The sequence below is a fragment of the Trachurus japonicus genome, chromosome 13, assembly GCF_045865225.1.
Source record: "Trachurus japonicus isolate A0001 chromosome 13, Traja_1.0".
NCBI lineage: Eukaryota > Metazoa > Chordata > Actinopteri > Carangiformes > Carangidae > Trachurus > Trachurus japonicus.
The window spans coordinates 39187137-39472419 of record NC_140919.1 but is presented as its reverse complement, the minus strand read 5'-3'; the positions used below and the strand labels follow the sequence as shown (position 1 = coordinate 39472419).

General features: G+C 41.8%; 10 protein-coding genes across 22 annotated transcripts; 3 read left to right on the top strand and 7 right to left on the bottom strand.

Moving 5' to 3' along the window:
* Positions 1–8676: 8676 nt before the first annotated feature.
* On the bottom strand, positions 8677–50418 carry arhgef12a (Rho guanine nucleotide exchange factor (GEF) 12a). 9 transcript variants are annotated; one of them, XM_085796521.1, is made up of 42 exons: positions 49220–50090; positions 48793–49007; positions 33420–33440; positions 32475–32566; positions 30447–30512; positions 26001–26099; positions 24658–24707; positions 24366–24423; positions 24092–24258; positions 23808–23885; positions 23304–23423; positions 22699–22806; positions 21674–21808; positions 21388–21489; positions 21128–21238; positions 20919–21017; positions 20517–20559; positions 20177–20282; positions 19918–20055; positions 19792–19824; positions 19087–19201; positions 18881–18992; positions 18590–18793; positions 18369–18504; positions 18250–18282; positions 17393–17544; positions 16998–17144; positions 16672–16757; positions 15748–15873; positions 15331–15445; positions 13793–13893; positions 13477–13554; positions 13225–13300; positions 12934–13101; positions 12676–12763; positions 12495–12572; positions 12305–12399; positions 11375–11581; positions 11043–11279; positions 10663–10889; positions 10105–10180; positions 8677–9995 (listed from the first exon to the last, which is right to left on the bottom strand). In XM_085796521.1, the coding sequence occupies exons 2-42, from the start codon at positions 48822–48824 to the stop codon at positions 9985–9987; spliced, it is 4326 nt and encodes a 1441-aa protein (XP_085652647.1). In that variant the 5' UTR covers positions 48825–49007; positions 49220–50090; the 3' UTR covers positions 8677–9984. The 9 variants fall into 9 exon arrangements, with proteins under 9 accessions (XP_085652647.1, XP_085652650.1, XP_085652646.1 ...); XM_085796524.1 differs by lacking the exon at positions 30447–30512 and having other exon boundaries at positions 10663–10892; positions 49220–50418; XM_085796520.1 differs by lacking the exon at positions 49220–50090 and having other exon boundaries at positions 10663–10892; positions 48793–49026.
* A 2152-nt stretch (positions 50419–52570) lies between these two features.
* Positions 52571–57168, bottom strand: tlcd5a (TLC domain containing 5a). 3 transcript variants are annotated; one of them, XM_085796513.1, is made up of 3 exons: positions 56786–57168; positions 55243–55446; positions 52571–54822 (listed from the first exon to the last, which is right to left on the bottom strand). In XM_085796513.1, the coding sequence occupies exons 2-3, from the start codon at positions 55436–55438 to the stop codon at positions 54290–54292; spliced, it is 729 nt and encodes a 242-aa protein (XP_085652639.1). In that variant the 5' UTR covers positions 55439–55446; positions 56786–57168; the 3' UTR covers positions 52571–54289. The 3 variants fall into 3 exon arrangements, with proteins under 3 accessions (XP_085652639.1, XP_085652640.1, XP_085652641.1); XM_085796514.1 differs by lacking the exon at positions 56786–57168 and adding an exon at positions 55608–56028; XM_085796515.1 differs by lacking the exon at positions 56786–57168 and adding an exon at positions 55629–56028.
* An 816-nt stretch (positions 57169–57984) lies between these two features.
* Positions 57985–74717, bottom strand: oafa (OAF homolog a (Drosophila)). Its single transcript, XM_085796516.1, has 4 exons — positions 74076–74717; positions 61085–61219; positions 60788–60968; positions 57985–59952 (listed from the first exon to the last, which is right to left on the bottom strand). The coding sequence occupies exons 1-4, from the start codon at positions 74304–74306 to the stop codon at positions 59678–59680; spliced, it is 822 nt and encodes a 273-aa protein (XP_085652642.1). The 5' UTR covers positions 74307–74717; the 3' UTR covers positions 57985–59677.
* Positions 74718–88718: 14001 nt separating this feature from the next.
* Positions 88719–99061, bottom strand: pde9ac (phosphodiesterase 9ac). Of its 2 annotated transcripts, XM_085794541.1 has the most exons (19): positions 98928–99061; positions 96595–96665; positions 95781–95858; positions 95451–95494; positions 95244–95298; positions 94936–95006; positions 94729–94816; positions 94541–94619; positions 94384–94458; positions 94213–94299; positions 93309–93413; positions 93014–93096; positions 92550–92706; positions 92252–92365; positions 91868–91972; positions 91631–91759; positions 91444–91539; positions 90378–90460; positions 89180–89512 (listed from the first exon to the last, which is right to left on the bottom strand). In XM_085794541.1, exons 1-18 carry the CDS (start codon positions 98994–98996, stop codon positions 90410–90412), a joined length of 1557 nt encoding a protein of 518 aa, XP_085650667.1. In that variant the 5' UTR covers positions 98997–99061; the 3' UTR covers positions 89180–89512; positions 90378–90409. The 2 variants fall into 2 exon arrangements, with proteins under 2 accessions (XP_085650666.1, XP_085650667.1); XM_085794540.1 differs by lacking the exons at positions 90378–90460; positions 95451–95494; positions 95781–95858; positions 96595–96665; positions 98928–99061 and having other exon boundaries at positions 88719–89512; positions 95244–95297.
* Positions 99062–102831: 3770 nt separating this feature from the next.
* hepacama (hepatic and glial cell adhesion molecule a) lies at positions 102832–110577 on the bottom strand. The gene is made up of 7 exons (XM_085796512.1): positions 110306–110577; positions 107657–108004; positions 106345–106626; positions 104935–105025; positions 104600–104667; positions 104078–104148; positions 102832–103690 (listed from the first exon to the last, which is right to left on the bottom strand). The coding sequence occupies exons 1-7, from the start codon at positions 110400–110402 to the stop codon at positions 103328–103330; spliced, it is 1320 nt and encodes a 439-aa protein (XP_085652638.1). The 5' UTR covers positions 110403–110577; the 3' UTR covers positions 102832–103327.
* A 3088-nt stretch (positions 110578–113665) lies between these two features.
* On the bottom strand, positions 113666–123346 carry nrgnb (neurogranin (protein kinase C substrate, RC3) b). 2 transcript variants are annotated; one of them, XM_085796510.1, is made up of 7 exons: positions 123254–123346; positions 122871–123092; positions 122678–122757; positions 122529–122572; positions 120078–121911; positions 116159–116360; positions 113666–114672 (listed from the first exon to the last, which is right to left on the bottom strand). In XM_085796510.1, exons 2-7 carry the CDS (start codon positions 123022–123024, stop codon positions 114617–114619), a joined length of 2370 nt encoding a protein of 789 aa, XP_085652636.1. In that variant the 5' UTR covers positions 123025–123092; positions 123254–123346; the 3' UTR covers positions 113666–114616. The 2 variants fall into 2 exon arrangements, with proteins under 2 accessions (XP_085652636.1, XP_085652637.1); XM_085796511.1 differs by having other exon boundaries at positions 116205–116360; positions 122871–123332.
* A 186-nt stretch (positions 123347–123532) lies between these two features.
* Positions 123533–127261, bottom strand: LOC146976610 (uncharacterized). The gene is made up of 10 exons (XM_085794539.1): positions 127198–127261; positions 126728–127030; positions 126566–126619; positions 126435–126470; positions 126163–126279; positions 126022–126046; positions 125876–125916; positions 125732–125782; positions 125541–125653; positions 123533–123680 (listed from the first exon to the last, which is right to left on the bottom strand). The coding sequence occupies exons 1-10, from the start codon at positions 127244–127246 to the stop codon at positions 123549–123551; spliced, it is 921 nt and encodes a 306-aa protein (XP_085650665.1). The 5' UTR covers positions 127247–127261; the 3' UTR covers positions 123533–123548.
* Positions 127262–129848: 2587 nt separating this feature from the next.
* LOC146976609 (uncharacterized) lies at positions 129849–192401 on the top strand. The gene is made up of 100 exons (XM_085796508.1): positions 129849–129993; positions 130158–130263; positions 131012–131245; positions 131343–131444; positions 131683–131874; positions 132072–132182; positions 132593–132785; positions 132916–133052; positions 133673–133897; positions 134030–134171; positions 134313–134436; positions 134845–135036; positions 135170–135307; positions 135492–135674; positions 135831–136025; positions 136881–137029; positions 137668–137836; positions 137958–138092; positions 138876–139028; positions 139826–140030; positions 140262–140402; positions 140498–140683; positions 140954–141025; positions 141166–141292; positions 141717–141850; positions 142283–142480; positions 143348–143497; positions 144490–144669; positions 145410–145526; positions 146627–146776; positions 146909–147061; positions 147702–147917; positions 148351–148455; positions 149087–149231; positions 150246–150457; positions 151021–151243; positions 151443–151545; positions 152695–152848; positions 153242–153341; positions 153540–153712; positions 153973–154209; positions 154367–154551; positions 155123–155243; positions 155566–155716; positions 155935–156074; positions 156303–156449; positions 157816–157947; positions 158366–158521; positions 160171–160287; positions 160420–160581; positions 161335–161553; positions 161836–162006; positions 162357–162491; positions 163267–163482; positions 164892–165070; positions 165852–165954; positions 166104–166262; positions 166379–166541; positions 168163–168266; positions 168345–168524; positions 168616–168837; positions 169858–170037; positions 170136–170327; positions 170822–170971; positions 171076–171179; positions 171652–171854; positions 172780–173000; positions 173108–173254; positions 173353–173517; positions 173723–173874; positions 174087–174255; positions 175427–175535; positions 175999–176135; positions 176295–176420; positions 176714–176884; positions 177672–177896; positions 178762–178888; positions 179066–179265; positions 179347–179559; positions 179677–179822; positions 180363–180490; positions 180660–180804; positions 182831–182963; positions 183051–183209; positions 183307–183433; positions 184364–184575; positions 184675–184837; positions 185087–185175; positions 186020–186180; positions 186279–186393; positions 188143–188303; positions 188395–188443; positions 188531–188677; positions 189245–189580; positions 189685–189782; positions 189877–189983; positions 190082–190161; positions 190908–190936; positions 191022–191153; positions 191507–192401. Exons 3-100 carry the CDS (start codon positions 131035–131037, stop codon positions 192008–192010), a joined length of 15606 nt encoding a protein of 5201 aa, XP_085652634.1. The 5' UTR covers positions 129849–129993; positions 130158–130263; positions 131012–131034; the 3' UTR covers positions 192011–192401.
* Positions 192402–196069: 3668 nt separating this feature from the next.
* On the top strand, positions 196070–204889 carry scn3b (sodium channel, voltage-gated, type III, beta). Its single transcript, XM_085796509.1, has 6 exons — positions 196070–196919; positions 198098–198270; positions 198388–198616; positions 201638–201776; positions 204153–204236; positions 204845–204889. Exons 1-5 carry the CDS (start codon positions 196865–196867, stop codon positions 204214–204216), a joined length of 660 nt encoding a protein of 219 aa, XP_085652635.1. The 5' UTR covers positions 196070–196864; the 3' UTR covers positions 204217–204236; positions 204845–204889.
* A 25610-nt stretch (positions 204890–230499) lies between these two features.
* drd2a (dopamine receptor D2a) lies at positions 230500–283809 on the top strand. Its single transcript, XM_085796507.1, has 8 exons — positions 230500–230953; positions 267129–267439; positions 273625–273734; positions 277395–277531; positions 280807–281015; positions 282006–282092; positions 282380–282767; positions 283344–283809. Exons 2-8 carry the CDS (start codon positions 267161–267163, stop codon positions 283538–283540), a joined length of 1407 nt encoding a protein of 468 aa, XP_085652633.1. The 5' UTR covers positions 230500–230953; positions 267129–267160; the 3' UTR covers positions 283541–283809.
* The last annotated feature ends 1474 nt before the right edge of the window (positions 283810–285283 follow it).

Below are 285283 nucleotides of genomic sequence, written 5' to 3'. Positions count from 1 at the left end.
TGACCCGCCGGGCAGTGTCCGCAAAACCGAAACTAGGAATGCTGGGCGAGTCGACCACTAAATAATAATATCAAAATAACTATAAAGACAAAACAATATAGGCTATTTATTGAAAATGGACCCATTAACAAGTGTGGGTAACGTAGATTTATCCACATTAAAGAGACTTTCTTATAACCAAAAAAAAAAAAAAGCTCCTCAGTGTCCGTTTAATTAAACAGCTTAAATAAAATATTTTTTAAAATCATATTGGTCGATATCAATAATTATCAAAACAAAACAAAAATTTAAGTGTTGCTAAGTTAAAGCAGAAGTAAGTGATATATTTGTGTTAATATAAGTCTTAAATAGTTATATCTTCCGACAGCAATCACTTACATAGAGTGTTTGAACCGAAACACGGGTCTGTCAGTCACTCTGCTCTGCTCTGAGCCCAGGAGAAAACATTTATCGTATCCTACAGTTTTTATCCAATGAGGAGAGAGAACGGCATAAAGGGCTGTGTGTGCAGCCAAGGGACGCCGTGAATGTGGCGATGTAGGGACGAGGACTGTAATGGTGCGTTCAAGGAAACTCGTAACTCCGACCTGTGAAGTCGTACCAGTTCGATCTGGTACGACTTCACGGGTCAGAAGTTACGAGTGGCCGTTATAGTGACTTTCACCGATAAAACAGGTCGGAAAAACACGAGTGGGTTGCCTGAAACGCTACAAAGTCGTAAGTTGTGACTTGAAGCTGTAATTTACGATTTCAAAAGCCTGTCTGGAACGCAGCATTAGCGAAAACGACCGGATCGCTTACTTCTGCTTTAAGTTTTATGCTATTGCTTAAGAAAACACAAACACTGAATTCAAAATTAACTCTTTATTTAACCACCATAACTGAAAGTTGTAAAAAAAACATAAGAAAAAGAAATCAACTTAAGTAACCTGACGTCAGCAAATTGGCAAATTTAAAGAATAGACTAAAGTGACCTGACACCAGAAAATCTGATAAATAAACATTTAAATAATTTCTTGATGAAAATCTATAAAACAAATAAATAAATTCCGTATTTCCTCAAATAATAGCTGGTATTTAATGAATAGCCGGGTGTCATATAATGGCCGGGGATGTTGTTTAACACAAACAAATACAGGTCGACCCCAAGCACAGACTGGATCAGCAAAGCGCTACGTTGTGCGCAACTGAGACCCAGGTCCGACAGCGCAGCGAGAACAAAAGCACGTGATGAAGATGAAGATGAGCTACTGAACGATTAGCTTAGTCGCTAATGTGTAAAAATAAACAGAGGGATTTAGAAATAAAGAGACTTTCTATCTAACTGTATATCGACCCTTTTCTTTTTCCTATCGCACCACGCGACTAGTGATCAATATTGTTATCGTCCAGGCCTAAAAAATAAGAGCATCATAACAACATCCTCTGCCCTTAGACCCTCACAATGACTGAAGAAAAACTCCCAGAAAAACACTTTTAACAGGGAAAAAAATTGGAGAAGCCTCAGGGTGAAAAAAAGAGGAGGGATCCTTCACCCAGGACGGGCAGATGTGCAATAGATGTTGTAAGAAAACAGTTTACAACACAGAATATGTAAAAACATGGGAATGGTTAACAAGACCCACATTTGTGCCTGTGTTTCTTCTCTGCAACAAGTTTCAGCAAGTCTGCACCACATCCACAGGGGTGTTTTTGGCAGCAATTACGGTTGGCCATGATGGTTGGGGTAGCTTCGCAGAGAGGAGTCATCCATTGGTCGAGTGCTTCTCACAAGGGGAGTGCAGGGTGAGGTCTTGTTCCCCAGCAGACAGTGATAGATGGTCTCACGGGCCTGCCTTTTGAACGACTGCAGGAGGTGGGCCTGTAGCTGGTGCTGATTAAGACTGTATCCCTGCTTGCACTCGCCTTTGTCTAAGAGGGCTGGAGATCTCTGTGCTCTGTCGGTGCTCCCCACATGCACAACTGTTAACAAGAACAGGAGCACAGTGGAAAAGCAACTAACCCCATCCTTTCAGCACCAGTGAATCATTCCCTCCTTCGGATTCAGAGTCATTCGGATTTGCGATTCAATCCCGCTGTAGCCGGGAGGCCGTGCACCGACCCACCCACATCGGGCCACGGGGGGCATTCCACTAGTGCAGTCGCAGCTTTGTGTGTCAGTGGATGATGCCTGCTTGTTTGCACCCGGGTCTTCCACTTCCACCTTCTATACCTCGGAGACATGCTGTCCATTAACCACTCTTTCTACTCTGTTGTGTTCTGTTTTGAATTACCTCCTCTCCTTGTGTGTCCCGACGTATACGCAGATGTATATTAAGGATGATAAATACCTAATCAATTTCTCCTCTCGACCAAATCCAGCATCAGGAGGGGAGAGGCAGCCTCCATTCAACGCTGTCACATACTGTAACTGAGGACCCATCACATGCCAAGAAGACGACACAGAGCAGCTGACTCCAGCTGTCTGTCATCCCACATAAGCCTTCAACATCTTGCTTTGTTTTCATTTCTGATTTTTTTTTTTTTTTTTTTCCCCTCTCAGTTTGTGAATGCCAACACACACAAAACCAGACGCCCACTCTCTGCCCAACCAACCTGGCAAGACAGAAGCGGCAGCTGTGTACCTTGCCAACGCCGGTAACCAAAATCATCAGAAGCATGGCTGCCAACAGTGTCATCGATTTCTGCTCCGGCTCTGAGGTGCGTTAAGCCTGGGTGCAGTCCCAGGTCACAGCTCAACAGCTCAACGCCTGTGCGGCGCTCTCTCTGGTTTCTCTTTCACAGCAGACTGAACCGGGGAGCCCAATGCCAGCTGGCCTGCCTGAGGCTTTTTACCCAGATACTTCATCACAGTGCCGTGTGGTAATTAGACAGGGTTAACGCCAAGCCACGGTTGCCTATTTATTACTGGGTAGGTTGATGATAAAGTGTCCCATACCAACGGCCAGTGAACAGGATCAGGTATCCTTTTTGTTTGCTGGACAAACATAACTCTGTGCTCTCGCTCAGTGGCACACTTTTTAGCATATTCTTCCCATTTGGAGGAGTCGGTTCATTCATCTCTCCGCATCAGCTTAACACATCCTCCCCACGTCTCGCCTGGCTCATTGTTGTGCTTGGGACAGTGATTACTCCGGAGAAGCTATGGATTATTCAGACTGTGGAGAGCACATTGATCTTCAGTCCAATCCATCTGATATTGGCTTCTGCTCGATGAAGGGGGAGAAGTGCAGCATGAAAATCAATCCTATAAGGTCAGGGGTTCCCATTTGGGAAACAGGTTATAAGAGAGGTGACAATGTTACATGGAAACATCAAATGGTGTTGACTGAATATGACACGGATCTGACAAGCATGCAGATGTAGGACCTGATTAGAATCGAGTTTTTTCCAAAGTAATTTTTCTTTTAATAGAGGGAGTTCATAATTGAATTTCTTCCATAAAAAATAAAAAAAACATTAAATATTTGAAAGCATACAGAGAGGAGAGGAAACAAACACTTCATTCTTGTTGACAACAAAATACCGTGTCTTTCTCTACTCAAAAAAAGAGAGAATTTCAACAGCCATAAATCACCTCATCTCAATAGCTGATTTATTTTAATCCAATTTTAACTTTTTAGGAGCGGTCCACTGTTTTTTAAATGATTTTCTCCACGCAGTTTGAAAATAAAAGTCTTTGATGAACACCACACAACTAGACAGTGATTTATTGCATTGGAAAACAACTCTGCTGTGACTCTGCTGGGAAAGCAATGCACATGCAATGGCAGAATGTAACCAATTACTTTGTTGACCGATCACAAGCTTCCCCCCTTCGCAGGACGCTGCTGATCAGACTGGTGAATGACCGGCGAGTCCAGCGGCTTCTCAGGGTTGTGGAGCATCCTGCTGCGAACACACGGATGAATATTGATGCGCGGCGCCCGACACTAAAACGGTAAAGCGTAGCCTGCAGAATGGAGAATGAGGCCCATTCTGTCCACGATGAGCCGAGTGACAATTTCAAGTTGTATCATGGGTGGTGACACTGAATACTTGTCGATGTGACAACAGCAGCTGTGGCAACCAGTCGTGCAGCAACAATGGAGTTTTATTAAATTCTACACAGAGATGGAGGATGAACAGTGGCAGCAGACAGGCAAGCTGCTGAGTAAATACATAAGAATAGCTATAGATGCATTAGAATACTGATGAGGAGCTCTTTCCGGGAGGAAACATGCACACATATAGGAATGAATGTGTATACATCATGTATGGGAATCTGAGTCCTGTAAGCAGTTTAGCTCAATTTGATGATTGCGAGGCTGTTTGGAAAGACGTGGGTGAAAAAAAAGCCCATATTCTGCAGAAAATTCCCCTTGTTTGTTTCCTGTCACAGGTGAGTTATTTAGTCAAGCATCCTTATCTTGGAATTAAGCCCCATGGCAACAACCATAATGATGCGCTCCACCATAATCATCCGCAGCAGTTCTTTGTGGTACGCAGCATCAGGTAAACACATCAAATCCTCAACTTGATTTTCAGCTTTGAATATGTATCTGAAATTTATGCAAATCACTATCTGGAAACATGTGGGTGAATGTTTTCTGTTCTGTTTTTAGACTACATTTAAAAGGATGACACAACTTGAAAGGTTTAGTGGGTGAAAATAATAAGAAGAACAATGGAGGTGTTGGATTTTTGGTCGAACATGAGGCTAATTTTGGACTCTTTCAAAAGGGATGAAAAAAAAAAACTTCATTTTCCAGGCTGACTCACAGCACTGTTGCGTACCTAAGGTCGGGAGGGTGGGAGGGAGGATGGTCTCATCAGAGCTTGTCATGAACTGGCCTCCTGAAAGGCTCTGATGTGACTGACACCTCTCTCCTCTTTGTCTTCGCCACTCCAATTAGCTCGGTGACAGGCGCATGTGGAGAAACGAGACAATCAATTACCGTCCCCTCTCTTCTCCCTCTGTCCTCTCTTCATCTTCCCCTGTGTCTTTATCACACTCTGTCCCCTCACCTCTTCCTTTCTATTACTCTTAATTTATCGCCTTTTCTCACTCTTTTTTTTCCCTCCCCGTCTTAACCGTTTTCACATTCATACCTTGTCGGGCTTCTCATTGTCTCCTCATAACATATCCTCTCCCTCCCTCTCTTTCTCTCTCCATATCCCTCTCCTCCCTCTGTTTCACTGCAGCATGCCTACACTCGAGCGATGGGGAATAGAGAAAGAAGGGAACATGTCATTCAGACTGTGAGGCTTCCTCCTGCTTTCCACACAAGACACACCAAGCAAAATCATCGCCAAGCATGACACTGATGTGACTCCAACTACGTCAGGTAGCAGTAAAACCTGGATAAAAGTTACAAGAAATACAGCACAGTCCCCTGTGGGATCCTCCTGACCATGACTTTGTCTCATTGAAAAGGCAAATGCGCAAATTTCTTAGTCCATTTACTTATCAGACACCAGAGTCAAATGTATCAGGAGAATCAGTGGGTACCCTGGGTTATTTAAAACACTGATGTCACTGCAGGTTTCAGGGTGGGTCTTCTCAACATGATTTTTAATGGTGGAAGTTTGCCACCTACTGGCAATTGACATCACTTTTTTCCAGTGTCCTTGATCAAACCTCGCTAATGGTTCCTTTAAATATACCCCCCTGACATTTGGTGCTGCCAAATGTCTACAAAAAACGACTTCATTTGTTAAGGTCAAAAGAAAAATCCATGTGTTTCACTGCTAGAATCAAATTCAAATTCTGCCAAAATGTCTTTGTTGTCCAAATATCCAACCATGTTGTAAATTTTTGAAATGGCATCGTAACATTTCATGTATCATTCTCCTATACAAGCAGTCACCTTTCAGATGCCAAGAGTTCAAGCTCAGTACAGCACCGATGAACAATAGGAAACTGAATCCCTGCCAGCTGCAATGCAAGAGGCAGTCACACATTTCTTTCTATGAAATTGTTCCTGTACATCACTGAAAAGCTACTGTAACTCATTCGCTGGCACAGTATACCTTCAAGCAACTGTAGTCTTCAAGTTTTCAATTATTCAACAAAAATGCAAACCACCTTTCCTTTGCTGTGCTCTCAAAATGCAATTCAAGCTTATTCCACTACTGTTCAACTTGTATGACTAAAATTGTACTTGAAAATCAAGTACACCCAAGAATTAAAAGAATTAAAAAAAAAATAAAACAATAAAGGACTACAGGAAAGCACCTTCAGAAGCCAAACCAAAGCCCATGCAGTAGCACTGGGTATTCAGATACCTGGCTAAAGCCTCTGTTACAAGCAGTCATTGCCACTAGACCTCAATATCTCAGACTAAAACCAGTCCTGGTCCTCATTGCAACCATAGACTGTAAAAATAAGATTGCAACACACTAGAGTCCAATAACAGCAACTAAACACAACTAACACAACCGAGTAAGGTAGCTATATGTGAGAGCAAACAAAAACAACCAAGCTACAGCTATTAGCTCACATAAGCATGATGTGTGACATGGGGCCAAATTGGCGGTTTTAAGAACAAGACTGACGGTGCGGCTAACAGCAAGCTAGCTGACGTAAACACACCTGCGGCAGGTAACTAATCAAAACAGACATGAAATAGGCTATTATTTCGGCTACTTACCCGTGGAGAAGAAAAGCCAGTTCCAGGGTGAAGCTGTGGCACTTTAGCTGCTTGGAAGGCTATCCGTCCCGGTAAAGTCAGGTTCATCCCGGCTGTCAGCTCTGCCAGTGGCCCCAGGTCTGTCCCTGCTCTGCTCTCCTCTCCTGTCCTGTTGGAGGCCATGTTCAGACCTCAAAACTAGCGGCTAACTTAGCTAGCTGATTAACTGTTGTATCGCAGCAATGTATTGTTTGTTCATCACATAGTAACAGTTGCAGTTTGTTTACATAGCTGTTCACCGTTTGGGGCTCGTCTGTTGATTGTAGCGAGGATCGGTGTTGAATGTTGAAGAAAGAAATGTCACACCGGAAGTCATGTAGCACACAGAGGGATCGATATAGATAGGCATAAAACGCATCTCTCTTAGAGATGTTCATCTAAAAACTAAAAATACGGGGGTCTGATCCTCTCACGATCAGCGCTCCGAATTTTTTTTTTTTTTACATTAGTGTAGGCTATGTGCAATATTCACACATCTAACTCTCTGCATCAAATACACACCACAAAATAAAATATGAGCAACAGGCCAGTTTAGAGGAATATAATGTATAATGAATATAATGATTCCATACAGAGCCATCAGCCATTTCATAATGATTGAGCAGTGATTTTATTTAATTTTAATCCCATTAACTATATTGTCAGTCAATTCTCTGTGGCACTTTCTGCACTTTGCTGTAGCGACTGTGTTTCTTTCAGTTCTTCATGTTGCTGCAGAATTATTGTCTGCTCCTCGTTAGTGAAACACTCCGCTCTGCTGCTGCAGCTGCTGTCAGACTGTCCATGTCTTGTCTTGATCGCGATTGTCCAGTTAAGCCGGATAACTGAAAGATACCCTGAGTATGTTGAACCTGCTTCGTAGTATAGGCCCCTGGATTCATAAGTTTGTCCAATAATGTAAGACAGTAAACAAACGTGCGGCATTAAGTTCAGGAAGTAGTGGAGCTGTGCATAGAGCCCATTATATCAAAATTATATAATCATAATATTATATTTGAATAATTTTAATAAATGTATCTATGATAGCCTATTATAAGTTCATATCCATGATCTTGTCATGCTGCTTATGGTCCAGATGCACTGAAACACTTTCCTACTGTGGACATTAACATTATATTCTTTTTTCTTTCTTTTTGTTGAAGATGCTGCAGATCATTAAGCACCTAAAGAGGAAGACATCTGACACAGACAGATAACAACAATGAGATGCTAAATGCTCATGTAATTAGCTGAGTTATGGTTGCCAACAAGTTCCCCACTTCAACAGTGTTGGCCTGTGTCCACATCTTGCTTTAACAGCTCCCAGGTAGCTAACTAAATCATCAAGTAAAGTAATTATTTTGTGTTTTTCTTTTTAGCTAAAATGAAAAAAACAAACACAGAACCTCTTATAACACCCACAAGATAAAAAAGAGATTAAATTGACAGGAACACAAACATTACACAACATTGTAAAGTCTGCATAGAGGTGACATTTCATCTGCTGGACATAACACATGATGTGATACCGACATCTGAAAGATTTATAGGATCTGATATAAGGAAGGACAGGAGGTCAGCAGCACATGTGCTACTGATATGTTATGACATGTTGACACGGTAGGTTTGAACACACTGACCAATATGAGTGACTCTCTTCAACAGGAATCAGAAAGAGAGAAAAAAATGAGCATGGAGCTAACAGACATGATTTGGTGTCTTAGTTACTATAAGTTTAGATTAATGGAATAACTGAATGTGTTTTTTTTGTCATGGGGTCATTGCACGTACAAAAAACTCAAGGGTAAGTTAGTGATTTAGCTGGTCCATTTTGACAAATGCTCACGTCTTTCATCTTTCTAATCATACTTTTATGAAAAAAGAATGACTTCAATGATCTCTCCATTACTCAAACTATCATTAAAAATTGACATGGCAGCCTGACAGTGTGGTCATTTGATGAGATTTAATATGTTTTTACCGTCACATATTAAAGCCAATTAATAAAAAAAAAAAACAGGCAAGGTTTTCATTTTTGAATGTGTCATGGCACCATTTATTTATTAAACTTATGCATAACCTTCCAACTTGATCATTGTACAGTATATGTTGAACTTCATGACATTATTTGAATATCAGGCAGTCAGATCAGCATCGCCAACAGTAGCAGAAAGAAGCAGCATTTCTGTCAGGAGCTAATACAGAAAGAGCATGAATACTCCTTGTAGAAGAGAGGGGAGGGGGGAAACGGGGCAAGATACCCAAAGGCAGATGATAAAGCATGACATATAGAGTGTAGGAAGGGGATAAATAAGCATGAAAGCCACTGGGGCTGTGAGGAAAAAAAAAAAGAGGATGACACCTGCAAGTGTTCACGAGGAAAAGAGGGGGGAGAATCACACGCAAAGGAGTAGAGGAGCAGACGAGAGGCAAAGCACTCCTCCTGCAGTGAAGAGGAGGAGGAAGGAGGAGGCAGTACAGAAATGCAACAGGACCAGATCAGAGCCTTCAGACTCTTCATTCTAGTTAACACCACACCTAGAACTTATCTGAAATTCTAGACTTTAACACAATTCAAGAGTTTTTTAACACAATGGGATCTATCCGTCACCAGTGCAACTCTGGCCTCTATCAGTCTGAATATATTCCTGCCATTTCAATAGGGTTACGTTAGGCTAGCGTGCTTGTATGCTAGCCTTCACTCAACACTCACACTAACCCTGTGTGACTGAAGCAGGAAAAGCAGCCAAACGGTAACACCATGGCCAAAAAAAGCATGGAAGCAATGTGGGAAACACTTTTTTAAAAAATGAAAAGAAAGAAAATAAATACATCTTGGGATAAAAAAAAAAATCTTAATACATTATCTTAAAATTTTCCTTTTCTTGTTTTGTGTTTCATATATATATATTCTAAACACACATCTTTGTACATTTTGGTATAAGTTCTCTTTCTTGCAGGGAGTTCAAGGGAAAACGGGTGTTAGATGGTAGGGGGGGGGGGGGGGGTGAGGTTCTGGGGCAATCCCACTTCCCTGATTGCCTTGTGCTGATGGAAGGTGGTGGTGGGTGGGTGGGTGGGGGGGGGGGGGGGGGGCGCGGCATCGCAAAGATGACTCCACCCATCAAACGTTCCTGCTCACACTCAAGTCTCTCATTTTCTGTGGCAACCGCGGGCAACAGCGATGGAGAAATAAATGGGGGGGGGGGCTCAGCAGTGAGAGGACAAGCTTATAGGACGTCCAGAAAAGTCCAGGACATGAGAAGTAGGAGCAGACCACAAGTCGGTACTTCCTCTTTGGGACTGGAGCCAGAGGCTGCGGCATGAACTCCCACTATCTCTTATCTGGGGGGGGGGGGGGCGAAATGACAAGATTAGAAGAAGGACAGATACAGGAAGTGACTTAATTATTAAATTCTAGTCCAATGTTGACACCAAGTATGAAGTGACATACCTTTGTTTCCATCCGTGTCTGCTGCTGACCTCTCTGGCCTTTGGCGTATTAGATTATTGTACTTGGCCTCAACCTCCTGCAAGACAAAATTAATTCAACATCGGGTCAAGGAATAAAAATGACCCATCGTATTATCATCATTATTATTATTATTATTATTATTATTATTATTATTATATATTAGAATAAATCCAGTTAAATAACTCATAAATTAATTAACTGTATAGACTATAATGACTAGATAACTTGATAGATAATTTCAAGTAATAATGACTAGATAACTTGATAGATAATTTATGAATAAGGGGTGGGAGTAAATAAGTTTTACTTCTTCTCACTCCTTTTCGGATATGAAAAAAAAAATCAAATTACCTTTATTTTCAATTATTTTATTTTATTTTGTTCATATGTTGTCTTTGCAAAGTTTTTATTTGTTATGTCTGTCCATTTCTGTATTATGTTTTATTTCTTTTAACATGTCCGAAATAAACTTAAACTAAAAACTAAAACTAAACTAAATTATTATATGTTTGTGCTGCGGTGCTAAATGTTAGGTACCTTCAGATAGTTGAGGTTGGACTGAAGGTTTCTCAGGTGAGAAAGGACCTGTCTGCTGAAAGAGGAGAGGCTGCCGGCCTGTGACGCCGAAGAAAACCTCAGATTGATGCCAGAGTCGGCGGCACAGCCTTGTGAGGTGCTCAGCTGCTTCCCTGTCGTCGACGCTAAAATGTCATCATCTGTGCTGCTCTCCCCTGGGCCACCGTAACCCTCCAGGACCAAGTATCCTGCTGAGAGAATCATAACAAATCATTTAATACTAATGCCGTGGAAGAGCGAAAGAGCACGGATCAAAGCGAGCCTCCCGACGGCTACTTAAATGAACAATTTTTCTTTATGTACGATCCATCTCAACCTTAAAATCTAATGCCCGGGCTCACCATAATCTTCAGGAGTGTCAAAGAAGCCGGTGTCCCCGGAGCCCAGGTCTTGAGCGGGGTCCTCTGTCTGAGTGCTGTTCTTCTCCGAGCCGTTGTGGACCATCACGCGCGCGCGGCTGTCGACGGGGGTCCGCAGAGAGGTGGTCCTGAGGAGACGGGCCCCTGTGGAGCGCTTGGTTTGCTCTGCAGCCTCCTGGGACATTAGCTGGGTCACCAACACCTGCTTTAATGCTGCCACTGAAAGACAAGATGCAGGGATGAGGATCCTCATGCTTAATTCAGTCACTATGTAGAAGATGCATAGAGATACTGTATTTGTTGTCCCTGCTCACATGTTTTCAGTGCTTCGTCTGCTTTGGAGGGAAACATGTTGAACGAGTCTCCTTCTCTGCCGTCCTCGGCCACTTGGTAAGGAAGCTCTGGGTCCACGAAACCTTCCTCCTCCTCCTCTTCCTCTGCCTTCACTGCCTCGAATGGATTATTACCAGGTAGTGAGCTCTGCATGGCGCTCCTTGTGGCTGGACTGCTGCTCTCTTTATCTAAGGAGGAACAATCACAGTAGGAGGTAGAATTAGAGAACGGATGTTTACACAGTTGAGATGGAACATTTTTCTCACATTAAAGGGATAGTTCAACATTTTGGCAAATTGGCCCTTGCCATAATCCCTATAGTTTTAGCAGTAGGTTCATTACCTTTAATTGTCGGTGCAAGCTGTTTTTAGAACGGCGGAGCAGAGCCGCTAGCTGCTCAGAGCTACGCTATGGAAGGTAATGGGATTTCTTGGTTTCCCTCATCAAACTCATCAAATACACAATCCAACAACTCCACAACGCTCTTGTGGACAAGTTGTGACCTGCACATTCACCACACACGGAGTTGTTTTCGAGGTAAATTCATGCAGAACCGCTGATGCACATTCCTGTCAGGGGCAGTTTTTCGGCAAGCAGTCTCTGAATTTACCTCTAAAACAACTTCATCTGGTAACGTTGTGTTATTATCTCATAGCGTGGTGAATGTGCAGGTCACAACTCTCCCCACGAGAGCGTTGTGGAGTTGTTGGATTGTGTATTTGATGAGTTTGATGACGGAAACCAAGAAATCCCTTTAGCCTCCGTAGCGTAGCTCTGAGCAGCTCGCGGCTCTGCTCCGCCGTTCTAAAATGAGCTTGCACTGACAATTGAAGGTAACGAACCTACTCGTCAATTTGCCAAAATGTTGAACTACCCCTTTAATAACAGAAAGAAGACATGGCTCCAGTTACCTGTGGACTGGGTGCTGGTGGAGGACGTATGGTCGGTGTCTCTACTCGGCCTGGAAACGCTCGCTGTAATGATCCCCACGCCGTCTCTCTCCCCACTGGCACACAAGCAATATCTTACGTTAGTGACAAGTTCAAACCCCGGAGAAAACAACTCATCTGTTTAAAGTACAAACATGAAGAAGCCACATACTCTGTCTGAGGTAACGGTATGACGCTGTGAGATTTGACTTTCATGGCATCGGCCCTCTGGGTGATTAGACGCTGCCACCTTTGGTACGGGAGAAAGAAAAAAAAACAAAACGTCATAAGCCCACTTAACATCTGGAGCGAGATAAAATAAACCAATCAATCAAAAAGGTATTTAGTCTCACGTTCTCTGATCTGAGACTGTGGGCGCCATCAGCTCATAGATCTGGGCTCCGTTGTCTGACATGGAGAGGACGAAGAAGGACTTGTTGTCTAGGGGGAAAGAGGAGTGGACAGAGAGGGGTTAGGTCGATCAATATTATCCTTTCCCTTCCCTGAATCCACCTGCAGATTTCCTGATAGCTTATTCTGACATCATTTCATCAGGTTCACAATGCAAACAAAAAAGGTAATGCTTGTAATGCTAATGAGTGTGAACTGACCTGTGGCCACCGAGCGCACCAGGACAGTGTTGAGTTTGATAATAGGGCTGAAGATATGTTTGGTGTCTGCGGTGCCCGCCAGGTTTTTGCTGTGACACTTGAGGATCAGACGCTCGTCTTGTTTCTGCAGCAGAACCAGGATGTCCTCCAGGAGCAGCGTGTACAGCTCTGAAAGGAGACAAGAGAGCACACTCATATAGTCAACTCCAGTCACGTAACTGTGCTGTCCGTCCAAGCTGCTCGTCAGGAATCAAACTCTTGAAAAAAAAAAAAAAAAAAACGTTTACAAACCGATAGTCTTGTCTTTGTTCACTTTCCATGACAGTGGTCCCTCGTGCACCATCGTTTTCTTGGTTAGATCCAGGTTCTGATGGACGTGAATCAGGGAATTAAGTTAAAACAGGATCTTTAAAGTGCTCGCTCCTGGCTGTTTCCACACAGAGCTACTATTTTTATCTCGGCGATATTTCAAGCAGCATGTGTGGGTATGAAACAAGTGAGTGAGCTTTAACCGAAGCTAAACGGGTCGTGTAGATAACTCACCTTTAGCTCCAGGATCATGGGGTTGTCCGTCTGCTTTAAAGAGGAGAGGTCCAGTCTTCTTTGATAGTCCTCCAACCTCTAGAGGAAGGATGGAGAGAAACACAGACAGAGGGATGGGGATAAGTAAGTGCTCTTTAAAAGGAAGCCACTGCCTGGGGAGCAAAGAAGGTAGTGGAGAAATAAATTTGAGCAGAGCAGGAAAAGAAGAAAGGACTTAGGATGAGACTGAAGGGGCGAAAGAGAAAAAGTCTAGGGAATGGCATAAAATGGAAAGGAGATTTGAAAAAAAAGAAGAGAAAAAAGAAAAACACCACACCTGCTTGTCCTCAGATTCCTTCACAGCCTGGTTGACATGATTTAGGATCTTCCTACAGCAGTCTGCCGCCTGCTTCACTTTGTCCTTCTCCACCGTGTTGTCTGAAAGGATATTACGGCACCAAATGAGAAGCAAGGCCTCCTTAGTTCTGCAGGGGGCTGTCCGGCAAATTGATATTTCTTCCGTTCATTAACACACCATCGTTCTCAAAAATTATGACAAAGCAGGGGGGCATTATGATCCTATAATAGCCAGTTATACTTTATCATTAGTGTGTTCTCGCCGTGAGAGACTCGAACCGCGGCCAAGACTAAAAAGATGGACCAAATAATGGCTGAGACATTTCCCAATGTGTGCTCCACCACTCCAGGACCATTAGAATAATAATAACCCCATTTGTCTCTGTAATTCTTTTAATATTTGGCGTGCTGCCACACACAACCTTGCTCAAGACTTTACCCAGTTAATTTTCCATTCCCTTGTCTTCTAACTCAAGAGTTGATTTCCATTTTCATTAATTGTATTACATCGGATTCAGATTATAAAATGCAAACTAGGTATTCCTGCGTTACGCGTTTCCATGGTTACTCGCAACATGAGAAAATTAATTTCCATATTCAATTAAATGCCTCCCAGGATCTCATTGATTTGAGGACCGCAGGAGAGAGAGGCTGGATACAGTGAATGAACTTTACTAAAAAGGAGGTCAGATGTGCGGTGTGACAGCAGGGCACAAACTAAGACTGACTTTTCTTGTCACGGCAACAATCACAATCACAATCACACCAGTTAAGTTACACAACGTCACCGGTGGAGTGAGATTTACAACTATACAAAGTGTGTGAAGTGGACTGCAGGCAGCCAACAGTGTCAGCCGGTATATTAGTCGTTTGAAAGAGTCTTTTTAAAAAGCCGATCACAGTTTCTCTCTCAATGAGTCGGCGTGTTTGTGGCAGACTCTGAAGTGGATCGATTTTAGTACCAGTATGAACTTTTTCTTAATGAATGCACAAATCAGTTCCGCAGCTGTGGCTACACACTGATGTTATTAATGCTTCATGTGCATTCACTAGCTGTCCACAGTCCAAATGAAAAACTGCTGATTAGACATTAGTGGAAACATATTTTCTTGAACAAATACAGCCGTCTTGATACAGATCCCTAAGAACTGTGGCCCTGACACATACTCTAATGGAAATTTTACGATGATTGTTAGTGCTCTCTAGTGAACACAATGTGTAATGGTGACACAATTTCTATATTACTACAAAACCACTTTAGGGTCTTTATACTGTAATGTCTTGTTTAGCCCGACCAATACACTGACATACTGTATTCTACTACTAATATGCTGTATTACCTCAATTTGGGTCATTTTTTTTCATTTGGGATCTCATGCACAGTTCATATATTGTGATATATATACATAATAATATATTGGAATTGCATTTAATGACCTTGTGAACATTAGCTGATTAGAGCATGAACAACAAACCACTGCCAACTGTGGAGTGAGAGGAAAGGCAACACTACAGCACCTGTGTACTTGGCGATGTTGTCTAGCAGCAGAGGATACTTGGTGAGCCGCAGCATCTCTACAGGAATGATGTCTTTGAGCTGCAGCCGGCGACACAGCCTGTTACTCTCTGCCTCCTGCAAAGCAATCAAAATCAAGTTACACCTCCACGCTGCTAAAAAGAAAAAGGTATAATTTGACAGGTAAAGCCACACTAACTGCAGCATGTCTTTTCAATGAGAAAAGTGACATTTTTAGTCAAACTTTTTGAATAAGACTGATCCACAGATCACTTGTACGTAGTAAGTCTTCTGTCTGACACGGTCTGAGCTTTTCTTTCAGTGCAATAGCTAACTAGACAATTGGAAGATTAAACAGATTGTCTCTTAATGCTTAAAGCTCAGTTGAATAATGATATTCTTTATAATAAAGTCGGTACCTGGATGAAGGAAGTGAACCTGGAGTCTTTTTTCTGCTTGGTCTTGATGATCTCCAGAGCAAAAGGCTGGTTGCTGCAGAACGTCCCCACCGCCTGTTTGATCTTCTCCTCCTCTCCGCTGCTGAACTGTAACCAGCCGACCCAAGACGGGACAGAGCAGAGGGAGAGAGACATCAATCACTTAAGTCCATGTGGGTCAGGGGGTGGTTGCTATGGAAATGCTTAGTGTCTAACCCACTAGAATGAGCAGCGACTCCCATAAGGGGGGGGCTTGTATAAGTCCTCACAGCAAAGACAGCTTAAGTTTAAACGCAGACTAGATCAATGCTCAGACCCTCGGGGGAGCGTTTACCCCACTTCTCCCCCGTAGAGACGCTCCAGACGAGGCTGCCAGCTGATACGGAGCTACCTCGCCCCTAATGCATCACATGACGTCGAGATGCCGAGATGTCAGCCAAATCTGGGGCATTGTGTGACATGACCATTTACTGAGGAATTGCCTCTTATTGCATTCGCACGCTTGGCGCTTGCACTGTGATAATGCTGCTGATGGTGTTGATGAGGTTCAGCGGGCCATGTTTAAGGTTTTGTTGTTCAGGATTTTGGTGCAGGACTCGGCAATTTAAAATTGAATGTGAAAAAAAAATGAACCGTAACCCATTCTCGATCAAAGCAGTGCATTTTCTTGTTCATATAACATCAAAAACAAACACATGTGAGGCTGAGGGAAGCAATCACAAGCTAACATCAACATTTTTTATTTTTTCTGTACCGCAATAAGGCAATTTCGGGCAACAGTTCAATTTCTTTGTGCACAATAAGTTTTTTTTTTCCCCCCGACCTCATCAGTCGTCTTGAAATTTATTCAATATAAGGAAATGTTTGAAAGAGGAAATACAATTTCAGCCTGAGAATTGTACTCACCCAAGAGAGCAAGTCGTCTCCTATCTGATCAATTACTGAAGACTCATTTCTTTTCCGAATGGCTGCCATTTGCTCCAGTATTGAAACTGAAATTCAAAGGGAGAGGCAGCGATGGACAGTCAGTTTGTGTTTGTGCGCGCATAGTATAAAACAGAAAAATATAAGGTTGCTATACGCATGCATTTATCTATGTGTTATTTGCTACATTTCACTCCCTCAATTCTGAGAGGGTTGCTGCTATTGGAGAGCAGTCATGCAAAGATTATAATTTCTGATAAATGTCACCAGGTGTATATATTTTTTTTTTTCCTTTCGAGAATGTGTACCGTGCAGCTGCAGAATCTCTTCCAGGTTGGTGAAGATGTTCTTGATATCAGCGGGAGGCAGGATGGCCTCTTTGGACAACTTCTGGAAGAAAACGTGGTCCAAAACTCTCAGCATCCGCACATGTGCTCGCTCCGTGTAAAACAGCTCTGGAGACACAATGAGAGGTTTTAATTGAAGATGCCGGATCGTTAACGCAGCTCAACATGATGCATGTTTGACAGCAACTCGGGCTGCAGGAGCCAAGAAAAGCTCTGCAGCATCTTTTCTTTCCCCCCCTGTACCCAGTATATACTGCATCATGAAAGTAATTGAATGCATGTGGAGGGGGAACTTCAAATGTTCTTTGAAAAATAGAAATGCAGTATTAATGAGCTGAATGATGACATGCTCTGACCATTGATGACTTCCTGTCTTTTGATTTCATGAGGCCGGAGACCCGCTAGAACTTCTCGCCCCACCAGCTGCTGCCAGTTCGGGGGGTCGTGCTCGGAGTCGGTTCCCTGGTCGTCCTCACTCTGGACATCAGCGGCACCGAGTCCCTCCAGCCTGGGCCAAGACAGACAAGTTAGCTTTTCATATGGTTACAACAAAATCTCCATTTTACATCACAACTTTATGTTTGTTTTTCCGGGGGGGGGGAGGGGTCCGGCTGGCAACAGATTTTCATATAATGGCGGCGGATGGAGTTCACTTTTGAATCATCCAAAACACACACTATGAAACATCCAAATACCTCCATACTGCTCGTCCGTACCGACCCAGGTGTCCTGAAGCCACGACATGAAAAAGTTGTTTCGGAAAAAAATTATTTGATCTCTGTTTTCAGCCTCGTTGTTGTAGTAGTAGAAATTTGCTGTTGTTTGCTGATGTTTGTTTGTCATTGTAAACCATTGGATGTATGACGTAAACATGGAAGAACATCTCGCAGCAAATCTCGCGCATGCGCACAAACATCAACAGCGCCACTGGGAGCTACTACCACTACAACAAGGATAAAAACAGAGATCAAATGAATTTTTTCCGAACAACTTTTTCATGTGGCGGCTTCAGGACACTTGGGTCAGTAGAGACGAGTAGTATGGAGGTATTTGGATGTTTCATAGTGTGTGTTTTGGACCTCCCACTGGAACTCCAAAAGGGTTTTGATAACTCTGAAAGTTCTCCAAACCCTTCCTTGGCATGATGGTGAGTAGAAAATTGGTGAATTATCGATTTTGGGTGAGAAAAGGCAGATTGTTCATGTGTCCTCACCTTCTTATGGCCTTTGGTGTTCCCTCATGAGCTCTACAAACACATTAAGGGGAAAAATCAGTACAAAGTCACTTTGCAAAGAAGCAAACGTGTGGCTGAAAATGCGACTGTAAACGCACCTGTCGCTTTCTCTGTCGTCCTCCTGCAGCTGGTCCAGGCTGTAGAGATCAAAGTGCGAAGCTGGGTACGACAACCCATCCAGGTCGGACTGAAGACCATCACTCAGCCTGGAGGAGCCTGAGGTCAGAGTCCCACCTGAAAGACAAGTAATAGGTTAGAACCCATAACTTCCTCTTTGTTATTCTCGTCCTGAAGCGTTTAGGTCAGTGCATCAGCTCACCCATATCAGCATCTCGGCTGCTGTCTGAGCTGTAGGTGGCGCTGTTGGGGGATGAGGTGTTGACGGACATGGAGTGCGTGAGTTCGGAGCCCTCGCTCGACTGGCTGCCTCTGAGACGACCAGCATCCATGTGTTCACTCGCCCCCAGTGTCGGCTGAGACAACTGTTTCTGAGGCCGGGGGCGACCATCCAAGGCTTTGCCCACTGAATACAGAGAAAAGTGTCAACGTTTCAAAAAAGGGTTTTAGACGTAGACTCATAATTCTGGCTCCTTTGTGTGTCCCAACTCACCCGGTCCTGCTTCGATGCGGCTGGGCCGACGCTGAGGTCCAAGAATACTGGGGAATCTGGGTTTCTTCACCTTCTCCTTCTCCTCTCCTTCCTTTTCTGTCTTAATGCTTTTCTGTATTTCATTAAAAGCAAATGAAGACAGTGTATCAGAGAGGTGATAAAGAGAAACAGAGAAAGCCAACAGTGCAGAGCTCAAATTAAAGTACCTTGATCTTGGGGAGAAAGTTGATCCGGACCCGTTTGGATTCCAGACTGCGAGGTTCCTTGACCCTCACACCAAGGTGCTTCATGTATGTATAGATGACATACTGGATTGTAGTGCTAAATGGCAACAAATGTCTCTGAGTTAGAACCAAGTGCTGAAATTTGAATAAAAAAAGTGTCCATATTGTGAGTGGTACCATATGTCATACCAGTCGTTCTCATACAATTTCTACACAAACCATCTGGGCTGTGCTGAGACCATATGGTATTTCAAACTAGACTGTATCAATCAGTCACACTTTGAATTATTAAATATAAACATACTGCATAAATTACATGTTTCCTTTAAGAGACTGCCCGAGTGCTTCATTTGTAAACTGTGGGGGATGTAGAATGGGGCTCGGATGACACCAATATGTTGCTATGTGTTCTTAGTTAAAACAGACAAAGAACTCACTGAAAAGACTCAAAGATTATTATTCATTTGGCATGAATAATTATTCAATCGAGCCACTAAGTCTAAAACATGTGACATAGTTATTCTTTTTGAAAAACATAAAACACATTATAAACTGTGAATTAGATAAACACACAGATGGTTCAAGGGGCCATGAGGGCCCTCGCAGGCTTGTTTATCCTCTCCGTACGCTTCGAGAGACGCTCTTCACATCAATCAACCAAGGGCTCTACAACGTAACTTCACTCACCATTTCTCTTCCTCTGTTGTCTGGGTTGTTAACCTGTAAACAATACAGAGAAGAGTGTTGTAGTGGCTGGGGATGAATACCGACATGAGACTCAGAGTATGTAAGTTGAGTGACTGTGATACTCACAGGATATCTTCGATCTTTGTGATGATGTTCTCGGCATACGAGCGCTCTCGCTCCAGAGTGACGCGGTCTCTGACTCGCTCTTGGTCCAGTCTGGCCAACTCTCCCTCAGCCACCGTGAGGCCCATACTGCGCTTCTGCCTACACGTGCCAACATAAGGTTGATGATGCCTCAGTAAAAAAATGACTAAACACATAGTATCATACTGAGTAAGAGATTTTTTTTTTGCTTGGTGTGAAAAATACACACAGACAAGTTTACCTGAAATCCTCAAGGTTCTTCTGGATGTCAGGGAGCAGAGAGTCCTGCAGTGTTTGAACATGTTGTCTGTTTATTTCCTCTGGGATCAGTTCTGTTCTCCGCCGGTCTGCAAACACAGGCACACACACTCACATACACTGTAAACCAAGTATCAAGGGACTGTAGCAACTAGCTGGTGTTAGGACTAAACATGACAAACCATTGGTTCCAAACCAATGATTAGTCAGGCCCAGAAATGTATCATCTTACAGGGACTGTATGACAAAGATGAGTGCAAAATCTAAAAAATGACACTGTGCAGACAACTAAATGAAGCATCATTGTAGCATGAAATACTTACCAAGATCAGCAGAGATGGATTCAGGAACAGCAACTTTCAAATTCTGCGACAAAATGTAATTTGAAAATTGATTAACACATCGATAACAAATCAGAACAGAAATGAATGTAGATAATAAAACAAAGCACTCATGAGTCTGTCAAAGTGTCATTACTGATGTATGATGTGACAGCCAATTAGTAAAACATGCATCAACTTTTTCTCATCTGTAAATTTAACAATTTTACATCAACTGTGAAAAAAACTTTTTGCCTCATTCCGAGTCTTGTCAAAAATCTCATTATCGGTGTTACAGCTGAGCTGCGTTCAGGTGTTGAGATATAGAGACAATAACAACAGATACTGAAGTCTGCTGTGTTCTTTGTATTTCCCACTAGGAAACAAACAGTGTACTGTACTCACGGCTCCCCGGTCAATGAAGAAGGTGTGGAGGTCCATGAACACCCGTCTGGTCTCTTTGGAGTTGGTCTGCTTGTAGAGGTCAGCATAGAGGTAGCACAGCTGAGGACACAAAGTACGGAGTCAAGGTCTGTAGAGTCGTCCAGGAGATTAAAACAAGCAATTTAATTTGTAAAAGGGTTGATCAAGGTTTTAAAGGAACGGGGTCTTACCACAGGAGCAGGGTCAAACTGAGAGATGACATGGTGAAGGAAGGCTGAGAGGTGGGCAGGGCGAGACTTGAGCTGCTCAATGCTATTAAAGCTGTTACACTGGCCATTTGTCTGAAACACATTCAGGACAAGAGTACGTCAGTCTCAAAATAATAAATCTTTTGATACTAAAGAGAGACAGGCTCCCTTGGAGGATACTGTGTATTTTATTAGTTGTATTTCCTGATATTTTGAAAAAATATTGCCCCGCAGTAAAATACCTGTTCCTGGTCTGAATCAAAATAGTCGTCCTCAGCTCCAATAATTTGTGAGATGAGGCGGGAAGAAGAGGGACTGCTGACAGTGGTAGGGGACAGAGAGTCCTGTGGAGAAGACATTCATACGATGTGAAATTACTTGTAGTCTCATAAATAAAAAAGCTCAGTTTGCGCATCTGGCAGAGATGCTTTTAGAATTTTTTATCAACCATCCGATTACACCGGCAAAGGCAGCGAAGAAATATATATTTTGAGGAAAACTTGCACAAAGTCAAAGTAACATAACTACCAGGTCGGTGGCGTCCTCTGCGTCGGGGGAGTGGCAGGAGTTGAAGCTGTTTCTGGGTGTGCTCTTTGGGCTGGGGCACGATGACTCTCTTTGACACAAGCTGTCTGGAGACCCAGGCCCGAATCTGTGTGATATCTGGAGGAGGGATGGAACAAAACATGACATTGATTATCACTTTTAACTGACAGAATTAGCTTTAGTATCTTTTAATTCAAAGGGATAGTTCAACATATTGGCAAATTGGCCCATTGGCATAATCCCTATAGTCATAGCAGTAGGTTTGTTACCTTTAATTGTCGGTGCAAGAGATAATAACGGATCATTACGAGACAGAGTTGTTTTCGAGGCAAATGCAGAGACTTCTTGCTGAAAAACTGCCACCGACGGAAACACGCATCAGTGGTTTTACACAAATTTACCTCGAAAACAACTCTGTCTCGTAACGTTCCGTTATTATCTCATAATATGGTGAATGTGCAGGTCACAACTTGTTCATGAGGGCGTTTTGGAGTTGTTGGATTGTGTATTTAGTTTGATGAGGGAAACCAAGAAATTCCATTAGCCTCTGTAGTGTAGCTCTGAACAGCTCACGGCTCTGCTCCGCCGTTCTGAAAACAGCTTGCACCGACAATTAGAGGTAACGAACCTACTCCTAAAACTATAGGGAATATGGCAATAGGCCAATTTGCAAAAAAACAGAAACAAAATGTTCAACTATCCCTTTAACACATGATAATATGTGACCAAGACTAATTTGAATGCAGAATCAATGCATACACAAATTGCTCTAGCACAGGACTAATTAAATCTAACTAAATCGAGCATATGGTATAATGACGAACTGTGTAGGTATTTTTACTGTTTCTTGTATTGTTTTTGTATGAATGTCTCTCACTGTGAGCCAAATTTACCTGCGGGTACAAATAAAGCAATCTAATCTAATCTAATCTAATCTAATGGCAGGAATCCACTTTACCACCTGGAATTGGTAAAACAATTTATATTGTGTTGTTGAGGTAACTTACAGGAGTGCTGCTCCAGGACAGGTCTGTACTGTTGTCTCCCTTAGAGGTGGGAGTGTGCTCTGTCTCAAACGTGCTACCATCGTCTGCATCTCCGCCTGGAACAGCCTCCTAACGATTTATACAGAAAAATGACATTTGTTACTAATAATGAACAACCTTATTACGTATCAATGACATTCACAAAGTCCAGAATGGAGCGTGTTTTAACGCAGACAAAGGCTAAGAGCAAACCAAAAGGCTACAATGGGAATATTTAATACATATATGAATTAATCAGTATTTTGGGAGTGTTATCTCATAAAATATACAATATAATTCTTTTAAAATTCAGAAAGCAGACTTCTACGTTGATGCACATAACATAAGGCTCAGTGAAGCGACGGGTATAAAATAAGCTGTCACACAGACACAAAAGAGTGGCTTCCCACAGAGAAAGCTAAATCCTTTGATAAGATTAGGCTTAATGTTTGTCTAGAACCATGCCTAAATGCTCTACACAAATCACACGCTGGCTGGTTGGGTATTGGTGGTAGATCTGTGTCCCTCGTTGCCCTTTTCTGTGGGATACATTCGCAAGTTAGTTAACGGGGCGTTGTTTGCTTTACCTGTGTTGCCCCAGTGGCCCTGAAGAGCTGACCCTGCAGCTGAGGAATGTGTTTTTTAGCTTCCTGGATGTCTTTCAGTAGTTTGGGGGAGGGGTTCTTACTGTACTCCTCCTTCATAGCCTAAACAGCAACAGAGGGGTGAAATCAAAACAAGGATTGAGGATTAGTAGTGTTCCTTTCTGTGCATTCAAACGGGACAGTGGAGAACTACTTGTGGATGCTCTGGAGTGAAGGATAGAAAAATGAAAATAGCTGCATGAAAAACAGTCAGTTTAACTGTACACATTTAATATCTGCCTCTTACACAAACACAATGTTCTATTAGAAGAGGTTATTCATCCATACTCAGTACAGATAATAACAAAGCATACTGTAATAAGGGTTCACATGTACACGACTTCTCGAGTCAAGTGTGCAAATCACCTACTTATTTCCAACACCATAAAAGGAGAGCAGTGTTACTAAAGAGTGGCGGCAGTAAGTGACAGTGACTGTTCTGCTAACCTGCAGCTCCTGATGCTCTTTTGTGAGCATCTTTTGCAAGATATCAACCTTCGGGGTGCAGACACTGCTATTCTCATCCTGTGGGAAACAAGAAAGGGAAGTTGAAAAGCAAATGAAGAACTGTGAATCATAAGAGCTACACAACCAAGATGCAGATTTAACATATATTTAAGCATGCAGAATATTTATTAAATTTTTTTTTTTAACCATATCAAGACGGAAACAGAAGACAAGGGAAATAAACAGAAAGAAAAGCCGCTGAAGAAACAGCTGTCATTTAGTACCCATGGTGCGGAGGAGTTGCGGTCCTGAGGACTGTAGGGGCGTTCTGTTGCTGGAGAGTTTGGAGAGGAAATGCTAACGCCCGGCATTTCAGACTCTGCCTCAGACAAAGGGATTTGGGCGAGCCCTGGAGGGCGCCCCAAGACTGTAAGGGCCACATAGGAGCCCGCTAGAAAAGAGAAGAGAAAAAGAATGTAAAGTTTTACTTTATTTTGACCCAGATCAACTTTTTAAAAAGTGGATTTTTCTTGAAAACAGACAGACACACAAACTTACATTTGATGAGCTTCACCACCTCGATGTGGTTAGAATGTGTAACGAGCGTTCCGTTAACCTGCAAAACAGCAATGACGCTATGGTGAGAATTAAAAGGCAGAAAAATATAAAAATATCTGATTCAGGGTTTGCAGACTTGCAGTCTGGCTTCTCGTGCCATTCCCACATACAGCAAACAGCGTAGAGACACAGACTGACCAGAAGGTGGCAGCCTACAGCCACTGCAGCAGCCTTGGACTAGAAAACAGTGACATTGGCAGTTTAAAGACATGGAGGCAAATGAACACAATACCTTGATGATCCTGTCTCCTGTCTGAACACCTGCCCGCATAGCAGCCCCATCTGGCAAACAGAGGAGACAAAAGGCATTAAAGCAACAGCAGGAGAGGAAAGAAATAAAACAAACGCATGAATGGAGTGAATGGTGGCCAAATCTAATGGAAAATGCAAAATGTGCAGCTCCAGGGTGCAATTGTTGATATTTCTGCACCATGAATCCACCACATAGCCTCGACAGAGCAGATGTTGCAAAGTGACTATTTGCGTGCTATTTTGAAAGACCATAACAGTTGTTATATTACGAGAAAGACCTGTTTTACAGCTCCACCCCAAACAAAGGGATTTAGGCACGAGACAGGTTATTATGAGATCCAGGTCTGCCCCTATAGTCAGCAGCACACAGCTGAAGTATTTTGTAAACTGAAATGCAGCTTCTGATTATGCAGTTTGGCTCTCCAGTTTCATGTTAGTGTGGCAATTTCAACCAGTGTTAACTTAACTAAGGACATAATCTGATCAGTCTGTCCAAAAGCAGAACACCAGGCGTGATTGGTAACCTGTGGTTAAATAGTATGTGTATATCTGATTAGTTTTTTGGATTTTATCTGTTTCCCAACAATCAAAACATTACATTTCATCACCGTGGGTTAAGAGAAACAGGCTTCATGTTGCTTGTGTTAAGCCTAAAAAGACAAGTGTGAACGAATGGGGAAAATGAAACGTACAGCAAGACACAAGACACATTTTATCTGCTAGTCAATATACAATGAAATTAATAAGAAGTTGTTTAAATTATTCATATGATACTAAACACATTGCACTTTGTGTTGACTCCCTGATGAAAGCACAAATGGAGAGCCGTACAAGGAGCGTGTAAGGCTGCCAAGCACTGATGACAGTGCAACAAAAGTCCTTGATCAGTTCCTTCCTTTTCTGTCTCTTTCCACCACTGTACAGACAGTGTCATGTTTTCTATGGCCTGATAACAGCCCACGTCATCCTCTATGTCGTTGAGCTGCTGCCCGGGACCACGCAAAGAATCCTGTCAAAGTCCCTTCTTTAAAAGACAACATGATAAAGCACAAGCTGCAGCTATGGGGAAACTACTGAGGAGGATATGTACAGCAAATGGTTTCACTACTCTAAGTAAGTGGTTGTTGTAGCGGTGGTGGTGGTGGTGGTTGCTGAGTCCCAATTACCCCTCCTATCTGTGAGCTCAGAGCAAAGTACCCTGACAGTTGTATGTCAGCGAATGCAAGAAGGACTAAATATCTTTATCACAATGGCTTTGACCAAAAGAAGTCATTGCTGTTGGGTCTATTTGTTCTTTCTTTTAAGTTTGAGGCCCCTTCTTACCTTCTTTGACAAGCTGCACAAACACTGGATTGTCACCACTGACGGTGAGGCCAAAGCCATTTTCATCTTTCTGGATGATTACACATCGCTGGACCAGACCTGCGAGTTGAGAGAGCAAGGAGAGAAAAACATGACGTGTCTTCAGGAGGACCAGAGAGTCAATTAAGCCACAAAGTAAAAAAAAAAAAGAGTAATCCCTGTTAAAGGGATGCTTCACCCAAAATTGATCATTTTCTACTCACCTTCATGCCAAGGAAGGGTTTGGAGAGCTGTCAAGAGTTGTCGAGCCTTGTTGTAGCAGTAGCAAAGACGGTTATCTTTGGTAGCAGCTCCCAGTGGCTGCGCGGGATTTGCTGCGAGATGTTCTTCAATGTTTACATCATACATCCAATGGTTTACAACGACGAACGAACATCTCACAGCTAATCTCGCGCACTACTGCTACAACAAGGCTAAAAACAGTTGCCAGGCGGACCCCCTGGACTCCAAAAAGCGTTTTGATGACTATGACAGTTCTCCAAACCCTTCCTTGGAATGACGGTGAGTAGAAAATTGGTGAATTATCGATTTTGGGTGAAGTATCCCTTCATGTTTCAACTACAAACTTAAAAACAACATTAAACTATACTCTGTGCTCAACATCAAAGTACGCTCTGTAAAAATTTGAACTGAATGACAATAATTACATTTTGCTGTTTACAGGAAACACAAAATGAACATTCCTTCGATTTTTTTTTTTTTGTGAGCGAGTCGAGGTATGGACTGCACAAAAACTGGGTTTCACAAAGGAATGAGGGAGCAAACCTCGTTTGAAAAAAGGACAGGCTGCATTTTATCATGTTTATCTTAAAACAACACTCACACATTGGTATGTGTATGAAAAAAACCCATTATGACCATGGACATAATTTGTCTGCCATTACCTTTACCAAATTGCTTTAAAAGCGGATTTCTTTACATATATATTGATTGGGAGAATGGTCTATAATGCAGCATGCTGTGTGTACATTTGGCCATGTGAGTATTGTCTTGAGACACACATGTGAATCTATCCTTCACGTGTCAACAGAGTACTCATCTGCAGTAGTCTGGACACTGTTGTGAGGAAAACAAGCGTCATGTAAAGAAAGTTTGTTAGAATGTTGCCCAGGAAACAATTAAAAGTTGCTGTTTTTTAGGGAGATTTCCTGTATTTTTGGCATAATATTAATAGTCCAACACGTTTTTGCTTGTTGTCCCACAGGTCAGAAAGAGGAACGTTACTTTTCAGGTTCTTCATGCAGTATTTCAAATAGCGTGTCCAGCAGAGATTAGAGCTTATCTAATGTCTGGCTGACACGGACAAGACAGAGGACAGTACACACAAAAGGAAACACAATAGGAGGAATGCAAAATGCTTAAACAGAGGTTTAAGAGAGAAGTTATCTCATGTTAATAAAAATGAGAAGTGAGGAGATTTTCCCAGTATTAGCAAGCCAGCCCAAAACATCTGTATAGGACACCCCGACTGAGTGAGGTGACTATTGAACTGGTTTTTTTTTGGTGTGTTGAGAGCTCCTAATCAGTGCAGCATCAACTAGAGAGGTGAGTGGATCGATATGGACAGTGGGGAGGGTGGGGGTTGGAGGAACGGGAGCTAATACACAGAGAGCAGTTAGGAGGGCCAAAAGCCCCAGGCTGGGGGGAGGGGAGCAGAGAGGGGGTTAGGTAGAGCTCAGGGAGCAGGGGGAAGGGAAAGGGAGAGAGGGCAGGGGTGTCAAGAAAACAGATGAAGCCATATGGGTTAAAGGGCTGGTGTGAATTTGCCTCTAGATGTTGATCTTTTGCCTCTCCCTACACTTAACTGAATTTTAGAGATCTTTGGCTGGTACTTATAAACCGTGAGGAGTGGGAGTGCTGACATGATCGCTGATCAGGTTAATCCATCTGAGCTAATGTATTATTCAGAGGGTCTACTGATGTGTAATCAGCACCTTTTGCTGACACAAGGAAATGTTCTCTAGAGACTAAAAGCAAGTTTTAATACTGAGTACCTTTAGACACACAAATCACAAAAAGGAAGAAACCCTAGTGATTAGAATACCATTTGCAAAGGTCAGACTATTGCTGTTAAATATAAAAGTCAGAGTACTCAAAGCTTAAACTGTGATAAAGGCTTTCCTACTGTGAGAACTGAGAACTTTTCCTCAGTTCCTAATTGGTACAAGACCAGACACAATCAAAAATAACTGGTTGGTACAGCAAGAACACAAATATGCTTTGTTGAATATGACAGTAGAGGCTTATCTTAATCAACTGTGTCCTAGATAGAGACTAGACTGTCATCAGCGGAAACCGGCATCCCTGACAGCTGCCTTAAGAGTTTGTTTTGTCAATTTGCTGCTTCACTTCACTGCTCATTTGGTATGAAATCTCACATTATCTGACCACTTTTCTGTCGCAACAAAGTCCCCCCCCAATGCCATTTTGGCCGACAAGAGTGAAACTGCTGTCCCGGATGATGTAAGAAGCACGAGAGAGTAGTTGGACAAGCGTTATAATGACACTCTCACGCCACAGGGGCGAAGATGTGGATTCTGAACAACAACTCACTCACCCATTGTTCAATAAGCATTTAGTTTCCCTCTGAGTAAGTCCCTGTGAGCATGAATGTATCACTCTGCAATCGTATTATTTTTTTAATCATATTTAGATGATCACTTAAGTGAAAATTTACATCAATATTTGGAGCTGACCTCCAGTGTGGGATTACAGTTCAAACTAAACAGTGCAATTGCATCCTGATAATCTCTTAAAGGTCCAGTGTGTAAAATGAGGGGACATCTAGCAGTCCACTTCTGTTATTTATCTATTAAATAATTCTATTGTTTATTTATAAAACTGAAACTCTTGAAACGTGCTCTCTGATTGGCTGGATTTTCCATTCCGTACAAACATGGCTGCACAAGATGCCGACACTCTTGCTATATGTATAAATAAAAGAAGTATTATAAGGCTATGAAAACCAAACTGATTTTATTTTATAGCAATTATTCACTTATACAAATATATTCATCGGTAGAATATTCAGATTTTGCCAGTAAACCTTGACAAATATTCCACACTGGACCTTTAAGTAGAATGAATGTGTGCATCTGCAAAGTGGTGGTCACTTTTTAGTTACTATAAAATCCATGGCTTAGGATGGAGGTGATATACTGAACTGTATTTCCACAGAAAATATTATTTGAAATTAGTGCGCTCCCAGAGAAAGAGCAGATAATAAGTGGTTTCAAAGCAACCAAGCTGTACCGATCAAAAACAAACTACTCAAACGAAACATCTGGTCATGTACATAATCATAGGAATGTATGTTTTGCACTGGCCTGAACTACTGTCATCCCTACCGCCTGAAGAATGATGATGCCAAACCTTGTAACAGGTCCACACTAGCACTGCACTCTGATCAGATTTTAACACTTTGGTGCTCTATGGAGTTGACCAACAAATCACAAACATGTGGAATAAACCCATTTGCAAAACACTGACTGAAATTTGATGTATTAGAAAAAGGAAAAAGGATTTGTATATACATTCACATATTGAGGTCAAATCTGAGCCAATTGCCTTGAGAGAATAAAAAAAAAGAGCTCGAGAGCAGCACAGACGTGTGTTCAACGGCTCCCATCCACCGCAGTTTATTTCACACAAACGCAGTGTGCTAATGTTAATAGTGAACAGTTATGAAAGAGCTAAATGGAAAGCTTTCTGTGTAGACTGTTTGCGGCTGCCCCCCCCCCCTCTCTCTCAGCACTGATGACTAATGGTGACCTTTGTCTGTGTTCTTCGTTCACTTCCACTCAAGTGTTTTCACGCCAGGAATATTATTTAGTTTATTCGACATGTTTCATTTGTTTCCATAGAGATACTATTGACTATAAATTCAGTGACTCTGCGGCTGTAAACATCATTGTTGCTGCTTTAGAAACTAATTTAGTCAATAACGAGCCACATGAGCTGCACTGTGTTGACAAGATTCATATAACATTATATCACTACCACTGCTTCATCGCTGCAACATCTAGGGGAAAACCCTGCATTCACACTTAGCATGTGAACATTTGACCGGTGAGATGGAGCCTGGATTCAGGGGTTGTTTATTTATCTCCGGTCATATCGTCATAGCGATATTGAACACTGTTATCACACATGGCAGTGCCAAGTGCATGTTAATCATATGTTGATGATCTCCTGACACTAGTTTGGACTTGTCACCCGACTCAGAGAGGTATGCGACCCACACCTCTGACTGCGCAACTTAATATGACAATAATTTAAAATAAAAAAAATAGAATTCTTTTGCTGTCGCTCCGTTTAAAACAAACACTGAGTGGCAATTTCACACCAGGGTCTGAAGCATGTATAGATGCAGCTGTCACACCAGCCATTCCAGTTGGAGCATCTTACCACAGGACTCAGGCTTCCCCTCTGCTAGCACACTGCTGCTGCCACTCTTCTGCACCACCAGAGCTTCTGCTCACAGCCCCCACCACGCAGACCACAGCGCAGACAGCACAGCAGCAAACAGACACACACACGCACACACACAAACAAAACAAGAACCAACACAAGGAAAGGAAACACAAAACAGGAAAGAGAAAATCATGAAGGAGAAACAATCATGGGAGAAGAAAAAATTAAATGAACAAATAGGTAGTTTAATAAAAACATGATGGTTGGGACAGGCAGGAGTGCAGTCACTAGAATTTAGCTTGTTTGTTTGTTTTTAGGTTAATTTTAATATACCTTGAATCCTGATGACACTCCACTAGCCCAGTGACTTCAATTTTAAGGATGTGTAAATATAAATCATGCTTGTAAACTGAATTTTATGAGACCAAATGGGCATGTCTTGTCTTTGACACATGTGTCCTGCACTTAAAACTTTAAGTTGTTTACGAACACTTTACAGCTAAACTATAAAACACATACAGGAGAATTCTACATTAAGATTGTGCTAATACTAGAAGAGCCATGGGCCACTGAAATTCAATGGTGCAACTGAAGTTATAATCAATGCAATTTCATGTAAGTCTGTCAACCCCACATTATTATATTAGTTTTATAATTAGAATAAAGGGTGCCACGCCATACCTCCTAGCAAAGGACCAACTGTTCTTTGGTCATTTATCAATATAATTAGTCTAAAGAATTCTAAAAAATGGTAACATACGACTTAATTGTTGCACACAACACATTCATCTAGTCGAGTATGTGACTGCTCCTGCCCACCCCTAACAAACCCAAACCATTTTGAAATTATGACAGGAAAGGTGCAACCAGGAGAAAATCTGGGAAGAGAAGCATGCAACTGGCAGATAAGTAAAAGAGACAAACAGAAATATTGATTAACATCATGCAGGCATGCAAAAGGTCATAACATAAATCCAAATGTGAGACATACATAGAAAAAAATGATAATCTAACGAGGACAGAAAGATCTGGGCTTCAACGGAATAAAAGCGTCCTTTGGTTCCCTGTGGCTGTTTTGCGTGTAATTACAACATCGTTCCAAAACCAATAGAGAAATACATGGAAAAAGGTTTTAGCGTGGTGCTACACACACGGACAGTGCATGACTTGTGTAACCACCGGTGGAACACATCTTCTCTATGCTGTGTTGCATCACACTAGAGATAAGCCACCATGTGGTACGGAGGATTTTCTGTTTTGTTATGAATACAGCCGTCATATCTCAAATCACGATGCCCTCGCTGCTGACAAACACAACAAGCAGTGTCACCATATCAAACTAGTTTGTTTTTGAAGCTTAACAGTTGTACCCTGCTATGAAACTTGCAAACTGGAGTCCATAACAGGCTTATTGGCTTTTACCGTCCTCACAAGTGTGCTTTGAGACCACCCAACAACTCTGAGCACGCAAAACGCATAATGCACTGATTTATGTAAATCTACAAGAACCGATATAGACATTAAACATGCGAAAGCGGAGCTTAGGTCTTGCAATCAAACGTTTCTGCTCTTATCAGCTTAAAAATCTGCAGCATATGGAGATTGTGCTTAACTGTTGCAGAGTAACACATCTCAGATTCAGGCAGTTAGAGACACATCACAATGTCCATGAGTTAATGCAATAAAAAAAAAATCAATGAATTAAAATAAGTTATTAGATTCCCCGTTATGTCAGATCAAATCACACAAGCAAAGGTGAAGATACGACACAGAGAATAGAAAATACACACACAGTCACACACACACACACACACACACACACACCACCTTTCACCATCCCAGCATGCCTTGTCCAAACCATCAGGAACACACTTGTTTTATGCAACTGTTTGTGTGTATGTCTGTGTGTGTGTGAGTTAGTGACAGTGATAAATGAGTGTGAGAGAAGGACAGATAGGCAGAGTGAATAAGAAAAACAGAACAGAAGTATGAACCTGGAGAAAAATGAAAGTGGGAAGTTACCTGTAGGGTCAAACTCATTGGAATGAAGTGAGGTTTTGTCACTTTTGGGTTTCTTGTCCGGGGGATGGTCTTTACTGAGAATGCTGCTGGTTCTAGAAAGAGGAAGACACGTGAGAAAAAGGGCAGGTAGGCTCAAAAATATTGAACAAAAATGTCACCAACAACACTGTAGTCTTTTATACATAACATTCTTTGCTCTTTCATTGTCGTGCATGCATCTTGCTGCGCCACTTTGCACATTTGCCGCACCACTCTGCACATGAGCTGTTGCAAGACAAGTGAAGGTTCAGGGGGGGGGGGGGAGCGACGCACACAGAACCAACAATTGTTCGCTTCAGCTTTGAGAACAGTGAGGCTGGGGGTGGGGAGGGGGAGAGACCTCCTAGTGTATGAATCACGCCGAGTGTGTCTACTGTATAATATGACGGCCCGGAGAGGATGTGGAGCGGCTCTGCTGTGCCCGGGGAGCGAGAGGGCCAGAAGAGAAAGGACGGAGGAGGTGCCACAAGGCCAGACTCCAGGCTTGAACCTCGGGGAAGGAGGGAGGGGGTGGGGTGGGGGGGGTGGGGGCTATGTATGGCTGCCTCTGCCTCTGCCTATACCAGCCCCAACTGTGAAAGGCCACTGTTCTGTTCACAGTGAAAGGCAGTGATGGGCCGCCCTTAGAAGAGGGACCCCTTTGTCCGTCACTGTGTGTGTGTATGTGTGTGTACATGAGTAAGGGGGGTGGGTTGGGGGGGGATATGTTTGGTCCTAACTCTGAGGGCTTCTGTGTTGCAAGCACACCAGAACTAGTAAAACCTGCCTCATTTCCCTCATCTGGAGCCGTGCGTACGTATAAACCGCTGGTGTGTGTGCGTGTGTGTGCCGCCGCAGGATTACCTTCCCGTAAGCATGCATGCACGTCTCTGCGATTAAATATGAGAAAATGAAAAAGATCCGTACCTGTTTGCTTTCTTGGGAAACCTGTAAGATAAAAAAAAGAAAAACAGAATTGACCATCAGTATCAGGAATTACCTGACAGACAACTCGTGTAATAAGGGGAAACAAAAGCAAAGCTGCTTATGCATGTATGTATGGAGGGTGAAAAAACAAGACAGCAAGCTGACAGTTTCTCCTGAGACCCACATAGTGGTAAACATGATAATCCTGATCAAATACCAGAGTTCTTGAGCTGCAGATTAAAGCCTTTTCCAGGTCAAATGTCCTCAGATCTCCGCTGCGCGTCAGCAGTGATTTAGTTCCTCACAGACATCCCGACTTTACTGTAATAATCATATCGTAATTACATCCATAGCGCCGTTTCCTTCGAGGCAGCCTGACCCGAGACCGATTACAGCCGCAAAAGTGATGAGACAATTTAAGGAATATGGTCAGCAGCACCACGCAATGTTTCCAGGAAGTAAGAGATTTGCGTGCGTGTTAAAATTTCTGTTTGGCAGATGGGCCATGAATAAAAAATTACTTAGAGATACTACACTCTTAATGTTCAAAGGCAGCTCAGAATAAAAATCTAGGACTAAAAGTCTTTGTGCATTGAACTGAAAAGAGCACACATTAGCATCTGACCTGGCTGGAAATGGTTAATTCTTCCACAAGAACATTTTCTTCAGTGCTTTGGGAAAGATGAATAAAGACGTAATGTAAGCAACATTTTAAATGAGAGAAATTCCCATTTATGTTTTGGCTCTCTGAAAGTCATTAGCAATTTAAAGAGTAATATTAATCATAGATTGTATTTGTAGTGCTCTTTCCACTGAATGGAAAATCTCCAGAACACATGAAGTTTATGCCAATTATCTGGGTGGCCCCTCAGCTCTACAATATTCCTGGTTGGGGTCTGCACAGTCAGCATGGCTCATTTTTCTACAGTCAGAAGGAGCCATGTTTTGCCAGTCTCCATGCAGTATGAAAAAAAACCCACTTCCACTGGGTTCAAAGTTATATTGTTACATAGTTACCATAAAGTCTAAATTTAGAACATTTTATTTTTCTTTATTGTGGTGAGGTGGAAAACATGGGAGAGACTTGATGTGTCAGCCAGGAAATAATCCAATAAAAGTAAATCCATTTTCAAACTTTATTCTAACGCCCACATCTTTGTATTCACGGCAACTTTCCTCAGTCAAACGCTGTACAGCATATATGCTTAGTAATGTGTAGAAATGAAAACTAGACAATGGGACCTGGTGACTGAAGAAGCAGGGTTGCAGCACGAGTAACTACATATTTCAGAAAACCAGTGTCCCGTAATTGGGAGGTCTCACGACTAACTAGCCCACATTAACTCTCTTTCTCCTGGCGACAGTGTGTCCCATTCAGACCCGTGCAGGGGCAGCTGAATGGCCCGTTTATGAAAATGCCTCAGACTGTAATAAGTTCCAGAGCCTCCAGCCGAAAAAAAAAAAACTAGCTTTAAGTAGCCCACTCCCTAAGAAACCTCTGAATTGGAGAGACGGAAAAGTCAGCACATAAACACACAGCGAACTGGGACACACGTATGCACAAGCTCAGGGATGGCAAAAGTGAGTAGGCGGATGTTGTTCTTGGTCGAACGTACGGGAACAAATGAAAACATGACAGTCAAACCGAGTTCTACGGAGCTGCATCAGACGGTCTATAATGCTTCTACTGAACTAGACTAATGAGTCACGCTTTCAGACATAATGATGCACCTCTACACACAAAGTCTTAACAGTGTCCACACACATGTGACGCCTTGCTGGAAACGACCTGCCTAAGACATACTGGGCTAAGCAGAAGGCCTAGGCAGATGAAGAAGAGAGATCATCCCAACAGACAGAAGAAAAAGTGAAAAAAACTTGAATGTTTATACCAGTTTAGCTAAAAAGAGAAAATCGGGAAACAAACTGTGGCAGGCTGGAGTGAAGAAATCATTTTTCACTAGCAAACCTAACCGGCCGCTGTGCTTTCTACAACCAGTCAGAGTGAATGCTTTCTCACAGCTACTGTACTCAATGATAACAGCTATTGTAAATAGAGACGGGCAGTCACTTTCATTCAGGAAGCCAAAGTGTCCCTCTCTGTTGAAAATGAGGAATTGACTAATACAGATCAGATCAGACCTATTTCAAGGCGCTGACACAAACCGCAGACTAAGTTCCATCTTGACTCATTACAGAGTGTCGCATGTATGTTAGCAAAGCGGCTAACAACAACAGTCAACCTGATTCTATGTTATGTTATGATGAGACAAATAATTTCATAAGTCATTTTCTTCTCTGTAACATGAGCAAAAAGATGGTTTATAAATAAACACTTAAACAAGCCTGATCAATGTCGACATGTTAACTCATGCTGGTAACACAGAGAGAATAGAACACAGTTATCACATCGGCTGCATTTCCCTGTTTACCTTGTGATGCACTGTTCTATCTGCACTATTGAATTTCATGGAAACCAAAGATTGGAAAGAGATATGTTGCTGAGCCAGAATAAAATCAATAGTGAAGTTTATACATGGTAAATGCCACATCGGCAAGGGCACTTGCTATGCTAAAATTTCAAGAATGAAAATAATGCAATGGGTGAGTGTGAGAAGAGGAAGTTGTACTTCTTATGACTTCTTTCTGTAAGACAGAGTACTGAAAAGTCAAAAGTAACCTTCAATTAAAACAGAACATAAAAATGTCTAAAAGGAATGACTGAATGACTGAAATAAAAGCCAGAAAGCTGCAGCATTACAGTCTCAAATGTCACTAAAAAATAAAACATTGACTATTAATATTTATTCTAGTTGATCAGCTGTGGTCATAGTGACAGATGTTCAGGTTTGTGGTCTGGACTTTAGGGGGATTTCCCTTGTACAAAACATAGCCACATAACCTACATTTTGCAACAGCATTTTGTGTGCTATTTTAAAGTGTTTGAGCTCAAACACAGCTAATCACAGGTTAAATAAACTGAAAATAAGTCTGAGAGCAAATACTACTTTTAAGATGATGCACAATAATTATTTTTCATTCGTTATATGCAAATAAACATAGAGCAATAGCACGCTGGCCTCAGAGCGACGTATCAGTTATTAGTTACACATGAGCGACGCACAATAACGTCATTTAGCTTTTAGTGCAGCTACACAGCTTGACAGGCTAAACAGTGAGTATTTAAAATACTCAGAGGTAGTCATAAGAGCCTCCAGAGCAGAAGTCTGTGTATACAGTTATAGTAGCCACCGGGAAATGAAACTGTAGCTGTGACAAAGCTAAATTCGGAGGAGATGTTTGCTGCTCTAGCCCTTTATCTTCATCGTTACAGACTCCTCTTCACTGCAAGGTTGACTGGTCCCATTAAAGGGTCTCCGGTGCAACGTTTCTCTTGAATTACCATAAAAAGTATCGCTGGCACACAGTCACAGCTCAGATAACTTCACAGTAAATCTCTAGTGAGCCATCACAATGGTTTCACATCAGCAGTGAGTTCTTTGTCTGGTGGACAACACTAGTTTATTGTTCTACTGTATGTCCTAATGGTACTTTTAGCACTCGACTACACACTCAGATATTATGTGATAACTGAGAAAGTACAAGTGTAGGAAACAAATAGTCAACCAATCAATTAGCTGACTAAACTATTCTGATATTATATTAATTGTTTGTTTACATTAAAGCAAAAATGGCAATGATTTCTGGCACCTGCCTCTCAATTGTGCATTTTTCTCTCTTTTTTAGTTATTTATAAAAAGAAAAAGAAAAGAAAAATAAACTATTGATTGGCCAAAACAACCACCTTTCTTTTTCATACGAAAAGATTTAATATGGGAAGAATCTACAGAGTAGGGCTGGGCCATAAATCGATTTTATCGATTTATTTGAATATGTAGTTTATGTTGACTTGTTTCAATGAAAATGGAGTTTCTCTTTAACATCCGCCACCGATGCTCCCCGCTGGGCTCCCATAGTTCAGAGTGGGCTCACTCTAGGCTCATGCATGGTGGTTAGATCTTCCAAGTTTGAATTCTTTTTATACATACAAAGTATTTATCACAAATCTTTCCATTGCCGTTCACAGGAGAGAACCAGCCGAGTGCCCGTGTGAGCTGCAGGTGAGAGAGCGCAGCAGCGTCCTTTTTATTTTTCTTTAGCGGCACCTTTCTTACAGGTGACACACATGCAGATGTCTGTGTAAGTTTGTCATCTGACCATCTTTCACATGGACAAGTCTTTTAAGTTTGTTAAGTTTTCAGGTGCGTGGTATCAGAGTGTGTGTGGCGCCTTTTTGCCTTGTTGTTTCGGAACAAAACAAAAAAAAAGTTTAAACTTGTTTTAAACAATTTCTTTGTCATCTGCACATCTGATCATCTGATTTTAAATACTGTGGAAAATTTTGGGAAATTGTGATTTAAATAGGGATTAGGATTTGTTGCGAAAAAAGATTATAATTTTTTTTGGGTCATATCGCCAAAGCCCTACAACAGAGATTAATAATGAAAACAAACATTAGGAGCAGCCCTAGAAAGTACACACTTACACTGTAACCTAAAATGTGGACAGTAGGCATGGTGCGATGTACAGTAACATCTGCAAGTATATGAGTACCGTATATCTTCTGAAATATTGCTAATTATATGCTGTATGAGAAAAGCTGAAAACAAAATGCTACAGCAGAAGCAGTATTTCACAGACATAGACACAGCGCTGAAGAGCCAGTTTCCCTCAGTCCATTCGGTGCCTTCAGGATCTAGCTGTAAAAGTCTTCCTGGACGGAGCCATTAAATGTGCAGGGAGTGAGAGAGAGGGAGAGGGAGAGGGAGAGAGAAGGCAGAGTCAGAACAGGGTGGGATGGGAGGGAGGGGCAGCAGTGGAGCGGGCCTGGGCTTGAATGCTCCATTGAGGTTTGGTGTTTTGATGGAAAACTGTGGCAGAGCTGGGCCAACTGCAGCAACAGTGGCAGCAAGAGAGGCCAGGACCAGACCAGACCATGGAGAGAGAGAGAGAAAAAGTAGTGAAAGAGGGAGGGACGAAACAAACAGCCCTGAGGGAGCGGGACTCTGACACACAGCCATTTCTGTGAAAGGGTTTCCCTAACGAAAGAGGAAAGAAAACAGTGAACAATAAGGAACTAGAGGCAACTCATGCAAGATTCAGGGGAAGTCCTTCAGGTTATTCTCAGTTCCTCCTGGAATATATGCTAATTTACACTCCAGTTTAAATCAGACTTGAACTACAACCAACTGATTGGAAACTTTTAAAAAGGATCAACACGGTGAAAAAGGCCGCCGCTCATCTGTAGGCAAAATACTTGGAAGAGGTGCTGGAGCTGAACTTAGAAACTTAGAAAACAACAAAATAGCCACCGCACACTCAAAACACTGTGCATATAGTATCAATTTGATGCCTGAAGAAGGTCACAATGACTGAAAGCTTGCAATACATTGATATATGCACAGTGTTTTGAGTGTGCTGTTGCTATGTTGTTGTTTTAAAAGGATCAACACAAAAACAGACAAGTGAAATCTAAAAAGAGGATACCACAACAGTCACTATTCTCAAAGATGCTTGACAGACTTAAAAATCACACAGCTTCACTACAGCAAAGTTGGGGGGGGGACAATCTCAACTTTATGAGTATATTCCCTGATACACAGGCTCTGTAGCTATCTATCACACAAACTTGATCTTCTCGATTCCAGTGAAATGGTACGAGTTACCTCTCCTCTCCTTTATGCCCCATGAAATGGAAACTAAAAATGGAAAAAAAAAAGCTGATGGTGCTAGCCTGGCTTTGACGGCCACTAGTTTGTATCTCTGTGTGTGCGAAAGCTCTATAAAAGTAGGCATGGCACACATACTAAGTAGGGATGTGTAAACTGTGCAATGCTTTCCGTTTTAATGTGTACACGCTACTCCCGCTTTGATTGGCCAAAGCGTCATAAGTGGTAGAGTTGTGAGCGCCACGTCTGACACGGAAATCAAATCCTAAAAACACAGTGGCGGCGTAGCAGCGATCACTGATCTGTTCTGAGACTGTTGCTATTCTTTCACATGGATTAAATTATTGCTGTGTGGAAAACCACGCTGTGGTCCGTAATCATAATCGAGGCCCTCTCTCTCAGGGCGAACCCAATCCAGGGCGCCCTGTAAAAAAATATATATTAAAAATTGCGTGTATCGTTAAGGGATTTTTATTAAACGTTTACTGTTTTATTCCATGTAAACACTGCTAATAATAATACCGGCTTAAAACCTGTCTTAAAGGGATAGTTCACTCAAAATTGAAATTTCACTCATTATCTACTCACCCTCATCGCACTGACGCCGGCGCAAATCGCGCAAGATTTGGACGGACCAGGAAGAGGAGCTTCCGCTGCAAACCAGCTTGAAATATAGACTTATTTAATTTTTTTCGGAACAATTTCGCATTTCAATACAAGACAGACATTACAAACGAGCAGCATGGAGGTATTTGGATGTTTTTTGGTGTGTGTTTTTGTTACGAAGAAAAGTGGTATCCATTTGCAACCGTTATATGGACATGCACTGCCACGCCGAGACCCCCTGTAACTCAGAGAAGCCACGGAGGACTCTGAAACTTCTCCCAGCCCTTAGTCCACATGAGGGTGAGTAGATAATGAGTGCAATTTGAATTTTGTGGTGAACTATCCTTTTAATACATGAAGGTCTTCTATTCATTCTTTTCAAAGTATCGCCACATCAGGCTACGTAATGGTTTACTAGCTGCTGGCGCTGTCACACTTACTCACAAAAAATAAAAATTAATAAATTGCGTGTATCGTTTAGGGATTTTTATTAAACATTTACTGTTTCATTCCGTGTAAACGTTTACACGTGACACACTCCTAATACTAAGACAATAAAGTAGGCGGTTGCTTGATAAACTAAAGCTTTATCCTCACCGTCCTGTGTCAGACAATGCTGCGTTTGAGTCTCCGAGCCGAGGCAGAGCCACACAAATCACAGCACAGGTGTTGTTGTTAGGGTTGGGGAGAGAGGCGGGGCCTGCAGTCTGAGGATTGGACGGTTTTGGGAGTTGCCTGCAGGCTGCGGAGATCAGACCGAGGTGTGTTCCATTCCAGAGGGTGAAACGTTGCACGCTGCTGCAGCAACATCTTTAAAACGGTACATTACACTGCAAAACTTGGCAGGGCCGGAGAGTAGCTCTTTGGTGACGGCACAAATGTCCTCAGCTGTTTTGTTTTTGCGCTGACTCATGCAACCCCGGGCCTGCCAAGTACCCTATGGAACTGGCAAGTCACCTTTTTTTTTTCAGCCGGGCCAGCCAGCCAGCCAGCCATTCACAGGCCACCTCTATAAAACCTGGCCTGTGATTCTATCTCAATGGTGTGTAGTGATACAGTCTCTTCAACCGCCTGATTCATGCCTGCAGCCAGTCAGTAGGAAATAACACACACACACTGCTTGTTATCTAATCTATATACCTGAGTCACACAATGTGGGTGCTCTCACAACACAAGAGCCTGCATGACGTTACCGCTTTCCACTCCCTGCTACTAAGAAAGCAGCAGTCTACTCCCACGCACTGATACGTCTTCCATACAGTCTGCAACGACAAACACGCAGCTGTGACCTTCAGCGTGTGACTCGAGCGGTGTATCCAGGTAGAGTTTAAGACAACGTAGACGTATACTGTGTGGGTTTTAAAGAAGGAGAGCGGTGAAATTAGCGTACGAGAGGGACAGAGACACAAAGAGAAAGAAAGAGAGGTGTGGTGGTGTGGTGTGCGTTAGAGAGACAAGAGCAATAGCTGTGGAGCTCAAGCCACAGCCTCAGGGGGAAAACGGTGCCCTTTCTGCCCCAATAAACCTCATCAGGATTCCTGACATGAGGGCCGGGGGATAGACATTTCTTCACGCTATGCTGTCTGCTGTCCTCCAGCACTGGGAAAGCAAAGGAGGTGGTTCAACATGCTACACTGTCCACACTGCTGCTGCTGCTGGTCGCCAGCACAGGCCACAAAACCACCAGAGAACTTTTTTTCTTTTGAAATCAATGACTAACTTCTCTGAATCAGAAAATCTTGTTAATGCATCACTTTCCTTTTCTTTCTTTTTTTTAAGTTCAGGTTGGGGTAGACTGTCCTGTATGCCGATGAAGTGTCAGCCAGGAGCACATTAACACCTGAAAGCGACTCGCTGTTTTGCGTCTGATTTGGTATCCTGTGGCGATCTAAAAAGATTTACCAACAGCTGTTAGACCGACGCAGACCTATGATGACATCTAAGCTGATGCAACCTGAAGTAAAAAGCGCATGACTGACACCTCATTCTCCCCCCAAAGCTATAAAATTTTCCATCTATTACACTATACTTACTACGAAAAAAAGTAGCTTGGTGGAAGCGAGACGATACTTTATACCGAGTGATTCATCACGAAGGGAAACAGCCTGTCATTAAGACATTCCTGGGACAACAAGAATACCTACACCGAAGATTCTTGTTGCAAAGGGATGATAATTTCATTTTTTCCTCCTTTTTCCTTTTTTCCTTTCCTTGTCTTTCACCCATCAAAGGGACTGAACTTCAGAAGGCAGCGTCTTCCACTCGACATGACTGCAGGTTGATGAGAGACTTTGTGTTCTGACCCTGTTTCTTGTGAAGACAGAGTAGGGCTTTTGTCTAGTCACCTCTGAATCAGCTGAAAGAGTCGGGGTTAACGTTGATCACAGCGCAGCGGCCTCTCCCTCTCCTCGCACACAGCGACGACATTCAATTACAGCATCCTCATTCTGCGTCCCGAGGGAGGGGAGTCTCAACATGCCACATAAATCACATCCCGTCGACTAACAGCGTTTTTTTTTTTTTAAACATCTACCGTCCATTTCCTAGTATATTAAAGATTCAGCTGACATACAGACATGTGCTCTTTGTAGGACACATATGTGCTCTTGTTTAATGAATCAATGTGATTTAAAATTAAGACTCTAACAGCAGATAAACTACCACCATCGTAGCTCTTAAACCACTGCAGTTAGCTCGGAGGCATGAGCCTAGTTCATGGCTACAAAACCCTTACATGGACATGTGAGGACATGACACTTGGGCAAGACAGCTCTCTTTCCTTGTCCCCTTTTTTTTTCTCCATTGTTGTGATCCTGTCTTTTGTGGAGTGAAACTAATGTTTTGGCCCCGGAGCGCTCTCAGCCAACAGGGCCGGATTGTAGAGGGTGTCCACAAGCATCAGCATCACGGGGCTGGGTGATAAACCCCCCCAACTCCCCCAGCACTCACAGCCCCAGCTAATGTCCAGACTCCAAGCTACTCTGCAACATCGCTACCCCTGGGACGTTTCCTCTTCCTCTCTGCCATCTCCTTCCGATTTTCTATCTCAGTGTCCATTTCTTCTCTGTCAGCGAGGCCGGACTTCAACTAAGCAAGGAAACATGAAAGATACCCCTCCAAAACATGCAAAAATGACAGAGGCCAAACCACAGCATTATTATTTTGAATAATTTGTCCACTCTTCATTTATGCATGCTTAATTGCTGAAGGCAATAGTGATGCAACAACACTTCCTTCCTTGGGGCATGCAGTAATGAAAACTGCAGGGACTGACTGATGCTGAGAATGAAATAAAAGATGTACGCAATGCAGTGTGCAAAAAAAAAAAAAAAAGAGTGAAATGGGACCTGGCAAGAAATGACTATGGTGAGAGTTGGTGTGTGCGTGCCAAAGTGACATCCAAGTGTGAGTCTTCCTAAGGTCTTCATTTACATTCTATAAATAAACAAGACTAAGAAGCTGGCCAGTCATTCAGCGTAGACTTTCAGGTTTGAGATGTTTAGGTTTGAATACCGACTATTCACCTGGTGAAAAAAACACAGCTTTTCTAACAATCTTGTGTAAAACTGGACAATATACACTGAAAATATGTAGCTGTCCATCTCAACCAATGTGCAGCCCATGTCATCAATAACATAACCTGCTCCCAGCACTTTGTGTTCAATGCATCACTGACAGTTCAGGTTGTAGCAGAGCAAAGACAGCCAAAGGTGAAATCAACATAAGATGTCATGCACGTGATTAGTTTATAGTTCCCTTTAAAACCAAAATTCACATCACTACTGAGACAGAAAGCTTGACTTATTCTAGTCAGAAAGCTTGACTTATTCTCCTTTTATAACATATGATTCAATGTACTTGTGCCTGTACTTGGAAATGCCATTATTGTCCTCCTTCTGAAATTAAAAAATACCATCATTTACATGGATCAACAACATGAGAGCAACCCATAAGCCACGGTAAGACCAAACTGTTGGAGAAAATGCTTACTTTACTACTTGGTCAATGCAGTTCACCATTCATCTGGCTGCTTCTGCTTTTCTACCATGAACATGCATGTCCTACAGTCACGCCTCATGTACCATAACATAGCAAGATCAGCTTGAAACAAATGACAACTATGCACTTGCAGCAGATCAATCTTCTCAGAGTTTTCAATGTTTTTTTTTTCTTGCCCACATTAGAAAGACTCTGTAGCAGGAGGCTAACTGAACCACGGTCTCTGACACAATCTGCTAATATGGCATTTGTTGTTTATAAAAGACAGAATTTATTGCAGATTGTTTGATTTAATAAGAGTGTGCAGGTGTTCCCGTTGCTTTGGTATTTTCATATACATACACGTGCTGCTACATTGAACCATGTTGTAAAACATCTGTACTATTGATGCCATTTGTTTTACAGATGATGTGTGCTGTAAAGCTGTTCTCTTTGACAGGATGTATTGTTTTACCACCTTGTAAACAGAGGCTCTTGATTATTTAAGCTTAAACATGTTTAACAGCAAATAAATTCAATTAGAGTATTTAAGACCCTGCTGGGTGGCTGGTGCTTCCTTCAAGCAGTGAACAAAGATGTAGTCTTGCACACATGGTCACAGCCTGGAGTATGTTTAAAATTATTCTCCATTAAAAAAAAAACATAGTTAAACTTTGCTCCATTTTGAAGCAAGAAAATCTCTGATTAAATAATCAAAAGGCATATTAAAGCTGACACGAACTTTCTGTGACCTAAAAGAAAATGCTGTTACTAAGATGTTAATGAAGTAGAAAGGCCCATGGGCTATCAAACTAGGATTAAGGTAAGGTTGGAAATTATTCAGAAAATTTCATGTCTGCTCTTGACTTGAGCTCAAGAAAGAAAGTGAAATCCTTCACAGTCTTCAAGCATCACTGCCATAGGAGAAAATCATACAAATTCAACAGCAGTGGGACACAGCATAATACTAGTTTTTTTTTGTTTTTTTTTAAAGGTTCTTAACCCTAAGACGTTCAGTTTACCATAACTGTCTTCAATAAATCTAAAGTAAATCCTCATATTAGAGAAGCTGGAAATGTTTTGGTATTTTTGCTTTTAAAAAATGACTGTAACAATTCATTAATTATCGATAAAAAGGTTATTTATTTTCTGCCATGTGACTAACCCATTAATCTTCTCATCATTGCATCATCAAGTGACAGTATTCAAGAGTTATCTTTCTCAGCAACTGGCTCTTGAGCTACATGCAGTTGTGCAGCCGTCTCTCTCACTGCTCTACTGCGCAGCAACACATCATCTTATAGCTATAATCATGTAAACTGCTAAATTAAGTGTTTGCAGATGTCAGTGTTCTCATAAGTTTTGAACTGAACTGGTGTTGTATTAAAACTTCTCCACCCTGCAAACGTTTATTTTTATCCTTTCACTGGCAGAGGTAAGACGCATAACTAGTTTAGAAATATCACCATCCTGCATTACATGCTGAGCCGGCGCCTTGGTTCCACCGATCAGCGCTCTAAATGACTTGTTGATATACTACTCCTTTTAATTCACAGTTCGTCTTAGCTTGACAGCGCGTGCCCCAGTATCAGTGCAGAGCAGACTAGATGGAGGACAAGCATACTGCATTATCAGAGAGCGATGCCAAATGCAGGAGACGCATACAAGCAGACCAAGCTGTCAAAACTGCTCATGAAAACATTTCTCATGAGGAAACAAATTCCACTGCAGCAAGGCAAATATCAACTACAGTGGTATGTTATCATCAGCTACTGTTTACACAATTATGATACTGGTTTACGGACTTTAAGGTCCAGTGTGTAATATTTGTCGAGGTTCAAAATCTGAATATACCACCAATCAATATATTTGTATAAGTGAAAAATCGCTATAAAATAAAATCTGTTTGGTTTTCGTAGCCTTATAATTCTTCTTTTATACATTATAGCAAGGGTCTTGCTTAGAGAGTGTCACCATCTTGCGCCGCCATGTTTCTACGGAATGGAAAATCCAGCCAACCAGAGAGCACGTTTCAAGAGTTTCTCATTCATAAATAAATAATAGAATTATTTAAAGCAGAAGTAAGCGGAATATTTGTGTTAATATAAGTCTTAAATAGTTGTATCTTCCGACAGCAATCACTTACATAGAGTGTTTGGTCTGAAACACGGGTCTGTCAGTCACTCTGCTCTGCTGTAAGCCGAGGAGAAAACTTTCCTTGTATCCTACAACCTTTATCCAATGAGGAGAGAGAACGGCATAAAGGGGCGGTCCTCTCTGTGTGTGCAGCCAAGGGATGCGCGTGAATGTGGTGACGTAGGGACGAGAACCAATAGATCCATGACGAGGGCGGGGACTGCTAACTCCATAGGCTGACAAGAGGTTAGCCAAAACGACCGGATCGCTTACTTCTGCTTTAATAAATAAATAAATAATAGAATCGGAACGCTGCATGTCACTGTTTTCCCCTCTTTTACACACTGGACCTTTAACATTACCTACTAATATGGCTGGCCGAATAATTGTATTTTCATTGTCATCGCGATACGAACATGTGCGATAAACACAAAGGTTGCCTAAAATGCGATGAGTAAGGAGAGGGTTTAATTAACATTCTGTTTAATTGAATGGTGAGAATCAATTAACCTGTTTAATTAGCTATTGTGAGAACAATGCTATTTTGCATTTAGGACTGGTGGCTAGGCAAACTATGCAATCTAAAAAAAAATCACCTTAGGCTGTAGTAAATTGTGACTGGTATTATAATTGACAGTATTATGGGTGAATGAGTAACTGTCGAGTCATGTAAAATTACTGTGGAGGAATAATAATGGATCAATTCATGACAAAACTGTTATTTGCAACCCTATTATCATTAAATAATCGCAGGAATAGCTTCAAACGCTTTCCCCTGCAGGGTAACGTTGAAGACACACACTAACCAGCCCGGCCTGGTGTACCTGAGCGACGCCGACAGACCTGGAGAGCAGCATACAGTGGACAGCCAGTTTGCTCCCCCTGAAAGCTATTGTTTACTATTAGTGATGTCACCAGCACCACTTCCCGGGAGGGCCTCAGAGGGGGGGTGGGAAAAACGTGGAGATCAGCAGAACTCTATGACAAAGAGCTAACAGCACACTAAACTGACCCATCGGCTGGCGGCCCAACCCCAATGGATGCTGGGTGCATACTCCCACCGTGGCCAACTGAGCGAAAACAAAATGCAAAACACCACACGCCGAGGGAGCCAGGGCAAGGACAGGGGAACACAGACAGACTTAAGGGACGAGGGAGAGCCACAATAGCATTAATCAATTAAGTCATTATCATCGGCCATGATGGAAAACAACGTTTAACAGCTGTTGCATCCTGATAATGATTCACATCACAGGCAAACCTCTTAGTTTATGCGCAACAGAGGTGGCTCTTTGCTTGCACATTCTACAAACTGCTGTCACACTGTTTTGCATGAACATGGCATGAATCATGCTGGACTGGCGAGAGTAACGAACGACTGCGTCTTTGAGGAATCAGAGTCTGCAAAACCAAAACAAACAGATTCACTATGAAAAAGGGAAGTCTGCACACCAACAACAGCTCCAGAAAAATAATTTATTATTACCTTAACAATAAATTATTGCTCTGGAGCTGTTGTTGGTGTGCAGACTTTCCTTTTTCCAATGATTTACTTGTGTTGTCCAGCACCCAGCGTTTAGACTTGGGGATGTGCATGCTTTTTTTTTTGTTTTTTTTCTATCTATTCTATTCTATTTTTTCAAACTCACTATGAAAGCATCAACACACAAAGCCGAAAATGAAAAGACAATACATTTGTGCAGCTCCGTCACATGCAACAGCAAATCTGAAACCCTGCTGAGAGAAACAGCAACATAACATAAGGTGCTTCAGGAATCAGGAATATCTCCCTGTGCTCATCATCTGTAGTTTTAATGTCATTACAGGTCGACTGAAGTGACAATTTGTAAAAGCTACAGATAATAATGAGCAGAGACATAATATCTAGAAAAAAGCTAAACAAAACCATAACAGCATCACATTAGTGGTTGGTGCCAGCCACTGTTGCCATCATTGCAGTGGGGGGAGGGGGTCATGTAAAAATGGGGTTGGGCTTCGCCTCTGGCTCTAGCCATGAGGATATTTCATATCCCAACCTGTGCTATAAGCTTCCCTTAGGTCTGAATCTACAGACCACATTCCTCTGTATTAACCTGCTCTCCTAGCAGGTATGTGGGATTCAGGGAGGAAGAACTGACGTAATGCAACAGCTTCATTTCACATCCAGGGTGCAATCACATTGAGAATGAAAACTTCTTTATTCTCCAGGTACGAAAAACAAAGAGGAAATTGTTCCTGTGACGATGACGCAGAGAATACTGACGTACAGTATAATGTCAATGGATTAGGATGCTACACAGTGATCCCTCTCCACCTTTTAGTGAGCTCCTCAGGCCTTGACACATTATTTAGCCTGTTGGTCTTAGCAACAGCGTCCAACCTTTGGGTTTAAGCTGACAGATGCCTCAGATAAGGTGATTACTTGACGGGAGCTAAGGTTTTGTCTAAATCCAGAGATTGTTTTAATAGGTGTAGGAGAAGGTCAGCTTTAAAGGCTTAGAGGTAATAGTGATGTTGAAAGGTGTAAGAGAGATCATCGATGACTGTTCCCTGGCACACAAACAGTGGCAGGCCTTCTCAGTCTTTGGACAAGTAGTACTTTACTTTCTGCAGAGAACTCCATTACCCATGCTGAGATCAGCAGTGTTTCCATTAAGATCTGATGTGCTTCCCTTAGTAATTAGATTGTATAACACAGTTATTACCCAGCACATCACCACAGAGAAAAGCTTCACTCAAATCATGCATTTTTTTTTTTTTTTTTTTTGCCAGATCGTTGATTGTATTTCAGATAAACAGCAACATAACTAAATCAAGAAACTTTAACAAAATCTTCTGTTTGGCTACTGCGAGGATTCAATTTGTGACTGTGGAGTGCAGACAGTGCATTAATAGACCCAATAAAGAGTCGTTGTGTAGCATACCTGTCAGTGAAGCTGGACTGTGTGTCACTCATTGGGCTTCCGGTTCTAGATTTGCAGCAAATTATATCCGATTAACATTTTCCAGAGTGTGATGAGGCGATTTCCTGGAGCGTCCTTCTCTGGCATTCGTCTCAAGTAGGCAGGGAGTTTGGAAACGGTGCTGGGAATAAATTAATGAGGAAACTGCTGGGTTGTTGCAAGGCCCCGTCCAAACACTAGAGGAAATAAAGATATGACCTATACGTTATCTGTCAATCGCAGCAGCAGGGGGATCTACAGTGCAAAACCTTTAAAAAAAATAAAAATAACAATAATCGGGGCCTCTGTCGTATTATAGCTGTACAGTCAGATGATATTCTTCTATCCGATCAATAAGCAAGATTTTAAGGAATGAATACTCTACTCCAGCTGGCACGAGTTGTCGTACATGTATGAACTCCTCCTTGTATGAATCCTTTTGCATTCACATCCCAGATTTCCGCCCGATGTTGAGACGTGTAAACAACAATCCGTAAGTCCAAATGAAACAGGCACCGTGGCCCTGCGATGTAATAATCCGTCCGCCACCACCACCCCCAGCTCGGCTCGGCTTGGCTCGGCTCGGCTCGGCTTGAATGGCCTCCGTTTTGTGCCTAAACGATGTCTGAAGATGCTAGAAATTCCTCCAGTCACATTTGGTATTCCCTGCTCCCAGAAATGCCTGCTGTCTGTCTTGTGTGTGTGTCTGTGTGTGTGTGGCTGTGTGGGGACGAGTCTCCCCCCGTGACCACGAGAAGAGCTCGACACCGAGTTTAACGTTACTAAATGAGCGAAAAACAACGGCAGCTAACCGGCTAAAACGGGTCAAGTGGTCGGTTTAAAAGCACATTGGGCTTTCTTCTTTAGCAAAAAAAAACAAAAAACCCTCTTTCTCACGGTGAGCTGGCTGGCTGACTTGCTTGCTGTTGAATCTCAGCAGCTAAGTCACCAGCTAACAAAACAGATGAGCTCTTTCAGCAGAAAAACTTTGCTTCGTGTGCAAACTAAGCAAACTCTCCCCCGTTCACAACAATGAGCAGCCGCCGGCCGACCGACCTACCGACCGACCACCGAGAAATATTTATACAACACCGCCGCATCAACGTTGACTGGCTGGCCCGAGATGTGTCGTGTCCTTCTCCAACAAAAAAAAACCGTCTCTTCACTTCTCGGGCTGGTTTTACCCCGGTGAGGTGTGTTAAGTTGAGTGTTAGCACAGCGCAGCAACGCTCCGTGACTCCATGTTAGCAGGACGCAGCCGTGTCTCGGGAGGATCTCCGTGGATGTGGAGCAGCAGGCAGGCGGCAGGCAGCAGGCAGCAGGCGGCGGCGGCGGCTAACTCTGTGGAGCTAACGGTCACACACAGTCAGTAACAACCAGTCACTCTAGTCTAGTCTGGACAACAACGACCACCAGGGAAGAAGGAGGAAAAAAGAAAACGCAGAGGCGCCTAAAACTTTAAGCGAACACTAAACGCTGTTTTTTTTCCCCTTTTCTCCAACGTAAGACGCTATTTGTTTGTTTGTTCGGGAATAGCCTATAAGTTGCGGAAAGGTAGTAACAAAAATCCCACTTTCTGCCGCTAGCAACGCCCTAGCCAGCTAGCTGCTGCTGCTGCTGCTGCTGCTTGAGTCCAGTCAGTAGCGCTTCTTCCACTAACCACTTCCGCCGGGAGATGGGAAAACTCACTTTTTTGTTTCAGCAGCAGCAGCACAGCCCGAGAGTGGGAAAGACTCTTAAACAATAACAAGATAACTAACTAACAACACAGCATTTAATCCTTATGGTAAACTTCTTTGAATAAAAACAATAAAGTGTCAGCAAAACTTGTGTGCGAGTTTTACATTCTTCAATTAGTTGCTTGACAGGAACAACATATTAGGCTACTAATCATTGTTTACAATAAATACAAAATAATACGTCACCTGTGACTGTCAGACTCCTCATATTCAGACTAGACTGCTTATTGGAATTTGAATTGAAAAAGTAATTGATATGATCCATAATGGAAATAAATATATAAACTTTATTTCAGACACAGGTCCATATCACAATCAAACAATATAAATAGTACAAAAATAAAAAGAAAGTACATTTCATAAAATATACAGACTATTGCACCAATGCCACCTTAGCCTAGAAGTGAATCGGTAGCAGCTTTTCAATGGGCTTACTAGAGCCTCAATTATGTGATTCTCTGATTTGTCGAGGCGACACATAAAACTAAACATCAACTGTCTTAAAAGTGCCTCACATAACTGTTAGTTGCAGCAATTAGACTATTAATGAATTAGAGTAGATAGTCAACCAACTGATTGCTCAACTATTTCTCTAATAGAAAGTGATAGAATAAGATAGATGTGTTATTAGTCAATTACGATAATCAATCAGGTGCACATCAGAAAATGAATCAACAACAGTTTCTGCAAACATTTTGGAAATGTATCAAGCACAACCCCCAAAAGCTGTCTTTTTTCCCCAGTGACAGATCTATTCAAGTCACTGGTTTCACTGGTTTTCTCTTTGTTATATCAATCTGTTAAACATCTATGGGTTTTAGACAATCATCACACAAAAGGTCCAACTGACAAGCATGTTTCACTTTGTTAACAATGCAACCAATAGACAAACTGATAATAAAATAATCATTAGGTTACAGGTTGTAACTTAGGCTACAGCTCTCCATCTTTTTTTACTGTTTGATGTTTTGCTTTTCCATGGTACGTAAACCTCTCCTGAGAATATCCCAGTAAGGATGCACTTTCCTTTAGGTGGCTGATTAACTTGATAATTATATGTGTTGTGTGATTATTTTGTGGTTTCCATGGCTTTCTGTCTGTCTGTGGTAGGTCTGGGACTGGGCGACCAGTCATTATGTTCATTATTTACGGCTTACAGGCCAGGCTTTGTCCACAATTCACATGAAGACACTCCTCTCCCATTCTGATGAAACTTTCTTAACTCATCCTCAATGAAAGCTTGAAAGACAAAGAGGTAAAGAGGGAAAACACACTCAAGCAGCAGCGTGTGTGTGTGCATGCGAGCAACAGTGAAAATACAAGATGATCTGGAGACTTTCATTCGTCTCTTCATGTTTATTCATTTTGATAATGAGAATCAACATACATTTATTAACTTTATGAGAAACTGCTGCAAACAAAGATGCACATTTGTTTTTGTAATAATTTGTAATTTTAGTGATGGTAGGTGCAAAGCCAGGGTATGTGTTCATGACATGTCGTGCAGCCATGCCTCTCACCCTTTTCATGATCCATTTTGTGTTTGTTGGTCATCTAGCACACTGCATGTATATGAGGCAGTGTATTGTATATGATTATAATTTCTACTGTTGTACATTGCTGTCATTTTTTTATTGTAGCCATCTGATAACCACCTGTTCAATGCTACATTATATGAAATATACCTAATATTCCATGCGGTATCACACATTTGTGTGCCGCAATGCATGAAAACATGATGGAACTGTTATAGACATTAAAATTAAAACTGTCCAGTTTTATTTTAGGTATAATCTGACATTGCTCTCAAATTGCAATGCTGTGAAAGTGTTTATTCTCCCTTTTAATGTCTTCATATCAGCATTACCAAAAGACTGTTTTCACATTTTCTCACTGATCACTCAACACCATCATGTGGACAGTTTGGGTAACTTCAATGTCAGTGCAGTCAATGCAACATGCAGCTTGTCCTTTGGTTTTAGTTGGAGTTTTGTGGTTTGAAATGCATTCAGAAACATACAAACAATATAACAAGAGCTTTATTTTATTTAACACAGGGATTACAAAGGCAAGTAATGAAACCCAAAACTGAAACAACCAAAACATTAAGAAAGTACATTCAAATTACTAAGGCACACACCAGATTTTTTTACTTCCTTGGATGTAAATGGTAACGCTCACATGATTTGTAAAAGTAGCAGCCATGTAAACAGGCCTTGTAGAGGAGCAACACATCAAATCAATCCAATGTGAATGGGAAAACAAAGGGATGAATGGTGACTCTGATTTAGCATTACTGCAGAAATCCATGTCAACTAAGATAAACAAGATAAGGTCACATTAATAATGGAACTGATTTGAAATCTGAGCATAAAGATGGCAGCTAGAAGGTGGGTAGCTTTTGTGAACTGGAGCAAAGGAAATGCAGTCTATGAGTGGGACAGGTCATAATATTCTCTTAAAACAAGTCATCCGTCTTCATCGCATGATGCACTTTTGTGTTGTATTTGATATGGTTGGAAATAGATGTCACAACATAAAGGTTATTATTTTCCCAGTAATTAAAAATCACAATATGACAAATGTATGCAAAATAACACAAGATACTAGAACAGACATTCACTCCAATAAAAAGATTTCACATATGTAAATTTAAAAAATGAAACAAATCGAATTATTTATGTATTGTAGTATGTTTCAAATTATTTAATAGGACAGAAGAATTCTCTGAAACGATAACTCAATAACATTATTATCATCATCTGAATATTATATTACTGAAAGTACTATTGCCCACTGCCAGCACTACTAGGTCAAGTGTGCAATACTGCCTTGTGTAAAGGCAACATGTAAATAGTGATGTAAAAATGGATCAGGGTTATCAGAGTGCAAATCTTTTGTCTGGCTTTTGTCTAATAGATTTAAATGGTGCATGTTCACACAGCTGGTGAAAATAGACATACAGATTCTGATTAAACTTCACCAATTATTTGAATATACTCATAGTTTATATATTAAAATGGACTGCAAAATAAATAGCATTAACAGTGTAGAACTATGTCATTGAGAGGTGTCTCTCTATGTATCCGTGTACATGAGGGAAGTACAAATGAACATTTTTAGGCAGGCTCTGGAATAAGGTTTCAGGCAAACGCTTAAAGGAATTACTATAAACTATATTAAACAAAGTAATCAAACACATGACACACATTTCTCTGGAATTCACTGCAACTTTCCAGTATGACTTCATCTCCCTGAGAATACCTTTCACATCTGCTCAAAGCTATAAAAATGCCAAAAAAAAAAGGAAACTAGTCCAACCTCTTTGATAAGTGTTTCACAAGGATTATGGCCATTTCATGTAAACTATTCTTTCCTAACAGTGTAACAGTGAACCTTCCACTACCAGATATGACTAGGCAACAGTTCACGCCAACTGAAAGCAACATCTGCTCATGTGTTTATAGAAAGTGCTTTGGTTTTCAGGTTTTCAATAACATGAACTACATCTATGTTGTTTCTGCACCAGAGTCGTTTACATAATAATCTAGCATGTGTTCAGCAGCAAAGACTGCATTCAAAATGAGGACCTCACAGACAGATGTCACAGGATATTTCTCACCACAGAGAGTTATGCCTTTGAAATATCCTTTTGTTAATCTCAGTTTAATATACAAAAAGTTGATCTTTTTTTTTTTGTCATTTCCCTTGCGTGTCCAAAAACATAACCAGAGGTGAAATCAGTCCTTCTTCCCTTCATGACCATTAGCTGCTACTGTCCCTAGATGGTCTACGTCGGGTTTGTGCCAGTTCTTGCTTTTTCGTATGGTGAATCGAACAATATCCACCATGAACACCCAGGAGAGAGCGTACATGGCCACTCCCCCACACTTGATGAAGAATCTGGGTCTCGGGGAGATCAGCTCACAGTACAGCATTGTGCCTCCCACGAAGACTCGCATCAACACAAACAGCAGCACAAAAACGACATCCACGACGTCCCCCAGCAGCGACCTGTAGCGTCCTGTCTGTTTGAGGAACCAGCGTGCCTGCAGGAGTGGGTTGGTGATCTCACTGCCAAAGAGTACCGCGCAAGACTCGATGCCAGACTCCCCCAACCACAGGGTCAACAGGATTCCCAAGATGCTCATGGTGTGGTGGGCCAGCATAACGGGTCCTTCTGTGCGGAAGTATACGCACCAGGCCATATCAAAAATGAAGTAGCCCAGGCTGACCACCATGGCACTTATCTGCAGAGGGGTGTTTTTTGTACCTAGTAGTACCCACAAAACAGAAACAGTAAAGATTTAGCTGACAAACTTGTACAGAAGAATCACTAACTACAACTAACAGGAACTGTATGTTGATATCAACAGGCAGAAACACATTTCTGATGAATAACCTATAGGTCAAATTAGTTTAGTTTAGTTTATTAGTTTATTAAGGGACAATGTGCAATTACATTAATCATTTAAAGGAAAAAATGAAAAGATGGTTGCACCAGATTTAGCTCCCAGCTAATTTCCATCTGTAGTCCCTAAATTATACTCTATTATTGTGGCAGCCCTGATCATTTGTGAGTTTTCTTATTAGTGCAAACATATCCATTTTTTAAAAAAGTAATTAATTGTATTAATAATATTTATAATGTCATAATTCCATAATTTGAATGCACAGAAAATAAGCATTTTACCTGGATAGGTGAAGGGCCATGGTCCATCCACATAGCCTATGTACCCTGTTATGCAGACTGCCAGGATGCCATGCACCAGGGTGACGAGACGACAGTTCCATTCATAGCTCCTGGACCCGTTCACATGACACAATGTAAAGTAGAAAGAGCCCCAACAGCACAGGCACAGAAATGAACAAGCCACAAGCAGCACCATCTTCTTTTCTGAGGACAACAAACAAAAGAAGAAAAGCAGCTAAATCCAACTCACAGTTCCTTTTCAAAAAGCCTGCAAGCCAGGAGTCATCAAGCCAACTCTGAATCATATATCACGGTGAGAGAAAAATACATGATGGAGGCACATCTTGCCCTTTCATATCGCTTACAGTAGAAAGACACAGCATTACCGTCCCAAGACTTGGACTGTGCAATCCTTTGTAAGTGACCAACAATTAGCCTTTGCTTGAACTATAATAGCACTATAGTTGGCAGGCTGAGGGTCTGGTGGGGTGAGGGGGACGTCTCTTCTTCTTCTGTGACGTTTGTACTAGGAGGTGAGACCATGCAGATGGACAGTCCCACCCTCACTGGGTCGGAGCAAGATGTACACTTGGTTTTCCAAAGAGACTCCAAACAAGTTTCAAAACTAGATGAGAGGTTACTGGGTGCTAGGCCTCAGACAGCTCCCACAGGATGACTGGTTGTCATATGACATGTGCCCTTTGAAGACTAAATAAGCCTAAAAGAGATGTTTTGTTGTTGTCTTGGTTGCTATGTGTGCAGCCAAGTTAATAGTTTTATGGATATATGAATGTCAGGATGGTATTAGGAGATAAAGCGGTGATAGTGGAACCACTCCATCCGCGCCTTTAACACACTCAACAAAAAGGTTTAGTATGAACATGAACAGAAGTAGACATGTAGCCTAGATTATGACCATTCCCAAAAGCTGTTTCTTCAGATAGCAGCATACAAGCAATAACATAAATAAATTATTTTATGTAAGGTATTATGAATCAAACATATGTTTTTTTAACCTGTGTAAGGTACTAGGTAATGCTGCCATCTAGGTTATGCTTATTTAGGCTAATTTTTTGTTTGTTTAAATGAAGTTAACAGGAGAGACACTGGAACAGCTGATGTTTTTGAATGGGTAAAGTAAAGTGATGAAAGCGTAAATAGATTTTAAGCTTTTCAACTTGCACAAAACGAAAGTTGGCTATCTTCATAAGACTTGAACTGCGTTCCCATGGAAACCTACATATGGAAAGCAGTGGGCGACTATAAATCCGTCCACTTAAAAGGCTTTTAAAAGTCCATTACTGCTGTAGCAGCCTACATACAGTATGATAACACCGAGAGTAGCTTATGTTTGTGAACTGAAAGTGGGCAGCACGGCCACAGCTTATCCAGTCCGTTTAACGGGATACATTACCACCCTGTTAGCCGGCTGGACCCCGGGTAGCAGCTAGCATCAGATGGCTAACAAAGCCGTTTTCCTATGGAAGTGTAGGCTACCCTAACGCAGTAAAAAGAAATAAATACATTAAAAAAACATAATTACCTGATAGGTGCACATCTGGCAGCTTCTTCACTCACATCCCGGGTGTGCTGTGGCCCGTGAAGCCGCTGTCTTTGGGAGGAAAACTGTCCATGGTTTGTTTGCAGACAATACTGGCTACTGTTTGTTGTCCTTTATCTCTGAGCTCCCGGGCGGCGGTGCCAGCCAGCTGCCTATCTATCTCAGCATCCCTGTATTATTTCCCTACCTCCTTATCTGCCGCCGCGTTCACGCAAATGAAGCCACTGTGTTAACGACAGCAGCTGTGGCCTGCAGGTACCACCCCTTACTACGCCGCAGGTGAGGCGTTACAGCAGGTTTGTGTAGTATTTAAACACAAGGCAAGGCATGTTTCACCCTGCTTGGTGGCTTCTTGAACGATGGGGCTGTTGCCTGGTGTCTTTTTTGTTGGCATTGGCGACACCTAGTGGTCAACAGCAGGTATTATATAGGATATATTTTTCTCCAGCAGGGGGACAAAATGGAAGAGCTGAGGAGTAATAGCAGATAGAGATGGGATTTATGGCTCTTTGAGGGGAGCCGGATCTTGGTGAGCCGTTCCTTTCAAAGAGCCGTTCAAAAAACTGGCTCGTTTGACTGATTTTTATATGAGTTTTAAGAAGCCAGCCTGGTGGTAACTAATTTTATCTTGGAAATAATGGGGTGAGATTTGGAACAAAATAATACAAAATTAGATATCCCACTAATATCTGACTTTGAATTATTCTGAAATATTGATTATAACCTCATTTGATATGTGTGGACTAGATTTTCATGTCTGAAATGGATTCATTGTAAATATTAATACCGCTGCAGCTCTGCTCTCTGAGGCAAAAAAAAAAAGAACGGTTCCCAGCTGCGACTCGGTTCCCATCGTTCATGTCAATGAGCCGTTATATAGAATCGGTTCGCTCGTGAACGTCACAACACTAATAGCAGATAGCACCATTCATATCCTAACATAGCTAGTGCATGACCTGGGTATGAACCGCAGGAGAGTTGGAGCGAGTCAATAAAAAGCTATTTCTCTCATGAGCATGATGAAATATTAGATTAACATTAGAGGCGAACATTAAAGAGCATATAAATGGCACCGAGGGGTTTTAATAAATGCTGATGCAGTTGCAATTCTCTACCCTCAGCTGTCGATTATACTGTCTAATAAAAGGCACGTAAATAAATACTTAGGCTATAATTGTAAATGCAGTGCAAAGAAAGACTTTATTGAAACAAGTAATGTAAAACAACTCTTAATGGTTCATTACCTAATTGCTTCATTTTCTCCTTATGGCAACTTACAGCATATCAACGACTCTTTCATAGAAAAAATATGTTTAAGAACTTAATCTACAATTACATAGAAAAGATATCAGTGGAAATGTTAAGGCACTTGATCACCAGAGAAGGCCACATATAGAAATGTTTCACTCATTTGGTTCTTTAGTTAGCAAGACATATTGACACACAAAACACACAAAAGAACATTTGACACATGGCAGTAAAGTCTGAAATGAAGATGGAGGTAAGGCAGACCAAAAATCATACTTCAACCTAAGGAACAGACAGAAGAAGAGAAAAATGAAATTTGGTCCCATGAGTTCAAGAAGTGCTCCTTAAATTATATATGTAAATGATCAGGGATTTGAGATGCATAAATTAATAACATTTAACTGTTGACATAAACAGACAAAAACAGGAAAACAGAATTCTGGCATTGGGATAAAAAAAGAAAACACAAGAAACTGAAACACTGCATAACCAGAAGGTGGCAGCATAGATTATTAGCAAGCTACACTGCAGTTTTATTCAATCCTATCATGGAAAAACACAGTAGCCTACTAAAGGGCCTGTTTCTAGAAGTGTGAAACTTTACACCATCCTTTGACTTTGGTTTACTTGACACTGAGAATGTGAGTGATGACCATGACGGGGTGACGCTGAGCTAAAACGGACCTACCAAATATGGAAATAAACATGTTGATCCACGAAGGGTGCAGTGCAACCATCATAACAAAAGTAGCATGAAATGTGGATGAAACTTGAATTCTTGAGGTTGAATCCAAGAGGTTAAAATGTTCTGACATTTGTTTGAATACGTCTTGGTACTGTGAATCTGGGGTTCGGACATGTAAATGTAAGAGCCTTGTTTAATCCAAAAAGGAGAGAAAATTGATGAGGTTATTTTTTTTAAAACAATATCATACATAAATCATCCACCATAATATCACTTTGCAACTAGAATAAATAAAGCCAGCATTGGAGAAGCATTTTCTTTGTCAGTCAGCTTACACGGTGTTTAGCTGGCTGGTTTCACAGACCTTAAGAAGAAATACAGTAAATCCACCATCCAAATTTTCCTTCACCAGGATGGAAGATTATGTTTATATGACTCCTCTGATCAGAGCAGGACTCTGTTTTTCCTCTGCTCGTGTTTAGTTGAGCAGAAATGCACTGTCCAGCTTTGTGCATAACTTAGCTTGTTTGAGAGGTTATTGTTGTTGGTCTCTGTCGTATGCTCCAATCATTTCTCCAAAAACAAACACAAAAAAAAGGCACAAAAGTGACAGTTTCTTGACAAAGTCACATTACAGCTGACAACGATATGTCATTTTCCCAGAAAAAAAAGGCTTTTAAGTTGTGGGTCTTCTTTTATTGCTGCATCTCTCCTTCCTTAAAGGTTTTGGTCTCATTTGGAACCTGAATTTGTTTCTGTTTCAGCATGAACATCTGGATCTCACCACTCCCCACCTGAGACAGCTTCACTCGTCATCATATAAACTGAGGTCCAGTGTTACTGTGTTTACTTTGAATAGCATGGGTGGAGAAGCATTGGATTGGCTGGGGGAAAAAAATAGCCTTTGCATTTCTCTATTCCTAACCATCCGGAACAAAATGCTAGGTCTCCTCATCCCATAGACACAGCTGTTTTTGGGGAACATAGTAGGTGAAATGGTAGCCCTTGCTGCAGCTTTTTATGCCACACTTGTATGTAGAGCCTTTGCCTGTGGTGTCCCTACTGCGACAGTACTTTAGCAGGCACGGGTACCACTCCAGACGTAGGCTGTATGTGCAGAGACAGGGCTGCCACAAGTCTTTTGTTGAGTGACAGGCCTGAAAACTGGGCACTTCTGTTGTTTGCGGCAGGACCTCAAAAATGGAGCCGTCCACTCCTATAACACAGGGAGGAGAGGACAGGAGAGGGGCATTATTGTCAAGAGCCTGTGGTATTAAAAACAAAAGCATGCTATTACACACTTGCGTGAATCATTCTCTTTCTAATTTCACTCAATTAAATACCATATTGAACTGGAGAGAGCGAACAAAGTGGCTAAAAAGGGGAGCGATGGGGCAGTAAAATGGGGGCTTTGTTATGCAAAGGAGGTGCTACTGTGATTGCCTCTGCAGATAACGGCGCAGAGCTAGTTTAATGCAAAAGAGTGCCCGGTGAACCGTGACGATCAACATTGTTTCCTGTTTAACAGTGCTGTCAGTGCACAATAGTGCTGTCATATGGATTCTCCTCAGCCTGGACAATTTGGACTTCATTGCTATTGAGATACAGGATCCCACTGTAAAGGCCTTTAAAAAAAAAGTTAAATAAGCCTTTAATAACATGTTTTCAATTTGGGAAACAGGACAGTACAGCATCTCAGACTGTTAGGAGAAATGTTCTACTCTACTCTTTCAAGGTTGAAGTGAGGAATGTTTAGGGAAAATTTAACATGGTAAATATAGATAGTAAGAACAGTAACTTATTCTTATCGCCAAAAGGGAAGAGATAATGTATGGGTTCATATCATTAAAATGGAGTGGGAAGAGGTGTTTAGGAGATAGAAACAGGGAAGGCAGGGAGTGTTGGGGAGATAACGCACATCAGAACAGAGACAATACAAGTTTAGAGACAATCAGGAGGGACGGGAGAGAAGTAAAGCGATAGGAGGACGCCGGACAGATATTTACACAATGTATCCCAGTTTGATAAACAAAGATAAGATGACCGCTGACCTTTGTCCAGCCAGTGTTTGACGTCTGACTCCCTGGTGTAGACGGCCTCTCTGGCCTCGCTGCACATGTTGTGGATATGGGAGCTGAGCTGCAAGGCCCGACTTAAGTTGACGGCCACGCTCATCGTCAGCTGCTCCAGTCCTCTCCGCTCCTCCGCCAAACGAATGGCCTGGGGATTTTTCTAAACGGAGAACACAAATAATCAGTGTTAAAAACCATGAGGTGCTCCGAGCTGTGTTCGTTTTATTTTTTTCAGAGCTGGTAAACACTCACAATTAAACAGAGGCCATGTCATACCTGTCTGAGGCGAGCCATCGACTCACTCGGGATGATCTCATTGCGGCTGAGGCGAGAGATGAAGCACAGGGCCTGGTACTGGTTCTGCCCTCTTTCCAGCTCGCCCAGGATCAGCGCTCGAAATATCTTCACATCCTGCAAGACACAAGGGGATGAGAGATGACCGGCTGAACGGATAAACATACGATTCCCAGAAAACGTTGATGTGGTGCATGAGGCGAGGTTATAATAACTTAATGTTTATATGTGCAGGCTCATACAGAGCAGAACAAATACTCTTTCCATTTTGGTACTTAATGTAGCACTTTTCCAGACACTCCAAGTAATTCAATATGTGGAGTTCAAAGATGTTCAAACAGCTGTCTGCCAAAAGTAAAGAGGGGTTTATGTTGACTACATAGTCTCATCTGACAGTTTGTTGATACTTTTTATTGTCTCTAAGCCTGTATAATGTTGCTCCAGTCATGCTCTGGTTATTTTTGCTGTCAAATTAAAGCTGCGGGGTCTTTTTTTCCCAAACTTATCAGAGATTCTCGAACAGTGAAGCATTTTACCATGCTGGTTTATGTGGAACTGCAGAAGTAGAAAAAATGGTGATAGCGGAGAATTAGCAAAAAAAAAAACTTGTTGCTGTTGGCAAGTGCGTGAGAGATCTGGCGCCAAACCCAAGGCCATAAAGAGTTCTGTGAGAGGGCATGCAAAGCATGATGGGAAGCTCCAGCAGTAGGGAGTGCAGAGCGGCAGACCTGTCTCCCTATTCATCAGACACCCTCCCCCCTCCTTGGCTTCAGCTTCAAGACAGACACACAGTCCCAAACACCCCTCCTCCGCTTTTCACACACCCCTCTGAAGTAAACAGGCCGAAGAAGAGTAGCAGTTTGAAGGCTTTCACTCTGTGAGCAGGAGGGACCGGAGGACAGATAAACTACCCAGTGATAACCCCATTGAGTCCTCCTTAATCTCTGGTCCCACTTCCTGTATGCAAACAGACAGCAATACAACCCTTCTCAAAGGTGTTAGTGCTCTGTGGGTCTTTGTAGACTACTTTGCATGATGGTTTCATAAGAACCACTTTTGTCTGCAAAAAGGGTTTCTGGCAGGCATACAGTACAAGCAGTGGTATTACACAAGACAATCATGCGATACTATTTGACCTTTGGAAGGCAAATTACTGAGCAAATATTGATTCACAGGGTTTATGTGATATTAACCCCGGATTTTTCACCTCTGAGCTGCTCACAGTGTGGACTTGGGGACTGTAGTGAAACAAAGAAAGTCAAAATAAAATGTTCTCATGCTGTGATAATAGCCTAGGCCTTATTATTATTATTTTTTAGAGAAAGTCTGAATGATTAAAGAGAATGTCAAGACTGGAGGAGGCATGGATTTATCACATTGAACAGAATGAGATGTAAAAATGACGGGGTAAAATCCAGATGGAGAGACGGGCAACAGTGCCATTTCCCCTCAAGTGTGGGGAGACGCAGAGGCCACGATTCACAGACCTCCCATATTGCAGACACATGGCGCTACACTAGGACACTGTGTGTGTGTACGTGTAAGTAGGCAGGGAGAGAGAGAGAAAGAAGGGGGAAGGCATTCGCGTCAGCCACAAGGATCTGCCCCAGGGCCCTCTGGGTAATTATAGAGAAGCAGCAACCCTGCCTTTTTGGAACTTAGTTAATGCCAAAGTGTGGACGCTGAGATCTCCTCCTCCTCTTGTGTCATTATGTGTCCAGATTAATGATTGTCTACTTCTGCTGCCCTGTATTTGAATTTAGGCCAAAAGGGCAACGTGGGGTCACCAGTGTTCGCCACCATGGCAACGTCTTCTGATGCAACTCATATTTTTTAGGATACGGTGCCAACTAATTTGCATTCTTGCAGAAATTTAGATGATAAAATCAAAACTACTATGTTTGCATGCTGAGTATGAAGCTTCTACAGCCAGCGGGTGATTAGCTTATAGCTTATCATGAGGAGTGGGAAGAGGCGGAACAAGCTAGCTTGGCAACAAACTCCGTTCAACCCACATCACAATCTTAAAAGTTTAATCATTAACATAATATACATTGTATTTGATTCACAGAAATAAAATGTTAAGGGACAATTTGTCATCATATGAAGGCTTGTATCTTGGGCAGGTGCAGGAACGTTCAGGAAACCCTGTCAAATAACTGCTCTCAGCCTAGAAATTAACATAGGGTATATCTTAGCTTACACCCCAGAAAAAAACACTATTATTATTATTACAATTTGATTGTTTGCAAGTGAAAAGATGACATAGAATATGCTAATGGATGGGATGGGGGGGTCTTGGTAGGCTACCTGTTGCCCCCTGTTGCTCTCCATGTTCAGATAAACTAAACTAAGCTAAGCTAAACTAATCAACTGCTGACAGTGCCTTTATTTCTTGGTGTATACAGACATTAGAGCAAGTATCAATCTATTATTTTATTCATACTGGTAATGAGTAGAGGACACTGCAAAATTGTCCTCAAAAGATTACAGTTAATTGTGACCTTCAAATGGCAATAATAAACCAGCCTGCCATTTAGGTGCGGCTGAGATAATAATCAGCATGGCTTCTACCAGCAAATAGAATAATAACAATGACATCATCTCCCCATCACCATCCAGACAGAAGCTGTTGGATTCAACTGTTTGTTTGGACAAGACTCGACTCACTTCTGCCTGCCTGAAAACCGGCACTGGCACATTCACATGCTCACACTGACTCTTCTGTGCAGGCACACTCAAAGTACGATTTAAAAAAAAAGAAGGCGGCAAGAGAGTAAAATGTGCAGCGGTATGATGAAAGGAGCGTTTACACCTGTTGTTATGATGACAGGTAGTATCCAAACACCAGGGGAGCGTGAGCTGTGAAAATGACTGATCAAACAACAGCTTGGTCTTTTTTAAAAGTCAGATTTATGTTGCACAAATTACCGTACCAAACAGACGACAAAGTTAATACCGGTGATGCATCCAAATACCGAAACACTAATGCAACTTTAGGACCATTCAGGCAAGTGGACCTGCCAGAGCTTGAAAAAGAGGAGTGAGGCAACTTCTACAAAACTTCTCCTGAAAGAAGTGCAGCCTATATCAGGAAAATGAGTCACCCCCCTAAAAGTTGCATTTCCAGAAGCCTACACAAAATTAAAGGTCTCCAGACCAACATTTAGAGAAAATAACCATGTATGCACATTAAGAATTAAAAGATTGACATTTCCACATCATGAAAAAAGAGGGGTAATACCATAATCAAAGGACAGTGCAGCCTTGAGTTTTTCCCCACCAGAGCAGTGTAAATGTCAGCATGGCTATAAATAATCCACACAAGTACAGATTCCTCAGCATCGCTCCCTGACACCCGGGACTTAGTCCATTTGCAGACAAACTACCTCTGGCCAAGGGCCAAACACATGTCTGTATTCATGCAGCTTGACTAGTGGGTCATACTAAGACCTGTTAAACAGGAGAGTGGTGGGGGGCTGTGGTGGTGGGCAACCTTTGGTGGGCCAGATTATTTAAGAGGTGCACAAAAGCCTATTCAGACACTCAAAGGGTGCCATTTACAGTGAACATTCTCCGTCACTGTAGTCGTAACCCACCTTGCCAAAGACTCTCTCTTCGCAGAGTGTGTACCTGGTTTACTGGCTCTGAAAACCAGAGCTGTCTCAAGTCCTGTAGTGAATGAAAAACATGGATATTTTCTGCGAGGGCTCTATAGCTTTTAAAAGCCATTCAAATACCACAGTGAAGTAGCGCAAGACATATAAATCTCACTTTGGATGTCATACTAACTGCGCCAAATCACGCTTGCATGCATGAATGGATGGACTTCAAAACCCACAAAAGTGCACGCGCACACACACATGCACAGACCCCCACACAAACACAATCAGTGTGCCAGTAGCTATCCCCTGTGCAGTCGTTTCTTCCTGTTTTCCAATCCCCTCTAAGACCCCCTGTCTGTTGATAAGGCTGATGGCTGGCTGGCTCGGGAGGACCGCTGGTGAGCCACGCTCTCTGATGAGTCATTTGGGATCACTGTGGGTTTGTGTGGGTTCTGAGCCTGAAATTTAGAAAAAAAAAATCTGACCAACAACTAGATTTTCTTTTTTTCTTTTAAGGCAGTGGGTAATAATCCTGCATTATGACATAAATCTAACATAAAAGCTCCTAAAGTCAGCAATGTACAGCCTTCCAGTTGAGACATGTGGCTTCTATTTGTACACACATAGGTGATGAGACACTGTATTGACTTTTTTTTTTTACTTTTAGACCCCCAACTTGCCTAAATGGCCCTTTTTCAGTTTATAAAAACAACATGTGGATCAACTATGTTTGGTGATGGGGAGGATATTTGCCTTGGTGCATGAGTGGAGCCCGGTCAAAAAAGCACAGGTGTAGGCAGGGATTAAAGATCATGTTGGGAGACGGAGCGAGAAAGGGGGAGACAGACTCACACAGACAAAAGGAGTGGGAGAAAAGCTGCGGCGCTAAGAAATGCTTGAGTTGAAACTAATTACAGAGGCTCCAAAGGCAGGAATGTGGAGTCACATTCGTGGGCTGGTCACACCTGGCTGTCCAAAGAGTGAACCAATTAGTAAACAGTGGCAGTGAATGGACAATAAAAACACTAGAGGCTACAGAAAGGAAACAGGTTCCCTATTTTCTTGACAACAATGAAAAGGTAACGTACATTCCCTCCCGCTGGAGTTTACACACTTAAGTTTTTAACATTAACGAAAGAAATGCAGCTGTAAAAAACGGCACCAACGGCTCCTCATTTATACTTTAAAGGCTTCGAAACCTGTGCAAAATATGTGCAGGCCACAATGAGGGAACTATTCGCTCACACAGAGCCTGGATACAATTATCCAGACACCCAAAACTGTTTATGGAGACTTTGCATTCAGGAAATGAGAGGGAGACAAACAGTGAGTGCTAACAGGGAAGGAAATGAGGCAGATAGATAAAGCATAAACAATAGAGACAGCTACAGCCCTATTCAGCCTCTAGCCGTTGTCCTGCAGCTTTCATATCCTGTAGCAGGACATGTACCAAACAGCTATTTTATGGGAAGGCATTGAAAAAATGATGTAATAATTCATTACTGTATGATTATTCTAAAAACTGCTGTTTCTTTTTTAGGAAAAAACGGTGTTGTAATAAATCCCCAGGTGTTGACTTCTTTTCACTTTTGCAAGAGAACTGAGGGAATTGTTGCTAGTGCCACATTGTGAAATATAATAAAATAAATTACTTTGAAAGTAACCAGGCTGAGCGAACAAAAGGGACACAGCCACGAATTTGACAAAAAGCCATTTCAGGACACCGTGTGGAGAACAGACAAGCTTTGGCAGAGTAAACCATTTGTTAGCTCTTCTGTTGCCAACTATCTTTAAACGTCTGAGGTAGATAAAACATGACAACTATGCACAACACAAGCCAAAACTACAGCCTCTTTGTCCATCAAAGAGACAGCAGGTTGTTACTGCAGCGCCACGCACCCCGCCCCAACCCACTGTCCCCGATCGGTGGGAAAAAAAAAAAAAATCAGAAAGGGTGGATGATAACTGACTCTTCTCTCCCTGCACTTCTATGGGAATGGAAAAGCTTTTTCTTTATCAGCAGCATTACAGATGAACATCTGTCCTGCTGGTGGGTGGGAGGTTGGGTGGGGTGGGGTGGGGGGGATAAAGGATAAAGACATCAACAGGGGCAGAGGGGCCATGAGAGGCCAAAGGGGGCCCATGTGGGGCCTTGGAGGGCCACAGAAGAAGCTTTTTCTTTTTTTTCCCCTGAGATTCAGAGTCAACAGGGAACAAAGGGTGGCCAGGAGAAAGACTTAAGTGGGCTCATCCGTGGAAACGTCCACGGCCTGCACACACTGCATAGAAAGATGCAGAGGGAGTGGAAACAGAGACAACGTTACATGGGAACCTACAGAAATCTGCAATAACTACAAATAAATTAATGTTCATTTATATTCCAGGTGATACAACAAGACAATTAAAGTGATAGTTCAACATTTTTGGAGATTGGCCCATTGCCAATACATATAGGAGTAGGTTTGTTACCTTTAATTGTTCAGAGCTATGCTATAGGCTAATGGAATTTCTTGGTTCAAACTCATCAAATACACAAACCAACAACTCCAAAACGCTCTCGTGGACAAGTTGTGACCTGCACATTCACTATGCTATGAGATAATAACAGAACGTTACGAGATGGAGTCGTTTTCGAGGTAAATTGCAAAACCTCTGATGCACATTCCCGTCAGAGGCAGTTTTTCGGCAACCAGTCTCTGCATTTACCTCAAAAACAACTCTGTTTTGTAACGTTGTGTTATTATCTCATAGCGTGGTGAATGTGCAGCTCACAACTTGTCCACGAGAGCGTTTTGGAGTTGTTATATTGTGTATTTGATGAGTTTGATGAGGGAAACCAAGAAAATTCCATGAGCCTCCGTAGCGTAGCTCTGAGCAGCTCGCGGCTCTGCTCCGCCGTTCTAAAAATAGCTTGCACCAACAATTAAAGGTTAACAAACCTACTCCTAAGACTATATGGATTATGGCAATTTGCCAAAATGTTGAACTATCCCTTTAAGCTCAAGCAGTGATTACTTTCTTGAGCAGTGCAGTCCCTCTGAATTGCAATTCATGTTTAGGTTTTGCAACGCACTGACTTATCTGTGGAGTTTCTCCCTCCCACACGGAAAAGCGCCACAGCTTAATGAGGGGAAATGAGTAGGAGTGCAGGTCTTCTGTGGTGCTGGTCAATGTAAACAGCAGCTTGAATATCACAGCATTTGTTGTGGTCAAGGAGGAGGAACTGAATGAGTTGTTTCACTCACTCTGGGAAAAGTTTATCACATGCATTGTTTCGCTGACTGGTGACTCGCTGATGACTCACAGTGAACTTTCCTCATGGTAGAGACTCATGTGCCTCTAAGCAGTAGGCCTATGTGAAATTGACAACATTTCCTGGTGACACTTCTCTGTAAAAAAGACTTTACAAGTTTGTGCAAGTGACAGCGTGGGATGGTGTTTCAGGTTTGAGTGAGAAACAAGGTGTGGCAACAACAAAAAAAAGGGCACAAAACATTCAGACTGCAACGACTTGTAACTGATGTACAGTACCTGCAATTAGGGGAAAACAAAACTGACGGTTGCTTCGTTTGGCAAACGTTGGTATTTCCCACCAAAAGAAACGAGCATTCCCACGCAGGAGAGATTGCCTAATGTCTAAGATAGGCTACGCTCCAAATCCATTTCAACAACCTTCATGAATGATGCAGTGTGTGAAGGCTAATGGTCACCTGACAAAATGGGTCACAGATACTGTGTATCCCAATGGGAGGGCAACACAGACGAGCCAACCAACCTGCCTCCCCGCCCCCGCCATTCACTCTGCTTTTGACATAGCGCACGAGGGTGTGTGAAGAATCTCTCGATTCATTCTTACAGCGAGCTTACTGTTGGGCGTATCCATAAAGCCTCTGTACTTTGAAGACAATCAGAATATACACTAGGGTGAACTGACCTGCGGGCAACACAGCCCCAGGCTGAAACACAATCCTGCTTATAAGGCAGAAACAACATGAGAATGAATTAAAAACTTTCAAAAAAGAATTTCATTCACACGATAGTGCCACTGCTTACAAAACTCAAGCCAATTTAACATGACAATGTGAGTGTCAAGTGACTTCCCAACATCTGTTGCTCCCTTGACCTATCTGCACAGCATGGGGTCATGCCATGTCTGCGCTGATGCAGATATATTAACATCTTTCCTTAACGGTGGATAACTTTGAAAATAGTGAACAGTTATGTGATCATGTGATTAAAAACCTATTGGCTTGAATGTGTAAAAGCTTTTCCACTGTTCTGGCATGTGTGGGGGACAGCAGACTACTTGAAAATGATCTGAAAACACTAGTGTGGGAGGAAAGCTTTTTCATATTTTACAGCCTTTTTCAAATTATTCCACACAAGATGTTGAATAAATCAAAACAGACAGGAAAAAGGTTAGAAAATGCTCTCAGATGTTATATTACAAAAGCCAGTGTGCATGTAACTGTAGATGTAGAACGGCCTTCTGTGGTGTGGTCCAGTCCAGACTAGAGTGTTTCTCAAACTGTCTGAGTAACCACAAAGACTAATAGTATTGTGTTGTTTTCCATTTAAGTATATCAACTCGTGTAAATTTAAACATTATTTAAATTCACTGTTTTACAGTAGCTGTAGTTGTATTTGACTTTTACCACACTGCCACTCAGGAAGCTTTCAGTCAATGTTTCAACCTTAAGTCAAACAAGGTCAGTGTGACATTTGAATGGATATGTGGATGAAATGGGTTTTTCTTCTCGACCCTGGGACTGTGCTAAATGTCCCCAGTTATCAGCAGCATGTTACCTTCCAAACAAAAACAGCTGACAAGATCACGGACCAGAGGATTAAGACCAGATCAGTAAAAGGAAAAAATCAAGTGAAACCACTGGCATAACAGACAACTACTAAGCTTTCCAAGTAATGAAGTCACCGCAACTGAGACTCTGGTGCATGTGATGACATCCAGCCACTGTTCAGATGCGTCTGATGAATTTAATGCTACATAAATTGCACCACATATAGTGGCATGCAGTGTGATGTGTTTAAAACACTGTCCTGAATCTGAATGATTAGGGTCAGTGCCACAGTACCTGGTTTGAATCCCTGTGTACAGACATTTTACAGCATGCTTTTGTCCTACTCCCTGTCACGGCCGTAGCCAGCTACATTTCTGTGAGAAAAAAATAGAAGAAGCCACAGGACCTAAATAACATGATAAACATATCGGTCAGCTTTTATTTTGAAATGACACGCAGGGAATTGATGTATCGGCGGAACGCAGAAAACTGAAGTTGAGATGACGGGCGCCTTGGTTAAAACGTGTGTGTGTGCGCGCCAGTGCGCGGGGGGGGGGGGTCAGTTATAGCGTCTTTTGCACACACATCCATAACTTTCACACATCCCCCAAAATCCTGCCAAAATACTATTAAAAATAAATAAATAAAATAAAATAAAACAAAACATTTAAGTGTGACAAATCTGCAAGAAAGTAAGAAATCCGGAAGAGGGCAAATACTTTTTCACTGCACTGTATTTAATGGAGAGGGAACAATAGCTACCTGATGTTAAAAGGCTGAAAACCACAGGACAAGTCTGTCCTGCTGGTCAGCGGTGTAAGGCTCAATCAGCCTCCTGTCATAACTAATAGGTCTAAGTCTACTTTAGATAATTGTGGGTCATTTTGATGTAATTATGTAGCTAGATGGGTCCAAAGTGATGCATAGTAAAATCATGAACTAACTGCGATAATTATTTTTTTTGCATGGGGTGAAAGAAATTCAAGAACAGATGAAAAAACAAATAATTGACACCTACTGCACCCCCCCCCCCCCTCTCCGGACCTCACCAATTTGAAAACCCTGGCTACGGCCCTGCTCCCTATCCATGTGTGCCCCCTCTCTGTTCGCTGTCCAATCAAAACAAAAAAGTATAGTAAAAACTAGTACTGAAATAGTATCCCTTTTGGTTTTGGGGATGTTGGAGAGGTTATGAGTGGAGCCGTGTAGGGCTGTCACAATCATGACATTTAGACGATTAATTGCCATACAAATAATTGCAATTAACAATTTAATGTTTCTTTAGTGTTTCTGATCATTTTATGCCATTATTATAGTATAAGCCTAAACATAGTTTAATAATAGACCATACACCTTAGATGAAGAGCCATTTATTGGCTTTGCAACTAAATCCGTGATGCTAAATAGATCCTCATCACAATGTGATTGTCAAATATTGGAAATTAAGCACCTCCAGATAAACAGTTTGTGGCTCCACTCATGTGCCATAGCAGAATAATCATCACCATTAAAAGAGGGCCAGTCAAACCTCAAATGGTGGAAAACAAGGAGGAAATAGTGATGAAATATGTCATTTCTGTTAGTTTCATCCAGCTGTTTTATATAGATGAAGGGAAAGCATTTTAATGATTATACACAAAATAATTGCAGTCAGCTCAAATAAATGCGATCAGGCGATTATGTAATAATTATGACAGGCCTAGCTCTGTGAGGTTTATTTTAGTAGTTAAGTGGTCCTCTTCTCTGAAAACATTTGAGAAGTGCTTTTGCGGAAGGATGTAGATAACTGGATCCTAAAAATGAAACCTTCCTCAACGGCTAAATGGGCAGAGAGGCCTGTGAGGCCACTTACATTCCTGCATTGATCAAACCCACTAGTTAGACATGAAAGCAATACACACAGAGTACAAACTGATTAGCCTCTCCGACAGAGTTTTAACATCTGGAAAGAGCCAGAACTGCCTCTCAGATATGTGAGACATTTCCCTTGGATTAATCTCCAAGAAGTGGTTTGTGTTCAAGCTCAAGGTCTCAGACTGTGCGAGACTGTAAATCGCTGCAGTGGTTGCTGAAGGAAAAAAGAAAAAGAAAAAGCTCTGCATTGAATCTACGACTTACAAATGACTTCAGGGGAACTGTCATTTCTAGGCTACAACAACACATCTGTGCTCCGATTTGTCTTGGGTTGCAAAACTGTACATTGACGTTGCGCATGTGGTCAGGATATGACCCGAATACTGACAGATCACTGCAATTTGACATAATTGGGAGTAGATCCGGCTGTGAATACTTGACTGTGAGATAAGAAGGGAATGATGAAGGCACTTGGCTACACAGGGAAGACTTCTGAGAAACTTCAGCCAGCTACAAAAACACTCTAATACTGGATGATTCCCTCTCTCCCACGATGCCCTTCTTTTCATAAAAACGATCACATTTCTAACGTTCAAAGGTTTGAAACTGAACTGACAGTCCCGTCCGACATGTAGACATTTATTCAACATGACACAGAGGTGTCATGACCAAGCTCAACCACATCATCTTTTCCACATGTCCACATGCCTTCGGAGCGAACGTAACCCCCGCTGAAATCACAACACGGCTGATTTTCACAGTGATTCATTGCTTGGATAAGGTTGACTAAACTTCCTACTCACATCCAGCAGACCACTCCACCAGTGTCTAATGGTTTTAACATTTAGCATCACATCTCTGCCACGTATTCACAATAGCAAGCAGAGAGAGAGCGAGGAGCCAGCAGCAGGCCTGGGGATTATTTTGTAAAGAGCTTCCAAATGAAGTTCATGAGACTTTCAGATTCAACTTCACCGGGAAACGCCCACTCACTGATAAGTAGCACGAACACACCTTCCGAGGAGGGTGTGTATACCCGTAAAGTGCCTAACCACCTTTAGCTGTGTAGTTCATTATACCTCTCCGGTGTTTAACAGCCCTGTTAAAACACTCTTCTTCCCACATGCGTTCATCTGGACTGTATATCCATGGCAGCTGGAAGTGACAGCTCATCCAACTTTCCATAAATCTTGGAGATACTGCACAAGAGCTGAATAAAAAACACATGTAGGAGAGATGAGGTAGGGGGCTGCAGGAAGGAGAGAATGGGAGACCGAGAGAAGGGGGAGAAAGAGACACAGAAAGAGGGGAAATTTGGGGGGGGGGATGGAGGGGCAAGGAGGCCGACCTACAACTGGAACAGATAAATCAGGCAGCGGAAAAGTAAAGTGATCTAAGAGGTCCTGTTGGCTTTATCCGAGTAAACAAAACCATATGTGCATGTAAGTGTGTGAGGGGAGGCAGCAGCAACGTGGGGGCGCCTTGCCTGCACATCCCAGGCCAACAAGCCAATTCTCCCCTGCTTTGCTGATCAGTGTATGTCTCTTTTCTGTTGGTGTGTCACCACCACCAGTGACTGGGGGGGGGTTGGGGACACTGCCTCCTCTCTTTCAACTCTAAATTAGCTGTTTTGGTTAGTGAAGCAGACGTGCAGATCAAAAAGGTCAGACATGCCCACTTAATCCTGGTAAATCTCCCCCTTCACATCTCGCAAGCCTGTCAGCTTCTGTGTGACAGCAACCATCACAGACACATGCCTTTGCTCTGTGCATCCCCCCCCACCACCACCACCACCACCCACCCTCCGTCCCTCCTTTACGCTCAGCAGTTGTAGTTTTCCTTCCAGTGACTGACATTTATGCGTCTCAGAGTAGTGATTGTTAAAAATGAAACAGGGTCGTCTTTCTCCCCACCAAGAATTTTTGCAAATGCAGAGCCGGTCAGTGGAGGGACACTCGATCGGCTTGTCTACTTTTAGAAGAATGCTAAATAAGGCTGCTGGAGATCGGCTCTACGCTGGACCCTGCGAGCGGCGGCGTCTGCGGCGGAGGGGGGGTGGGTTTTGAGGCTATTGGGGTCTGTGGGCAATGGGCATCCACATCTAAGGAGCAGCAGCTGTCTTGACCTCTGCAGGACTCACGCTGGGATGGAAAAAAAAAAGATGAATGGAACTCCAAGTTTGTGAGATATCAAATTCTGTCCTGGCAGGAACCAATTAAGTGAAAGTGAAACAGACTGGGGCCCATCAGTGGTCCCTGAGACGCTCCGAGGCCCCCCCCAAAGCAAACAAGGAACAAAGTAATTTGGGTTTTTATTAAATTTTAACAATGACTGGCACTGAGGGTGACTGATCTCATTGAAATAACTGTCTACTCACATCTACATCAGTGCCAGTTTTGTATGAATGTGTTTATTTGATGTCCTTGTATACCTTGGGGACCTGCTGTGGAACTGAACTGAACGGCCACTGATGGGACCCCAGACTTTATTTTGGAAACCATGAAGTGGGCTCAGTTGCAACAAGTTCTAGTTCAGGCAAACTGTACAGTTACAGAGTAATTTGAGAGTTTCTACCAGCACCTTCCAGGTCTCATACCATATGTGTGTGTGTGTGTGTGTGTGTGTGGTGGGGGGGGCGTCCCCTGAAGGCACCGCAGCGTTTAGTCAAAGCGGTAAACAGGACAGACCACCACCACCACCACCACCTCTTCTCACCTGTTTGAAGTCCGCCACAAAGGTGATGAGTGTCCCATCTCCCTGCTTGAACTCCAGCGATATCGAGTCTTTCTCACTGTCCGCCTCCAAAACCTCCTCGGTCACCAGTCCGTCAGAGAGCCGGACCCGGACCCGCAACTCCGAACCGAGTCCCACAGCGACCACCAGCACCAGGGCGCAGAGACGGGTCAGCGTCCGAACAGAAGCCGCACGGACGCAACTCGCAAACATCCCCAAAGACGCAGAACTGAACCCGGCAGAGGAAAAACTGGTGGTGAAGTCCAAAGATCTGCGTTCATATCCCCCGTAACTAGTTATCTCGGACTTGTCGTAAAGTCTTTCTTCTCCTTCATATTATTAAAAAAGCGCGGTGGTTTGTGGTTTGCGGGTCTCAGTCCCATATGGACCCTTGTTGTCCCTGCGCTTTCCGCAGTTATAGAAATCAAGACGACAATCCAAGTCTTTAGTTTAAAAAAATCTCTGCTTTTCACTCCTGGGATCCTGGTTCACCTCCACTCAGACTCTCTCTCTCTTTCTCTCTTTCTCTTTCTCTCTCCGGTGATCAGATCATGCGCAATCCAGTTCTCCTCTCCTTACGGCCAACAGTCCGGTGATCGCACGTTGCTTCTCATTCTGCTTTGTGTTGATATTCCCGTCTTCTTCTTTTTTTTCTCTCCTCCTCTGCAATTCATGCAGCCCCGTCACTTCCTACCCGTCGGTATCCCACTGCTCCAAACTTTCTGTGGCGTGTGTGTATGTGTGAGTGTGTATGTGTGTGTGTGTGTGTGTGTGTGAGAGAGAGTGCGGTGATGGCAGTAAACTCTTAAAGCCATACCACCCTCTGAAAACTCTGCCCATCCCCCTAAAGGCCTCATGTGATCCCCTGCACTCCGGCGAGTAGGCTGGGACTGATAATACCCCCCAACAATTATAACAAAGGTGTTGTAAGGATTTAAGTAAATCACAGCTCTGTGTGGATGTTGTTCTCACCGTGTAGGGATAAATAAAAGGCACTGGGTAAACTCTAACCTGCAGCTGCTGGGGATCAAAAAGCAAACAGACTGTTGCTTTAAAAAAGAAAATGAGAAAAATATCCACAACCCAAAACTATAACAGTTTTGAAAAAGCGGTTTCAAACTATGTATTAAGTCAGCTGGGTACTTTTATGAAACTCTTATAACTTGAAGATAAAATGATTTTAAAAGCCACATTGTAATAACTTTGGGATCTTATTAAAATAAGACTGGAAACGTTCTTATAATAAATCTTAGCATATCAAGTATTAGTGTGGCATATTCAGATCACTCAAGTGTGAAATTAATCATTTAATTGCTGCTGAAATGAGCACTACAGTTTACCACCAACCGCATCATGAGCAAAGCAACAACAACAAAAAGTTCTATTCATTTGCAATATTCTTCTCTTCTTCGTCCATGACAAGCAGTTTGAAGAACAAAAGCTTTGTCTTTTTTGATCACACTGTTGTCGCTTATGCAGTTTGTCTAATGTAGACCTGTCTATCTGGTTCAGGGTTTGTTTGGCTGCACTTGTGATGCCACCCATCTGAAATGTATCCATCAGGTAATTGCTACCTTTGAAAATAACATACGGTTGATTCACTAGCCCCAGCTGAAGGGGAAAAAATGCAGCCACTGTTTTATTCTCCTGATATATGTTATTTAATTTTATGATGTCCTCCAGGCAAAGCCTGAGGTGAGAGCTGCCAAACAGAGAAAAGCTGCCTATCTGAAGATCTCAGCAGAGCCACATTAAATGGTAGATTACCTCTTTGTGTGTGTGTGTGTGTGTGTGGTGGAAACAGGAAGGTGACATCCTCACTGCTGTAAACCACCTGAGCAAGTTGTGTGTGTGTTATCTCCTTTGCTTGACGCACTGCATTCTGGGTGGGCTAAGCACCCGGGGCTGGTGACCCCCCGAATGTGGCGGCACTTGAGTGCTGCTGCTGAGACCAAGAGGTGGTCGATTCAGTGAAGGGGAAAACAAACAGAGGGGCCATAAAAGCAGAGCAAACATTGTTAGCTGGGCCCATGCAAACCAAACTGGGCTCTGGACCCTGATAGACTGGAGGAGCGGAGGTCAGGCAAACACGCCTCTTTGTGATGGGGTTCAGTCCTCCAGTATTCTCCGGCTACATCTTCGTCAGAGCATTTTAAATAGCTGCGGGCCAACCTTGGAAACAAGAACGGGTCATGGGATGGGATGCATGTCCCCATCTATAAACCTGTATAAGTCTGTAGTGGCAAGTGCTCTTTTCTTTTGTGTGGTGTGTTGGGGGGCCGGAGCCCGTACTTCTGACCGGAATCGGCTGAACAAGCTCATCAAAAAGGCCAGCTCCACCATTGGCACCCCCCAGGACAGCGTGGAGCAGGTTGCAAACATGAGGATGTTGAGGAAATTGAACTCCATCCTGAACAACGACAGGCACCCACTCCACGCCCTTGAGGCCTTCAGACTGAGCTCACACAGCAACAGGCTAATCCCTCCCAAATGTAGAACTGAGAGGAACCTCAAGTCTTTCTTACCAGCTGCCATTAGGCTTTTTAACTCACAGTAATCATGTGCATATGCCATTTAGCTTTTCTTAATCATGTGACAGCGTCTCTCCCTCCTTTTTAAAAATCTTATTTTAGACTTTGCCACTTTTACTTCTTTTTAAATAGCATTTAAATAGCATTTTAGACTTTGCTGCTCTTATTCTCTGACATAAGTTTGTAACGGGTTGTGCAATATTGTTGTTATTGTATTATTGTTATTTTTTTGTGCATGATGATGCGTGCTTGTGGTCTTGTGTTGTCCTCTGCTGCTGGTAACATTGTAATTTCCTGCAAAGGATTAATAAAGTATCTTTAACTTTAACTTTAACTTTAACTTAACTTATCTAACAAAGTCAACAATTGTAAATCTAGCCGCACAACTCATTTATATAATCAGGAGTGACAACAATTTTGGAGCTAAGTCTGAATTGTCATGCTTTATCCATATACACTGAGCAGTCCAAAGTGCAGTGGCTCTCCGGGGACTGGTTGCATGCAGTCGCATTTCCATGAACAGTGAAAGACAGACTGTGCAAAGCTGCTGCATGTGTACTGAGGGTGTTTATGATTAACTAGCAATTGGGGCTGTCCTGTAGTAATTACAGTCACAATGAGGAGTGTTCTGTCGAGCTCGTCAGTGCTTCACCTCATCGATCTGCCATAAAACAAACGGACAATGGACACAAAAGCAGATAGGAAACAACAAGGAGTACATTTCCTTGAAATCTGCTTCATTCTTTTACACCGTCATATACCGCTCAGGCATAGTGGAGTTAGAGTATTCCCTGGGAATGGAGCGAAGGTGTTTGCATTCCTAAAGGCAAAAACCTGTGAAATAGACACCGTATACGTCTTGTCTGGTCCGTCTCCAGTAGACTTCTCTGTGTGTTTGCTTTTTCATCTGAACAACACAGCTGTGAAAGTTTCCTTAGTTAAACACATGTAATATTGGCTTCACCCTTCTAGCTGTGAAAAATGAAAAGAGATGCACTGACTTTTGAGTGTTGATATGAAAGAATACATAAGGAATTGCAATTGAGTCTGCCCTTAATAGCTGGGGACAGTTATGAATATTATATAAGGCGAACAATGTGGGACGGTTGTGAAATAAGCCTCAACTGCTTCAAAGGCACAACTTTTTTTTACTGTTAGAAACTAGAAGTATTTCCACCCTTTGATGAGGGACAATTGTGCTTATTTGTGTGGTATTCGGCTTTGACTGCAGCCAGGGTGCTAATACTGCATTCCAGTCATATGTGTGCGTGTGTTTCTGTGTGTGCATAAGCGTGGACTTGCGCAAACTCTGACTTAAAACAGTTTGCGCTTGACAGGGGGATTTGTGCCACCCAGATAGAGGTTTTCACCAAAACAGCAATTTTTTTTTGCCTGTGATTTGAACAAAAGAGCGGACCAACTCTCCTGCACCTCATCAGGTTTGTCAAATTTGAAATAAATACAGTAGCATGGATTAAGAGAGCGTATGCCCCACCAGCCGGAACACTTTGCTTTTATAGTCGGGGTTGTAAACTCCAGATAAAGAAAGACAATATTTGCAGTGTGGGTTGATCGCCATCACATGCAGCCGCACAGTAAATACCCCTAATACTCCCTGAATGGCTGTAATATTTTCCTCCATAATGGTTTGCTTGAACAAAAATATTCAGGGGTAATCAGAAATCCTCCAAAACCAACAAGCTGATGGTGTTTCATCTCTACAGCACTGCAGAATGAGGACAGCCAGTTGGGCTCCGTGATTGATCTGTAGTTGATCTCTCCTCCAGACAGATGCCAGAAGTGTGTATGTGTATGTGTGTGTGTGTGTGTGTGTGTGTGTGTGTGTGCGCGCGCACTGTTTGAGAATGTGACCAGTATTTATATAAGGATTGTAGGAGCTGAAATCAAGCTGCTTTCCAGTCCTCTGATGGTATTTTCATATCTTTGCACCCCCCTCTTTTTTTTTTCTTCCCTCGGTTTAACTGTTTTGCCTACAGTGTGCTGGGGGAGCAGCCAGGCGCTTGGTGAGCTCCCCGCTGTAGGCTGACGGAGGATATCCCCTTACACATGTGGGGCTCTGGGGCCACAGTAACCCTCCTGGAACACAGGCTCACATGGAGGAGAAGAGAGTAAAGAGAGAAGAGAGGAGGAGGAGGAGGAGGAGGAGGAAAGTTGGATGACGGAGGGCAGACAAATAGAGGTAAGGGGAGAGTAGCTCTCATACTGAAAAGCCAATGTGTTCTACACGAGGATTAAGTTGGGAAATAACAAGAAAGGAGGAAGAAACTATGACAGCAACAACGGAAGCAATAATATTAATATGACAGTCATTTATACTGTACACAACAAGTACACAGACAGACTCACATGCACATTATTAAATTACAAATGATGTTTTACACATGACAGAAAGAAAACAGAGAGTAAGCTTTCAAAAAAAGACACAAACAACTAGAGTTTGAATGCAACTCAATACATTTTCTCAAGTACTTCACAAATCTTAAAGTTTGTATTACTTCCTTTTCATGCTGGTTTATACATCATGTCACTACAGGTTTTATAGCAGCCTTACTTCCCAAACAGGAGCCTACACAAAACAGTTCACATAGGTTGATAACTTGAAAACTATTTATTGATGCATTAATGCAATACAATGTAAAGTTATAGCACTCATCAGTTTGCTTCATACTGATCTGATAATAATAACATACAGTGAGTCCTATTTTCAAAGCAGGAGCCTACATGATGTGTACTACTGGATTTATGCTGGCATAATTAATTTATACGGTGATCTATATCTATCTACGTAATAACAAGTACACAAATATTTGGATACTGTTTAATGATTCACATTATTTCGATTTACTCAAAGGCAGGGACACAATTTAAAGAAGAAAAAAACATGGTGAAATAACAGAGGAGGGATCCCTTAATCCCTACATCACACACCCCCTCCACAATGGGTATCCCATCCCACATAAGCACTTACACTTTGAAAGAATTCCATGGAAATTCCCATAAAGTTAATGACAGAGAGAAAGAGGGGGAGGGGAGAAAGAGCGGGAGAGATACAGGTTTCTTTTGAATTGTGAAAATAAATAAACATGTTTGGGCTCATAGCTCAGAGCATTAAACCTCACAGTGAGAATCTGTCCTGGCAGAGTCCCAGCAGGAGATGAAAGACAATCCCACTTTAAACACAGTTGTAGGAACATATCATTTATCTTTCCCTATTATGGCAGGTCAAAGCTGTTATGATCTAAGCTGAGGTGGAGCTACCTGTCTCCCTCTTGCTAGAAAATACATATAGTCTGAGCATCTACTGCATGCACCAAGGGTTATTACAGAAGAGAGTCTATATGCCGTGGTCTTGTGTGTACACATCAAACCAAGTTGGCCAACCCGAACCATTTTTACAAACATGAATGCATCTGTCCTCCAGAGCTCTTAATACAAATCAGAGCCGTACCCATATTGTGGTGGTAATAATATGTGGAGCCTCAAGGTAGATGATGCTTGGCCAAGAATCTCCAGCAACTCTGCTTTCATCAGATTGTGCTGATTTAAGTCTCGGTTCTACGGAAACACATGACTCAAAAACATCTGTTCAAGATTCAGGGAAGAGCTCCTGGGTATTTAATTAATCAAACTCTTGGCCTGTTCGGGTTAAAGTAGAAAACACCGCTAATTCTCAGTGAGAGGGGGGTTTTTAATAAGGTTTCTGGGAGTCATTCAGAGGTGAATGACTAAGCACAGTTTCCCACGTGCGAAGCAGTGGTTACTAATGCTCTGCAACTGTGTTCACTCACTGTATATGTATGGATTAATGTAGGCTACTTGGGTTAGGACATAGGCATAATCAGTATGCTATGTCATGTAAGAACTTTTACTCTAAAGAAGAGAATGTCAACCATTGTACAAAATACACCGTGTGACTAAAATTCAAAATGGCACACAAAAATATTGCCAATAGGAGTGCTGCTCCAGCCCTGAGAGGTCCCACAGCTTTCCAGCACTGACATCCAACACATCATCATACCAATCACACAAATAGTGAGCCAGAGTCAGTGAAGCTTGCAAAATAATAACATGGTTGACAAAAAAAATCACAGCATATAGTAGCTTCATACCAATAGTTCATCATTTTGACCTCTGTTTTTTGTGGTGTCCCAGCTAAGCAGCTTTACAACTAGGCTATAGGCTAGAAAAGGGGGTATAGAGGGGATCTGTAAGGCAACAGAGAGTTAGCATTGAGAAGGATTTCAGAGTAAGGAGAGAGAAATAACGCCAGAAACATGAGCATTTGGCTAGTAGCAGTTCCTCTCAGCTCCACATAGCATTTTAGTGCCACTTTACTGTTTTCTTTAATTCGTACTGCCCACAATGTTGTTTCCAAATGCAGCAAACAGCTTTGAAGCAGTGAAAAAGTTAACTACTGCCTGCTCAGCACCAAATGGCGGTCATGGACAAACTTAGCAACTAGCTGACGTAGCAGAGCGTTTAGCAGCTAATGAGCCAGATATTTCCCTCATGAGTTGGCAGAGATCAAAATGGAGCTACATGGAGAGTCGACATTGTCAAGTGGCCAGAAACACAACTCTGAAATGAACAATATTGTTCTGTATGTGCTTTTCAAGCAACCAACACCAAAGGTGATACAGTACCATGCTGCTTTACAGTTTTTTTTTTCTGCTGCCCCCAAGTGGCCAAACCAACATGTTATTACATGTTTTGATAAGCTACATATGGTTCAGGTTTGTATTATTGTAGATTTTATTATGCATTATTGCAGATCTATTAAACAAATGACCACTAATTACAATCATTTTAAAATAAGAATTTTACTTTGAGAGTAACAAGCATTTCAATAACCAAAGGATGCTCTGCCACAGTTTTCACCTCCATTAGAAAAATGGAAAACTCAGAAAACCATTATGCTAATAGTGATTAGCATAAACATTACCCTGCTCACTTTAACCCAATTCCTGCCCCATGCCATTACCCTCCCTGACTGAGATTACAGAGGGAAGACTTTACTTTCTGCTAGTGGCTTTTTACTCCATATGTCCATCTGTCATTAGGCCTGCTCCACTGCAGTAACAGGCCTGCTATTCATACAGATAAGAGGCCAGTGTAATTGCCGTGTGGCCCCACAGCCACAGCATGGCTGCTGATGTTCTGCCAACACACAATCAAGATGCCTGCTCCAGATTATCACGCTGTAAACAACCCTCTGCAAACTGTCAGGCCTCTTTTCATGCACTGGGATTAGCATTTCCAACTGTCAGCTGCCAGACTGGGCTCGCTGAGTCTCTCTTGACGTAATGAGTAAATATGTGTGGAACAAAACAAAAGAATTAAAACAAATACACACATTGTGACCACTCAGTGCTCCGTGAGAGTATTAATTGATTTAGCATATTTTCTACAATAATATAATATACAACATTCATTTGTGCTATTTTTGAATCCATATCATTCATTTCTGGTTTTCTGGTGCTCTGCTTGACTGAGCTTAACTATTAATCTAACTACTTCTCCCAAGAACAGCACTAAACCAGTAAAATGTCTGTTTTTGGATGGCTGTAAATTGTAAATGAGGGAAAACATTAAGTCTGTGTTTTATGGCTGAGCCTTTGTTTTTTATGCGTGCAGACTTCACCTCAACTGAAGAAACACAACACTGTAAATGGTAAATATAAAATAATTGCTTCTGTTGCGACAGAATATACAAAATGTTTAAATGTGAAAGAGAAAAACCACATGCACTGTGACTGCAATACTTTGTAGCCTACTGCTTTCATGGACAGTTTCACAACAGCTCTGGCAGCTTGTGGAAAGCAAATTTCACTTTATATAGTTTTATAGTTTACCTAGAGCATATGAAGTTCAGCTCAGCGAAGCAACATGATACAAAACATGAAGACAAAAGGACAGACAGAGCATGCAGGCTTAGGTAAAAGACATGTATAACAAAATGTTCCTCCGTTCTTGATGTAGCTGTGTAGCCTGCATGAGGCAGCTGAGAAAGTAACAATAGTAGCCTAACTAAAAGATGCTGGTGTGTTGAGCAGAGATAGCCGCATTATCCACCAGTCAGATCTCTCCATATTTACCTGAAGCCATGCAGTGCTGACGTTGATAGTAAAACCAATTTGTTGTCAAAGAGAGCAAAAATAAATGGACTGACGTTGATGTGTGATAATGTAGTCAGTAGATAAATACAGTCTGGGCAAAGATGCGAAATACGTCATGTAGAGTAAATCCTTAGTCAAATTACAGCTTCATTGTGTTGGTTTTGACCAATTGCTGTGAAGATATCTGAAGAACGTTTGATGAGCACCGGGTGACGTAACACAACCTGAATAAAGACGCCAGTATCGCACATCTGGCCCTCATGTGCTACAGTGAAAGAAATGTTTCAGTGACAAGGCAGGTGAAGAAGAAAATTTAAAGTTCACAAAATTGATCTATTAAATGAAAACAGGTGTCAAATAGTGATTGTAATCAATATTTATTTAGAGTGAAACTTTTCGGTTCCGCTGTACAAACTTAACAGCAAAATTTCTCAAAATATTTTTCCCCTAAATGAGTTATTTGCTGACAACAGCCCAAGTGTTAAGTTTAAGACCTGTTTTGTCAGGATGTTGTGCAGATGTCTCCCAGACTCATGTGTGAGGTCCTTCTGCCTTGTAAAAAAAAATGTAGCTGTTAGGCAGACTTGTCAGGTTTTGGACTGGGTTGTTCTGTTAACTCGCCTAAAGGTGCATTCGACAAGAAGCTAAATTACAGAAACACAGATTTTCTGTTCATTGAAAGAAAGAAATGAAAAACAATTTTGTTTTGGTGCCCTGATTTACACCGTTTGACACTGCTCTTTGTTTCCCCTGCCTCCGAGTCTTTAACCGCTGACACAAGAATGCGGGACCAGAATTTGAGGTTTGCTCTCACTTCTGACCTTTGACCTCTCGCCATTCTTGCCAGGGATGTAACTGTCTTCAGTAAATCTAGCTTATGTCCTCACAGCCCAGTGCTCAAACAAGGAATTGGGCATTCTTGTGAATGTGGGAGTCAGGGGAACGGGACATCCATGATCATTTAACTGCCTTCTCCCACAAGCATGGCTTTGTCTATGTGTGATGTGTTTGCTCAGATGAAACAGGTCTGGGCCATGCACTCGTCTGGTTGGTCAGCAGAGTAAAAGCCTGTGTGACTGACTCATTTCCCCTGACCCATGCCTCAGTCAGGTCTGTGCTTTACATAGACTGGGGCAGAGGATCCTACAGCTCACACGGTTCATTCTGAGGAAACTGCAGGAAAATCACTATCATGAAAGTACGTGAAAAAGTACATGAAGAACAGATTAATAGACAGTAAGGTAATAAAACAGCCAGGTAGTACAACAACAGACAGAATTTATATTTCACCATGTGTTTTCTATTTTACCCAGTTTCCCATGAAAGTAGGCCATGGATCATCCACGGCTTCCTGCTGCAAGACTTCAATTTTGGAGAGCCTGTTGACAGCACGCGCGCACACACACACACACACACACACACACACACACACACAGCCCTTTTACCTCAACCCCTGGAAGAGCACACACGCTGGGAGGAATTCTCCACAGTGCGATCTGGCCTGGGACAGTGAGGAGAAAAAAAAACGGGAGGAAAGGAGGAAAGAGAAAAAGACATATTTCTTGGTTATGGCCAAAAGTGCTAACTGCAACCTGTAAATCTAAATCTTTTAATGAGAATTTTGCAGAACACACAGTGGGGTGGAAAGAGCTTTTGCAGAAACAGCTCTATGATCGAGTAAAGAGGAGAAAAAAATTTGCATGAGGCTCTGTCCATTTTTCTTCCCATTACTGTGTAAGACGACAGTTGTCAAGTCAAAACAGGCTCGGAGCCCAGCACAAACATTTACAGCAGAGTTACATCACAGACAAAACTTTGTGTCCTCTGTGCAGCTGTGCAGACTGAATATTTTATCACTTCTGATCAACATTCCAGTATACCTCTTTTTCACATGCTTTTCACCTGATAATAAAGCCGCGATAAGACAAGATAGAAAGACTTAAGTTGTATCAAATTACCTCTCAGTCGCTTGAGGCGTTCAGATTTGTCAGACCACCAATGTAGATCCATGATTTGAAGCATATTTACTGTAATTTTAAGGATGTGGGAGATAACAGAGCAATAATTTCGTAGATAATATGCATTTGACAATTGTAATAACTTTTTATTGCCTCTAATGAGGATGCATAGGATAACAGTGTTATGAGTTTAATAAATCTATCACACATAATGAAATCTCTAAAGTGTAAAAAAAAAAAGACAGAAAAAAAAGGTAATTTAACAATTAATCAAAATGAAGAACACAAACCCTCTGTCTGCGACCAGCTCCTGATACGTTTTCTACAAACAGTAATCAATGAGTTGAAAATAATTTGGAAAAATAGTACAGACTCACACTCCTGACAGCTGAATAGCTTCCTGTGGGGTTGGGTGGGTGGAGGTTTAGCAGATTGAAAATATCTGGCTTAAAAAGTATAAGTAAGAGTGAAAGGAGAGCTTAGTCTTTGATTCAGGTTGAAAAATTCATCTGAGTCACCTAATCTCATGAGATACTAAATCATGTGAGCACCTCTTTTTACCAGAAGATCAGAGAACATGGAGTTTCTTTGAGAGGTGGCATGTTGTTGTTAGTGCTCAGCCATACTTAAATGGCAATGTCAAGGTGTGCACACAAGTATGTTCAATACCCAACTGTGAGCTAAATAATATGATAAAGAATAATACCTACTTATTTGTTTAAAAGTCCAAACATTCAGAAAAGTGCCAGAGAATTCTAGTGTTAGCATTTTATCAAAGAAAGAAACTCTGGTAACACTTTACAATAAGGGTCCCTTAATTAACATTAGTTAGTATATTATTAAGCATTAAAGCAGAAGTAAGCAATATATTTGTGTTAATATAAGTCTTAAATAGTTATATCTTCCGACAGCAATCACTTCTATAGAGTGTTTGGTCTGAAACACGGGTCTGTCAGTCACTCTGCTCTGCTCTGAGCCGAGGAGAAAACTTTTATCGTATCCTACAGTTTTTATCCAATGAGGAGAGAGAACGGCATGCAGGGCTGTGTGTGCAGCCAAGGGATGCGCCTGAATGTGGTGACGTAGGGACGAGGACTGTTATGGTGCGTTCAAGGCAGCCCGTAACTCGTGTTTTTCCGACCTGTGAAGTCGTACCAGTTCGATCTGGTACGACTTCACGGGTCGGAAGTTACGAGTGGCCGTTACAGTGACTTTCACAGGTAAAACAGGTCGGAAAAATACGAGTGGGCCTGGAACGCAGCATTAGCCAAAACGACCGGATCGCTTACTTCTGCTTTAATATATAAACTAAAGTGTTAATGCATACATAATGATAACTAATTACATTATTCAACTTTTAAATTTATTAACTAACTTTGAGTAGTAAACATTAATTAACTGCTTACTAATAGGCTACATTAAGTAATACATAATAATGATTGTTAATATATCTGTTAACAGTTAATTAATGCTTAATCCAAGAAGCATCTCTACACAGGAAACACTCTGTCATAGATAAACATGTGTCAATGGACAACTCGTACACTGACTGTAAAATCAGTTATTATGTACAGAGGCCCTGATCAAATGTCACTGCAGAGCTGTCACACCTTCTGCTGCATGCAGAGGTCAGATATCATACAGGCATCTATAGTGACAGAAAAAACACTTGTTCATTTAACCGCCATGGAGGTGCCTTTGTAATAGATACAGTATTCACTTTCTTTCACGTTACAACAAACCGGTCCATTGAAGGATTTGTGGCAGTTCAACATGATGTGACACCCAGCCTGGAGGCGAGGAGAATGACTAAAGGCTTTTATAGATCAGTTACTTTAATTAAAGTTGGACTCATGGAAACATCCAACACTGACACTTGGGGGGGGGCGCTGGGAAGAAAATCTGTGCCGTGACCTATGTGTTGTCAGTCACAATGAGGATTTTAACAAACAAGGACAGCAGTGAGACATACAGTATACTACAATACGCTGTGCTGCGCGCATTGTCTCAACTTGTCAGTGAGAAACTCCTTTCATTTCTGTGCCGCTGCGCTTTAATCAGCGGCCGTGCAGCAGAACGCACCGCAGCATCCTTTTTGTGATAAGAGCCAGTGTTGTTTGATGGGAGCATTCCTGTCGGTCAATGTCAACACACACTGTCACGCCATGTGGGGAAGGTGACGGGCAATTACATTCCTACAGACACACAAACACACACACTCCTCTGTGTTTACTCAATTTCTCTCATGTCATCTGTGAAAATAACATGTGGTCTACATTTTCCCTTTTTCCCCATTACTTTGAGATCATCGGCGTGAGAGAAGAATTGCAGAATGCATGCAGAAGATCAGATTAATCAAAAATAAATACATAAATAAATAAATAAATAAATAAAAGCCAGAGCAGCTCAGTTCTCCTACTGATTTCTCAACATGCAAATGAACCTAAACAGAAAGACTCTGTGTGAATAATGCCTTCGGTGATACTGTTTATGACTCTGTGTTATCAGTACGACTTCTTCAGAACTCTGTAGGTGGTATCTACCCGGTGTGAGATGAGGCCAGCAGGTGAGGCAATAACTGCTCTGGAGTAATCAGCGAGTTGCTGCCAAAAAAACACAGTAATAAAAACTCTGTAGTGTAGCTGCAGGAAAACCACCCAGATCTCATATGGCTCAAAGGGAAACTGTGGCGAGAGAGAGAAACTGTGGGGGGGCGTGCTGCAGGCTGAGATAAGTGGCACCTCTGAGTGGAACATATCCAGATAACCACTCATTAATGGACACGTGTTGATTGTATTTAGCCCCCAAGTCCAAAACAGGACAATAAACTGTATTTCAATCAGTAGGATGAGCTGAGAAGTCACAACAATTCATGAGCCATGCAGCCCTAATGGGGTCAAAGGGAACTTCAAGTTAGACTTTTATGTGAAACAACAGGAATATATGATAACGTGGTGTTGATGTGACATCCACTTTACTCATATAAACATCCTCCACTGACATGAAGCTGTCACTTTTAAAAGACTTAAAAGTGTTCAGGGGTATGAATAAGTCGATCGATTTCGAGTGACAGCAGATGATACTTGCATTTACATGTTTGACATAAAGCTTAAAAAATATGTGGTTCTGAACTAAATCCAATAACTCAAAGATGTGTTACAACAGTTAACTTGCTGCAGCGTGTTACAGTCTCTAGGCAATAGCAGTGTGTCGGTAATCAACAAAACAACAGGAGTACCAGCTTTTTCTGGATCTGGAAATTCATCATTAGCTAGAATTTGTAATGGAGAGCTATTGACAAGGAAGCTCACAGCTGTTATGAACATTTCAAACTTACAGAGAATCACAGAAGGCACAGACTCAGATCCACCTAACGTGGCAAATGGTTGATGAAGAAGTTAGTATCGTCGACAGCTTCAGAAAAAAATGGCTATGTAATTGTGAAATTACTATTTGTGATCGGTAAGTAACTTTCAATCTTCATGTATAACATGGAAATATCCATTCATGTCTGGATAGCATATGCGGAAATGTTCTTTTGTTTATTGTTCTTTATTACTTATCTTGTGTTTTGTAAACCCATGCCGGATTTATGGTGTATGGCACCGTGAAAATAAAAAAACTAAAATAATAAAATAAAATAAAATAAAATAAAACATTCTTCATCCATCCTACCACTTATCCACACAGGGTCGTGGGGTCTTGGAGCTGATATTTGGTGAAGGCGGTTACACCCTGGACAGGTCACAGAAATATGTTCATGATAATACGTTTTATTATTTGTATCGTATTCACTATTTCTTCTGGTATAGTCCCTTTATCCTCGGGATAGCTCGCTTCACTTCACTGTGTCATTGTCTATTTTCAACTTCTTTAACTTTCTTAAACCTTGGCATTATCAGTTATTATTCAGTCTGTTTATATTACACAAAGTGACTCAACTTAGCTCTGGACGCACAGTTACCTCTTCTGAAGACAGACGACACTCTGACATGTGCATTGTCTAACCTTTATATATTAGGACTCACAATATGTGACAGAGGAACAGACATACAAAGCACAGTTTTACATGAAATGTGACATTAAAACGTTTTTACAGGACAAATTGTGTCACACCTTGGACAATTCAAGCCCCTAGATGGCTTTTATTTCATCATATTAAAAAGTGTCAAAAAAATAGAGCTAGAATTGTTCGTGATGAAATTCTTATTGTGTGTGAACAAAAAAAGTAAAAGGTGCAAAGATGCAATATTCTTTGGAAAACACTTGGTGCACCATGTCTATCAAAATATAATGCCACACTGGCAACTGTAAAAAGATATGATCACTTATTGTTTGTAGGAAACATTTTCCTGAACCTTTGTCCATGAGGTCGATGGGGCCAATTCTGCAGCCACTGTATATTTTCAAAATGTAGAGTAATAAACCACAAAAATACAAAAAAACAATGTTAAACTTAATTGTTTTTGGAGAAATTGGTCCTTCAAACTCTTGAGGTGCTATTACATGAAAAAAAGAGATTAGAGAGAACAACATAAACGCCATAAATACACAGAGAGGTCAGCAGGTCCCTCTCTGTTACATCCAGTGCAAAAGTCTAAGTCAAAGTTCAAGATATGCCACCTTGATGCCTAAGTTTAGTTCAGTACGTAGCCAAGCAGTCTGTCTGTGGACTCTCTCCTCTCCCTCCTGCTCCATCTGTCGTCCTCGGGGTGCAGTGCAGAACGTCTTGGGCAAGGCCTCGCTCATGTTTTTTTAAAGTCTTTCCTGAATTTGAGCACAAAAGAAGACCCCTGCAATAAAAGCAAAAAGAAAACATGAGCTGGAATCAGGCAGAGAGACGCGGCTGAAGGAGGAAGAGCTGAAACTACGTAGATCTATAGTTTTGAACAAGAAGTCATGTGCCTATTAGGTCAGCGTAAACCATCCACCTCAGTGTTCAGAGGAAACAGCAACAACAAAAAGTTGAAATCGCCCACAGAGCTGTGAGTGAGGATTGACCTTCTCTCTGTGGAAAGTCAAGACTTACTCTGACTCTAGTGGTGACTTCACTTTACCTCTCTGGAAAGGTTCAGTGTTAAAAAGAAAGACAACAAAGAGGGTATAGTTTGTTAATTCACGAGCAGAAAGTGTTGTATCTTGTCACTGCAAAAGAAAGGCAACATGGTGTTTAGGAGGTAAATAAATGAGCAACATTTTCACCACTTTGTTTTCAGCATCTCAGTCATGACGAGGTCAAATCATGACAGGAATGAAAGGAATATCAAAATCCCATCATCTTTTAATGGAAAATTGCATCATTCTTGACTTTTTACAACTTTAATACAATTTTGATGGGATTTCTTTCTGTCTGTCTTTATTTTTCTTTGCAGACCATTGATCTTAAACAGCGGCCAAACATTTTGCCAAGACTTTCTTGTGTGAGCCATGAACAGGGTAACTCCCTTTCTTTCCTTTTTGTTAGCTAACTGATATAAAGAGAACCCAAAGTAATGAAAGTGCTGCGCATTCCTAAAGGTCTGGCTTTTGTGCAGAGAGAGTTGTTGTGGAGAGGCCAGAGAGAGGCAGAGACAGAGAGCACTCGTCACACTAACACTAAACAAAAAAAAGAAAGGAAAAGAAAAAAGCACAACCAAGGAGTCAGTCACTTTTACTTACACAGATACCACTGCACTCACTCACTGCAGAGCTTACTTCTTCTTCCCGCCTAATGACATATTTTCAGTTTTTTTCTTCTGTGCCTCATTGAACAAAAGACACACCTTGATGTTAGCAAGTGGTTTGATGCTCCCATGTTTGTGTGTATGTGTGTGTGCGTGTGTGTGACCCCACCCATGTGAAACAAATTGCACAACATTCTAGGTGAAAAGCTTAAATGACAGTGTGTGTGTCAACTTGGATTATTATTATTATTTTTACCTTTTTCTCACTGCAGGACGCATGCAATACTGCCATTGTTTTAACTCTTTACATTCTGGTCTCGCTTTACTGTTACTCTTCTCATAGCTTTGTTGTTGAATGTGTACCTGTCTTGCCCCAAGGTCACATCATGACATTGTCACTATTTTCACTGTGTCAGTGTTGACACAAAAGATAACAACAATATGGAAATAATTTTAGATCCAAAAGGGAAGAATTTAATTCAAAGGCCACTTTCTACACTGATTATGGTGCTTAAAGTGTTACATCTCCAAATTCAAAAGTGCAATTTTAGAGCAAACATCTACATTTTGGGAAATATACTAATGGAATATAATTGTAAAAATGTCAATGTGTAGTCTTATATAGGACTATCTACAGGACTATTTCTTGGCTGGGACCAGGAACTTCCTGGAGTCTCTCCTGGTTGCCTCAGGGGTCTAAGGATAGAAAATGAATAAAAATGAATGACCTGACTTTCCTCTAACTGGTTGGAGCCAAGAACCCCAAAACAACAAACTGTCAATTTTAAACTTCAGTTTTTGTACAGATTACATTACATATAATGTTACAATGATTAGTTATTATTAGTTGCTGGGTTTTCTTACCCTTTGACAAAGCCTGGCTTGCTGTTTCCCCCTCTCTCCCGTCTTAATGCTAAGCTAAGCCACCCCCAGATAGATAGATAGATAGATAGATAGATAGATAGATAGATAGATAGATAGATAGATAGATAGATAGATAGATAGATAGATAGATAGATAGATAGATAGATAGATAGATAGATAGATGGAATAGGTTCTACCTCTGTCATGGCGTCATCAATCTGTTTCAGCTCCTCGTAGTGGTCACGAGAGTCTCTCAAAGGTTGAACCATGATCTCCTCAATCTGAGGGAAAAGCTGTGGAAAAAAACACCACAGTGTGAACGTTACCTGGTAACCAAAGACAGAGCGTTAAATATGGACACATCCCATAAATAAGCAGTCCTACCTTCATGACGGTCTCGAACATCGGGATGAGGACAAACTTGATGAAGCCAATTTGAGCGGTGGGTTTGGTGACTTTGTCTCTGTCCATGAAGGGAGCCACCGGGAGGCCCTCGGACTTCTCCCTGTCACTCTACAGCAGCGGAAACATTGTCATGTGATTACGCGTGCTGAGCCCTTTTCTTCAAGATGACAACATTAGATGATGATGATAATGGGCTGGGGGAGGGGAGGGGGTCACCTGCATGAAGTACTCCTCCAACAGACAGTCCACCCATGGCTCAGCCACCTCAGTTGGCCTGACCTCGTTGGAAATGTCACAGCACTTGATCAAAACCATCTTTAGCTGAAAACACAAACACACACGTATAAACACGTGTGCACAAACCGAGGACAAAGAAGCCTTATTGTAGTGAGTAGTGTGGTGGGTCTGTCTTATATCATCTACTTATATGTCTGTGACTGCTTCTCCAGTTCCACTAATACAATCCAACTGGCGACCACTGATCACAGCACACACAGCGAATAAAGACCGGCTTGTTTTGAGGTCAGATATCATTTGTACAGCACAGTGAACAGCCGGGACACAATGTGATCTTGTATGACGTGATGAATATATACATACACATGTCACATGTTCTTCGTTGGTGAAGTCAAAGTTGTCCACTTTTTGCTTAAAGGAGTCTAGTATCTCCCCATGTCTGGCCATGTCTGTGGCCAGAATGAGGGTGATGATTGCCTGGAAATAGAAGATCAAAGCTCGGATGAGAGGTTTGCAAGACACATGCATACATTATTAGTCATGAAATCAAAGCAGTGAACAGATTGATCGACATGAAGCAATCCCTAGGCTACCTCTGTCTTTTTTCTTTCTTAAAAGTGCTACACTGCTCAGTAATCAGGGCTTTAGCTGCACATTTCACCTGTCGGATCTGTTTGAATGCCTCAGGATCCACATTTGCAAAGATATTGCACTCAGGAAGAGAAAGGATCTGGAAGGCCACAGCACAGTGATGGTTCTCCAGCGGAGATATGTCATTGTAGCGCACTGCCAGCTCTGTACGGGCATTGATTTGGTACCTGATAGATGGATGACAGATGATGAATGATGGATTGATGTTGTTTTTTTTGTTTTATTTTTTTTTTTACCATGAATTGTCCCTGATAGGAGAGGTCCTTTGCCTCGCCTGCCTGAACCTCCCGACCAAGAACAACATGATAATCTGAATCAGGGTGTTTTCATACCAGAACTCTCTCCATGCTGAACTAGTTTCACAGTTCATTGACAACAGTGTTGTGGCGAGGATGTCAAAACACGGTGAGGGTCAGTGGGCATCTGCACTGGTCCATCTGTCAACACCCCTACAGACAGGATAGTGAGTCTTACGTGTTATTGTAGCCGGGGTGGTCCAGGTCATGACACACTGCAGCTGTCATTAAAATGCCCATATCTGTGAGAGTCAACTTCTCCTGGGCGACAATGGAAAAGAACAGTGTAATCAGAACATGCTAAAACATATCCAGCCAGTATATTGATGATTATTTCAGATTCAGCCGATTTGATATTGAAGAATGTGACGTGATGTTCAGACATACACAACCTAATTTTGACCGATGGATTCAACTGAATGATGTCCTTGACATGCGTGAACATACACCACACTGACAAACATGCAGTTTACCTGAAGGTTGCAGAGGTGAATCATACCATACATCATCTGGCTAACACAGAAGCAGTGACGAAAGTTGTGGAAGGGGTTGTTGCGGTAGTTCTCCTGAATCCCCAACTAGAAGACAGAGATTCATTCATTCAGTTTGCTCACTGCAAACAATCTTAAAGGGAGAGTTCAACATTTTGGCAAATTGGCCCATTGCCATAATCCCTATGGCGTAGGTTTGTTACCTTTAATTGTCGGTGCAAACTATTTTTAGAACGGCGGAGCAGAGCTGTGAGCTGCTCAGCGAACGCAATGGAGGCAAATGGTATTTCTATGCTTCCCTCATCAAACTCATCAAATACACAACCCAACAACTCCAAAACGCTTTTGTGGACAAGTTATGACCTGCACATTCACCACGCTATGAGCTAATAACGAGACGTTACGAGACTGAGCTGTTATCAAGGTAAATTCATGCAAAACAGCTGATGCGCGTTCCTGTCAGGGGCAGTTTTTCAGCAAGCAGTCTCTGAATTTACCTCTAAAACAACTCCGTCTCAAAATGTTCTTAGCGTGGTGAATGTGCAGGTCACAACTCGTCCATGAGAGCGTTTTGGAGTTGTTGGATTGTGTGTTTGATGAGTTTGATGAGGGAAACCAAGAAGTTCCATTAGCCTCTGTAGCTCGCACCGACAATTAAAGGTAACAAACTTACTGCTATGACTACAGGGATGGACCAATTTGCCAAAATGTTGAACTATCCCTTTAAATCATTGGAACAATCATTTCTAACCTCATATGACCTTTGATCATCAATTTGTAATCTGTATGAGATTCAGTGACACCTTTGCTTTTTATGTGAAAGCCTGTTTGAAACTCATGTGCGTTGCATGCGTATACAGTGTGTCCTCCATCGCTGTAACTTTACCAGCCAGCGCTTGAGTGTGATGGGGTTCATGTTGAATTCCTTCACTAGCCCCAAGTCATGGTACATGTACTCCAGACAGCTCAGCATCTGCAACAAGAAAGAAAGAAAGTCAGGCACCAGTGACATGGAAACGGAGACGGCCGATGGAGTCGAGCAATGATATCAACAAACTTCGTTGTGTTCCCAGTGCCACACATCGAACGTCGGCTTCTTCAGTGCCTCGATAGTCTCCTGAGACAATGTGTACTGCGTATGCCAAATAAAAAAAACACGATCAGATAATCAGAAGCTTTGTCTAATGGTGATCTAAAAAGGATCAACCAAATACCTTGGGGTAATTGGGGACATCTCGTCGAGGAGTGACCTTCTTCCCGTCATCAAAGTTATATTTGCATGGGCAGTTTACTCTGAGGGCAGAAGGGAAAAGATTTCTTTGGTTTGATATCCTTGAAGGTTAGTTTCTGTGGATGTGGTATTGACAGAAGTGCAGAAATCTGGTGTTTAACTTCTCTTCACCTGCCACCACCTCTTGAGGTCATCTCATCGCGGAGCTTCTTCAGATCGTTTTTACACTTCTCAATCTCCACCACCTTCAAGCCTTCCACTGAAACGAAACGATGGGTAACGCTCGAATGATTTCTATTTTACATTCATATCAGAGGTTGGAGGATTTCTTGTAGAATCTTTACAGACACACCATTTTAAATGAAATGTGCCACTCACATTCGACTCTCTTCTCCAGCATGGCTAGCCTGTTGGTGACCTCGGTCTTCAGCTCGTTGATGCGAAAGGCTCTGGAGAATCAAATTGTGACATTATGACATGTATGACATGACAAGGACAACATAAACTGGAATGAAACCTGCAAAATAAGGGTGAAAGAACGCGCTGTCAGTTTTAACTGGCCTCCATGGGTTGCAGCTGGTATTAACACTGAAATGCACCAGTGCCAGTTATGTGTGTGAGCTATGTGTTAGGGCGGGGGAGGGCAGGCTTCAGCCATAACATAACATAAACAACAGAGGTGTTACCTGCTGAACTGCTCCGCCACCTGTGTTAACACGTTCTGAAACATGTCCTCCTTCTCTGCAGACATAAGTACAGTCCTGATAAATCATTGTGAACAGACTTCCCGCTGTCAAGTCATTTGTGATTCAAACTATTACTGTATTAATTTCACAGCAGATGTGCTGTTGATGCATGAATGTAGCCTGTGTTATAATAAAGGACAAGCTTACCTCCGAGTTGTCCACTTGACAGAGGGACAATTTTGTACAAAGAGCTGTGGGAAGTTCAGATGTGAGATCAACAGTCAGATCATTTTGAGTTTTCAAACCCGTACAAAGAGTTGACTAAACAATCTCGCCACAGTTCAGTGAGCGAGTGCTCTGCAGATACGATCTAAAGCTCCTCAACATCTGCTAAATAGACTTGTGGTGAGATTTTTTTTCTTTAATCTACTCTGTTTATAACGGTTGTGAATAAGAAGGGAAACTGCCTCTGTAATGGGGCAGATGATACTCAGTTTCCATACAAATTTATTATCATTCAATATGCAGTTATGTTACCTAGGAGAGTTGGTGGGCATGGTGGGATCTATGGAGACCAAGGCACCTTCTGGATCCACCATCATGATGGCTGTGTTCCTGTCGTGAGAGGAAAAGAGGAAAAGTGAGAAAAGCAGAATCAAAAGTACAAGTCTTATCGCCCCACTGAGCCTCTGACATAATTTATCTTTATGCTTTGTATGTTATAAATGAAAATATATTGTTGTATTGTATATATAGTTTTCTTTTACTGAGCTATGTTACTTTTGCAGCATGCATCATTTTGTGTTTTACAAAGGGCAGTAGACAGAGATAATTAAATGCTACGTTCCCAGGAGCAGTGTATAACAACTTTGTCCTCCTCAGTAAAAGCAGATGACACATCTTGCTTCCATCGTTAAATATGTCAGTTCCTGTTTGAACAACTGATGGGAGTTTGGCTCATTTTTACTTACAGGTGTTCCTCGTTTTTCAGCCACTTTTGTATTTATTTATTTTTTAAATCTTTTTATCATGGTGCACTGTGTCTGCTTTCTGTGTTTTTAGGATACTTTCTTGCAGCTTTATGCCATAGTTCTTAGTTTTTAATGAGAAAACAAATCAGGTAAACACAACAGCACAGCCTGGGAACACCCTAAGAAAAGCTGAACAGATGTGTGTCGTTGATGTGTGTGCTTCTTCAGTCGATGACGCACATCTGCTCAGATCAAAGAGCTGAAGAAGCCTCTTGCATGAGATGTAAAACATTTTGATGTACATACAAACTCGGTCGCCCACGATCTAAACCCTTCTTCTTGTGCATGACCTGGGTGAGTGATAATCTTCACAGACAAACCTGGGAATGTTGGATGAGGAACACAGGAGCTCCTTGATGTCACATGGACTGCAGTGCCGACTGAACACCACCTGAAAGACACACGCAGCTCTTTTAATGAACTCGTTTAGGTCCAACCTTGTCTCCTGATGAGGGAAATGATGGCAGGAGGTTGACTTGATTGGTTTTTAGGGAATTATATGACACAGTAGTGGTATAAATCGCACGCACATCCAAAGTATTACAGGTGCAGGACACTGCAAAAACTCAAATATCTTACCAAGAATATTTGTCTTATTTCTAGTCAAAATGTAATTTCTAGTCAAAACAAATCTCATTATGCTTAAAATAAGACCCATCCCATTAAAAATCAGCTTGTTTTTAGACACTTTTCAATTCTTTCAAGCATATTTTCACTTGAAATAAGTAGAAAAATCTGACAGTGGAGCAAGTTTTTCTTTCTTATTATAAGCACAAAAAAAACTTGCTTTCACTGGCAGATTTTTCTACTTATTTCAAGAGAAAATTTGTTTCAAACAAGTGACAATGATCTAAAAACAAGTTCATTTTTAGGTGATGAGTCTTATTTTAAGTGGAAAGAGATTCGTTTTGACTAGAAATGAGACATTTTGACAAGAAATAAGACAAATATTCTTGGAAAGATTTAGAGTTTTTGCAGTGTAACAAACAAACAGACTTTTAGAAAAAGGGTGAAGTGCGCAGCTCCTCAAATGTTTATTGTAGGCTATAAGATCAGCCTTTTGATCACTTCCTGATGAATATCTATGTGATCGAAACGCCTTATAGCCTATAAACATTTGAGGAGCTACAACAGTGTGCAGACTTCACCCTTTTTCTATAAATCACCATTATGTCATGCGGTTATTGAGAAAACCTCCTCTGTGGGTTTCAAATTCAACACAGAGCAGTCTGTGTGTCTGTGTTCTCCAAAGGCACACCTGCACTCAAACAGCTGCTGTGCTGTTTTGATATAAGGCCTCGGTGCTCTGACAGGGTCGGGCGGTTATCAGATTTCATGTGTTTTTTAGACAACGGCGTCACATGGGAGTGTAAAAAGCAAGGGTTGGTTTCTCTTGTGGCTGAATAAGGTCAAGTCGGCGGAGAGAGAGAGACCAACGAGGGAAAGAAAGGGACAGCTGGAGTGTGAGAGTCCGTGGAGCTCTGGAAGATAGCAACATTATCCACGCCTGTCACGCGAAAACAAATCAGCCCAGTTTACAAGACTCAAACACACTGCGTGACTTTGTGTACAGCGTAGAAAGAAAACGGATGGCTTCTTGCAAAGAGTGGGCAAAAATTCTCGCTGTGCAAAAGCTGTGATCTCACATGTAAAAAGCGAGAGCAGGTGTAGCAGACAAACATTCAGCCTCAGGACGTGGGCTCGGGGCTCTTGAACAGACATGTGTCATTGCCAGCTCTCTACTTGAAGCACTCCACATTCGGCAGATCAGCAAGTGTTTCATTTGTCTGTATCTCAGTATGTGAGGAATGCTGAAACATAAAACTGCAGCCTGGAAGCATCCGTCACGACTGTTTGACCGATCACTAAACTGTCACTGTGCTGTGATTAAAAAGCTGACATAAGTTTTATTTTCCCACCACATCTCTTCTTTCCTGTATTTTTGATTAACTGCTTCTGTGAATCTGAACGTAGGAAGTGAAATGTATCAAACCCATAATTTCACACATTTCCCAGAGCTATAGCAGCGGAAATTAAATGTGTTGAGTAAGCTGTTTGCAACAGGTGTGTGGTTCTGTCAGTAACACCTGTAAGGCTAACTGCTCTGCACCACCGTCTAATTTTAGCTCCTCCTTAGGTGAGTTCAGCCCCAGGAGAATACTTGTTAGGAGTCAGGAAGGTGAATTAAAATCTAAATTGCCATAGTGAACAAAATTGTATTCCACTCCTCAATGAATTCTTATTCATTGAGGAGTGGAATACATAACAAAAATAATTCAGATTTAATTCATAAACAGTTTGAACAGCGCCAATGTTTTTCTTATGTAACATGAATATCAAGAGTTTTAATTAGGCATCTGTGCATAGTCCTGATTTATATAAGAAATACTGAAATTATCTGAAATATTTGATTTTACATCAAGTAACAACATGTTTATAGTCACATTAGTGAAATGCTGAATCTGTATATGTTGCCAGGTATATATTCAGTCAGTATATGCATTCATAATATGCAAAATGTCACATTTATTTGCAGTTTAGTTACATTTATTTTTGGTCAAACAAAACATCTAAGGATGAACATAGTATTATGAGTGAAAACAGTAAAAAAAAGACCTAAGAATTAAAGCATTTCCGCTGGAACTGGACCTACCTTTTGGACCTTCCCATCCACATCCAGGTAAATGCTTTTGGGGGCATAGGAGGAGGAGCTCGAGCCCATGTTGACCTCCCTCTCCTCTCTTACACACCCGCAGAGATTCTGGCTCGGAGCCCTGAATGACCAACCTGAAGAGAGACAACAATCAAGTAAACAGTGTTATATTATATAGATAAAAAGGGGTTTGCACACTTTTTTTCCCCCCAGTAGATTCATCCAGATATCGTTAAGTGTGGTGCTTAAATATAAAAACAAGACATAGGAAAGAAAGAAATCAGATAGAAAAGAAGCAAAAATAAAATGACACAATGCATCTCCAGCTAAAAAGAAAGAAAAAAAAATACAGGAGTACAAATGCAAAAGGAAAAACAAGGGCAATTTCATGTCTATTTACAAATTCTAACATTCCCATAACACAAAGCTCCATAACACAACCAGTTAAACAATCACCTCCAATAAAACCTATAGGCCTACTTACACATGCAATGCAGTTAGAAATAATTACAGCCAAATTAATTTACAAAAAGCAACAGCACATCTATTAAACTCACAGTGTCAGAGATGCAGCTTCCCCTGTGGAGACCGGAGGTAATGTCCCAGGTGCGGAGGGAAGCAGCTGACTCGCATGCAGGCGCACTCAGACTCAAACACACATACTGAAACGGAGAACGATGGGGAAGAGAGACAGAGAGAGAGAGAGAGAGAGGCTGTGGGTGATGGAGAAGGTGAGGAAGGGTATGTATGAGGGAGCCGGAGGGGTATGGAGTACTACAAATATAACTGGCACCTCTTACTGGTTGCCAGGGGACTGTTGCTATGGGAGAAAAAGCCATCCTAACATCTTAAGTGGTGCAGGGCTTTTACCTGTGCTGGTCACAGATGTCTTATCTACATAGACTGATTCACCGTATCTCATAGGAAAAACACACTCAAGTGTTTGGGCTTTATCGTGCACCAACGTAACTTGTTTACTAAACAGCTATCTGATTGGAACCTGGCCAGATACTTTTAATATACCTGTGTTCTGTTGAAAATAGCAATTATAATTGTCCTAAAAGGCCCACAGTGCACAAACAAAACACTGATTAGAGCACTCAACAATACATGGAAAATTATATCTTACCAGGGGGGGGGGGCACTTCTAACCAAGGGGGGCCCTAATTTTAAGTGGCTTTGTTCTTTCGTTCAGCCAGCCAGTCACCTGAGTGCTACACCTGAGTGCTACATTTGTATGTACATGTGTGGAAGTGCGTTGATTTGATATGAATTTTTGTTTATTTTCTATGTAAGTGTGTACAAGTGTGTGTGTGTGTATGTATGTGTGTGTTTGTGTGTGTTGCACTTCTCAATCCCCTCATCCACTTCATTATTGAGAACAGGACCAGCAGATGGTTTGGTCAGATGAGTTCAGCAGAGCTCTTGAGGAGATTTCAGAGTGCATTTTATTTTAGCATCAATTTATAATTGACCGAGGACAATAACATAAAAGCAACAAAAACACAAATTTTAATGAAATGCTGTAATATAATTGATTGTTTTATTGTAAAGAAACTGATGCTGTTACTGATGAAAGTCCTGCAAATTTCTACAAAAGTATTACTTATTGCAAAATACTATTGAACAGAAAAGGTATAGGGTACACAAAAGCAATGCTGCCTGTTGCTAATATATTATGATATATTAAAATATTAAATCATTAATACTGGAGCATCATTGAAAAAGAAAAAGTAGGCTGCTAATTTTGCAAAAACAATGCTACTAATATAAAATAATATTAGCTCATTGCTTTATATACAGTTAGGTATTAAAATCCCTGCACGAGTGTCATTTGTATATGTATACGTTTTGTAAAATATTTGACATATTTGTGGCTTAAGGAGTTAATTAGATATTACAGCAGCCCCCTTAAATAAAATCATGAACATCATGACATTGGTTTCTTTTTGTGTGTGTGTCATGAGCCAGAAATTCTGGAAAGCACTGGTTCAGACTTTCATTAAAGAATTATTACAAAGTGAAAAGTACCGTATAGCTCTCAATGTACAGTATTTGCCTCTGTGACATTGTGGGGTTGTAAATGTTAAAGTAAAATACAATTGTGCCCACTGAAATACAGTATTGTAGCGCATGTACTGTATAGACATGAGTAGCAGAAGTAACAAGACATTGGAAATCCAGATAGTAAATAACAATAGCAAAGTGTCAGAAATGATAGGAATTCCAGGTTACAGTAAGTGTAACAGGGTTTTTTAGTGAAGACTATAGATCAGAGAAGATGTCAGGTAACTTATTTTTGCTATGATGAAGATCTAGAAGAAATTAGCCCAAAACAAACCCCTCTCTTCTACTTTTCTCTATTGACCTAAATTACGACAAAAGCCAGAACGCTACCAGGGAATTACCTGTTATAGACGACTGACAAGTCTTGGCCATAACAAAAAAAAAAAAAAAAAAGCACAGATGAAAGCTTCTCAATAATAAAGCCACCCCTCCTCTACTGGGAGTCTCACATCAACAGGCTGGTGTGAACAAGGGCATTAGTGCGAAAGCTCGACCAGGCAGGAGGGGGAGAAGGAGGTAATTAATTAGAGTTGGAGAGCATCACAGATCATCTCCATTCAACTCATAGGACACAGATACACAGACACATACACATACTATTTGCACACAGATGTGATGCTGATCCCCACGAGTCTAATTATTACCCAGGCTCCTGTGCAACGCTGGAGGAGAGAGGTGGAACATGATGAGATGAGACTGTAAGGCTAACAGACAGAATGTGAGATCAAAATACATTAAAAGCATCTTCTAAACTCAATAAAAAAGGCTTGCTCTCATTATCTGAGGACATTTCATTTCCCACTTATACTGCAAGCCAAAATGATTATGCACATGTTTGTGTGTGCTTGCGTAGCTACTGGTGCTTGTGTGTCCCTATGATGCTGTATGTGTATTCATGAGTCGGTGTGCCGTGGAATAAATGGTGGTTCAAACAGAACAAAGACCACAAAGCCCAGATCAAAACAGGCGGATCTGATTCGCTTATGTAACCAGAAGACTCATAACACCTTCAGTAGCCGAAGACACGTTTCGGGATAAAAGCAATTAATAAAATCATGCAGATTTTCATGACAAAAGATGTCCAGCTGGTCATCGGAAGGGAACACATTATCCTGATAATAGTGACGGACCAGGCGTTTGCATGGATTACACTCTTTCACAACCTTGTACCTCAGCTTAATATAGTTCAACTTCAGCACATCCTTTAATCTTGCATCATTTTTTGGCCTTTTTTATTCCTTGCTGTCTGTCAGTGTTTTTGCACGGTGGGAAAAAGAGCATGAAATATTAAGAGGATTAATAAAATCCATATTTAGTAGCCTAATCGTTGTCACATATTATCAGGTATGATTTGTCAACAAGCAATCAAGAAGAGTCTATTCATAGAAAATCATTTGGAGGATGCATGATTGAATTGAATGGCTTGGATGTACCAGCCTCCTCTTGGCATTCATTTTCTATATTTGGTTTAATTATGTTGATGATTAAGATATAACTGTGAGTTTGAGCACAACTTGATTTTCACTGACTCGCTAAAGTCAAGTGATTGAACATAATAATCAATAATATACTCAAAACAAAGTATATCAGAAGCTGCACTTGTGGATTAAAGAAAGCGTATAAGTTAAAGGTAGAGATACATTATACAAACCGTACCCTGACCATGAGCACAGTGTTGAGCAATTATACAGGAAATGTATTGGTGACACCTAATGGACTAAACAAGAATTGCACACACACGCACACACACACACACACATAGAAAGTAAAAAGATAAAAAAATAAAAGGAATATTTGCAGCACGTTGTGTGGTGTGCAAAAGTGATGACAAACTACATACTATTGCAAGTGTTTTATTACCTCAGGTTACATAATGACCTAATAGAACAATAAGAATACTGTTTGTGGTTTAATAATTCAAAAGAAAAAGAGAAAAACAGAACGCCCACCCCTCCAAGTAATTAACTTACATATGTACAGGCACTTATCAAAAGTTCCCAGTATAATTCATAATGCAACAAGAAGCAAAATATATACCAGAGCTGGACATTCTTTACCAATTCAACTTCATATACATGATATACTACACAATGGTGAACATAATGTTTCATGTCATCAAAAAACTACAGACTTATTGTGCATAGCCATAAATAATGGAATATGAAGACAAATGGTTAGGTTAAAGGGAACTCATCTCTTATCCTAGTGCATCCAATCCTTTATCTTCGTTATCCTCAGGATGCAACGGAAGACCAACAAACTATACATGTACTTTACATATCACAGAATGAAAGCATACATCCCAGGAAACGTTGAGAAACGAGCAGCAGTCGTCACTGTTGGGGTGGACAGTTTATCTGCTCACTGGGCTCCAGATGCTCTGCCTCTACAGGCAGGTGGCTGGCTGGGATGCCCACCGGAGGACGGATCTTTTTTATTGGGCTGAAACCACGTGGCGTTGGACCGGGGGAGTGAGCGGGTGAGCGGACGGGACGCAGGGGAGGACCTAGATGGGGATGCGGGATAGGTTGTGCAAGTGGAGATGGGCTACGGGAGTATCTGCGTGGGGCGGTCCAGATGGGCTGCTCAGTTCTGTTAGTGGACTGGGGAATGATCGGAGCGTAGGTAGCAGGGATATTGATTTCTGATTGGCCGACAGCATTGCCAGAACATTCTTCCAAACGCTCCATAGTCTCCTGAAACAAGAAGAAGAAACATTTACAATCACCATCTCTGGTATTGCATCTATGATTCTCATTTTCATGAAGTCATATTTGTACCAAAATATCAACTATGCATGGGTTTCATCGTGCTGGCTAAATGGCTCTGTTGATGACATTTACAGATATATTTTGACCACTGTTTGATGGATTAGTGCAATATACAGTATATTGCATAACATATGCATTGCACATCAACCTCAGCTATAGCTACTGGCTATAGCTTTTTTAAAGGTAGCTTTCAGGACAAAGCCCAGCTACAGGGATGCTAGCATAGTTGTAGATTCCTGTTGTTGTTGCCTGGTCACTATAAGTTGTCAATGGCTAGCTTTATATAAATTCTTTATGCAGTTGCCTACTTACATCTTCATTCAGAACATACAGAGGCATGGGACTCCTTCGACCAAGTGTAGTTGGCTTGGGCACGACATCAACTGCAAATAGATAGACAGCAGATCTGGTTGACAATCTGTTGAGTTGAGTTGTTACATTTATTGGTAAAATAAATGTTTTGGGTAACACTTTATAATAAGTACACACTATTAAGCATTAGTTAAACATTAAATGCTGAATTCATCATTTATAACACATATAATACTCATTAGTATGTAGTTTATAAACACTGTTAAACCTGTTTTACTCATCATTGATAAGCACTTACATAAACTACATACTAATGAGTATTCATGTGTTATAAATGAAGAATTCAGTATTTAGTAATGCTTAACTAATGCTTAATAGTGTGTACTTATTATAAAGTATTACCATGTTTTGTGACACGAGTCAATGGTTTTCTATTGTGCAATACATGTTGGGGTCTATACCCCTATATTGAAACATTTTATGAGGACATATCATCTGGGACAATCTGTAACTCTTGCTCACCATCATGGCCATTGTCACTCTGCTCCAAATAGACAGGAGCTCTCTGGGGGACGGGGCGATGCTTCTTTCTACAACAAGAAAAAAAAAAGAAACAACAACAACCTTGAAACACATCCAAAACTGTGAGTTATACAAGCAACAGGTTGTTCAATAATTGTCCACTAGCTGTACAGAGTAGTAGTGTGTGGCGTCACTGTGGAGCTACTTTAGATTCTGGTCACATCCTCAAGTGCAATATCAAAGCCAATGAGACACAAGAGGGGGGAGAGTGAGATAGGAAGAAAGAAAGGGGAGAGATAGAGAGAGGGGGGGAAAGAAGAAAGAGTTACTCTCACTTTGAAGGTTTCCAACAGGCACAGACTGTCACCAGGGTGATTAGAAGGAATATGCCCCCGGTGGACAGGATGATGTATAGCGAGCTCCTTCCTGAACCGGAGTGATACAGAGAGGTAGACATGAGCACAAAGAAAGAAAGACAGAGAGGTTTGTGTCAATAACAGCAGGACAATGTAATTTCCTTAAAAGTGAAGTTGTATCTCAAAGGAAATTCATTGTTCGAACTTTGTGTCTTTCTTCGTACAGAACTACGAGCTCATAATGAAACATGGCTGGGATGTGGAGCATGCAGAACATTTTTTTTCCCCCAACTGCTTTGCCATGTCCTTTGAGTGTGCTGGCCTGAATAAAATGCACTGAAGTAGCACATTAGGGTAGTCACTTTGAGACTTTGTGCCATGCTGCTACCCATGCTGAGGGAATAGAGGGCAGTTTGAGGGGCCTGTAGCTGTCTCTTCATGCAGCACATCAGAGTACAGCAATAATGAAGTCAGGATTACTGGGGTCCACTGAGGCACGGCGTTCCCCCCACCTGCCTTCATTTTCCTCTCCCTCCTCATAAATAACTGCCCATTCATTGGATTAGACTGCCTCTCCCTCTCTCTCTCGGCCTGACATGTGGCTCTATAGTGGCGCCTGGTAACAGCCACTCTGAGCCAACTCTGCTGCACTCACTGCCTGGATTCGCACTCGTAAACAACATTGTTAGAGAGGCGGGCATGCTTGTGTATGGGTCAGCATGAGAAGATAATTGCTTCTGCTAGCTCCTGAAAATGGAAGGTTGTTGAACAATGAGATAAAATATACAGTATGCAGGTTTCATAATTAGATTCTCTCTCAGACCGGTTGGTTATGTTGGAAGAAATAATTACAACAACAAACCATTAATATACCGAAGATATTTTCATTTTATGCTACTTTATAATTGTGCTGCTGTCTGGAGGCATTTTATAAATAACACAATGCAACAATTATTACATTATTATATAACAATATGACACAGATAGAGGTAATTCTGCCCAATGAAATAAATGAAATCTGTCTACTCAGCTAATACCATCCTCTCCACTTCCTTAAAGGGATACTTCACCCAAAATCAATAATTCACCAATTTCCTACTCACCGTCATGCCAAGGAAGGAGAACTTTCAGAGTTATCAAAACGCTTTTGGAGTTCCAGGGGGGGTCCGGCTGGCAACGGATTTTCATATAATAGCATCGGATAGACGTTTGAATCGTCCAAAACACACACTATGAAACATCTAAATACCTTGATAACTCCGAAAGTTCTCCAAACCCTTCTTTGGCATGGCGGTGAGTATGAAATTGGTGAATTATTGATTTTGGGTGAAGTATCCCTTTAACATGAACTTCTAGAACTAGATCCTACCGGTGTGACATGCCACCTACTGTAGACGGTGAGATGGACAGGTATGCTCTTCATGCTGCTGATGGGGTTCTCCACGGTGCAGGTGTAAACGTCGTCGTCTGACATCAGAACGCGCGTGATGGTCAGCACCTTTTGGTCGTGTGAGAGCAGCAGGCGCGTGTCATTGGTCAGCACCTTTCCTCCCTTCAGCCAATTGTAGACGGGCTTTGTGCCGTTGTCGTGGGAGCAGTGCAGGTGGAAGTGGTCGCTGTACTCCAGGACGGACGAAGCCATCATCTGGATATAAGGTTTGGACACGGGAACTGAGGATGACAGGGCAGAGGTTTGACGGGCTTGAGATTGAATTTCACAACTTCTGCTGATAAGTTCACTCTGTATCATGCTTTGACAAAGTAAATTTTAATATTACAACACATCTTGGGTAAGGTAATGTATTTTGGACTCATATTGATTTTGTTTTAGCTCATAATTCCTCTTCTGTGTCCTGCTCTAACTACTCATGTGACCAATGTTGTTCTGGCCTGCCCTGAGTGGGTAACCGATGCTAACCGTTTCGCCAAGAGGTCAATGACCACTTGGCAAGTGGATTAACACGTTTTTTATGGGCGAGTGAGTTTAACTTCAGTACCGCTACCCGCCACACGCCGTCACTTCTCCTTATTGGTACCTCATGACTGTGGCTATACCTACCTACCTACCTGGGGAGCGTGCCTATGTTCCCACAGCCCTTTGTTCCCTCAGCCCTTTGTTCCCTCAGCCCTATGTTCCCTCATTTCTAAGGTTTTTTTTTTCTTTCCAAAATTAGGGCCTATGTTCCCACATTTCCTTTATGATCAATTTGCATCAGATTTTATCCCCATTTCTCCCAATTTGGTAGTCAATTACACCCAACCTATTATTCAGTAGCAGTTGACTACAGATGTAATGTAGCTTTTAGCTAAATCTGGGAACATAGGGCCCTGGGAACACAGGACTGACCCCTTCCAACACCGCTACTCCAACATAGGGTTGAGTGATGAACTCTTATACCGAAATTAAACTCACCTCCATGAGTTAGTGCAATTTAGACAACAAACTTCTACAGTAGTACAAATAATGTTAGCAGTAGTAAACAAAGCATTAGAACGTTTGTAGGTCATGGTGCAAAGGACCCTAGGTTGAAATTACTTCGAATCATCCCTTTAAAATAAAAATGACTTGACTTAGAGTTTCATTTTGAGAAAATTCTTAGAAATAAGAAAAATCTTAGAAATGAGGCAACATAAACCTGAGGGAACATAGGGCTGTGGGAACATAGGGCTTTTGAATGCAGAAGGCAGAAATCCCCCATACCATCCACAGTGAGCTCGATGTAGTGCTCTCCAGTGAAGCTGTCGTCCGTGATGGAGATCTCCACTTCGTACGCCCCTTCGTCTGACAGTCTAAGGTTGTGAAGCAGCAGTGACCCATTCTCAAACACCAGGATGCGGTTGCGGTACTCCGGTCTCAGGTTCCCTATGATGTCTGTTCCGATGGACTGCACCACGGTGATGGGTTTCTCCTTGCTCCTCTTTACTTGCCACTTAATCACAGGCTTGTCGGAGCTGCTGCTGGAGTAGCTGACTGACAGCAGGGCCTCTTTGCCCACCGTGCCCCTCACAATTTGGGTTTGGCTGGTCACATTCACCATCGACACCTCACCTGAATCGAAAAGCAAACAGACGGCGGTCAGGTCTCAAACTGGGACACAAGTGTAGGATGGCAGCTGTTTGGGGACAGTCACTATACTGCTGTTGATGCGCTGCCAGTGAGCAGAGATTAGAGGAATCAGCTCTTCACACACACTGAAGCAACAGAGGACTTACACAAAAGCACACTAATCAGTGTTAACACTAATTACTACAGTTACTGCAAAAACAAAGAAAAAGTCAGAGCAGTGAATGGGTGTGGATGCAAAGGCCTTACAGGTAGAAAATAACAAACTAAACATGTTTGCACAGGTTAAATAAGTAAACTATTATTGTACTGTCACTTTACTCCAAAATCCCTGTTCATAAGATTTTTTTTCCATCGCTGCATCTAATATTGTATTATATCATTGTGTTGCATCTGAAAATATTGAACTTACTGTCATTACTATACTTTTTTTATTTTAATTTTTTGTCACTTGTCCAAATTTTTTGTGGCTAAGACATACTGTACATATGAAGTATTTCAGTAACACTGTAGTACACATTATTAAGCATTAGTTAAGCATTAATAAATACTAAATTCTTCATTTATAACGCATGAATACTCATTAGTAGTTGTAAATACAGTTATTGCTTATCATTGATGAGTAAAACATTTTTTACTTTGTTTATAAACTACATACTAATAAGTATCCATGTGTTATAAATGATGAATTCAGTATTTCATGCTTAATTAATGCTTAATAGTGTGTACTTATTATAAAGTGTTACCAGTATTTCTTATCATGCAAAATTCAATTGTTTTACTTTCACATCACATGACTTCAAATGGTTTTGAATTTGTGAAAACTATTTTTCACAAACTCTTTGATTGAAACAATAGATTTGAACGAGTACACATTATATTTTCATATACCGAACTGCAAAATACTAGGCTACTCATTTTGGGGTCATGTAATAAAACAATACACTTCAGATTCCTTGTATGTTTTCCTTGTCGCAGACTAAATTAATAGAAATGTGGTAGATTTTGGCTCGAAAACAGCCATTAGTCTCTCACACAAAAACTTTCCTGCACACATGTTGCTTTGCTTCTACGCTGGCCCACGATGCCTTGTCATGTCTTGATCATGACTCTGTTTCTCAGAAACACACTCCAGGAATCCTCTCACAAGCCCTCGCAGTGAACAAGCAATGACTAATTTTGATTTGTGCTCCCTAATTATCTTCCATCTCCCACTGGGACACAGGGATAAGGTTTTACAGTGCGAGCCACATTTCATCCTTTATATAGGAGCCATGTCTTGGAAACCAAACACGGCAAAAGCTATTATGTTCACAGTGGAGGTTCCTATAACTCTGCTGTAGCTGGACACATGGAGGTCTGAATATTGGCTGTGGGCCTGAGAGGGGCATCCTACTGTTAGGCCTCAGTGATGGAAAAACTGACCTAGGAAAGAGAGAGAGAGAGAGAGGGAGAGGGGGACTCTGCACTGTTCACTATTCTTTGCAGTTAGGCAGTTAGCAGGGCATCGCCTCATTGCCGTGGTAACCATTTGGTCCGCCTGACAGGGGTTGCCAAGGCAATAAGACAAAGGGCACGATTGTTGGAACTAGTTTCCTCCACTGAAAAGAGTGAGAGAGGGTAAGAGAGGGAGAGAGAGAGAGAGAGAGGAACTCTTTGTCACTGGTGAAGTTGGAGATAGACACAGAACCCAGTGATTCTACCAAAACCGGCCCGGCTGGGTAAACTGGACCCTTGGTACGGGCCAGGAAATCAAATCACACACTCTAAAATCAAAATCACCTATTGACATCAGTTGACATGAACTTTACCTAAAGCTTCCCACGCACAAAGAGCCGGCCCTGCCCTCTTCAACGGCTCTCCACAAAACTTGATATTGTCACCCTTAACTTACACATCCCCTCCTTACACACCTACAATAGCCACTCCAGGCTCCCTTTGAGGGGGACCAATATAGAGCACCACCCATGAGCAGATCCATTGTGCTGGAACACAAGGATAGGAAAAAACATCTTCGACTAACTTAACCTGGATTAACTTCCACTTCCAAAAGACTGGGGATTAAGGGTTTGATCTGTTTTTTAAAGAGAGACAAAGAGGGTAAATACTGTAAAATAAGGCAGTAATTCAAAAGTTTTTACTTTTTTTAAACCCGTGTTTGTTAATAATCTGTCAGAATTTCACAGCTGAAGAAAAATCCACATCTGAAACACAGTACAGTAGAAGTCTCCAGATAATTCCTCGTGCACTAATCTCTGGACAGCCCCAAGAAATGTTAGGACTCACCTGTGAAGAGGAGGAGGAGGAGGCCACAGAGCGTCAGTAGCGCAGGAATGTCAGTGAAACTGTCGCCTGTAGAGGAGGTCTTCCTCTCCACCTTCATCTTGTGTCCTGGGCAGAGTCTTTCTCCCACTTAGTGAGCATGGTTTATCCACCCCAGGCACGTCTCTGTGGCTCAACACGCTCTCCTCTCCTCTGCCTGCCTGCCTGCCCGCCTGCAACACTGGCCTCTGCCTGGTCACACTGAGCCCCACTCTCCTCACAGCACCCCGTTCACAGCCAACAACAGCCAACTGTGTGTGTGCGATTGTGTGTGTGTGTGCATGTGTGTTTGAGAGGGACAGAGACATAGTGTAGATGAGCTCCTCTCTTCCACTCCGCACTGTCCTTTCAGAAAGAAACTGAAAGAAAATACTGTTTGCTCTTTAAGGTGGTTATTTATCTAAAAGCGTTTGTCATCTTTTTCTTTTTTTTTTCTCCATCCAGTATTAAGTTGTGCAACTTTGCAGGAATTCCAAGAGGAGCTACTGTACCTCAGCCAAACCAGTGGCTCTAAAGAGGGAGTCCACTTAAAGCTCCCAAATGTCTCTGAAATGTTTGAAAAACAACCCGCTTCCCCCTTCTTTGGCCCACTTTTATCACATTGAGCAAACTTCTCTTTGGGACGGAGCCTCACAATAAACTCACAATTTGTCACTTGGCAACCAGCCCTGCCGTTGACCCACACACACACATACAGGCACAGACACACACACACACAGAGCCTTGAAGCATTTTGTTGCCACAGTATCTGTCAGATCTGCAGTGTTTACCTGCCTGAAAGCAGCATGCATGACAACAAAGGTAAGGAAAAAGGGGAAACTACAGTAACATAAAGAACGACTTGTACCCGTTTTGTCCTCTGGGTGGCGTAGAAGCTACACTGAGGCGGTGAGGCGTTGGAGAAATCACAAGAAGGAGGCGATGCTTCAGTTGCCAACAGTAGTACAGGCCATGTTCTTACGTACAAGTTGTGACTTGTAATTCCTCTACTTTAGCTCCTTTTGTTTCCATTTCACCATTTCACTTCATTTTCACTAGTATAGTGAAACACAAGGTGTGAACAAAACAAAAGGAAAACATGAAGTTTCCCTCAGCAAAAACAAGAAACAGTGTACAAAACCTCAAAATAGAGCAGTTTTTAGAGCTCTGTCCTGACTGCCAATCTAATTTCTTAAGCTGCAAAGTTTCTACATGACTTTTTTTTTTTTTTTTTTTTTTTGAAGATTAAGGCATTTGTTTATATGCACTCACTGATGAGTCATTTGCTTCATATGTCCTCTCTCCCAGTACAGGAAAGTGGTCTTTTGTTGAGTTTTGTTGGAGCATTTTGTTTGACAACAAAGGGAGGTTTTATGCAGAGGAGGAGGCTCGGCTGATAGAAAGCAAAACCAGGACTGTGGGAACAGCTGCTGTTCGCCACCACTCTCCCAGGACTCAGACTCCTGTGTAGTCAGCCATCAAAGCCGAACCTCTTCCCCTCCACCTCTGCCCTCGCTAAAAGCAGCGCCTCCCTCCTCCTCTCATCTTCTGAAGCGCTCTAAATCAAGGGAGACACTTTCCAGTCAATAGAGTAAGACAGACGGGGCACAGACAGGGTCTGTGTGTGTCTCACTCAGTTTTGGGTGCATGTGTTATGGCAGAAACCATTGTCACATTTTAGTCCACAGCGAGACTGATGCCACCCTGTGTTGACTCACAGACATACAGATGTGATATCACTTCTTTTAAGAGAGAGTCCTCTGTTTTACACTTCGGCAGATGGTGATCCATTAGGTTTTGTTTATGCAGCTGTAGCAATACATCAGACTCACTTATATCCTTTTACTACAGCTCAAGTCTGTAAAATTCTCCTCATCTCTGCAGATGCATGATGCCACGGGCATGACAACTGGAAAACAGAAAATTGCGCCCCCTGCTGTTCGCCCTGGCTTATTCATCTCTAATTATCACCCTGGAGACCACAGAGATCGTTTTCTCACTGTCAGGCTGTCTGCAAGAGACAGAACGAACCAGCCAAGCATTTTCGTTCATATGATCTACTCCTTAAAATAGTTCACTTAAGCTCACCACATTGTAAAAGGAAAGGGACAGACCAGTTATTCTCTGGTAGATTTAAAGACACCATGTGCTTCACAAAGTCACTCAGTCATGAGGTTCCATTAAGACCCTCACTAACACAATTTTCAGGCTCTTTTTTTTTTAAACACCTCTTTCCTGTCACTCTCAGAATTCAATCTACAGCACCAAGTGGGTGTTGTGCTATGTTTGGAGGTGTGCAGAATATTGATTGTTCACCCACAGTCATTAAAGAGACAGCAGAACGTGGCCATGGCACCTCTGGGACTGAGTAGGAGAAAAGAGAGAATAGGTCCATATAAAACCCATAGAGGATGTTTTATGAGAGCGCGGCGGAGGAGGAATGTCAGCCTGAGAAGGAAGTGCTCTGCACTCTGGCTTTGCAAAACCGCTGAGAGTAAAGACTCATGTTGGTTGTCCTACCTCAACAGCTGGTGACACAACCAAGAACCCATGTTTGTGTGAGAACAACTGACTTCAGTCGGATCTGCATACTAAAGTATGGGCTGTGTTTTTCCTGTGTGAGAATGCATGTGCAGTTAGAGTTTGGGCAGTGTGCTGTATGGCTCAGATGTGCGTGGGTGGGCTGAGTGGGAGCGCTGGGAGACTGAAGATGCTCGAGCTTGTTTCTCATAAAGCGAACAAGACTGCCTGGGCAAATGAAGCAGAAAAAAAAAAGTGTTATTTTTTTACGATTTGAACAGCCTTATTGCAATAAAGGTAGGCCACGTAGTGCTAAATATATGGGAACACACTCCAATCTGAAGTGTAGGTGTTTATAATAATGCACTATACCTGGCTAAAATCATTGTGTAGCTTATATAGAAACTACTACAGAGGCTCTGCAACTGTGCACAATCTAATTATCTGAATTGCTGTATTTAGTCGCCATTATAGAGTATAAACTCAAATAATATATCTAGTGTAAGTGGAATTCATAAACATTAGAAATGCAGTTTTATGCTATGAATTAATGATGAGATTTCTTGTGGAAGAGAACCACACGGGAGACAAAACATTGTTCCAGCTTCACAGTAACCTGCTCTCTCCAATTATCAGCCTCGCTTATGTTGCAGCAAGACACACACACATACAGAGAGAGGGAGAGAGAGAGAGTGAGAGTGAGAGACACAGCACAGCTGTAGTGTTGTACAGAAATCTCAACTTGGCCACCCGAGATGGAGGTGACAGCAGCTGACATGTTTGAACGGATCCTCAACGTGTATCAATGAAGGTTAAAACAGGACATTTCATTGTATATTTAAGGTGGATTTATTAGTGTAATGCCATGACTCTACAGCAAAGATCAACAAGATACTATTCAATTGGTTTTAAAGCATGAAAGCTCTGCAAACTCTGACAATGAGATTTCACACACCTGATTTAACATAAGTCAAACAAGTCAAATCCACCAACACAACAACAGAGCATATTAAACCAGTGTCTCGTAAGGTAAAGCTGTAAAATGATGCATCTGGAGAAAAAAAAAAGAAGGTGTAATTACTGCATGCTTACTGTTCTGGAAGATCAGATTTATAGAAAATGCTCAAACAGGTGAAAAGAGAACTTACTTGTGATTAAAAGATAATCACAGCAAGTGCAATCTGAATTAAGTAACTTAGAATAATAGAACATACATAGCTACTTTTCTTTTGATTTTTTTAACGTTTTAATCATTTGTGTAAGCAAGTGAAACGGAAAAAATAATAGTCAAGATAGAAGCACATCAGAAAATTATGCAAATAAACGGATAACTTAAGCCACTACTTACGCAAAGTCTAACGCTGATGCATACAAGGTTTATACACAGATGGTATATGAACTGTTCCATCCAAAATAAGCCCTGTTTAGCATTTAGAGGACATTCATTTTCACATTCACAGATCATCATCTAAAAACTAGCACACTACCAGAAGTTTCACAAGTACATGCAGTGAGTTGCAAATTCTGGGTCAAAGACATCCGTACTGATGAGACTGCTGGAGAAGCAGAGAAGGAGTGTTGAAGTTCACAAAATTCACATAACACACCCTCTAAACTGTTCGTTTCCTACTGCTAATTTGTGTCGGAAAAAGAAAATGACTCCTGGGGTAAAAAGGTGTGTCTGAAAGCCAGCCCAGCCAGCTTATGCCGGCGCTCTCATTCTCTCTCGCTACCTTCCTCCCCCTCTTCCTCTTCATCCAGGTCAGGACAGGGGTGTCACTGCTCTGGCACAGATGTGTCGTCTCCCTCTACTGCCCCCGATCCTCCTGCCTCTAAAAACAGAAATAGGCAAGGCGTAGTCAAGCACTGCAGAGTCTGAGAAAGAACAGTTTCTGTGCAAGCTCTTGTTGTCAAGGTTAAGCGCTGTGGTGCGTAGTTGCAAACTTTATGTTACTGGTGGGTGGCTCTTTTATTAAGACGAAAAACTTCAAATAAATTGAGCTGCTACTTAAGGAGGACTCCTTTTCAAGCACATATATGAACTAGAATTTACATTCAAGATTTAATGTATGGCTGAGAACTTGATTCCCTTTTTATGCTTGACATATCTGAAGAGCTCAAAAATGCACTTCTGTTGTGAAAAGGGGGTCTCCTCCAATGGGAGGTGTTCGGGATGCTCGGTTTCAGTCCGACAGGCCCATTAATTCTGCTGTCCCTCTGAAACATATACTGTACCTAAAGCACCTGGAGCTATAAATATATCTCCTACATAAGCATGCAAGGCAGCCAGCAACTGGGTTAGGGAGTATCACTGACATAGATCCCTTCTACCAGCAACATTTTGGAATAAAATGCTGCTTTGTCTTACAGGAAAAGATGAAATTTCGAGGACCGGGCATCCAAAACCATGTCTAATTTCTGAAAGATGCCAAAGAAATAGGATTTGAGTGGATATTTGATGTCAATGTATGGATATGGTTTTTAAAGCGTTTTATGTGGTACTATTGCCATTTGCAGAAAATGTTTGGCTTGGGTTTGCATAGGCACAAAAACAAATCTAAATGCAATCATTTCCTCGGTTGAAATAACAGACATCCACAGGGGAACACAGAAATTGGAGTAATTGAATTCTAAAACCATTTCCTCCTCCACAGTTGTCTAAAATAACAATTGGAAAACAACTTAGCGTTTTGAGAATATAACTTGACATTTTCACCAACGACCTCTCGCAGAACACGTTTTCTCCCTCAGTGCTTAACAGCTCGCCTCAATGCAGATTCATTTCTTACCCCTTTAACAGAAGAATTAATTGAATGCTTCGATCATCTGTCGCTGGAGACCTCCTGGGGTAATTAAATGAGTCACTCAGTTATGTCCCGCATTAATTACAGTTGGTGTAACCCATAAGGATGTAATATATGTATTTAATTATGCATAGCCTTTAAATGGTTTCTTTAGCTAGTGAGTAAAATGGGAGATCAGTTTGTGTTCCTGTGATGTGTTTAGTGTTGATTATAGTCACTGGATTTTCACATTTATAATGGAATAAAAGACACCCAACCAAAAATATCTTAGAGAAGACCATTATTAATACTTTAGCAGCAATACCATGCAATACTAACTAGCTTATTCTATATAGACTATTGACTCAGTTTCACTCTATCACAAGACTCTATTGTGCTCTCCATCACTTACCTTATGTCACCTACTGTATTGACAGCTCCTGATGGGAGCTTCTGTTACCATCCTTATAGTCACTAGCCATAATGCCCTCTTTAACGGCATTATGTGACCTAGTCTTATCCCTACACCACTGACCTGTGTCCCCCTGGCTGCCGTTGAGCACATCCCCAGTGCTGCTCACCTCCTCCCCTTCCGCTTTGTCCTCCGGCTTCATCTTCTTACGGGTCATGTGGCCACGGAAGCCGGCCTGGATCTTGGCGGCAGCCCTGTTGGCCTCCGGGTCATCCAGGGGGATGTCCATGATGTCCTCCTCCTCCTGAGGCCGGCTGCACTCCTCCTGCTCAGAGGGACCCAAAAACTTGTGTGTTTTTTTTTTTTTCCACAGCAGAACAACATATTACAATAGCATATGAGTTTGCCCTGGTGGGAGAATCACATCCTTTTAACAGATCGCCTACATATTTTGTACAATTAACTGTATTTGCTACAACACTGTCTTCTTGGCACCAAAGGATGCATCCTTGCTGCAAAGTGGCTCACCTTCATTACATGACTTCAGTGGGCCTCTTAATAACCCACATTAAGCAAGCTCAATTATTTATCCTATTGTCATATTACATAGAATATGATGCTGGAGAAAACATGCCTGAGTCAGACTGTTCTTTAATAAATTATAAGGGTCCATTGTGCTGTTGTTGTTACTGTTATGGATTTCCAAATTTAGCCAACAGACAACAATGAGATTTTTTTTTTTTTTTACACAAAATAAAGCAATCCACTGTTTAGTTCAGTAACAAAGTTGGTGTGAATAAGCTGCAGGTCTGACTATATAGCTAATAATTCAGATTTCCATTAAAAAGGAGTTATGGTTAAAAACAAATGGTGAGGTTTTAATTCATCTTTCAAGGGAGAGAAAAATCTTTGGCTGAAAAAGATGACCCAGCGAAAATGTGACTGCAGTCATTCAGTGACTGAAAGTACAGCAGCAACTGTCCCACAGGAAACATAGGGTGGGTGGAAGAGAAATTCTGGCTTGTCATGAAGTGTCAGTGGAATGGCGCCAAGGCTTTCGATGGGTTATGTAAACACAAAATCAAATTGTGCGGCGAACACATATCAGCTACACCCCGTGCTTTGCTTATAGAAACAGATTGACATTCCATACAAAGGCAGCCCACAGAATAAGCCCACTGTCATCCCACAACCTTAGTGAAGCAGTGCATCATGTCTCCAGTGAAACCCCTCCAGTGTAGGAGTGTGACCACCCACCTGTTCAGCCAGCATTCATTAGCCTCTGTGTCTGACTGTTCACTGAGCTGCCAGAATCCAGCTTTTTTTTTTTTTTTTTTTCCAGCAGCAGAGATGCAGAGCTCCACTGGATTTTTGCTGGCTCCACACCTTATCATAGGTCTTATTGTTTTTATTGCCTCAGGGTCCATAGATTTGATCCACGATTTAATTCAGATTTAGCATAAAAATGCAAATATCAGGTAACTTAATATTTACTTGTGATGAAAGTAGTTTAAAGCTTATATTGTATAACAGGGATTTATGCAGGCACTTTTAAAATGTACCACCAGAGAGTCATAAATACATAAAATGCTGACACTTATTTTACTTTATGAGTAAATAGACAAAAACATCAACAAAAACCTAATGGTACGCAGTTTGAGTACATCCAAACACTGGTAAACATCATTAGTGACTAAGAAGTGGATAAAAAAAAAGAAAATCTGCTGAAAAGTTTAATCTGAAGCTTTTACTTACATTGTGACAGTCCATGTCTTACTCTTAAAGATGCCTTCAGTCTTCAGGTGAGCTGACCAAGTGTGACTTGTACGCTTCAATTTCTATGTGGACCCAAGCAAAGCTCTCTTTAAATGAGTCTCCGGTATAATACAGATGCCTCACTGGCTCTTACTAACAATCACTGTATGTTCAGTAACACCCGCTCACGCAGAGTGAGAGAGAGAGACATACAGTCAGAGAGAGAGGTAGAGAGAAAGAGGGAGGGGGGGAAAGAGAGACCTCCTACAAACATGACAGCATGTGCTCCATCTTTTCAGTCTCATTAAGGCTGCTGACCTACTGTGTTCACATTATTGTTCCAGACCTTTAACAGAACGGCAACACTGACCTAGCACAGCCTACGTAACTTGGGAAAGGGTAACTGAAATAGGCTGAATGTGGAGGCAATGTCGGCTATTTAAAGTTTGACAGTTTTGAGACAAATGAGAATGATGGAAGCATTTTAGTCTGGGTATGAAAAAGAAACACGCAAAGCGACGACCGCATGCACTGACCATCACCAAAAACTTTGCAAGTTGCAATAATAAACTCCCCAAATAAAAACAGATGACCAACATAGAAATACTATGTAAAAGCCAGATGGTCTTGACAAAATAATAATTGCTTACTTCCAAATTGTACAAATAGCGTGGAAATAAAAAAAACTGTAAACATCTTGGACTGTTTTTACACTAGGAGGTGTTATAAATTTATTAGAGGCAGAGTGAGCTAACAGCCCTCTCCATCCCTCTGATCCCAGCTGGTACGGCCGCCCACACTCCTCTGCCAGCCTCAGAGACAAGACGGAGAGGGAGAGAAACAGAAAACATCCATTTATCTGAGTTATATCTCTGACTTTAACTCACTCCTGCTGGTTCGCTAACCATTCAAACAATATGTTAACTTGTCTTCAAGCCTAATTTCACTGAGCTGACTCACTTTATCAATCGATTCACTTTGCTCATTTGTGGGAATGATAACCACTGTGCAATTAAAATTACTACACTCAATCATAATAGTGGTTAGTCTGCTCATAGTACCATAATTATTAGTGGTTCTGACACAGTATTTATTCATATAAAATGATTAGAGCAAAGGAATGTCATTGTGGGAGCTTGCGAACAGGGAGTTTAATAATAATAATAATAATAATGATAATAATAAAAACTAAAATAGCAAAAAAAAAGTTCAAATAAAACAGACAAGACAGGCCACTTGAGATACTGCAGAACAGAACAGATGGCCTATATACTGTACAGTTTGGTGATAGTTTTGATTCAGCTGAAATAAAATCTGCCTCTGAAGCAAGAGTGGAAAACAGCACTGCACACAGAAATGCAAAAAGTGCTGTTTTACTGTTTAATCAGTCAGTTCGAAACTGCTATTAAAGGTAGACTACTGATACAGATGGTGCCTAGCAACTCTCAGCATCACCATCTCCTATTAATTCCATGACGACACTAAGAGAGAGCAGGATGGCGAGGGGTTACCATGGTAACAATCTTAGTGCCCCTTCCTACACTCCCTCCCTGCGTGTTTAGAGCCCTGTTGGTCCAGACAAATCAGACGGGGTGAACTGTGACAGCAGTAAAAATGTTAAAGACCTAATTCGCAAGACAAATCGTCCAGTCCGTCTTTTATGATGATGGATTATCGAGTCAAGTTTCAATCTGTGGAGGCTGTGGCGGATCCCATGAGGAGAGTGGATCTGGCACTAACACAGCAACTGTATTACAGTTTTATGAGCATGCGGCAGGGTAAAGGCCCCGAACAGCATCTCGAACACACCCATGTATGAAGAGGGAGACGGATTAGGCTGAATTTTCAGGCTGAAACTGTAATTTCTGTACGTTTCAATTCAGACTGTCATTGACATTCAAAGTTCATCAGCACGACTAGCAATACCTCATCCAGAAAAATTCACTATCTTGGAGATATTATCAATCACCTTGTCCCTGGAGAGCCTTGGAGAGAGGCAAAAAACGTGAGGGCTACTGTTGATCAGACTTGTCCTCGAAGAGTTTATTTATATAGGCTACCTGAGGCGGGAACTGGAGCACAGCAGACTGCAGCCTAGCTAAAGACACCTCTGTCTGAGAGTGTATGAACATGCATCCTCAGCCTGCTGATAAAAGTGGAGGCATCATGGTGAGTTGCAACAGCCTTGTCATGGCAACAAATGATGAACCAACAGGGCCATGTTATTACGAGTGCAAAAACGTTCATGTGTAATGTTAAGGCATCCAGAAAGTATGAAACCCATTACCTTGTCATTGCTCTTGTCTCCAGGCTCTGCAGCATCTTTTTCAGACCCAAGAGGCCTTTCCTCTCCTTGGTGGCCAGCAGCCGTCCCGTCTCCACTATGACTGAGGCTGGTGCTCTCCACTTCCTCCTCCTCCTCACTCATTGCATCACTCTTTTCTTGGACTTCTGAATCAGCCGCTCCTTCTTCTACAACTTCCTCTGCTTCCTTTGATGTGACCTCTTTTTCTTCCACCGTATCCTCTGGCTGTGACGCTACATGTGATTTTTGACTCTCCTCTGGTAGAAGTACACTTGCCTCTAAAGTTTCACTCTCTGCCTCCATTGCAGCAGCTGATGGATTAGACTGGGTTGCTTGAGATGAATGATTGTCTACATCGCCATCGTTAATGTCTTCTGCGTCCATCTGACTATAACCTTCTGTCTGCGTGTCCTCTTTGTCTCCTCCAACTGCATCTGCACTCTCACCGTCTTTACAGTCGGGGTCTGACATTGTTTCTCCCTTAGTGTCTTCATTCTGGTGAAATTCCCCTTCTCCTATCTTCCTGTCATCTTGATTTGTGTGATCGGTTTCATCCTCTGGATTCTCTTTGCCTTCCTTGGTGGTTTGCCGATGTGATGATGAGCTAACACTTTCCTCCTTCTCATCACCATCATCATTATCATCAGCTTCACTATCATTTAAGTTAGAGGCATTTGTTTCCACCTTCGCTTTCATTACATCATCTGCCCCATGCTGAATTTCCATTTCCTCCTCTTCGGAGTTAAGTTCTTTTTCAGCTCCCTCCATTTCGGGTCCCTCGTGGTGTTGTGGACCAGATATATTCTGATCTGTTTCCACTGCAGAAACATAGTTGGACTCTTCCTCCTGTTGCACTTCTAATATCTGAGTCTGTAAGACTTCGACTGATCCCTCTTCCTCTGGCTGTTTCTCCCCGACCTCAGTAATCAGCTGAGCCTCTGGAACATCTTCAAAGCTAATCTCAACCAAAGAATTCTCCTTTGGTATAGCATTACTATCTAAATCACCCTCAGTATGAACTAAACTTTGATGTGTTTCTCCAGAAGAAGCTTCGGTCTCTGCTCCTTCTTCCTCTTTTGTTTTGTCAGCTTGGTCGTCTGCTTCTTGTTGTTCACCCTCCGGAGTTTCAAATTGAGACGGTGACGATTGTGCGAGTGTTTCCTCGGGCTGGAGCTTTAAGCTTTCCTCTTCAACTACATGTGCGTCATTTTCCACGGCGACTATTACCATCGATCTCTCAGTTTCACTAAGCTCTGTAGCACAAACATCGACATCAGCCTGTCCAGGATTTGAAGAAACCTCCACTGGTTCTTCGGCTTCAGTATTTTCCTTTTTTTCTGAATCTCCAATCTCCTTATTTGCACCTGCAGAGTCTTGTCCATCACCTACCTCATCCTCTGCCAATCCTAACCCCTGAGCACTCACATCTACATTAGTATCTCCACTGAGTGATAACAAGTCAGTAGGCGCCAGCTCAGATTGACATATATCTTGGTTTGGAACAGAGCTGCTATCTTTTTCATTAGCCACCCTGTCAACTGTATCAGCTGTATTTAATGTTGGGTTGTCTTTCTCTTCCTCTGTCCCGCTCAGTTCATCGGCGCTAACATCTGTAGCTGACAGCCTGTTGATGGATTCCCATTCTGAAAGTTCCTTTTCCACTGAAATAAAGTGTTTCTCTGTAATATCGTGTTTTACTTCTTCTTCTTCTGTAGTTTCAGTTAAATCGGTATCTTCTGATATGTTAGGTTGCGTAGCGGAAAGATTTGAAGCTTCTTCTAAAAGACTTGATTCATCTTCAGTGCATGATTGTTCTCTGAAAGTACAAAACAAAAGATTGAAGGTGAGTAATCAGTTTCATGTGGAGGAAATTGATGCTTCTGTAAAACCATACAATGTCACAATGCCTGTTTCACACTCGCCTGGATCCTGTCACTGTGCTGCTGCCGCTGGTCGTCTCATGTTATGAGTCCTGCTCTTTCGGCTCTCATCTCACTGCAAATCTACCAGTGTTTTCAATACTGAAATGACATTCTGTTTTTGAGTCTCTATTCCACACTGTGTGCGTTTTTAGTCTAAAAGTTGTATCCGGTTGAATCATTATCTATATTCTAAAAATAAATTTACTACCGTATTTGTTTATAAAATCTGGACACATACTTTTTACAAATGTGCAGGGAATATTTTCTATCTATGGCCAAACCTGGAGTGATAATACAGTGATAACCTTTTTCCATGTTGACTGTATCGAACTGTTTTAATTTCCTTATTTTTCTACTCATCATGACTACAGAAAACCTCACACAACTCCCGACACAAACCATTTAGTAAAACACATGACAACATAAAAGCATGTCCACTGGTCACTATCCTTTCCCTGTGTTCATCCTGTCCCTCTCTTCTTCCTGTTGGAGCGCATAAAGACGGACTCACTTGGAAATGGCGACCTGTGACGCAGAGTCTCTTCCTGGACTAACCTGTTGGGGTGAAAACAAACAGCAACACAGGTGGACAGGTGAATAAAGACTCGCTGACAGACAGAGAGAGGGTATTTATAGGCATGTAGGCTAGTGATTTGGTACTTCAGTAGCCTTGAATGCTTGGTTGTTGTAAAATCTATCTTCCAGTCTGGCAGCCCACTCAGCAGGGTCCATGCCACTCTCTACACGCGAACAGAGAAAAAACAACAGGTTGACAGCAGATATTGATAACGACATTTATCCCACTGAGAGGGAAACGTTTACTTCTCATTTGCACATAGAAAGTTGTTGTCACCTTCTCGTTGTTTGAGAAGAGCCTCCAAGTACTGTGCAGCATATCTGGGGATGTTCTCAGGCTGGTCTCGGAGGATTTCTCTGGCAAGTCCCTCCAGGATGGTACCAAAACCTCGCGGTACCCGCAGGTGAGTGTTGGAGAAGGGCACCGACATTTTCAGAATGAACTTGGACGGTAACTTTCAGACCAGGAGAAGTTTTTCCTCGCTAGTTTATTCCCTGACTTAGTGCAGACAGAAGGGAGGAAAAGCTAATATCAGCTGGTAAGTTAACTTTCTAAAGAACATAACGTTAAGTTAACGTCTGCGGTTAAAATATGAGTCGTACACCGCCCATATATTTATTCAGTGAGATTTAATCTAAGCAATTAGTAAAGTATTTTACCTGAAACGACTTGCAGTTCGTGTCCACGTCTACTTTTAAATGCTAGAGCTAGCAAGAGTGGTGTTTTGTTGATAACCGTTTCTAGGCAACGACTCTGACTACGGAAAGTGATCAGGCTCAAACATAATTAAATTCACAAGAAATTATTTCTTTATTGGGTAGAAATGCAGGTGGGTTCATACATAGCATGTTTGAATCAAAAATATATATATAACAGGTGATAATACAGCACTAATTACATATAAGCATGTACAGCACAGTCAGCAGCCAGTGTGTCACTGTCCCATCTCTCTCCTCAGGCATATGTGATGACTGCGTACTCCGAGTTGGTGCTCATCTTGCGGCTGACCTCTCTGGGCAGGGGGACATGCAGCCTGTCAGCTGACCGTGAGGCCTGGAGGTAAGACCGTGATTCATCTCCCCTCCACTGGAGAGAAAGCAGAGGAAAACACTTGAAGCAGGTTGATCTTGGAAACTGGCCGACTGAAGACGCTTGAGAGGCCCTCCTCTAGTGCGCTATAAAAAAAATGTGTGTAGGGCTAGGCTATATATGTTCAAAAGTGACCCAAACCATATTATGTTCCTCTCTTGTGATAAAAACAATTTCCTGTCAGGTTTGCACATACCATAACATAACCTTGCAATCTGCAAATGTCCAAACAAACTTAAAATCAACAGCCTACTCTCAGGGGTAGCCAGGGTTTGAAATTGGTGAGGTCAGGAGGGGGTGGGGGGGTATGTGTACATGTGGAAAATGCTTCACTTTGGACCCCTCTAGCTAGTAGTTAGCAAGTACCTGTACATCATTACATCAGAATGACCCACAATTATATAAAATAGACTGGGGGGGGGGGGGGTTACAGGATAGTTGAGCGAGGGGGGACTGACACGCAGGATAGGGCCGCTCAGCGTGGGATTTGAACCGGGGTCGCCTGCAGTGAGGACTATTAGCCTGAACACATGGGGCAGGTGCTCTACCAACTGAGCTAAACACCGCCCCAACTTTATTATTATTATTATTATTATAGACCCATTTGATATGAAAGGAGGCTGATTGAGCTTTATACCGCTGACTAGCAGGAAATGTCCTGTGGTTTTCAGCCTTTTATTAACCTACCGTTTACAGCTGAGAACATCAGGTAGGCTATTGTTCCCTCTCCATTAAATAAAGTGCAGTGAAAAAGTATTTGCCCCTTCCGGATTTCTTACTTTCTTGCAGATTTGTCACACTTAAATTTTCATTTTATTATTATTAATTGCATTCGTGCCCGTGTGCCTTGCTTTGCCTTACATTTATTTCAAGTCTTCATTGGTAAATGAAATCATCATTTAAAAACTGCATTACTTGGGTCATCTTTGTCTAATAAAAGTTGTTTGTTGATCTTAAACAACAGTGACAAAGTAGGAAATCAGGGAGGGGGCAAATACTTGACAGCATTGTATTGAGCCTTTAAGGGGTTGAAAATCAGAACACATGACACGAGTCAGTGGTCCTGAAATGTGTGCTTCTCTTCTATAATACACATTCTACATCTCGGAGGCGACGTCTTTCCACATACAGGCTTCCTTCGCCTTTCAAACGGAGCAGAACCAACACCGGCGCCCCCATGCACACACACACACACACACACACACACACACACACACACACACACACACACACGTTTTAACCAAGGCGCCTGTCATCTCAATTCAAGTTTTCTGCGTTCTGCCGATACTTCAACATCAACGTTTCAAAATAAAAGATGACCGATATGGTTATCATGTTATTTAGGCTGTGGCTTCTTCAATTTTTTTCTCACTGAAATTTTTACCGAGGTCCAGACCTCGGTGCCCTCATAGCTGGCTACGGCCATGCCTACTCTTACAGCAAATGCTGCTTTCATGAAGGGTGTGGCCAGATTTTATTCAATGTTTAGGCAATTTGCTTTTGATTTGAATTACTGCAAACCCGAGAGCTATGTCTAATATTTAGTCAAACCTTGTTTATATAAATAAATAAATTAAACTGACCATGCATGCCAGTTTTTCACAATATGCACATGGTTCAGTTAAAAGAAAAATAAGAGATATTATAAAATTAACAGAATTCACATAATTTGTCTGGAAACCTCAAGGCGACTGATGCTCTCTACAAAGAGTAGCTTTTTCTTCTCCCAAAGCTTAAGCTGATGATAAAGCGTACATTTATGTTATTACCTGGGTCTTCATTGTGCCTCTTTGTACATTAAAATTAATGTCAATTTAGGATTCATTATGATAATAGTCACAAACACTTGTCCCTCACCTCGTTTTGATCTCCAGGAGTCAAGTAGCAAACCTGAGTGAGCTCTGGTGTGCTGACACCGCGGGCAGCGATCATTATGTCGGCATATGGAACCTCAGTGTCACTCTCGTTATCTGGGTCAAAGAAATTATCAAACACATCAGTAATCGTCTGTCTTTGTATTGTAACCACGTGTCTGGAGATCGGCTTACCTGGCGTTGGAATCCTCAAAGTCACTCTCTCACTTGGTGTTGACAGTGATCCTGGTGAATATGACAAGTACGAATGACACGGCTGCATTTGAGGCTAAAATTCTTGAATTTATATTGTTTCATATTTTGAACTATAGTATTTACCCTTCACTGGTGAGAAGACAACATGAGATGGTTGTGGTGAACTGAAACAGAAAGTACAGAAATTAACTCATGAAGAATTTAGCATTTGTTTTAAAGTTACTGAACACATAGGTTTCCTCAAATAGTCATGTGTAAATTGTTCTCACCATGGTCTGGATAGGACAGGCTCCGCTATAGGATGTGAGACATTATTGTTAGAGATGAAAAAAAAGAGATGTAATTTCTAATTTAGAAATTGATGCTTTCTACAGAAAGTGTATGTTTATAGTGTAATATTCTGTAATCACCTTTACTGTTCCAGCTCTGTCTGCTCCAGTTCAGGCACAGGTAAGCAGCCAATGCTGCAAGCGCTATGGCCACAGCAACGCTAACTGTTGCTAAAACCTTAATTCCAGTAAATTCCCCTGTTAACATTGACACAACAGTATAAACATAAATTACTTTAGACTGAAAGGGCAACTTGTACTACAGTACAATAGAAGTGCATAATAATACAAAAATTATACATAGTTATCTATTGTCTATGTGAAACCACTCTATCTCCCGTGTTTCTACTCACCTCCACTTGAATCTTTTGGCTTAACAGAAACAGTTGCTGAAATAAGAAAAGCATAATAATAATAAATGGAAAATAATATGATTGTTCAATATTTTATATCTATTTGATTTATAAACCTACAAGATTCTCACCATTTGTATTTTCAGTCTTTGATGTAACTGTCCAGTTTGGAGCACTTGTATGAGCTGAAAACAAAACAAAGAAACACCAGAATCAGATATAACTGCTGTTTTAAGGAACAGCCAAATGCAAGACATATCCCCTATTGATTTTCACATATAATGTCTATGTACCTGCGAGTTGCAGTAAAACAATACGCTCTGTTTTTTGTGAGAGCCCTGGGTCGTCTGTGTCTTCTGTGTAGCAAGTGTAGTTCTTTTTAAGATCTTCAGCAGACACATTTGACAGATGAAGAGATGCTGTACAAATGGTGCTGGTGCCCTTTTTCCCACAGACAGAGTCGCCTGGTGTTTTCCTCCAACAGCCCCGGACAAATGCATCGGTGCAATTGTAGGTGCAGTTTAAAGTTAGTGAACCCCCTAACACAACAGGCAAGAAATCGGTGGGTATTCTCGTGTTAACACAGCTCACAGCATCTACAAAGAGAAAAAATTGTATGTACATACATCACAGGAAAAACTGTATTTTACATCAAATAATGAGCGTGATATAGTAGTTAAGAACATTATTGGATTGAAATATTGCATTGATACACACTGATTGTTTAAATTCAGAACAATGACAAATATTGTATAAATCTTACCTGGTGTTACCCACAAAAAAAGAAGCGTGAAGTGGACTGAGATCATCATTATTGCTTTCTGTTTGTCTGATACTGGCTTCCTTGAAAAACAAGCAACCAAATATATCACACACTTGAAGTCTGGTGTTTGCACCTGCAGAAAAATACCAAAAGACCCACACAGACTTTCCAGCCATTGGGTAGACGAGGGAGGGGTACAGGAAGTGGTGTACAACAGGATTTAGAGTAGAGAGTGTAAAAATAATTCATACGTTTCCATATATTGCACTTGACTTCCTGGAAAATGAAAATTCTGTTAAAATGTTACGGCACAAAAATCATATTCTTAAAATCAATATGACCCACTTACATTTGAATTATCAAAATAAAAGTGTGCAATTCAACAAGAAATACATTTTGCACCTGGTTTGAAGAAGAGATAACATGAGAGAACATGACAATGTGGTTTGCACATCTGCAGATGCATCACTGCAGCTCCCGCTCTGCTGGCATACATGATGTGTCTCACATTAATTTTCCACTGTAATTAAATCATTTATTTTGAAACCCCCTCAGCCTCTGAAGACGGATGGGGGTCTTTTATGATGAAGCACTCAACACATTAGCTTAATTTATATGATTACAGAGATCTAGCTGAATATTTATCTTTCCCACATTTTATTTTACACTGCTAAATTAATTACATAGGCTTCATAGATAATTGAACAGGTCTACTAACACTGACAATAACTAAGTTAGCTTTAGCACACACTCATACATTATGAAGGTGGACGGCACAGTTACAGAACATCATGGCACACCATTATCAGCCAGAGCAGTCGCCAGGGAGTCACATTTCGTGCTCTTGTTTCAGTTTCACTGACTGAGGCCCTCTCACTTTCATGCCTATCAACTATGAGTCACGTTGTTGGACCAAACAATCGGAAAAACTGAAACTGACTTGGAATTGAAAATGTGCTCGTGGAAAATAATGTGTGTGTTTTGTTTTTCAGCATCATGGATTTTTCTGCAGCAGACACAGACACAATCTGGACTTGCCTCAGGTAAGAGCAAATGACTGGTTGTGTTGTTTTTTTGTGCAGCATTTTCAGAAGAAAAAACAAAGCCCTTCCCTACATTTTTTTTCTTTTGTGTGTAAGAATCATTTGAAGGAAGTGCAGACTTCCAGACAGACCTTGATCTCTGCCCAGGAGGAGCGTACTTCTCCCACCAGCTGTGTTTGCAGTGTCCCTCTGGCCACTTGTAAGTCATTAACAATATTAAAAATGATTGTGTTTATTAAGAAAATACTTATACATCAGACTTATTAGGAATCACATATACAGTCGAGTGAAAAAATTAGGACACCCTCTGAAAGCCTGTAGGTTTTTTTTGTTTTGTTTGTTTTTTACATATTTGGGCATATGGCTATTTAATATCAATTTTAACAATACTGTGAGATTCAAGTAATACAACTAAACAATTAAAACTGAAGAAAATAATTTTTGCAGAATGTAATTTAAAAAAAAAGAAGCCATTTTTGGCGACACCCCCACATTTATTCTCAGACATTTAGTTTGGTGTGATCCTGACTGTTGAAGTGAGAGTGAACACCATGGTGAGATGGAAAAAGCTGACTTCAGGAAGACGATTGTAGCAGCTTATCAGCCTGGTAAGGTATTTAAAAAGATCTCAAAACTATTTGAAATCAGCCATTCCACTGTCTGGAAAATAGTCTACAAGTAGAGGACATTCAAAACAACATGTCCAGGTCTGGCCGTCCGAGCAAGTTCCCCCCCCGGGAGCAGACCGCAAGATGCTAAAATAAGTCTCCAAAAAGCCTAAAATGTCATCACAGGACCGAGAGCGGGCTCTGACTACTGTTGATGTGAAAGTGCATGACTCTACAATCAGAAAGCGACTGAACCAGGGAGGTGTGCAAGGAGGAAACCTTTACTCTCCAAGAGACACACGAAGGCCAGACTGAAGTTTGCCAGAGAGAACAGACAAAGACCAGGACTTCTGGATTAGTCTAAAATTGAGCTATTTGGACACCAGAAGAGAGGACATGTTTGGCATAAACTAAATGGGGTGACCTCATTTTTTCACATGACTGTAAGGTGTTTAATCACCAAAAGCAAGTCATTTAACTGTAATAATATAATATATTTCTGTTCTATAGTTGTCCCGGCAATGTGTCTGCACCTCATAGATGTCCAGCAGGGACATTCAACCTCTATACAGGAAAAAGCAGCGTCAGTGACTGCAAGGTAGGAGACGACTGAAAAAAAACCCTTCTGTCATGGCCTCCTTTGAAAGCCATAGAAATAGCATCCTTCCTACCCTTCTAGCAGCTGAACAGACCTTTTTCCCTGCAGACATTCTGACGTGTCGGCATGTGAACACCAGTAATCACTGCAATGCAATATAGCAGTTAAAGACTCAGTGACGCCCTGTGTTTGACAAGTCAGAATGCACATGGTGGAAAATGTCTCTCTATCTTGATTTTTCTTTAGTTTAGTTGCACATGTATACCTGAAATACCTCCAACACTGTGCTTGACTTGGTGTGACAGGTTGTATCCTTGTCGTTATTCTGTGTGTTTAATTTCACCTCTGTGTGTTGCAGCCTTGTTTTCCAGGTCTGATCAGCTCAGAGGACAGAGCGGACTGTAAGCTGTGTCCTGCGGGTTTTTCATGCGACCTGGCCAACGGGACGCTCTCGTTATGCCCCCCAGGACAACATTCTCCGGAGGGGGTCCTCCAGTGTCTGACCTGCCCCGTGGACTCTGTCTGCACTGTTGGATTCCCTCAGAGGGTATCACTGACACTCAGGCTTTGCCAATTACAGATACACCTGCTTTGTCCTGTTGTTTGTGTTTTCTGTATGAGAAAGAAAAACTGTGACAGAGTTATGCTTGCTGAAGTATTAATTAATCAACGCCATAGCTCTTTTATTGATCTTTTATATCTGCCTTATAGTGTGGGCCTGGCAAGGAGCCCAGCCTAGATCACACTGCGTGTAATGACTGTGACCCTGGCTTCTATTCCACTGTGTGCACTATCCACTGTCTGCAGTGTCCAGCAGGTAACCTAGTAATAAAAGCCCATTTGAAAGTGAATGACTTGGATAGTTCAACATTTTGGCAAATTAACCTATTGCCATAATCCCTATAGTGATAGCAGTAGGTTCATTACCTTTAATTATCGGTGCATGTTGTTTTGAGATCTGCGGGGCAGAGACGCAAGCTGCTCAGCGAACACAGTGGAGGTGAATGGTACAGGTCCCCTGTCCCTCAAAACTCATCAAATACACAATCCAACAGCTCCAAAACGCTCTGGTGGACAAGTTGTGACCTGCACATTCACCACGCTATTAAATAATCATGTATAATAATTATGTAACATTACGACACATGAAGCAAATGCTCTGAACTACTTGCGCTTTTGAAATCACTCCGCCCAGCAGCCATGTCTGGAATGTAGTTTCGGTTATGCATTTGACTTGAAAACAACTCCATCTTGTAATGTTACGTTATTATCTCATAACGTGGTGAATGTGCAGGTCACACAAGAGTGTTTTGGAGTTGCTGGATTGTATCTATTCGATGAGTTTTGAGGGACAGGGGACCTGTACCATTCACCTCCATTGTGTTCACTGAGCAGCTAGTGTCTCTGCCCTGCTGATCTCAAAACAACATGCACCGATAATTAAAGTTAATGAACCTACCCCTATGACTATAGGGGGATTATGACAACTGGCGAATTTGCCAAAATGTTGAACTATCCCTTTAAGGCCCCCAATGATTACGAAATGTGCCCCCTTGCTGCCACAGGAAGTTACTGTCCAGATAATGGGATGTCGCAGCCTCTTCCCTGTCCTCCCGGTTGGTCCTCCACACCTGGACAGACTTACTGCCGCAGCTGTAATGATACGTCCTCGCTGTGCGGGGGAGCCGCGGCCCCCCGCTGGAGCCAGTCAGTGCACAGATCAAGTCAAGCCAACACCTGTCGACCAGGAACATATAAAGACATGAGGGAGGAGTTAGTATGTGTGATCTGTCCTGTAGGTTGGTATTTATCACTGTGTGGTATCATTTGCATTACAGTTTTCTATCTCCCTGACAGGATATGATATGTATTTGAGCATGTTTTTCTTTGCCCCAGGTCATTACTGTGTAGGCGGTGTAGCTGCACCGTGTCCTGCAGGGACTTATGGCTCTAAAGAGGGTCTGCAGAGGCTGAGAGACTGCACAATCTGTCCTGCAGGTAGACCGACAGTCCTTCTGTGTTGTTATGCTCACAGTTTCACCCTTATAGGCTATAATTTCTGCAGAAATTGATGTACGTAAATGCACCGTCAACTTTTCCATTCATTTACGGTTTCTCTCGTCTTATAGGTCAATATTACTTAGCTTATCGTTTTGCGTGACTTAACCATATATATGGTACCCTGTAAAAAGAAAAAAAAGTTCTTCTAACCTTATCTATAAATACTTTTCTCTAGGGTTTTACTGTCTGGAAGGCGGCTCATGGAGACCCACCTCTCAGTTCCTGTGCCCACAGGGCTATTACTGTGAAGAAGGCACCGCCACCCCTCATGGGTCACCTTGCCCTGCTGGTACAGCGGGGGAACAACTGGGTCAGACAAGTAGGGCAGCCTGTAAGAGATGTAGAGAAGGACGCTTCTGTCCTGCAGGTAAGACTTAGCACTAATTCACTGACTTCAATGGAGCGACAAATATCGAAATACAGGAACAAAATTGTCTAACAGTAGGTAATGAAGAGAGAACATGAAATTAAGATACAATTTAGAGCTAAAATGTTACTGTGGGATGCACTGTCCCATTTTGTATGTCATGAATGTGTATGTGTGTGTGTGTGTGTGTGAGACAGGCTCATCGGGTCCTGGTTTGCCTTGCGCTCGGGGGAGATACTGCCCTGCTGGCACCGTGAAAGAAGTCATATGTCCACGAGGCACCTTCACCCCTCATCAGGGGGCAATAAGTGAGTTTATATACCGTACATCACGTATATTTTCCCTTTGCCAAGTAAAAGAAATCTTTGTTTGGAAACAGCTCCCGTCAAAAGCACAGCTGAGACTTTTATGGTGCTGTAGCAGTCAGTCATAGGAAAAATGCAGTGATAGTATAAGTGTTGTTTAGTTACCATGATGAACTGGATTATATGGATGAGAAACTGCAACAGATGGATGTCAAGAGGGCAAAGAGAGGATGCGTCAATAAAAAAACACAACTGCTGACAGCAATCTGGAGCTGTGAGACCACTATAGTCAAGATGATGGAGGGAAATCTGACTGTAGAACGGGTAAACGGCATCTGATGCCTCTAAAGTTGACTGAAACTAACTGATAAAGTAGGTCTATTATGTATAATGTTTGTAACTATTTCCTTCAGGTGTGAAGGACTGTCTCAAATGCCCTGCTGGCTTCTATTGTCCTGAGGGGACGAGCGACCCTGTGCCCTGCCCACCAGGCTCCTTCAATCCCCTAGAGGGTCAGGATGAGCTGGCTGATTGCAGAGAGTGCTATGCGGGGAAGGCCTGCACACAGGTAGCACTGAGAGCCCCTGATGTGGACTGCATGAAAGGGTAGGTAACGGATAATGGTGTGCTATGATGTTCTGTAAACCTGTGTTTTCTTTGATGTGTAATGTAATTGGATTCTGCCTCGCCCATTGTTATTCTCTGTGATTTCAATCGGTTTGTCTGAATCCTTCAGGTTTGTGTGTCCTCCCGGTTCCTCGAAACCCAACAACCCCTCTAATGCCTGCCCACCAGGGACGCTGAGCAACCGCACTGACCTCACCGACCGCTCACAGTGTCAGCAGTGCCCAGCGCGATATGCCTGCCTTCGAGGTGCCATTCATAGTCGTCACAAATATGTTCAGATTCAATTTTAAAGTATTGTTTATTTCATAGCATCACAAGAAATGAATTAATTTGCTTCTGCCTGATGAATAAGAATGATCAACATATGTCTCTACCTATTTGTCATTTAATTTTCATACAATGTTCAGTAATAGCATTTCACAAAATATTGTCAGATTATAGTGTTTGTCAACGTTGGGGTCATGACCCCATGTGCGCCTATAATTCAAATTGGGTCACCTGAAATGTAATTGATTAAAAAAATGACTGATAAAAATATATTTTTTTAACTTATTATTATTCTTTTTAAAATTATGATTAAAAACACCACACACTATCTTAAACAACTGCATTCTATACTTTCACTTTATTGAATATAAATTGAGTTCAAATAAAATGCAGCATATATACAGTATATATATGTACTGTATGTGTCAAAATGGGGTCATGAGCCAAAAAAGGTTGGGAACCACTGGTTTATATCACTGTCAATGTATTTGGTCAAACATATGATAGTATTTGATCATGTCAGGATTGTCCAGTCTTACGTGATATCAGCACAATCAAGTTTTCCCCACTTGATACCAATATCATTTATACTTAACCAGGAACTGGAGGTATCCAGAGACCACCACTCTCCTGCTTTGCCGGTCATTATTGTCCCCCTGGAGCTATGTTCCCCACCCAGTACAAGTGTCCCGTGGGGACATGGAGTAGTCAGAGTGGACTGGAGGCTGAAAGTGAGTGTCGGCCGTGCTCACCAGGATGGTACTGTTTGGCTGGGTCAGGAGCTCCGTCAGGTCGCTGCAGCTCTGGACACTACTGTCCTGAAGGTACACATGAACACAACTGGTAATAAATGTGCTATCTTCAGTACATCATATGAGTATGTTTAGTTTTCTCTTCTAGAGTTGTAATTATTACTCATTCATGTAGATAAGACTGTGTCGATGTTTCTTCACCAGGGACTGCGTATGGCACCCAGTTCCCTTGCCCTGCAGGCACCTACAGCATGAGAATTGGTAACAGACACAGAGAAGACTGTCTGATTTGTCCTGAAGGCTCTTTCTGTCAGCAGGGCACCTCCAAGCCTTCACCATGCCCCCCGTAAGCACCCACTGGCGTGTTGTGATGAAGAGGATGATGATATGGAAAGAATTAGTCATAAAATGTGTATAAAATGACAGATTAAGCTGGTGTAATAAATATGATTCAGTACATCCGCTCTGCCCTGTCTTTTTCCTCCAGCTCCACATTTCTCCGTCTGAAAGGAGGTCGGAGGCTGGAGGACTGCTCTGCTTGTCCTGCTGGCTATTTCTGTCCCCACTCAGCCACTGTCAACCCCAGAGTGTGTGGAGCTGGCAGCTACTCTGTAAGGTCCCATCTTTAAACGCGGTCCGGTGTGGCTAGTCAACTGACACAGCCAGTTGAAACCAGTGCTTGTGTAAAAGTCTTGTCTTTTCATAAGCAATTCAGATTGTCCTATTTTTAGATTAGCATTTTACGCCCACAGTGATATCGTCGACCATTACTCACCATGTATGTACATCTGTAAATGTCAGCGAGAGGAGCAGTTAAATTTAATTAGAGTTCAATTTTTTTCCCTGCCAACACTGAAGCAGTGTCAGTGATATTCCAGCATCTTCTAAGTTACATCCTCGTCTACCTTTGCGTTTTTTTGGTCTGTATTTATTTTATTTTTTGTGTCCCTCCCCCATGCGAGTTGATATCTTTAACTTCAACTCTCTGAATCTTCCTTCACGTTGTCTTGTGTGTGTAGGACGAAGGCTCGGCGGAGTGTTCTCCCTGCCTGCAGGGCCACTACTGCAGTAACGAGACCACCAGTGAGGAGGCCATGTTAAGCGTCATGGTTTGCCCCGCAGGCTTTCTCTGCTCCCAGGGTTTGGCCCGAGACCCCCAGCGCTCAGCCACCCTGTGTCCTCGAGGCTTCTACTGCCCCGGAGGAGGCATCGTGAGTCAAAGAGGGATACATACATGTAGCAGTGGAAGAATTTTGTTGTTTAATTGATATGGTCTCCTTCTTTATTCATGTTTGAAGCACTTCTGCTGCAATGAGCTTCTGCTAAATGTGATTTCCGTCATAGGATCCCAACCCTGTCCCTTGCCCCAATGGTAGCTACAGTGAATTTCCAGGTCTCCGTCACATGAGCGAGTGTGTCCAGTGTCCTGAGGGGAAGTACTGTTACTCTGAGCAGCCTCAAGAAAAGCCCATTACCAGCCCTGTAAGAAGCCAAATCAATTAAAAAATGATTATATAAAATTATATAATCAAATCATATATAGAGTCTATGAATGTACACATCGAAAAACATGTGTTTTATGTTTTTTTGGTAGGTGAAAAAAACACATACTTACACATACATACATAAAGATGAAACAATTATCTTGTATTCTGTGATGTTTCAGACAGGGGTGTGTCCTAACGGGCACTACTGCCCCCGAGGGACTGGCTACCCCTATACATACCCCTGTCAGGCCGGCCGGTACAGGAACAACACCCTGGGTCACAGTGGAGAGGCGTGTGTTTTATGTCCATCCAGGTATTACTGTGGCAGGTTGGGAACTCACACACCTTCAGTCTGCCCTCAGGTACTGTGGGAACATCTTACATTTAAAAAGACATGTTAAATGGAAGAGACAGTTCTTCATAAGTGTGTTCTCCACCAGATATTTAAGATCTCAAATACTAATATTGTTTCTTTCTTTCTATTTCTTCTCTCTCTCTTTCTCTCTCTCTATTCACAGGGCTTTTACTGTACAGAGAGCACCTCTCTTCCAGAGCCATGTCCTGAAGGAACCTACAGCTCCCGCTCTGCTCTCAGTGATGGGTCTGAGTGCGCCCCCTGTGGGGGAGGCCAGTATTGCACTGGTGTGGGACTCACGGAGCCCTCTGGAAGCTGCAAAGAGCGCTTCTACTGCAGAGAGGGAGCCAAGTCTGCAGTAAGAAAATGTTCTTTTGATAATTTATTAAACATTGCATTAAATATTCCTAATCCCTTTCTTTAACAACTTCCATAAATGGTCTTCTTGATATCCACAACTACATTTAGTGAAACTAATGATAACATCTCTTACTGTTATTTACGGTTACTTACTTTTGTTAAGAACAGGTGCAGCAGAAAGAGTAGAAGAACTTTCTATATCATTATCAGTAACTCATCACATGTCACCTGTGCTATCCGATTTTATTTTATTTTCTGCATTTACATATCAACAATGCATATACGCATACATCATTAAGTAGTGGTCTGAGCTAGGGGAGGAAAATGAATACGGTAAGCAAAATTCAAATGAAGTAGAAAATGAAAAGAAAAGAAAAGAATAAAACAAGGTGGGACAACAACCTATCAACAAATCAAGAAATATGTGTCCTTGTACCTGTTAAGAAATATTTCTTATCACCAGTCAGCTCAATCTGGCACCTTCTAAGCCAGTGTTTCCCCTCTGGATACCTTCACTTAGATCCTTAGGCAGCTAATCCATTAGAGGCCGCCATATGGCCATAAAAGTGTCGTCATTTCCTTTTCATTTGGCATTTAGTCTTTCCATAGGAAAAACTCAAAAAAAAGATTTGTACCATTGAGTTACAATGGGAGGTTTCTCACTAATCCAATTAACACATTGAGCTATTTTTTTTTTTTTTTACTGTTTTTCAGTGTCATTATTAAGAAACTGTCATAATAACACATGACATGATGATGGATCACAGTCCGTCACTTGGAATGGACATCTGAAATGACTCACTACTGTACATTTTTGCTTCTCTTCACACCCACGTACTGTAAACACATACAGACTCCAGTCGATGGTCCGACAGGAGGCTTATGTCCACCAGGAAGTTACTGCCCTCCAGGCTCCTCTACCCCCCTCCCCTGCCCCCCCGGCACCTTCAGCAACATCACTGGTCTGAGTAGACCCGAGGAGTGTGTCAGCTGTCCACCGGGGTAACAACACTCACTGTTAGGGATGTCACGATTATAGATTGTCTTTATGCGATTATTGACAGAGAAATAATCACGGTACTACGATTATCACAATTATTATGCATTCAATAATTTCACAACACTATGAATGTGTAAAATCAAATATAGTCAAAATATAACTACATTACTCATTGTTTACACAAAGTATTTCAAGTATCTATTAATATATGACCAATTATTAACCCCCCAGGGGAAGTGTTTGAAATATTCAGGTCATGAATTGTCATCTATACCAAATGTTTACATTTATTTTAATCGTTTTTTGTTTTGTTTTGCTTTGTTTTTAATTAAAAATGACACGCTAACATTTAGATTCCTACCAATTCATTGTTACGTTAGTTAAATGGACCAGTATTTCTTACATTTACCTTTACTTTGGCGCACATCTGCATCTGAGTTTCCAACATAATCTTTTTTGGAAAATAACGGTATTTAGGAATCTTTACAATTAAATAATTGTGGCCTTTAATACCACGATTAATTGTGAAAACAAGTAATCGTGACATCCCTACTCACTGTTATTCTTTTCCTGCTATGATTATCCTGACATCAGGTAAAAAGGGCTTCTCTCCAACAAACTGTACCTCTCTGTTTGTCAGTTTTTATTGTTTAGGTTACAACAACACCTCGCCTTCAGGTCTTTGTTTCCCCGGTTACTACTGCATGGGTGGCTCGGCTTCACCCGTTCAGTATGAGGCAGAAAAGGGTCATTTTACCTCGGCGGGGGCTTTCAAGGCACAACCATGTCCTCTTGGCACTTTTCAGATGGTATGGAGTCATCCGCACAAACCACCACCACCAACTGCTGCTCCTCTCAAACTGTAGTGTTAAAATTAGATGTGAAAACGCCACATTCAAGGTTATTCCCCTGTCTATAAATCCTCCGCAGCATCGAGGTGCACAGTCATGTGTGGACTGTCAGGGAGGCAGACTGTGTAACCAGACGGGCTTGTCCCTGGCACCACTGTGTCCCACAGGATACTACTGTCCTCCAGGGTCCTCTGTCGCTCGCCCCTGTCCTCCAGTCAGTATCTGTGTGTGTGAGAATGTGGGTGTGTCTATTCGGCTGCTCATCCGTATTATTCAGCCAACTTCTTGTGTATTTATACTCTGTCGTATTTGCTGAATCATTTATTTTTTTAAATTTTATCCCACATAAGACGCTCATATGACAAACTACAAAATTGGGGGAAATAAAGTAGATAAAACAGCACGCAGACAAAAATAAAAAATAAAAATACAACATACAAAAAACAAAAAACAAGAAAACAAAAAAAAACACAGACAACAAGAAACGAAATAAAAATAAATTATAATAATAAGAAACAATAAGAAAGCAATTTATAAGATTACCACAATTTACCTATACATCTTTCATTTACTAAGAGTCATTCAATCATTTGTGAAAAAAATAAAAAAAATACAGCCGTACAGTTTACATGATAGAAAATGGTTGAGGAAAAAGAAAAAAGAAAAAGAGGGGGGGAGTGTAGACTACCCAGCCACTAACTCTATGAAGGAGCGCCAAGTCCTATGGAAGCTCTCTTCAGAGCTCCGCAGATTACTCTGCTGAATCATTTCTGTCCTTTTTGTGTGATACATTTTTTATTTTATTTTATTTCATTACATTTTCATTCATCCAGACCCCTTACCCACACCCTTGTCCCGAGGGCTAACATTAATTATGGACAATTATAGGGAAAAAGGAAATAAATAAATAGATAAATTAAAAAAAAATATATAAATAAAAATAAAAATTCTACTTAATGTTGTTAACATTGTAAAATTACACTATGTGATTCCTCAGGGTTCCTACTCTGATCAGCCTGGCGGTGATACTCTGCAGCACTGTCGACCATGTGAAGCTGGTTGGTTCTGCAGCAGATCTGGTCTCTCTACCTCTCAGGGTCTCTGTGATCCGGGTCACTACTGCACCTCTGGAGCCTCCACCGCCTCTCCAGTAAGACGAATAACAACTCTGATAACTCCACTGCCAGCAGCTTATCCAAAAATGAACTAATGTTTAAGTAAAGAAGTAAGCATTGTAGAACTAGTCTAATTTCCTGACAGCGTCTTTATGTCAAATCTAGATATAGAGTGTTTGACTCCTGGAGTCTTAGGTTGTGCACGGATAATGACATAATTACATCAATCACCTCCTTCCAAAGGAATTTTAAGTGACTGCTATATTTGGGTGTCGTTGGCTCTATAGATGTGTTTCATAAGCAGCGATGTAATACTATTCAAACTGAGCATGCTGATTTCTGGATGAGACAGGATGATGGTTAAACCACTGACAGTTTGACGTTACAGTATGTTCGTGTTTCTGATTTGGTTTTGCTCAGGTGAGGCAATGCTGTGTTTAATTTGCATGTGAGAGTATAAAAAAGAAGGAAAAAAAAAACATGGGACAGTTTGAAGAGGTGGAAATATCCTGGTTCTTAAGTTTGAGTATTTGTGCTTTCCAAGTTAAAGCTGTGTAATTTTATTTGATGGCACACGATCCCACACACGCAGAAAATGTTTTCTCTCTTTCATACGAATATGAATTTACAGGCATGTGTAGTTCAAGTCTGCATATTAGTTAAATAAATAACTGTTTTTCAGAAATATGTTTTGGATAAGCTGCAGTGCGTGGGAAATGAATGACAGCCATTAACTCAAACTGCCCACAGCTTAGACGTGGAACTGGAATGAAAAGAAAATGATCAAACTTTATAAGATTAACACGAACACTTCCGCAACATTTCCCAACAGGTGACTGCTGCGCCCTCTGGAGGTCTGTGTCCTGCAGGTTACGTCTGCCCACGGGGGACCAAGTACCCCCACCATCACCCCTGCCCTGTGGGAACCTGGAGCAGCACCGTGGGAGCCCATAACCTGTCCTCCTGCTGGCCCTGCCCTCCCAGACACCATTGTAACAGTACAGGGCTAAGTCAGCCCTCAGGACTCTGTGATGCAGGTATGAGAATTAGTACAGTAAGGTCGAATTACTGAAAAGAGCATTTGTTGTTTTAAAACTAATTTCCATAGGGTGAGGATGTCTGTCCTTTCTTTTCTTAGCTTTGATACTAAAAGTGAGACAAAAGGTGAAATAAGGATAAAGGTCATAACTGGAAAATACTTTTCTGTTCTGAAAGCATCATCACTTCTGAGGTTTATGTCAGTAAGTTTTCTATCTGCTGATTTATAGGGTATTACTGTTCTGGGGGGGCTGTGTCCCCAAGGCCCTTGGCTGGAGTGACAGGGGACATTTGTCCAGTTGGACACTACTGTCCCATGGGCTCAGCTTCTCCTGTACTCTGCCCTGACGGAACTTACTCAAACACTACAGGTACAAAAATAAAATAAATATCTCATGCTGTTTGATAAATGAGGTATCAAAATTATATAACATTAATTCTTTATTTCCTTGATTCTGGGTGAAAGGGGCAGAAGCATGTGAGGACTGTCCCTCAGGGACCTACTGTCTGTCAGGTGAAGGTGTCCAGCCCTGTCCAGCAGGACACTACTGTGTGGGTGGTGGTGTTGAAGGCATCCTGCCCTGTCCCCCCGGCACATACAGCTCTCAGTTCGGCCTCAGCCAAGTGGAGCAGTGCCTCATTTGTCCAGCAGGTGAGGGTATTGTCACATGTTTGTCATCAGTGCTCTGTCTCCAAGACGCTGGGAAGTCTTCCAAAAAAAATGTAAAGCGAGATGAGTCAAATTTGAATGCATTAAATTGTGATTGATTGGTGTATTTGCTGGATGTGTTGAAACAAATTGGTTTAAACAAAGACAATAAAAGAAGATTCTTGTATCTAATTAACCAGAGGAGGGATACTTTCAGGCGTGATGGGATTTTGCTGTACCACAGTGATTTATTTTTTCAATTTTTGACAACAGGGTTCTACTGTGAGGACTGGGGTCTGTTTGAACCGACTGGGCCCTGTCAGGCTGGTTATTACTGCATCGCAGGTACACATGTATGGTAGGAGCACAATTGTTGACAGTGTGTCAGCCAATTGTCAAGTGTTAGCTGTCATCCAACATGCTGCACAAATACTAAAATGGACCAGACAATTGAACCTAACTCACATATTCTCCACCCTCTCTAGGTGTAAACTTTCAGAACCCAGACGGCAACTTCAGCACGGGGGTCGGAGGAGAGTGTCCGAAGGGGAGGTACTGTCCAGAGGGAACTAGTCTCCCTCCGGCCTGTCCTCCGGGGACATACTCTAACAGGTGGGTAGGCCACTATATACCATAAACATAGGCTTAAAGAGTGTTTACTCTGCTCTGGATCTCTTTACCACCTGACATCCGTAATACCGACTCTCTCCCTGTTTTCAAAACAAGACTCAAAACCCACCTGTTTAAAATCGCTTACCCACTCCACCACCCAAACACTCCAACCTATCCCATCTTTTTGCAGTTTTTTATTCATTTATTGTTTTCTTAAATGTAGTACATTTAATATTTGCTAATTTTTTTGTTTTGAATGTTATATTTATTGTATGTTTTCTGTGTTTGGATGTTGTTTATTGATGATTTTATGTGTTGCTCTCTTCTGTAAAGTGTCCTAGAGTGGCTTGAAAAGCGCTTTTTAAATAGAATGTATTATTATTACTGTTTTTTGTTTACTATGTTTGTATGTGCATGGTTGCAGTCTTCATCTGACAGACATCTCTGGCTGTAGTCCGTGTCCAGCCGGTCACTTCTGTGGCGCTGCAGGTCTCACTCATCCATCTGGGCAGTGTGAGGCAGGATTCTTCTGTCCAGGGGGAGATACAACATCTACAGGTGAAACTGGACAATGTTGACTCTTTATGTTTTTCATGAGAAGTTCATTTCATCAGCGCCGGTGGGATAAAGCCACAATAATTGACCCTATTGAACTTCTCAGTGGGGTAAACTTGGTTTGACCATTCAAATATTACCACAACAAATCAGCAGTGTGTTAATCATTGATTTTCCATTAATATATTTCATGCATGAAATGAAATGATGGAGAGCAGAACTAATATATAATGTGTGAATATAAGTCTTATGAATAGACATCAGATAGAAGAGAAACAGATGCTGATAAAGGCATGAAATCTGAATGTGTGAGGATGTTCTGTTGAATAAATGATTACTGAATTAATCAGGCTGTATCACAGGATTCGTGACATTAAAGGCTTAGCAGTCATAATCTCAGTAATTTACCACATCTAATTGGCTTTTCCCCTCCAGGTTCAGAAGGAGGTCTTTGCCCACCGGCTCATTACTGCCCAAAGAGCAGTGCCAGCCCGCTGCCCTGCCCAGCTGGGACATACACCAACCTCACAGGCCAGTCACTGTGTTCCCGCTGCCCTGCTGGATACTACTGTCCAGAAAAGACGGGCAACTTTACCATGTTCCCCTGCCCCCCTGGATTCTACTGCCCCGATGGTAGACTCACTCAGATCATTAACAATCATGGTTGTGATTCTTCATAGATTTACTGAAAAGGGATAGTTCAGTATTTTGGCAAATTGGCCCATTGCCATAATCCCTATAGTCATAGCAGTAGGTTTGTTACCTTAATTGACGGTGCAAGCTGTATTTTGATCGGCGGAGCAGAGCCCCGAGCTGCTCAGAGCTACGCTACGGAGGCTAATGGGATTTCTTGGTTTCCCTCATCGAACTCTGTCTCGTAACGTTGTGTTATTATCTCATAGCGTGGTGAATGTGCAGGTCACAACTATTCCACCAGAGCGTTTTGGAGTTGTTGGATTGTGTATTTGATGAGAAACCAAGAAATCCCATTAGCCTCCGTAGCGTAGCTCTGAGCAGCTTGTGGCTCTGCTCCGCTGTTCTAAAAACACCTTGCACCGACAATTAAAAGTAACGAACCTAATGCTAAAACTATAGGGATTATGGCAATGGGCCAATTTGCCAAAATGTTTAACTATCACTTTAAGCACATTATTTTCATTTATACACATCTTTGGTGTTTTGTATGGTATGAAATGAAAAAATCACCTAGACCTTTGCCTTAGGGAAAACACACAGGTTTTGGCCATACCCACTTTTGTCTGCAAAACTCATATCTACTTAAATTACTAACACTGCAAGAACTAGTCAAAATACAGCAGTGGCAACAAACATAGACAATTATCAATCAATATTTTATTCTTGAAACAAACAAACAAAAAAAACCTCAAAAAAGTCAGTATAATAGAATGTATAAAATGCCTCTGACTGGGCATATAGCCCATCATATTCCTGAACATGCCACTGCATAGTATCGCAATTGTGATTGTATTCTATGCACAGGGACTAGGCACGCCACTCAGTTTCCCTGTCCTCGTGGATACTACAACCCAGAGCCCATGACTCAGAGTCTGGACAGCTGCCTGCCTTGTCCTCCAGGACACTACTGTGAGAAGGAGAGGCTGACCAAAGTGTCTGGAAAATGCAAGGCTGGTCAGTAATGGTGTCTTTGTTTTTATTTCTACCAAGGACAGGATCAAAACCATACACCCTAGTTTCTCAGTGTCAGGAGTTGGATTTCTGTGTGAGCCTCTTTGTCTCAAGGGGCCGGCAAGCTGATCCAGACTGCTTTAGTCTGTGAGAAAAAGAGTGCACATTAAGCACGAAAGCATCTCAACTCAACTCTAGCCACATCTGTCAGTATTTTACTTCTCTTTATACACTTTCTCTCCAGAATTTCAGGAACAATAGTATCTTTTAAACAATCTCCTCAAAATGCAAAACAGCCTAGCTCCACACATCAACACAAAATGCTCTTAACTTACAGGCAGACATTAGAGCAGTGGCTACCTGCTTTATTAAAGGTGTACAGAAATGACCGTTTGTCCTGTTTGTCGCGCCGAGTTGTCACGAGCTGCAACACGAGTTTACCCGAGTAAGGAAAACAAATTTGATTGGTCGTTATTGAGCGGGCGGGATATTCAAAACTTGGGGCGAGACCGAGCTCCGTGTGTGTGTGTGTGTGTGTCTCAGATGTTTGAATGACGGATTACGGATCCAATATCAGTGGCTGATGAATCGTGTACAGGCTGACGTATAATCCGTGCGCCTGCATTATCCAATGCGAAAAAAAAAAACACACTTTCATCCCGGATTTACTCAAAAATAGAATTTTGCACAAAGTTTGGCCTACATCGCCTGATAGATGAGTTATTACACTAATTTTATGACCCAGAGTGGGCTTAAATTCAATTTTCTTTTCTGTACACCTTTAAGCCTTTTTCCCCCGAAACATGACTCATCTTCTTCAAATTTGCTCTCTTCCTGCTCTGTTCGTCTTTCTTCACCCTGTGCTGAGAAAATGATCATATGATGCTACAGAATATTTCAGGAGGAAATGTGTTTGTACATCACAGACAGAGGCAGACAGCAGTTGAGAGCTTCACCACAACTTCATTGTCTACGACTATTTTTTTTTCTGTCAGGTTGGTTCTGTGTGTCAGCGGCGTGGAACTCCCAGCCTTTCGACCTGGACAACTACACCAACGCCAACTGTCTATGTCCAGCTACCTCCACCGGGGGGCGCTGCCAGGTCGGCCATTACTGCCCCTCAGGAAGCATTGAGCCTCTGCCTTGTCCACCTGGGACATTCTGCAACATCTCAGGTACTTGGATCATGGATCTATATAAGAACATCCATGACTTGGACACTGATGATGAAATACCTGGTCATCACAGTAGTGTTAATCAGCATGTCAGTGGGCCTTTGCTCTGGTAAGCCACCTGCTGGTGGAGGGCTACATTCAGGTTTTCCTTCCTTCCAAACAAGTGCATTTAATGTCACAACAAATAATGTCTCATATTAGACTTGTAAAAGGTAAAACAGTTAACACAAAGCAGTGGGTGAGAAAGCTGTATGACATTCACCTGAGGTCCAAAGATACACCCAGTCCGGTGATCTGACTGTGTTTGACAATCAGTAACCTGTATAAAACATAAAAATAATTATACAAAACACTATGCTGCAGCATGTTAAAAGAGTGAATAGTGTAGTGCACAGTATATGAAAGAAGTGCATTTCACCATACATTTTAATTAAACACATTGTGAGAAGAGAAAAATCAGGTGTTTTTGTTGATGATGATGATCATCAAATGTTATTTTGGAGTGAATATATACCCTAGGTTTGAAATTTTTTATGATAGGTTATGATACATTTATATAATCATTTTTTTCTGTAGAGGATAGTATAGGAAAAGTGAATGCATAGATAAGGTAACCCTGGGATAATTTGTTTCCTGGCCACATTATTCTGCAAAACAGGATATCACTCTCTTCGCATTGTATAGGTGAGAGTTTTGGGAATATAAATTACCAAAATGAATGTACTTATGTTGCTCAAAAGGTTTGGCTCTACCGACGGGCCCCTGTTCCGCTGGGTATTACTGTGCAGGAGGAGCCACTGAGGCCAGACCAACAGATGGAGAAACAGGCAGCATCTGTCCACCCGGGACGTACTGTGGTAAGCCCTGCTTTGGTGAAATGATCAGTGTATTGGATCCACAAATACCTGCTATACTCATTTGAATATTTATATGTGGTTTAATTGGTATAAAACATAGAGTATGAACCTCGATGCCAATGAAATCTTATGCAGAAGTCAACTGAGACACAAATATGTTAATCATATGAATTGTGTACAATGGACCAATACAACAAAGTAACAGTTTCAAAGTTTTATCATATTTTACTTTACATTCAGAGGGCAGCTCTTCAGAATTGATTGATATTGTTTTTATATATAGTATAGTGAAAGGGCCTCGGCCTTTCACACTGGGGTTTTCTCCTGATTTCTTGCCTCAGACCACAGACATGCAAATTAGATAGACTGAGACTGTGGAAGAGCTCTAACTATGACTCAGGTGGATTGGACACCCCTAAATTACCCATGGGTTCGACAGTGAGTCATCCTGTGTCTATTTGTGTTAGTTGCTTGATAGACTCTTGACCTGTGTAGTCTCCACACTCTCTGTGCAGTCTATCCTGTGTCACGACTCCTGCCTCAACCCTGTTTATTTTTGCCACGCTGCCTCTCTCTCCATTCACCCACAAGATGCTCACTTCTCATTTCCAATGCACTCAGTCATGACTGGCTCACCGGCCTCAACCTGTTTACCATTCCTCACTCAGCTCACAGTACTGTATAAATACCGGCTGTGTTGGGGGCGCCTCAGTGCCTCACCTAGTAGAGTGTGTATCACATGGACCTTACAGCATGTCAACCCTCGCTCTCTCTCCCCTAACTCACTGTTCTGTCTGAATAAAGCCAAAATGCTTCAAAAATATAAGTACCAGCTTTTTACTCAGTCATTTCCCACATTTTTGCGTCATTCAAATACATTTTTTTTCTGGGTTTGTTCCTGTACTTGTCTGGAAACCTTTCTTATCACCATCTGATAAAATATCTGGACTGTTCTTGTCTGTTTGCTTTGGGTCCCTCTTGTTGAACAAACTGTGATATCCTGATAAGCTACACTGCCCGATAGTCTTGCAGAGACACAAGGGCAGTGGATGAACCGATGACTGAATTTGAACCTTTTCTAATTATTTCTCTCTCTACAGTTGAGGGCTCAGGAGGGCCAGAGTTGTGTCCAGCTGGTACTTTCTCCCCGGTGCCAGGTCTAACAGGTGAGGCTGGCTGTCAGCTCTGCACCGCGGGGTTCTTCTGCAGAGGATCAGGCCTCCAGGCTCCAACTGGACCCTGCAGCCGAGGTCAGTCTCATTAATCTATTATGAGAGTCGTTCGTTTGATAGAAGTGTGAGTGTTTGATACATGTGGTAAAGCGTCAGCCTCCTTGCCATCATTTTGCACCACACTTCATTGTGTCTCTTGTCACTGGTTAGGTTACTGGTGCCCCCCTGGTCAGGCTGTAGCTACAGCTCGGCCATGTCCTCCTGGCCACTTCTGCCCACAGGGTAGTGCAGCCCCAGAGCGCTGTCCATCAGGAACCTATCAGGACAGAGAGAAACAGACCACCTGCACTGTCTGTGAGGCAGGTAGGAGCAGCTCCCACTACACTGTCTGCATTAACAGATATTTAGTTTGTTTAGTATTCTGCAAAAGTCGGTTTACAGACGTGGACAAAATTCTTGGTACCCTTTTGTTAAAGAAAGAAAAACCTACAATTGTCACTAAAAGGACGTTCTCCCAGAAGCTTTGTGGACAGATGAGACAAAACTGGAGCTTTTTGGCAAGTCACATCAGCTCATTATACACAGATGCAAACAAGAAGCATACGAAGAAAACGTGGATCAGGCTCCAGGCAGTTTGCTCACGAGGAGTCGACAGGTGCAGAAGTCTCATTGAGAGTTACAGAAATCACCTGACTGCAGTGACTGCCACAAAAGGTTGTGCAACAAAAGATTAAGTTAAGGGTACCATCATTTTTGTCCAGGACAGTTTACATAATTCTGTTGAATCACAATTCAAAAGCAGTGTCTGTTAATTTTCACAAAATTTTCATTTATTAAATTCATTACTTTTGTCAGTTTCAAGTTATTTCAGTGACAATTGTGGGTTTTTCTTTAGTTTGCAGAAGGGTACCAACAATTTTGTCCATGTCTGTATGTGTTTAGTTTTCGGACGACCTTGGCATACTGACATCGCTGATAAAAAATAACATTTCTTTTTTTCAAGGTTCCTACTGTGATCGGAGACTGGGTCTAGCCAATGCCTCTTTCCCGAGGCCGTGCCCTAAAGGACACTACTGCCCTGCAGGTACAGCCCTGCCCAACCAACAGCCCTGCCCCACAGGCTCCTTCAACCCAAGACAAAGCACAGACAGCGCGGCGGGCTGCATGCCATGTGCTGCCGGACGCTACTGTCCTTCTGTGGGACTGTCAGAACCGGCAGGTGAGGAAGAGACATCTCATCTCTTCAGTCAGCTTGTATTTTTCTTTGATTTTTCACAATTATTTTTGGTGTTTACTATAATTTCAACAAACACATTAGTGAAGTTATTGCTATTATCTTATTGTTGTGGTGTTTGATAACGCTATTTGAAAGGGTTATATAAGATTCATATAAGACTCAGGATGTGGTTTCTCTAAGTCAGCTATGAATATTTAAATGTAAAATTCACCAGTCTTTCTTTAAGTGCAGAAAAACTCTGGATTTACTGTATTAGTTGAGGTTTTGAAATCTAAAGTTTGGTCAAAATACACATACAATACTATTTGCACTAGAGCCATTTGATCGATCCAGTGGTAGTTTGTAGCATGTTGAGCTGCAGATGTATCAGCACATACTGTACTGATAGTGTGTTGTAATATTCTTCGATCCATAGGACCGTGCCATGCTGGTTATTGGTGCAGAGAGGGAGCATCTTCTCCCAACCCGCTGGACGGACTCTCAGGTTCCCTGTGTCCGCCTGGTCAATACTGCCCCTCAGGTTACTGCCTCCTTCTCCTTTAATAAGCAGTCATCAGCCACCAGCAGCTGAATCAGTGTTGCTATAGACTACTGATGCCTGAAATGTATCAGGCTGCACAGGGTTATCACATTTTCAAAATAATGTTTTTTGTAATCCACTGCTGATGCAGCTTATTTTAGAGGCTAATGTATCCAAATTTATACCGCACACGGCTATTAGCATTCTACCTTGTTATGTTCTAGGGCTATGATGTTTTATTCATGCTAATTACAATTTGGTGGCCTACAGTGAAGTCCTGACAACATTTATCTTGTAACTTTTGAGACTGTTTTCTTCAAATTAATTTTGTACACTTGTTCTGTGTGACTCGGGGCACTGACCCATGCGGTAAAAACGCTGCTGTAGGGTAAACCCCGCCTCCTTCTGAGCGGCTTAATGCTGCGCACAGCTGTGGTGCTTCAACAAAGTGTTTCACTCTTAAGCTGCACTTACATTCTGCTTACAACGTGTAAAACACTGTCACATAACAGTGTATTGTGTCAGCAAACCCAATAACTACGACCTTCCTGTCATCTTTTAGCAGATTTCTGAACACTGCTCCGTTTTCTGTTGATGAAATGTGAGTCGGGTATTTGTTTCATCTTTGCAGGCACCACTGCTCCCGTGCCGTGCCCTGAAGGGAGCTGGTCAAACAGCTCAGGCCTGCGCAGCCAGGACGACTGCAGGCCCTGTGTGGGGGGATTTTACTGTGACTCTGTTGGTCTCACTAAACCTAGTGGACCCTGCAGTGGGGGGTACACCACACTCTTGATTAAATAACAACAACAAGACACTACTATTGTTCTTTAAGATTAAAAATGCTAGAAACACTTTATAGGAACTACACACTATTAAGCATAAATTTAGTAGTGATTCAGCATTTATAAAGCATAATCCTACATTGATACAAATTAGTATTAGTATTATTTATAAACAGTTGGATGGATAAGCCTAAATGTGTTTAATGATTTATTTGGATACCTTTTGCAGGCATGAATGCACATCCAAATTATTTATAATTTACTTCCACTTTCTAAATGATTTTATGAACCACTCATATCTCCTAAATAGCTGAATCCATCACTTATTAAAGCAGAAGTAAGCGATCCGGTGGTTTTGGCTAACTTCTTGTCAGCAGATGGAGTTAGCAGTCCCCGCTCTCGTCCCTACGTCACCACAATCACGCGCATCCCTTGGCTGCACACACAGAGAGGACTGCCCCTTTATGCCGTTCTCTCTCCTCATTGGATAAAGGTTGTAGGATACAAGGAAAGTTTTCTCCTCGGCTTACAGCAGAGCAGAGTGACTGACAGACCCGTGTTTCAGACCAAACACTCTATAGAAGTGATTGCTGTCGGAAGATATAACTATTTAAGACTTATATTAACACAAATATTCCGCTTACTTCTGCTTTAAGTATGAAAATATAATCATTAAACACATTATAGATGAGCTTTTTTAATTAAAAGTTAAATTCTTTAAATGAGAGTTAGGACTGTGTTTATAAACATACTTTATTCTAATTAATATCAATGTTGGAATTATGTTTTATAAATGATGTATGAAGTATTTGATGAGGTTTTTTTTTTTTTCATTAGCGAATGAAATAATAATAATGATTAATAGTGTGAATTTATTATTGAGCGTCACCAAAATCCTCCCCAGATAAAATCACTATTCGGTTTCAAAAGTAGCTGTTACTGCTGCAAATGATACCGTATGCACTGTATTTGTTTTAGTCTTTTCATGCTCTAGTGTTTCCCTTACAGATATTACTGTGTGGAGGGAGCGGTGACGTCCACTCCTACAGATGGAACCACCGGGGGACCTTGTCCTGAGGGTTTCTTCTGCCCCGAGGGAACCGTCCAGCCGCTTCCCTGTGATCCAGGCTCATATGCTGCTGTAACTCATGCTACTCGGTGTGAGCTCTGTGTGCCAGGCTGGTACTGTGTCTCTGGCACTCTGTACCTGTGTCCTGCAGGTCAGTGGTTAACTCTGTTTAAATAGAATCATCAAAATCAAACAGAATTGTTTAAAGGTGTACAGAAATGGCCGTTTGTCCTGTTTGTCGCACCAAGTTGTCAAGAGCTGCAACACGAGTTTACCCGAGTAAGGAAAACGAATTTGATTGGTCGTTATTGGGATATTCAAAGCTTGGGGCGAGACCGAGCTCTGTGTGTGTGTGTGTGTGTCTCAGACGTTTGAATGACGGATTACGGATCCAATATCAGTGGCTGATGAATCGTGTACAGGCTGACATATAATTCATGTGCTGCATTATCCAATGCGAAAAAAAAATACCACACTTTCATCCCGGATTTACTCAAAAATAGAATTTTGCACAAAGTTTGGCCTACATCGTCTGAAATATGAGTTATTACACTAATTTTATGACCCAGAGTGGGCTCAAATTCAATTTTCTTTTCTGTACACCTTTAATGAAAGTCATTACACCATCAACTGTAATTCAACTTGCACTTGTACTGTAATTCAAACAAAACGTGCGTGTGCTTCATGTTTACTCCTCTGTTCTTGGGCCTGCAGGTTTTTACTGCCCTGAAGGAACTGGATTTGACTTGCGAGGCTGTCCAGAGGGAACGTACGGACCAGACCCAGGCTACTCGTCTGTCTCTCAGTGCAGGCAGTGTGACGGCGGCCATTACTGCTCTTCCAGAAATGGCACAGCTGTCACCGGACCATGTCGGGAAGGATATTACTGCTCACATGGAAACATCTCTCCACAGCCTCTGTCACAGGCTGCAGGTAAACATACATATTTACCAGTCATGCACCACATGTTCACTGATGTAGGGAACGGGTTTCAGCACAGTCGGATGGGACCACAGTTTGTCTTACTAATACGCAAGCCTTGCCTGACAGTCTGTTTATTATCTCAGTAAGTGACCTCCATTAGTTCTGCTATTTTGACATTGTTTTCCACCGTGTTCCCTGTGTCCCTCATCTGTAGGAGGGCCTTGTCCTGCTGGTCATTATTGCCCCAGAGCCTCCGTCCATCCTCTGCCCTGTCCACGTGGGACATTCTCTAACCTCACCAAATCAGTCTCTCAGGTTTGCTTTGCCTCTGTGTCACCCTCACACATCTCGCTGACAGTGACTGACAGTAACACCAGGATGGAGTGTGAATGGAGTGCTCAGATGCTGTTGAGTGATATTGTTTTTCTCCTGTGCATTGTGAACATTTGTGTATGGACTGGTTTTTATTTTTCACAGTACGGTACCTACGCAGTTCTAACTGTTTAATGCAGAAATATGTTGACCAAGTAATTTTTCTGTTATTAAAGGGACAACGAGGAGTTTCTATTTGGTTATAAAAAAAGTCTCACGTTAATGTGGATGAGTCTACGTTACCCACACTTGTTAATGGGCCCATTTTCCATAAATATATCGTTTTGTCTCTATCGTTATTTTGTTATTATTAGTGGTGGTGGAAATGCTGGTTGAGCCGACCAGCGTTTCGGTTTTTGTGGCGAGTCATGAGAATAACGCAGCTGAATCGCCGTTTATGGTCGGAACTACGACGGTATGTGATCATCTTCGAACCTCTGACTTTAATTCTTGATGAATGAAAACATGAGTCTGTCTTGCGCCGGTCAAAGAATTTAACGGTGCACGTGGAGGCTCATAAATGTAGTGTGAAAACGCTTTGTTTTTCCAAAACTCCTCGTTGTCCCTTTAAATAAGATATGAATAAATAGAGACAAACTATATTCAGACCAAAGTAACAGCCAATTAAATTAGGGACCTTGACAGAAAAAAAACAGACATGGCAAAAAATGGCATTTTGAAACAAAAACAGCTTAAAGCAAAAATAAATAATAAGAAAATTAATATAAGATGAAATGTTTTAATAATGAGTTGGTTAGCTGATTTTTCTTTAACTATTATTTTGATTATAATACTACTGTATTATCATCTATTTTAATTCATGTATTATTTAGCATATGCCTTATTTATCTATACTTTAGTAGATTGTTATTGTGTAATATCAAACACTCTAGGTATAGCAAACTGCTGCACCCTCACTATACACTATATACAGTAGCTTATATTGTTCTCTGTCTTTCTTTGCGTCAGCCAATCAATATCTTATCCCAAATCAATGTTGCAATGAGGCCCGCTCTCTTTTTTCATTTTCTCACAGCCTCTCTATTTTTGTCTCCCCATCATCTTCTCTGTCTCTCTCATTTACCCTCTCAGGAGGATTGCACGCCATGCCTCCCTGGTTATTACTGCGACGCTGTGGGGCTCTCTGCACCTTCAGGGGAATGCTGGGCAGGATTCTTCTGCCTGGGGGGCGCAGACCGTCCTGACCCTCCGTTGAGAGACAGCCGTGGAGGACCGTGTCCGAGAGGTGATTTTTCAGAAATGTGTGAGAGAGAAAAATATATGAAGAGAGTCAATAAAATGAAAAAAAAACCAAACAACAACAGCATGGGGATAATGTAATCAGATAGCTATTGTTTAGACAGGGAATGCTGACAGAAACATTTACTCTGAATGTCATTGTTGGAACTACAAAAGAAAATGGGAATTAAGTGTGAAATTTACATAAGCCTTGAGCCAACTTAGAGAACAGGTAAACAAAGCACTCTTTCAAGTTAATAAGGCTAAAACATAAGCAGCTGCTCTGTTGACACTTGAAATCGAACCCTGTCCCCTGTGGTACAGTATGTGCGTGTCTCTGTGCCTGTGCCTGTGCATGAGTGTGCATCCCTTTGCTTGACTGTTGTTTTGCTGCAACCAGGGTATTACTGTTCTCGGGGCTCAGTGGCTCCTCAGCAGTGCCCCCTGGGAACCATCAGTACAGAAGATGGCCGAGCCAGCTGCAGCACCTGCCCCCAGGGGTAAACCCGCTTATCAGCCACACACAGTTGCTCAGCACCATAAACATACGCACATTTTCTCACATGGAGCTGATGCAAGAGCTGTAAATAGTACATTTTTTAGGTTTATATACATACATACAGTACACACAGATGCATTCAAAGCCTCTACAGCAGCAAAGAGCTAAATTCTTCCTTTCTTTTGTTTTGTCTGGATAGTTTTTACTGTCCCGGCAGTAGCAACGGTTCTCTGTCGAGGAGTATTGTGTGTCCAGAGGGTCATTACTGTCCGTCCGGTACTTGGTCCAAAAACCAGTACCCGTGCCCGGCTGGATTCATCAACCCTCACACTCGGATGGCAGCACCTCAGGACTGCTCGCCCTGCCCTCCAGGTCACGCACCATTTACTGCTAATGAGCATTAGTTTCCTTAAGATTAAGTATTGGACTCAAGGCTCAGAGCGACCTTGAAAGAAAACAGTAATAAATTAATCACACTTGAGAAAGCAGCTGTCGGTTGAAAAAAAAAAAATACTGTTGGAAAAGTTTCAGTATAAAATGCACTGCTTGTTTTACATTCTCTGTTATGTTTGGTCGGTCATTTTCCATTTAACTAATTTTGCTTCTTTTTTTCTTTTTTTTTCTCAAGCCAGGCTCCTTCTGTGCGTCTCCTGGGAAGGGTGTTGCGTCAGGTCAGTGTGCTGCTGGGTACTACTGCCTCTCCGGGGCTTCGTCACCCACACCAGAGGATAGAGGGACGACAGGTGACACATGTCCTCAAGGTCACTACTGTCCCCAGGGATCCTCAGCACCACTGCCCTGTCCCACAGGACATTACAGCAACACAACCAAGAACAGTCACCTCGCAGACTGCCTGCCTTGTCCCCCAGGTCCGTACAAACGCATCACATACATAATACATCAGTGTTTTTATCCGTTATCGGTCGCACGATAAGGATTCACTTGTTTTCTTTATCAAAGGACAATCTTTTCACATAATGTCTCTGACTGCCTACAGTAACATTGTTGCTTTTTTTTGTTTTGTAGGTTTCCTGTGTGCCACCAGAGGGCTCTCCTTCCCTTCTCTTATCTGTCCAGCTGGCTCCTACTGTCCAGGCAGAGAAAACACCAGCCGCCAGGCCAGACCCTGCTCACCTGGACACATGTGCCCCCCGGGGTCTGAGAGGCAGATCTCCTGTCTGCCCGGGACCTACCAGGCTCTATCAGGGCAGGTGAGGGAGATAAGTGAAATGAGCAACTAATACTCTGAAATATCCTGCAGCCCCAAATGTGAGGAGCAATAACTCTATACACCAGTGGTTCCCAACCTTTTTTGGCTCGTGACCCCATTTTGACTGGCGACCCCGCAATCATGTGACTGCGGCCGTCAATCAAGATCCGCCAGCTCAGATAGTGTGCATTTTATTTGAACTCATGTGTGTGGTGTTTTTGATCATAACAATAATTAGTTTAAAAAAAATTAGCAGTATTTTTTTTATCAATTACTAGACATTTTAGGTGACCCCATTTGAATTCCAGGCGACCCCACATGGGGTCCCGACCCCAAGGTTGAAAGACACTGCTATACGCTATATATTTGGAATAACTTGTTATAATAAAATGTTATGCTATCGACTATCAGTATATGACCTATAAAAGATGATTTGAACTGTTTTTAGTTCAGATTTTGTCAACACAACCATCAAAAATACATCTAACATAAATTAGTGAATATCTGTGGTCATGATTTTTCGTATTCATCCTGTGTAGAGTAGATGATGAGTGTAATTTGCCCCTCCACAGGCAGAGTGTGTTAAATGTCCAGCAGGATTTTACTGTGCCGACTCAGTGGATGCTGACACTGGCCATGTGTCTGGGACTCACACTCCCATGCTGTGTCCTAAAGGACACTATTGCCCACCAGGTAGGTGACACACACGATAGTGCAGCTACTCTAACACATTAATGTTATCGTATCGTGTCATCAGATGTAAATGTATGTGGGACACATGTCACGCTGCAGGCTCTGGGAGATTAATTAACTAATAATAATGTGTTTTTTTGCATGCAAGAGGCTGTTGAGCACTGCTCTCTATTTGTATGTTGTTCCCGAAACAGAAAATGGCTTTGTAATTAAGCAAATGGGCCATTACAGGGCATAATCAAGATAAGGATGGTCGTCACAAACTGTCCTGTGATGTTTAGTTCAGGACCATCTGTAGATATTATACGCTATTCATCTACAGGAACGCAGTCTGGTGTTGCATTCCCATGCCCAGCTGGTGCCTTCAGCACGCAGATGGGGTTGTCCAATAAGTCGGGTTGCGTGCTATGTCCTCCGGGGAGATACTGCAGCTCCTCGGGACTGGCTGCCCCCACCGGGCTCTGCTCTCCGGGGTAAACATGGGCAAAACCAACACGTACTTCATCATGTTCACAGACGGACTATGAAATATATGACATCCTGTTTGCCTTTAATGCTGTCTCCCCTGTCTATAATTAAACCTCCCTGATGCTCTGTCTCCCCCTCTGTCTTTCTCATCTATCACCTCCTTCATCCCACATATCCCCCCTCCTCCCAAACACCTCGGTCCTCATCATCTCGCTGCCCCCAGTTACCTCTGTATCCATGGCTCTGTCTCTGCACAGCCAGAGGAGGGCCCGACAGGCGGCCGCTGCTCTGCAGGGTCCTACTGCCCCCGGGGTACCGCTCATGCAGTCCCCTGCCCGCTAGGCACCTTCAGCTCGATAAATGGTGACATATAACACTTAGTTATTACACAGATACACTGTTTGTGACATTTGGGGTAATTGATGGTGTTAAGTGCACATTTATAATAAAAGAAAGTAAATTATTTCCGTTATCAAAAAGCAGTTACTCAAGTGGAAACAGTTGGCTTTACAGTAATTCATATACCATATTTTATCTCCAGTTTATCCTGCTGTCAGATCAGATAAATGAGCTGTGCTCTTGCTCTACCAGGGGCAGCTTCAATAGAAGAATGCCAGCCATGTTTTCCTGGTCATTACTGCGCCAAGGTTGGCCTCTCATCCCCATCTGGGCCCTGTGACCCAGGCTTCTACTGCACCGAAGGATCCAGAGTGGCCACACCTCGGGGTAATAACACAGGTAATAGGCTGCTTCTTTTTGTCCTTGATGTAGTGTTTGTGCTGCTTATTCTAGAAATGTTATTTGTAGTATGACAAATCTGAAAACAACTTTAAAAATACTGTGCTGTGCAGCTTTGTGTTTTCATTTAATATTTTTTTGGCCTTTGATACCACAGTGTTGCAGAGGTCTTTTTACCATTTACCAGTCCCCGCTGCTTTCTCATAGTAGTATTTTTCTTCCTCGCATTACAGGAATTGATTCTGGCATTTTAGTTCACTTTCTCACCTAATGACATCCAATAACGGTCTATTGCAGGGGTCACCAACTGTATTTGTCGAAGGACCAGAATTTTTCTCAACAGACACCTTGGGGGCCGGACATTCATATAAAATGAAATGAATCCACATTTTTATTTTTTATATTTTTGTTTTGTTTTTTATATTTTAATCTTCTTACAAAACTGAGGGCATTTTTAGCCTTTGTCAGTGAGGCGCCTATCACTCAGTCAGCACCCAGGAGTGATATAGATATTTTGACTCAATATTTGTGGGTGTTGTTCCCGGCTTCAAAGTGAGGTTATGGACAAAACAAACAGTTGCTGAATTTTATAGGAACTCTGAGAGGTTAAGGGAAGATAAAATGCTATTTTTTTATTCCAAAACAATGTTTTTATTTTACCTTTAAAGGGATAGTGCAACATTTTGGCAAATTGGCTCATTACCATAATCCCCATAGTTTTAGGAGTAAGTTCGTTACCTTTAATTGTCGGCGCAAGCTATTTTTAAATCGGCGGAGCAGAGCTGCGAGCTCTGTCTCGTAATGTTATGTTATTATCTCATAGCATGGTGAATGTGCAGCTCACAACTTGTCGACCAGAGCGTTTTCGTTTGGAGTTGTTGGATTGTGTATTTGATGAGTTTGATGAGGGAAACCAAGAAATCCCATTAGCCTCCGTAGCGTAGCTCTGAGCAGCTCACGGCTCTGCTCCGCCATTCTAAAAATAGCTTGCACCGACAATTAAAGGTAACGAACCTACTGCTATGACTATAGGGATTATGGTAATGTGCCAATTAGCCAAAATGTTGAACTGTCCCATTAAGCACATCATTTTTATTTATACACATCATTGGTGTTTTGTATGGTATAAAATGAAAAAATCAGCCAGGCCTTTGCCTTACGGAAAACCCCGGCTCCCCAAACTTTCGTACAGTACATGGTGATTGGCCGTTTACTCTGGACGAGGCGTTCCCTTAACCCAGTGCAGGGACTCACAGACTGAGAAATATGATACTTATTATTATAATTAGGAAACTATTAGAATTCAGTTGCAGGCTGGATTCGTCCCCCGGTCTGCCAGTTCATGATCACTGGTCTACTGTCTCAGTTGCAGGAGATACCACATCTCCATCTTCACCTCCTGGTGATCCAAACCTACTAGGTCCCTTCCACGGTGATGTGTGTCCTCCAGGCCACTACTGTCCTAGAGGGAGTGCAACACCGAGGCCCTGTCCTCCAGGTAGAGAACCAACATATCATGACTAAACTCTGAAAGAAGTAGAAATGATTCCTCATAGCCTGTATCATGAAAGCATATGTATAACTCCCCCGTCATTTCCCTGGATGAGGTATGTGTCTGACCTCTCGCTTTTCACAACACTTTCCAGCAGTAGTGCACAGTGCCATAGAGCCCCCACAGGTACAGTATAGTAGCTTAATGTATCCAGAACTTCAGAGGAGGTTGTAAAACCTAATGGTAGTCTAATAAAACTGCCATAATGGTCAGCTAGCTACTCAGCCGAGTGAATTATGCCATCTTACAACCTTTCCTCTTTCTCTAGCTCTCTAGTTCTGTGTGTGGTTTTGTGTGAGTGTTTGAAGGAGATGAAGAAATGAATTTATTTTTACCCGCATTATAATTTGTCTCCTCTATACAGGCACTTTCTTGGGGAAGTCTGGGGCTGAGTCTGAGGCTGACTGTGAATCCTGCTACCCGGGTTTTTACTGCCCCTCGTGGGCTCAGATCTCCGCCGACCTCCTCTGCCCTCCAGGGTGGTTCTGTCCACCAGGATCAACGTCTGGACATCAGCCAGGTACAGTGCACAACATCATCAGGGGTCGGCTCAGGGTTAACCGTGGCAGTCTTTGCACTCCATCGTTTTCTTTTTCTTTTATTACACAACATCCGAGCCACATACTGTATACTAAGTCTGCTTTCGAATACTCGGCCAAAATGTGCCGACATGATCAACTGGTTCAGGAGACCAATCTTTACTTTTCTGGCCTACTGTACAAAGTCTGTACATTTCACTGAATGGTATTGCAGATTTTCACTTGGAGGGAATGGACAAAATACCAAAAAAAAAGGGCTGCACAAAGACGTCCTTTAAAAAACCAAAATAAACAGCAAATTTTCTTATTGTTCCTATTTTTCTTTCTCATTTTCAGAATTATGACTGTTATTATGAGTTATGTTATGTTTGTTATGTCTAGCTAATGCTACTGTATCACAACTGTTATCTTTAATAATAATAATAATAATAATAAACTTTATTTCTATAGCACCTTTCAAAACCAAGGTTACAAGGTGCTTACAATGGTACAAGTACCATTTATACTGGTATTATTATTATGACCAATGTTACTATCATTATTCTTTAATTTCCTTCTTTATTACTGCACTACGTATTACGATCACCATCCATATACTACACCTGAATTACACACATACACGCACACCTTGTTCACACTTTGGGTATGCATTGATGTATGTCCGCTATGTTGTTTGTCTTTGTCTAAAGTATGAAAAAAACCCCCATAAAAGAACTCCAAGTGGAGTAAGACATATAGGCTTACTGAGCCCTGACAGAAGTTTGCTGCATCGTCTCTTGATACAAATTCATCATTCACTACATGTCAAACCTTGACTCTTTCCACCCATTTCCTGTCTCTTTTCACTCAAGACAATCAAAAAGGCATAAAATAACCTAAAAATAAAAAAGAGCATCTTATTCTTAGAAAAAAACATTGTCATATTAATATATTATTCCAATGGAAGGCCACATCCTGTTTCATCATAACTAGTTTTGCAGTTGAGCTCCTCCCATGTACAGTAAGCCAGATTGATACTTTAAAGTCTTTTCCATGAGGCGTTTGGGTTATTTTTGTCCTCCCTCTCAATGTGGTTGTTCTGTAACCAGGGTAGTAACTGCTGCTGTAACATGTGGTAGCTAGCGTGAAGCAAAACTCATCCATTACTTCCCTAACCTAACTCTGCGTGTACCGTGGAGGTGATTTTTATGCTTGGGGGCGATCTTTCCCCCTCCCACCTGTAATAAAGATGCACACCTTGAGATTCTTTGAAAGGTGTCCTCATCCCCTCGACTTTTATCGAGAAGACATTTTGCTAATCTGAGCATGAAATGACCCAGAACCTATAAATAGTCTTCAGCTCACTGCTGTCAGAGTCAGGGCACCTGCTGCTGAGCCTGCTTCTCTTCTCCTCGCCTCCCTCAGGATTTTCACACAGGAGCTCCGAGTCTTCTTTATTGCTTTGTTTCCATGGTGCCGCACTAGGCGTGATGAAACAAACCAGCTATCCCTTATCTCTGTGAATAATGGTGGCCACCTTTGTGTACTTAGGATAAATCATGCTAAGACTTTATTTTATTAGTACATTACTGTTGTTTTCATTGTGGAAGCAGATGAAAGTCTGAACTTTTCTTATCCAACTGTGTCACAGGACGTCAGTGCCCACCTGGCCATGCATGCCCACCTGGTATTGCTCAGCCAGCCATCTGCAGATCTGGCACTTATCAGTATTCATCTGGACAGTCAACTTGTAACACCTGCCCACCAGGTAATGAAAACAACAACGACAACACTTGTATCCACACATTTGTAGACAATAAATTCCACACAAAGCAACAAAAGTGTGGCACTGATCAAGTGTGACTGATATAAAAATGAGACAATTTCAACCTTTGCCTAGGTTTCTACTGCACGGAGGGTTCATCTGTACCGTCTCCGTGTCCGACGGGCCATGTCAGTCCATCATCTGGCAGGACGTCCCTCAGTGACTGCTCCCCCTGCCCTCCTGGCACCTTCTGCAACAGCAGCGCTCTGGCGGAGCCATCTGGACTCTGTGTCCCAGGTTTTGACAGTCTCGTAATTCACCCTGTCAGAGTTGAGCTACAGTATACGAGTGTTGTATGTCTTCCTCTTTTTTTTTTGTGTATTTATTTTTATTGCTTTTTTAGCAGAAAAATAGATACAAATTAACAAGAGATGGTGGTGCTAAACAGAACAGTACAGTACAGACCTTTTGACAGAGTTTCTTCTTACATGAGACAAACAGGACATACAGTATGTATAAAATAAATGGCACAACAGCAGAATAGCACTAATTCAGTTTTTAGACATTAAATCGAGAAAAGGTTGCCAGACTTTAAAAAATATTTCCTCTTTGGCAGATATAATATACCTGATTTTCTCCAAGTGTAATACATTTCCCAGTTCTCTCAACCACATTTCAAATGTAGGAGCACTTTCAGATTTCCAAGACTGTAAAATTAGCTTTCTGGCTAACAATGTTGAAAGGGAAATAGCTTTAGCTTCACAATTACTTTTCACATTATTTGGATTGGCCACCCCAAACAACACGATGAATGGGTCTGGGTTACATGGATGTTTAAAGGCCTTAGTGAAGAACTCAAACAAGCCGCCCCAAAGTGACTGTAGCTTATGACATGACAAAAATAAGTGGGATAGTGTCCCTTCTTCACTTCGACACTTAGTATGTCTTCCTCTTTACACAGTTCCTCCTGAATCACACAGCTCGTTTGCCCTACATTGTAAATACCCAAGTGTTTCTCTGTGAGATGTCTAACTGTATTGTCTACCACAGGACATTTCTGTTCCCTGGGGTCCACCGAGCCCTCTCCTGTCTCCCGGCCTTATGGAGATGTTTGTCCCTCAGGACACTATTGTCCTCAGGGCAGTGGGTCACCAAAGCCCTGTCCAGTCAGCAGCTTCCTCCCAGAGCCCGGGGCTTCTTCCCCCTCTCACTGTTACCCCTGCCCTCCGGGGAAATACTGCCTCAGTCCTGGAGCTTCACAGCCGACAGGTGGGAGATTTCACCAGATTTCCATTAGTCGATAACAGTCACACTCATTAAGGTGGTCAGCTGTGTAAAATCCACAACATTTTATGTTCTAACTGCAAGACGGAGTCAGATCCAATCAGAACAGATCACACCTTTGAATCAATGCTCAAATTTGTGATTTTCTCTGTTCGCAGGATTCAAATATAAGACGATGTAGTGAAACTGAATGACAATTGAGTCTGGTTATCAGGCTAAGCTCACACATAATGAAGTATTGATCCATGCATGGCTTTTCTGTGGCAGGTCCATGCTCTGCAGGTTTCTTCTGCTCTGGAGGTGCAGAGACCCCCACGCCTCGAGCCAACTCCTCTTTGTTTCGCTGTCTTGCTGACATACTGGAGGTTTATACGGGGAAGAAAGACACGGCCCTCTGGATGCACAATCTGTCCTGCTTCAGTAACTCCACTAATTCTGGTAAAGCATGGCTTTCTCCAGTTTGCACTCACGCAGTATAAATACTTTTCAATGGAACCAACAGTACATCAATTTCCCCAGAGTGCTCAACTAGAATACAGAGCCTTATGTGTCGGGATGAATTTCCTTCAAAGCAGCAGCTTTTCAGTTAGCCCTTCCCCTGAAGCATTCTGCAATTAATCATTGCCATACAGTGTTACATCGTACAAAGATGTTTATCCTTTGACAGTCAAAACTGTTAAATCGGCATGCTGAGAGAGAAGAGTGGCTCCTCCTCGGTTTCCTGTCTGCCAGACAAAGATATTAACTCAGACATCCTTCATGCTTTTATCTGCCATGTTCTATTACAGGGAAGGACGCCGGGAGGATCGAAGTGGCAACGGCGCCACGGGCAGATCAAGACCACACTGTGACTCACTCACCGCCATGTCTCAAGAGTCCACATTATGCATGTTCCACCTACAGAGGAGATATATGCCCTAGGGGTGGGTACTGTACCTCCTCACAGCCAACTTGCACACTCGATGTGATACTTTGTTCCTCCCCCGCCCCCGCGGGCGTACACGTTATCTTTCTTGCTCATGACATGGTAGTCCCACTTACTGTAATTGCCGTGACGTATGGCTGATTATATCTGAGGCGTGTGTCTCCTGTGTGTGTGACATATTGCAGCTTTGATACCACTTCATCTCGGTTTTATTGGAACACTCTTTTGGTTCGGCGCCGAGTTTCATTTCTTTCATGGTTATAAACAAATCAAGCACCAGAGACGAGGCTTTGTCAATTACACTCCATCAAAGGAAATGATCTTAATGGTTCGGTAACTCAGTGGAGGCAGCGCAGCATAGATGCTAATGGTTATGCAAATGGCCTTCCTCCTTGCTGCGGATAGACCTCGCTCTTGAAGGTTCATATTCCACTGTAAACTGAAAACCTGAATGCTGGAGGTAGAGATAGTCATGTGGTGAAGCGCATAAAACGGCAACAGTGAAATAAAAAAAGCCAATGTCAGACCACCAGGGCACGGTTTAAAATTCTCTCAAGAAAGTAATTACTGCCCCCTGGAAGAAAAAAAAAAATCTGTTAAATGAAGTGTAAATAGAAGCAGAATATAAGCTTGTGGGAATAAAAAAAGTTCAGGCTGTGAGAAAATCCTCTATCTCTAGAGAGAGTGTGGGAATAAGAAGCTATTGGAATATTGGTCTCGCTGAAGTTGATTTATTTGTGATGTTTTGGTTTTTTTTTGTGGCCGTTTTACAGGTTTCTATTGTCCCTTGGGCTCTGCCTACCCGCAGCCCTGCGAGGCTGGCTCTTACTGTAACCAGACAGGCCTAGACGTCCCAGGAGGAGCGTGTGCAGCAGGGTATTACTGCCCAAAAGGCTCTGTAGACCCCCATGCCACATCTTGCCCCACAGGACACTACTGCCCCCTTGGAACTCCTCTACCTCTTCCCTGCCCTCATGGAACCATTAAAAGTAAGATATTTGTCTTTTTTCATTGTTAGATTTATCTTAAAATTGAAGAACCCATGTGTTACTATATTGTTTAAAAAAAAACCCGACAGGCATGCCATTCCCTAACTCTTTTCACTCATGAATTAAGGATGAATGAGTAATCAGACACAAACACGAAACTGAGAAATACCACGCTTAATCTCCCTTGTCGCACACACTGTCAGTTTTTCCTGCTAATATCCTGACGTGAACTGGTGTCGGTCTTTGGAGTTTAGTGATGTGTGGAAACGTGAAATTCCATTGAAGCCATTTTTCTTTCCCTTTGGGTGCGCATGAATAATTTCAGTCACAAAGTGGTTTAATCGTGTAATTGTATTCTTGTCTCGCGGCAGACAACTAGAATCCTATTAGAATGAGCAGTAGCGCCTTTGTGTGGTTTTGAATTGAAACTGATGAGGGAGTAGGTATGTACTTTGCAACAAATTAATATTGTTATCTGTTTTAATCCTTTCATTAACTCATCTTACTATTAGTTTTTTTTCGAATATGTATTCTATATTTCATGTTTAAATGTTTTGTCTTATTCTCTTTTTTTATTACTTTATTTTCATATTCGAAATAAACATTTCAATCAATCAATCAATCAATCAATCAATCAATCAATCAATCAATCAATCAATCAATCAATCAATCAATCAATCTTATATGTAAGTCCTCAAATGCTATGTTTTCTGCTGATTAAACCACACACAGTCCATTCATTTTTATGAATTGAATTAGTCTCCAGTTGAGATGTTCGTTCATTCATTCATTCATTCATTCATTCATTCATTCATTCATTCATTCATTCATTCATTCATTCATTCATTCACCTTTTTTTATTCAGGAAGGGCCAATTGAGAGCAAGCTCTCTTTTCGATACATATAAAATATACATCCAAAGCGTAAACCATAAAAAAATGATAGAAAAACTCATTTCTAAAAGTACATGCACATTCAGAGCGCATGAAGTCAGTGAGAATATGTTTGAAATAATTGAAAGGAGTCAAGTTGCTGAAGATTATTCCATTTAAACCGAGCAAAGTACTCAAAAGCAATTTTTCCCACCTCAGTCCTAACAGTTGGGATATTAAGAGCCAATGAATTATGAGCACGAGTGGAAGAGTTGAATAACCTAAAAGTCAGCAAATTGTTAAGTAAACCGTATAAATATACAGTAAACAGTAAACAGTGTTGCTCTCAGACTCCAGCCTATATTCTGGTAAAGTTGGTGATTAGTGATGGGTCATGAACCCATCACTAGTAATAAATCTAACTGCAGAGAGATAAACTGTATCAAGTGGTTTTAGTATAGAGGGAGAAGCATGCGTAGGAATGACATCTCCATATATTTAAAACTGATAAAAACGTAGCTGTGTGCTGTCCATCAGGTTCCCTCGGCGGATCCACAGTCGAGACTTGCCAGCTGTGTCCTCCAGGTCACTACTGCCACCAGAGAGGCAGAGCCGAGCCAAGTGGCCGATGTGCAGAAGGCTATTACTGTCCTGGGGGACAGAGCTCAGAGAGACCACAACAACATGTCTGCTCAGTGGGACATTACTGTGAGAAGGTCAGCCATCCAGCATTAGTCTTAAAGCGACTGTCAGTCATCGTACGTGAATATCAAATGTGATGTCCCTGCATGAGCACCCCCCCCCCCTCCCCCCCCTCCACTCAGATGTAGATGTTATTGAATCAGGACAAGTGCATCACTGCAGGAACACTGAATGAATCAACATTTTCTTTCTATTTTTCTTGACTGTGGCAGTCTTAATGCTCACTCTAATCTATCTATCTATCTATCTATCTATCTATCTATCTATCTATCTATCTATCTATCTATCTATCTATCTATCTATCTATCTATCTATCTATCTATCTATCTATCTATCTATCTATCTATCTATCTATCTATCTATCTATCTATCTATCTATCTATCTATCTATCTATCTAGACCTGGGCAGTCTAGCTGACCATATTTTTAATGAATGATTGTTGTGTGTGTGCTGTGAGTATTTATCTGTCTATTTTTATATTGTGTATTTTGTTTTTATTGTTGTGTGCTGCTGGGACAAACAAATTTCCCTCATTCGGGATTAATAAAGTTAATTCAATTCAATTCAATTCAATTCATCTCATCTATCTGTCTATCTGTCTATCTGTCTATCTATCTATCTATCTATCTATCTATCTATCTATCTATCTATCTATCTATCTATCTATCTATCTATCTATCTATCTATCTATCTATCTATCTATCTATCTATCTATCTATCTATCTATCTATCTATCTATCTATCTATCTATCTATCTATACAATCCAATGAAAGAAATGTAATGTTTCCTCCAGGGAAGCATCAGACAGGAAGCCTGCCCTCCAGGCAGCCACCAGCTCAAACAAGGCCAGGGCAGCTGTGAGCCGTGCCCTGCTGGTTACTATTGTCAAGATCAAGGTAAAGACTAATGGGTGGTCACATTGTTGGATGACTTCAGCAGCGTTGAACTTTGCAGCTGGAGACATAAACATCTATCAACCTTTAAATCATGGTCAGTTTTCAAAGACATTGATATTTCTTTTTGAATTCTTACATCTGCACATCAGGTATGACCCATCCACTTCTCTGTGAGAGAGGATTTTATTGTCCCAGTGGATCAGCAAATCACTATCCGTGTCCACCGGGGACCTATGGAAACACGTCAGGGCTGGTTGAGAAGCAGCAGTGTTCACCGTGTGACCCTGGGATGTACTGTAAAGGAACAGGTATGATGTATAAACTTTATCGGTTGTGTATTGCTGCTCACAGACTTCTATCTCTTGCACAGCTGCAGTTTATTCCAGAAAAACCTTTAAAAACCTTGCTTGATGAATGTTTAAAGGGAGGACTTCTCCCAGCGGACCGTGTGCCGCAGGGTTCGTTTGTGTTGGAGGAGCCTCTGAACCTTCTCCATCAGATACTCTGACTGGATTCCCGTGCCCGTCTGGATTCTACTGCGCTGTGGGGACTTCTGTACCAACACCGTGCCCGAAAGGATCATTCAGGTTCACACTCTGCAATGTCTACATATTCTACCTTATAAACTCACAGAGCACTTTATCAGGAACACTACAGTATATCACTCCTGCTTTCAAAACATCCCCCAGTGCTTCTGGTTGTGGATTCAAGCAGATTCTTGAACCCATGATGACATGACTGCATCACATCATTTCATCACATCTGTCAGCTTGCACATCCATGCAGTCGACCTCTGGTTTCTGTCACGTCCCAAAGGGTTTCTGTTGGATTCAGACCTGATAACCTGCGAGGCCGCTGAGGTTCACTCGGCTCATGATGATGAAACTTTGAGTTGCCTTGTGATTTGATGCGCTGGATGTTCACCATGCGAGTATTAACCCTCTATGGTACCATGTTGCCCTCAGGCAACATACCACTTTTTGTCCTGTCACATCTCCACAATTCATCCCATTTAATGCTGTAATACTTTAAAAAAGAGAGGAGACCTTAGAGAACAAATAACAATGCTTTAATTTATCACATGACTTTCAAGAAGCCACTGAAACCCTTTTTGCAGACTTTTTCAAAGGAAACAGGTTTGCCATTTTGCTCCACTAAAACGATCTGAAAACATAACTTCCTGGCCCTTTTTCATCTGGAAAAAAATATATATTTACACTAATAGATTAATAAAGTTTAATTTTTAATATTTCCATGCAATTTATTTACTTATTAAATAATGGAAAATAGTTAAAATGCACCTGTTGCCCGAAAGCAACAACGTACCATTATAGAAAATTGCAATGTTGCCTTGAGGCAACAGTGGACCATTATGCAAAATTGCATTATGAGACTATGGTAGTGTGTGTTTAGGTGTAAATATAATGTTCAAAAACATATAATTCATCATAATTTAGTTTTTTATCCTTAATAAATTTGATTTTGGATGCAGTAAAGTAAACATCAGGCTATTATGATGATGATGAGGAAGATGAGAATGAGAATTCGGATGAGGATGAGGCCAGTGAAGGTGAAAGTCTACAGAGACTGGTGTTTCTAATACAGTAGATGATGAACCGTAATAGTACAATGTTGCCTACAGTCAACAAATCACAAAAACTTCCAAAAATAAATAATTTTTAAAAATGTCTTTAGATTATGTTTATTTAGTCTATTTTGAGACATAAAAACACTCCAAACATTTTTTTCCCCCACTGGCATCATAATGCGTACCATAGAGGGTACGAAAACTCCTGACCTGTGTAGGCAGGATTGTGTGAATTGCACCGACTGTTGGACTGTTTGAATTAAAGCTGTTCCTTGTGAAGTGCTCAGTGACTGTTTAAGATGTATTATTTAGTCAATAAACTCCACATTACTATAGTGCTCTCTGTAGCTAAAGGTAAAATAGAGAATTTAAGATGTAAATTTATGCAAGTAAAGATCCATTTTACTTAAATGCTTTATTTATATAAAACAGCAGTGCAATGATATACTGTAGTACAGGGGGTAATGTACTTTGAATTGATTCAAGGAAGCGACGTGGAAATCTCTCTGTGATGTAATACTCAGCAATTATTATCCAAATGATGTGAAATTACTTGACTGCTGCTGTGCTGTGCTGTGTGTTGCAGTTAGTAAAATGAATATGCTCACATGTTTTGACAGCCAGCAGAGCGGCCTCACACATGAGTCCCAGTGTCGGAGCTGCAGCCCAGGCTCCTACTGTTCAGAGACGGGTCTCTCTGCGGTCTCTGGACCCTGCCTGCCAGGTAACAGATACAGCAATTCAGTTTTTGTGGTGAGTTATGCTGCTTGTGGATAATACTGACAGTTAGTCTGTCTACCAGGTTTCTACTGTCTTGAAGGATCCCAGACTGCTACCCCAATGTCAAGCGTATCTGGAAGCGTTTGTCCGACGGGCCATTTCTGTGCAGAAGGCAGCAGCGTGCCCTCACCCTGCTCAGCTGGCTCCTACCGAAACCAGACCGGAGGAAAAGGCAAAGACGACTGCAAACCATGCCCTCTAGGTAAACAGGAAATTATACAGATGTGACTGTTTGTGCAAAAAATCCCTCTGTCTCTCTGAAGATATGCGCACTGTCTGAATGTCTTTGCCAGGCTGGTTCCAGGATTTATCAGGCCAGACGGAGTGTAATCCCTGTCCTCCGGGCTTCCAATGCCAGATCCACGGTCCCAGTCCCACCAGGGGGAGCTCCATCGGAGTCTCCAGCCCTCTGCCTTGCCCAGCTGGCTATGTCTGTCCTGGGGAGGATCCAGACAGTCAACCTCTCCCTTGCCCTCAAGGCACCTACAGCCACAGCCACGGTCTCACCACCACAGGTAGAAACCAAGAGCCTTTGAGGAAAAAGAAACAAATCAAATCATTTGAAATATTATAAATATAGGTATAATAATATATAATATAATAAAATATAGGTATCAAGGCAGTAGATTTGACTTGTTAAAGGGATAGTTCAACATTTTGGTAAATTGGCCCATTGCCATAATCCCTATAGTTTCAGGAGTAGGTTCGTTACCTTTAATTGTCGGTGCAAGCTATTTTTAGAACGGCAGAGCAGAGCCGTGAGCTGCTCAGAGCTACACTACGGAGGCTAATGGGATTTCTTGGTTTCCCTCATCAAACTCATCAAATACACAATCAAACAACTCCAAAACGCTCTGGTGGACAAGTTGTGACCTGCACATTCACCACGCTATGAGATAATAACAGAACGTTACGAGACAGAGTTGTTTTCAAGGTAAATTCATGCAAAACCACTGATGTGTGTTCCCATGAGGGGCAGTTTTTTGGCAAGCAGTCTCTGCATTTGCCTCAAAAATATTATCTTCTCATTGCGTTGTGAATGTGCAGGTCACAACTTGTCCACCAGAGCGTTGTGGAGTTGTTGGATTGTGTATTTGTTGATGAGTTTGATGAGGGAAACCAAGAAATCCCATTACCTTCCGTAGCGTAGCTCTGAGCAGCTACTGTAACGGCTCTGCTCCACCGTTCTAAAAACAGCTTGCACCGACAAATAAAGGTAACAAACCTACTCCTACTGTAAAACCATAGAGATTATGGCAATGGGCCAAATTACCAATATGTTGAACCATCCCTTTAAGGCATCTTCTTTGAGTTGTAAATCTTGAGGGCTCCTGTCAACTATAGGTTATTAAAACCTGAATCATTCTTGTGAAATATTTTTATTGAAATGTTGTTAAATTTGGTGTCCTGGTTTGCTCCAGGACACTGACGCGTAGCGATGTGCAACCTTCTCAGTCCTGCTGATTGATGTCACCTGGCAGGAAGCTTCTTTTCCTCTCAGCGCCGGAGTCAAAGCTGTCAATGTGTGTTTGCAGGAGAGTGCCTGGCGTGTCCGGCCGGTCATTTCTGTGGGTCTGAGGGTTTGGTTGAGCCCTCTGGACCATGTGCTGCCGGGTTTCTTTGTCTGACGGGCGCCGCCGTGCCAAACCCGACTGACAACAGAACTGGATCTCTCTGTCCACCGGGGAGTTTCTGTCAACAGGGGCAACAAGCAGGTAGATGGAATAAAAACACAACAAAAGCCCTTGGATTGTGAAAGTAATATTTGCGTCCTGCCAATATGATGAATTTTAAATCTGCTGTTGTGCTGCAGGTGACTGCTGGGCAGGGTTTTATTGCAGCTGGGGCTCTAGCAGAGCAGATCAGACTCTGTGTCCAACTGGTTTCTTCTGCCCCAGAGGAACACCAGCGCCCATGCCTTGTCCTGCAGGCACATTTAGCTCTGCAGCAGGGAACACACACCAGGAGAACTGCACCATGTGCACTGCTGGGTCCTACTGTCCAGGTGGGGAGCATGCATTGTCCTGGAGTGATCTTCAGCAATGAGTTGCAACAACGACTATACGTAGGGATAAATGAGGGGTTAGACGAGTACAATCCATTAGCAGAGGTGACAATAGATTAGCATGACGTATTGCCACCAGTCATGTTTGTAATGAGTTCATTTTTAATGAGGGACACAGTGATCACAGGCCTGTTGTTGGCCAGCTACTGAATATTTACAAGCCGTCTCTGTTTAATGAAAGTAACAGATTCACATCTATTCCATGGAGACTGTCCAAAGTCATTTTGGGAAGGTTTTTACTAATTGAGCTGATACATCTTGAGACAAAATGGGGTTGTTGATGTCACACCTCTTTATCTCTGCCAATACATCTGGTCACTGATGTTGCCGTGTTGGAGAGTTATTGTTTTTAATCATGTTGTGTAACTTTTCAAAGTTCATGTTTGGCATTTGATCAGATATCACTTGTTCTTATTTAATCCTTCTTGGCTCAGTTGAAGGTACTGTAAGGCCTGCGCTGTGTCCCTTTGGATACTACTGTCCTCAGGGGCTGACACTGGGGCTGGAGTTCCCGTGTCCCCCTGGCACTGTCCAGAGCCGACTTGGAGCCTCCGGTCCTGAAGCCTGTCTGCCTTGCCCTGCTGGTATGGAAATAAACTGTCTTTTTGTTCTACATCATCGCAACCTATCCCCCCAAAAAAACAAATCATTTATGACGATGTCTTTATTCTGTCGGTGTTTCCTGCAGGGATGTTCTGCTCCCAGTCTGGTCTTTCCCAGCCCACTGGACTCTGTGAAGCAGGCTACTACTGTCCTGCTGGATCAACCAGCCCCAACTCTACTGAGTATCAGGTGTTGTTCCCTGTTGGCTCTTTTGTAAATTATCTAATTTATATTTAGGACCCCTCAACCTTTCATCAAACTTCACCATTGTGTCAAAATCTCTGCATTAAATGTCAAAAACTGATTGGTAGATACATTTAACTCCACATATATCTACTCCCCACTATTGTCACGCCATAAGGTTTTCTCAATATTCCCCTTAGGGCATAATGTCAGTGCTATACTGCTGAGCACATTTATGCTCTAATGAGAATATAATGTTTCGATTTAATGACTACATGACCCTTCCACATCACAATTTTTCTAAACCTCCTAAGTGATAAGAAAATGACTGTTTTGCCCTCATGCAAGTGCATTTGTGTTGTAGATTGAAATAAACATCTCAGTCTCTGGAGATCTCAAAGCTTTGAACATTAACAATAATGTTCCCTGACTCTGAATGCCTCAGCTTTATGTCTTCGCCTTTTTCCTTTTTTTTCAGAGTAATTCTAGTGGAAGCCACCTCTGTCCATCTGGCCACTACTGCCCCTCCGGTGCTGGCCACCCACTCCCCTGCCCCCCAGGCTCTCTGTCAGCCTCCCTAGGGCTGAGGGGAGTTGGTGAATGCTCACTCTGCCCTCCTGGACTGGTTTGTGACAAGCCAGCAATAGCTGAGCTCTCAGATGCTCTGCCATGTCATGCTGGGTAAACACCACTGTTCTTCTGCCTTTTCACTCGACTGTTTTCATTTTGCTTGAAGCGAGAGTGTTCGAGAAATTAAACCAGTCACTCTCTCTCCCTCTCTGCGGTATTTCTGTATGGAGAATCAATATGTGTAATGCAAAGTATGCTCATCCTGTTCCCTGAGAGTATTTTTGGATGTACGTGTAGGATTTATGCTTGAGTTTAAAGGACCATAACAATACGTCCAATACTTCAAAATCAGACAGATGCTTTTATACAGTATGTGTTTGAGTTTCAACATGAGAGGGAGCAGGTGTTTCTTCAGCAGCACAAAATCAACACTCTGCTAAGTGTTGCGTTTGGCTGCAAATATTCTCTGCCTTAAAACCCACTTGAAAGCACCTGTGACACTTCAGGTTTCTCGCCAAACATTTTTTTTTCTTTTCCAATTATAGGCTGTGAGATCTGAGAAAAAATTTCACTTCAGGGGGAATTAGAATCAAAATTCAGTGCAATTGAAAGACATTTACCCAACAACCATTAGTTCTACTCCTGTCTGTCATGAATTACTGATTGTGATTAATTTTGAATGAGTAGAAATGATTATGTATGATGGGAACTGCATTATCACTGAAAGTGAGTGCTGAGTGTTAGACCTCTACTACCACTACTGCACATGACAGTGCAGGTTGTTTACATGCAGTCAAATTAACCTCTAATCCTAATCTAATTCTAAAAATCTTCCTTATATAAGTATTTGATGTTCCATTTATGGAGACTGATTCCTTATTGCCTTTACCGACAGCTATTTTCAAAAGTTTCACATCAGACTTTTTCCAAAATTCAGAAATTAAATTCCCTCAATGAGAGTTTGTCGCGTCTCGCTAATGAGAGCTTATGGCAATATTTGTGATATGAAGTCTGTTTTCCCTGTTTATGCCTACAGGTATGTCTGCCTGGGTGGTAGCTCCAGTCCCACCCCATCAGATGGTTCCCATGGCTACCTCTGCCCCGCTGGCCATAGCTGTCCTGTTGGCTCAGCGAGTGAGGTGCCCTGTAAGCCTGGCACTTACAGCCCTGCCCCTGGAGCAGCCCACTGCCTAATATGTCCCAAAGGGACAATGTGTTCCTCCTCAGCCACTCGAGAGCCCTCTATCTGCCCCACTGGTGAGGATGGTGAAAATAAGCCTTCACCGTTCAGTATCAATCATATCATTAGTCTTTTTAGCCACACAACAGTGACACAGTCTGTTGATGGAATTTGCTTTTTGTAGGTCATTTTTGTCCAGCTGGGACAGATCTGCCTCAACCCTGTCCTTTGGGGACTTTCAATAACCAAACAGGAGCCCACTCGCTTTCTGCCTGCACACCCTGTCCCTCTGGAGTGTACTGTGACTCCCATGGAGCCTCAATGCCACAAGGTGACCAGACACAAAAACATAACGGTTGCATTAATTTAACCTTTTGGCTAAGTGATGAGTAAGCGAGCTGATGGTGTTGCTGTTTTATTTTTGTCTAGGGTCTTGTTTGCAGGGTTATTTTTGCCAGGGTGGGGCCATGGGTCCCACACCACAGAGCTCTGACAGCTTCCCCAGGAATGGCCCTTGCCCTGTGGGTCACTACTGCCCAGCGGGGTGCCTCTCTCCGCTGCCATGCCCTTCCGGCAGTACACGCAACACCACCGGTACACCGACTGTTTATGCTAATCACGGAATGACAGTCTCCTGCGTTAGAGTTGCGCCATTGTCTGACAAATTGAATAATTTGTCATCCATTTCATATCTTCAGTTAGAAGCTCATATTTGCATTTGAAAGAAATCCCCCTAATGGGATCTCTGCTTGTCTGATCTGCAGCGCTGGTATCTGTATCTGTTGTTACTCTGTTGTAGGAGGTGCGTCCATGGAGAGCTGCTCTGCTTGTCCTGCAGGGCACTTCTGTTCCACTGAGGGTCTGGCTGACCCCAGTGGCCCCTGCGCTGCTGGTTTTTACTGCCCTTTCGACTTTTCTTCAACCACTCCATATGCTTTCCTCTGTCCCAAGGTAAAGGTTATTCATACACATAGCCTCTTTCTCTCTTTGCTGTCTCTACCACTAAACTCCCTTCGCTGTCCTTCCCTGAGTCATTGTTCTCATTGTTTTACCCTCACCATCCCTCAGAGAAAAAGCTTGTACCACATTGCTTAATATTAATATACTGCTGCATTGAATGCCAACCCTTTAGATACACCTTTGTCATTTTAATTCTTTTTCAGGGCCACTACTGTCCAGAAGGCTCTGCCCTGGCTTTGCCTTGTCCCACAGGAGCGTACCAGCCAAACCCAGGCTCAGAGAAGTGCATCCCCTGTCGACCTGGATTCTACTGTGAGGAGGCCATAGTGGGGGAACCGTGGCCCTGCCCGCCACACTCATTCTGTCCTGCAGGTACAGTACACTTAGAAGACACATTTGATCAAGGAGGATGGCAGCTTTCATTTATATCTCACAAATATTACTGTATCTCATTTGTTTAATCCACACAAAATGATGAACTCTTCCTTCCACTGCTGTTAAACATTCGATCCATCCTGGAGAGCAGAAATTTATTTTTTGTTTGTTTGTTTTAGAAATAGAAATATTAGATTTTTAGTTCACAGTGTTACTTGACATGTGCAATGTATCCAGTTAAATTTTGGGTGAACTATCCCTTTAAAGGTTGAATATGGAGAATACTTATAAAAAGCTATATTTTTTCAAAATAATACACCCACGGGGTGTTTAGATGCAGAATACAAGTATTGCTATATTATATTTAGTCTGAATTAAATAATTTAAGAAATTTTGACGGGTTTGACAATGACTTCCTGTTTGCCTCGTACCAACCAACCAGTAGCTGGCATTGGGGGTCACTTCTCCGCTGTTTCGCTAAGCCTCCTCCTGGTCGTGTGCATTTGTTTTCAACAAAGCCGTTTTATAATCAATCAGTGGATTGATGGATTATCATACACATGGTACGATGTGTGTATTTGTGTAGTCTTATCTGTCATAAACGAAATTACGGTTTACGGGGCACGTTTGTGTTTGCTTGTGTGGTTTGGTTTTCAGCCACGATGTGGAAGTGAGCCTCCACTCTCCCTGTAACAACAAGTAACAAGTCATGTATCTACCATCACAATTAGTCCGAAGCTGTTTGATGAGGGTAAAAATTAAACATTAAGTTAAATATCCTGCAGCAACAGTGTGTTACATTTACTGTAGCAACGGTCTGACTACAGCTGCAGGAATTATTTTTCTGTTGTTGTTCCTAGCTCTGATCAATAGATGATGGTATTCTGGTAATTCTCCAGATTCAACCTTTAATCTTACTGACAGGTAGTTGTGTTTGTGTTACACAGTGTGTGTTGAAAATAACTACAACCTCAACATAAGCCAGAACAGCTTCTAAGAACAACTGTAGGCTAGAACCATAATTACCCATCATCCCTTCCCACCCACTCTTAAGAGAAAAAGAAAAAGAAAATCAAGAAGAAATGTTTTTAAAGTTTCCAAATAAAGCAAAGAAAAACAATACCAGATCTCGTCTCTTGTCTCATCTTGTGTTTTTTTTCTTCTTCAGGTACCATGGTGCCTCAGCCCTGCCCCAACGGGACACACACTCTTCCAAACCAGGGAGGTTTGCAGGAAGAGAGCGAGTGTTTACCCTGCCCGTCAGGGAGGTTCTGCAGGTACACTGGATGCATCAAACCCTCAGAGCGTGCATGCATACAGGAGGAGCGCTCAAACACGGCCTTGTCTCACACTCGCACAACATGTGTACAATGAAGCACATGTACTGTAGGTGCTGTGCTCATGCATAAACATCTAGACACACACACACTCGCCTCCACTTTGATTATCCTCACAATTATCAGAATGCGGTATACCATGTTCAGGAGTCACGGTTCACCGAACAGCCAAATTAACACCTTAATATGCATGAATATAATGAATAGAGATATGAGTAACAGAGGTCACAATGTCAGAAATGATGTAATTACCTTTGTGTTAATCTAATGAAGTAGATGTTTTAGTGCCATGTAAATGTTCTTGTGTTTAGGTCTGTGCTGTTACTGTATGTGGTTTTTTTGAGTCTGCAGTGATTCGTGTAGTTTTGTGCCTGAACTAACCTCTGTGTGTGTTTATCTTCAGGGCTGGAAGGATCCAGGGTGTGTGTTCTGCAGGATACCTTTGTGTGTCTGGCAGCGCAGACTTCGCCCCTCAAGGACCTATATCTAACCTGACACAGTGTCAGTGGGGCATGCACTGCGCTGGACTGTGTCCACCAGGTATTACACATACAAAAACAATTGAAAATCAAAATACAAGCATGAATTGTCATGTTTTATTCTCTGATTCTTTGACTTCTGAGGTGAATTTTTTACCATCTTACTCACAAACAGTTAAGCCATATCAAATAAATTGACTGACCTCATTCTTTCCTCGAGGTTTCTATTGTCCAGAGGGCACAGAGGAGGCTCTGATGTGTCCTGCAAATACTGTTAGACGCTTCCCTGGAGGTACGAGGCTACAGGACTGCTTACCCTGCCCACCACAGCACTGGTGTAAACCTGGTATGAGCCGATAACAGCTTAAACAGAAGTGTTTTTGCTGCTACTGTAATAAAGTTTTCAGGGTAGAGAGTTTAAATTATGTTAAGGTCTTTTGGTTTAACAAGTTAAGAAAAGAAAAAGCTGAGTTTGAGTCTGACAGTAGAAGCAGGCAGCAGTTTCTGTTCTCTGCTCTGACCGTAATAAATTAGATTAGTTTTTCTTCTGTCTAGTTTTCTGTCCTGATACTTGACATCCTCAACATCTGGACTCATTTTTCCTCCCCTGCAATTTTTTACTATTATGTATGATTTCAGGAGATCCAGTCCTTCATCTGTGTCCCACTGGTCATTACTGTGATGGACTGTCTGGCGGTGACTTCAGTCGACCCAGGCCCTGTCCTCTGTACACCTATCGTTCTTCCCCCGGAGCAGGCAGCAAGGGTGACTGCCTACCGTGCCCTCCTGGTTCACACTGCAACAGCACAGGTCTGACACTTTGCATCTCAAACAGCAGACAACAACTAATTACAAATAGAGGCACCAACTCATACATTATAAGATCTAAAAAAACAGACTCAGTATCTCAGTAACATCCTGATGGAAATGCAAATTTGGCACAAACATTCACTAGGACTCAGGATTGAACTGATTAGATTTTAGTTTTCAAATGTCAAAGGTTTATTTCACACAAATTGTTCATATTTTGTATGAATCTGGATAAAAGGGGATGTGATCTGAGCGGCCGAGGCAACCAACTGTGAGGTGGTAATTCAAGTCTTTGCTTTTTCATCCTGCTGCATCCTGTGCCAGCTGAATAATGAAGTGTATACGGCTTCTCTCTGGTGGCTTTGAATTTACATTTGCAATAATAGTTCAAAACAAAATTGCCTTTCTAGGTTCTATTAATTTCAGAATGCACGCATGGTGTTATACCTTTGCCAGAGATAAGAGGGGACGTGGTGAAATGTGACTGAATTAAAGTTGTTACCCTGCCGGCTATAGTTATGATTCAGAGGCACGTGTACAAAAAAGTAAACTTTTTCCCAGTCTCCATCATCAAGTTCTTACTGTTTAAAAAACACAATATAACTTTATATATTAAACAAGCCTACCTCTGGTTCTTTATATGCATACATTAAGTTTTCTTCTTCACTAGTGTAGATAGCATTTTGATAATGTTAAGTTTTTTATGTTCATTTAATTTGATGTCCTGGATGGTGATGCTGCATGAATGAATGATGAATAGCTTCCTCAGCGTATTGTTATTTTCCAGGCCTTACAGACGTCTCCAACAGCCCCTGCCCACCTGGTTACTGGTGCAGTGGGTCTGGAGCCCCCAGTTTCTGCCCCGCAGGCACCAGGAGGCCCCTTCCAGGAGCAGCCACACCCACACAGTGTGAGCCCTGTGCAGGGGGGACCTTTTGCCCAGACCCTCACACTACAGGGAAGCCCAATGTGGAGGGAATACCTTGCAGGGCCTCTTATGAATGTCCCATGGGTACGTTTACCAACACTGCTTATAATGTTAGCATATACTGTAGTGGCATGCAAAAGTTTGGGCACCCCTGGTCAAAATGTCTGTTAATATGAACAGTTAAGCATGTTAAGCAGTTAAGAAAACATAAACATGCACTCTTCTAAATGTAACTGCTTCAAATAATAATCCTGAAATTGTTGAAAATGTGTGATTGTGCTCTATGTGACTGCTGTTTTGATTTGATGCGCTCTTGACGTCATTGGAAACAAGGGTTTACCTCAATGGCCCTTGAGATCTAAATAAAGGTTAAAGAAAGAAAGAAAGAAAGAAAGAAAGAAAGAAAGAATCTCCAAAAGGCATAAAGTTAACCATGAAAAACTCTTTTGCAATATTTTAAGCGATATCAGTGTATTACTTTAGTTTTCTACAGTTTTAGAGTGAAAAGGGGAAACAAAGCAGCAGCCTGCAAAAGAATGAGGAACCCAGGAGACTTGAGCTCTCACATAACTTTGACCAAGGTATCAGACAAGATATCTACTATTTACACACTGTGATAGTTTCCAAAGGGGGGGCTACTAGATACTAACTATGCAGGGTGGCAAAACCTTTGCTGCAGGCCCTTTCCCTTTTCTGTCATTGTGAAAATGTAAAAGATGAAAATGAAGGAAAAAAAAGTAAATGTAAAGGGAATGTATCATCTGTAACTTTATGCCTTTTGGAGATAAATTCATCTTCCACTTGCTGAACTGTTCACATTAACAGAAAGTTTGACCAGGGGTGACCAAACTTTTACATGACACTGCGTATTAGCTTCTGTATGTCAGTTTCCTTCTCCCTAAAGAAAGTAATGAGGCTCTGCAGTAACGGGTCTTTGGTCGTAACCCAGGTTCGGTCTCAGAGAGGCCGTGCAGAGCCGGCTCATACTGTGGAGCACAGACCGGCCAACCTCGAGTCTGTCCCGAAGGTTATTTCTGTCCTGAGGGATCCCAGTCCTACAACAGCCCCAAACAGCTGTGAGTGCATGAAATGGCTAAAATCCTCAAACACAATATGAGCTTAACGTGGAAATGAGGGTCTTTAACTGTTGATGAATGATGAAAGCTTAATGTTTGGGACCGGTTCTAACAGGGTGTGTTGTTGTGTGTGGGTTATAAAGCTTTATAAATAACCACAGTTGCCATGCTCCACAGCTGTCCGTTTCCCTACTACTGCCCGGCCAACAGCTCTGCCATGAAGTTGTGCGAAGGCGGTTCCATGCCTGTCAACACCAGCGGGCTCAGGGGATCCAAAAGCAGCTGCTGTAGTGTGTGTGATGGAGGCACCTATCGTCCCTTCCTCTCCCCCACACCGCAGTGCCTCCCATGTCCACCGGGATACTTCTGTCCCCCAGGTACAGTACTTTACTCTCCACCGCAAATTGCTCCACATCTCAGTTCAGAGTTTATTTTATTTATTGATCAATTCACAACAGGTACTGACAACTACAAGAGGAGCCCCTGCCCTCTCGGGTATGTCTGTCCCACGGCGTCCAACCAAGCGATACCCTGTCCCCCTGGCACCTTTGGTAATCTCACTCACGCTGAGATAACGGATGACTGTCATCCATGTCCAGCTGGCACCTTCAACCATCTGTCTGCCCAGAAGGCCTGCTTTCCCTGTGGCAGCTCCTCTACCTCATCAGCTGGTTAGACCTGATCAGATGTTCCTAGATGAAATAAATAGCTACTTTAATCAAGATTTTAAAAACTGATATTTTGTGTAAGCGTCTGATTGGCCTGTTGTGTCACTTCGGTGTCGTCAGGTTCCTCCTCTTGCACCTGTATTGGTAAGAACCGAGCCTTCCAGCAGTCGGACGGTTCATGTTTGTGTAGAACCGGTTTTATCTTCTACAACGAGCTGGATTTCAGAAGCTCCACGTCTGATAGCGAAATGGACTGCCAGCCTGAGGTCAGTGGCTAAAAACTGTTTCTTCAAATTTCCTCAGTGTTTCCCTCTATGAAAAATTCATTCAGAGCAACTCCTGTCCAAAATAAGTTCCTTTTTATGTTTGGATTTGTGATTTCTTCCTTTCAAAAAAGTTTTTCCTGGTAGTTCAGTCAAAGTCGTGATTGTCGGCCAGACTGATGTGGTTTTTTATTTTTGTGCATCTGTGTAAACCAGAAAAATTACTTTTCTTCAAAGTCAAATTGTGAATGATGAAATCAAAGATGTTTTGAAGTCAGCTCAGTTTTCCAGTCACATTGGAACAACCCCCACAAACCTCAGGGTCGACCATCGCAAATATATTCAAATAAAAAAAAAAAAAGCTCTGCATTGATTTTTACGTTGTGATTTCAGAAACACTGCGAGATGAGGAAACACTTTTGTGCTGTATTTCAGTCATGAATGATGTAATGACCAGCAAAGTCTGTGTGTTCGGAGGGAGTCATTTTACTGTAGATGCACTTTGTGTGTGTGTGTGTGTGTGTGTGTGTGATTGTATTTCAGGTGAACAGACGGTGTGCCACGGGGCAGGTGCGTCTGGCAGCATCCAGAGAGTGTGTGTCCCCCTCCCTCCACTCCTGTAATGTCACCTGTGGGCCGCATGGAGGAACTCTGGATGTGGAGATGGGAATGTGAGTCTCTCTTATAACTTTCAGCTTTAACACTTCACACTAGTAGAGTAAAGTGAGGTTCAAAAAGTCTCCTTGTTAAAACTTCTAAAACTACATGCAGAACAGTGTGATAACTTCTAACAGTCCAATGTTCTCTCTTGCTTTTTGTCTCATCTACCTGACTCCCCAGCTGCCAGTGCGAGCTGTACGTGTCCGCCGAGGAGCTCTGCAACACTTCCTGCCTCTCCCGACTGCCTCAGCTCTCGGCTCAGCTCTCGCCTGATGGACACCTGCTGCTCAGCCTGAAAGAAAGAAACAGCCCCGTCTGGGCAAGGGTGAGGGAGAGACAGCTCTGCCTTTCACAAACTGATCGTCAGCTATATCTTGCAAGCAGATGCAGTTTTTATCCACCCTATAGTTACAGATTAATTACATTAAGTCTAAGTGTGAATGAGAGGGAGGGATTTTTGGAGGCTGCTACCGCCCGATAAGAGAGCAGCACAAACACAGCATCAGTATTGTACTGATGCAATGAGTTTTTTGGGAAATTGAATAGTTGGTGGAAAGTTGGGAATAGCATTTATCAGTGTCTGAGGCCAGTCTGAGTTTAAGCAGGACACCTGGAAAAATGTTGCAGCTGCAGATTTTGCGATATCATTGCATTACCCTCAAGGGAACCTGATACTAATAATGAACTTCTCTCTCCGTGCAAGGAGAGGAAGTATTTAGAAGTTCTGCAAGGCGGCTGCTTGGTCTCGTTTTCCACTAGTTTCATCATCTATGAATGTGCGTGTTTTGTCTGAACAGTTGTGACTTTGCCATAAACTAAATATGTCTTCAGCCATGGAAAATAAATGAATCATCATTTTAGAAACCCATTATATGCCACACTTATTAGTGAACATGGTAGAAAGTCCTCAGTAGTAATCATCTCTGATGCTGTGCCATCATGAAGCAGTCAGCTGAGAAGGCAATTATAATTAGTCATCGAAAATAATTATGATTTATGATCATTTACTACATATATTGAGCATTTTCTTCAGTATGGCAACTATCTTAGATTTACTTTTTACCACTGGTGTTTACTGATTATTACCCTTATTTGCAACATTAACATTAAACGTTTACATCAATGAACACTGCAGCCGCATCAAAAGACCTCCATTCTCTTTTATTCTGTTTTATTACTATATCAGCAGTTGCAACTTCAGATCACTAAGATGAAAACTCAAAAGAAAAGTGCCCAGAGTGAACTAATCTGATACTTCTGAGTTTATCAAAGAAACAACGCAACTTCCTTTTCCCAAAGGACGTATAGACTCACCACCACCAGTCTTGATTGCACTAAAATAAGCAGTTTTTCAGCCACTTCAGAGCATCTTCCCTAGAGTACAACCTCACCCTATCAATGGAAACCCCTAAAACATTCATGCGTTCAGTGGTGCTCTGATCTCTTAATTGACCAGTAACTGGCAGAAATGTTTAATTTAACACAGTTTAATTGCATATAATCTGCATAAGATTAAATACAACGTTAGCTCACTTGCCTTCCCCTCTGATTTCTTCTTAATTCAAACAAATTAAATCTGATGAACTGGGAGTCTTAGATCACAGCCAATGTTCAGAAAATATATTTTCTTTATGATCTTTTTAAGTGCGACATGGCAACACAGAAGCAAAGAAAACTTTCAACTGACCAGTCTTGTTGTGCTTAGATCATGTCCACAGCACTAATGCTTTTGGTCGTAAGATGTCTTACCCAGAAGCATTTATTGAAAAATGATGCATCAAGGAGAAAAGTAATGAGCAAACATTTGTTTGCTCATTAACCAGTTTAATGCCACCCAGCTGTCCTTGGCAGGGTGTATTTATATGTAAATAGACTCTCAGGGCAATAAACTATAGATTCAAAACTGATTATTATTCATTGGATCGCATCACCTACTTATGTGTGAAGGTTATATATTATATTATATTATTATTATTATAGATTATCAGATATAATACCAAAACACACTCTGCATATTACATAACGTGGACTGTTAACGTAGGTCATGAGAAATGAAGGCGGTGTTAATGCTGTTTATCTTGGTTGTTTACCACCCCCACCAGACCTGTCTTATCTCTAGGGCCTCTCTACTGTATGGTTGCTACGGTTACTGCGGAGGGAATGAGCAGGTGTATCTAAACAGCTGCACTGGAGATAGGCAATGAGCTATTGTGTAAAGTAAATTAAATGTCGATGTGACCTTTGTTACGTCACATGGCCTTAATGCCAAGACACCTAAAGACCCATTCCCTTCATTGTGCCTGTAATGAACAGCATCAACTCTCATCAGGCTCCTTTGTGTTTGCTTCCAGACTGTAGTGGATGTCCTCGGACCAGATATCCACGCAAAGAATTTTGGAAAGATCCATTTGGTCCAGTTTGACTGTGATGGAGTGTTTGGTTTGATTCCCACACAGAGAGCGCTTATTGATCAGTTTCTATCAGGTGACAGTAAAATAACTTGTCATATTCATTGATGCATTTTTTTATTGCATAAGAAGAGAAATGAAAATAAAAATGTATTCTGCTCAGAACCAATAGAACTCCTAAACACAAGACCCAGAAAGAAGAGAGACACAGAGGACAGGGATGGTGACGGCGACCTGACTGTTCTTCCTCGGATCCCAAACCCCATTGCCTGTCTCTCCACCGGCGACATGCTCATTTTCCGTCTCACCATCGACCACACTGGTATCGCTTTCTTTTCACTTTGTTCATGACTAATGGATAGTTTAATGATGACATTATGGTGATGTAATATTGTTCTATATTTATTCACACCCCTAAGACCGCCGTTTGAGTCACTTCCCCGTGTACCAAAAGGACCACCTGTTTAACAGTAACCCCAGCTGGGACTTCGGTGCCTTTCGACATCTGCAGATACTCATGAAGCAGACGTCTTTCAACTCCACGAGGTGCAGTTTGATCCTTACCGCTCATCTGAATTCACATTTTACGGCCATGTCCCCTGTTTAAAGGATAGTTCAACATTTTGGCTAATTGGCCCATTGCTTTGGCGATGTTTAGCTCAGTTGGTAGAGCTCCCACCCCATGTGTTGAGGCCATACCTGTAGTCCTCACTGCAGGCGACCCTGGTTCGAATCCCATGCCGAGCAGCCCAATTCTGCATCTCCCCCTCTGCCTCCCATTTCCTAACTCTCTCAACTATCCTGTCCATTAACGGCCCTAAAAATATATTATAAAAAAAATTGGCCCATTGCCATAATCCCTATAGTTTTAGGAGTAGGTTCGTTACCTTTAATTGTCGGTGCAAGCTGTTTTTAGAACGGCGGAGCAGAGCCGCGAGCTGCTCAGAGCTACACTACAGAGGCTAATGGGATTTCTTGGTTTCCCTCATCAAACTCATCAAATACACAATCCAACAACTCCAAAACGCTCTCATGGACAAGTTGTGACCTGCACATTCACCACGCTATGAGATAATAACGAGACAGAGTTGTTTTCGAGGCAAATTCATGCAAATCTGCTGATGCGTGTCCCCGTCGGGGGCAGTTTTTCGGCAAGAAGTTTCTGCATTTGCCTTGAAAACAACTCTGTCTCATAGCGTGGTGAATATGCAGGTCACAACTTGTCCACCAGAGTGTTGTGGAGTTGTTGGATTGTGTATTTGATGAGTTTGATGAGGGAAACTAAGAAATCCCATGAGCCTCCGTAGGGTAGCTCTGAGCAGCTCACGGCTCTGCTCCGCCGTTGTAAAAACAGCTTGCACCGACAATGAAAGGTAAAACGAACCTACTGCTATGACTATAGGGATTATGGCAATGGGCCAATTTGCTCAAATGGTGAACTATCCCTTTAACATAAATTCCTCTCCTTTTTCTTAGGTTTGCCCATGTGTTTTCAGAAACTGGCAAGTATGTATTTGTGGACAGTGCTGTCCCAGAGTGGAGTATGGTGGTGGTGGTCAGTGAGGAGGGGACACAGTGCGACTCCAGGGCGTCTGTGTTCCAGCCCATGACCCCGGCACAGCTGGTGAGATATGGGATTGTCAAGCAGCACAGGCTCAACCTCCTGCCTGACTGGGGAGTGATTACTGGTGTGTACCCTTTCTGTGCGTGACTAATGTGAATCATTTAGACTTATGGGGATGACTTTGATGGATTAGCTCTTCATATTTTGTCTTGACGGCGTACAGGGATCCTGAGTGTGCTGTTGGTCGTAGTCGTGGTCCTGACCACTACAGTTCTCGTTCTGCGGCCCAGCAAAGCAAAGCTGATCTCCCAGAGGAGGATGAAGCCAAAGTGGCGCAGCCTCGGGGAGCCCTTCTGTCCAATGGAGTGTGTTTGTAACGGAGACAGGTCTGTTGCCGTGACAGCAGGGAGAATAATGTTTAATAGCCATGTCTCGGGACGTTGATTTTTGTGTGTCCTGGAGGCACATGCTGTACAAAGCCTCCTTTATGACATAATTAAAGCTAAAAACACCGTAGCAACCTCATCTCACTCTCATTTCAAACTACATTTTAAAAAAATCACATCACGATCACCAAATATAAATGTGACAAAAAGCTAAATGTAACCATGGAGTGGTATGTGTTTTTATTTCAGCATAACTGGCCCAAGCATAGCTGGTGTCCTAGGCAGTAGGGGTGTAGGAGAAGGAGCAGAGGCCGAGGAACCTGCTGTCTCCAAGGGAGGTAAGGTCACTGTTATTTTATATCGTACATAATTATATCAAGAAACAATTAGATACATGTTAAAAGACCATAGTCATCCATAGCCATGTTACTGTACTACAGATGTTACTTGATGAAAAGTAGCAAGTAGAGTGATCCAGTAGTTATAAAGATATTGCAGTCTGCCATGCATAAAGCTTAAAATATGAAACCATAATACAATATATGGATTGTTAAATATTAAAGAAATGTTTAGGTTAAATTTAATAGCACCATCTGTCTCTATACTCAGTGAACCATTTAAATATCCTAGTAATAAACTAAAGATTGGGAACATTCCCAGAAAACTTTCACTAAAAACATTTTGACAACACTTTTCCATCCGGCTGCTTTTCAATATTGGACCTCAATGGTGTGTGATAATGTTTGAAAATGACCATAAGGTGGAGTTGGTTTTAATGTTCCTCGCCTTCTGCGTATTGCATTATTCATGCAGCTTGATAAGGCATTTAAATGTCCATTGGTCTAATCGTAATGGAGACCATCACGCATGACCAGGTAGCAGTTAGGCAGCTTTTCCCCGGTCGATTGATGATAAGGGAAATAATAGTCGTATCGCACACTAATGACTTGTGTTGTTATCTCTTGCTCGCAAGTTAGCCTGTGTAATTGTAATTCAAGTGCTGAGCATCCATTGCATACTCGTTAGTGGGCAGTCTGGGCTGATAGAGACTCTGCTGAATTATGTGCCATCATGAGAGCATCAGTTCTATAGGATGATGGGACCCTACCCTCCACCCCCCCTCCCCTTATGTCAGCTCATTTCTAATTTACATATTCCGACATTCTCTCTTCTCCCCTTAAGGAATTGTGTCAGGGCGCCATGATTTGGAGGAGTTCAATGTGAAAACGCTGTACGACAAACTGGAGGATCAGAACCTCCACATAGCCTCACAACTGGCTCGACACCGCAAAGACACACAGGAATTCTACAGAAACATCTGTCAACAGACTGAAACACTCAAGGTGAGTTTTACTGTAGTGAAAAGGTGACAATGCAGACAAAAGACAACAACGTTAAACTGTGTATTCTTTTGTTTTTTTTATATATATATATCTTTTAGAATGTCTTCGAGAATATGGATCATAAAAAACTGAGTCTTCTTAAAGAGCTGATAGTTCATAAAGTGATGAGGGATAAACCATCAAACAGCAGTGCAGGAGAGAGAGATGCACAAGGTAAAGTTGGATGATGATGTGGATGATGACGATGGATGACTTGATTAGGGAATCTGATGTCCGATCATAAAAGTTTGTCATTAAGAATTCTGCATGTTCACTTTCTTTGTGACAGATGAGCGGGTCATTTCGGCCCAATTCCAATCCGACCCCTCACGGACTCACTGACTTAGAGGCGCGTTCACGGGAAGTCCGTGAGTGTGTGAGGGCTGTTCCGTTGTCAGATCATCAAGTCAGTGAGTCAGTGAATGAGCCCTTACTGCCCCCTTACCGTAAGTCAGCACCGATGCTGACTTTGGGTAGGGGAATTACCCACAGTTCATAGCGTTGTGAAGTCAAACCATAACACATGGGATGCCGTCCGAACGCAAGTGTTAAAAAAAAGAAAGAAATGAACACAAGTGGACAGAGAGAGCTCCGCCAGTCTCTTTATTGTTAATGGACAGGAGCCAAAAAAAAGGAATAAATAAAAAGAAAAGAAGAAGTTTACTGTCAGTGTTAACGTGCAGTTTGTGATTATTGATGATGATTTGATCAGATCTGATCCAGGAACATTTTGTTTTGAGTCCGCCTCCCTCACACACCTTGTGCGTATTGAAAGTACAGTAAATTTATCGGTCCAAGGGCGGAGTTAAAAACATGTTGTTGTCAAGGTAACGTGTCGTGAGAGTGGGTAAGTGCTGTTCCATTCATGTTTACAGCATCTGGACCCTCACAGACTCTCACACTCTGTCACTTACAGCTGACGTCACTTTAGTCAGTGAGGGTTCAGGGCTCGAGTCTTTAGGGGGCGGATTGGAATTGGGGGTTCATTATTTGTGCCATCAGTTTGAAGCCACTTCCTGTTAGCTTAGCTTAGCATAAACACTAGGAACAGATAGTAGGGTTTCTGTCCAAATGTAAATCTATGGCTGTGTTCGAAATCACTCACTACTCACTATAAACTGGACTATATAGTGTCCTTGCCATTTTGTAGTGCTGTCCGAATGTTTAGTGAGAATATAGGCTACACTTTATAGTGGACTCATAGTATCCCACAATGCAGCATGAAAAGCAGTGCACAACAGATGGTCACTAAGCAAGTAATATGTACCATAATGCATTGCAGTCACACACTGCGGTCATGATTGCAGTCAGCACTGATCTGTAATGGCTTAATTATGCAACAGTAATAACGTAATTAACTGTGCAGTGGAGTGGTGTCCGAAAGTGTTTTTTTCATTTTACCAGTGAGCTCACTATATAATTTTCTATATAGAATTCCCTATATAGTGTGTAGGGAGTAGTGAATGAATGAGTGATTTTCAGACACATCTTGTCAGCACCGCAAAAGATAAAACAAATTAACGCTTCATGCTCTGTTTGCATAATCTGCACATCACTGTGCCGCAAATTATCATGTTCAATTTATAGGCGCCATAGGCTAAGGCAGTAGCTAGTTACCAATGTACAGTATATTGGACACATGGAAATGAGTGATGCATTGTCCTTTCTGACTCACTGCAACAAAGCAAATTAGTGTATTTTACTAAATGTCATGTCTATTCCTGTAACACGGTTACACTGTGTCCTTTATGAAAGGGTAACAGAAAATGTACCTGAGATCTTTCAATTTAATGGCTTAAAGACTCACATCCACCCACCTGTTGTTGGGCTCTGAGAGGCTGAAAGTTATGTCACATCCTTTAACAAATGCTTTTCTCTCTTCTCTGTTTCATACGTGGGACTGAACATTCCCATCACCCCCAGCTGCGGCCTGTGTAGCGTTACTGGGAACTGTTCTCAGGTCTGTGGAAGCTCTCTTGGGCAGACTGACAGTAGAAGCCTGGCAGAACCAGGATATGCCTGGTCTTCCATACGGTCACACTGGCCCTCCTGATGCCAGGGACACCACCATGTGTTATACACAGGTACTCTTCAGTGGTGGCATTTGTCCTGCTTGGAGCATATCTTGGAATAATCAAATGGAGCAATTGTATTTCTTGCTAATTCTATCCACAGTTTTCATCAATGAACATGACCAAAACCGATTTGCCTGCCAATGAGCCAGGTACTAATCCATCCAATTTTTTTTTGCTGAATTTCCAAATCATCAGGACATTGTGTCTCATCACTGAGATGATTCTGTCTTCCACAGCCCATCTCCAGAGTATGGCCCCCTGTCTGAGTGACCATGACCTGTCCAAGCTGGTCTGCATATCTCCTCTATATAAGACGCTGCAGGAGATCCTGCAGTCTCTACAGAGCCTCACCACAGTTGAACCCAGTCAGCATCTCCACAATGGTACAGATCTATGATAAAAAAAAAGGAGAAACACAAAGGAATCTGGTGACAAATATTAATGGTTTAATAGTTCAACATTTTGGCAAATTAGCCCAGTGTCATAATCCCTATAGTTTTAGGAGTAGGTTCGTTACCTTTATTTGTTGGTGCAAGCTGTTTTTAGTTTGATGAGGGAAACCAAGAAATCCCATCAGCCTCTGTAGCGTAGCTCTGAGCAGCTCACGGCTCTGCTCTGCTGTTCTAATAATAGCTTGCACCGACAATTAAAGGTAACAAACCTACTGCTATGACTATAGGGATTATGGCAATGGGCCAATTTGTCAAAATGTTGAACTATCCCTTCAAATCCCACACGGAAAGAACGTATAGGTTTTAATATATGCACATATATGAAACCTATATACAGTTTCTGTGCATATATGCTGCATACTGTATATTAGCATATATGCGTATATATGAAAACGGCCAATTTTATGTACGTCACATATATTCAAACCTATATTAAAACCTATAGGTTCTTTCCGTGTGGGATATCAAGACTATAATACAGTATTTATAATGTTTCAGCAGCTCCAGAACGTTCTGTCCAGGAGAACCACGACGGCCAACTCATCCCGACTGCGCTGGAGAACCTCTCACCTCAGCACTCTGCGGTTTTCCTGTTTGGTTGCCAGGTGATGCGGTTGCTTGAAACCTGCCCCCCGTTCCCCTCTGTGCTTCTGCTCGTAGCTAAGTCGCTCCCCATTTCTGCGTCCCCCTCTAATGATGCTGCGCTGGCACATTGCTCAGGGGACTTCTACTTTGATGCAACCAATCAAATCCTTTATCTGTCAGAGGCAAAGCTTCAGCACGTGGGACATTTTATCGCCATCATCCTGCAGTCCATGGCCCATATCGTGTCAGGTAATTGAAAAGTGGTCAGTAGTGGAGCGTAATAGCCCTGGAAGGCATCTTTGAAACCGCAATGTATGTAATCTCCTTTGAAAACAATACATTTATTTATCCAGCATCCAATCCCCTGAGCTTTATGCAAGCTCTCCATGAGGCCATTTCAGCTCTAAGCCTTCAGCTGTTCAACTTCTCTTTCAAATGGAGCACAGCAGAGGTGAGTAAGTGCTATACAGTATAAGCTTCACATATCAACCTCATACTGCACGAGTGTGGGCAGATATCTTGTTATGCCTATGCTTTTTCAACAGTCAAATTGCAATGCTTCAGAGGGGCAGCATGGTGCACTGGCTAAAGAGTTTCTCAACATTAGAGTTCCCACTGAAGCCCATTTCACAGAGCACCTCTTAGCTAGCCGGTTAGTGTGAAACATGCAAAGGATACAGCAAAGTATGATGTGCCCTTTAAGCAAAGTCATGCTTTTAAAACCATTTTTGTACCTCTCCTCCAATCTAGACTGAAGAAATATAAATATTTCAAGTTAGAGCAGCTCATCTCTAACCTCAAACAGAGTCCAGCTGAGGACACAGACACAGGTAAGAAAATTATCAAGAAGCACTTATCTTATAGCTGCAATGTAAACGGTTCTGTCTCACCAAAACTGATAATTGTAAAACACAGAATAACATAATAGAAAAAGAAAATCTGAATTCAGCACCACTGACAATCTGGATAGATTAAAGATTCATACATTTTCAGTTATATTAGGATAATTACAGCTTTCATCATCAATACATAGATTCAGCGTAAACGTTTGACCCTCGATCAATGATCATTGTCTGACTAGGACTCTTCTATATTTTCCCTCTATGTGGTGGTGGCCTTAATGTTTTCACAGCACAATTTTCAGCTGTGGAGTCATTGATCCATAATGGCTTCGACAAGCTATCTTGTGAAACCCACAAACTTCCATTATTTCACAACAACAATACACCCATGCAAACTAACCACTGAAACTGTTTTTCAGTTTCTGAACAACATCATTATACGAAGCGCTGGGGAAAAAAGGTTGATATTCTGCTTTGTCACCTTAAGAGCTTTTTTGTTCTGAGATAATGGAGCAATATCCCAGAACACACAGTTCATGACTTTAATGACAGCATGCCAATTACCAAAAAAAAACTATTATGAAGTCAATAGATGATTTTGTTTCTGCTGGGTAAACAGTGTTATTACTATCATGTTCCACTTGATGACTTTACCATCGACATGGATGCCATTAAGACTTTTATTATCTGCTTTTTTCATTATGAGGAATTAAAGTCTAGTTTAATTTCTGCAGGTTTACCACCAAAAGGGACACCGATGCAGGTAGAGCTCACTGCTACAACTCAGAAATGATCTTCAAGAGAATAGTCACTGTTTTCACGTTACTTCAACATTTCCTCTGTTCTAGATATCCTGTATGGAGGAAGAGATTGACCGCTTGAATGAGTCCTTCTTGCAGCTCAGTGTGCAGCTGCAGAAGAGAGTGCAGATGAGTGCATGGCAAAAGGAGCGGGAGAACAGTGCTGGAAACGATTCTGTGGTAATTTGCTGGAATATTATGTATAAGATTGCATAATCCTAAAGTGACAGGTTTAAATATTTTATTTTTTTGTATATTCTGTCCCACAATTTCAGCATGCTGCTCATTAGCTCAGCATTTTATACATAAAAATGATATATAACGTTTAGTTGATTGGTGATAAATCATTCAATCATCTATGCTTCAAGCCGTTTGCTCCTATTCAGCCTTGACTTCAGAGGAGAATGTATGAATAGGATGCATGAGTGTGATCCGTGCCTGCATTTACATATCTGCAATGCATATGAATTAATTTCTATCTTTTAACCAACACATCATCCACAGTACACATTCTGTAATCTAACCTTTTGCAGAGAGCGACACCAACAAGCATGCCAAGCCTGAGTCGTAATGGAACAATCCTACTGGAACTGAAGAGGCGCTATGTATCACAGCGCCTCAATGAGCTCCAAATCACATTAGGGCAGATCAGGCAGTGCCAGCAGCACGACAGCAAGTCAAAACACAGGACAAGAGGCCGTGCGCTCCCAGACAGCAGCAGCACCACTCAGCAGGAGCAGGGGGAGCGGTATCGTGGCGTAGATGGCTGCAGTCCGCCTCACGGCCAACGGCGGGACAGTATTCCAGCTAGCCCAAGTCCCGGCCAACAAACCGTAGACAGAAGAGTTCTTAGTAACAATAAACTGGAGAGTCATATTTCTGTCCAGCAGAGGAGCCAGAACCCCGAAACATTACTGGACTGCCAGATGCAAGAGAGCCAAGGTCGACTGCATCATAATGCCCCTGGAAAACAGGTGCTAAACAGTGAGATCACAATAGAAAACACAAGGGGACACACAGATACTGATGACATGTGATCAAAAAATTTGGTCTGAATATGGATAACTGTGAGAAAATGAGTTGTTTTTGTAGTTTTTCTCATCATTCCTAATGTTTCCTGCCTGTTTTGTGCTGTTTCATGCTAGAATAGCTTTCACTACAATGTTCTGTTCTCTCTTGTTTGTCTGAGAGGACCCAAGTCACCTCTGTCTTAATTTGCACCAGCTTAAGAACAATTCAGGTGCAATCTCATCTCTGACCCCCAGACAGAAATAATATCTGGCAACAAGCAGCTGTGTGATACATTCTGTCATCTTGTCCAAATAGTTTTCCCAGGCAGGAGCTAACACCGGCCTCAAAGACAGGACGTGTTCATTACCATATTCTAATTAAGGCAATAAAGCTCAGCTGAATGAACACAAGGTGACACTTGTGCCTCTTTGTTGCTTCCTGCCCGCTACAACCTCTGCATCTTGTAGAGGTGATGACCCACGTCTTCATGAATGTTTAATATTAAACTACAATAATTCTCTCCCTGTTTTCTCCGTCAGCCAGACACGTAGGCCCTCTAACCTTTTGTTCTCCGAGCCCTTTTCATTTAGTGAGATTTCTCTACAGCCCGACCGAGTGAAAACTAAAAGTAGCAACAAAACTTGAAAGCCTGTTGGATCTGCTCCAGATGAGAAGTCTACGCTGCACGACTGCTGCCGTCTTCTGGTCCGATGGCTTTTCTGACGCACAGGGTTCTGGGTCTTATAATAGAAAGTGAGTATTCCTACAGGGGGCTGTGAGCCAAATCAGAAGGTCAGATGGAACAAGTCTTCACTTACTATCAGTGTTAGCTTAGAGGTCGGTGCCAAGTCTCCCGGGCTGAATCCAGCATTGCCCTGTAGCTCTGTAGCTCTATGTGTGTGTGTGTGTGTGTGTGTGTGTGTGTGTGTGTGTGCATATTAGGGGTGTGGTTCAGTGGCTTCCTGAGATTATATGCCTTATCAATTAGACTAGTTGCAATGTGCCACTGATCTGGCCTGTGTGTGCGTGCCTCAGAGTGGGACATGGCGACATATAACTTCATGCTGAGCTGCTGCCTTGTTGTGTGTTTGTGTGCGAATGTTTGTGTGACGATTTGCAGTTGCACAACATTATGCTTGCTCTAGTTGTTTACATCGTCACATGGGTTATTTTTAGGGTTTGTGCGATGTTTGTGTCAGAATATAGTTAGTATATGCATATGCTTAGGCCTATGTGATTACAAACTGTATTATGGAGCTGTGGCACTTTTGCGTGTGTGATTCATACGTTTTTTAATTCCAGTGTAAATTTCATCAGCACAGATGAGTGTGCGACCTAGAGTACAGATGCAATCAACCTACAGATGGGCCGAGAATGAATATAGATGGTAGATCTTTGGAGCGATGAGTCCTGCTTACACTTTCCAAATGGCAGCTTTAAGAGGTTTTTCTAGCAGAGCTTGCACATGAGCTTTACATCTCAGTTTCCAGCAGGTTTGAGCCATGGCTGTCTGCTGTAATCATGTTATAATCTTGAAATCCTTCCAAATCCCTAGAAATCTGCTCTCTGCTGTACATCCTCGAGGGCCCCTGCACACACACACACACACACATGCACAAATAATCTATATATAAACAAACACATGCTGTCTCTAACTCACTTAAACAGTATCTACACCCAGTCATTTAATTTACTGATTACCTAACAGATACTCATGGTTAAAGCAGCATTTTGACTCAAATTCACCAGAGAAAATTGTCCCCACGCTCCACTTCTTTAGACTTGACATGGTCTTGTGGATAGATTTACCCTCATGTATTCAAAATGTGCTATAATTGCCACATGTACGCATCCTCAGAGCGACACTTTGAAGTGTGGAAAAACACATTATTCATTCAACCGCTTTCTTTGAAATGCTTTGCTTTTTGTAGAAAACAAGTCACTGGATACCTGTGAAAATAGAGAGCAGCGCTTGAGGCTTCCTGTTGTTTTCCTGAGTCTGCGGGCTGTCGCTAAGCAGACCTCCTGTACGTAGTCACCATGGCACTGCATTACTGTTGCTATGGTTCCCTTATCTCCAAGATGTGGTTCAACCAAGCCTGCCATATTTAGTCTGCTTCCTCAGAGTGCCAGCCCACTGCTGATGCTGACAGCAACAGAGGAGTGCACTTAGCTGTCTCTTTGCCCCCCCCCACATTTAAATGCATCATTAACTCTAAACAGCGCTGCACACACCTGTTGATGCACACAGTTTTCAGCATTTCACAGCTCTGATGCACTGTATCCTAAAGGCATACTGTTTATGTTTGATATTGAAAGTCTTTCATCTTTTTTTGACATGTAGATTTAAAAGAAAATAATAATGGTGAACATATCAAACCCTTGATTCCCTCAGGATTAATCCTCTTGTTACTTCAGATGCAACAGCAGCAAGGTCGGGCTTTCTGATGGTACTGTATGAACAGATTATTGTGGCTCTGCCTGGCCCGAGGATGTCATGTCACAGGTTCATCTTAACCTACTTTTTCTTCAAACACTACAGTAATCCTTATTGCTGTGAAACATTTGGGATTGACAAAAACAACTGGGATGAATGAATGAAAGACTCAAGTTTGTGACATGCAGAGAAGACCAAAGCATAGAAACAGTATCTCTTTGTTATTATCTCTGTGGGCCTATAATAATACTGAATGAATGAATATTGGCTATAGCTACAAAGATCGATCATGGAGTTGTTGTTTTTTCCTCTCCAAATCCAATTGTTCAGCATGCAATCATAACCTGTACAAATATTTTCTTTGTAAAGAAGCACACCACTTTCTCTTTTAATACAGAAGCCAATGCACACTGATTAGAAGAGGAATAGATTCCCGATAGGAGAGCACATGCCAAAATGTGTCTATTAATATCCATGCAGGACACACTGAAGGTCTACAGAACTGAAAAAACTGGAAAAAGGCAAAATATACCCTGTGGATTCAGTCCTCATCACATCTTTCAGCCTCCATGAAAGAGTCGAATCATTGCTCTTTTCAGTGAGAGAAAAAAGACGGACGTAATTAGACTGTTTAGCAGCCATTTCAGTCCTGTTGGCGCTGGTCGTCTTGCTGTGTTAAGAGGTTTCAGGGTTTTTTCTCCTATAGCTGAATCAGTGAATCACTTTAACACAATTCAAATACTTCTTTAGCCTTTGCATTTAACATGAATTGACTGAATGATTTTAAATAAAAGAAAATGAAAAGGGCGGTGGTGGGGTTAATGGAGCACAGTCCTGCAGTATGGAAGAGTTTATGCCCAAATATAGACGGAATATAAGAGAAAAGGTCAGACCCTTTTAAAGCTCAACTGCAGAGGATGGACGGTCATTAGATTAGTGGGCTGTGTCCTGCGCAGTGTTTTATCATCCTCAATGCTGCAGTTAAGACCTCTATGTACTTTACATTCATGTGTTTCTAAAAATACAGATTCCCTGTATGTGTATAAGCACTACAGTACTTCATGCTTTAATGTCCACATCCACGTTGATGCACATCGGTATTGTGTACATTTGTGTACAATTAATAAACCTGCATGTCTCCAGAGTGTGCGCCTGGAGCCAGACTGTTGACTGAACCACTCGATCCTCTCCACACAGAGCCTGTGCTTGTTTTTGGACTGGAGAGGACACCACAAAGACTTTGCAAGTAGGAATAACACAAGTACTGATGTGTAACAAATGAACTGTCATGAGACAGAGCTGTGCTAGCAGCTGCTGAACGAGGTTATATAACACATGACAAAGACGCTGTTGGGTCGTTATTCTTTTTCTTTCTTTTCTTTTCTTTTTTTTTTATCAGGATGAGCTTTAATAAATCTGATTTGCATGCTGTTCCTATAGGCTGTGTGTGCATGTAAGGCGATGACGTGATGTTCAGTGTGTTTAGGTCATCACATCAGCCTGCAGTCAGAAGAAAAGCAAACGCAGACATACAGTAGTCTTCCATGATGAGTTGGTTGGGCCTACCCCTAATGACAGTAATATGGTCGTGCACATTGTAGTGTTGAAGGGGAGTGACCCACGCATGCGTATCAAAGCCGCTGCCGCTGCCAGCGCCAAGTGACTGCTGAAAAACAAAGACTAGGAGCCGCGGCTGGGAAATGTCATCAGTCATCCTTGATGGAGGAAATAGACTTGAGACAATCAATAGTGTTATTCTTTGAAGGGTGAAACAGGAGTCACTCTTATCATCTTTTTCCGTGGGTGTGTGAGCAGGACTTCAGATCTCGCAGCAGTAAGTCAGCGAATCGGCTTTTGAGAATCCACAGGTTCCTCGCTTTTTCTTTTTTTTCTTCTTTTACTCATATCCTCTCCTCTCCTCCTCCTCCTCCTTTCTTTTCTCTGAGCTTCTGGATGGATCTGGACTGAATGACAGCATCTGTGGGCGAAGGAGCTGTTGCATCACCTCTGTAATCTGTCACACATCACGGACTTGCTTTTGTTTTCACCGAGTGGAGTGGAGTGGAGGGGACTAAATGAAGTTAGTTCTTTCCAGATAGATGATGACTTGGGAGGCAGGGCTTGGTGGAAGGCGGAAGGTGAGCACCTAAACGTCTCACAGCGATTTTCGATTCTGCAAAAGTCCTTTTTTTTTTTTTTTTTTAAAGTTTTGAAATCCAGACAGTTTTGGTGGGGTGGGGGTTTGGGATCCTGTCTCGTGGAGTGGGACAATTTACCTGCGCGCTCGTGCCGAGGAGAGGCGCTGTCCGTGGTTCTGAAGTCACCTCAACTACTCCTCTTATCTCACTCCTGGACTTTTGGGGGCTTCTCCAAAAAGAGCAGAAGTTAGAAGGGACACTATCCACCATCAGCTCCAGGGGGGGACAAAAAAAAAAAACGTAATATGGTAACTCAAACCAGAGTTCTCCTGCACACTTGGGTACTTTTGAATTTTCTCGGTAAGTATAAAAATGCTGAAGAGAGTTTGTGAATGCCAGCATGTCTTATTCCTGCATAAGGCGAGGCAACACATAGAGGAGCAGATGAGTAGTCATGGGACATTATTATGTTTAATGGATTGTGAACTTCCAATTTGCAGTGAACTCAAAACCCAGTTTCAGAGCAGTCCCAGAGGGCAACGCTGGTCAGTGGTGTCAGCACTGAAGTGAAATCCATTAAAAGTCCACAGGACACTAGGGTTTAATTTTTTTTTTTTTACCTTTTCTCCTTGAATCTCTCTCCCTCTGTTCTTCTTTATTCTCCCCCTTTCCATGTGTTTGTATGAACCCTCAGTGAAAAATAAATAAAATAAAAGACAAGATGGAATCAATGTTGTCACTGTCTGCCCAGGGCGACTCTGGGTTATATAAGTGCCCAGGACCCAACATGGCCACAGTCGCACAAAGACATCCGCGTGGCAAGCTCACTGAGATTACTGCCCAGCTCTTTGTGCTTACCCCTGCCCCCTCCTCTCCTCTGTCTTCTTAACACATTTACGTTACATCCCAACCAGTTCCTCCTCTTCTTGCCCACAATTCTTTGCTGCCTTCCTCCCACGCACAGTTCCTCCCTCTGCCAGCTGATACTAACGGGCGGAGGCCATCATTAGCGCTCACTGACCTGGATGATCTTGGATCTGCTATCAGTGTTGTGACTCAAGTCTCTCCCAGCGCTCACGCAGCTGTATAATTGAATTTGACTTTTGGCGTCTGGCTCAACATTGTATACAATGCACACAGTGCAAGAGCTGCTGACCTCAATAAGACAGACTGGGCCGGTTTATTATCACAGATAAAGGCTGTGTCTGTCACAGCAGGGTTTGTGGTTGTACGCGTCGCTTGCTGAATAAAGAGTAAAAATCATGTCAGTGACTGTGTGGTTTTAAAGGGTTATAGACCAAACAAAGATGTAAAAGTCGTGTTGAATTCGAACATGATGAATTATAGCTACGCAAAGGCACAGATAAACTCAGGCAGATTGATGATGCCCCGTGTGGTGCAGTTATAAGGCCAAACATCCAAGTGTGGCCGCAGTAAGTCTGGAGTGGATGTCAACTTTGAGCTTGAATATGTTGTCTGAGCTTTTATCATGTTGCCTGCTGAGCTAAAATGTGTGTAACTTTTCCACGCTCCTCTAGTCCACCTAGGCCAGCCGGTATGTGTGGATCTCCAGTCGGAGACAGAGGCGGTCCTGGGGAAACCCATGGTATTGACCTGCATCTCCTGTATGAAAAGGGAAGAGGTCAAAGCAACGACAACTGTGGATTGGTACTACTTCCCAAAAGAGGAAACAAACTCCGAGCCAATTCTTGTAGGTTGTTTTAATGCAATTTTCTGTGATATAACAAGCATAGTTTATGTGTGTTCATAATGGTATTGTATTGTGTATATTTTTTATGCATCACTGCTTGTTTCTCCTCCATCCTAGATGCTGAAGTACAAAAAAGACCGACTGGAAGAAATGGATAGACGATATAAGGACCGTCTGGCCTGGATCGGGAGCCAAGACCTGCAGGATGTCTCAATTAAAATCCTCAACGTGACGAATGAGGACGGCGGCCTGTACGAGTGCCACGTGCTACGCGAGTTAGAGTTTAGCTTCTTCATTCACCCTGTCACCATCGTGAAGAACATCACCCTGAAGGTGAACGAGAAAGGTGCGGCCGATTATTTTCCACCATCTTCCTTGTTGCTCCACCCTGGTCTGTGCTGAGGTTTAGCCAAATGCTCATGGTCTCTACATCAATAAAGCTCAGTCACTGTTGACGATATAAATCACTTTAGCAGGGATCGCCAGGAGCTGCATACAAGGTTATTCAGGCATCAGACTTGTGTTTGCTCCAACGGCAGCGGCATGCTTCCATGACGTTACCAAAAATAGACACCGGTCCCAAGAGATCCACAACTCAAATCTGACATATAAGCTGTCTTTTGAAAGCTGTTTTGGCAGCCGACATAATTTACTACATCACAAAGTCATTTAATTTAAACACTGTGAAAGTTAAAAATGCAAGCAATGTTTCTCACAGCCCCAGAGCACATGTTTTATTTATTTTTGGCCTTGATATAAATCTAAACTCTTTTAAAGCCAGTAGTGTCTCAACAGGAGTGTTTGAACTGGAAAGTATTTACTCAGCGTGAGACTGTACAATCACTTTTTCCTCTTTTACAATAGCAGAAGAGTTGATCAATATGATTAATCACATGTTTAACTGCAACAGCTATCTGCAGGGTCACTGCTGATTGTTGCAGTACAGGCCAGTTTAGCACAGAGTGGCCCAGCTGTAATATCAAATGTGAGGCTGATGCAGTCGATGATGACGCTACACCTGCACACAGTACGCTTGAGAGGTTCGGCACAGATGTGTTAATGTAATTCAGCATCCAATAAACCTGGTAGAAACACTGGTCTGTGCTCAGTGTTCACTTCTGTGTACCCAGTGTTTCTCTTTGTGCCGTATACACCCTCCCCCTCCCCCTCCTCCCCCTTTGACGTTGCCTTAAGTGTTTATCAGAGTGCTTTCATCGGGTTCCGCAGTTTATTGCACATTTCCGACTTGCTGTTTTCACAAAGTGTGAAGGCAGTCTGCCACTAACAACACCACTCCTCCCCCCTCCCTTTTTTTGTGACTGTACTGATGAGGAATAATCGTGTGTTTTGTTTTGTCTGCCTTTATTGTCCATCAAAGCTTTCTTCTGTTGTCAATGAAGGGGTTAATTCAATCCAACCACTTTGCTATCTCTTATAAGGGGTAACGTATTCTGCTTCCTGAATGCTTGGCTTGCTGAATGTATCATTTTCCACCTTGATCGAATATACCGCACAACATGTACAGTATATTTGGAACAGCATTTCTTTAACTTAACATTTTCTATACCTGCTTGCACGTGGTATATAGTTCACTATCAGAGGCATATAAATATGCTTAGCATATCCCAAGGTTTGGCTTTATTCAGAAATGTGCCAGTTTGGATGCTTTTATACTCGAAAAAGTGCCATTTTATATTAAAAAAAAATACTATATGATTTTTTTGTGCATAACTAAAAGCCTCTTCTACACATGTCATACAACAATGGTATCAAATTTCACAAAGCCTACAGCCAGTGCACTGTACATTACAGCTTGGGAATCATGTTACAGTAATGTTGTCCATACTCGCAGAATGGATTTACCCACAACAAACGTATCTGTGCTTTCCCATCGATGGGATTATATTACACTAACAGGCTCTATTTGCAGAGGGCTGCAGAATCAAATCAGTGAAAGCTGTCAACTGTCTGGTCAGCAGGCTCTCTGGAATTTGGTACACACACTCACTGGCGGAGTAGTTCTCAGTGGCTCATAACGACCCAGGGGTGAATGATTAAGGTGGTGATAAAGTGAAGGACAGTCCCAGATTTTCTCAAGTCTGCTTTATACCAGCAGTTTTTGCTTGCTGTAATCAATTTTCCTGTTCATACTGGCCATTTAGAGATCCTCTCCCAATGCAGTTCCAGAAAATACACAATCTTCTGTCATTGCAAAAACATATTCCTTTTTTTCCCTATTTCTGTTAATACTCTTCCGCCATAGCTCAGCAAGGAAACGTTATTAAAAAAGTTGCAACTATGGTTGATATCCACTTAATTTGATGGAGAGGTCTACACTTTATCTCTGTGTTTTTACCGCTTCATCACTAACCAAAAGCATGATGGGAAATTATCTTTAAATGAAAATTATGTACAGGAGGAAGGATTACAGCAAGGAAAAACAGCTTCAGTAGACATTGGCTAGTTCTGATTTATGACAGACTTGGAGAAAAACGAGAGAACTTGATTAAAGTCTTGTGCTGGTGCACATAAAAAAAAATATGGTGTTTAAAATCTGTGTTATGCCCTGAGAACCACTGTGACATTGCATATCCATCGTATTTCATTTTTAAAGGTACCTTGTGGAGTGTTTGACCACTAGTAGGACTGAGTGATGTTGGTCACTGTTGTTTTTGTATCGTGCGCTGGCCCATGGGGCGGTACGGCTCATATCCCGCTATCAGCTACGTGCTAGTTTGCTGATTGACTGCTGTTTGCACATCAACAAATGTAACAAATACAGCAGGAAAGGCAGTGACAAAGACATCTGCAGATCTGCACATGAGCAAAGATGGATGTAAAGAAAATATTTTTAGAAGTTCACTCTGCAAATGTTTCATTAGGAAGGAAATGTATCTGTCTGTGTTGTTTGATCTGGAGACACATGCTCTGCATTCTGGTTAGAAAACAATGAATATAAATGACCAGAAAACTCCACAGGGCACCTTTAACTCCCTATAGACTCAACTATCGTTGTGCCACAGGTATGGTCATGATGTTCTGTATGCAACATAGTTTGGACATCATCTTTGAGGTGTGTCTACAAACAGGATGCTCACCAGTAAACATGACTCTGCTTGAAGTTTAGCTGCACAGTGATAACTGGTTGTGTCGTAGAAATGTTGGCTCTTCTATTATGAATGAGCTGATTGTGGGTCAGCAATGTTGCACGTACACGAACAAGCTTAGCCTACTTTCATAAGCCTGTGAATAAATAAGTCTCCCCCACTTTATTCAAGAGAAGAAAACAACAAAAGCCTAGAAACAAACATTCAGAGGAAGGATGCATATTGAATAATACATATTCCTTGCTGTTTGTGCTCCACAGCCGCTGCTGACCCCGCAGCGCTCTACTCTGAGATCATGATGTATGTGCTGCTGGTGTGCTTGACCCTCTGGCTGCTGGTAGAAATGGTCTACTGCTACAGGAAGATCTCCAAGTCTGATGAGCAGGCACAGGACACGGCGTGAGTGTCAGCGAGATAAATGTATAAATGTGCGTTGTGAAAACAAACTTGTTTTCAGCCAGTTCAGATAAGTATCTGTCCCAACTTTACTTTTTAATCAGACTTAAAAGACAGAGTGAGTGCGCCACATAATTGAAAGTGTTACCTAGGCGTGTGAATTTTCGGATGTTGCGTAATAGTAATTTAAAATCTCAGAAGTGTGTCAGCAGAAAGAGATTTAGGAGGCAATCGAGAAGAGAGCAGGGCAGAGAGGATGAGAAAGAGTGAGGCTTGCAAACAGACAGACACACAGACAGAAAGGTAATTGAGTCTACACTGCGTCACTCCGTAACCCTTCTGCAACAGTAATCTGTCTTTTCACTTCGGCTGCCTGACAGGCCTGAATAATTCTAAGCGCTGCTGACTGCTCTTTTTTCCCCCAAACAAGCTTTTTTACATCCGCGGTGGATTTGCAACTCCATCAGAAACAGACATTTTGCGTCACCTTGTCAGTGCTGACAAAGGCCCGAGAGCACCTGTATAGTCAGCTCCCACCGGATTGTCACAGTGTTGACAAGGCCACTCGATCCACGCTGACAACTTTTGAAAGGGCAATTTGTGTCCCAGACAGAACAATCACAGATTAACACGCAGCACATGTGCCGATTGAGTTATTGCAGTTCTGCAGACAATAAATTGTGGCTCCAAATCTGACACCCGCAGTGACACGTAAAGCCCAAGAACTGGACGAGGCATTTCTAACTTTGTGTTCTCTGAAGAAGTGTAATTTCACAAGAGCTGGTGTCACAGTACAACATAACACAATGGAATAAGAAATATTCAGCAGTGCAATGGTGAGGATTATGGTTAAAACTCTTAACCAGGGACATTTCCCTACAAAGATTCATGGAAGGAAATGAGATGTGCCATTATTTGGATAATATAATATAATATCATATATCATATATGTATATATATATATATTTATATATATATATATATATTTTTTGCTAGATATTTTGTAGTATTCTATTTTACATATATTGTCTCGCTGTGGTGCAACAGTGCCCAAACCTTTTAGTGCAGACTTTGCAGGATCTTCTTGTGTCTTTACAGGTTCTCTGGCTTAAGTCCAAAGACATCATGTTAACTGACGATTTTAAAGTGCCCGTATGTGCCAGTGAGAGTGGTTGTATGTCTATATGTATGTCAGCCCTGATAGACTGGTGCTCTGTCCAGGGTGCAGGCGGCCATCACTCAATGTCAGCTGGGATTGGGAATTGACGGATGGCTGTTAAAAATCTGCAGTTTGGTGGATAAAGCTTTGTTAGAACTCAACAAGAAAGTCTACATCAAATACCCCTTGTAATTTACTGAGTTTGGAAACTGAAGCAAAATCACTCGTGTTGTTTTTAGGTTTGTCTGTGTACTATTATCTAGTATCAGTAACACTTCATTATAAGTACACACTATTAAGCATTAGTTAAGCATTAATAAATACTGAATTCTTCATTTATAACACATGAATTCTCATTAGTATGTAGTTTATAAATGATGAGTAAAACATTTTTTACTGTGTTTATAAACTACAGTAGAAAGAATTCAGTATTTATTAATGCTTAACTAATGCTTAATACTGTAGTGTGTTCTTATTACAGTGTTACCCTAGTATCTACCACTGAGTGCAATGTACAGTGAGATGCAACATATAGACATTTAAGCAGTGAGGCTGTTCATGACTAAATTACAGAAATTACGTCGCGCTTTTCCCTCAGCATTAAGCCAAAGTTTATTGATCCATGTCCAGATCGGGAGAGAACATTAAGTAGTTATGCATCAAGTAATCGAATGTGTACAGCTCTGTGAACTTCATCAGTTCCTGTAGCTGAAAGAGTTAATGGGTTGGAGCCGCCTCACAGCCATTATTGACCTGATTGACACCACATCCCACAGTGAGAAGCTGCACCCACTCACAGAGGCTGCGCTCTGTCCGGCTTCTTAGCTACCTGGGCTTAACGGATATGCACCACAGCTAGAACTTTTCAAAGTTACATTTTTAGCAGCTCAGATCATATTAGTCGTGTTCCTGAGGGAAAAGATGCAGCGCGGCTGCAGAAACGATAATGTGTCAAAGAGAACAGAGAAATTTGCTGACAGAGTCCAGCAGCTCTTTTTGCTCGAAAGAATTTTGCTTCATCTACAGAGTTTCTGTGCAGCTCTGCTGTCGTGAATATTTAGTGAAGGAAATGAAAGTTTGCTCTTGAATACAACACCTCGGGCGTTCAAACTACAGCCAGCGCTAGACTGTGGGGTGAGGTGGTGGTAGAGGAGACCCCTAGGAGACTACTAGTTCTTAGACGCTTCTCTGTTTTTTTTTCTCTACCAATCTGCCTGCAGGACAAACTACCTAGCCGTTCCCTCTGAGCAGAAAGACAATCCTGCCGCTCCTGTTACCGAATAAAAGCAGTTGTCAGTGACACGGTATTTTACATGTGACTCTCCCAACCAGTGAAATCATCCCTGTCTCTTTCAACTCATTGTTTGTAACCTTTGTTAGTGCAGCTCTCTCTGTAACGGAGCCCTGTTGCTTCAGCACCGTATGTGTGTCCTCCTTTGCTTGTTCCCTTCAAAGGGGGCTTCCATTCCTGCCATTTCTAGTCCTCCATTTGTTCTCACACTCCATTCGGTATAACATTTCTCTCACTACCAATAATTTGCCATGGGAGTTGTTCGATTCAGTATAGACAATGTTGTATTGACTTTTTTAATTATAGTGTGTAAGATAGGCTTGTTGTCTCATGTGAAAACTGCAATAATTTGAGAAGTATTAAGAGACAGTAAACACAGTCTCCTGTGGCACAGCTCTGCAGAGTGAAGACTGTAAATTATAGCAATTTAAATGTATTGCATTTGCATGTATATGAGGTGGGACTCCCGAGTTATTAGAATCCTGAAGGGCACAGCTGTTTATATGAAAGAGATGATGTGGAATTTATATATTGTTTAATACTGAATTTATGACACTAGTTATTTAGCATATAAATCATTCTGTGTTGAATAAGAGGGCACATGTTCCCTGCTCCTTTCAGGTACTGACCAATCACGATGGGGCTTTGGTGGCGTGTGACAGAAACGGGCATAGATTCATCCGTGGCACTATGAAGGTATCGTCACTCCCAGGCAGCCATGGGAACCCCTGCCAGCTGACCTCCCCTGTGTATCGACTGTGTTGTGTGAAGAGCCAGTCAAACGTGTCAAAGTGTTCAGTTTCTCTCCGTCTGTTCCTCACGTCTCTTTTTTTATTAATGTCAGACATCTGAAATCAAGTGCTTTCATATATACAGCAGGTTAAAGCATACAAATGTCAGTGTATTACACCTTTTATCAGACTTAAAGCAGTACCGGCCATGCTTCTCTTGGACCTGCCAGTGCGTAGAGTTGCTAATAGATTTCTTTCCTGTAGTTAGTAGTGCCTATGTGGTTTACAATGTGTATAAAAACATCTATTTAAACCTCTGATCCAAGGAAAGAACCTGTCCCACCACTGCCGAAGCTGTTTTACTGACTCTGTAGTGCTGTGATTTAGTTCATTTTGTTTTATTACAAATTTTATATGCCATGCTGACTCTTTGGGTCACAGTTTTATTTGTACAGGCCAATATCTTTTCAATGTCTTTTTCAGGAAAATGGATTGCATAGCTTTTATACTGTATGGATGTCTCCCTTTTTTTCTTTTTTCTTTTTTTTGCTCTATGCGTATTATATAAAACATTCAAGACCATATGTGAAGTCATGCTATCTCTGCTAATATGAGCTCATCTAGAAGTCTTTCCTATACTCTTCTTGGTGTAAATCTTTAATCCATGTTCAGCACTAACATCAAAGTACATGCAGTGGGTTAAATCTTACTGCTGACCCGTACGCTAAAATGTATACATAGGCTTTGACTGTTGCCGATGTTCTGCAGTAGCATTGCTATTGAGACTAAATGTGTGCCTATTTCTACAGTCCAACAGTGTAGAAAATGTGTATATTTTGCGTTTCAATCACACCACAATGTTCCTTATCTTTGTGACTACTATGGCGTCCCCTGTGTGAGTGAGCTGCTTTTGAACTATTAAATACAATGCATTCCTCAGTCCCCGCTGTAGCTCTTCTGTTTGCTTGAAACTTCTTGGTACTGTGTAATTGTGCAGATGCAAATGAAACTGCACGAGTCCACTTTTAGACTCTTTAGAGGTTAGAAGGGAAGTGCAGTATCGACTCCTGAGCTGCTTCTCTCCTGTGTTCGTCCTTATTATCCGTCACTTTGGTGGTGTTGAAAGGAAAGGAGGAGGCTGCGAATCAACCACAATAAGTACCCTTGGTGTTTCCAGCTCTCATTAACACTGCAGACTATAGGGGAGAGCAAAAAAAAGGAGTTTTTGATTTGTTTCTGCTTGATATAAACGCTGTGTATTTTAATTGTCAGTCTTCACAGAGCTCAGGCACAGCGCTGTAAAACCGGGGAAGTTTTATCCAGTGAGAGCAGAGCTGGTCCAGATAAGCAAGGCCAGAGGGACTGTGAAACACAAAGACAGACAGCAATAGGTACCAGTAAGAGAGGATGTGCAAAAGACAGGCAGTTAGAGAGAGAAGTGATGTATGTTGCTCTTTTAGCTAGCCGTGACCCGCAGCAGTGACAGATATAGCAGCAGCTGTTGTTATAGCAACCCAGGCATGCCTGTAGCAAGACAGACCTGGCAAAGATATTACCATGACACATTCATTTATGCACGGCCATAAAACATATAGAGTGTTTTATTACTTGATATGCACAAAATAAAAAGAAGCCGCAAATCACCCAGCATGCTTTGCTCCAAGAGGAGCAGGAGATCGAGGCTGCTGGACATCCCGTTACAGAAGGAATGCCTCCACCAGCCAATCAAGGTCAGGTATAGCCCACTATCTGAATGGCAAACAGGTAATGTAACAAGTGCACCCTTTATCCAGTCATCCATCAAGTTCACATAAATTGGTTATTGATTGTGCAACACATCCCATAAACTCTCCAACAATATGGCATTATGGCTTTGAGATGCATTGTGAAAGAGCAATTCTGAACCATCCCCTCCCCTCTCTCCCTCTCTCTTTCTCTCCCTCCCCTCCCCTTCTCCCTCTCTATTGTTACAGTGCTCCTCCCTGAGGATACAACCCAGTAATATGGCCCACATCCTACTTAAATACGTTTCAATTAAACCACCAGGCTGCGACTGCCTCAGTGCTCTGGTAAGCATTTTACGTCACGTCACACTAAGAACACAGACTAGCTGTGACTAGTGAAAAAACACGCTTAATTTGAAGTTAATAGTCTTTGCTCGTAAATGCAAATGGCAAATCACATCAAGTCTCATGAGCGATAGAGGGGGATTTAGTGGCTCGATATCCCACTGACAAACTGTTCTGCAAATGGAGCGTTGCTGTTTTTCCCCCTGTGCTGGCCTGCAGTCAGTTAATTAGATTTTTTTATAGTGACTCCTAAAGGCTGACCACAAGACTTACAGTTGTTTTTCCATCATAAAATATCACTTCAAATCATTACTGATAATCTGCAGGATATAAAACTTGTCCATCTATGAAGGGTCTTTGTCTCCCCCTAGTGTAAAGGATATTATGTCATCAAATGTTGACATGTAATCACTGACACATCATGAATGTCAAGCTCTGTCTCTAGAGGAAGACTCTCACACATTAAAAAACAGTTGTTGTATGGATCTTGGTTGATGAGGAGAGTCATTTTCTTCGTTCAAAATTGCTGATGACAGCAATATTTATATCATATCATCGTTTTTGAATTATTGATCCTATGTGTTTGGAAGGTGGGTTGATCAGAAATTCTTGGCTGTGGCCGGAGCATTGGTGCAGCATGCTGTATGGCAGATATTGCAGTCACCCAGAAAACACAGTTTATTGATTGCTGATCAATAGTCGCTTTGTTGCAGCTGCGTTCTGTCTGTTTTAGAATTAAAGAGTTATGAACATATTGATAAGCAGCAAAGTGACTCATTATTATGCTTTGGTGTGTTGCTTTATAACCAGGTTTCCATGTAACCTATTAACCATGAAATCTGTTTTTTTCCGCCCCTTCTGCGGGGGCGAGGTCTCTAAAGGGATTTTCAAAGCACTGTACCAGACCATACTGGGGCTAAAAGGGTATTTCCACTATATTTCCATTTCTCCTGCCTGCCCATTTCCATTTCTCTTAGCAGCTGAAGATGAGTGCACACATTTCAAATGGAGGCACACAAAATTGAATCATTTCGTCCAAAGAAGCTTTCTCTGAGATAACCGTGGGCAGCCCACTCATAATTATAAATCTTCACACATTTAATGTCATATACTTCAAGACAGGGATCGGCTGTTGACATTACCATGCAAAAAACGAAGAAGAAAAAAAAAAAACACATCTTCTTCATTAATTTCTGGAATGTGCAAGCTTCAGCTTGATTACAGACTTCCAGCCAAGGAGAGATGAGAGATATTTTTGGATTGCAAACAATCTCTCTTTCAGATGACATAAATCAAACCAGAATCCAGATTCCCCGACCAAAGATAGAGATGAAGGCAGAATGTTTTCTCCTGATCAGGCTGTGTTGATAATAAATCAGCAATAATTAGACTCACCTTTTGAAAACAAATGATGTGAAAGAGGAAACAATATGGTTTATTTGAAAGGTAAGCCAATTTAGAAGCGCAACAGATCACTGCACAGTGTTGTCGTGTTGATTAGGGACAAATCTGTCTGCGGATTCTTCACATTAAACATCAATAATGAGACAACGGTCACACTGGGATTTTTTCTTTCTTTCATCTGAACACCTGCTGTCCCTACCCTTATAGTCACTAAAAAAAGAGTGATATCAAACAGTTAATTCAATTGATATATTACCTTGTGTTTCAGTGCAAAAAACAACAATTAACTAACCATAATGTCAGGGGTATTTTTCTTCTTTCATTTTTGTGTTTGATGTGTATCATATTTCTCAACAAGGCAGCTCATGACATCTGTCCATTGTTTTTGCTTTTAAACCAGTCAGCACAAGTATATTAACTCCTGCTATGATCCTAATTGGTAACATTAGCACACTGTTATGTGGTCAATATTTGATAAGGCATTTACCTTGCCCCTGTGACATACATTCTTCCAAGTCAGCGCTACTGTATATCACACAAACAGAAACCTGCTGGCACAACACATCACTCACCTGTTTACAGCGTCTTCGTCTGCCGTTAAATTTGCACCCGAGCAACTTTGAAGTGCCTCTGGAGAACCTCTCCACTTAGGTTTTGCATAATCTGACTTTGGACAATGTACGGCACACGGTGCCCGTGAATTATTCCTGAGTGTGTGTATAATTATATTAACCTTTCTGTTACACAGTTGTTGTCAAGTCCCCGTGGTGTCATTGGCATAAAGGAGAGCAAAGAGGTAGAGGTGTTTGACAAATAGAGAGCTGCTCCTGACTACTGAATGAGAACACCTTCATCTCAGGAATATTCATTTACTGCCTTGTAATCCATCAAAGCTCCTTTTTTAACAGAAGTGGCCTGTTGGGTATTTCAGGCTTCTTCTCTTCCTGTCTTAAGCTGTAGATTTTTTACCACATACATCTTCAGTCTTTGTGTCATTACACACAGATGTGAGATATTTGTAGAGGAAACATCCTCACTCCTGCCATGCCGTTTCCAATTTTTTTTTCTCATCATGCACACAAAACCCTTTTTTATTAATGTTTATTCAAACAGCGGCAGATGCAACAGACCTGTAAGTACCATATGTAAGCCTCATAGTAATCTCCATCTCTACATACAAGTGGATTAAGCACTGCCACAAGTCTGCTCACTCACTGTTTGCATTAGGGAGCGCAGGTATTTGTTACATTTCTCGGGAGCTTTGGTTTAATGTTGTAGCTGATACCATGTGTTTCCAAATAAATCACTGAACCCAAACCTTTGCGATGTGTTTGGTTGTCATCACATGATAAGGTAAAGAAGAGAGAGAGAGAGAGAGAGGCGATCACACATCCAAATCCCCAGCTGCCTCAAACTCATAATCAAAACTGCAACCACGAATTAAACAGGGACCCTTTCACCGTATACAGTAACCTTTCCTCTTTCCCATCCATCTCTCCTATCCATCATCCCATCCTCCATTTCATTCACTCGCATTTCAAACAAGAGGCATCTTTGATTAGCAAGACAAAGAGGATGCCTTAAATAAAAAGACCATTTACAAGTCAGACTCGGAAGCGAGGCAGTGACTGGGCCATGCTTTCTAATTTGTGATGAGAGGATGGCGCTGGCCCACAGCTTGATGACGTCGCCGCTCTATTGTTAGTGAAATGAACACCTGGCTGCCAGAGAAGTGCTAAATCACTGCTGTGTGTTTAGCCACACCTGAGGCCCTCCACACAAAGTGACACAAAGCAGAACATTACATTGCAGGCCGGCTGATTTCAAAGGTAACTGTGGCCGAGATGCGGCTTTTTCATCTAATCAATCAACAACTGGTCGGTCGATTGGATGAAAATTTATTATGTGTCGCTGTATTAATTGCAACATTTGTTTCCTGCAAAGGGGGAGGCACTGACAAATAAAACATCACCAAACCTAATAAACAAAAGTGGAGGAGAGGGGAATTAGCCCTGTGGATATCTGAGGATTTGTAATTATGCTGTGTAGTCAAAAGTTGACGGGTGGGGAAAAAAAAGGTTTTTAAATACTGCCAGTCCTCTGACGAGCCTGCTGCTTTGGTACTTTTGTGTATAGCAGCCAAAGCAGCAGTTGGCTGATCTTCTTGACACTATAGTTAGAAGGAGCCTCCGACACGTCTTATAAAAGCAATTTCAGCCCTGCAACCGTACTCTTCACTCTTCAAAGTATGCTCACATGCATGCCTCCATCAAGGTCAATCATCACAAATAAAAAGCCGTGTCTCACAACCTTATACTTACATCACTACTGCTGTGGATCAAAACCCAATTAATTAAAGTCTTCGACGTCCTCTCACGGCAGCGGGTTCAATCTGGGGAAGATGAAGTTATAGATAGGCAGCAAGACACAACAGCTGCTGCTATCTAGTGGAAGGTGGCAGACCCTTATTTCAACAATAAATCCCAAGTCTGGAAAGTCAAAACTCCTCTCCACAAATCCTCTGGGATCAATTAACACAAGGTGCAAAGGAAAGAGGAGGATTTATCCACATCCTTAATCTCTTTAAAACGGCTCTCTTTTTATTTTTTGTGTAAGGTAGTATTATTTACATAATTTGCAGCTTGGTTCTCTGTACTTTGATTAAGCCTTCAAGCTTATCTGGCAGAGATAAATGTGAGCATCCTTTGTGACTTGACTAATAATTTGGAGCAGCAACTAATGAACACATTGGATCAATAGCGAAAACCACACAGCATAGCCAGTTACTGGAGTATGCCTTTCACATCCCTGCAGCACTTGACTACCAGTGGGAACGGCTGACCTGATCCGCCTCGACTCAAGTCAAAGGCCTGGAAACAGGAGGAAACGTTAGTGAGCCGCCGGAAGTTATATCAGTGGAAAGAAGTCTATCACCATACTGAAACAAAAATGAATCACTTGGGATTGAGTGAAGTAAAACACAAGACATTTTTGTGTTGGATGGTTTTGGAATTTGGTTAATTACAAACCCCATTTAGGAGCTAAGTGGACTGCTTATTACAGTGTGCTGTAGCTTTCCTCCAGAGACATGACTCAAGCCCTTTTTTTTTTCAAAATTCAATAACTGTAGTAATGTAAGGAATCATGCTGTTTCCATTGGATGTGGGGGAGTAGTCTGTGGTTAGTCATGATATCTGAAGAAAATTTTGTGAGAGATTTTTATTATACGCAGAAATGTCACTGGTGTGTGAGGATGTAGGGGCCCGATGACACAAACTCTTAAGTCAGTCATACAGTAGCCTATCAGTGGGATTCATTAAGCAATATCTAGCCTACTTCCATAAGGCAGTGACATTTCATTAGACTTCCACATATGACACCATCTTGTAATCTAAGCAATTACAGACATGTGTCAAGTTGATGGATGATACAAGTATTTAATGTGCAATGTGGCCCTGCAACTGTCAGGGGCCCCTCACATACAATAGGGATTGGGGACATAAACTGTAGGCTCTCAATTTGAGTAGGCTACTTTCATGTGTAGGCCTACTTGTAGTATAGCCTACTATGTGCACCATTCTGTAGTGTGCAAATACAATCACAGTGGTTGCCAACGTCTTCATCTTTTTTGGACCGTATTGTTGCCTGTCGTGTTTTGTAATTTCAATTAGCAATAATGAACGCCTAACTTGTACTTTTTTTTCCTGCTTGTGTGGGCCACCAGTTAAATGTGAGGTGGATATTTTGCCGCTGCTGCCACCACTACGTCAGCTGGCTCATCTAACAGGCGGAAAACATTGTCCTACTGGTATTTTGATTTACATTGGCCAATATAGCCAAGACAGCGATTACTGAGGGTGGGAAGTATCCATTATTCCACACTCAACTTTTTGATTGCTATGAGTGCACCACCATCTGGGTAGGCTACTTACAGTCCTACACTGCATCTTGACATTTGTGAACGCACAAACTCAAAATAGTTAGTATAAGTATGGAAGTATTCGAATTGAGACACAGCAATAGAAAGTCTTTTATAGTTGTATTTTCTCCTGTATTTGCATATTTAATTGAAAATATAGCCTACTCACCACATAGGCCTATTTAACTTGTTTACCACACCCCACTGAGGAAAAAAAGAAAGAAAAGAAAACAAGATGCAAGGCTTGCTGGGTAATCCTGAGCTGACCCAAGGGGGCAGTTGTCGGCCTGAGAAGTGAAGCACACTTCCGCGTTCAAAAAACTGCAATCCCCCCGGCTTCCTCTGGGGGCTGGTGTCAGAAAGCAGCATTCTCCATAGACCCCCATGTTAAAATCGCCGACTTTACATCCTCAATAAACATGATCAAAGCCTGGTGTCAGCACGTTTTTTTTTCTCAATCGATAGTTTCTACCACCGCACACACTCTGAGGGGGGGGCTTTTTTTTTTTAACTCTACCGTTTTACTGTTATTAGGTTAAAACTCTGGCCAATTAGGGTGCGGAAACGTTGAGTGACAGGTCCGAGCAGCTCCGTGGACAGCTGCTTCGAGGCCAGTGGGCGGGTTCTCGGCCGGCCAATCCAACATGGCGCTGTTCAGGCCGCCATATTGGAGTCACAAAAACGACTCCCCAAAACCAATGGGTGACGTCAAGGACGCTACGTCCATTCTTTTTACAGTCTATGAGCTGACCCCAAGAAACTGACGTCAGCCCCGTAATTTTTTTCTCTTTTGGCAAGAGGTGACTTTTCTTTAGCTGATGGGACAATTTACCTATCCATCTGTAGGCTCATGTCCATCAAGGGCAAAGCGGCGTCCAATAGAGGAAGAGCGGTGGACAACAAGAGGACAACATGCGTTCACCGCCGACTTGACGGAATTACACAGTATTTCCTTTCCATGGTTGAAGTTTGTCGGAAACCGGTGGATAACGTTAGTCTGCTTCTCTAAACTCTCCATAGGGAAGAGCAGCGGCCAGAAGTTGGACACCGAGCAATAATTAACTACGATGCTGAGCGCGAGGGCCGGCGGTTGGGCGACAGATCGGTCAGTAGCCTACAGGTTTTTGTGTGTTCTATTAACTATTGCAACATAACTGTCAATTCTTATACCGTATGTTGTAAAATATGCAGCTATTATAAGAACTGTGTGTGTGATAACATGTGGCAGCTGTCACACTGTGTAGACCTGTAGTGAGTTGTTGTGTTGTCTTAATGTTTATTTGCTCCGTGCTTACTGACAAACTGTGCAATTTGTTTGGGATGGCTGGCTAAAGCTATTTCAGATGTTTGATAGTTGCTGTGGTGGTTCGAGTCCAGGCTGATGGAGTTAGAGATCGTGAAATTGACAATAAGGCTGCTGTCAGGCCTGCTGATCAAAGGTTTTCAGGATGGGAGAAAGTTGAACATCTCTATGGTGACATAGTGTCTGCTTTTAGGGCCCAATCACAGTTAAGTTATGTTACACCTTTCACTAAACCATCAGATTGGCTTTTGTGGATTAACTGTGGGTAGAAAGATGAACAATCATTAATTTTATGTTGTGCATGTAATAGAGCTGAAGGATACGAGTGAATTAATTGCACCGCCCTAGGCCCAGGGATGGTTAGCTATATTTGGCTGGTATATTTATTATGTTAACTGTCTGAGGTAACATTTCCTAGTTTATTATCATTGAACCTTTATCTGACCCGTGTGTCCCATTGAGATTGAGCACTAATAGCCAAGATAGCAGCAATTAAGTCTTTCATTTAGTGATTTATCATTTGCGAAGTGATACAAAAGATGGACACATGTTTGTAGCTAGTTTCTTTTTTTTCTCTCTTTTTTTTTTTTACTCCGTACCTCCTTCTGTCTTGTTTTTGTTTGGTTAATTTGTGTAGCTCTAATTAAAGGAGGAGGGAAAATAAAATAAAAAAAGACCAATTAGCTCATTTCAGAAAAAAGAAAGAGAGAGAAAAAGGCAACAAACAACATAATTACCTCAGTCTCTCCACCCAACCTGCCTTGTTTTCCCTAACAGCACCTTTCTGCAGCGTAGATCAAATTTACTTCCCCCAGTGAATTTGACCTACACCGCACCATAAAAATCACTTAACCAAGTGAATTTGATCTAGGCTGAATTGGATCGAGTTACGTGCTGTGGAAACCAGCAAAGAAAAGGTGTGATTGAATACTACAACAGACCTTGACTGAGGCGAGGCTTTTCTGATAAGAGTGGACAAATTGCTTCTCAGCAGCTGTCCCAAACCAATTAACCTGTGGACGCTTGCAAATATACATTTTTACACTTTGACTGGACATAAAAGGAAAGGCATGCGTGTATGTAGGCCTATAACTGATTACTTACTTATACGGGTTGATGAGAAGAAATAATGACAGAAATCCATCTTTTGAGAAATGTGAGCACTGAGGATATCTTATTACAGAGCTAACTGTGGATTCTTAGATCAGGGATTTCAAATTACAACTAATGACACAATTTACAGCAGCCGTCTCAGGTCTCTGTTGCTTCTCTTGACTTTGACGTCTGTCTTGACAAATAAAACATAGAGAATAAGAAGAATGAGCTCATATTGATTATTATTATTTGCATCAAGGTGATGAATATGAAAATAATTGAACTGATTATGCAGCCCACACTCAAGGTGAAATCATTACAAAAGCCACCCACGTCTTAGGTTTTGTCTTTAAAGAACAATTCATTCCACAAAGGTCTTCTAATGGTACAGATGAGTCTGTCTCTGTTCAGTGACTGTGACTGATCTATACAAGAATAGGAGAACAGGGGCCAAGAGTAAATAAACAGGGGGTGGTTGAGTTGTGTAGTTATGGTAGTATTTCTGGTTTGCTCATAAAGGGCTGCCATAATTAAAAGTGACAGAAACATAGACAAACACATACACACAGACACACACACACACTCCTGGACACAAATTTGTTCTGCAGTAATTAATTTCCTCAGAAAAACCGAGTTATGCAGGAGCTTTTCTTGTTTCAGTCTTGTCACAACCGTCAGACTGAATATATTAGTCTCCCTAGTCACATAATGAATTATTCTGTGTACTTTTCCCTCTTCACTGGTTAAGCCAGAGGATAAACTAAAAAAATGAAAAGCAAAAATGAAGCATAGGCCAAACTGTGTCACTGAACTTAATACATGCAAACCCTGTAGCAGCACCACAATGGCTTGCTAGGGATTTTTTTTTTTTTTTTGCACTTACTGTCTGCTAATACTGTGTATGTTTGTTTACATCTTTGTCCTCATATTATCACCATCCTTGATGCAAAGGGAACTACTGTACTACCTGGCCCAATTTTTTATACAGTTCTACAGTGCGTGTAAAAAACAAAAACAACAAACTGCTCTTTTTTAACCACACACAATGCTGTTTCCCTCACCAAGCCTCTCACTGTGACTCCTGACATCTATTTTTCAATGACACACTTCAAACCCTGACTGGATTCTCTTAATTTTTTTAATATCATCTGCACGGACAATGAGCTGCTTCAAAGGGGACTTTTTTGTCCAAATATACTGTATATAATGTCAAATTGAAAATGGAGGAACACTGTGGAAGCTTGAAATCAATAAATGTCAAAAAAAGATATAAAGATGAATATACAGTAGATTCAGATCTATAGGCCTGAGGTTTTCAGGCACATAAAGAGGACTGGCTGGAATGAACCTGGCTTAGAGAGAGATTGCAAAAGACTGGTCGACTGTGCTCTTAATAAACTGTGTGATTGCTATAGGAGCTCTGCAGAATGAAGAGTGGGGGTCAGTGGAAGCCTTAATGCTGGAGAACAAAATTGAGCAGCAGAGAAGCTGCGGATAACCTCAAAATCCCTGATGTTCGAGAGGAGTCAGAGGGGACCGATGTAAGATGATACTTATTTTCTCTGGTCTCCAAACAACAAATGTCCATGTGCCTATGAGCAAAGCATCTAACATCTTACTCTGGTTAAGGGGAACCATTCACCTGTTAGCATTATGATGAAAAAATGCTCAATGATCAATACAAGATAGCATCTGGATTGACCAAGGGAGCAATATAATGTTGATTTAGCATTGTAAGTTTATGGTAATATTTTGCTGCAGTATTGTTAAACTAGCTTGCCAGTATTTGCATATTTTCATGATTTCATTGATGGCATCTATACATTGTGATAGGAATTTGGATGTGAATGTACATTGTCAGTCTCTTTGGCACAGGGGCTTTGGATCGGCTTCAGACAATGCGGTGTAAGAACATGATTTGTGATTTTATCAAGCTTCTATTACAGTAGACTGACAAACCTTTGTCTACTACAGACTAGAATCACACAGTGTAAAGGAGCCTTTACACTTCAGTATCTTTACTGATGTGCATGGAGGAACATGACTCTGTTCTTCTTTGATTCCCCATCATGAAACACATCACAAGACACTGTCAAAAGAGGAAAGAGATGCAGCAAGAAAAAAAAAAAAACATTCAGGTCTGGATCTTGTGTCCAGCTCTGTTGTTACACTATGAGTGAACCTTGACAGGATCAGCAATTGTTGCACCTAAATGCTTTGTTTGTTCCACATAGCCAACACTTGATGTCACCCAGTCGGATTCGGGAATAAAGTGTTTTATTCCTGCTCATTATATCAGTGATTATCAAAGTCTCCGCTGGTGGGGGTGCTTCTGAAGCCTACAACTTATTAAAATGAAACACACTCGATTTCTGAGCATGTATTTCTTGGACCACCACAGCGGTCATATAGACAGCTTTGTGTAGACTGTGGCCACTGGACACAGGAATTTAATGTTTCCATTTCACGGTTTTTCACCCGTGTGTGTGTGGTTTTTTTTATAACATTAATTTATATGAGAGAAAAATATTGATAGATAGAGAAAGAGCACATGAGCACGAGAGAAAAGACACTCGGAACGCACCAGATTTCATGTATAGCTACCGGCAAAATACAAAGAATATACATGTATATGTGACCGATGTTGTCTGGCCTGCCCTGCGTGAGTTTCGAACCCGGGTCCCCTGCACAGCGAGCGACAATGCAAACTGTTTTGCCAAGAGGTCAATGACCACTTAGCAAGTGGGTTAGCACATCTTTTATGCGTGAATGAGTTTAACTTCAGTACCGCTAACCGCCACACGTCGTCACTTCTCCTTACTGGTACCTCGTAACTGTGGCTATACCCGCGGACCTCTGTGACATACAGTTTATGTCCAGGAGACTTTGTCCCATCCTCAAGGCGTGGGGCTTGAGAATTCCACCTCGTGTAAAGTGGGGCATGACGGAAAAAGTTTAAGAACCACTGGTTTTATTAAAAATCTGAGCTAAACCAAATTGAACTAAACTAATCAAGTTGATGCCACTGTAACAGCTGCTTTGACCTTTTTCATATCTTGCCTATCATTTGATTATCTACCTCTGCAAAGTACACTTTGCAGGCAAGTACAGATCCATACTGGAACTACCTTTCAGTTTTTTACTTATTTCCAACAGGTTTAATACTCATGCAATGCACAATACACATGTTGGCAGGGATTTTTTTTTTTTAAATGTGCTGGTGTGGATGTGAATTTTTTTGGGAAACGGAGGAGGGAAAAACTCAGTTTTGTGAATCTAACTTCAAACTTGGCCAGCACCCCCACAACACCTGAGCTCGTTAGCTGGAGAACTTGTGCTATGCAGTTTTGGTGTTAGGAGAGTAGCACAGAGTAATAATGAGCAGGGATTATGTAAGGCAGATACCTACAGTGGAGTGCTGATTCCATGATGTTGTGAAATCATCCGCAAGTTGTCAGGTTTTTTTTCTCTCTGTGAGAGATTTGCTTTCCCCATGTTGAATACATTTGATAATATGATTGCACAGTGGTTATCTCTCCTGCAATATTTATTTTGTTCCACCTGGAGGTTTCTCTTATTTCCATCAGTCACCTCCATAAACTGAGTCAGTGGATTACCCAGCTCATATCTAGGTTGCCCTTGGAATCAACGCGCACAGAGACACTTCTGCTCACTTCTTGGCCATATGATAAGACATTAATTGATTGTGATGGTTGTGAAGGTCCCACTGAGTGACAGTCAATAACACATTAACTAGCAAGGACTTGTGTCACCAGTCATTCCACCAGATACGGACCAGTCTACACACATGTACAGCACAAACACGACACACAAACATATATAAATGAGGTTACAAACACACACACACACACACACACACACACACATGCCAATCAACTGGTACTATCACAGAGGCACAGAGCGACCAGGCAATGCCACAACCACTCTGTTGTGCCCTGCAGACCTGTGATGCTGCAGCGGTCTTACTGTACATCTCCCTTTAAACACTGCATCAATAAAAATTTCAAAGGCAAATTACTCACATTAACCCGTTGTACCTGCTGCAAAACTATAAAATGCAAAGTTTGTTTACACACATAAGCACATGTGTTTTTTTTCTGGCTCATGTTATGAAATCCCTGTGGAGCGTCACGGCACCATACTTGATAACCATTGAATTAATGCCGGAATAAAAAGCCAAAGCCATTTACAAAGCCAAAGCATTTTTTTTAAACCCAGTATTCCTTGTAGCTTTGGAGACAGCACGGTACTTCAGATCTTTCCTTTGTGGTGTCATTTCATATTATTCATGGCCTCCCCCCAGCTTCCATATTTGTCTCTTCTGCATTCCTCCCTTGGCCCCATGCCCATCCCATCTTCTTATCTCACCCCTTTCTCTACTTCTCCTATCACTTTGAATCCACTTTCTGCATCCTTTCCACATCCTCTCCTGCCTCACGGCATTCATGTGGCAGCGGCAGAGCTCTGGATGTGGATTGCTATTTCACTCCAATCAAAAAAGGACACTAAAGACTCATTAACATACAAGTCACATGCACATACACACATACACGTGCACGCGCACGCAGGCACAGCCAGGTTTACAGTGAAAAGGAATTTTCTGACAAAAGGAAATGATAAGTAAAATGTTTCTTGATAGACTTCTGTTCTGCATCAATGGACCCACTGACATCAATGCAACATTAACCTTATGAAGAAAAAATGCTGATGTGTGAGAAGACATAATACACTCAATCTAATGAGATAGAATAGGGCTGTAGAAACCTAATAAAGGAGGTGGGAAGAGGAGGGTAGAGAGAGAGAGAGGGGAAATGGCGAGTCACAGAATGATGACTTTCTGCGTGAAGATGACAGTGACGGTTGAGGTACCACATGAGAAAGTGAGAGAGAGAGAAAAGGAATAGATGGAGGGTGAGAAAGAGAGAGACGGCATGACAGTTTTGAAGTTGACAGGCTCCATGGACAAATACAAGCAGTACATAGGTTGCCTAAGGACGTGCGTCTCGAGTCAGAGGAGACATGCACAACACACCCAGGGAACACTAACGCACCCTGGGCAAGGAGACCTCTTGCCTGGTCCAGACTCCTTATGTAAATACGGATCACAGTTTCTCGGTGTTTTGGGGTGATGAATAATCCTGAAAAATTCAGATGAGGAGAATGTTTGCGCAGTAAATTCTCCCCGCTGTGAGGCAGTGAATAAGCACAGTCGCAGCACAGACACGCAAGGAGTGAGGGATGAAAAGAGCAATGTTGTAATGTAAGCAGGTAAGTCTAAACCGGCGTGTGCAGCCATTACACTGTCATGAAAATCAATGCCTGGCCTTTGACTCGGACTGTGCATGCTTCAGTTACACTCCCCCTGTGATGTAGGTGGAATACGCCGGGTGAACTGTCTCTGCGGGACCGTGTTTTAGACATGGTTCATTTCCCCATCCTTCATGCGTTTGTTGTTTGCTGACACGTCTGCACAGGTCTTTGCTCCCAGGCCTCCCTCTTCATTTCTATTCTTTGAGCAATATAGAATGAGACCTGTTTCTGTCACAGTGACTGGCTTTGGTAATTCCTGGCATAAATTAAAACACTTCCCTCAACCAGCATCCTTTACAGCTCAGATGTGACCTTCACTACCAAATAAAATATTTAGCTGGAGTGAAAGAGCCTTGTTTACAATTAGAGAAGGGCACAGTGGTCAGGTGGAAAGATCTAACAGTCTTTACCTTGGCCAGTTGGTAAAGGGCACACGCTCCTCATGTGGGAGCTGGATTAAAGGGGAATTGCCGTTTTTTACAATCTGGACCTTATTTCTAGCATAAAATACGATCATTTACTCACCCAGATAACTTTGGTGTCATTACAAGTCGTTCCGACGAAATTAGATCCAGCCGAGAGCCGCGTATATCCGTATAATGTGAGTCTACAGGGCAGCGGAATGCAGCCTCAAAATAACACGTTATCTGCTGCGAAACTTGTTCATTTCACCAATATTTTGTTATGATAAACTAGTGCTGTTCCCCTCTGAGTCCGTGGTTATCTGTTGTCAACATCCGGAGTCTGTAGGTTGACCTACTAACCTCTGACCTGGATGATATCATCTCTGAGCGCTGCCCGGCTCATTCTGATAATAATCATTCCAATTCGGCAGTCCGATCCATTTTTACCGCAACTAACCAGAGCTTTAGTGAGTCCAGGCTGTGGAGAGGAAGACTGTGGAAGCTGAACTTTGTCCAGCTGGTCATTTTGTTCTGACAAGTCGGAAACACGCAGAAACAAACCATAGTAGCAGTAGCAACTTTCAGATAAGAATAATTAGGATTTCCCTTATCGTATTGTATCGTAGTATCACTTTATATTTAGAAAGAAGAGATCACAACATATGAACTGATTCTCAGTGTAAAATACACAGTAGCAGCTACAGCACACTGCCGGGCCTACCACTGTGCGGTCAGGACCCAAGGCCAACATATAATATGCACAATTTCAGCCAGTAATCACTCTGTTTCAAATGTCTGCCCAAATGTGCAGCGCTGCATGCCGATTCCCGAGGAGAAAGAAGCACTTAATGCAACAAGCGATAATGAGACATTTAATGTGATTGGCAGTGGTTTCGGTCTTTTGTTGTGGTGTTAAAACCGACACCACTCATCCAACAAATGAAGTTGGCACACTCTGAAAGCGCATCCCTTTGATCTGCACTCAGGCATCCATCTCTCAAACAGTAACCGGCTTCTGCCTTCACCAAACTGGGGCTATAGGTGTAGCAACAGAGCACCGGTGGCCCCGTTTCTCATGTTGCCATGAGGTCCGGAATGAACAGCAGCAGATTCCCACCACAGCTCTTTCTGACATAGATGAATTGTTGCTGTCCGGTGCTGGGGTAAGGGGGGGGGGGGGGTCCTGGATGAATCAGATTATTCTTAGGTCTTTTCTACTTCTGTCAGGTCTGACTGCTATCTTATTTCTTCCTTTATCTCTCCATCCAAACACTTGTGATTTTGCACTTTGGTACCTTTAAGCTGGTCTAAAAAAAATTCATCTTTCCCCTCTTGGCCTTACTCGTCTTACCATCTCTGCTCATTGTCCTCACTCCTACTCTTCCCCCTCTCTCACTCAAGAGAAAACCTCAAAACTTGGGATAATGATCACATCATAGACTCACATCTCTGCACTCACTGGCTCCCAATTAAAGTCAAGAGTTGGCTTCTTTAGAATAAAGATCCCTGTCCTAGTGCTGTTGAGGGCACTTCAGCTCCTGCTGCTCTCATTACTCAAGGTTCTCTGTGTGTCTGTCCATCTGCCGCCCCTTCCTGCCCATCAGCCACATGGCATCGCCTCTTCTTTCAGTGCTTTGCTGTTTCTTCCTTTGTGTAATGGACAACTGTATATAAAAAAGTATATCACAGTAAATAAAAAAATAATATTGATCAATAATGATAATTACCGATCATTTTCTTGCAAATATTTGTGGGGCATTTTATGCTTAAAGGGACAGTGTGTAACTTATTTGTTTTTTTATTAGCAAAAATCAAATATTGCTTCCATAGTAAATATGTATTTACCGAAGTCTAATCACAATCACATACAAATGGAAGCTTTTCGTAGCTGAGAATGAGATGTTTACAAATACATAGGTGGCCAGTGCACCCAACCAAGGCTTCCATGTTGCATCGCCATCTTTGAACCAAGTTTGTCCCCTTTCAGCTACTGTATTCAAACGCTCTACTGAGTGTCTGTGACTAGACTTCAGCAAGCCGGTCTTCTGTCGGAGGACGATCGACAATGTGTTTTTTGCCGTTATAAAACACACACACGGTTGCACCCCCATTTTACACACTGGAGCTTTAAAGCATCTAAAAAGAAATTTAATTTTGTGTTGATTTTGGCTACCCCTGTGGACAAAAGCGGCAGTGTTTTGCCGGAATGAAGACTGCATTTCCCATGAGCTCTAGTGCGTGTTGCTGTAAAGACGCTTATCTGGCTTGCACGTGCCGTCTCTCCTCTGAGTACCGTAAATCGTTTCGTCCAGTGGACCGACCCAACCACTGTCTCCCGAAGGTAAAGAGTTACACTATTTAGAAATAGCTTATCTTCCCATTGAAGGCCTCATTTGCTGTTGTAGGTTGTATAGACACATCAGCAGAAACGAGAGACTTTTACATATCTAGTTAAAAGTTCTTTGTGGCGGCTTTAAAGGGATAGTTCCGTTTTTTTGAAGTGGGGTTGTATCCGGTACAGATGACCCCTACAGTATACTATCTGCAGTAGACAACTCTGTGTTCTCCACCAGTTAGCCATACTAGTGCATAGTGCTGGAAAAAGATACAGGAGAGAAATGGCTGTGGACGGCCCCATAAGGCCAGAGCGATGCAATGCGTTACACAGCCTGCCTGCACACAGGAATACTGAGTGAGTTGTTTAGTTCCAGATAAACTTCTTTTTTCCAACCAGATAAGTGTACACTTAAACTGGTGTATTATTTTGAGATGGGACTTCTTGTAAGTAGCGAAAATACTGAGACTGTTCACATGATAGGTTTATGAAACAGGAAAGGAAACGTTTGTTCACAGGTCTCTTTGTATCAAGCTTTTTATCAACCTATTTTTCATATTGATCATCACGTGTCTTTCAGTAAATATCATTATCGAATAATTGCCCAACCGTATATTGGATCAAATTTAATGCAAGCAAGAACAGTCTTGATCTAGGCTATCTAGACCTTCTTCAGCAAGTCTTGCCAAGTGTAGGAAGCACCCAGCCTGACTTTTGTTCAAGTAGTCAGATGTAAAAGAAATAATTCCACATACTGAGTAGGAGGAAAGATGACTTCTCTGGAATGTAGCTGTCGTCCTTAACAGCTAAAATTGATCAAATGGGACAGCATTTATAGATGTGATCTGTTGAAATGGTTTGCACAATTTTAAAGCTGAGAAATTCAAAAGGATTTACAAGCTTTTTAGTTTGCAGCTCCATGGATAAAGCGCCGTTGTCAGGGCTGTACATTGAAGTGCATCGTGTAGCACTGACTGCAAAGGGTCCTAAATATTTCCCTCAGCTTCTTCAGCTGTAGAACAAAATGAGGGTATTTCAAGCAGAGGTTGAAAATAATGAGTAAGTTTGGGCATTAGAATAGAGATAGATGGCAGTTGCAATACTGAGGCTAAAACGCTCTGATTAAATATTCAGGATAAATGGCCTATGCGTTCGCATTTTTCTACAACATGACAGAACTCACAGAAACAGACAAATGAAGACACATAGATGAGTGCATTATGGATGATGCTCACTTAAACTCAGCCATTGTCCCTCTGTGCATTATCCTCTGAGAGTCCTCAGCAGCAGAAATGGTACATTTGAGATTTGAAACGTGGTGCACATGTCCTCTCTTTGTGTTCTAAAGTAGCTTTCACTTGACATTTGTGAAAGCAGAATACAGAAACCATGTGTTTGCAGCCACAATGATGCAATGAAAGACAAACACTGAATTTTGAGAAATGTACCCAGTCTTAACTTTTTGTATGTCTTTTCCTTTCACTGTATCTCTTCATATCCATTCAGTTGGTTTCTCCTACCTCCCACACGCTGCTTTGGGCTGCACAGTAGGTCATAGACGTGTTTGTGGGTTGTTGTTTTTGTGTGTGTGTGTATGTGTCTGTGTGGTTAAAGATCAGGGGGCAGTCTCTGTGACTCTTGGAAAACAAAACTGTTAGTTGTTCTCTCATCTCAACAGATGAGGGTCGGTGTTTACAACAAAGTCTTGCCGGGAAGGTGAGACTATAGATGCTTGTGAACGTGGCCCTCTCCGTGTGTGGGTGGTAACAAAAGCATCAACAGCTGTAGTAGTACTGTATTTTGAAGAGAAAAGATAGGTTTACACTGATTATTAGTGGACAAGCTTGCATTTGTGTTAAAACCCGCTTTTCTGATGATCACGCTGTCCACCAACACGTGACATTTTTAACATGTGAACAAGGGAAAAGACATTTGTTTCATGAGAAAACTTTGTCACCGATAAATATGAGCTGGAGCTAAGAGACATAAGCAGGTAGGCTAAGGACAGAATGGACTGTCTGTCCTTCAGAGAGAACAAATGTGTAAACCTCAAAACGATGACCTTATATTGTGCATGTGAAGTGAGCTAATGTACCTTCACTGTGTGTAAACAATGCATCAGAGCGCTCTGTCATATTGGTCAATCACAGGTCATAGGAAATGTCAGACTAGGCAGAGAAATAAGAAAATAAAAAACTAACATGCTAGCTAGACTTCCCATCGGGTTGTCGTAGGGCGTCATAGAGCGTCCTAGAGGCAAAATCACTGATCTTAAGTTATTTTACAATACATGTCCATTCGTCGTTCCCGACGTTCATAATCGGGCCTGGCGCAGGAGATTTGTCGGCCATGACAAAATAAATCGGCCTGTCTGATCCTGCCTTAATGAACCCTGTGTGCAGCCAATAAACTATTAAACAATAGATAGTACAGTTTATTTCTGTCCATTTACCTCTACTTAAGCTCCATATATAACTATAACTTCTTGAATTTAGTGTTCAAATACCCTGGACCCCACTGTGGTATTTTTGTTTTCTTTTCACTCACTAATGGTTGCAGCTGGCACAAAGATAATGCTTTTATTTGTTTGTGATATTTGAAAAAATGCACACTGATTACCCAACGTTCATCTGACCCTTTTATCCACTTATGTAGAATGAGCCAATAGTGACAGAGATGAGGCAGGGATGATAACTATAAGTCTTTTAATATAACATGACACGTGTCCCTCTGTGGCATTGAGCCCATATGGAGCTGATTAAAACATCAGTGAAGCCTCAGAATGGGCGCCATCGCTTTAATCTGCAGCGCCATGTAGATAATGAAGTCAGTCACATGGCACAGGTCTACCGCCATTAGCAGCAAATGGTGCACGAGGTGGGAAAGTTGATGTTTTTATGATTTTCTTTTTAACTATACCATGCTCTATGCTGAGGTTCAGCCATGAATAAACCTTCTCCTCTGTCAGCAAGGACGTGGGCATGTATACTGTATGTCCTGTTTTCTTGCCTCATTAATGTGGCAAGTACTATAGGCTACTGGACTACTGCACAGACAATACAGTACATATCCACCTATTTTTCTGTCATTAGGTAGTAAAAGGAAATAACAGGGTGGAAAATAAAGACCACATGGAACATTTTAGTATGAGCAAGGGTGTATTTAAAACCCAACAATAGACTGATTTTGAATTCAATCAAGTTGTGAATAGCTTCTCTTTGTTTGGCCACTGGATTTGTGTGTAATTTCTCCCAAAGGAAAAAGCCTTTTGAGTGTTAAATCAGTCTGCAATTGGTTCCAAGCAGAGGGAACAGGATACATAAAAGCATCCCACCAACATCATCTCAGGCAAACACTTTTTGTACTCCGTTCGGTGACCATGAGACTAACAAGCTTGTTTGTGACTGCGAAAAGCAACTCTGCTGTGCCCCATCACACTGTCCACATGCTGCTCAGCTTGGCAGCTTCAGAAACGAGTGACCTTGAGCTCCACCGTTGCTCCACAGTTTTCTGCTCTCTGTGCCTGAACCTTCCTTAGTCACTTTGATTCGACAAATCAGTTTGTAACGGATTCTCGTAAAGGACAGAGATTCAGTGTCTGGCCGTCATTAAGCGACGAAACAGGGATCCAAAAAAATTCCATCATCAATTATTTACCTTACAGCTCCACTTCTCTCTACTCTTATATTTTAGTCAGGACATTTCTCTCTCTCTCACACTCTCTCTCCCCTCCTCCTGCTTCCCTCTACCTGCTGTGCTGTGCCATCTGATAAAATGTAACAATGAAACAGGATGGGAAAGTTGGCATGAATGCTGCAATAAACTGTCAACAGCAAACTTCATTTAAATTCAATTAAAACGCGTTATAAAATAATCATAAATCCTGCTTGTTGAAAGCAGCTTTTTCCTGGTGTTCACAACGGATACATCTTTCCCTCATATAATCTCTAAAATGGATAATTACCCTGCTTGAGCGAACAAACTAAATCAGTATCTGTTAAAGGAAGAAAAAGTTGAGCTGCTCGCTGGTCAATCTCTGGGGTGAGCAGTGCTTTGCATTCTAATTAATTTAGATTTTTTTCTTATCCAAATTCACTTTGCCATCACCATTTTATAATTAAGTCTAATTTTCCTCTTTAACCCTCTCTGCTTTTTTTTTTTTTAAAGCTCATACACCATACATACTGTATATCAGGGTTTTAAGTTATTAAGCAGCTTTGCACTCATTTTCTTTCTTTTCTTTCTCATTACTTCTCTTATGATGCATTTATATTTTATAATTTAAACTTCCCTTACTTATTGTAATTTTATTTTCTGCCATTCTCTGTTCACTCCCTCTTTGTGATTTTCTCTTGAAATATCTTTTTTTTCCTAGGCACAGCAGCCTCTGCTATTTGAAGAAGATAGAGTGGTATAAAAGGTTCTTCAGTTGCAGCATGACACAACATAACAAGTAAAAGCAGCGACTTCAAAGTTGATGCTGGTTCTATTAATTATTACAATGAATCCTTTGAGGATCATGAGTGTTTGCACCAAATCTAATGGCAACTAATTAAAAAAAAAAAAAAGGTCTAAACATTTAACCTTGAACGTAACAACATTAAAGGGCAAGAACTCCAGCAAATTATAGTGCTAATCCATTAAATACATGCTGCTTGTGATGTTAAATGCAAAATCATCAGTCTGTCCTCATCCTATCACAACCCAAGGAGGACTCGGCCACACTTCATGGCAATCCAGTCAAACATTTTTCGGTGTGTACTTAATAATAATAACAATACATTTTATATTTATGTGCCTAGCACTCAAGGACATTGTACATTGAATAAAAAAGTGCAAAACAAACAATGAGACCATGAGAAATACACAAAGCTCTAGACTGGCTATTTTAAACCAATGCCTAAACCATCGCACCATTAAAGAGGCAAAGTAATTTCCTGACACGGCTGAGCCTTTAACAAACGCTGCTCGGTCTTGAATAGTGGTTATATTAGGGACTATTTTCAACCGTGGAGTAACACCTTTGGTTCAGTGGTTGGTAGAATCGACTCAAAACAAATGACGACTGTGTTGGTCATCATGATGTCACCCAGTGCAATGATGTGTTTTACTGATGCACCATGGGGCCAGAGTGGACACTAAAAGCAATATCAAGCTTTAACCACAAAGCCAATACCCCTCAGTAGGATTCCTCTGTTATTGTTAGTAGTGCTTTTTTATTTTTATTTTATTTTGTCAACAAGAAAAGTACCAAATGTTGACTGCTTCACCCTTCAAACATCTCACTGTTCCCCGGAGTAAAAAAGAGCTGCAGCTACGTCTGTCATATCCAGGTATCCCTTCCTAATCTCTCTTTAACTCCCTCCTGTGATGCCTCTGCTGTCACCCACATCTCTCAAGCTGGCAGTCGTGCCGACACTCTCTGCCTCCATGTCTCACTCGGCACAGAGTGTGTCAAGTTATAGCGTCGGTACGAGCCAGTGAACAGGTCTCCGTGTCAAGCCTGAGATGTCACACAAGCTCATTTCGTGGTAACCAGTGCTAATATCATAAATTCTTTATTGCATAAGGTGAACTTAAGAGTCAGCGACTGCTTGTGCATAAAACATGATCCACTTCCAGCACCTTGCTCACTGGTCAGGGTCTGTGCGGTGTGCGCGTGCGGCACGTTGCTCATGTGTGTCAAAGAGGAAGTGAGAGTCTTTAATGTCACAGTGCTGCCCCTCCTCCTCCTCCTCCTCCTCCTCCTCCTCCTGCTGCTGCTGCTGCCAGGTCTGCGCCTTTTCCCAGCTCACCTCAGTGGCGGCTCTGTGGCTCTGTGGCTCTGTGGCTCTGTGCTTTGGCCAGGCTCAGAGAAGCACGTCTGTGTATCTGGAATCTGCATCTGCCTTTACTACAAGCCCTGTTCAACAAATTAATGCCACTTCCTTAAGTGAACTTATACCCCGTTACCCCCATGACATTAAGATCATACATCATATTGTGGATCCGTCATCTGGAAGAAATCCTCGGTGGATTACGAAACGCTTCATTAGCATGACATGAAGTTCAAGTTGGTGTGTGTAACATAACATGAACTAAGCACCATCATCAAAATTGCTATGATTTATTTAGCATTCTGCCATCATCCACTCATCAACACAAGTTAATAGAGGCCATATCAGGCAGCACCAGGCTGCGGTGTTGCCTCACAGCAGTCAGCAGTTAGATGTGTTTGTGCCTCCCACAACAAGCCCGGGGACAGGACATGTTTACAGGCGTATATGTGTACGTGTGTATGCACATGTGGATGTGGGAGAAGGCCAAAACTGTGGCTAGGCGATCGGCGGGGGTGCAGAACTTCCACGCTTATGTTATGGCACTAATCTGTGTTATTTCATACACTGCAAACATTTTGCATGTTGTAATTTAGATTTTTTTCCCCCTTTTATCCCTTCCCTGCTTCCCAATTCTTATGATTTTCTTTGTATAGCCTACATGTCCCAGAATGCCTTTTGGCAAGCCTAGAGAACATCTGCAGATGTGCTGCTTTCAGCTGGATTTCAAATAACCCTGACAACAGCAATAATTAATACTAGGTAATATTATGTAAGACAGTGTACAATTATACTGGAAAGATTCCAAACAATATCATCTGAATATGATTTAATTTTAAGTGCCTGTGTTAGGGCCACAGTTATACATATGAGTCACCAGGGTAATGTAATAGTTTGCAGAACTTTTTGGATTAACCTCCGAGGGGGTAGCTGACCTTTACCACCAGTGGCCTATTAGTGACCAAATTTTGGCACTATCCTCTTGTTTTATTATGAAAACAATCTTTGCTTTATCATGATCCTTTATTTTTATTTTTTACCATGTTGGCCAGGTTGTGCTTTAACAAAAATCTTTATTTAAATCCCACCTGTATGGAGGATTAGACATCAGTGTGACAGTGTGATGAGATTTGTATTGAGAACCATCACTGCAGAAGGATGCAGACACAATTGTTCTTACACTCAGTGATCTACAATGTAACTGCTCTTCTGCTGGTTTGTGTAGGCACAGGCTGGAGCAGGTGATCTGTGTGAAGAAGAGTGTGCCTTCAGGTCAAAATAAATCTTGTGATGAATTCGTGTATAGGCTAAAGTGTTTCTCAGCACCCCTCCTCAGGGCGCAGGACACTAGTGGTTTTCTGTGCATGCAGCCAGCTCCTTGCATTAATAACCAAGCATCTCATAATGTGTGACCCTTGATGACATGGCACAAATGAGAAGTATGATGTGTTGATTGAGGGGGAAAAAAGCATTAGAAAAAGATAATTAACCTATTGCTTCAGAGAGAAAGAGTAGTAATGTTCACCACATTTCCACCTATTCTCACTACATTACTATTTTACATGTTGCATACTGGTCCATCATAAGGCTTAACGTGGATTTCTGTTATAATTTGCATACATGCTTGCATCAAAAACTAAAATACTTAATTTAAAAAATACATATTCAAAAGGCTGAGTCAGTGACGCAAAGTGGAGAGTGCAGTGGGGAAAACACAGGTACAGTATTAAGTACGTATATATAAGTGTATATAAGGTTTCACCAGTGACAATAAGGGATGCATACATCCCTGTCAGGTCTTAAACAGATGTAACCCCGCCTCGATTTTCCACAGTTCTTTACAGTCACCGCTTCCCGTGCCTCCGTCAGAACTGAAGGTAACTCCACTCCAGCGCGTAAAGCTCTTGGTCACCAGACGCGGACACCGCACAGTTTCTCCCTCGTCCTCGCTTCATTTCTCTGAACGGAAAACTGCAGAGAATCATTCCCCGAGGTTTTCACTAAACGAGCGGAAGAAAAAAAAAACTGCAAATGAACTACATGATCTGAAGTGGGTTTTATTTTTGTTCCCTTTTTCACGTGCATGTGTTTTTGGCGCTGAGTATCGCAGTTTTTTGTTGTTGTTGTTGTTGTTGTCTTTTTTTTCCTACCAGCCCACACTGATGCCTCGCACCCGAGTCGCTGCACAGACTCTGTTGATTTACAAAGAGTAAACAATGTGCAAAGCAAAGGAAGGATACCGTGGGAGCTAATTGTGGATGCTCTTGGATTTAACAGCCGGTGCCTGTAAAAACAAAGATTCAATCAAACTTATGGCGTGAAGGTAAGACACTTATTTTATTTATTTTTGCATTTGTTTTTAATGCGATTTGCCAAACTTAACAAAAACAAGATCATATACAGTTCGAGTCAGTCCGTGGATCTAAATATTGTTTAGATGAGATGAGTGTGTTTTCTATCCTGCAGGGATCGGTGGTCTCATTCAGCCCATGTCTCATTTAAGACTCGGGGGCTGATACAAAGTGATTTATTGGCTGTGATCTCTTGGATATTAACTTTCAAGGTGAATGTGCCACTTGCTGTTGGTATAGCCTACACTATTTGTCGCTTCCCTCCAAAGCCCATTTTCCCATTTCCACACGGACACTGTGTGTGAATGACCGGGTGCGCGCGCCTCAGCGCACAGTCGGTGTATGTGCCACATACACAGCTGTTTGTATAGAGAGAAGGATTTGTTTGTACACAGTACGTCGGTTGTTTACTGTATTGATCCATGTTGGCTTTTAATGTAAAAAAGAAAAAGTAGAAGAAGTCTGAAAGCAAACATTTACTCTCTGAGCTGTGGTTTAATTCTTGAGCGTGGCAGTGTGCCTGTGTCAGACTGTCCTCTCCTCCTACTCACGGATTTGGGATCTGTTTGTACCTTGTACCGGTTTGTAATCAGCGCTGGGCTCTCTGGAGGGAGCGCGGCTCAGACTCGGAGCTTGGTGCCGGGCAGGTGACTGCATGCTGCTCGGCTACACAGCCGCTCCTGTGCGCTACCAACACCCGCTGAGCGGCTTTCCCAAGTTGACAGCAGCAGCAGCATCAGGCAGAATAAATGAGACACGGCGCCCTTGATAGACCTGCGTGGACTTGCAGCGTGTCCGTGGTCGTCAGTAAGCAAAATTTATAGAGACCTTGTCATGGTTCAGCTATTTTAAAGGCTTGTATTTGTAGCCTGGTGTTACTGGTTTTTATATCCTCAAAACTTTTGAATAGATTTGCAGTATTGCAGTGCTGTTTTTCCTTTATGCAACGTCGTAAAAAATACTACATGACAGTCAATGATGATGGTGATTATGATGGTCATGATGCCTGACTTAGAAATACCTAAAAGGGAGAAGATCAAAGAAAATTGGCTACTGTAGAACATCTCCATACCAAAAGCTGATGACTCAGGTAGAAAAAAAAAAGACTTTGACATTTGGTCAGCAGCTGCTCTGTACGACAGCAGCTATGGATCTGTCACTAGCTCAGCCCTGGTCAAAACACCTGACTGCCAAATTAGTGCTGCCACTAAAAATGACATATCGCCAGGCTTCATTTGACAAGGAAAATTGGTTATGTCAACTCCACTTTGGCAGGATTAATGATTTGAATACTCGCTTATAGGAGAAAAAAAGTCACCGGCTAATCCAAAGTGAAAGCATCTTTAGTTAAATACCAAGATAATCTGCTCAGACTTGATGTGGTGCCTGTCTGCTGTCTATCCACTGACAGTCTTCAGACACATTGTTCATCCATATGGATCCTACACTTCCCTGTCTCTAATCTGTCAGACAGTATTGTGTGGAAAGCAGGCTCATCAGAGCTGTCTAACACAGGACTGGCGAGCCCAGCTGCTTGAAACAGACAGCGGCACTGAATCAAATCTCCTGATTGCTTCCAGGCGATTGTCCATTTAAAAGGAGATATTTATCTCAGCATGAATTATTTGACCTAATATCAGAGGACAAAAGGACTTCCCACTGTGGGAGATTGGCTTACATCAGGATACTCATATAAAGGTGGTAAACAGTGTTTAAGAGGATAAGGCAGAGCATTAGCACATTATTTAAGAGGTTTAACGCAAAATCACTTGATGCAGCTGGCCAGTCAATACTGACATTTCAATTCAACACAGTGCTCCCAAGAGAGGTGACATGCATTCAACAAAAACAATGCAGTGGCGCAGTCTGTGCTCATGAAATCCAATTACAAATCCAAACAAAAGTGATTTGTTTATAGTGTTCTGGTGCTCCCACAATTTCATCCAATATGTAAAATTAAAAACTTATTTCTGAAAAGGACACATCTGACAGTTATTCACCAGAGAAATCTCACATTCACTGAAGTGCAGAGGGCCAAGCTTAAAAACAAACAAACAGGAAACCATAATGCATACAGTATCTTTCTTTTCATTAAAGGCCTGCTGCAAATTTTATAAAATTCGTCAAAAAGATACACAAGGCCCGAATCCTTTCATTTCATTCTCTATAAAAGAGCAGTGGAGCGTTGCTCAGGAGAGGAGTAACTCTGGTTTGCCTCAAAAACAGGTTAATCACTTTCTTGTGTACTTTGATACTGATATGATTATTTATGATGGTTTCGCTCTCTGAACAGTAAAATCACCTAGTTGTGGAGGCCCACAGACACCTTTTAACTGTGAATTACACTGCTCCTACACCAGATCAAGAAAATGAAAAAAAAAAGTGGATGTTTCTCTTAGTTGTGTCAGTGTACGCAGGAAAAAAAAAGAAAGGCTCAGGTCAGACCAGAATACACAAAACAAAGGAGTGGCCAGGGGAGCTTTGGTAACCTTTGCATGTGGATCCGTCTGAAACGTAGGCGAGCTAAGATGAAATATAAATAGTTTAACTTTACAGCACAACCGGAGGCTCAAAATGGCTTCCAATTTACAAACAGTGTAAACGTCAGCCCCTCTAACTCGCAGTGGAATTCTTTCATGTCTGAGTAATAAACGCGCCAGGCTCATGTGACAGCTCCAGCAACTCCAGAACCCTCAGCATGGCTCCTCGCGTATATATTTACATTATACGTACGGTGGTCACCTGGCTCAGCAGCCCGATTGTGTTTTGACAAGAAAATCATTTAATTGTATTGGATCTCTGTGAATGTATCTGAGTGGCCCACATTCTCTCTCCCCTGAAACCCATTCCTCAGTAAGTCAAATACGTCAACACCCGGGGGAGCAGCACCATCACTGAAAGGATGGAGGAGCCAATTAGGTCCAAAAGCCAATAGGAGATTCACCATGATGTAGTTATGCAGCACGTTACAGTCACATGCTGAGAAAGTTATGTCAGCTCTCTGCTCCGTCTGTACATTAATGGTGTGTGCGTGTTACATGTTATTGATCCATGTGGTGTATATGAAGAGTCTGATGTATTATTAGTAACAAGTGTAACTCTAAATCAGTGTGTGGTTTTGGTATTTTGTTGCAGTGAACATGTTCTCTATGTTGTGTTTCACTGGCATTTTTTTTCTCTTCTTTTTAACACTAATCACATTTGCTCTCACATATTTTATTTTTGAGTCTCTCCAGTTGTTACATGGTGTTGCCTTTATCGTGCAACTTGTACCATTGTTAATATCACTAACACTGTCACAAAGTCTTGTGAAGTGTCTTGCAAATATACAGATTTGCAAAAAGTGGCTGGTTTGCCATCAAAAAGAGACCAAAATAACTTGTATAGCCTACACCTGCTGCTTTGGCTGGTTGGAAATGCATCCCCACACATTGCTGGAATATAAAACAGCACATTGCTGTGGGTCTTTTGAAGCCTGAGCAACAGGCAGTCAAAAACATCTGTGTGCACAGAAAGAACAGTGAAGCTTTTCCGTGACTGTCTCCCTGAACCTCTGTAGACCCACACACACTCAAAATATTCCTCTAAATGGTGTAAAAGTGCTTAAGCTACACACTCTGAGGAAACCAGGCACCGCTTTGTACAGTTGTGCACATGGCCACTACATAGAGACATACACACACAGTCAAAGTGACTGAGCAAGGAATGGTAAAATTGGCTATAGCTAATAAAATATCAGAATAAAATGTCTTAAAAACTACATTGAGGTCCACAGGGGAATTCTCTGACTGTTCAAGCGAACAATCTTCACCAGTGGTGTGACAGACAGACACTGTACTCCCTCTGTCAGTGATTAACAGGCTGACAGAGGGAGAGGAATGAGGATGAAGAGCAAACAACAACAAAAAAAGAAAAAGTAATTTGGCAGTGGTATTGGTCTGAATACCCTGAAACAGGACGGTGTGGTCCATTCAAGACCGTCTCCCCTCAGACTTCAAATGAGTAGCTCTGTTTCCACATCATTCCAGCTCAAGCAGATGGTGTCTGACACACACAGACCCTAAAGGTGTGGAAAGAAAAAATATTTACTCACTCACAAGCTGCAGTCTTCTGGCTTTGTATCTCAGTCTTAAAAAGGCCAAAAATTAAAGGGTGAAAGTGAGATGAAGAGGGACGAGTGAGGACGATGAGTCAGAGTCAGTTGTCAAGCTTGGCATGACATGACTCATGCATCACTTTGAACAATCTTTTTTCAACCCCTAGTGTCAAGTGCCAAATAAAAGCTGGGGTTGTTTTCAGTGGCAGCTTCCTTGACATTTACCTCAAGAGTCTGAGTGTCTTTTGTTTGGTGAACAAAGCAAGCATACATCCTCCTGTCTCTATGACCTTTTTGTCTAAGCTTTGATAAATTAATGTTCGATAAAATACCTTTGTAGCAACTGCTCATCTCTGAAAAGCCACGGTTACAACCATCTGCAGCAGGATATTGTAAAACAAACAAACAGACAAGTCACACGGTGTGCAGTGCTTAAAGAGGCCCTATTAAGGCCAATTTAGTGATAGTCACGCCGGCCTCAGTGTCTCAAAATGACATTATTTTTCTTCTTTTGGACATCTCACATTGTGCTGTGTTCACCCTCTGTTTGAGATACCATGGTAGAGCTCAGGGTTCTTTGAGGCTGTGGTGGCAAAAAATGTTGCTCCTTCACCAAAGTATTTAAAAAAAGGATGACTGGACACGTCAGCTGTCTTTCTTGAGTTTTAATAAAAAGCATTCATGAATGGAGTCACACACACAACCGAACAGGAGTACAGTCAGTGAGTGAGTGAGCTGAAGAAGTTTAGAGACACGCTATCTTATAGTTCAACAAAGCTTTGAACAGACAAAATATATGGCGCCATGCCTGGCTTCACCCCCTGATAGTGAGAGTGGTAAATCTCCACAGGCACTGTGTCAAAGAGATCCTTCAGGTCCTGACCTCGGGCCTGCTCTGTGTGGATATTGCTTCCCCTGATAAGGCCACATAAATTGTCATCATAGGAATGTTCACTCGAATAACATGTTTGTGCCCTAGTCTTAAAGCATATAACATGCTATGCCAAAATTTCCCATTACATTCCACCCTTTTTAGCATTTTTATGCTAAACCAAACAAGAAACAGGAAATTTTTGTACTGAACTACCCCATGACCTTTGGTGCCCTGCCCCGCACCAGCCAAACGCCAGCACCCCCAGTCTCCAACTCGGGAGTTTACAGACCCCAGGCAGAGGACCCCAGGTCACAGGCACAGAAGAGCCAAAACCCCTCCCCTCACTTTACAAGAGGAGGGTAAAAGACTCATCCGTCTAGCTGCTCTTAACTTAAGATAAAAGGGGAAAAACCTCGAATATGATGAGGAAAAATCCCATAATCAATACTAAACTAATCTACTTCAAATAATATGCAGAAGACCCAGAATAACACAAAACAAATCAAATCAAACTGTGAGACTAAAAAATGTAAGGAAAAAGATTAAAATCATAACACGGTGTAAGCTGATAAATCAAACATCTCCAAAAACCCATGATCGTTGTTCAACTATAAGTAGAAATCACTAACCTTGATTACACAAGCGTAATTAGACTAATAATAAAAAAAAAACAAAATGTAACAGTTCTTTTCACACATCCTGGCACACAGTTCTCCATGAGTTAACCCGTCGTGACAAGGCTAACGCTTGATTCCCTCTCATACATCAACAGGACATGACCGCTCCAATACAGTTCAGAACAACACGCATAAAACATAAGTTGCACATCAGTGAGGAATGATTAAGGCAAAATACAAAGTTAAAGCAACCCATCGTCCTCCCCAGAAGGGGGGGAAACGCACTCTACATTCCAGTCCACCACTGATGTCACCAATGGTACGAATAACCAAAAACATGAAACAATCAGAGATATCATAACTGTGTTTGTGAAATTCAGACTTTCAGTAATCACCGTCATGTCCAGCAGTAGAAACAAAATCACAAGCAATGATAAAATACTACTGTTAAAGATAAGCAAAAACATCAAACCCACACATATAGCAATGCATGAAAACCAAACATGGTGTTTTGTGATTATCCTAAACTGAAAACATAATAAAAAAACAACTTTATTGGTTACATCACTCAATGTGAAAAATTATCAACACTGAATATGGAAACTTAAAGGAGCTCATCCTGGAACTCTGTAGTTCTTGTGAGAGTGAGAGTGATCCTAAAGTCAATGTTTATGAGAATTGAAACCTGCGACCATATCAGGTCACATCTGAAGATGTCCAAGTTGTCGTCCCACATTACCTGTCGCCATCACAGGTTATCCACGTGCTGATGTACCCAGAGACTGCTCCCTGGGTGTAACAGTGAACAAACTGCGCTTCTCTGAGTAGTAGGATTTGTGGTCCTTTGGGAAAAGTGGAGTTGTTCTCAAAACAACTGTGGAAACATTCCAGGAACAACCCTTCAGCCCCTCGTAACTCACAACAGTTGCGTTGAATCCTCAGCCGTTCCTCTGTCGGGTTGTGAGCTACGAGTGCAGGGCCATTTCTTTCTGGGTAAAAGCAATCATTGCCCCCAGAATTTTAGGAAGAGGTGTTCAACGGCACAGAGTTACCTTTCTCATGTGACAGGGCAGCGCAAGCACGGCATCTTGCGTTGGTCAGCACCCTTGCAGCTCTCATCACTGCCCTGCATCCAACGTTGTCCTCCCGCTCGATGTTGTGTTACTCACAGTAACAGCAGATGTCTTCACCAGAATGCAAAGCATGTGGTGTAGATTTGTGGTCTGGGTGAGGTGAATCTGTCATGACGTTGTTGCTCGTCCTGCGGTTGTAGATCTCCTTCAGTAACAGCACCGACAGCCACGCGGTGATGGAGATAACCAGCAGGAAACTGGTCGCCACCCTTAGGCCGCACCCGAGCTGCTTACAGGGATGTCATGGTCGTTCACCACGATGTAGTCGCCTGACCTGCGGTCACACAGCTCTGTCTCTGCTGGCCCTGTAGGGCAACCTTCACCTGTTGGTAAAATTTATACGAAAAACAAACAACAGGAAAAAACAAACAGACAACAACGAGAATGCACAATACCACATCATTCATCCACACACTGGCCAGTGATTCCATACATACTTCAATCATTCAATCATCAGTCATCCCCCCATTTGACACATGGTTCAACCCATGTGTCACCTTCACACTGGAGGAAAATGTAAACAAGGGAGAAAAACAGCACAGATTGCCCTCGCCCAGAGACAGTCTTATCAAACGGGTGGCGTCTGCCAGTGTTAGCCACAACTGTGGGGATGGAATCAGGGATGTTAGAGAAAAACAACTGACACAACATTTGTGAGACAAGAAATAGCCTTGAAGCTACATGTGCAGCTGCATTCGTCCTGGTAAGACCTAAAGAGGAAAGGGGTCAATGTCGTTAATGTGGACTGTAGCACAACAAGGTGTTCGTTTGGCATCAGAATTTCATCTAAAAACAACATCCAATGCTGATCATTTAAGTTCCATTGAAGTTGTCTCCATTCACCCCAATGTGTTCAACATCCTGAAAATGAACAATGTACAACAAATACTGAGTGGAGTATCCTTTAAGTCTAGCCTGTGGGAGCAAACAGACATTATGATGGTCACATGGTCATGTGGCTTTCCAGCTTCAACAGTTGGCAGGAGAGAAACAGGGTTAAAACAGTATTTGTCAGAAATCATAGTCCCACCCTTCTCGTCAACAGTTATGGTCCAAGTCATGAGCAGTCAGGTAATCCAAGTGTCGGAGGTTTTTCTACTACTACTTTAAAGTCACTGAAAAACTTTTGTCAGTGTCCACAGTCGTCAGTGTCACATCTAAGTGACAGGGTTTGAGCTTTTAGGCCTTTCCCATGAGCAATTGCTGCTAATGGTGCCTAAATTACTGCACAATGAACAACCCATTTTCTGCTTGCTTGCCATGGCCAAAGAAAATCATAATACCTGTTTCTTTAAAAGGTTTGGAGATTCTCTGAATTGAAATTTTCTTCTTGAATGAGAGGGATTTTTTTCCTCTGCTGAGATCACGTGACCCAAAATGTGACCTCTGTGGCATCAAACTGCAGTTTGGACAGGCTGGCCTAGTGCCCCTGTTCAGCCAGGTGGGTGAAAAGAGCCAGAGCAGCTTTAATGCATCTCTCTCTGGTCTCACATGTAATCCAAATACCATCAACATTCTGCAACCAAAACACTCCCCTCTGGCCGCTCCAGAGTCTCCAGTCTGTCCCTCAGAGCACAGTTATGAATCGTTGAAGATTCACACTGACCCTCACGCAAAACGAGTGAACGCATACAGCGTCCCACCAAAAAACAACAAGGCAAAACCAAAATTGACTGTCAAACTACATGAAAGCGTTTGAAAGATCAACAACTAAAAAAAAGTCATATACTATGTGTTGGAATTCAAAACAAAATAGTGTATGGATTCTGTACCATCGGCGCCCTGGCCTGCACAGCAATATTTACAGCCTGCAGGTCTTGCACAAATCTCCACTCCACAGGCTCGCCCTCAGGTCGAATCTTATGCACCAGAAAAAATGGGGGTTCTCACTGGAGAACCAGCACATGGCACAATCACACCAGCTTTCAACAAAGCATCATACACAGGCCTAATGCCTTCAACTACTTCATGTCTGAGAGGATACTGGTTACAACAGGGACAAAAACAGTGTGATTTAATTGTTATAACAACAGGCTCATAATTGTTTTTAATCAGAACTTCATGCTTACGTTTAGCCCAGAGATGACTGAGAATATCTTTTAATTCCGAGATCTCTTCAACAGATTTAAACAGTTTCTTGTCTATGTGAAAATTGGGATAGTCAAAGAAAAATATGATCTTATCCCCAACTTCAACATCATTATTCAACAATGTGCAATTTGCCCTCAGGACTTCTTTAAAGTGCACCTGAGGATCAGCTGTAGCCGTCTAGTTTGAGGAAGCATTTAGCTTCTGTACTCAATTATCCAAGTTTGTACATGCAGGATTCACCAGTGAGATGTGTGGTTCAGATCGTTGAGGCAATACATTTAACATTATTTCAAAATAACCTATTTGTATTCAAACAATCCCCGCCTAGCATTATTTCATCTGTGATACTCTTACTGTTATAATAGGAGTGTATGTGTGTACTGCAGCGCAGGCATGTGACGTCAATGTGTGTGTGTGCTCAGAGCTGCAGCACAACAGAGCAGGGGGAGGGTACTTTCCCCCAGCATGATTTGTGTGTCGGGGTGGTGGAAAAACATTGATAGTTTTCTACCCTTATCTCACTTATACCCCGTCTAGTGTACAAATCAAAACCTAACAAACAATTACAATCCTTTTTCACCAATTTAAAACTGGACTTCTGTCATAGGAATGTTTGAACATTTTCCCAAATTAGGATCAAATGCATTTTAGTGGAGCTTTGTATCTTTTTAAAAAATTTCCCTCCCACACCAACTGTCTGCTGATACATGGCGCTGAGTTTAAGCTATTTATTATCAAGTTCACAGCTGCTTAACTAGAATCAGTGGCAGTATCGGTGTTACGGCGTGCAGCATGTGTCTGTGTATCAGTGTGTGTTAGTGTTGGTGCTCTCACGTGTTTCCAGCATGCTCCCAGCCGGCTCAGTGTCTCCACTAGATCCGTCCTGACTCTCGCTCTCACCACCTAGTCAATTTTCCTCCTTCTTGGGCTTTCGGCAATCCCGCACCAAGTGTCCTTTCTTCCCACACCGCCAACAACGGTCCTCGTCTTCTTCGTCACGGCTCGCTGTTCCGCGTCCGCGGCCTCTGTTTTGCCATCTGCGTCTGCCGTGGTCGCGGTTACGTTCTTTCTCTTTCTTCTGTTGCTGGGCTTGAACTGCTTGAATCGCAGCCAGCGATGCCATGATTTTCCTTGCTTTTTTATCTGCTGCCCTTTTCTCAGCCCTCAACTTTGTCTCCTTGGCCTTTTTAAAGTCCACTGTCCATGGCCTGTACACCAGTACTTGCCCATCTCCCGCGGCCACTTCAATCACAGGCGCTGTCACGTGTCCCTCTGCTCCTGGTTCGGCCGTGGCCGAGTCTGTGATTTTCTTGAAACCCAGGCCCGACCGCGTTGCGGAGCTGAGGTTGTATGGTGGGGGACTCAGACTCAGGTTTCTGAGTGTTTCTTGTAGAGTGGCATATGTGTTAGCCAGATCTGATGTGGTTAACGATGCAGATGGAGATAGGGGCGATGAGTGGAGATGTGGAAGCTGAGGTTGAGGGCCAGGTGCAGGCTGAATTTCAGGTGCAGGTGGAGGTGGAGGTTGGGGCTGCTGTGGCTGTCGAGATGCAGGTGGGGCAGAGTCCAGGTCCGGATCCAGCTTCAGACACCGGGGCACGGTCCTGTTGGAGCCCTGCCTACGCTCTGCTTCATGCATCCACATGTCAAAAGCTTTCCAGTCTATCTCAATTTCCTTTTCTTTTTTTATTTTTACTATTTAGTTGCTCTTCCGCCATTATCTGTAATCTCATGTGTAGGAACTCCAGCTGTTTAACGCTGAGGCTTCCTGTTCTTGGAAATTTTAACTCTCTGACCCACAGATCTAATTGGGCTATGGCTTCCTTCCCATAGTTAATCATCATGTACTTTACATTTGGTGCCTCATAATCTGGTCCCTCGGATGGATTGCCTTCAGAGGGTTTGCTATTACCTGCTCCCATGATTATTCTCTCAGACGTTTGCAATTTTATTTAAAAGAAAATCAAATTCAGATTTACTTTTTTTTTTTTTTTTTTAATCACTATTACTCCTTTAATAGTAATAAGAAAAGTGTCACTGTTAAATTATGATTTTTTGTTTTAAACAGACAAATTTAGGTTACTTTTCTTTAATTACTAATTAATTTACCATGAAAATAGTACTACTAAATTTGGATTTTTATTTTATTTTCATTTAACAGATTCCAACCCTTTTAATTTTACTCTTATTTTTTTTTCTTTTTCAGACAGTCAAAATTGTTAAGCCAACCTAAACAGACAAACAAAATATACTTCTAAGTCTAATGGCTTCTAATCACAGGAATAGGGACTTGAACCCTGTTTTTTCTTTTTGTGCTAAATCTAGTGGACTTGAACCACAAGAGTAAGGACTCTAACCTTATTTTATTTCATTTTTCCCTCTTACTGCTAAGTCTAGTGGACTTGAACCACAAGAATAAGGACTTGAACCTTATTTTGTTTTATTTTCCTCTTTTACTGCTAAGTCTAGTGGACTTGAACCACAAGAATAAGGACTTGAACCTTATTTTGTTTTATTTTTTTCAAAACTCACCAGAAAGAAACAGCGAAGTGTCTTCTGTAGCCACCGAGTTCGTTAGACCCCAACAGTGAGAGGACTCCGTTTTCCCAGACGTCAGGCCCTCCTCTCAACCTTCCTTTGGGGAGTTAGAGGTTTCCCAAGGGCTTGGCCCCTGGAGCGCGCGTTCTAACACCCTCGGTCCAGAGGTCCCGGAATCCGCTCACGGATGAGGTCCCTTCGTGGTCGCCAGATTGTGGTGGCAAAAAATGTTGCTCCTTCACCAAAGTATTTAAAAAAAGGATGACTGGACACGTCAGCTGTCTTTCTTGAGTTTTAATAAAAAGCATTCATGAATGGAGTCACACACACAACCGAACAGGAGTACAGTCAGTGAGTGAGTGAGCTGAAGAAGTTTAGAGACACGCTATCTTATAGTTCAACAAAGCTTTGAACAGACAAAATATATGGCGCCATGCCTGGCTTCACCCCCTGATAGTGAGAGTGGTAAATCTCCACAGGCACTGTGTCAAAGAGATCCTTCAGGTCCTGACCTCGGGCCTGCTCTGTGTGGATATTGCTTCCCCTGATAAGGCCACATAAATTGTCATCATAGGAATGTTCACTCGAATAACATGTTTGTGCCCTAGTCTTAAAGCATATAACATGCTATGCCAAAATTTCCCATTACAAGGCCTTGTTCCCCTCTCTGAAGCTGACCAATCAGAGCCCAACATACAGGTAATACTCAGAAAATTAGAATATCGTGAAAAAGTTCATTCACTTCCCCATGATTGCGAACTGTACTGAACCAGACAGAGAGCTTTTAAAGGCTCAGGAACCCTTTGCAGGTGTTTTGGATTAATTGGCTGACAATTTGAGCTACAACATTGAACTTTTTCACGATATTCAAATTTTTTGAGACTCTGATTTTGGGGTTTTCATAAGCTGTAAGCCATAATAATCAAAATTCTAACAAATAAAAGCTTGAAATATCTTGCAATGCCTGTTATGAGTCTAAATAATATATTCATTTCACCTTTTAAGTTGAATTACTTAAATGAATGAACTTTTTCACGATATTCTAATTTTCTGAGTATTACCTGTATACCTGTGGCTGTGTAGCTTCACCTGGCTCTTCACACATACCCCTTTTCCACCGAGCTGGTTCCAGTGCTAGTTCGGTGCTTAACTGGTTCAACTCTGGTGCCTATAAAGAACCAGTTTGCTTTTCCATTGATAAGTAGCTAAGTCAGAGCCATACTCCCCATACAGGAGCTGCTCTGGTCTTTGCTGCCTGCTACAGTTATAAACGGACCTGAAAATTAAAACCCAGCGGGTGTTGAAGACTGGACCCGACGTGTTTCGTCAAATTAGCGATAATTCTCTGCTTAAACCTGGTTGGAAAAAGAAAAGAAAAAAGGAGGCTGTCTTCTTCATAATTGCCGCGACTGGCAACTACGTTTTGACGGCATTATGTTTTAATATGAGCATTAGCTGTTGTTAGCCACTGTAGCTCGTCCGCTTAGCTTCAACTGTGTTTACATCGATTACACAGCAGACAAACAAACTTAATACAGTATTGATAATGTCTCTGTATTTCTTCATGCTGGTCCTGTTGCTCAGGTAACCCCGCCGCTAGCCCCTGGAGGAACAAAGAGTTGGTGCTGGTCTGGAACCAGTTTTCGGAACCAAGAACCGGTTCCACATACAGGAATAGGAATACAGAGCGTCTCGCTGCAGGGATCTCCTGGGGGAGTTGTTCCAGCAGCGGCCTTGGCCCGAGGCCGGTGCCGCAGGAGGCCGAAATGCAGATAGATTATGATTGTTTGGGTTAGGGCGAATAGTCGCATTCCAATAGACTTGACTTACTCTGTTTGTCCATTCTGGTCGCCCAATTGATCCGTTCGCCTTTGCAAAGCCGAAAGCTTCTCCAAGATGTTTTCCCTGTTGCGGTTTATAAAGTTTATACCTACAGTCTGAGTGCGAACAGCTCTGCCCACCCCATCATGTCGGGCAGCTTCATGGGGCTTTGGACTGCTGTCGCCGTCTTCTGAATTTTTTAATACACCAGGGCAATGCCTAATCCGATCAGCAGATAACCTGTTATCATGGTTCTGAGTGTGTAGATATCCTTGATGTCCTCAACGGAAAGAATCACCAGGAACATGACCCTCCACTTCTCACACGAGTCCATCATGTAACTAGCGGTGAACTTTCTGTCAGGGCAGACAGGTTCCCCCGAACCCGAGCTTCTCGTCGAGAAAATTCTGTCAATTGTGTTGAGAGACCAGTTGACCAATTCCATGATTTTAAATTTGGAGAGTAATGTGGAGAGAGGCTCCGAAAGTTTGAGTCAAGACAGGACGAGACATGAGAAGCTAAGCAAGGAAGACAAGGGAAAGGGGAGAGAGGGAGAGATGTGTCCGCCTTCGTTGAGAGCAGGAAGAAGAAGGTAGTGGTACAACAAAAGTTGTTGATCCGTAATCCGTTTGGATTAGAAAAAAAAAACTCTCTCAAACAACAAAAACTGATGTGACAACATGTGTAGCGCCGGCACAGTAATAGAGCTTAAGGGGCGGTAGGTCTAATGAATGAAGAATGAAACACTAAAATCTGCGTTGCTTTTTGGTGTGGTTACTACTGTTTACGTCAGCACCGGTTCCATTATGGTACCGAGTATCGGTTCCCATCCCTGATCATAAGTAGTTGTTCCTTGTTTGCATGTCAGCGGGTGTCCAGCTTGCAGAAGGGCAGCATCAATTAAAGTATTAAAGTTAATTTGTCCAGGAAGCAAGGTCTGGACCATCGACGAGGTACCTGTGACTTTGTAAACGATAAAGTTACTTTAAGGAAAACATAACATACTTTAAGAAGAGGAAAACATAATACTGTAGGCCTATGTCCTCTTTGACAGATTGAAGAGTCCTGGTTATGTAAATACTGTAGTTAATTATAGTGCTGAACCCAGTGAGAATCTACAACCAACCCCGTGGTAACATTATGCGTGGAGCTACTTTCAACTCATTGTTTCAGCTCTGATTGAGTTCAGACTGTCTGATTGCTTGCCAATGGCTCTCATCAGCAACCACCAACACAAAACCATCCACAGCCACTTTCTGCAGCCAAGATATGATCAGACAAGTGAACACTAGGGATGGTAGAGAAACAACAGTAACAAGAACAGTAATGTTCCTCAATAATTGTTTTAATGTCAGGCAGGTGCAAATACTAGATTTAAGTTTGTCAGGTGAGATGCATGACATTAGTGGGATGATCATGTTGCTCTACACCTGCAACAGGGAATTGTTTTCTAACAATGTGGGGATTTTGGTTGGTTATACTCAAATTAGCTAAGCTGCTGTGTTGTTTATAGCAACGTAGCTCGCTGTGAGCATTACGTGATTCAATGGACGGATGAAGAGAGTATAAAAATCACGTAACTTGTTTTTTATAGAAATAAGTGTACTGGCAGGTTTAGGGATTCCTAATTAGGCCTTTTGAGTCAGTACCAATCATTAGTTTAATGTCATCACGACAGGCTGATTTAGAGACCCTGTGAAACCACCACCTTTCCAAAGTACCTGGGTATTTTACCGAGAGCAGTGATTGATTATATCCTGTTATATTCTGTCAGACCTTTAAAAATCATCACTTCCTCGGCTTTGAAAAAGTGAACAGGTTGTCCTTTCTTTCTTTCTTTCTTTCTTTCTGGCACTGACCACAGAGCAGCTTACATCTCTTTCACATAGACGCTAAAAGTGACAACCTTGAGACATTCTTGTGGTTTGTGCTGTCATTGCAAATCCATCTGGCCATGAAGGGTTTTTTTTTTATTTATTTTTTTCATATTCACACACTTGTTGCATCTCAAGGCCTGCTGCGATCCGTTGACTTTGACGCTGCAGAACTGCTGGAGCTGACTCACAGTGTGTGTGTGCACATTTTATTCTTCAATGTCCCATTTTCACCTCAGAAGAGCGCTGACATATTTCATTATGTCTTACCAATTTCTTGCTTGTTATCACAGGCCCCTGCATTTACATGTGTAAAGTGGTGATACTGACGAGATACCAAAACTTTTCATTGATGAAAACTTTTTTCCCCCAATTGCAAGGACTGGGAAGTGCGGTCATATGACAGATAATCTCTTCCATGACAGTGGGTTATGATAACGCTGTGGTGTGGTGTGTGTGGTGTGTCACAGTTTATCAGCAAACACATTTTATTAGATCATATCGCTGTGCAAAAGGACACAGCGGAGAGATTAATGTATTGTTTATGTTCAGCTTATGGCAGTGTGGAAATCAATTATACAAAAACATAGGTAGCGACCCACAGTGTTCATCTGCCTATCGCTAATGCAAAGCCTTTGCCTGCTTCGTTGCACTGTGATCCCACCAAAAGCACCACCCAGTACTGTAGTAGTGTGGGGATATGCAGGATTATAAACTGTCTCAGATGACTGTGCGGTACAACTGAGGCCGGGCTCAGTTAGAGGAAAAAAAAAACCTTACCTTCCTCACCTATTTTATAAACAACACAGTTACAGACAGGTTCAGTGGGGCTACAGTATAGTTATACTTGATTTACCTGGGGCTTTCAAGCCTCCGTTCAACAAGCAAGGTGTGTCTGGAAAAAGCAGGAGCACGGATGTAGTGTGTGCACGTCTGCATCCGTCCGTGTGTGCATGTATGTATGCAAGCGATGGAAAAGCATCCTGAGGTGTGTGTGAGTGTGTGTGCGTGCATGCAGTATGTGGCCTCACTAGAGACAAGACCCGTTGTTAGGTTGAAGCCTCCCTACAATCTAATGAGGTCGATGGAGGCTTGTTACCAACCTCCCTCTCCGCTGTTTCCAGTGGCTGGATGCTACACCATTTGTACCCCCATGGCTTGAATTGAGTCGGTAATAGCTGAAATCACCACCACAATAACCTTTATGTCTTACTGTATCAATAACATTGATGCATAGGTAGAATTTGTGCCCTGAGGGCCTCCGTCTTTTAGCATGATGCATCAGTGCCTTTTATATTTAGCCTTTTTATGTCCCACTCTTCCTCTCTCTCTCAATGTGACTTGTCTTGAAGCTTCCTGGTTGGTCTCCAGTTCTTTCAGTTTGTTTTCATCTCCTCCTGACAGCATCTCCACATTGAGAAGTCCCCTGTCAGAGTTAAAATGATGGTCTCTGTTCTTCCTTTCTATCACGCAAGGCTAGTTCATCCTGATACAAATCAGATGCATACTGGTTGAAAATGTAGCAATTATATAAACACTTAAGCTGCAAATATTCACAGACCTGTGAGACTTGCTTCTATACAAGAAGGCAAACAGGAAAATTCAATACACAGTTTACCTTCATTAAGCAGCCTTCGTATTTACACTTTTTTTTAATGTTAATTTTTATTGCACTCATCTCAGAAGGGTGCCAAACAAGACCGAATGCACCTTTTTATGGTGGTTGCGAGAAAATCTTCTGTAACGGTAATTGCAGAGAGAAAGGGGGCATAATTACAACAGAAAGATGATGACACAGTAATTGCTACTCTGAATGAGCAGGGTTATTTTCAGCACAGTAAAAGTCATAGCAGCTACCACCTACACAGACAATCCACAGAAAGTGGCTTCACAGTTGTGATGGCTTGCTTCTTCACTCATACAGCAACAAAAGGGAGCTATTTTCTGGGACGGGGGAAGTCACAAGATAGTCATTGACTTTGCCAGCATCAATGCTTTTGACCTGGCAACTAAGAGGCTTGTGGCTGTTAGAAAACTAATTAGGATGAAGGGTATCACAGGGTAGAATCAAACACTTTGACAGTATTGACAAAGCAGTATCAGCGTGAGGTTTTGCTTCCGCTTTGCATACGCTGATACTGGAAATTGGGAAAAGACTGAAAGTACTGTAGCAGATATCCCATATGTGCCATTAGAGCTGCATATGCCTGTTTGAAAATTAGGTGTGACTTATCAATTTGGAGAACATACAGTATAAGCTTGGATTTGGTATATGAATGCATTGTTAATAAGCACTTTTAGTTGGACAATTGCTTTTTGAAATGGATTTTTGCAACACATTTCTCACAATGACCTAACTCCTATATAAAGGGGACACAGAGGAAATAGAGAAACAACAGATACCTGTCTGTTGTTCTATATGTGCGCAATATGAAAGCATGTTCTGTGTGTATCTGTGCATTTGGGTGTATTTCTGTGTGTTTGAGTGATTTCAACAATGGACAAGGAGAAGCAATGACTCAACACAAGCAAATTGTTTCCTTAATGGAGTTTTATGTTAAGATTAACAGTGCAGTTTAATGCATGGTTTACTAAACTGATGACTGCATCCCAGCTCTGTGATTGTATGAGATTATTATTTGACAGCAGCGAGCAACATTATGCGTTTTTCTTCTGCCTGATGTCAGCTCACACACCACTGAAAATGTAACAGGAGATTGAACAGTAATTAAAAAAACCCTGCATACTCTATAAACCAGTATCAAAGCTGTTAATGTTAGAATATCATTGATATTGTTTAGTGAGAGCATTTAACAAGATAACAGCCTATATCAATACGGTTTTACTGATTAAAACAAGAGCGCAAAACAAGGACATTTTATGTTGTTGTGAGGGAATTATAAGCTAATTACTGTATGGTTGAACCATTTTAATTAACTGATGTTCATAATTACTGGGTAAAGTCCACCTTATTTGTCCACCTTATGTTATCTTCTCTCACTTATTTTCCAAGTTTTCCATTAATACAAAATTATTACACCATAATTTGTGGGCTCAGGCTGTAACATTAAAAGATAATATAGCTATAGCCTAACAAACTACATAGAGTAAAGTCAGACTGTTGTTTACAAATCAGAGGATTCAGTCTATAGTCAAGTATTACAACCAGGCAACGCTTGTGTAAGTTATTGATAATATCAACTATTTCCTATTGGAATAATAAGTCTTAACATTATCTGATGGAGGACAGAAGGCAGCCAAACCCTACATGGCAGACGTGTACTTACTGTGTATAAGACAAACACCCTCTCTTGTGCTCCTTATCTGTTTTTGTTGAGGCCAGGGGGCTCACCAGTCTGCAAAGAAAAGCCTTGTCACTGCTGCGGAAATCCAGGATAGTCAGATAATGCCTCCTGCTTTCATAGATCACTGCTGGGGTCACCTGGGAATAAGAGTGTTTGGTTAGATGTAAGACTGGGGGATTGTGGGTAGAAAGTCAGGTCAGGCTATTTAAGGATTATACTGGGGACAGGTCAACTGCTCACCATTCACAGGTCACCAGGCTGGCTACGACACTATTTAACTGTTTAGTGATGACAAGTGGATGTTCACCACGGCTGGTACACACCGCAATCCAACAATAGCTCTGTGTGCTTGTAATATTCATTCTTGGTGGTTGTATTACTGTATGTGTGTGAGACCAAGAAAGTGACATTTTCTTAGCTCCATGTTAAAGGGGCTTTGTCTTAGTATTTTTGGTGTTTTAGCAAATTTACCATTTGCTAAGCCCCGCTGCCCTTAGTTACTGTCGCTACGCCTGTTGGGCTTTCCTTTCCTGCAGGGAACATATGACAATCATTCAGTCCAGTTCAGTTGAGTGTAACGTTTCATTTTCTAGCCGGAGCCTTCCAAATTAGGTAGTTGACAATTATTAGCAGATATTTAAAGCTGGCCTAGGAATAACAATGGTGACAGGTTGAAGGCTCTGTCTCCAGCTGACCTTTATATATATTTCAAACTGGTTTTAAAACAAAAAACATTTAAATTTGATCCTAATATGCACTTGATGACTAGATACTATACGGTACAAGACAAACATAGCCAAACGCCTGAGGTTAAAACAGCTCTTAACAGACATTTAAGGTTTCTTTTTTACCTTTACATGTTTTGACAGCTGATAAAGACACGCCACCGCATGACACCTGGTGATGCTTCTGACGAATGTGTAAAGGTAAAAAAGAAAGTAAAAAAGTAAGCTTTACTTTGTGACAAATGAACAAGAACTCTTGAAAATCAGGCAGACATGAACGAGGCTGCTTTGTTCTTGTATTGCATAGTCAAGCTTGTAAATGCCACAGCACTTACAATTATAACACAGCATAACAGGAATAAAGTGAAGAAGAGCAATACTGTAGACACAATAGAAACATTATTGCTGCTGTAAAACACAGCTTCTTCTTGATGCCTTTCGCAGTAGACAGCTTTTTAGCGCTTTTGCACCTCCCTCTGGTAGAGTATTATTGCCACCTCTGTTATTTCCAACTGGATAAGACAGCTAGTTTTTCTTTTTCTTTCTTTCTAAAACCATCCAAGCGCTTCTATTGACAGCCTACAAAGCACTTAGAACACTTTGTGTTGTATGCACCCTGTCGTACAAAGGCATTAGTTTTTATTATCTGCACACTGAGTACTTTCCAAGCTAAAGTGCATAACACACTAGTATTGGAACTATTACAGTAATTTCCTGTTTCTGTTTCAGATGGCTTATCCGCACAAGTGCTGAATGCTTATAACCCAGGCATGAACTTTGTCGTATTGTTTAAGAGTCTGGGCTGCGGTCTTTGTTTTCCTGAGTGCGTGAAGAAGCCACACCAGCCTTTCCACCAGTCTGTCATTTAGGCTCAAGACAATCAGTGCATGTACATGTATTTGAAGTGAAACTGTTATTTGAGTTGGAAAGTCCACAGCATGTGTCTAATTGTGACAGATGTCTCCTGCCTCTCTTCTCCAGTTTAGTGGCAGCACTGATCTCCAACACACAAACACACAATTCCCCAAAAAAGATTCATCACTTGAAGCCAAAATCATGAAAGCACGCACTAACACTTCTATTACACATCACATAACTGATGCAATGGGTGCAATATGTTTCGCATAATTTCAACCATAATAGTCCATTCGATACTTTTTTAGTCGTGCTTTCACACTTTGTTTACTTTGCTTGCTGCCAGGTTTGTGTAATAGGAGATGCAGAACACCCACTGGCCAACTTCAGCTTCTATCTGTGATTATAAACTCCACTTTGAAGTTAAAGCTCCAAGTGGCACCATGGTCATTATATGTCTTTGAATTTGAGTGTGAGAGTTTTCTTTCTCTGCAGCTTTTTGACCACTTTTCTTATTTACACTCACCCTGACAGACTCTTCTGAGCTTAGAGGGTGATAGTACAGAGGATTGCTACGCCACTGACAGGTGGCTGGCACCGCTCACTGTGGCCTGGAATAGATGTGATTAAAAAAAGACACAAATTTAAGAGTCATGTTTTCACAAAAACTGCGAAAAGGATGGCTAATTACTGGAGGGCTTGAAAAGATGGAGTACAAAAATAATCTATGTTGTTGAATGACACTTCCCTTGTTTATTTCAACCTTCGTCTTTGTTTGATAATCACAAAGTGCATATATCCGCTCAAAGAGAAAGATGTGTTTGCAACGCAGGAAATTGCAGCAGCCATCACAATAATTACCGAGAAACTTGTATTGATCCGCAGCACAGTTAAACCTTTGATATGGAAAGTCCGATTTGTGCTCTGGGAGAGTAAATATTCTATTTGCTGACATTATTATAAGGTAAATGTAATATGTTATATCCTTAATTATTATTTAATAAAATGTGTGTATCAAATCTGTATAGCAACGAGCAATAATGGGAGGTGGTGGGTGGGCATGATAGGAATTGGAACTCAATTGGACAACCAGGGTAGCCATAATATAATATATGGATAACAAAGTAAATTGAATATGAAATACAAAATAATGTGAGATACAATCATTATTCATTTAGCGTGTAAGTGGTAAAAATGTTTTGGATGTAAATTAGTTCCCTCTGATTTTAATGCCCAGACCAAAGTACTTAAAGGGATAGTTCAGCTTTTCTGAAGTGGGGTTGAATGAGCTACAAATGCCCATTAAGTACACTAGATGCAGTAGAAAGGTATCTCTCCCCCACTGAGAAACACTGGCGCATCCACCGCACCGAGACACAGGCAATTGAGCTTGCCAATGTGACGAATCCGTGCATGGGTAGTGATAGCAACTTCGTTCGGGGGCGGCTGGAAGTTATTGTTGTTTAGCCTTGTTTGATTGCGGTGAATAAAGAGATGGCGAGGAGCTGCTGCGTTGGGAACTGTAACAGTTGATTTTACAATTCCCATGGGAAAAAGAACAAGGGAATGGGCTGCTATCGTTTTCCAGCTTGGAAGAGAAACAGCACAAGCCATTTATCAAAACACTTTCTCTTATCTTCTTTGAACAGTCTGTGAAGAAACATCTCACTACGGGTTGTGGCCTATGACAAATAAAAAGCACTTGACTTGTTTTACAGTTACAATAATACCACAGTGATTTCACTGTTGTAGCTACAGTTTATACGAGCCATTTCATAGTCAATGTCATCGGATTTTCTCTTGATCTTATTACAGAATGCATTGTGTGTTGATGACGTAATCTGGCGAGCTCAGTACACTGATGTAAATGAGGGACGATTAATTAGCGTATTTTCGCCGCCTACAAGAAGTCCCGTCTCAAAATAATACACCAGTTCCAGAGTACGATATAAAGTAAAAATTTACAATGCATCAGCTGGTCGGACAAAAGTTTGTTTATCTGGAACTACCCAACTTACTCAGTACTCCTCAGTATGGGCTCTATGCCCAGCTCCACTACTTCCTGAACTTAAGGCAGCTCCTTTATTTCCTGTCTTACATTATTGGACAAACTGATTAACCCAGGTGTGTCTGAGTAGTCACAATGGTCAGACACACAATCAGTTTGTCCAATAATGTAAGACAGGAAATAAAGGAGCTGCCTTAAATTCAGTAGTGGAGCTGTGCATATAGAGCCCATTCCTCCACACGCACAGGCTCCGCGACACGCTATATCACTGTTCAGGAAGAAGCGATACAGAACGTCGCGGAGCCTTGTGGAGGAATACCGAGAAAATACGCTGATTAATCATCCCTCATTGATAACAGTGTATTGCCTGTGTCTCGGTGAAGTGCGATGCACCGGTGTTTCTCAGTGGAGGAGAGCAGAGACCTTTCTACTGCATCTAGTGTACAGATGTTACTGGTTCAAAATTGCGGACTTCACGCGTGGTTCACGCGAGACGCCACAAGACTCAGGCATTTTTTTTCTTTGGCGAGACAAGAGGTTTTAATGAAAAGCCTCAATGTGCGAAAACAACCACCAGGTGGCATCTGTGAGAACGGAGGACGACAGGCGGATGACTCAGTGATCTGTGCAGTAATCCACAGCTTAAACTCTAGGCTATTAAACTAGAACTAACTACTGTATACCCTGCCTAAATCACAGAAACTATTGTAATATGATAAAGCCTGTCTTGCTTTATGACTTGATGATTATGTATCACAAATTATGAAGGATCATCTGCGCAAGGCAAAGATGATAGCATCAACAAAACACGACGTAACACACGCGGCTGTATGGGACAGGCTTTTATTTAATTCAGAACAAACCGCTTAGCAAAAATGGAAAATATAGTCTATAATAATTAATTGATCTGTTGTTTGGCCACTGTTTGAAAATAACCCGAATTATGAGCAAATAATCTGATCCAGAGCAGCAGTCATAATCAGACTTCTTCTAAATAAACCTAAACATTCAATAACTGAGTCAGGTCGGACCATGGGGTTCTTTTTTCTCTTCTTCTTCACAGGAGAAAATGAGGTGCGCTGTGCTCACGGACGCGTTGATGTTTTGTGATTTATCTGCTGCCTTGACTCTGCCCTTTATACATGTGCGTTCAGATTAACAATAAGACAAGTCATGGTTGAGTTTATTGAGTTAATAATCAGCATCTTAGTACCTCTGATCCGGAGCGATAGTGTTATGAAAATCGCTACAGTTGAACTGGTCTGGTTTTTAGCTGCTCAATCTCATTGTTTCAAAGAAAAGGGATTGATTTTTATAACGAAATGAAACGAAAACAATATTATATTGATACATTGTTGTAAAAAAAATCCAAAAGAAACGAAAATGAACTAAAGAAAATAACTTTCACACACACATTAAAACAGTGCGATTGGTTGAAAGCTGATAATTAGCCATGTGCTTATAAGCTGATTGGCCGAAACCAAGAACAAAGCCGCGTGAATGGCCAATCGCCATGTGTTAACGGACACACATCGACTCCTGATCTTTCCTCGTCGCAAGCCTTGATGTCTCCGCTGGTTCTATCTTCAACCTCGGACAGCATTAACATCTCTCACCAACACCCCGATGTAAGCTTGAGGCATGTCGGACCTGAAGACCATGCTCGAGTCCGTCACCAGAGCCACGGCCAGGTGGGACGTTTTGGGTGCCTACTGTTCCGGAGAGTCATTTCAGAGGACAATTACCGAGCCTGGGCCAAAACGACAAACTGGGACGGATGTGAAGACCTTTGTAGTGCAGTCACTGAGAACGGAGTTTCCAGGCATGGACAGAAAGGACTTGAAAGACTGCATAGATAAGATCAACGAGTTCTTGCGAACTCCGAGAAGATCATCTGAGGGTCCTATCCTCACCCTACTGTAGCCTACAGTAGCCTACAGTACTTGATGCTACAATGTGTGTGTGTTTTTTCTTCTTCAATAAAATGTTTTCATATCCAAGTTTGCTTGAGGCATCTTATTTTGTCAAGTGATTCAAAAAGCAGTAAGCAAGGTTATTATAGCCTATAAAGCTCTATAAAGCTAGAGAAAAAAAATCAGTTCTTTGTTCTAAAGACTCATTTTATTGTGGGAAATATTCATTTACTAGAGACAAGGGAGACACACATTAGGGCAGGTGCAGAGTGAAAACAGGCAAAAATAGAGAAAAAACACGAGCATATAATAAAACCAAATAAAAGCCCAGGCTTTGCTTTGCTTAAATCGCTCAAATCAACCGGCGTTTCTTAGGACGGACAGTCTCTCCACTCCTCTCCCTCACTTTAGCACCTTGTGGGGGACAGCTCTCCATTTCAGCACCTCCACCCCGACAGCCCCCCTCCCCCTCCTCCCTCTGCCTCAAGCTTACATCGGGGTGTTGGTGAGAGATGTTAATGCTGTCCGAGGTTGAAGATAGAACCAGCGGAGACATCAAGGCTTGCGACGAGGAAAGATCAGGAGTCGATGTGTGTCCGTTAACACATGGCGATTGGCCATTCACGCGGCTTTGTTTCGGCCAATCATCTTATAAGCACATGGCTAATTATCAGCTTTCAACCAATCGCACTGTTTTAATGTGTGTGTGAAAGTTATTTTCTTTAGTTCATTTTCGTTTCTTTTGGATTTTTTTTACAACAATGTATCAATATAATATTGTTTTCGTTTCATTTCGTTATAAAAATCAATCCCTTTTCTTTGAAACAATGAGATTGAGCAGCTAAAAACCAGACCAGTTCAACTGTAGCGATTTTCATAACACTATCGCTCCGGATCAGAGGTACTAAGATGCTGATTATTAACTCAATAAACTCAACCATGACTTGTCTTATTGTTAATCTGAACGCACATGTATAAAGGGCAGAGTCAAGGCAGCAGATAAATCACAAAACATCAACGCGTCCGTGAGCACAGCGCACCTCATTTTCTCCTGTGAAGAAGAAGAGAAAAAAGAACCCCATGGTCCGACCTGACTCAGTTATTGAATGTTTAGGTTTATTTAGAAGAAGTCTGATTATGACTGCTGCTCTGGATCAGATTATTTGCTCATAATTCGGGTTATTTTCAAACAGTGGCCAAACAACAGATCAATTAATTATTATAGACTATATTTTCCATTTTTGCTAAGCGGTTTGTTCTGAATTAAATAAAAGCCTGTCCCATACAGCCGCGTGTGTTACGTCGTGTTTTGTTGATGCTATCATCTTTGCCTTGCGCAGATGATCCTTCATAATTAAAAATAAAAAGTCCAGGCCGACTGCATGGCTGACGGTGTCACCACTCTCATTATCACTGGCTGTTTGTGTTGTCTGTCAAAAAATGGATGAATGAAACCTATCGACTTTGTATCGGCCGCGTCTTCTATCGAGGGAAAGTTATTTATCCTTTGTTTTATCGCCCAGCCCCAAAGTGACACAGACCCGTTCATTCACAAGAAATCATCCAGCTGCACTCTGAAACAAGGTGCGGAGTGAGAAATCTGCGGCACTACTGCACAGTACTGTAGTTGGCTCATTTTAAAAACACATTTTGGAGATGACGAGACAGATGACCAAAAAAAGAGAGTGAGACGTGGGCTATAGTCTACTGTAGCTGCCGTCGTTACATTTTGTCATTGAAAAACTAGGCTACTATATTATTTACTGTCTGCAGCTAGTTCTCCTTTCATCCTCTTGTATTCTGTATCATGAACAGCGCCACTCCTAATCGCGGCTACATTGTGTGACTGTCAGCATTGTCCCCAAAACGTCTGAGCAGTATTTAGTACGGTGCTGCCACCTAGAGGAAAACAGTTGTGGTGAAAAGACACGCGTTCACGCGATCCTGCATTGCAGGAAAAACCCCGCAATTTTGAACCAGTAACATCTGTAGCTACTTAATGGGCATTTTTAGCTCATGCAACCCCACTTCAAAAAAGCTGAACTATCCCTTTAACCCAACCTCTGCGATCATTAGGATAATTTAATATACTGTATGGACTAAGATATATTTGAGATTTTTTCCACACCAATCACTGTGACTGATGTGCAAATTCACTCAATATTATTGGCTGTATTAGCAGTTTTGGAGTTAGCTCAGTGTTTGTCACATACGTTGAGCTGACATTTTTTTTTAAAGGCGTTCAGAAGTGGCTGTTTGTCCTTTTTGTTGCACCGAGTTTCCACGAGTTGCCATACGAGTTTACCCGAGTAAGGAAAATTTATTTGCTTGGGGCGAGACCGAGCTCGGTGTGTGTGTGTTTTCTCAGACGTTTGATTGACGGATGGCGGATCCAATATCAGTGGCTGGTGAATCGTGTACAGGCTGACGTATAATTCATGCGCCTGCGTTATCCAATGCGGAAAAAAAACTACCCCACTTTCATCCTGGATTTACTCGAAAATAGAATTTTGCACAAAGTTTGGCCTAGATCGTCTGATAGATGAGTTATTACACTGATGTTAAGACCCACAGTGGGCTCAAATTCAATTTTCTTTTCTGAACACTTTTAATACAGTATACTGTATGAGTATTGAGTGAAAAGTCAAACATCCACTTAATAATCTTACGTTTCAGTTCATCATGCTGTCTAAACTGTGTACTTGTTAAGCTAAGCTTATTTGGTTTTTTCCCCCTAAATCCTAGGCAATCAAAGGAGAAACAACGTAACATAAGCACAGAAACCTCTCAAACTATTTCAGGGCCCACTTGATAAATTAAACATTTCCCAGAATCTATGGGGACAGCGAGAAAAAACACATTTTTCATTTTGGAAAAAAAAAGTGCACTCAGCTGTTTCATACAGTATAATGGTTTAAGAGCTGTTGAGTCAGACAATTAACTGCAGCCTTGGTACAGTACTTGCAGATTTCCACCTTTTCATTCACAAAGAAGCTGATTAGCTGTTTCTAAAACCAAGGAAACAGCCATGTTCATGAAAACAACATGAAACCTTTGAATCAAGCTTCAAGGGTGGGGACGAGGCGGGATGAGGCAAGTTTAAGGTTTGAGATGCTGCCAGTGAGGCCGTGAACCAGTAAAGCAGAAGCCTGTTCTGAATTATCAGGTCTACATACCTCACTCATTAAATAGTACTTCCTGTATCATAATGTGTAAGAAGACACAAATCAAAGAATTAGTATAAGCAAATGTCATATCATTAGACAACAAAAAAGCCAACCAGCCTCAACCCGCCTGTCACTGCCTGACAAACAAACACACGCAGGTTTGGAAATAATTGATACATTTACATAAGCACTGTAAATAAATACAGCAGCCCCTGGGGTGGTGGGTGGTCTGTTTGCAAATATAAAATTATTGGAAGATAAACAAGTCATTCTGGGGGTGACCAAGTAGAGACCTATGTTCAGTCCATCAGAGCGGAGCTTGGCTTGTTGCTGGGAAGCCGGTGAGGTATTATTATTGGCAGCTTTTGCTGGAGTCACAGGTGGGAGGGTTCTGGATTACAATAGTGTGAGTCCCTGTAAGTGTGTGCTAAAATTATGAAAAATCCTCAGAGGTGCTTGTGACAGTCACATCATACAAGCCACTGTGGCCAGAATGAGACAATAAAAGATTGCTTTCAACTCCCCAGTAATGCCTAACACTTTCAGTACAGTACATCACACACACTTACTGGTTACTGGAATATTTCCACACTGATACTGCATCTAAATAGGGAGCACTGGATCATGTATTTAGCATTCAGCAAGTATCCAATCTGTAGATTCGTTGTGCATGACACTTTGTCTGCAGAGACCTCCCTGGGTGACTATGGCTGAGAATAAATATTATATATGACACTGTCTGTCACCCTTCTATAAGCAGCAAGCTGCCGGTTAATGACAAAGCATAAATAGCTATGTTTCCATCCACTTGTCAATCGAATTATCTGAAGATCACTATAAATATTAATGTGAATTTGCATTCTAAGGTTTTTCCATTCATTTTTGCACTGAAACACAAAACCAAATGCACACACGTGTGACGAGCTGCTGAGTGATACGGATGACAGCCATGGATGGCATCTATCAACAAACATTGCACAAGTTATAATATTGCTTATGTGCCAACTAATTGTGACATACCAAGCTGTTATCAGAAGACAGCGGCGTGTTAACATCATTCTGATGAAGATAAAGATGCACCCGGTGTTAGCTAAATGCTACAGGACACTGGGGGTGACCTGTGGTTTGGTCCAAACTGTTCTGGGAGATTGTAGTTGAAAGACACTTCAGGGAAAGCCTGTCTGTCCATCCGTCCACTTGGCATCTTTCTTTGTCTACTCCCGCTATGTCTTTGAAAGCCAGAAATACGTAGTAGAATTGACGTAAAATGTGTTTGCAACTCACGTTTATCCAGCAAAGAACTGTTTTCATCAGCATTTGTCACATACAGTAAGCCTTTTATCGATCAAGAGAATATCTGATGAGATCGACAATACAAATGTTTTGTGGATATTCATCACTTTTAATCGAATTTTACTGTTTCCATAAGGCATTTTTTTGTTTGATATAACTTAATTTAAAGCTATGGTCTACCATTTGGAAGATTGATTATTATTAACATCGTTTATACGGCGATTATGGGCGATCTACACAATATGAATAGCAAAAAAATCCATCCAGTCTATCAGCCTCTATCTGCATAGAAATTGACCAATACTATCCATTCGTCACGGAAGGCTCCCTTTGGCTCGTACCCTCCATCCTAGAGCCCACTGCAGCCTGAAGCCCGAAGGCCCCAAAAGCCCAACAGCTTATGTCGGGCCGGGCCGGGGCTCCACCCCCTCGGGCCAGGGCCGGGCTCAGGCCCAGATTCCAGGCCCGTGCAGGGCACTACTCCATGCAATCCCCTCCCCTGCTCCTCGTCGTCCCGACTTGTCCCGCCTCGTCCCGCCTCATCCCGCCTCGTCCCCACCCCCTTCCGCTTAGAAACTAGTAAGTAAGTAAGTAAGTACTTTATTTATATAGCACCCTTCTCAGTACGAATACAGAGAGTGCTTCACAGCGTAGATAAAACCATCTTACAGTACATAACAATACGCAATAAAATAAAGTACTGTGCATATTACATAGGAACAGCACAGATAAAAACACAGGAGAACATCATGTGGCACTTGATCGACCCGAGGGCGTCAAGCCAAAACAATGTTAAATGAGAGGTGAGTCACATCCCACAACACCTAACACCAAAAAGCCCTTTTAAACAAAAGTGTCTTCAGTTGACCCTTGAAACAGTCTGCCGACTGGGCAAATCTTAGCTCCAGTGGGAGCACGTTCCACAGCTTCGGGGCCACTGCCCCAAAAGACCGGTCCCCCTTAGTTTTCAGACGGGTCCGAGGAACTGACAGGAGGCCCTGGTCAGCTGATCTGAGGGAACGACTGGGGTTGTGGTGATGAATGAGATCACAGATGTAACTGGGGGCTTGACCATGGAAAGCTTTGTATGTGAGCAGTAAAACCTTAAATTGAATTCTGAAAGATATTGGTAGCCAGTGCAGAGAGGCCAGTATGGGAGTGATGTGACAGGACTTCTTTGACCGAGTGAGAAGTCTGGCTGCTGCGTTTTGAATGAGTTGAAGGCGGTCGATGGATGACTGATTGAGGCATGTGAATAATGAATTACAATAGTCCAGTCTAGATGAGATGAAAGCATGAATTGCCATTTCTAATTCCGAATGAGATACTATGGAGCGGAGTTTGGAGATGTTTCTCAGATGGAAAAAGCAGTAACAAGTAACAAGTGTTTGTAACCGCCTTGAGCTGCTCAGCCACAGACACATGAACCCATGAATTCAGCGCCTGCTGGCCCCCACCCCCGGCCGGTCTGCCGCTGAAAGCCCCACTAGGATTCAGAGAAGCACAGAACGTGTTGCCGCCGTTATTACTGGTACCGGTGCTGCATCGAGTCTCCCTGATCCTCTCCCCGACACACAGCCTCTTCCAGCCGCAGCACACTGCTAATGGCGGCGGTGCCCGTACCGGTGGTCGCCGCGGTCCCGTTGCCGCCACCAGTAACACAGCGGCAGCAACGGAACCGCAGGTACTGGCACCGAGCAAAGCTCCAGAGCTGGAGGGAGGCTGGTCGCGCCGGGCGGCCCAGCACAGGGCGTTGTGTCTGGGGGAGAGGAGCAGGAAGACCGGGGTCTGTAGCACAGCGGAGCCGCAGTGTGCAGAGGGACCCCACTCAGGGTGCTGATACAGCTGAGTTTATGTTGAACAGGTAATCTTTGGTTTTATTGTGGAAGTTGTGACTGTGAATCCGACATTTTACTCTGCATTCAAAGCTGGCACCGTGTTTGGTTTCTGCTGGCAGGCCTGTTGCTCGCCTCTGCTCTGTTCTGTTGAAGGGGGGCGTGTCGCGAGGAAGCTCTGAGGGGAGGGCCATACGAGCTCGGAGGGGAGGGGTGTGTGTGTGTGGGGGGCGGGTGCTTTTTTCAAATTTTTCTCATCATCTTTCACATCGTAGACTATAGCTTTAATGTGCATAAAAACGTGTGGATGGGATCAAAACTAATAACTCTGTGTTAGAGCAACCGATTGCAACATGTAAAGACCATGTACTGTAAAGTGGCTAATGTTAGGCCATTTACATGTTCTAAATCACAACCTTCAGGTTTTACACATAACCTCCTTAGTCTCTAAAAGTAATTTGAGTTTCCTGTCTTACACACCTGCATGTAATTACTGTACCAGACTGTACAGTGTTGACTGTTAGTGTTAGATTACTTAAGGAAGTGTATTCCCCAGTTGCCATAAGGCTGGCACAAGGCATTTATTGGCAGAGTCCTAAATAGTTGCTGCATTATTCATGTCATGGGGTACATTTATACCCTTGACCTAGTCCTTGACGGACTGTGTAACTCGCTGTTGTCAAGAAAAACTATGTATCAGAACAACTGATCAGCTCATTTTTAGTAGCCGGCCAGTAGCAGCCTTGCAAAACACCGAATCTGTTTTGGGTCATTGACCCTGACCTCTGACTTACAGAGAAGAGCTTTATTAGATAAAGGTCACAGAGGTCAACATTTGAAGGATCTGAGGTCTTGGAGAAAGTAAGAGTAGAGCAGTGGGTTTTGATAATAAGCTCGTACAGCTATCAGGTCAGCAGTGAGAACAGTCTCACGTACTGCAAGTTAAGAACTGGAGCGGGCGAATAAATAAGATTAGACAGCATAGGGCATCTGCAGGGTACACACACAGACCGGTGCCTCAGAGCAACGCTTACACATCCTAACAGGAGCACTCTTCCCTCACTCACTCCTTTTTTCCGCCTCTCTCTTTTTCCTTTCATTGCTTTCCTTAAGTCCTTCATCACACTCTCTGTACTGAGACTTCCCTCTGCCCTCCTCTGCTAACTTCTCATTGATCTAGCTGACTGCTGGGCTCAAAATCTGTTAATTGCTCAGTCTGTGGCACTGCACAACACTGTGGGTTGCTTTTGTAAATATATGTGCACACAGTATGAACGTAACAGCTAAATACATATTCATGGCGATCCCTCTGTTATGTAGCTATGTACCTACTGTATGCATGTATGGCTGTGATTTGTGCACCCTGACAATCTGCACTGACTCACAGCAGGCAAACAGGTTTAAACATTCACAGTCAAGGCTAGACTAGTTGTGCAAATGTCTGTGAAAGTGTAAGGTAATCTAATCAGTGCACTGACATTCAGATGCACTTGAGGTTAGATGTAACTGACCCTATTAAAAAATTTACAAATTGCTAAGAGAGTCTGTCCTTCACAAGTGAAACGTGTCCTGATGAGCAGAGTTATTCAAGATCTTGAGAATAAGAACGTGTTTTGCTCAGTTAAGGCTGCAATGAGCACAACAGAATCTAATCATTTAAAGAACTGGCTCTCACAAGTTGACAGTCCAGCAGATAAACACCATTGATGCTAAATTCAGTTCAAGAGCTCCTTATTAGGTTACTTCTGGTGACCAAAGGCTACTGGCTGGAGTTTCAGACATCTGCAGTAAAAGAAAAAGAAATACCCCAGAAGATATGAAGAAAATCACCACCTGAAAACTTGCAATGAAAAATGGCTTCAAATGTCAGGTGTGCTCAGAATAACCTGGGTGTTTGTCTCATTCTGCCTATGGCACATTATTCTCTAGACAGATAAGATGAAAGCCATGTCATGTTTTAAAGAATGGAAACATTGCATAGTAACACCAGGACTGACAGGATATAGTGGATTCACATTTATTTAAGGCAATAATACAACAGTCACATGTCCATATGCCAGTTTACCCTTCTATAACATATGGTTGTCAAAAGACCCCTTTAAAGAGGGATTGCATTGTAAAAGTTGCCTGCTTTTTCTGTGCAAAAATGGATTCGGAATTCAGTTTAAGCTTATTTGGTTATTCACAGCTTGCTAGATATTAACAAGCAGATTTTGTAGTGAAAGACTTGCAACAAAAAACTTTGATATATCAAACTCAGTCTGCTCACACTGCAGATCATCTTTAGCTGATCTGATCAAGGCATCCTTAAAGAGAACAAGGAGTTGGTCCTCCCTCTGTTTCAATGCACATGTACTGTTCTGAGACAGGATTGGAAAAGGTAAGCCTATACTTAAGTCTTGGCTCATGATGCACTGAGCATCTCACTGTCCTTTTTGGTTTCCACCGCAGCCCTCAGGAGGTCGTTGAATTTTGAATTTAACAAAGGTTCCTGGAAATCAGAGCAAGACATGTTAACATGTTTTAGACACAGGGGCCATCCATACAAATCTCTTAAAACACTATTAATTCTATCAATATTTATTCAACCAGATTAATGCAGCGGTGCCTCTGGCTAGAGGTGTGGGGTTGCAGTGAAGGATAGCAGTCATAACAACTACTGTGAGGTAGAATTACAGGGCAAAAAACAATCTGCTGGAGCAATTACAAGGGTGAAAAAAATAATTGTCAGGCTGTGTAAATTAAATTAGGAGTAGAAATAACGGTGAGTTAAATGCAGATGGAGATTTTAAACAGATCAGATCCAGTCAGCAGGAAGAGCAGTCTGAAAGGCTGTAAACAACAGTTAGAGTGAGATGGAAGGGGGGAGTGAAAATGCAGCTGGGAATATGGAGGATAACATAAACATTAGTCTAGACAGGTGTGAAGCAACTGTATCACTAAGGGTTTTGCAAAATATCATGTGCCTGTTTATTTTTGACATTATTCCGAAATGAAGAGACAGCTTAATCAAGTTTGCAGCCTGGGTTGGTAGTGTGACAATGGAGGATCTGTAGTGTGTCGCGTGTCAAAGCCCCTGAGTGATAAAGATAAACAGTAGTGCCATTGTAAACGATGCAAAGTACACTGTTGTCAAAGTAATCAGACTTCAAATTCCAGACCATAATCACATCCCAATCCCACTCCCGCACTGATGATGCTTGAAGCAAAAATGCTCTTCTGCAGAAGGTGATATATTTAATCTTGGTAAACTTCATAATGTGATCAGGAGTTCTTGTTGCAGTAATTGCTACAAATACCAGGTGTTGCACAGCCAGAGTGACTGTCACTGGTTTCCTATAGGGATGATGCATTGTGATACACCGTGACAGTTTCAATGACACATTGCTGTACATTCTTTTGAGATTTTGTTCCTGTCTGATAATGCAAGTCGTAAAATGTGATTTAAAGAATAGTTCACCAAAAAATGAAATTCAGTCATTATTGACTGACTAGGCTGTAAAAATGTCCTAAATGACATTTTTTCGAGTAAACCCTGGATTATATCACTTCTGGTGAACTATTCCTTTAAGTCAGTTGAGACGATTATTAAAAATGAGGTTACATCTACACTGATGTTTTACAGGTATAATATCACGAAATATGATCATTGTGTTTGAAGCCCTTGTAGGCTACCTGTTACCAATGCTTCTACTAAGACTTGTTGAGTTTCTAAATGCCTTCTCTTAAGGTATCCTGAGGAGCAATTTCAGCGAGTGTGTCCCTGTTTTGTTTGCATCTCATGATCTACCAGCATGAATGTGTACACTCGGAAGCACATGGATGACATGGCACAAATGTGTGCCAACTGCAGAGGGCAGGGAGGCGTTCGTCCCACACTATTCCTCTGAACATCAGCTGGCGGTGGTTACGTTCCAAGAAATGCAGTCACTCGTTGAAAGGAAATGCAGGTTGCAGATTATTATAAAGGATGATTTATTTATCTATTTAAATCTTTTGGAGGGTTTAATTAAATAATAAAGGAAATGTATTTAACATACAGTAGGCCTCCAGGGTACAAAATCAAAGACAAAATGAATCTTTTTAAAATTGTGTTTTCAATATCAGAAAAATAACAACTGGTAGATTGCAATAAAACAGTAGTGGTTTAAATATTAATAATACATACATTGTCAATGTAGGTATTCCCCTTGAGATACAATTTTCAGACACCCCTAAGGTGGACTGTACCATATCTGAACCTCTGTCAGGGTTGACTGTTGACAGCTACCTGAGGTGGTGCATGTCACTTACATCAGGCAGAGACATATGGAGAGATTATGGCCCAAGGGAGAGACCTGGAAACAGGAAGCTCCTTTGTTTGTTCATGTGTTGTGCCTTGTGGCAAATAATATAAGCAGGAGTAATGTACACCCTAGGATTTTTTTCCTTTGTATTCCCAAATTGGTCATACTAATGAAGCCCTACACTGTAATCTACATGTAAGAGTTAGAGGGTACAGCAGTAGAAAATGAATCTGGTCTCCAAAGCGTGCGTGTGTGGTTGAGCATGTGCGTCGCAGGCCACGGCTGCTTCTCTCCAGGTCACTGGTATATGTGACAGGAAGAAAAGCTCTGGCTTTCTTGGGGAGAAGTCATTTGGCGTCAGCCGTTGGCTTCCTACAGTATGTAGGCAATTTGAGAGTGTTGCCAGGCTGAGGCAGACAGAAACCTCGGGAAAGTTGGCAATTTTCTGCCTCAGCACTGGTCTCATATTTTGGCTTACTGTGACAAAACGGTAGCTCCTGTCTGAAAAAGAAGCAGACTGTGAGTATCCAGAGGACTTCCTGAAGGCATTGATATGGTTTTGGTGTTTGTAGAGAAAATATTTTGGAAACTCTGGTGAGTTAAATACAGAAGTCCCTTCTCCTTTTCTCTGAAAATCTTTGTATTGGACTCAATGGGGAGCAGGAAGGGATCAGGCCACAGTCAGAGGATCACAGTTTATATTCTGTACGTCTCTCTGCTTGTTTGAGCACATTGTGAGAGAGAGAGAGGACAAGTGGGTCTGGAAAAATGAATGTGTGTGTAGAGTGTAATTTGTGGCCAGGAGTAGTATGTAAAGAGAAAAAAAATCTGATAATTCAGGCTCTCAATTAAAAAGCAGAATACTACACCAATAGACAACACTTGTGTCTACATTTTGAAGTTTAAATTGAGTCTCTAGGTGATAGTATGCCGGAGCATTAGATGTTTAAGGTTTTTTTTTTGCCTACTCCCATTCATTCTCTAAAGGAAATGTTTTTTTTCCCACAATTTTCATATTTGGTAGAGAAAAGAAATAGCACACTGATTCTGATTGAGCTGCACATTTTGATCATTCGCCCGGGTCCTCTCAAAACTGGAGAAAAAGTAGCAAACTGAAATTTGACACGGAAGATAAACAATAAGAAGAAGAAATCCACAGGATAACAATAGTGCCTCAGTGCATTTTCCCTGTGGCCCTAATAAAGATGGAGGCAAAAAAGAGAACTCGCAACACTGTCTTCCCCCTGAAATAGAAAAAATATTTATTCAAGAGCTACATATTAAAAGGGACTACGTTTCGAGCGACTGGCTCTTCGTCAGGTCAGTGATTTGAACAATTACATTCAGGTGCTTCGCATATAGTTTATAGATAGTTTAAACTATATGAGAAGCACCTGAATGTAATTGTTCAAATCATTGACCTGACAAAGAGCCAGTCGCTCGAAACGTTGTCTCTTTTAATATGTAGAATAAATATATTTTCTATTTCGGGAGAATAGTTCTCCTTTTAGCCTTGTTTGACTCTCTCAGACTCAGCATTTTGGATGTGCGTGAGCTTTTTTCTTTTTTACTAATAAAGATGGGGCCATTAGTGCAGTAGGTTTTCAGAAATAAAGGCTCCTGCATGAATTACTCGACCACAAACTGCGAACATTCACGTGAACACATTTACATATTCATATGCTGTTTTCTCTCTTTGTCCAAATTGCTTTGCAGGGCCCATTCTTGGCCTTCGTCACTCACAGCTAATGGATGTCTTTACCCAGTATGCCTACAATGACAGTTTCTATGACAATGGAACATGGGGCTTCAACCAAACAGATCAAGAGCAGAAGCACCCTTACAACTACTATGCCATGTTGCTCACCCTGCTCATCTTCGTCATCGTCTTTGGCAATGTGCTGGTGTGCATGGCTGTGTCCAGAGAGAAGGCTCTGCAGACCACCACCAACTACCTGATCGTCAGCCTGGCTGTTGCTGACCTCCTGGTGGCCACGCTGGTTATGCCCTGGGTCGTGTACTTAGAGGTAAGGTATACTCTCACTTGCACACACACTACTATACAGGTAGGCTATACTCCCTGCACATACACTGCAAAAACTCAAAATCTTTCCAAGAATATTTGTCTTATTTCTTGTCAAAATGTCTCATTTCTAGTCAGAACTAAACTCTTTCCACTTAAAATAAGACTCATCACCTAAAAATGAACTTGTTTTTAGATCATTTTCACTTGTTTCAAACAAATTTTCACTTGAAATAAGTAGAAAAATCTGCCAGTGAAAGCAAGTTTTTTGTGCTCGTAATAAGAAAGAAAAACTTGCTCCACTGTCAGATTTTTCTACTTATTTCAAATGAAAATAGACTTGAAATAAGTCAAAAGTGTCTAAAAACAAGCTACTTTTTTTATGTATAACTATGTATGTACATGTATAAATATACATATTTTAGGTATAATGAGATTTGTTTTGACTAGAAATTACATTTTGACTAGAAATAAGACAAATATTCTTGGTAAGGTGACATGTCATATGCCCTATATACATACCTCCTTCTTGCAATATTTTAGTGTCATTTTTGATTCAACCCGCTGTTTTGATGCGTACATTGAGAGCCACACACACAAAAAAAATGCATTCCTACACCTGAAGAACATCTTCAGACTGCACACCTCCATTACTGTCATGCTCTGCTCCATGGTTTACCAGACCGAAGCCTAAAATGAGAACCGTATGTCCACCACTCAGCGGCAAGAGTTCTCCCTTGATCCTCTCCCTGGAGCACATCACGCCCACTCTTCAGCAACTGCACTGACACCCAATTAGTCACTGCGTTATGTTTTACGGTCTTGTCCATATGTCTTTTTTCAGCTTTGCACCTCACTATGCTCTCTCTAAGACCCCTACTCCCCCGACACATTCTTTCAGCTCCACTTGTGCCCAACTTCTTTTCATTAGTTTCTGTATTCAGTTCCTCTAGTACGGTAAGGTGCGGTTTACAACAGTGGTTACAGCGTTGTATGTTGCTTTTATTTTATTTTATTTTCATTGTCTTTGCAAGGTGATTATGAATCAAATGTATTATGATTATTATTATTAGTAGTAGCAGTAGTAGTGGTTGTAGTAGTAGTAGCACTAGTAGCAAGAAACAAATTGTGAATTGCAGACTTATTGCACCATAACAGCTGTAACTAAATATGAGAGCGTAGGTTCAGTTCTTTACTTTTGCAAAGAAAATGATCAATTTAAAAGACAGAATTCAGATCAAAGAGTACAAAAGTAGCAAAGTATATTATTCAAATGACAGATATTTATGTGAAATCCAGTGAAAACCAGTACCAGTACGGTAATACCAGAGCTTCATTATGTTGTGCTGTCAAAGAAGTCTATTAAGTCAAAGGGCACGTTAATGAATAATTCCTCCTAACTCTGGGAAACATAATTTTTGTATTCACCCGCTGTGTGGGATGAAGCAGAGATTCTTGTTAACCCTCGCAGCCGAACAGAGAACAGAGGCTCAGGTCGAGCATAAAATCATCTTCAGTCTACCAAATCAATAGCAAGCAGGATGTGGGCTATCTCTCAGAAAAAATATATATCTCTACTGTGTCTCGTTGCTCATTTCTTCTGTTAGCCTTCTTGGTCCTGGGGTTATTTCTGACCATCAGGCTCTAGGTCACGCTGTCTGATGTAGAGAAAGGCAATCTAAGACTACAGGGGCTCTAATCCTCCTGTGTTTGTCTGTGAGTCATGATGATTATCACGCTTATCAGATTACAGTTTATAAATCCACAGGATGTCATGATGTCAGCCTGTTTCTCTCTGCTTGTTTGTACATACAACACTGTGGTGAATGGAAATGTGTCACTCACTAGTCTTACAGTAATATTTACAGTTTTAGCAACACAATATGAATTACTATGCCACAGTTGTTGAAATGTATAAAAACAAACTAATTTGTGATAATTGCTAGCAAACATCAGACTAAAGTTTATGCAAACTGCATAGTCATTTTTTTTATTTATTTTTTTATCAAAGCTGTTTACTTGCTCTCATTGTTGGTTTGGGCAGCTGGTAAAAGAGCCTACATCTGAGCATTGTGGAGTATGAGATGAATCGTGATAAGCCACCTGTCAAAGCTCTAAATAAAAGCGTAAATCTTTGTCAATTACACATTAAAGCAGAAGTAAGTGATATATTTGTGTTAATATAAGTCTTAAATAGTTATATCTTCCGACAGCAATCACTTACATAGAGCGTTTGGACTGAAACACGGGTCTGTCAGTCCCTCTGCTCTGCTCTGAGCCGAAGAGAAAACATTTATCGTATCCTACAGTTTTTATCCAATGAGGAGAGAGAACGGCATGCAGGGCTGTGTGTGCAGCCAAGGAACGCCGTGAATGTGGCGACGTAGGGACGAGGACTGTTATGGTGCGTTCAAGGAAACTCGTATTTTTCCGACCGTGAAGTGGTACCAGTTCGATCTGGTACGAGTTCACCGGTCGGAAGTTACGAGTGGCCGTTATAGTGACTTTCACCGGTAAAACAGGTCGGAAAAACACGAGTGGGTTGCCTGAAACGCTACAAAGTCGTAAGTTGTGACTTGAAGCTGTAATTTACGATTTCAAAAGCCTGCCTGGAACGCAGCATTAGCGAAAACGACCGGACCACTTACTTCTGCTTTAAATTTAGTGGTGCAGAATAGCAGGAAAAAAAGGACCTGACTGACAAAAAGTACTTTAATAGTGCAGGTGTTTTTTACTTGCTTTCTTTGGAGAAACCCATTAGTGTCACACAACCCTGTCTACACAACGAGGAGCATCAAAAACTGTTTATTTCACCGTCTAAAAGTTTGGGGCCTTCAAGAAGTCTGACTTTAAAACAGAGAGAGAGAGAGAGAGAGAGAGAGAGAGAGAAATCACCACCCTCCCCGACAATCCTACATTTCCCGTAATGGGGCTCAATAACGCTATTCCACTTGACCCTACTACCTGCCTCTTTACTGCATTTGCTGAATATTTTTAGCCCAAGGTAACCTAGGTGACATTGGTGGGGTATTTTCTCAGAATTTCGAGAGCTTTGTGTAGAATACATTACAGCTGTCGAGTGTGAATTCCTTGTGATTAAAAAACGGATCTGTATGTACAGTGTATGCCATAAAGCACATGTTTTTTCCGACTTATATCTACTTAACTTATTACAAAGATGAAAACACCTTGATCACAAAAGAGCTGTTCCGCAGGGATTCCACTGGGATCTATCTAATCTAGATCAGAAGCTCACTGGCTTGGTTGTTATTACATTCAGCATGATGCTGCTCAAGCAGTTTCCATTGACTTACTTACAGTATAGACATTTTATCCTTACGCAGGCTAAAAATAACAATTTGGGTCAAATCCCCCACAGATTGATATGATCAGAGTTAATATGTTTGACAAAGTCAGAATGGATTACCCAGCATGTGTTTGGTATGGGGTGCTCATCTGATTTAGCTGTAGAGTCGTATAAATCCTGGCAAATAAGAAACGATTTGCTTAGAAGTGGTTATGCTGATATTTCTGATTCTGCAGAAAGAGACAGTTCACATCAGTCTGAACCAAATACGAGTCAGTCTAGAATGATCTCTGTATTTCTATTGTGAAAGATATTTTCACGTATTCATTTTTCTGTGTCCAAACATACGTCTTCAGACAATCTGAAATTATGTTTGCCTTCAAATAAAGAGTACAGACGGATCGTTGTGTTAGGTGACAATTTTGTGTACCTTTTCTTCACGAAACAGAGCAAGTCTTTTTCCTCCCCTTCATCTCTGTGTAGACATTTCTCTTTTTTTTTTACTTGGTTCTCACAGACTCTTGTCGTGACTCGGTCTCTCGTGTTAATAATGTATCCACATGAAATAAAGTGAGAACATAGTCACAGAGTGCAGGCAGGGCATTCAACTTGACCTTTATTATTAAATGCTAAATTAGCATTAATTTCCACAGTTTGTTTTTTTTCTTCCAAGCATGACTCATTCAAAGAGCATTATGGAGGGGAGGTGATGCTTGACTTTTTTAAAATAAAGGTGAATGAAATAAAAGCCCTCATTATAGATAGTGGAAGAAAATTTGTTAAACAGACAGTCCTGTTCCTGTTCCTGTCCAACAGCTTCAGCGCACAGTCTATAAATTACAAACATACTGCATTCTCCTTTGAGAAAACAAAGGTTTTCAAGACCAGCAAATGCCGTAGTTCATAAAATTTGAACATCAATAATATGACAAATAATGTACATTTCGTTTATACCTTAATTGACAATAAAAGAATTCAATTCAATTCAATACATATGGACATTAGCATTACTCAGATGATGAGAGAGCTGAGAAGGGACATTTATAATCAACCAACCACAAAAGCTGTATACCTGCGTATAGAGTAACACATCGGGATATAAAACAGCATTAAAATAGAATTCATAAAAGCGATTAGTCATGTCAAGGTTAAGAGCGGTTCACAGGTGATGATATTAAAATAGTGCCTGTAAACAGTTTATGCTTCCTGTGCAATATAAGGTTTGTAAATGGATATTGTGGTATGATTACTCTCTGCTGTCATTAGAAAAGTCTTTCCAATAAATGTTGAGTATTTATCATTTTGTGTACTTTTATGGACGAATTGATTTTGTTATGTGTGCTTTTATAGCTGTTTGAGTTGTGTACGCAACAGTGGCTCAGGAGGTACATGTAGGTAGAGTGGGCCGTCCAATAACCGGAGGGTTGGTGGTTTGAATCCTACTCCATCCCACTTGCTGTGATATGGCTTCTGTAAAGCACTTTTTCTATATTATTATTACTTTTAAAGTTATTTTTATGCATGTACTTTTGCATCTTTACAGTGAATGGTATTAAATAGATTTTTGTGCTTATCACTGTTTTGCCATGAAGACAGTGTCATTTTAGATGGAGGAGCAGGGTGCATGTATTAAATTTCACCCTGATTTTAAATTGCACTTTCTTGCCAGAACCCCTAATAATTCATTTTCAGTTTCCCATTGCCCTACCTGTGCAAATGAAATCAGAGCACTGATACTTTGTGAATTATACATCCTATGCAAGATGTAGAAGCCGATAGAACGGCATATGAATATCGAGAACAAGAAATTGAGCGACGGTAGTGAAGGGGAGAAATAATAGAATTGAATGAGAGATACAGAGAAGACGAATGTCAGGAGCAAAAGGTTGGAAAAATGCAAAAAGAAATAAAAATAAACGGAGAAGAGAAGAAAAGGGAGGCTGCAACACGAAGAAGGGCGCTCATTAGGCTGTCAGATCATCCTGCAATCACTGCTAGTGTTGTAGACACAGGCAACAACAGAAGGCTCTTTAAGAAGGCACTTAATTTTATAAAGACGCGGCCAAGGGACAAAGATTAATCAGTCACAGAGAGGTAGGAGTTGCCCCTTTGACATATACATCTCCCTTACCCTTTTCAGAGCTGTGGGAGGAAGCAGGTGGGCCGTAGTGTCAGGCGAAATGGGTGGCATCAAATCAGTGACAGCATCGCTGATGATGTTAGTTTCATCATGGGGTTTGGCCATGTTACAGAGAGAAACAGAGGTATGAATACAAATGGGTTTTCGATCATGTCTTTGATTGAGAGCCTTCCAGTGCTGTGGATCAGGATGCATGCCAAAGAATAATGATCTCACTAACACTGTGGAGGTGTATAGGGTTTTTTTGTTTTTTTAAGCAAAAATCTATAGCGTTTAATCCCCACTGTGACAAGATCTAAAGCAATCAATTTAGATAATCTGTCTCGTGTCAGGTGTAACATTCTTTTGATTACATGAAAGTGACAGATTAACTGTTTTTTTTGAAGGTACTGTAAAATACATGTGTCATCTGTTTTACACCCCAGACCCGTTCAATACTTCTTCTATTAGATCCTTCTTACAACTGCTGCTTAGCTCCTCTCTGAGCAGCCTGAGATTTTCTTTCAAGCTGATTCCTTTTAACATCACCCCCCACCTTCTTTGCCCCTTGTGTCGGCTTTCTCCCTGTTATTGGTGTGGAACTAATATGAAAAAAACATACAAGAGGGCTTGACAAGCGAGGATTGCTTTCTGTTGCAGAAGAAAAACACTTTTGCCAAGGTGCTGTTGTTGCCTTCTCTGTGCAAGACGCTTTGTGTCGACTGTTGCTGTAAACTGCCATTTGTTTTTCTTTCTCTTCCAGGTAGTAGGAGAGTGGCGCTTTAGCAAGATCCACTGCGACATCTTTGTCACTCTGGATGTGATGATGTGTACAGCCAGCATCCTCAACCTCTGTGCCATCAGCATCGATCGGTGAGTTTGTCACCGCCAAGATTGTTTAGCCCTGTCTGTCATGCTTCCTGCATCGATTCTTAATGGAAATCTTTGGCGTCTGAATAACAGAAGAAGAAAATAATAGTTGACCAACATGCAAAAACCTTTTTTTCCCCCCACTATGCTCTAAACAAGCCATTTATATGGAAGGGCAGTTTACTCTTTTCCAGATGTGAAGGAGTGTTATTTTCTTTCGTGCTCTTTTATCTCCTCAGCACTTGAAATGTATGTAGTACCTGACAATGCCTTCCCCCCAGCATCCTTTGCAACTCTTATTATTACCAAGACTAAACCGAACAGAGCACTCAGTCAGTAGCTAAGAAAATACAATTAAAAGCTTTTAAACATCCAGATTCAGTGCTATGAATGGCTATAAAATCAGACAACTCAAATATGACATGTTTTTCCTTTCTGCTGGAGCATCAAGTAGGTTTTTTTTAAATATCTAATTTGCTGACAGACACTGCTGCATACTTCAGCCACAAACTGACACTTATCCTATGAGAGTAGTAATAGAGTCCAACAATAACGCTGTGGGGAAAAAAAGAGCTGAACGTCTCTGTGGGTTTGTCAATACAAGTGACTTGCACATGCACGTAGTCATTTGATTTTTTGTTTATTTCAAAGAAGTTATAAATAAATACCCAAATAAAATACCAGTGCATGACAACTACCTTATGTCTTGATACAAGCTGTCAGCCTCCTGGGTTCATTAATGCGTCAACCAAAAATAAATTCAATTATTTGGTTATGACTCAGTGATTAATGACACAATGCACACAACAGCTGAAAAAAAATCTGAATTGCACAGGAACGCTGTTCATCTGAAGGGCATGTAAAGCCTGAGCATTCAATATTAAAACTGTAACAAGTAATCATGTAAGGCTGTCAGCCAGAATATGCATTCAGAGTGCGAGAGCTCGGTTTATTCTGCATGAAGCACTTATATGGATAGGTCTAAAGAATATCACAGTCACAACATTTCTCATATTTTCATCTTACAGAATTCTGTCATTTTAAATTTGACGTGATTTTCTGCTTGGCTGCGTTTTCATCTTAAACCCAAATGCAAAATCAATATTCACACATACATGACACATGGATACAATTGCAGCTCTTATTCAAATGATTGAATTAGGATACAAATGTCTCTTGTATGTGAGGCATTGGTCTTGAATAATTTCATGGTAAATCATTTTTCATGTCTGTGTGGATGTGAAATGGCATCCAATTTTATGTATAGAATGTGATTCATACAACTTGTGCCATCGTGCTCTATGTTTCCGAGTACTGATTACTGATGTGAGTCTGTGGTCAGTGAGTGTGACAGTATCAAGGATCTGGTTTGAGTCCATCAGGCTGCTCCACCCATGTTGATGTTTATTTCAAAAAGTTGAGAATGGAGTCACAAACAAATTTGTTTCCCTTTATAGGTCCAGCAGCGCTAGGCAGCATCATAATTTATACATCAAAGGATGGTTTCTTTCTCTGCCTAAAGTAGCTCTAATTCAACAATGTGGAGCGAATTGGAAAGTGATCACATAACAGGCTCTATTTTTGTAAATCTGTGTGCAAATCCCGAACACAGAACTAAAGGAATATACACACAACAGTCTGTGCTGACAATTTTCTTTTGGTATTTCGTGCTAAATGAGTTAGTTAGATTTCCTGTTATCCAAAGGATGATTACATTAGAAACAGGTGGAGCCCTCCAACAAATCAGCTACACATCTTCATTAGAAGTAGAACAAATCGACAAATGGACCTAAGACAAAACTGAATTCACGTGGGATATGAATATACACGCCAAATCTGATTTAATAGAACTTGTGTTGCCAAAAGGCAGACAGTTACAGAGTAAAGTTGGAAGATACATCCCTATCACAACGGTCTCAGTTATTTATGATGTGCATTAAATGTTTTTACAAGACTAAAAGTAGTTTAGGCTAGTTTTGCTTCAACTTAGGTTAAAAGGCAAAACATTTTTCTGTTGATTCAGTTATTCATAGTATTGTAGAATGTATTTCCATATATTATACTAGGCCTATTCCCTACTGTGAAATAAACTTGTGGTTATATACCTAATTACAAAAACTACAGGTCCTGACATAAAATATGATTGTGTTATTCCCTGCTGTTCCTTACTGTACTTCAAGAAATTATGGACTAGACAATTTTTTAGCAATTTAACTTGGAAATCTGAGCAGATACAACCTTTTTTGGGGCAATATGATTCTACTTTGGTAGCAAAAACTTACTTACTTTACACATCCAGCAGTTATGGACCAAATTTCATTTTATTTGGAGCTACCCATTATACATACATAATCTTGCTAATTTTTTGGTCTCCACCTTCACCTGGGGCTATGTGTCTCTTTAGTTCGCCACTATGCTCAAAATGGTAAGAGTAAAATTGGACCAAAATGTTGAAGTTGTGGTCTGGCAGCTTAACAATTAACCAAAACTTCTCACAACCACGAGATGCTGTGATGTTGCCAGCGCTGTAATAAGATGTGGATTTTCTGGTGACTCGCTAATAAGATCAACCACTGTAGCAAGGTTAAATAAGGTCTTTCCTAATAAGGTCTTTCATGTGTGAGACAAACAAATTAGCTGTTTCCAAAGGGCCAGTCCAACATCAAACAGGATCTGATGCAAGGTGACCGGTAACAATTCTTGTTTAACAAACCTAGGTTCCATCTTCTCGATTGTTCATTCAGCTAAAACGCCCTTTTACTGATGAATGTAGTATCATGAGGGAGTCCTACTGTTGGATTATATGCATGTTTGGTCTTCTATATAATGTTAACTTTTCCATTTTTTGTGGTTGGATTGGTCCTTTATCTAGCTCAAGGTTATAGGTAATTGAACTTTAAAATATGATTAAATCTAAAATATGTTAAATCTCTAAACATGATTAAAATGTATAAAATGTAAAAAATGTGATAACCTTGTTTTAGACTTTGAAAATTAGCCATCCTATTACTAGAGGCGCCTCTAATTTATTAGATCTGTATGACGGCCAGTCGGCCTGATGGGTGTTGATCTATTTAAATTATGATGGAGTTTTGACAAAAAAATAAAATGTACCAGGCTGTAAATATGTTTTTTTAAGCTGTAAAATCGGCTATTTTAACATGGGCCTCAATTGGAGTTGCTCCCTTCTGGAGCCAGCCCCAAGAGGAAGCCGAGGGGATTGCAGTTTTTTGAACGCGGAAGTGAGCTTCACTTCTCAGACCGACAACTGCCCCCTTGGTTTTGACTGATATATTTTTGTATGTTTTTGTTTTGCACAAGGTTTGTTCTGATTTATGCATTCCCTTTACCATGTGACTCATCATGTGACCCTCAGGGGCAGGTTCAAAAATGGGGCGTCTGATTTGTATGAGTTAGTCTGATGAAGAGCAATGCGCTCGAAACGTTACTATTGATGTGCTAATAAATCTGCACATAAGGGAGCTGATGTGTGCGGTCTCCTTTTTTTTTTGCCTTTTTTTGCCTTTACTGATGAATGTAGAGACATTCATAGCCAACATATTTAGCCATACTGTAGATGATGAAACTTATGTCTTGTGGAAAGGTGTCACATTGTCATACCCTTGAACTAAAGCATCTATTTCTTTCTTTCCCTCCTCACAGTTACACAGCGGTTGCAATGCCAATGCTGTACAACACACGCTACAGTTCCAGGAGACGGGTCACAGTGATGATCTCTGTGGTGTGGGTGCTGTCTTTTGCCATATCATGCCCCCTCTTGTTTGGCCTAAATAACACAGGTGAGAGAGAGCATAGTAGACTGTACATCTGCTGTTCTGTGTTTGATACAGAAATGGTTCTTCATGGTACATGACTTTGAATTGGTGGTGCAGGTATTTGTGTTGTATTGATTTATTCATTGGTACATCCACTGGATAGTGCACGATGTACATTGCAGATACACTGAGAATACTTAACAGGTGCTTTCTTTATACATTTATGTTGCACTACTTTACATAAGGAAATACAAGCTACCACATGTTGTCCAGTTTTACAGACTTGCAGTTTACCCTGACATGTATCTAACTTTAATGAGGCGCTTTAATGGAGGATTACAGTTACACTGGGTTTTGATTAAGAGCTTTTGGAGGCTCCAATTTGCTGCTGACCACCTCCCGTGCCTTGCATCCTGGCACTGTGAAGCTCCAGTCATCCCTTTGAGTGCCTTGATGTAATGTCAATTCTGCTGGGATTCAGCAGACGTTTGGATTTGTGTGTCCCTCTACCGCTTTCATGCAGCTGTAGAGCCGGCTAGTATAAGCTGCAGGAGGCATGAAAGCAGATACATCAGCGGCAGTAACCAACAACAAGTCGTTCAAATTTGTTTTTGCTACTGCAGATGTCTCAGCAGAGGTAACCACTGCAGTCACCAATATGCAGTGGTTGCTGCTGCTGAGCAATTAAGATTTGCTTTCAGGCCACAGCAGCTCATTATAAGTGTTGATTGAAAGCTTGTCGTGTAGAAACTGTGAGGTCTGTCAGAGCTGATGATGCTGGTGATGGTCTCAAGCACGGACCATGAGAACCACTGATTTGGGTGATTGAAGAAATGCAGTATACTTCTTATAACCATTACTGTAGACACTATTTAATATGCCTCTTATTCATCTACACACACACATCTTGTGTCCAAAATCACTCACTACTCCCTATTTACTACATTATATGGTGAGATTGTTGTGCTGTCTGTATAGTGACAATTGTTTTTCTCCATAACGTGGACAAAAAGTATCCTACAGTGGAATATGAAAAACATTGAGCAATATATAGTATATCATCATGCATTGCACTATAGACAGCAAATGACCAGAATAGAGGATGAAAGTGTTTTAGCTCTCTTATAGTCTTCTTCCTTTAACTTCATGGATAGTCAGTGGGAAGTCGTAAATGAGTGGAGGATTTCAGACACAGCTACAGGACAGATTTTTGTGCACACAACTGTGAGTGTGTGGCATCTGAAGTCAAAGACAACAAGTCTAATGTGATCAATAGTAATGTCCCACCAGCAGTCAGGCCAGAGTTTGGTCGTCATAGTTACAACAATTAACACGTTGTTCAGGTTGTGGAACAGTCACGGTTTGGTTTGTTGAGAGAAAGACGTTCAATTTGGTTCAAATAAGGACCTTGTTAACATTACAGGACCTTCGTATCCAGGGTTGTTCTAATAAAGATGTGGTTATGGAGAAAGAAAGAAAGAAAGAAAGAAAGAAAGAAGACCTATTATCAGTTTGTAATTAAACAATATTACCTGAGAGGGTGTGCTTTGGGGAAAGTCTAACTTTTCGATTACCCCAGATTATTTAAAAACCCAAAAGTCGCAAAAGAGAGAGACAGAAAAACTAGAAGTAATCATTTATGTTTTAACGAAATATTTAGCTCCAGGCCCTGTTTTTACAAAAACATTTTCACAGTGGTCACAACTAGTGTCTCTCCGACTATTTACACATAGGGAACACCCTTTTGGCGAAAACGGGGCAGTTACAGCATTGATAGCAAAAAATGTTGATTTAATTGTTCCAAAAATGTGACTTTGGCAGCTGACAGGAACACTCCATAGGAGATTGATTTCATGACTAAAATAATGTTTCTAAAAAATAAAAATCCATGGATGGTTACCATAGATATGAATACAACAACATGACATGGGGGAGAAATATTGTTAGTGATGAGTCAGGCATGCTGTTATGCTGATTGTTCTAAATTTCTTGTTGAACAATCAGATTGCTTGGTCGAAACTACTTGTCTCTCACATCAATATTCTATTTTTTGCTGACCCCATAATTTACACCAAAGCACCTCACATATTTGTTTTCTGTTCCTGTCATAATCTGTACGGCTGCAAGAGGTCACTTAGCCATAGAACGTAACTATGAGTCCTATAACGCTGTTTGCACAGACGACCTAAGGCGTTGTTTTTTAGAAGAGGACAGTGTTGTTTGAGGAAAGTGCAATATATTGACAGGAATTTAAATTTGTGCAACAACTTAGTAGGCCTAATCTAAATGCATGAGGACAGGGAGAGGGACAGATCTGAGAGCTAATGGACCAGCAGAGTCAGATGTGCTGACTTTAAGGCTCTAGTATGGGTCAAGTTTTAAATAATTTAATCCATGTTTCTCATAGAGCACATCAGGACCTACAGTCTGTAACACAGGGCTTGTATTCAGAATTTACTAGAAATTGTTCTTCTTCTGCCAAGTAAACTGATTTTCAAAGCCATGGTGGCCCCCTATTGGACCACACCCCAGCTCCAGAGCCGCAGCCACCCTGAGGTGTGAAGATAAAAAGTTGTTAACATGAACTTCACAATGACTGTGGCACTTAGAGTAAATCCATCACGTCTCGTGGATTTACCGTGATGACCCTACAGTAATTCAGCGCCGTTATCTGAGCCTGTTTGGCAACAGCTGCTGTCTGGTCAGAAACTGCCTTCAGGGTCCGAAGTTTATTTGGTCGTTTTTTTTTTTTTAACTTGAGTCCAGAAAGTGGACAGACCGGACAGCTCTGAGACCTGTCACCACACCAGAGAGCGCAGAGAGTTAAAAAGTCTCTAATGTAACTTTGGGCAAATTTGGCTGGCTTTAAAAGTAAATCAGTAAAATCTAAAATTAACAAGCGTTCTAGTGCAGAGTCTAAAATTGGGGTGATATGATCTCTACATTTGGCACCAAATAGAGGCCCCGTGGCAGCAGATAAGCTCAGAGAGAGGTAGGCAGGAGTAAAAAGGCTTGCAATGGTCCAAGTGGATGGGAGGAGGGGGAAAAAGGAATTGTGTGATTGACCTCCAGGGGAGTGAAAGTCTAGGAGTGGTTATGTTTGTGGATGAATTTTTAGGAGATTAAAATCAAAGCACAAACCCTTAGTTTTTAACTGCAGGTTCAAGCCCAACTAAGTCCCGAGGGTCACAGTGACAGAAACAAATCCAAACTGCTCTACACGTACATTATACATTTTTGGATGGAACATTATAACACCCTGTCTGAAGCCTTAACTCACCCTGTGCTTATCTCCACAGCGACTCGTGATGAGTCTCTCTGTGTGATCGCCAACCCGGCCTTTGTGGTTTACTCTTCTATCGTGTCCTTCTATGTTCCCTTCATCATCACCCTCCTGGTTTATGTGCAAATCTACGTGGTCCTGAGGAAGCGCAGGAAACGTGTAAACACAAAACCAAAGCAGCGTGTCTGTCAGGCTGCCAACCCTGATGTAGCCACTTCACTGAAGGTGAGCTGCCCTAGGAAAACGCCCCCTGTTACCAAAATGTCACCCAATGCTTTCATTGCTTCCACAATAAAAATTGATTTACACCTCAATTAAACTTTAGATCTCATTATTCCTTTTACGAACAGTGTTTTTATGAATTTGTGCTTCTCAACCAATTTCAAAAACAAGAACAAATCTCCTCTTTATGAAAATGGGATCAATAATTGCTCAACCCAGACACACTTACGGACAGGCATTGTATTACGTAACAACATACACAGACAAGACGAGGATTGATTTTCTGAAAAAAAAAGAAGAAAAAAAAGAGCAATGGATAACATTTAAGGCAAGGGGCTAAAAGGGCAAGGCTAAGTTATACCTACGGCATTTTAATCATTTATCCCCTTAATATGTGAATGAAATGCACCACAACTGGTTCCATCCCGTAGAACATGTATCATCTTAATGTTACATTTACTGGTACTCGGTGTCGAAAGCCACAACGCAGCACCACCTACGGCGGCCCTCAAATGACCTTATGCTTTTCTGGTTATTGATTTTTCTGACACAGTGAAACTCAATGGGCTCTGCACAGGAAGCCAAGTAATGCCTTTAATCCAGTGCACTACATTACTCACGTTCATGCATGACTTTACTACAGTATGTGGCGTGTGTATGTGTGTGTGCATGTGTGTCAATGTGTTACAGAATGTTCACATTACTAATGATCTGTGAAGTCATTATCAGCCGCAGTATATTGACAGACAAGTATCACATATACTTTTAATTGCTGGAAGTGCTTCTTTCATCTGAAATAACCTCAGCCCACTATTTTTTTTCGCTGTCAGGTTTATTGAAGCTGCAGGTCAGATTCTTGCTAAATGGCCTTTCTGAACCAGAGCTTGATGTTACCCAGTGGGCAGTATAGGACCTGTGCCTCGACAGCCCTTTTGTCAGTTGTGCTTTGACTTTGTACCCTCTCCTTGCCTGACACGACTGCTTTCCTTTCAGGATAAGTGCACTCATCCAGAGGATGTGAGGTTGTGCACCATGATTGTTAAATCTAATGGGAGTTTTCCTGTCAACAAGAAGAAAGTGGTGTGTGCTTCTTTTTCTTTTTCTTTTTTTTTATACAGCTGTTATTTTCTATAAAGTTTAATTGTTGGAAACGTATTTGTTATAGTTTTAGTAAGGTGTCACCTTGGAGTTTTCCTCCATTTCTCAGAGATATTATAGCTTGAAGGCCCCTGTTCTGCTACACTAAATCTAAATTAAAGACTGAAAATGGGATAATTTCTAATCTATATATTATTTTTTGAATGTCACCAATGTTGCAATAACCAGGGAATGAAATGTAAAAGTATCATCTGCATCAAATTGCTCAGATTTTCATCAAAGATGGAGTCAATGAGGGGGAAGATCTGGAGCTGGATGAGTTGAACAACAGCGGCAGCAGCCAGAAACAGAAGCAGCAGCCACAGTGTGCTCTTGGAGACACTCCAGCCACCAGCCACCAGCTACTGATGCCCAACAAGGCTAACGCTAGCCCCACCTCCACACCTCCCACTCCCCCCGAGGAGGCCCAGAAAGCAGAAAAGAATGGGGATCCTACCAAGGAGGCCCTTGGGGATCCAGCACCTGTAGTGGCCAAAGCCTTTCAGACGCAGGCCTTACCTAATGGCAAGACTCAGACCTCTGTCAAGACCATGAGCAAGAGGAAGATCTCCCAGCAGAAGGAGAAGAAGGCCACTCAGATGTTAGCCATTGTTCTTGGTAAGTCTTTTTCTTTTTTAATCCATCTTCTACTATATCTGATCACTTGTGCTGAAGACAAGTTAAATCAAATGCTGTTTTATCTGAGTACACACATCAAAGTGGAACTGACAATGTGGAATCAAACATTTCCCAAACCAAATAACTGCATTTTTCTTATCAACTTTGCATTTGTAGAACAGCATGCTGCTGTGTGCAACACATGAAGCCATCACCCTGTTCAAACTGATTAAGACCAAATATGCGCCTGTATTATGTTTTACCACAAGCTAATTCTGTTATACAATTTAGAAAAACATTTTTCCTTTGCTCAAGCTTCCAGTCATCTCAGGTCCGACTGTCTCCTGGTGTATTTTTATTTCCATCTCAATTTTTTTGGTATGACCTAAAACAGAACTTTAAAACAAGTCGGGATGTGATGCAATGAAATGAAATCATTTTGATACTTTTAGTATTTTAGAGTCCAACTCCTCCACATGTCACCCAGATTTGGGTGTCTGTAATAGCTTCCTTCTTCATCACTTTCCCTCTTTCCCTATCTCTTTCTAATATTTTTTTTCTCTCATATTTCCTCAGGTGTATTCATCATATGTTGGCTGCCCTTTTTCATTACACATATCTTGAACACCCACTGCACAAAATGCAAGGTTCCTGCTGAGATGTATAATGCTTTCACTTGGCTGGGCTACGTGAATAGTGCTGTAAATCCCATCATATACACCACCTTCAATGTCGAGTTCAGAAAGGCATTCATTAAGATCTTGCACTGCTAAACTGCACCATCACTTGTCTCATCAGACTGGGGGAAGAGTGATGAATAAAAGCATCTCTTCTGGCAAATACCTCATCCTGCTAAGGAAAACGCACCACGGGGGGGAGGGGGGGACTGCGATCTGCTTTTTAAAAAAATAATGGAGCTGAGTATCCGCAGGACTGACGGTGTCTAACTTAAAGACATGTTGGCTCTATACTCCAACTGTTTGTGGACAAATCACTGAATGTAAAACAAGAAATGTCTGTAACAGTTTGACTTGTTTCATGGAAAAAAGAAAAAAATGTAACATTGTTCTCTAAATTCATTGTGCTTGTCACGTAAGGAGCCATCTGTGTATACCACACAAATACAAGTTGCAAACTGCTTTTTATTGTGTGTGTACGTTATGTTTTGATGATGGAAAATTCTTCTGCAGATCTTATAGATACAGTATCAAGCCAGTGTTCATTGCAGTGTTAAAACTGATACGTGAGCTCTTAATCTTAAAACCTATCATTGATTGGAATGTGCATTGACAACAAGAGACAATTTATTTCCTGTATAATGTGGCAATGCCAATATCCACATGTTTGCAATTTTATAAATTGATAAATCATATATTATTATTCTCTCTATTATTATTGTTATCATTATTTGCTGTACATAGTTTTTACATTAACTGTGATTATATGCCTGCAATGGAAATGTGATGCATGCTACACTGCTCCTTTACTTGACTTCTCATGAAATATATGTTTGACAAAAAAATGACAAAAGACGTCCAATAAATGAAGTTATGAGACACTGTCACTTGCCATATGAATATCAGTGTTTACAGTGTGCATACAGATACCCACACACACCCGTAAATGACTTGCCATTATTCAGCTGCCTCTCTCTTATTCACAGGATTGGTCTGCAAGTTGAATAATGTTGTTTGCTTGGAGTAACTGTGAGGAAGGCTGCAGTGGATTTCTTCTGTGGCAAACTAATGACCGGTATGTAGACCCTGCAGCTTCCAGGTATATAATCATATGGATGTGTGCAATCCCTCCAAGAGACTCCCGACGGGGGTGGGGGGATTGCTAAGTCAAAATGAGGCAAAAGTGAAATATCAGTTCCACCAGTATCAGTATTGTTTTGGGGCAACAAAACTTGAATGATTTTCAGTTCAACAATAAAGACGGAAATTAATAAAGGTGTGTCATTGTTTTGATGGTTATCAGCGACGATGGACTGTAGCTCAAGGAAAGTCACAAAACAGTTAACATCATGGACATATTAAAATTTTGACAAGAAAGAAGTTGGAAATTGTCATGTTGAATATTTTTGGTGCAAAAGACGTACACATCCCTCTGCTTCCCTATCACTTCATCCCAAACTAATACAGAACTAGAGGCCCAAAGACCCAGAAGTGTTAAAAAAAAAAAAATTGCATGTTAATTTGCATAATACTGTACCACTTTTAGTCTGGTTTTAATACATGGGCTGGTCCTGTGAGACCTGTGCCACTCAAATGTTTTTTAAGGGATCCCTGCACAGTGTTGAGTCTTTGGAAGACAGAATATTTGTGGGAACTTTGGGCGTTCCTGTTCGACTGGTCTAAATCAGACAGCCCAAAGGTGCCAGAATGAACTGTTTCACAGTAATTCATCACTTGTGGTGCTGTTAATCTGGAAACTCTGGAAATGCAGTTTAGCTCTTTTGGAGTGGAGTTGTTTTTGAGTCAAAAAGAAAAACAAGCTTAGTTGTAGGTTAGATG

Bases quoted from the DNA above. Each gene is read 5' to 3' on its own strand.
- arhgef12a (XM_085796517.1), bottom strand. From the start codon at position 48,824: ATGAGTGACACACAGTCCAGCTTCACTGACAG. The intron at 16,758-16,997 runs GTACACATTCTC...TTTGAATTTCAG, and splicing joins AGAGATTCTGCAGCTGCACG to TTTCAATACTGGAGCAAATG. The intron at 13,555-13,792 runs GTGTGGTGTTTT...TCCTTCCTCTAG, and splicing joins AGGAATCTGAGGACAAGCAG to AGGTTGGAGGACTATCAAAG.
- tlcd5a (XM_085796513.1), bottom strand. From the start codon at position 55,438: ATGGTGCTGCTTGTGGCTTGTTCATTTCTGTGCCTGTGCTGTTGGGGC. The intron at 54,823-55,242 runs GTAAAATGCTTA...GGGTACTACTAG, and splicing joins ATGGCCCTTCACCTATCCAG to GTACAAAAAACACCCCTCTG.
- oafa (XM_085796516.1), bottom strand. From the start codon at position 74,306: ATGTTTGCGAGTTGCGTCCGTGCGGCTTCTGTTCGGACGCTGACCCGT. The intron at 61,220-74,075 runs GTGAGAAGAGGT...TGTGTCTTGCAG, and splicing joins TTGTGGCGGACTTCAAACAG to GATGTGAAGATATTTCGAGC. The intron at 59,953-60,787 runs GTCAGCGGTCAT...CCTGTGTTATAG, and splicing joins CAAACACTGGCTGGACAAAG to GAGTGGACGGCTCCATTTTT.
- pde9ac (XM_085794541.1), bottom strand. From the start codon at position 98,996: ATGGGCTCGAGCTCCTCCTCCTATGCCCCCAAAAGCATTTACCTGGAT. The intron at 91,760-91,867 runs GTGACCCCCTCC...CCGCTGCTGTAG, and splicing joins TGGAGGAGTACTTCATGCAG to AGTGACAGGGAGAAGTCCGA. The intron at 91,540-91,630 runs GTAGGACTGCTT...TTTTTTCCACAG, and splicing joins TGTTCGAGACCGTCATGAAG to CTTTTCCCTCAGATTGAGGA.
- hepacama (XM_085796512.1), bottom strand. From the start codon at position 110,402: ATGAAGGTGGAGAGGAAGACCTCCTCTACAGGCGACAGTTTCACTGAC. The intron at 106,627-107,656 runs GTATGGGGGATT...TGTCATCCTCAG, and splicing joins CATCGAGCTCACTGTGGATG to TTCCCGTGTCCAAACCTTAT. The intron at 104,668-104,934 runs GTGAGAGTAACT...TTCTTGTTGTAG, and splicing joins GCCTGTTGGAAACCTTCAAA to AAAGAAGCATCGCCCCGTCC.
- nrgnb (XM_085796510.1), bottom strand. From the start codon at position 123,024: ATGTCGGTGCCCTTCTCCAACACTCACCTGCGGGTACCGCGAGGTTTT. The intron at 116,361-120,077 runs GTAATGGGTTTC...CCCTCTGAGCAG, and splicing joins GAGACAAGAGCAATGACAAG to GAGGAGTGCAGCCGGCCTCA. The intron at 114,673-116,158 runs GTCAGTGGTGTA...TTCTGTTTTTAG, and splicing joins CGGCAGCCAGGGGGACACAG to AGGCAGGAGGATCGGGGGCA.
- LOC146976610 (XM_085794539.1), bottom strand. From the start codon at position 127,246: ATGATGATCTCAGTCCACTTCACGCTTCTTTTTTTGTGGGTAACACCA. The intron at 126,047-126,162 runs GTGATTACAGAA...CACATCCTATAG, and splicing joins ACAGAGCTGGAACAGTAAAG to CGGAGCCTGTCCTATCCAGA. The intron at 123,681-125,540 runs GTGAGGGACAAG...CTTTCTCTCCAG, and splicing joins CTCCTGGAGATCAAAACGAG to TGGAGGGGAGATGAATCACG.
- LOC146976609 (XM_085796508.1), top strand. From the start codon at position 131,035: ATGTCGCAGCCTCTTCCCTGTCCTCCCGGTTGGTCCTCCACACCTGGA. The intron at 153,713-153,972 runs GTCACGCACCAT...TTCTCAAGCCAG, and splicing joins CTGCTCGCCCTGCCCTCCAG to GCTCCTTCTGTGCGTCTCCT. The intron at 158,522-160,170 runs GTACAGTGCACA...ACTGTGTCACAG, and splicing joins AACGTCTGGACATCAGCCAG to GACGTCAGTGCCCACCTGGC.
- scn3b (XM_085796509.1), top strand. From the start codon at position 196,865: ATGGTAACTCAAACCAGAGTTCTCCTGCACACTTGGGTACTTTTGAAT. The intron at 196,920-198,097 runs GTAAGTATAAAA...ACGCTCCTCTAG, and splicing joins GGTACTTTTGAATTTTCTCG to TCCACCTAGGCCAGCCGGTA. The intron at 198,617-201,637 runs GTGCGGCCGATT...TGTGCTCCACAG, and splicing joins CCTGAAGGTGAACGAGAAAG to CCGCTGCTGACCCCGCAGCG.
- drd2a (XM_085796507.1), top strand. From the start codon at position 267,161: ATGGATGTCTTTACCCAGTATGCCTACAATGACAGTTTCTATGACAAT. The intron at 267,440-273,624 runs GTAAGGTATACT...TTTCTCTTCCAG, and splicing joins CCTGGGTCGTGTACTTAGAG to GTAGTAGGAGAGTGGCGCTT. The intron at 282,768-283,343 runs GTAAGTCTTTTT...ATATTTCCTCAG, and splicing joins GATGTTAGCCATTGTTCTTG to GTGTATTCATCATATGTTGG.